The following is a 288,358-nucleotide window of genomic DNA, read 5'->3' as shown; positions in this document are numbered from 1 at the left end:
ATTTTGTTCCATCCAATCTGTAGCATTCTTATATGCAGTGTCTGAAGTTGCCAGAACTGTTTATTGACTGCTCTTTGCATTATTTAGAAAGAATATTCCTTATCTCTTTAAATATTCAACCAGTGTTTCTTCAACTTGATAGGAAATGAAGTGTCTGATGAGGAGTGCTTGAAGAAAGTGGGCCTCAGCGGCGTGCCTGCTGACGCCTGTGCCGCTGCCCAGAAGGCTGTTGGATATATTTGCAAAAGCAGTGGAGGCCGAGGTGCCCTCCGAGAGTTTGCAGAGCACATTTTCCTACTCATGGAAAAGGTTATCAATTCATGCCAAAAATAGAAAGTAGTGTTATGTTGGAAAAGAACATTTGCAGCCTTCGTCAGCCATTTTAACTTTTATTTTTGATTAACTACAATTCCATGCTGTAATGTTAACAGTGTGATTTAATTTGTGATCTATCTGATACCTTTTAAAGCACTCAGACTCTCACTCTGAAACCTTCTATGAAATAACTGTGCTCTACTTTTCCTCTTTATGCAGAATCATTATTTAGAGGTTGGTTGATTACAGTCTTTCTCAGATTTTTAGTCAATGCAAGTAAGAACATCATCAAAATTGACTTTGTATTGTACTCTGTAAAGTTGTGTGTTTGTGTGCTTTTAATGATGCTGAAACTTTATTTATTTGGGGATAGTTTGTCTGGTAAGACATGCCCTTCTATTAATAAAATTACATTTCACAAACTTGATGAAAACTGCCTTGTTTTAGAAGAGATTTACCAAACATTGCCCTGTTTCCTTTAAACACTGACAGTGCAATTGGCATAAGAAACAAGCCACCAAATACCAGCTGTAGAGCATCCTGTTGTACTTCATATATGGATACATATAGCATATACATACAGATAGAGATGTCTGCATAAATTTGTATATTGTCAAAGTTAAATATTGATTTCTAGTAAATCATTTGCAGTTACCTCTGAGGTCATGGTGATTTTGTATACTATATTTGGCTGTTATTACAATTTTACAACCACCACAAATCACTCTCCTTCCTGGTTAGATTCCAAGAATGGGGCATTAGCTCATAAATGTGGACCCTTACCTAATAAACACTAACCATTTCCTGTGGAACATTTTCATCTATTTCCACTATAAAGAGAGTTCATGTAAAACTCTAGCAAGAAGCAGGCCACTCATACTGTGCTATATAGGAAGTTGTTTTTCTGTCAGGGCTGAGTGAATCTTCAGTTCAAAGACTGCCCCTATACGCCAGACATAAGTTAGAATAAAAAAGGATCCTCTTCTACGTTAATTTCCATTACATTTTGTCCTGGCTTTACTTCCATCTTTCTTGCTTTCCCACAGCAACTTCTTTTCTCCAGTCCCCTTAAATTTGCACATTCCCAAAGGTTCTTACCCCTATTCTTGTTCTTCCCAAAGACCACATCTCTATTCAAAATTTCAGCTATAGACTCCATGCAGATGACTCCAAAATCTAATGACTCTAAAGTCTAATGTCCATTGTGAGTTCTGGTTGCATTTCAAATTCTTCATATTACAGGCCAGACACCTGTACCTCATCTCCCAAAGGCCTCATTTTATCAGGGACATCACAGCCTTCTTCAGTTTCTCCATTTCTAGTCAGACACTAAATCTTGAGCTTGACCCTATAGCCCAGTGTCCTTTCAGATTAGCTAATACTATTGCTAGATTGATTATATATTTGCTGTTACCCTTTACAAAATGGATACCACAGAATGTGATCACACATGTCCTGGTCCAAATGTACTCTGGACACGTAATATTTCCAGCTTTGGTTCCTATTCCCTCCACCCCAATCAAGCTATTCTACGTAATTCTCCAACAATGCCTCTATTAGCCTATTCCCAAACCCTACTTTCTATTCACCAAATGAGTTACTTGTTCCTACAAAAACTCCTGCCAAAATATCTCCCATAAATACCATGTGTGAGTATAGATTATACTGGAGTCCTCGCTTCATTTCCATTACTGCTAAGTCGCTTCAGTCGTGTCTGACTCTGTGCGACCCCATAGACAGCAGCCCACCAGGCTCCCCCGTCCCTGGGATTCTTCAGGCAAGAACACTGGAGTGGGTTGCCATTTCCTTCTCCAATGCATGAAAGTGAAAAGTGAAAGTGAAGTCGCTCAGTCGTGTCCGACTCCTGGCGACCCATGGACTGCAGCCCACCAGGCTCCTCCGTCCATGGGATTTTCCAGGCAAGAGTACTGGAGTGGGGTGCCATTGCCTTCTCTGTCATTTCCATTTCCCAAAGCCAAATACCAGGAGACCTTCAGTCCTCATCGTGACTCCTACTTTCCATGTGCCTGGTAGTGGGGAATCTTAGTCAAGAAAATATATGTTCAGCACTGACATGTTAAAAGACTTAGAAGTTGCCAACCCCTTCCTTATAAGATGGACTTCCCTGGTGGCTCAGACGGTAAAGAATCTGCCTGTAATGCGGGTGACCTGGGTTCCATCCTTGGGTCAGGAAGATGCCCTGGAGAAGGAAATGGCTATCCACTCCAGTATTCTTGCCTGGAGAATTCCATGGACAGAGAAGCCTGGCGGGCTATAGCCCATGGGGTCTCAGTCAGACACGACTGAGCCACTAACACTTTCACTTTCCTTATAAGACAAACTGGCCAAACAAAATCAATGCCTTTTCTTAGGCCTCTCAAGAGAACTGAGATAGGACAAACATCCAGAATCGGAAGAGATACACACCTGATAGTGGTTTGCCTGGAGCAAAAGCTGCTGGATGCCATAAATGAACAATTAACTACTAATTTCAAAAGCTGTTGGAGGTTGTGTGAACCAGTGTGAGGGAGTAGTCATGGAGATTGTAGTCATGATGGGTGGAAGGGTGTAGGGCACACTTTCCCTGTGGAAATCACAGACCGGGTCTGAGGATTCAGGAAGAATCCCCATGTGGCCCTGATAGCCATTGTGAAGGGAGAAGGGAACTTTGCTCCACTCCAACTTTTCTGTCTCACCTAAGGTGGGTAAACTCTCCCTTAGTCAACAGGGGAGATAACATCAAGGAAACATAGTGAATGCTGCAGGCAGAAAGAAAGTAAAAGCAGGAGAAAGAAAGCTATATACCTTGTAGGAGAGACAAACACTTGTGAAAGCCAAGAGAGAGCCAATATTCCCAAGAGCCAACTAAAAGATCACGACTTTGAAGATTTTAGAATGTTCTCTGTCTTTCATACCCTGTGCCACACACCAACATATTGCTAGCATCATAACAGTGGATTACACCTTTAAAAGGTACAAGACACACATGTTCTCTGAGGACCAATACGAAAAGGAAGTCCCCAAACTAAAAACAAGGACATTGGATAAATTTGAGGTCTCTGGTACTTCTTGCTACAAGAAACAGCCCAACTCCTAGCAAGATTAACGTGAATCTTCGCACTAAAAACCTGTATGTATCAGCACCTATTACTCAATAACATATCTAGCTTTACAAGGCATACCAAAAGATGAGAAAAAGCAGAATCTGAAGAGACAAAGCAATCATCAGATACAGACTCAGATGTGACACAGATGTTAGTATTATCAGACAGGCAATTTAAATAGCTATGATTAATATGAAAGGCTGCAATGGGCAAAGTACACAACATAAACGACTAGATAATATCAGTAGAAAAATGGAAACGATAAGGGAATCAGAAAGAAATGCTAGCAATCAGACATAGTAACAGAAATGAAGAATGTCTTTGAGAGTGGGTGAGTATGCTTGAAACAGCTCAGGCAAGAATGGGTGAGCTCTCTAATGTTAGCCAATTTTATTTTTCTCTATACACCTGAATTACATGTTTATTTTATTATGTTTTATGGTTTTCCAGCTTTATTGAGATTTCCTTGACGTTCAGTCACTCAGTTGTGTCCCACTCTTTGCGACCCAGTGGACTGCAGCACACTAGGCTTCCCTGTCCACCATCTCCCAGAGCTTGCTCAAACTCATGTCCATTGAGTCAATGATGCCATCCAACCATCTCATCCTCTGTTATCCCCTTCTCCTGCCTCAATCTTTTCCAGCATCAGGGTATTTTTCAATGAGTCGGCCCTTCACATCAGGTGACCAAATTATTGGAGCTTCAGTTACAGCATCAGTCCTTCCAATGAATATTCAGGACTGATTTCCTTTAGGATGGACTGGTTTGCTGTCCTTGAAGTCCAAGGGATTCTCAAGAGTCTTCCCCAACACCACAGTTCAAAAGCATCAATTTTTCAGTGCTCAGCCTTCTTTATGCTCCAGCTCTCACATCTGAACATGACTACCAGAAAAACCATAGCTTTGACCTGAGCTATACTTGGCATATAACATAGTGTATGTTTAAGGTATTCAACATGATGATTTGAAATACATATATATTGTATGATTACCACAATAATGTTGGTCAACACATCCATTACCTCATACATTACCATCCCATGTGTGTGTGTGTGTGTGTGTGTGTGGTAAGAACATTTAAGACTTACTCTTTTAGTAACTTTCAAGTTTCAGTACAATACAATTTCAATACAATACAGTATTGCTAACTACAGTCAGCATGTTATATATTAGTTCCCAGAAATTTACATATCTTATAACTGAAAGTTTGGACCCTTTGACCAACATCATATATTTGCCTTACTCCCTAGCCCCTGGCAACCATCAATACACTATTAATCCTTTTTTGTTGGTTTTATTTTATTTAAGACTCCACATGTAAGTGAAATCATGTGATATTTGTCTTTTTCTCTTGAGTGTATTTCACTTAGCATAATGCCCTTAAGTTTCACTCATGTGGCTGCAAATGGCAGGATTTCTTCTTACTTATGGCTGAATAATATTCCACTGTAAATATCTATGTAGGACTTTCCCAGTGGCTCAGTGGTAAAGAACCTGCCTGCATTGTAAGAGACACAGTAGGAGCCATGGGTTTGATTCCTGGGTCAGGAAGATCTCTTGGAGAAGGAATTACAACTCACTCCAGTATTCTTGCCTGGAAAATCCCATGGACAGCCCATAGGGTAGAAAAAGAATCAGACACAACTTAGTGACACAAACACACACACATATATATTCAACATTTTCTTCATTCATCATTGACAGACAGGTTGTTGACATGAGTTATGAATTTGTCAAGTTAACATTTATAAAGTGGATCACATAGATATGCGTGTGCATGCTCAGTCCTGTCCAACTTTTTGCAACCCCATGGACTGTCCTTCAGCAGGTTCTTCTGTCTATGGGATTTTCCAAGCAAGAATAGTGGAGTGGGTTGTCACTTCCTCCTCCAGGGGATCTTCCCAACACAGTAATCAAACCTGCATCTCCAGTGTCTCCTGCATTGCAGGTGGATTCTTTATCACTGAGCCACCAGGGAAGCCCATCACATAAGATATGGAATCAACCAATATGGTAACACAAGATACTGCTGAACTCCACACAGACACAACAGATGTACAGCAATTTTCTTTAAAAGAAATTCAGAAACTAGCTGAGTGATTCCTAAACATCAGACAAGTGGGAAAATACACATGCTGAAACTGGTAGGAAAGGCTGAGACACAAAGACTGAGACACACTCTCCCTATAAACTCCACCTCCATCACAGTACCGAACGACCAAGAGGAAACTCCCAAATACCAGCTTCTTCCTGAAGAGTGAAAGGTTTGGACTTCACATTTAGCACCCCCTCTTTTAAGAGTCCCGCCCAAGAAATGGGCTCCCAAAACACCCAACTCAGAGAGCCAATCAGGCTTGCATACCTCAGACCCAAAGACTGTAGCAAACAGGGAAGAAATTGTTAATGGGCAAGTGAGCACTTGCCAACTCTATTCCCTCCGGACTCAGTGCAGAGGAAGCTGGCAAAACAGCCTTCTCACAGTTTCTCCCTGGAAGCAGCTGAACTACTTTCTTTACCAGCTGCTGCTTTAGAGTCCAATCTTGGTAAGATATATGTTTCTAGGAATTTATCCACATCTAGGCTATTCTATTGATTGGACTCTGACTTTTCTTAGCAGCTTCTTACAGTCCTTTATATTTTTGTGGTATCAGTTGTAATGCCTCCTCTTTCATTTATAATTTTATTTGAGTACTCTCTTTTTTTCTTGGTTAGTCAAAAGTTTTCCAGTTTTGCTTATTTTTGAAAAAATCAACTCTTAGTTTCACTGATATTTTTCCTGCTGTCTTTCTAGTCTTTGTTTCATTTATTTCTGTTTTAATCTTTATTATTTCCTTCTTTCTGTTAACTTAGGACTTAGTTTGTTCTTTTTCTAATTCTTTGACATTAGGTTGTTTGAGATATTTCTCTTAATATATATGTTTATCGCTATAAAATTACCTCTTAGAGCTGCTTTTGCTATGTTCCATAAGTTTCAGTAAGTTGTGTTTCCATTTTCATTTGTCTTGACATATTTTTTATGTCCAGGGGTGTGTTAATTTCCACATATGTGTGACTTTTCCCATTTTCCTCCTGCTATTAACTTCTAGTTTTATACCACTGTGGACAGAAAAAATTATTGACATAATTTCAACATTCTTAAATGTGTTAAGGTTTGCTTTGTGACCCAACATATGATCTCTGCTAGAGAATGTTCCATGTGTGCTTGAGAAGAATGTGCATTTTGGTGGTCTTGGGTGGAATATTCTATATTTTGTTAGGTCCATTTAGTCTACAGTATTATTCAGGTCTGCTCTTTCCTTATTGATTTTCTGTCTGGTTAATCTCTCTGGGGTGATTATGACATATGAATAAATTAAATGACTGACAGCATTATCACAAGGGATAGGAAGGCTGACTTGAGAATATACTCATAAAGTGGAGCAGTATAGTATTATTTGAAGGTGGACTTAGATTATTTTAAAATATATATTATAACTCCTAGGGTAACAACTGAAAATGTGCTTTTGAAATACTGAGATCAAGAGGAAATAAAATAGAATCAATCAAAATTCTCAAACTCATGAAAATCAGAAAAAGATGGGTGGGATAACAATGAACAAATGTAATGAAGAGAGAACAGTTACAAAGATGATATATTTTAATCCAACTATATCAATAATCACTTTAAATATGAGTGGTCCACGCACTAGTTCTGGAGGAGAAAATGGCAACCCACTCCAGTATTCTTGCCTAGGAATCCCATGGATAAAGGGGCCTGGCAGGTTACAGTCCATGGGGTTGCAGAGTTGGCCATGACTGAGCACACATGCGCACATGCTAGTTAAAAGACAGAGACTTTCAGACTGAATTAAAGAAAACTAGACCTAACTTTATGCTGTCTACCACAAACATAGTTTAAATATGTGGTTTTTAGCAGCTAAGCCATGTCCAACACTTGCAACCCCATAGACTATAGCCCTCCAAGCTCCTCTGTCCATGGGATTTCCCAGGCAAGAATACTGGAGTGGGTTGCCATTTCCTTCTCCAGGGTATCTTCCCAACCCAGGAATTGTATCCGGGTCTCCTGCATTGTAGGTGGACTCCTGCACCGTGGGCAGATTCTTTACCAACTGAGCTACAAGGAAGCCCCCACTTAAAATATAATGACTCAGAAAAACTGAAAGTAATGAGATGGAAAAGAAACGCCACACTAACACTAATCAAATGATAATATCATATACTGTACCACTTGTCCATTGCTATATTATGAACTACTTCAAACTGTATTTGCTTAAAACAGCCACCATTTAATTTCTCACAGTTCTTTGGGTCAGCAGCTAGCGCAGAGAACAGCACAGTTGTGCCTCTGGTCTCTCCTGGGCTCACTCTTGTGGTTGCAACCACCTGGTGGCTAGAATGACTGAATGATCCAAGCTAGTTTTACTCACATGATGGCTGTTACCTAGGTCTTCCTCTTTTTGTAATCTTTCAGCTTCAAAGAGACTAACCTAGGCTTCTTAACCTGGCAATCCCAGAGCAGCAAGGTGAAATTGAAAGCCACAGCACCTCTCAAGGGCTCCCTTAGAAGTCATCCAATATCACTTCAGTCCCAGTTCTACAGGAGAAAATGAGGCAAGTTGCTGACTACCCAGTCCAGATCAAGAAGTCAGGAGGAGAGAGTCTGTTTCCTAATGGAAGAAGTTTTATTTTTAGCCCACTATCTATGCTGATATGTTCAGGTTTGGGGAATTAAAGAAGCTGGAAAAAGAGATATGTTTAAGGGCTTTTATTATAATTATTGGGTCGGTCAAAAAGTTAGGAAAAACCCAAATGACCATTTTGTCCAATTTAGTCAATTTCTATGTGCCCTACCTTCCTCATTAGAATAGTATCACCTCATAACATTGTGAAGATTAAATGAGATAGCATATTAGTAGCATCTTTACAGAAGTACCTGGTTCATGTAGGGCCCCTAAACATTGATGGTGATAATGATGATGATGGTGAGTGATGAAATGATTTAGCAATTGTGACTTCTGGATTCTAGATTCAACTTTGTTACTAACTAGCTAGATGGCATTTTTTAAATCATTTGACCCTCTCAAATTAATTTGACTATGATTTGAGGGGCTTATATAATAGACTACCTCTATGATCCCTTCTCATTCTATAATTGCAAATGTTCAGTTCAGTGCAGTTGTGTCTGACTCTTTGCAATCCCATGAACTGCAGCACGCCAGGCCTCCCTGTCCATCACCAACTCCCGGAGTCCACCCAAACCCATGTCCATTGAGTCGGTGATGCCATCCAACCATCTCATCCTCTGTTGTCCCCTTCTCCTCCTGCCCTCAATCTTTCCCAGTATGAGGGTCTTTTCCAATGAGTCAGCTCTTCACATGAGGTGGCCAAAGTATTGGAGTTTCAGCTGTAACATCAGTCCTTCCAATGAACATCTAGGACTGATCTCATTTAGGATGGACTGGTTGGATCTTCTTGCAGTCCAAGGGACTCTCAAGAGTCTTCTCCAACACCACAGTTCAAAAGAATCAATTCTTCTGCGCTCAGCTTTCTTTATTGTCCAACTTTCACATCCATACATGACTACTGGAAAAACCATAGCCTTGACTAGATGGACCTTTGTTAGCAAAGTACTGTCTCTGCTCTTTAATATGCTGTCTAGGTTGGTCATAACTTTCCTTCCAAGGAGTAAGCATCTTTTAATTTCATGGCTGAAATCTCCACATGCAGTGATTTTGGAGCCCAGGAAAATAAAGTCAGCTACTATTTCCACTGTTTCCCCATCTATTTGCCTTGAAGTGATGGGACCAGATACCATGATCTTAGTTTTCTGAATGTTGAGCTTTAAGCCAACTTTTTCACTCTCCTCTTTCACTTTCATCAAGAGGCTCTTTAATTCTTCACTTTCTGCCATAAGGGTGGTGTCGTCTGCATATCTGAGGTTATTGATATTTCTGCCGGCAATCTTGATTCCAGCTTGTGCTTAATCCAGCCATGCGTTTCTCATGATGTACTCTGCATGGAAGTTAAATAAGCAGGGTGACAATATACAGTCTTGACGTACTCCTTTTCCTATTTGGAACCAGTCTGATGTTCCACGTCCAGTTCTAACTGTTGCTTCCTGACCTGCATACAGGTTTCTCAAGAGTCAGGTCAGATGGTCTGGTATTCCCAACTCTTCCAGAATTTTCCACAGTTTACTGTGATCCACACAGTCAAAGGCTTTGGCATAGTCAATAAAGCAGAAATAGATGTTTTTCTTGAACTCTCTGGCTTTTCCAAATTGCAAATGTACTGATGTTTAACTGAGAAGAAATGTTTCACATGGGAGAGATAGATGCCAAATATATGGTAGGTATTTAGGGCTCTTGGATGACTGGACACAGAATTGCAGTGCAGAAGTCTTTTAAGTTTCTTTTACAAAAACGAACTTGGAAAAAAAATACTCTTCATTAGATTCTGTGGTTCTTTGAGGGAGAGCAACTATCAGCAAAGTAACTTAATCTGTTAGGACTATGTACTTTTCTTCAATTCAACAATGGAACATTTATCCTATGAAAGATATTGCTATAGTCCCTGAAGATAAGAAGATAAATAAGACAACCAGTTCACCACCTAGGCTGATTGATAGATATAGGGGAATGAGATGAAAGATGAGTCTGGAGTGGTAAATAAAGAGAACTAAATCATACATGGTCTTGTAAGTTACATTAAGGGATTTCTATTTTTATTTTAAGACTAAGGGTAAAGAGATGTCCTTAAAGATCTTGAAGTAGGAAAAGCTTTTCAGGTGAAGGTACAATTTGTCCTGGGCCATAAAGACTATGGAAATTTATTAGATGTCAACGGATAACATGAGAGAAATGGGATTAACATGTTTAAAGAATAGAAGAGGCCCACTGTGTACATGACCCTAGAGAATCTAGAAGGAAATGGTGAGAAACGAGACCAGAAATCTAGGATCAAATTGGGGGTGACCTTTAAAAGTAAATAGTCAAGCCTTGTGTTGACTTGGAAATGCCCAAATTTCTTCCCAAGTCAATCTATTGTACTTGTTTGTCTACTTAGCGCTTGCAGTTCTCTTTGTAAAAACTTACAGTGACTCCATGGACTTCCCTGGTGGTCCAGTGGTAAGTAATCCATCTCCCAATGCAGGGGACACAGGTTTTATCTCTAGTCAAGGAAGATTCCACATGCTGAGGGGCAACTAAGCCCATTTGCCACAGCTGCTGAGCCCATGAGCTGCAGATACTAAGCCCATGCATCCTAGAGCCTGTGCTTTGCAACAAGTGAAGCCACCACTATGAGAAGCCCACGCACCACAACTACAGAGTATCCCCACTTCCAGCAACTAGAGAAAGCCTGCACAACGAAGACGCAGCACAGCCAAAAATAAAAAGACTTACAGTGACTCAAAACTGCCCACAGGAACACTTCCCAGTCCAAGTGTGATAGTTCTCTCTATCCTTCCTGCTCTTCTACTCTGATGCAGAAATCAGCAGAGCCAAAATTAACCTTCCTCTCCTTACTCCACCTGTGCCCATTATTCTCTTAAAGTTCATTCTTCCTTCATAGCCCTGAGTATTTATTTGGGTGATCAGGGCTTCCCTGATGGCTCAGATGGTAAAGAATCTGCCTACAATGCAGGACACTCGGGTTTGATTCCTGGATCAGAAAGATTCCCTGGAGAAGGAAATGGCTACCCACTCCAGTATTCTTGCCTGGAGAATTCCATGAACAGAGGAGCCTAGTGGGCTACAGTCCATGGGGTCACAAAGAGTCAGACAGGACTGAGCAACTAACAGTTTTGTTTAAGGTCAGAAGGTCAATCTGTTCTGTGGGCATTGTATGGTATCAGCATGGTAATTTACAGGATGTTGAGATGGGCCAAGCAGATCATCTTGAGAATGAAGGACTTATTGCTGGGAGTATTGTCAGCAGGTGAACCTCAGCTGTCAGCCCTCTTAAGTGCTGCTTCAGCTAAAAAAGAGTTGCTTCATCCAAGGTCACCTCTTCTAAAGGGTAGCCCACATCCAATGACTGGATGGACACAGAGGATAAAATTTCTCCCCCGCCCTCCTTTCTCCAACAAGAGACAACACTAATGGGCCATGCTAGCTTCGGAGCTCCCTGTGGGGAAAGTGGAAGTCTTTGTTGAGACTGCACAGCAGTCCATCTTCTCCCTCTGCCCAATCCTTTCAAGATCACTTCGCTGTAAGCCTCCTGGACACTCCTCTCCCTCTCAGAGCCTGCTTCTCTACTGGGACATTGGGAAATACTTTCTGAATGAGCAAATGAATAAATACACAGAAGGATAAATCCTATACCAATTTGGGAGGGGAACTAGATAGAGGGATTTCTGTTACCCGAATTGTTAAATATTTCCTAATTATTTAAAGGGCTAGAGTGAATTCAATGGACAAGAACTTGGGCAAACTCCAGGAGATAATGAGGCACAGGGAGGCCTGGTGTCCTGCAGTCCATGGAGTCCCAAAGAGTCAAACATGACTGAGCGACTGAACTACAACAGCAACAACAATAATGTGAAGTCTTACTAACCCCTGTTACAACTCTCCAGTGTCTGGTCTTCTGTTTCTTTCCTACATACTGACCCAAATTGCTTTCTCCAAGTGGAAAAGTTTTCGTTAGGAATGTCATCTTTGATAACCTGCTGCTCTTGTTTGCCTGAATAGGAGTATCAGTTCAGTTCAGTTGCTCAGTCGTGTCCGACTCTTTGCGACCCCATGAATCGCAGCACGCCAGGCCTCCCTGTCCATCATCAACTCCTGGAGTCCACTCAGACTCACGTCCATCGAGTCAGTGATGCCATCCAGCCATCTCATCCTCTGTCGTCCCCTTCTCCTCCTACCCCCAGTCCCTCCCAGCATCAGAGTCTTTTCCAATGAGTCAACTCTTCACATGAGGTGGCCAAAGTACTGGACTTTCAGCTTTAGCATCATTCCTTCCAAAGAAATCCCAGGGCTGATCTCCTTGCAGTCCAAGGGACTCTCAAGAGTCTTCTCCAACACCACAGTTCAAAAGCATCAATTCTTTGGCACTCAGCCTTCTTCATAGTCCAACTCTCACATCCATACATGACCACAGGAAAAACCATAACCTTGACTAGATGGACCTTTGTTGGCAAAGTAATGTCTCTGCTTTTTAATATGCTATCTAGGTTGGTCATAACTTTCCTTCCAAGGAGTAAGCATCTTTTAATTTCATGGCTGCAGTCACCATCTGCAGTGATTTTGGAGCCCCCAAAAATAAAGTCTGACACTGTTTCCACTGTTTCCCCATCTATTTCCCATGAAGTGATGGGACCACATGCCATGATCTTCGTTTTCTGAATGTTGAGCTTTAAACCAACTTTTTCACTCTCCTCTTTCACTTTCATCAAGAGGCTTTTTAGTTCCTCTTCACTTTCTGCCATAAGGGTGGTGTCATCTGCATATCTGAGGTTATTAATATTTCTCCCGGAAATCTTGATTCCAGCTTGTGTTTCTTCCAGTCCAGTGTTTCTCATGATGTACTCTGCATATAAGTTAAATAAGCAGGGTGACAATATACAGCCTTGACGTACTCCTTTTCCTATTTGGAACCAGTCTGTTGTTCCATGTCCAGTTCTAACTGTTGCTTCCTGACCTGCATACGGATTCCTCAAGAGGCAGGTCAGGTGGTCTGGTATTCCCATCTCTTTCAGAATTTTCCACAGTTTATTGTGATCCACACAGTCAAAGGCTTTGGCATAGTCAATAAAGCAGAAATAGATGTTTTTCTGGAACTCTCTTGCTTATTCCATGATTCAGCGGATGTTGGCAATTTGATCTCTGGTTCCTCTGCCTTTTCTAAAACCAGCTTGAACATCAGGAAGTTCATGGTTCACGTATTGCTGAAGCCTGGCTTGGAGAATTTTGAGCATTACTTTACTAGCCTGTGAGATGCGTGCAATTGTGCAGTAGTCTGAGCATTCTTTGGCATTGCCTTAAATGTTCTTGGAAATTAAAATGCAAGACATATTCCCTAGATTCTCCTTCCTGTCGCCATCCACCACTCCCTTAGTTTGTTTCTATCTCTTGGACTCTCTGGACTCTGTTAAGAATCTGTGCCCAACAAACAAGGTCATCTGTGCTTGATATGCGACTATAGGAGTATAGCTGATTGGTAATGTTGTGTTAGTTTCTGGTGTACAGTAAAGTGAATCATTTATACATTTACGTATGTGTGTGTGTTCAGTCACTCAGTAGTATTCGACTCTTTGCAACCCTGTGGACTGTAGTCCACCAGGCTCTTCTGTCCATGGGATTTTCCAGGCAAGAACACTGGAGGGGGTTGCCATTTCCTCCTCCAGGGGATATTCCAGACCCAGGGATCAAATCCGCACCTACTGCATTGCAGACGGATTCTTTACTTTGGAGCCACTGGGAAAGACACATATAAACATATATCCACTCTTTTTTAAATTCTTTTCCCATATAGGTCATTACAGAGTATTGAATAGAGTTCTTTGTGCTATACAGTAGGTCCTTATTAGTGATCTCTTTTATATATAGTACTGTGTATATGTCAATTCCAATCTTCCAATTTATACTTCCCCATACCCCTTGTCCCTGGTAAGTATAAGATTGCTTTCTATATCTGTGACTCTATTTCTGTTTCATAAATAAGTTTATTTATACCATTTTTTTTTTTTAGATTCCACATACAAGTGATATTATTGATGATATACTTAATTCAGGATTATTTCATGCTGTATTACTAAATTGCTCCCAAAATATAAACACTAAATAGATTCAATATTAAGTATTTGTATGCTGAGGAAACTCAACACTCAAAAAACTAAGATCGTGGAACCCAGTCCTATCACTTCATGGCAAATAGATGGAAAAACAATGGAAACAGTGACAGACTTTATTTTCTTGGGCTCCAAAACACTGCAGATGGTGACTGCAGCCGTGAATTTAAAAGACGCTTGCTCCTTGGAAGGAACAAGGAACAAGGAAGGTTGGAAGTGACCAACCTAGATAGCATATTAAAAAGCAGAGACATTACTTTGACAACAAAGGTCCATCTAGTCAAGGCTATAGTTTTTCCAGTGGCCATGTATGGATGTGAGAGTTGGACCATAAAGAAAGCTGAGCACTGAAGAATTGATGCTTTTGAACTGTGGTGTTGGAGAAGACTCTTGAGAGTCCCTTGGAGACTTGGATCAAGGAGATCCAACCAGTCCATCCTAAAGGAAATCAGTCCTAAATATTCATTGGAAGGACTGGTACTGAAACTGAAACTCCAATACTTTGGCCACCTGATGTGAAGAACTGATTCATTGGAAAAGACCCTGATGCTGGGAATGATTGAAGGTGGGAGGAGAAGGGAACAACAGAGGATGAGATGGTTGGATGGCATTACTGATTCGATGGACATGAGTTTGAGCAAGCTCCAGGAGTTGGTGATGGGCAGGGAACCTGGTGTGCTGCAGTGCGTGGGGTCTCAAAGAGTCAGACACGACTGAGCGACTGAACTGAACTGATGCTGAGGAAAATGTACATATTTTTAAAATCTCAGTGATAGCTCAGTTGGTAAAGAATCTGCCTGTAGGCGGTCCTAAGATGGCAGAGGAATAGAACAAGGTGACCATTTTCTCCCCCACAAATTCATCAAAAGAACATTTGAACGCTGAGTAAATTCTACAAAACAACTTCTGAATGCTGGCAGAGGACATCAGGCACCCAGAAAAGCAGCCCATTTTCTTCGAAAAGAGGTAGGAAAAAATATAAAAGATGAAAAAAGAAACAAAAGAGGTAGAGACAGAGATCTGTCCTGGGAAGGGAGCCTTAAAAAAGAAGTTTCCAAACACCAGGAAACACTCATTGGTGAGTCTGTGGTGAACCTTGGAACCACAGAGGGCAAAATAACCAGGAGGGAAAATAAATAAATAATTAAAACCCCCAGATTACGTGCCCAACAGTAACCCCCAGCGGAGAAGTAGCACGGACGCCTGCATCCTCCACTAGCAAGCGGGGGCTGGGCAGGGAGGTGCGGGCTGCATTGCTTAGAATAAGGACCAGGCCTGAATACCCTGAGGGCAATCTGAGGGAATTAACTTGAGATAGCAAACCAGACTGTGGGATAGCTACCCTGCGAAAAGCCCTAATCTAAGACACCGCCGGGCCGCTCACAGAACAAAGGACTGAGCAGAGCTAGCCTGCTGCAGACCGGCCCAACCCCCACAGGAGACAGGCAGGCGAGGGCAGCCCCAGCTGGAAGGGGCAATCACAGCCCCAGAGAGGCATTATCTACTAAACTGCAAGCAGGCTTCGTTGCTAACCAAGACTTCTTGGGATTCTGGACGGTCAACATCCGCCTGAGAAGGTTCGCCAGTTACACACCCAGAAAACCGAGCGGCAGGGATGGGGGAGGCGGTAAGTCGCAGTGACCATGCTCGCCAAATACCTGATCACCTGAGCTGCTCGGACCTGGGAAGGGCACAAAACACAGGTCCAACCGAGCCTACACCTCTGAGGACTACCCGAGTACCTGAACCTGAGCGGCTTAGACCTGGGAAGTGCACAGAACCCAGGGCCGACCCTCAGACAGTTCCCGGCAGAGCACCCTAGAGCCTAAGCAGTGTAGATAGGGAGGGCACACACGCCGTGAGCAGGAGCAAACCCAGTGCAGCTGAAACATTGCGAGCACTCCCCACACACGCCAGTGATATTTGTTTGCAGCGTTCCTCCCTCCCCACAGCAGGACTGAACAAATGAGCCTTAAAAAGTGTCCACCACCGCCCCCTTGTGTCAGGGCAGAAATTAGACACTGAAGAGATCAGCAAACAGAAGAAGCTGAAACAGAGGGAACCGCCTTGGAAGTGACAGGTGCAATAGATTAAAACCCTGTAGTTAGCACCGACCACATAGGAAGGGGCCTATAGATCTTGAGAAGTATAAGCCGGATCAAGGAACTATCTGAAAATGAACTGACCCCACACTGTCCACAACAACACCAGAGAAAGTCCTAGATATATTTTTACTATTATCACTTTTTAAATTAAATTTTTTTAAATTTTAAGTTCTCTATTACTCCTTTAATTTTCATTGTTATAACCTACTATTACTTTGCCAAAAATAAGACCCTATTTTTTAAAGCAAACCATATATATATATATATATATATATATATATATATATATTTTTTTTTTTAATGTTTGTGACTTTGGGTTTTTTTTTCTTTAAAATTGTATTTTTGAAAATCCAACCTCTACTCTAGATTTTTAATCTTTGCTTTGTGGTATTTGTTATCAATTTTGTACCTTTAAGAACCCCATCTTCAGTACCCATTTTTACTTGGGAGTGAGATTATTGGCTTGACTACTCTCTCCCGCTTTGGACTCTCCTTTTTCTCCACCAGGTCGCCTCTATCTCCTCGCTCCCCCTTCTCTTCTCTACCCAACTCTGTGAATCTTTGTGTGTTCTGGACTGTGGAGAACACTTAGGGAACAGAGTACTGGCTGGATCTGTGCTCTCCTTTTGATTCCCCCCTTTATCCTCCTGGCCACCTCTGTCTCCTTCCACCCTCTTCTCTTCTCTGTATAACTCCGTGGACATCTCTGAGTGGTCCAGACTGTGGAGAGCACATAAGGAAGTGATTACTGGCTAGCTTGCTCTCTCCTCTTTTGATTCCCCCTGGTCTCATCCTGGTCACCTCTATCTCCCTCCTGTCTCTTCTCTTCTCCATGTAACTCTGTGAACCTCTCTGGGTGTCCCTCACTGTGGAGAAACTTTTCATCTTTAACCTAGATGTTTTATCAATGGTGCTGTATAGATGGAGAAGTCTTGAGGCTATTGTAAAAATAAGACTGAAAACCAGAGGCAGGAGGTTTAAGTCCAAATCCTGAGAACACCAGAGAACTCCTGACTCCAGGGGACATTAATCGATAGGAGCTCATCAAACGCCTCCATACCTACACTGAAACCAAGTACCACCCAATGACTAACAAGTTCCAGAGCAAGACATACCACGCAAATTCTCCAGCAACACAGGAACATAGCCCTGAGCTTCAATATACAGGCTGCCCAAAGTCACTCCAAACTCATTGACATCTCATAACTCATTACTGGACCCTTCATTGCACTCCAGAGAGAAGAAATCCAGCTCCACACACCAGAACACAGACACAAGCTTCCCTAACCAGGAAACCTTGACAAGCCACCCATCCAACCTCACCCACAGCAAGGAAACTCCACAATAAAGAGAACTCCTCAAACTGCCAGAATACAGAAAGGCCACCCCAAACACAGCAATATAAACAAGATGAAGAGGCAGAGGAATACCCAGAAGGTAAAGGAACAGGATAAATGTCCACCAAACCAAACAAAAGAGGAAGAGATAGGGAATCTACCTGATAAAGAATACCGAATAATGATAGTGAAAATGATCCAAAATCTTGAAAACAAAATGGAGTTACAGATAAATAGCCTGGAGACAAGGATTGAGAAGATGCAAGAAAGGTTTAACAAGGACCTAGAATAAATAAAAAAGAGTCAATATATAGTGAATAATGCAATAAATGAGATAAAAAACATGCTGGAGGGTACCAACAGTAGAATAACCGAGGCAGAAGATAGGATAAGTGAGGTAGAAGATAGAATGGTAGAAATAAATGAAACAGAGAGGAAAAAAGAATAATGAATTAAAAGAAATCAGGACAATCTCAGAGAGCTCTGGGACAATGTTAAACGCCCCAACATTCGAATCATAGGAGTCCCAGAAGAAGACAAAAAGAAAGACCGTGAGAAAATACTTGAGGAGATAATAGTTGAAAACTTCCCTAAAATGGTGGAGGAAATAATCACCCAAGTCCAAGAAACCCAGAGAGTCCAAAACAGGATAAACCCAAGGCAAAACACCCCAAGACACATATTAATCAAATTAACAAAGATCAAACACAAAGAACAAATATTAAAAGCAGCAAGGGAAAGACAACAAACAACACACAAGGGGATTCCCATAAGGATAACAGCTGATCTTTCAATAGAAATTCTTCAGGCCAGGAGGGAATGGCAGGGCATACTTAAAGTGATGAAAGAAAATAACCTACAGCCCAGATTACTGTACCCAGCAAGGATCTCATTCAAATATGAAGGTGAAATCAAAAGCTTTACAGACAAGCAAAAGCTGAGACAATTCAGCACCACCAAACCAGCTCTCCAACAAATGCTAAAGGATCTTCTCTAGACAGGAAACACAGAAATGGTGTATAAACTCAAAACCAGAACAATAAAGTAAATAACAACAGGATCATACTTATCAATAATTACCTTAAATGTAAATGGGCTGAATGCCCCAGCCTAAAGATAAAGACTGACTGAATGGATACAAAAACAAGACCCCTATATATGTTGTCTACAAGAGACCCACCTCGAAACAAGGGACACATACAGACTGAAAGTGAAGGGCTGGAAAAAGATTTTCCATGCAAATAGAGACCAAAAGAAAGCAGGAGTAGCAATACTTGTATCAGATAAAATAAACTTTAAAACAAAGGCTGTGAAAAGAGACAAAGAAGGACACTACATAATGATCAAAGGATCAATCCAAGAAGAAGATATAACAATTATAAATATATATGCACCCAACATAGGAGCACCGCAATATGTAAGACAAATGCTAACAAGTATGAAAGGGGAAATTAACAATAACACAGTAATAGTGGGAGACTTTAATACCCCACTCACACCTATGGATAGATCAACTAAACAGGAAATTAACAAGGAAACACAAACTTTAAATAATACAATAGATCAGTTAGACCTAATTGATATCTATAGGACATTTCACTGCAAAACAATGAATTTCACTTTTTTCTCAAGCGCACACAGAACCTTCTCCAGGATAGATCACATCCTGGGCTGTAAATCTAGCCTTGGTAAATTCAAAAAAATTGAAATCATTCTAAGCATCTTTTCTGACCAGTAAGATTAGATCTCAATTACAGGAGAAAATCTATTAAAAATTCCAACATATGGAGGCTGAACAACACACTGCTAAATAACCAACAAATCACAGAAGAAATCAAAAAAGAAATCAAAATATGCATAGAAATGAAAGAAAATGAAAACACAACAACCTCAAACCTGTGGGACACTGTAAAAGCAGTGGTAAGGGGAAGGTTCATAGCGATACAGGCATACCTCAAGAAACAAGAAAAAAGTCAAATAAATAACCTAACTCTACATCTAAAGCAACTAGAAAAGGAAGAAATGAAGAACCCCAGGGTTAGTAGAAGGAAAGAAACCTTAAAAATTAGGGCAGAAATAAATGCAAAAGAGACCATAGCAAAAATCAACAAAGCCAAAAGCTGGTTCTTTGAAAGGATAAATAAAATTGACAAACCATTAGCCAGGCTGATCAAGAAACAAAGGGAGAAAAATCAAATCAATAAAATTAGAAATGAAAATGGAGAGATCACAACAGACAACACAGAAATACAAAGGATCATAAGAGATTACTATCAGCAATTATATGCCAATAAAATGGACAACTTGGAAGAAATGGACAAATTCTTAGGAAAGTACAACTTTCCAAAACTGAACCAGGAAGAAATAGAAAATCTTAACAGACCCATCACAAGCACGGAAATTGAAACTGTAATTAGAAATCTTCCAGCAAACCAAAGTTCAGGTCCAGACGGCTTCACAGCTGAATTCTACCAAAAATTTAGAGAAGAGCTAACATCTATCCTACTCAAAGTCTTCCAGAAAATTTCAGAGGAAGGTAAACTTCCAAACTCATTCTATGAGGCCACCACCACCCTACTACCAAAACCTGACAAAGATGCCACAAAAAAAAAAAGAAAAGAAAAGAAAACCACAGGCTAATATCACTGATGAACATAGATGCAAAAATCCTTAACAAAATTCTAGCAATCAGAATCCAACAGCACATTAAAAAGATCACACATTTTGACCAAGTGGGCTTTATCCCAGGGATGCAAGGATTCTTCAATATCCGCAAATCAATCAGTGTAATACACCACATTAACAAATTGAAAAATAAAAGCCATATGATTATCTCAATAGATGCAGAGAAAGCCTTTGACAAAATTCAACATCCATTTATGATAAAAACTCTCCAGAAAGCAGGAATAGAAGGAACATACCTCAACATAATAAAAGCTATATATGACAAACCCACAGCAAACATTATCCTCAATAGTGAAAAATTGAAAGCATTTGCCCTAAAGTCAGGAACAAGACAAGGGTACCCACTCTTACCACTACTATTCAACATAGTTTTGGAAGTTTTGGCCACAGCAATCAGAGCAGAAAAAGAAATAAAAGGAATCCAAACTGGAAAAGAAGAAGTAAAACTCTCACTGTTTGCAGATGACATGATCCTCTACATAGAAAACCCTAAAGACTCCACCAGAAAATTACTAGAGCTAATCAATGAATATAGTAAAGTTGCAGAATATAAAATCAACACACAGAAATCCCTTGCATTCCTATACACTAATAATGAGAAAATAGAAAGAGAAATTAAGGAAACAATTCCATTCACCATTGCAACAAAAAGAATAAAATACTTAGGAATATATCTACCTAAACAAACAAAAGACCTATATATAGAAAACTATAAAACACTGGTGAAAGAAATCAAAGAGGACACTAATAGATGGAAAAATATACCATTTTCATGGATCAGAAGAACCAATATAGTGAAAATGAGTATACTACCCAAAGCAATCTATAGATTCAAGGCAATCCCTATCAAGCTACCAACAGTATTTTTCACAGAGCTAGAACAAATAATTTCACAATTTGTATGGAAATACAAAACACCTCGAATAGCCAAAGCCATCTTGAGAAAGAGGAATGGAACTGGAGGAATCAACCTGCCTGACTTCAGGCTCTACTACAAAGCCACAGTCACCAAGACAGTATGGTATTGACACAAAGACAGAAATATAGATCAATGGAACAAAATAGAAAGCCCAGAGATAAATCCACGCACCTATGGACACCTGATCTTTGACAAAGGAGGCAAGAATATACAATGGATTAAAGACAATCTCTTTAACAAGTGGTGCTGGGAAAACTGGTCAACCACTTGTAAACGAATGAAACTAGAACACTTTCTAATACCATACACAAAAACAAACTCAAAATGGATTAAAGATCTCAACGTAAGACCAGAAACTATAAAACTCCTAGAGGAGAACATAGGCAAAACACTCTCCGACACAAATCACACAGGATCCTCTATGACCCACCTCCCAGAATATTGGAAATAAAAGCAAAAATAAACAGATGGGACCTAATTAAACTTAAAAGCTTCTGTACAACAAAGGAAACTATAAGCAAGGTGAAAAGACAGCCTTCAGAATGGGAGAAAATAATAGCAAATGAAGCAACTGACAAAGAATTAATCTCAAAAATATACAAGCAACTCCTGCAGCTCAATTCCAGAAAAATAAATGACCCAATCAAAAAATGGGCCAAAGAACTAAACAGACATTTCTCCAAAGAAGACATACAGATGGCTAACAAACACATGAAAAGATGCTCAACATCACTCATTATCAGAGAAATGCAAATCAAAACCACAATGAGGTACCATTTCACGCCAGTCAGAATGGCTGCTATCCAAAAGTCTACAAGCAATAAATGCTGGAGAGGGTGTGGAGAAACGGGAACCCTCTTACACTTTTGGTGGGAATGCAAACTAGTTCAGCCACTATGGAGAACAGTGTGGAGAGTCCTTAAAAAACTAGAAATAGAATTGCCGTTCAACCCAGCAATCTCACTGCTGGGCATACACACCAAGGAAATCAGAATTGAAAGAAACACGTGTACCCCAATCTTCATCGCAGTACTATTTATAATAGCCAGGACATGGAAGCAACCTAGACGTCCATCAGCAGATGAATGGATAAGAAAGCTGTGGTACATATACACAATGGAGTATTACTCAGCCATTAAAAAGAATACATTTGAATCAGTTCTAATGAGATGGATGAAACTGGAGCCTATTATACAGAGTGAAGTAAGCCAGAAAGAAAAACACCAATACAGTATACTAATGCATATTTATGGAATTTAGAAAGATGGTAATGATAACCCTATATGCGAGACAGCATAAGAGACACAGATGTATAGCACAGTCTTTTGGACTCTGTGGGAGAGGGCGAAGGTGGGATGATTTGGGAGAATGGCATTGAAACATGTATATTATAATACGTGAAACGAATCGCCAGTCCAGGTTCGATGCATGATCCAGTATGCTCGGGGCTGGTGCACTGGGATGGCCCAGAGGGATTGTATGGGGAACGAGGTGGGAGGGGGGTTCAGGATGCGGAACATGTGTACACCTGTGGCAGATTTGCGTCAATGTATGGCAAAACCAAGACAATATTGTAATTAGCCTCCAATTAAAGTAAATAAATTTATATTAAAAAAAAAGAATCTGCCTGTTATGCAGGAGACCTCAGTTCACATCCTGGGTTGGGAAGATCCCCTGGAGAAGGGAAAAGCTGCCTACTCCAGTATGCTGGCCTGGAGAATTCCATGGACTGTATAGTCCACGGAGTCACAGAGTTGGACACGACCGAGCGACTTTCACTCACTAGTCAACATTTGGCCACTAGGTGTCATCACAGTTCTAGCTTAAAAAAAAAAAAATATATATATATATATATATCATATATCATATATAAATTATTATCTCCTTAATTTCTCTTTATGATGGTTCATTTTTAGTGTATAGAAATGCAAGAAATTTTTCTGTGTTAATTTCATATTCTGCAACTTTGTCAGATTCATTAACGAGCTCTAGTAGGTTTCTGGTAGCATCTTTATGATTTTCTATGTATAGTATCATGTCATCTGCAAACAGTGATAGTTTGTTTTTTTTTTTCCCAACTTGGATTCCTTTTATTTCTTTTTCTTCTCTGATTGTTGTGGCTAGGACTTCCAAAACTATGTTGAATAAAAATCATGAGAGTGACATCTTTGCCTTGTTCCTGATCTTAAAGGAGATGCTTTCAGCTTTTCACTGTTGAGTGTCATGTTAGCTGTAGGTTTGTCATATGTGGCCTTTATTAAGATTAAGGTAGTTTTCTTTTATGTTCACTTTCTGGAGAGTTTCTTTTTTAATCCTAAATGAATGTTGAATTTTGTCAAAAGCTTTCTTCTGCATTTATTGAAATGATCATATGGTTTTTAATCCTTCAGTTTGTTGATGTGGTTATCATACTGATTGATTTGTGGATATTAAAAAATCCTTGCATCCTTGGGATAGATCCTACTTGATCATTGTGTATGATCTTTCTAATGTATTTTGGGATTCAGGGTGCTAATGTTCATCACTTATACTGGACTGTAATTGTCTTCTTTTTGTGGTATCTTTGACTGGTTTTTGTATCAGGGTGATGGTAGCTTCACAGAATAAGTATTCCTTCCTCTGAAATTTTTTGGAATAGGTTCAGAAGAATAGGTGTTAACTCTTCTCTAAATGTTTGATAAAATTCACCTGTGAAACCAACTCTTTCTGGACTTTTGTTGCATGGGATTTTTAAATCAAAGTTTCAATTTCAGCTGTTCATATTTTCTATTTTTTCCTGGTTTAGCCTTTTACTTTGCTAGGAATTTGTCCATTTCTTCCAGGTTGTCCATTTTATTGGTATATATTTGCTTGTAGTAATTCTCTTATGAGAGCTTCCTAGGGGCCTCAGTGATAATCTGCCTGCCAATGCAGGAGATGTGGGTTCAATCCTGGGTCAGGAAGATCTCCTGGAGGAGGAAATGGCAACACACTCCAGTATTCTTGCCTGGAGAATCCCATAAACAGAGGAGCTTGGCAGACTGCAGTCCATGGGGTTGCAAAGAGTCAGACATAACTTAGCAACTGAGCATACACTTACTGTCTCTTATGATCCTTTTTATTTCTGTAGTGTCCATTGTAACTTCTTTTTCATTTCTAATTTTTTTGACTTGAGCACTCTCTCCTTTTTTCTTGATCTGTCTGGCTAAGGGTTATCAATTTTGTTTATCTTTTTAAAGATAAAGTCGGTGTCATTACAGTTTTACATTTTAAAAAGACAGAATTAACCAACTGGCTGGAAGTAACTAATAAATTATTTGTTCAGTTCAGTTCAGTCGCTCAGTCGTGTCTGACTCTTTGAGACCCCATGGACTGCAGCACACCAGGCTTCTCTGGTCCATCACCAACTCCCAGAGCCTGCTCAAACTCACGTCCATTGAGTCAGTGATGCCAACCAACCATCTCATCCTCTGTTGTCCCCTTCTCCTCCTGCCTTCAATCTTTCCCAGCATCAGGGTCTTTTCCAATGAGTCAGTTCTTCACATCAGGTGGCCAAAGTATTGGATTTCAGCTTCAGCATCAGTCCTTCCAATGAATATTCAGGACTGATTTCCTTTACAATGGACTGCTTAGATCTCCTTGCAGTTCAAGGGACTCTCAAGAATCTTTTCCAACACCACAGGTCAAAAGCATCAATTCTTAAGTGCTCAGCTTTCTTCATAGTCCAACTCTCACATCCATACATGACTACTGGAAAAACCATAGTTTTGACTAGACAGACCTTTATTGGCAAAGTAATGTCTCTGCTTTTTAATATGCTGTCTAGGTTGGTCATAACTTTTCTTCCAAGGAGCAAATGTGTTTTAATTTCATGGCTGCAGTCACCAGCTGCAGTGACTTTGGAGCCCCCCGAAATAAAGTCTCTCACTGTTTCCACTAGTTCCCCATCTATTTGCCATGAAGTGGTGGGACCAGATACCATGATCTTCGTTTTCTGAATGTTGAACTTTAAGCCAACTTTTTCACTCTCCTCTTTCACTTTTATCAAGAGGCTCTTTAGTTCTCCTTCACTTTCTGCCATAAGGATGATGTCATCTGTGTATCTGAGGTTATTGATATTTCTCCTGGCAATCTTGATTCTAGCTTGTGCTTCATCCAGCCCAGCATTTCTCATGATGTACCTGCATATAAGTTAAATAAGCAGGGTGACAATATACAGCCTTGACGTACTCCTTTCCAAATTTGGAAGCAGTCTGTTGTTCCATGTCCAGTTCTAACTGTTGCTTCCTGACCTGCAAACAGATTTCTCAAGAGGCAGGTCAGGTGGTCTGGTATTCCCATCTCTTTCAAAATTTTTCAGGATTTTCCAGAGTTTGTTGTGGCCCACATGGTCAAAGGCTTTGGCATAGTCAATAAAGCAGAAGTATATGTTTTTCTGGAACTTTCTTAATTAATAAGAAATTAATTAATATTAAATCTCATGAGATTATTAAATCTCATGATTATTAATTTTATTAGAGATTTAATCATGTATTTTCATTGTTCAAATGTCATATGTTGAGCATTAATATCCACCAGAGGAAATTCTTTGTAAAATGCAATTTTAGGACATTTAGTTTTTCTTCACAGCAGATTACATAGAGAGGAAGTTTCTTCTAATCATGACTGGAAAATCTTGTGCTAAGTCACTTCAGTCGTGTCTGACTCTGTGACCCTATGGACCATAAGCCACCAGGTTCTGCTGTTCATGGGATTCTCCAGGCAAGAAATACTGGAGGGGGTTGCCATTTCCTTCACCAGGGGATCTTCCTAACTTGGGGATTGAACCCACATATTTTATGTCTCCTACATTAGCAGGTGGGTTCTTTATCACTAGTGCCACCTGGGAAGCCTTGGCAAATGGAATGGGAAGGCTAAGGCTGAAGGGAACACAAAAACAGTTGAATTATTGCCTTTTTAAAGGCCTAGAACCAACTATAGAGATTCCCAAGATAAAAATGACCTCTCTCTATCTAATTCTCACAACTTCCATAAAGTAAGTACTTTTATTTCCTCCATTTTACAGACGGAGAAGCTGAGACACTGAGAGGTTAAAGTACCCAAGATCATACAGGAGCTGGCGGAACCAGAATTCAAGACAGAGAGCATCCCCGAGGGTAGCATATTAAATCTTTGATGAAGGCCTAGACAGTGTTTTCAAAATGTCATGGTACCTTAACACCTTCATCAAAGTTGTTTATAATCTTTTTTTTTTTTTTAGTGAAAATCGCTCAGTCATGTCTGACTCTTTGCAACCATATGGACTGTGGCATGGACTGTAGCCTGCCAGGTTCCTCTGTCCGTGGAATTCTCCAGGCAAGAATACTGGAGTGAGTAGCTGTTCCCTTCTCTACGGGATCTTCCGAACCCAGGGATAGAACCTGTGTCTCTTGCGTCTCCTACATTGGCAGGTAGGTTCTTTACCCCTGCACCACCTAGGAAGCCCAGACAGTCTACCGGGCCCCTTTAAGGACCCCATTCCTGATCTCGCACACAGAGATTCAGGCCTGCAGAGCTCTGCCACTGGGCTTTTTAATCACCACCCTCCATTTCTGGCCATAAGCACTGAAGAAGCAATATCTTCTGGCTTATTCACCAGTACTTTCTAGAACAGCACCTGGAATCCATTCTAAGGGATTCTCGATCCTTCTTCCATCACCTGTAAAAATAAGAGAGCCAGAAGTAGTGGCAGGAAGAAAGCAACACAGACTGCAGTAGGAGTAAAGACATGACCGGATGTGGCTGGGGAAATGACAACACAGTTCTGTCCTGCTTTTTCCATCCTCTATCCACACCTGGCACCCACATGCCTCATCCTTGCCACTCCTTAGGGGAGAAGGTGGGAAGAGAGAGACCCTGAGGAGGATGGTTTAGGGCGTGAGAAAGATGCTGAGTTACATGGGACTTGAGGGGCCTTTTTGTCTCCTCATTTTATAGAAATATATACCATTGCCCAAGTTGTCTTTCTTTGAATTTCAGATTTCTCATTTCAGAGCAGGGACCCAGGCCTGGGCCAAACTTTAAGAGCCAACACCTCTACATCTGCATCTCTATTCCTACCCAATGGACTGGTGGACACAATGTGGGAAGGAGAGGGTGAGATGAATTGAGAGAGTAGCACTGACATATATACACTATCATCTGTAAAGTAGATAACTAGTGGGAAGCTGCTGTATAACACAGGGAGCCCCACCCAGCTCTCTGCGACAACCTAGAGGGGTGGGATAGAGGGGTGGGAGGGAGGCTCAAAAGGGAGGGGATATATATATATATATATGGAGAAGGCAATGGCACCCCACTCCAGTACTCTTGCCTGGAAAATCCCATGGATGGAGGAGCCTGGTAGGCTGCAGTCCATGGGGTCACTAAGAGTCAGACATGACTGAGTGACTTCACTTTCACTTTTCACTTTCATGCATTGGAGAAGGAAATGGCAACCCACTCCAGTGTTCTTGCCTGGAGAATCCCAGGGACAGGGGAGCCTGGTGGGATGCCGTCTATGGGGTCGCACAGAGTCGGACACGACTGAAGCGACTTAGCAGCAGTATGTATATGTGTGTGTGTATATATATATATATATATATATATATATATATATATTCTTATGGCTGATTTGTGTTGTTGTACAGCAGAAACCAACTTCCCAGGTGGGCTTCCCAGGTGGCTTAGCGGGTAAAGAATTCACCTGCAATGCAGGAGACACAGGAGATGTGGGTTTGATCCCTGGATCAGGAAAATCCCCTAGAGGAGGTCCTGGCAATCCACTCAAGTATTCTTGCCTGGAGAATCCCTTGGAGAGAGGAGCCAGACAAGCTACAGTCTGTGGGGTCACAAAGAGTCAGACAAGACTGAGCAACTAAATGCGCACAACAGAAATCAACACAATATTGTAAAGCAATTATTCTGGAATTTAAGAGAGGGAGACAGAGAGAGAGAGAGAGAAAGAGAGAGCCAGCACTTCTGACTGAAGCCAGGAGCTTAACAGTCTAGGTATCAAACAAGGCCTGGCCAGTGAGCTTGTCAGCTGTCCTTCCTGTGACCCTGGGCCCTTTGGTTTGATTGGCGTCATAGAAAGAGCACTGTGACAAGTCCTGTCACTGCAGCTCATCCCCCTTGGTCCTTGATTTTATTTGCCCTCTATAGAAGGCTCAGGGATTTCCTACATCAGCTTTGTGACCATCAGGGCGGAAATGGTACTTTACCTATTATTGCCTGCAGAAGCCTTATAACCTTAGTTATGAAACAGAAGCTGAAATCTCACAAAACAGGATACAGTTGACCTTTACCATTTAAGAAAAAGAAGAATGAAACAAGACATTGATCAGACTGGCTTGAACTGACTTTTGGATCAAATGTAACATCAACAGTATTAATTCGTGTGTTTACCAGATGGCTTTAAAATATTTGTCAGGAGTGAATAAACTTCTCTGTGTCATTTTTTTTTTAACTCAGCTGTCTACTACCTGGCTAGATTTAGTTGTTCACATTTCTTTCAACTGAAATTTCCTTTGAGCCAATTACTTAGAATTATGCCCTCTTTTCTTAAAAAGGCTGGTTATGATCACTCTGATCTCTCCCTCCGTGCCTGCCTGAACCTCTCATCAGGGTCCTTAGCAGAGATCCTGGTGGACTATGAAACTTCCACAAAATAAAGGTGCAGTCTAAATAATTGAGAACATTCAAAGACCTATATTTTCTCATTTCTATTAAATTTGATAATGTAAATTAATATAAGCCATTGAAATAAATAGAAAATTTGAATTGAGCAGAATCATACTTTTAGAAACATATATATCCAAGTCTATGATGTATGTGCTCAGTTGCTCAGTCATGTCCAGCTCTTTGCGACCCCATGGACTGTAGCCCACCAGGCTACTCTGTCTATGGAATTTCTCAGACAAGAATACTGGAGTGAGTTGCCATTTCCTTCTCTAGGGGATCTTCCCAACCAAGGAATCAAACCCACGTCTCCTGCATCTCCTGCTTTGGCAGGTGGGTTCTTTACCTCTGTGCCACCTGGGAAACCCCACTATGATATACTGTAGACATAAACTGGCTCATATTTCTACTCCTGTTATTAATTAGTTTGAGATCCTCCTTTTCTTCCCAGGGATAATGATCATACAGCCAGTCAACAGTTAAAGATTAATAAACCCTCACAGTTATATACCAATAGTCATGAAGATTTTAAACTACTAAATGATTGTATTGTAAATAAACTGGAAAAAAAATGCCCAAGTTTATTTACCCAACCCTGTTATAGTGGTTATAGTGTGAGATTACTTCACACTTCAGATGGGTAATAAAGAGAACTGTCCTTATCCAAGTGGGACACGACCGCCAAGTAACCCTGCAGGCTCTAATTAGTTTCCAGATTGGCCACTGGTGGTGGGAGGGGTGATTAGGTGGACTGAAGACTCCTTAGCTATTGATGTTTTATGTAGGTTTTCATCCAAAGTAACCATTGAGCCATTTCCTACTTCTTCCTCTGCTAACCCCTTAGAAAATTCTATCGAGATCTGTTTTTGTGCATTTAGATAAAGGATCAAGAATTCTTTTAATAAATCAATGTGAATATTATAGTTAAAGGTTACAGGATTCCTCTTTGACATTGATTTTCAATTACTTGACTTTAATTGATATTTTATTAATGTGTGAAAGAGCTGCTAAAGACAAAAGTATTTCTGTTTTATGGTCTTATACATGACAAGGAAAAACTGCAAAAAAAAAAAAAAACCCCAAAAAACAAAAAAAACAAGGAAAGGCTAAAAGCACACACACATTGTATGGATCCCCACAGACTTCTCCAGGAGATTTAGTTACCCTATAGGTGGTAAGCTGTTCTTATCATTTATAACTTATCTTTACTTATTTAATGGTTGAGGGAAGATTGACAAAGTCTTTCATTGCATGCAGAATAGATTAAGAGAGACTGAAAAGCAAGAATCAATAGTATTTTTTGACTGGTTTGAGGTGGAAGGTGGTGGAAAAGCAAAGAATTAAATATGACTCTAGGCATTCATGCCTACTGCTGAGCAGGTAGATAGACAGGAATGTGTTTTCATTCCTTAAAGCATTCATTCATTAATTCATTCAAACCACCCTTACTGAATAATTTCTGAGATCAACACTGCATCGGTTACTGAAGAAGCTTTTGACAAGCTCTTTGTAAGTCTACTATAAAATTGAAAAGGAAAGACTTGCCTAATGTGAAATACTTCAGTAATAATTGAAGGAAATAAGTATAAACAAAATTGACTAATGCTGCTGCTACTGCTAAGTCACTTCAGTCGTGTCCAACTCTGTGTGACCCCATAGACGGCAGCCCACCAGGCTCCCCCTCCCTGGGATTCTCCAGGCAAGAACACTGGAGTGGGTTGCCATTTCCTTCTCCAATGCATGCAAGTGAAAAGTGAAAGTGAAGTCGCTCAGTTGTGTCCGACCCTCAGCGACCCTATGGACTGCATGCAGCCTTCCAGGCTCCTCCATCCATAGGATTTTCCAGGCAAGAGTACTGGAGTGGGGTGCCATTGCCTTCTCCATGACTAATGCTAGCACGGAGTAATAGGAGAATACAAAAATAGGACCAAAGTGGATAATGGTACTGTAACTGAGTTTCCCGGAAGATGTAAAATTAAACTGGTCCATAAATCCAATTGACAACCAACATTAGTTACACCTTTATGATGAGTGATGTCACGGGTTAGGTGTGGTAGAGGATACAAAAATGGACAGGCCATGGACTCTAACTGGCAGGAACCTTATAAACTATAATATAATTTACCTAGTAATACAAAGCCTGAATTATTAAGTGTGGGAAGCAATACATAAGTAAAGGGTCACTGAAGAGCCAATGAGGAAGAAAGGAAAAACAATGGGGCAGAGAAAGGGGAATTTCAGAGAAGAGTTTCTCAGAGCTGGTGTTAAACCAATAATGGGGTGAAAGGCCTTTAAGACACAAATACATGGAAATGAGACAGTGCCTCCTAACGAACCTATTGTTGTTCAGTCGCTAAGTCGTGTCCGACCCTTTTCGACCCCATGGACTGCAGTAGGCCAGGCCTCCCTGTCCTTCACCATCTCCTGGAGCTTGCTCAAACTCATGTCCATTGAGTTGGTGATGACATCCAACCATCTTATCCTCTGTCTCCCCCTTCTCCTCCTGCCCTCTCAGTCTATCCCAGCATCTTTCCCAGGGTCTTTTCCAATGAAACCTGAGAAAGATCATTAGGATCTGGCAGCGATGTATTAACTACAGAGAGGAAAGGGTAGAGCAGAGAAATAGAGGAAAAAGAGCAAAAAATTAAAAAAAAAAAAAAAGACAAGGGAATCCATAAGGGAGTAGTGGGGAGCAATTTGGATGAGGAAATGGATAGAAGTTGTTTTGTCGGGTTCAAGGAAGTGAAGAAGCAATGTGGTGTGGGTCAGAGGTCAGGGGGAGATCCAGAACTTATCTCTGAAGTGGTGAAACCACCAGTGGCCATTAGCCTACAGTCCGTCTCCAGCAATAGCCATCACCATGCAGACGCTCATTTACGAGAGGCTCGGTAAATCTTCTAAATGGGCCCAACCTTTCACGCCTCCGCACCTTCTTTTTTTTGGGCAATGCTTTTATTTTACAGTTTTGTCAAATATAGCCTTTCACAAAGTATTCTGAGGGAGCAGCAGAAGAGGAAGAGGGACATAGGGGAAAAAAAGCTCAGCTCACTTGTCTGCTCCACTAGCACACGTTCAGCAGGACCAGGGTTTGGGTTTGGTTTTTTTTTTTTCACATTCACTTAAATGATGTATTTGAAATTGAAAGTGCGGTCACAGGATAGGCATTTTCCTTTGTATCTCCCACACAAATCTGGACGGTGGGATTTTTCCCCACCTTCTTAAATCACCCTATTGGACCCTGGGAACAGTACCACAATCATTAGAGAGATTTTCTTTATTGTTGCTGCTCAATCATGTCCAACTCATTGAGACCCCATGGATTGCAACATGTCAGGTTTCCCTGTCCTTCACAATCTCCCGGAGCTTGCTCAAACTCATGTCCATCAAGTTGGTGATGCCATCCAACCATCTCACCTTCTGTTTTCCCCTTCTCTTCCTGCCTTCAATCTTTCCCAGCATCAGGGTCTTTTCTAATGAGTCAGTTCTTCACATCAGGTGTCCAAAGTACTGGAATTTCAGCTTTAGCATTAGTCCCTCCAATGAATATTCAGGACTAATTTCCTTTAGGATGGACTGGTTTGATCTCCTTGCAGTCCAAGGGACTCTCAGGAGTCTTCTCCAACACCACAGTTCAAAAGCATAAATTCTTTGGTGCTCAGCTTTCTTGATGGTCCAACTCTCACATCCATACATAACTACTGGAAAGACCATCGCTTTGACTAGACAGACCTTTGTCAGCAAAGTAATGTCTCTGCTTTTTAATAAACTGTCTAGGTTTGTCATAGCTTTTCTTCCAAGGAGCAAGCATCTTTTAATTTCATACCTTATCCTACCAGTTACCTGGTATCTAATAGACATTTCCAATAGCATGGTCCAAGCAGAGGTCTTGATCCTTAGCTCCCCCAATTGCCACCACCAAAATCATGCTGCTACCAAACCTTCATCTAAATAAAAAGTTTCTCAGATACTCAGCTGGTTAGCTAAAAATCTAGGCTTCATCTTCTATTCCTTTCTGTCTTTCATTTCTATAACAGGTGAGCTATTTCAATATCCATGTTATATCTTAAAATTGACCATTTCTCACCATTCCCACTGCTACATTATCCATGAGTCCCTCTTCCCTGACCTACACTCCTGTACTAGGCATTTGTACCTGTCTCTTACCTTGACCCGAGGTCCATCCTCCATCTAGTCATCAGAGTGATCTTGTGAAAGGATCCATCAGGATGTTTCACTCCTCTATGGGAAATCCCCCATCTAGCACAAAATACAAATTCCCTGCCATGCCTCCAAGCCCAGGGAGCCCCACTCATCACTCACATTGAATCTCCTACATTGCCTCCTCAGGGTCTCAACTCAACACGCAGCTAAGGCCTCTCTGCAGTCACTCTTTGCTACCTTGCCTTATTTTACCTCCTTTAGAGAACATATTGGTACATGGCATATCTCAAACGTTTTTTTTTTTAATTATATATTTAGAATGTAGGCATCTTGAGAGCTTTTTCAAGTTCACCATGTGTCCCTAGAGTCTACAATAAGGCCTGGAACATAGAATATGCTCCCAAAACATTTTTTACCTGACTGATAGTGATGAATGAATCAAGGCTCTTGGTTATAACTTTAACTAATTGATCTTAAACAATTTCCTACCCAAAGTGGATTACAATGATCCCAAACATATCAAATAAAGTCCTATTTCAGTTCTTTCCATCTCAATAATGGTCTTTTTTGGCAAGGACCATTTTTTAAAGTCTTTATTGAATTTGTTGCAAAGCTGCTTCTGTTTTACGTTTTCGTTTTTTTGGCTACAAGGCATATGGGATCTTAGCTTCCTGACTAGGGATCGACCCTGCACCTTCTGTGCTGGAAGGAGAAGTCTTACTCATTGGACCTCCAGGGAAGCCCCTCAGTGATCATCTCACCATGAGAAGATGATACAGCCTCATGGAATTTGGTGCCTTGAAGACCACAGTCACTGTCTTCTCCTCCTGCCAGTCTCATTAGATTTTCTTTGCCTTACTCCGATGACTTAGTCATTCTCTGTACATTCACATCAGGGAAAGTTAAGTATGAATTTAGTTCCAACATGAAGATAAGGACTTGACCAAAATCATACCTGATTGCCTTCCTCATTCACTAACCTTATTTATTCAGGAAAGGGAAGTGTTGAAGTAGATTTCTGTGAATGTTTAATTTTGAAAAAAAAATTATGCAAAAATGCTTTTTGCATAAAGTCCAAAAGAAAACATTTTATTCATAACAAATATGTCTATAGAGAAGACTGATCAAAATCTAATGGTTACTGAATTGTGATAAACTTGCCACAAAAGACTCCAAAAGTTACTAAAAATGATTAACAATACATTGAGATACAGAATCAAAGTGTTTGGCTGAATTAACTAACTCAATCCATGGCTTTCCATTTATAGCTGAGAGTCATATACAGTACACAGTTTTGATTTTCCATTTAGCCTTGAATTAGATAATACGGCCAAGGTGTAAACGATGTACCATAGATATTCAAAACTTGTCTTTTGTCATTTAGGTAATAATTCTAAAATAAGTTCACTGAAATTTCATTACAATGTCCTCTAGGCTAAAGCTACAGAATAATATTCATTACAGAAGAAAATTATGGAGATTGTGCTAATGCTAGAAATGCTTCTGGGAGAAAGCCTACATATTCAAAATACTGTAAAAAATCATAAATAATTCAAGGAAACATACTATTCAAAACTGAAAAGTAAGACATTTTGTAATTTGACTTTATTAAAGATAAAGAAAATACTGGAATGTCAAGCCAGTGTGAATTTAAAGCTAAAGAATATTTTTTCATTCTTCATCCTCACTAATATACCAGACTATCATTTAATATAATCTATTAAGAGTTCTGTCCTTAATAAAATGATGTCTGTCATTGTATGACACTGGAGAATATTTTTACATAGACACTGGGGAATGTTGAAATAAAAAATGTTTGTCTAGAGGTCACGATGGTCTAAATAGGCAGAAAATAATTTCCTCTCAGACATTTGTTATTTTGGTTAACCCCACACCTCTTTTGCTGTACATTAATGCAGCTTATAGAACACCCACAGTAATATTCTATCTATAAATAAAAGTAATTTCCTTGTCTTATGAATATCCTGAAAGCAGACATATAATTCAGCCATGCAAAAATTGTATACTTCCTTTTATTAGTAATTATCTATCCCCAAATAGGCTAATAATTGTCTCTCACACATGACACTTTTTCATAAGGTGTCTGTTTTTCACTGCAAGAAATATCTGCTTTCCACACTGGTGAAAAATATTTATGTATTCCCCAAGCACTGCCTTGCATAAAATGGAAATTGGTTTCATTTCCCATTTATATTAAGAGTAATCTCCAAAGTGTTTTGCTAGTTCACTATGCTTCATTTTCTCTGTGAATAGTTCATCAAATACTCGCTTCTGCTTTGAAGTGAAGTAGTTTATCCAATCACCCACTGCCCCTGAAAAAAATCAGAAAGAAATCAGACAAGAACCAATTTAAATGTATAGTATGTACAAAAGGAAGCTGTCAGATTTATAAGAAAATGTGAATAATTTTATCTCTTGCTGCTAAGATGGTGGGGAACTATTGTTCACTTGCTTATCTGTTGTTTCTAATTTCTTCAGTAATTGCATATTAATTTGTATAGCTTGAAAAGTTATTTCTTGGAAAGGAAAATAAAAATATATAAATACCCTAGGTTTTACTATAGCAGGCAAAGAAGGATTTCACCTAAATTTAATACAACCAGAAAGCAAAGTGGACACAATGTTGCTTCATTTATTTTTCTACCTCCTCTGCAGTCCTAACAGGGCTGATAACATACTATAGGGGTGGTTCACTGGTCTCATTTTAGGAAATTTTCTTTTACAAAATTGGTTACAGAGAGTTAAAAACACAAATACCAAGTTACTTGTATGACACCCTTACTTTCAATATAAGGTGTCCTGAAATCGAAATAAGACATACAGGTCACATGGTCTTTCGGCCTCTCCTGATTGTTGGAGTCACCCTTAAAGCCTTGGCCACTGCATCAACCCCATAAGACTGCCCTTCTCACCTCCATCACACACACTATACCAAACCTCAATCCTTGACCTGGTGAATCACGGTCCTTTGTCACTTTGGCCCCAGGCTTCATCCCTGGGGTCTAGTCTAGGTGCACTGGAGCTCAAAATACATCATTGTATCCCTTCATTACAGACTGTCTTGGGCTTCCCAGGTGGTGCTATTGGTAAAGAACCTGCCTGCCAATGCAGGTGAGATAAGAGACATGGGTTTGATCCCTGGGTTGGGAAGATCCCCTGGAGGAAGGCATGGCAACCTACTCCAGTATTCTTGCCTGGAGAATCCCATGGATGGAGGAGCCTGGCAGGCTACAGTCCATAAGGCCGCACAGAGTCAAACACAACTGAAGCGACTTAGCATGCATGTACATTGACTGTCTTATATTATTCTCTATAATCTTTTCTCTCCAACTAGTTTATACACTCTGTCAAGTTAGGGACAGTAATGCATTGTTAGTACTGAGTCAGGTGCTGACCACATGGTGGGTGTTCAAAACCCATGGCTTGACTGAATGTCAGACAATGTCACCTACATCAAAGAAACAGGTAACAACCTAAGAAATTTTGGGTGTTTTGATTCCTGGTTCAGAAGATTGAGTTTATTTGGCAAAACCAATACAATATTGTAAAGTTTAAAAATAAAATAAAATTTAAAAAAAAGGAAAAGAAAAATAAAATAATGCAAAAAAAAAAAAAGTAAAGTGGAACTCTTCTGTTTGAAGGAGAAGAAAAAGGAAAGAGAGTCATATCAGAGATAGGAGATCCCAGAGTCAGGAAATGGTATTGCTTCTGAAATACATCATCAGTTGGGGCACAAAGTCAACTTCATGAGATCAAGGTGCCTGGCCCTTAGGAGAGCAGTGTTAATGCTATCAATTTACGTAATATTCTTTCATCCTTCTTGGCTCTCCTTTCTGGCTTCTTATATTAATTCACCTGAACCATTATTGTCTTTCTTTTTACATTTGACCTGACTTCTGTGTGCTTGGTTTCTGATTTATTCTTTTACTCTTTCTTCTACTTTTTTAAATAAAAAATATTTAAAGAATAATATATAGGTTTCAGAAAATACATACCTATAAGCAAAAGAAGATAAAAATCAAGAAAATACACCCAACTCACATGGCTGATAAATTGGTTAGCATGCATTCTTCTAGATGCTTTTCTTTGCAAACATACATAAGCGTATAAACTGCATTTAAAATCATACAATTATAACCTACTTTCCTCATTCTACTTTGACCATCTTCCAGTATTACTATTTGTACACCTACAATGAAAGTTATCCTGAGTAGAATAATACCATATGGGTTCCAATCTTGACTCTGCCAACTACTAGTGGTGTGATATTGGATAAGTTATTCAGATGCCTGGTGTCTCAATAAAATCACATGAACAGCATCCTAAAATCTGTTGCCAAGTTTTAGATAAATCAAATAACGTTCCTGGAATAGAATAAGTGCTCAGTAAACAGTGGCTATTCTTCATCTAGCATTTCTAGTTTTGGTGACTCCATCATAAACATGAATGTAACTTAATAGATTTAAATTATATATTAAGTGCCATTTAAGTGCATCCAAGGTTTTCATTGTTATAAGCAATATTGCAACATGCATCCTGTCCATGTATATTTCTATCCTCCTGTGATATTCCCCCTAAGTTTTAGTTTGTATGGGCCTTTGGACTTCTGACACTTATATGAACTATGCTGTACCCTTCCTTATCACCTTATCGCTGTGGCCACCATAGTAATTTTCTAGAATATCAGCTCCATTTCTGACTTCAAAGACAACTGCAGACACAAATTCCCCTCTGAAAAGTAAGGAATGGCTCTGTTCACCATGGAGTCTGAATCAATAACTTCAGTCATTTGGTTGAAATGATTATTTTTAAAGGATGGATTCCCTACTCACTCCCGCTCCATCCAGCCATTCAAGAAATGAAGTGAGTGGTCTCTATTGACCCATCCTTGTGTATAATTCCTCATATAATCCTAATTTACTAATTGGCTCTGAGGAGGACTAGTCTCAGAGAGGCTGTGTCCACTGTTACCTATTTTATATATATATATATAAATAAGGAAACGACTTTTAGGGAGAATTTAAAGGTGTTAGAATTACTGTTGCTAGTTAGAGGTATGTTGATATGGTTTCACCTGCTGATATTTGCTAGGGTCACTAGTTGGCAAGTCAGAGATTAACTCATTGGAGTAAAATTTCTCAAGGTTGCAGGATAAACCATGTCTTATGATTAGCAATATTTATACTGAGTATTGCTAATCAGATCTCAAAGGGCAAAGATAAAAGACGTCAACAGAAGTACTGGACTAAGGATCAGAACTTCCTCATTTTTCAGCATTCTCTACCATGGACCCTCCGAGTGCCTTCCTGTTTCTCTCTACTCTTTTCTTCATGCATCCCTTTCTATGTCTGTCTTCCCTTTATCATCTCTTCCTCTCCTTCTAACCCTTCTCCCCACCCTGCTTTGATATCTTTCCAATACTGTCCTCCATTCTTCCGCTTCTTAAGAGTGGTCTTTCGCTTCTGCTCCTCTTGTTTAATCTCTTATCTCTTTAACCTCCACCTCAATGTCGTTTTCATCTCCACTGCTATAGAAACTGCATTCTCAGAATTCACAAATGCTAAACAAACTGTCATGTTTGACCCTGGTTTTTCTTCCTACTAATTCTGGCAGATCTCTTTTCTTGGCTTGTCTTGGGCTGTTGATGTCAGGGTTCTTAGGATTTCCCACATCTACCCTTTCTTCACTAGTTCCTCCCACTCACCATGAACAATTTTACCTAATTCCACAGTCTGGTGATGGCTCCTAAACTGACTTCTCAGCTGAGCAGCACCCATCAGTGGCTCACTGCCACTATCCAAATTGTGACCCTCGATGTTTCTTACCTGCACTATTACAACAACCTCTTAATTGCACTTTCTGCTTCTGCTTTCACTCTATTCTAATCAATTTCAACTCTGGTTCTATTAATTTTCTAGCAAACAGGTCTGACTATGTCAGGTCCATTCTTAAAACAGCAAACAGACCTCACGGTGTCCATCAGAGATTTTACTCTCTGGCCATAATATTTCTCTCTCTCATTCTGCTTTATGTATCATCTATCACTTTAGAGTCCTTTGGACAGCAAGGAGGTCAAACCAGTCAATCTTAAAGGAAATCTACCCTGAACTTTCATTGGAAGGACTGATGCTGAAGCTGAAGCTCCAATACTTTTGCCACCTGATGCAAAGAGCCAACTCATTGGAAAAGACCCTGTTGCTGGGAAAGATTGAGGCAGGAGGAGAGGGGATGACAGAGGAAGAGATGGTTGGATGGCATCACTGACTCAATGGACATAAGTTGAGCAAACTCTGGGAGCAGATGGACAAGGGAGTCTGGGTACACGGGATCACAAAGAGTGAGACACCACTGAGCAACTGAACAACCACCACCACTTTAGCACATGGCACGACCTGATCCTTCTAGGAGATACCATCCAATTCCATCGTGGTTCTGAGGTTTTCTTCTTGCTGTTGGCTCTTGATGGAATGTATTTCCTCCTGGCATTTTCCTAGTAAAATCTTGCATATGCTATCAGTTTCAGATCTGATCTCTTCACCTATTTTGCTAGGCAAACACGCTCTCCTTTATCCATATAGATTCACATTTGCTCATATTTTACTAGTATAGTTGTCATTACCTTATATTACTATCTAGATTATGATCTACTGAATGACAGGTCTGTATTTTATTCAATTTTTGAAACCTATTCAATTAATAAACCTGATAGTTTATTAATAAATATTAGGTAAAAATTTTAGAAAATAGTTTATTAATAAATATTTGGTAAACATTCAAAAATAGTTTATTAGCAAATATTGGTAAATAAATATTCCTTTCTCCTAGCCCTCATTCTTGAAACTCTAAGGAAATTTTTAAATGAATGACCCAAGAGGACAAAAGTAACCTGTAAAGTTAAAACAATATCTGGTCTATCAACACATGAGTTGGCCAACATCCTGGAATGTGAAGTCAAGTGGGCCTTAGAAAGCATCACTACGAACAAAGCTAGTGGAGGTGATAGAATTCCAGTTGAACTATTTCAAATCCTAAAAGATGATGCTGTGAAAGTGCTGCACTCCATATGCCAGCAAATTTGGAAAACTCAGCAGTGTCCACAGGACTGGAAAATGTCAGTTTTCATTCCAATCCCAAAGAAAGGCAATGCCAAAGAATGCTCAAAGTACCACACAATTGTATTCATCTCACACACTAATAAAGTAATGCTCAAAATTCTCCAAGCCAGGCTTCAGCAATACGTGAACTGTGAACTTCCAGATGTTCAAGCTGGTTTTAGAAAAGGCAGAGGAACCAGAGATCAAATTGCCAACGTCCACTGGATCATGGAAAAAGCAAGAGAGTTCCAGAAGAACATCTATTTCTGTTTTAATGACTATGCCAAAGCCTTTGACTGTGTGGATCACAATGAACTGTGGAAAATTCTGAAAGAGATGGGAATACCAGACCACCTGACCTGCCTCTTGAGGAATCCGTATGCAGGTCAGGAAGCAACAGTTAGAACTGGACATGGAACAACAGACTGGTTCCAAATAGGAAAAGGAGTACACACACCAAGGCTATATATTGTCACCCTGCTTATTTAACTTATATGCAGAGTACATCATGAGAAATGCTGGGCTGGAAGAAGCACAAGCTGGAATCAAGATTTCCGGGAGAAATATCAATAACCTCCGATATGCAGATGACACCACCCTTATGGCAGAAAGTGAGGAGGAACTAAAAAGCCTCTTGATGACAGTTAAAGAGGAGAGTGAGAAAGTTGGCTTAAAGCTCAACATTCAGAAAACTAAGATCATGGCACGTGGTCCCATCACTTCATGGGAAATGGATGGGGAAACAGTGGAAACAGTGTCAGACTTTATTTTTTTGGCTCCCAAATCACTCCAGATGGTGATTGCAACCATGAAATTAAAAGACGCTTACTCCTTGGAAGGAAAGTTATGACCAACCTAGACAGCCTATTAAAAAGCAGAGACATTACTTTGCCAACAAAGGTCTGTCTAGTCAAGGATATGGTTTTTCCAGTGGTCATGTATGGATGTGAGAGTTGGACTGTGAAGAAGGCTGAGCACCGAAGAATTGATGCTTTTGAACTGTGGTGTTGGAGAAGACTCTTGAGAGTCCCTTGGACTGCAAGGAGATCCAACCTGTCCATTCTAAAGGAGATCAGTCCTGGGTGTTCATTGGAAGGACTGATGCTAAAGCTGAAACTCCAATAGTTTGGCCACCTCATGCGAAGAGTTGACTCATTGGAAAAGACTCTGATGGTCGAGGGATTGAGGGTAGGAGGAGAAGGGGACGACAGAGGATGAGATGGTTGGATGGCATCACCGACTCGATGGACAAGAGTTTGAGTGAACTCCGGGAGTTGGTGATGGACAGGGAGCCCTGGCGTGCTGCAGTTCATGGGGTCACAAAGAGTCGGACACGGCTGAGGGATTGAACTGAACTAAACTGAACTGAACTGATAGGCTTGGTGGTAAAAAAATTTGCCTGCAGTTCAGGAGACCCAGTTTCAATCTCTGGGTCAGGATAATCCCCTGGAGAAGGAAATGGCAACCCACTCAGTAGTCGTGCCAGGGAAATCCCATGGACAGAGGAGCCTGGTGGGCTACAGTTCATGGGGTTGCAAAGAGTCAGATACGACTTTAGTGACTAAGCAACATACGCAGTTGAGGCAAAGAACAAATAAATGTGTGTGTTTTAGTAAGAAATCTGAGTACATATATGCAAAGAATTTTGTTTTTGTAAGTTATGAAAAATATGAAAAATGTTAAAACATTTTCCTCCCAGATCTGGATTAAAATACACAAGGATTTCAAAATAATTCTATATCCAGGTGTACCCAAACCGTTTCTAAGTAAAATGTTAGGAATTCGTGGAGGTTTATTTCCTTCTCTCTGTGTTTCTGGCTTCCCAGGTGGCTCAGTGGTAAAGAATCTACCTACCAATGCAGGATACATAAGAGATGAGGGTTCGACCCCTGGGTCAAGAAGATCCCCTGGAGCAGAAAATGGCAACCCACTCCAGAATTCTTGATGCAAAATTCCATGGAAAAGGAGCGTAGTGGGCTCCAGTCCATGGGGTCAACAAGAATCAGACACGACTGAGCACATGTGCCCTCTGTGCTTCCAGGCAGAGGAATATCCCCAGATAATGATCCCAGTTTTTCTCTCCACCTCTTCCTTACTTCTGCAGGGCAAGTTGATTGATTGGTGAGGTTGGAAAAATGCCCTGGTCACATCCATCAGCTCTTTTTTCTCTCCTAGAGAAATCACGTGTCAGGTACTGCTCTGTACCACACTCTGAGTGTCCTGTGCCAGCAGGGGTCAGGACTACATTGGAGTGGCTATGACTAAGTGAGCATGTTTGTAAAATTCAGGATCCATTATGAGCAGTCACACTAGGCAGACCTGAAGCACATTCTTCAAGTTACTTTATCACTTCCATCTGTTTGACACCTGCATCTATCTCTCAGTTGGTTCCTAACTGGGCCTGGGAATCTCAACATCTGGAAAGAATGTAACTCAAGAATTTTACTTGATAAACCTTTACTGAGGGATAACAAGGCACAATCTGCTGTGCAAGGTATGGGGTGAACAAAGGTGAAACGAGACATTAAAATGTAACTACTTCCAAATATAAATCCAGGCAAAGCATCTCATCTCTGACTTACCTTTCCTAAATACCAGGTTCCTGTTAGAAGTGAGGGCGCAGATGGTGTGATTTGGATCACAGTTTTCTTTGGCTGTGTTATTTTTCATTTCAGTGAATGATGTTTTCCAAACAATCTGATTAATCTCACTGTCGGTCATGTTTAAACCGAGGAAAGTAGCTATTTTCTTTATGTTTTTAGAAGGATCCTGAGCAAACAGCAAATAAATAAATATACACAAAGCATAACTCATCAAAATATCAAATTCATTCTTTGAAATCTGAAAATGGGGTTCATTGATTGATTTCCTGTTTTAATTTTACTTAAATTTTCATTGTTGAAATGGCAGAAAAGGCTTACTTTCTTCATCTCTTCATAGGATATAATTAAAATGTTCTTAACATTTTTGTGTTCTTCCCAGCTTAAAACATGATCAAACCAGGATCCATATACAACTAGAAGAAAAGTAAGTTGTTGTGTTAATATTAAATAACACATTTAATAAAAAGCTTTCATTACACATTATAACTTTGCATCCCTGGGTTCTTCCCACCTCGGTGAAGTAGTCAATATAAGGTACACACATACTAGACTCTGGAGTGAAAGAGTTTCCTTCAGAGAGCTCAGTTTCACCATTTTAACTATTAATAAATACACTACTGTGAAATGAAGCTGGGTGGTCACCTCTTTTAATTAGGCTGTGGTTTTTTTTCTTATTTCTAGTAAATATTTTTTTTCTTTTTTTTAATTTTATTTTATTTTTAAACTTTACATAATTGTATTAGTTTTGCCAAATATCAAAATGAATCTGCCACAGGTATCATCAGAAGTGACAGCAGAACTAGAAAGATACATTTTTTCCCAAGAATTGTGTTCTGATACTTTGGATCTTGGGAGAAATAGGGGAAAAAATGAGAATTTATCATTTTCTTCCTGTAAAGTGACATGTGTTTCATAACGATAAATTCTTAATGCAAAAACTTTACAAACTTCCTCCGAAAATTCTATTCACAGTTCAAGGCTGAAAAATACAGTCTTAGGGATTTGTCTGTAATTGATATGCTCTCTTTATTGTTTTGTTAAATTGACAGCCTTAAAAATCTCTAAGGCTTGAAAGTAAAATATTATCACGCAAAATTACCTCTAAGTGATGATGACTGAAAACAAACAGTGAGCAACTTCTCACCACAGAAAAGTTGACTAGCTTGACAATCTAAAGCATAAAATATAGTCATTTAAAATACTACATATGGGACTTCCCTGGTGGTTCAGTAGTTAGGAATATGCCTTGCAATGCAGGGGGCAGGCGTTTGATCACTGGTTGGGGAACGAAGATTCCACATGCCTCAGAGCAACGAAGCCTGCACACCACTCCTACTGAACCCACACTCCACAAGTAGAGAGTTTGGGTGGGGCAATGTAAGATCCTGCATGATGACACAACAAAGATTCCATGTGCCTCAGCTAAACCTGATGCAGCCAAATAAATTAATAAATATTAAAAATAAGTGACTATGTGCTCAGTCATGTTCGAATCTTTGTAACCCCATGGACTGTAGCCCGCCAGGCTCCTGCTGTCCATGGACTATTTCAGGCAAGAATACTGGAGTGGATTGCTGTTTCTTACTCTAGGGGATCTTCCTGACCCAGGGATAGAACCCACATCTCTTGCGTCTCCTGCATTGGCAAGAAGATTCTTTACTACTAGCGCCACCAAATGAATATTTTAAAACAAATAAGTAGACAAAATACTACATATACATATTTCCATGCCTCTGATGAGATAAAATTCAGTTTTTATGACAAGACAAAAATTTTAACATACACTGCTTTCTCTGTCCATTCGGCTCTCCTCCCTTCCCTTTAGAATATATTGTGCATCTCCATTCAGCTGGCCTCCTTAAGGTGGTAACATTCCTTCTTAAACATATAAAGGGTCACAAATCCTTAGGAAACAATTTTCCCCCTTAATCTTGTAAGGGGTTATGATGGCTCATAACCCACCACTCACTTTGTACCTGTAGATCTGGATCATGTCAACTGTCAATAATACCTAATTTGACACATAATCCTTGGTTTCAAAACTGTGCTTTGACCTCTAAGGGGCAAAACAGTCATCAGAGCTTTCTGAAATAACTATCTCATGAGTGATAATCTTCAGGCTGGCTTGAATGAAAATTTCCACTTCTTAGATTGACTGTTGGTCAACATTTCATCAATATGCATGGTGTAACTGGCAGGACACCAGAAAGTACCTGGAATCTACCTGAACCTGTACTTGGTACCAGTGTGGACACACTGAGCCCCTCTGGCTTCTTGGTACAGCTCAGATGTTCTGGTGCATTCTCCTGCTATCCAGATCTCATTGCTTTTAAGTGATAATGCTAAAAATGTTATTGGAGTTGTTTTTTACTTCACTGAGACTTGGAATCTTAAGGCATACCAGTGCATTTTGGGGGAAGGGACCACAGAGGGCTTTGAGCAGGGAGCTCAAAGGAAAATGTAGGTGGCTGGGTTTTTGTTACATTTGACTTAAATTGAAAAAAATAAAAACAAACAAGGTGGTGATGTATGTTTTAAGCAAACCATTTGCTAGTAAAATGAGAGACAGAATTATTCAGCTCCAAAGAGCAAGGGAACCCCACTACAACCATTAAGTAAATATTACTCTTCCAGGGACACATGACAAAAAGATGGGTCATCTTGTAGATGGTGATTTTAGACTATTGAGGAGAAAACTGAGACACATATGAAAGTTGAATTGACCCACTTTGGAGAGCTAGACTCAGAAGCAGCATGCATCCAATCCATCACACTGTCCTCAGAAAATTGATCAGATCATATATCATAAATAAATTAGGGTGTCAAGCTGATAGCAGGAAATTGTGCCTCCAAGGCCAAATAGGTCCCAAAAGGACACCCACCTGTGGGGATACCAGCTGAATATATGTATGCTTGCAAGTGTTCATTTAATTGTGAATTAAAAGAAAACCTGCCCTGAAATGATCAAGATGGGGCTCTTTTTGTCATTCCAAAACTGAGTTTTGTGGGCACGACTAGGAAAAGCCTGTAGAACATCAGTTTTTACCATGTCAGTCAGTCTTCTGGATCCCTGCCTGCAAGGTTTACTTTCTCTTTTCTAAAAATTAAGTTAGCAGGGGGAAATGTAGAGTTAGGGCTAATTTCTTGGATCCTCTGAATTTTAAAGACTTAGAGAGCTCCTATCGTGTCCTTTGAATTGTAAAGACTTACTTTAAAGTTTGGAAGATCCCCTAGAGGACAGCATGACAATCCACTCCTGTATTCTTGCCTGGATAATCCCATAGTCTAGGATAATCCCCTGGACAGAGGAGCCTGGCAGTACATGGGCTTGCAAAAAGTCAGATATGACTGAAGCAGCTTAGCACAGAGAGCTCCCATCCTAAAATATCGCACCTATTTTAATTGGTATGCAGAAGTCCCCAAAGGATTCACAATTCCAAAATAGCTTCAATTTGAGATTCTTTATAAAGAGTTCTAGCAGAGTCACCTTAAAAGGACTTGTATGATCAATTACACTTATGTAAATAATCAGGCCAAGTTTATTAAAATAGACTTATTTTGCAAATAATTTAGTCTTAATTTGGCTATGTTTGGTAGAAATGAGGGTAATTACTTTAGTAGAGAGAAAAAATATCATGTTTAATGGGCCATTAATTTCTACTGTTGTTGTCATTAGGTTTTTTGTATTTACTACCTAAGATTTACTTCTCAGATGGCTCCTTCTTGCTATATTACCATAAAGATTGTTTCTGAAACTTACTATCACAGTAATCCATTTTAGGATGAAGAACAGATGCCCCATGACCTGTAACTGGGACATTATGCATACTGGAAAAGTCAGGTAAAGGAACATTGATAGTCATAATGGAAGGGACCCAATCAGCCCTCCTCTCCTGAAAGAACTGCAGATCCTATTTCTGACACCTGCAAGCATGCTGGCATTAAAGCATTGATCAGCTTTCCAATGGTATGACCATTTGGCTGTGATACTCTTTCTTTCACTTGGAAGGGAAGATATCATTAATCACATAGAGGCTTTAATGAAATTTACTCAGCAAGCTCTGAATGATAGTAATCAAGCCATTAGCTTGCTCAGTTTGGAAGTTTCCATGATGAGAAAAGTGGCCCTACAGGATTGAATGGTCCTGGATATTCTAACTCCTTCTCAGAGAGAAATGTGCTATAATACTGAATATTGGGTTTTTATAACCTGATGAGTCTTCTAATGTAACTTGTCTTATGACACCTGAAGAATCAATTTTCCCGTATAAAAGATCCTTTTCCTGATCCAAGGAAAATACTAGGAAAATGGTATGGTCTAGGAGGGTTTTGGCTTCAGTCTTTACTAATGACATTGTTACTCCTATTGGCAATTTTGACTACTGTTTGTGTAACTTATAAAGTTATCATCAACTCATATGAAGTTAATAATATCTAAACAACTTGTAATTGTTTTTCATATCTACAGCTCTTTAAAAAGTAATGAACATACACATGGATGCACACGCAAGGCAAAAATTGGCATTCAGTACTATGGACAACTGGGAATTGACTATTACCCTTTGCCATTTATCTTACAAGTACAACCTCCTAAAAGGAAAAACAGAATCAGGCTATTAAGATTTGATATCAAGGGACACAGTGGACTCAGGCTAGGTGAGCAACTACCCTGGCATCAAGGGACCAAATATTTGATCACCTAATGCTTTCTATCAAAAAATTAATGGTCAAGACTCACAGACTCAGAGAATGAACTTATGGTTGTCAAGGGGAAGGGATAGTTAGGGAACTTGAGATGGTCCTGTATACACTGCTATGTTTAAAATGGATAACCAGCAAGGACCTACCATATAATACATGGAACTCTGGTCTATGTTATGTGGCAGCCCGGATATGAGGGGATTTGGGGGAGAATGGATACATGTATATGTATGGCTGAATCCTCTCACGGTTCACTTCAAACTATCATAACATTGATTGGCTATATTACAAAATTTAGCAATACAAAGTTTAAAAGTTCAAAGAAAAGAAAAAGATACATGTTCAGAGAATAGCCATAAAAAAATAATGATCAAAAGCAGGACATTGGTGAAATAAAGCTCATGTTTTATGGTAAGACAAGAAAACTTTAAACATCAAAGTTTGCCTGTTTGGGCTTTCTCTCTCCCATTTAGAGGATATTGTGCCTCTGTATTAACCAGACATCCTTAGGAGACAATGTTCCTTCTTAATCTTGTACGAAATCATAATGATTCAAGACTCACTTTGTACATGTACATCTGGACCATGTAAACTTTCTATTACACATCATTTGACATATGATCCCTTGTCTCAGTATATAACTGTGCTTTGACCTCGAGCAAGTGGAACGAGGAAGTCCTCAGAGCTTTCTGAAAGTCTGTCTCCTCGGTTTTAATCCTTGGGTTGACTTAAGTAAAATTTTCCATTTTTTCATAGGTAGAGTATTGATTAATTTTGTCAACATCTCCTTATCATCCAAAGATTTAATACTAGCTCAGTCTTGGCTTCCCCAGTGGCTCAGTAGGTAAAGAATCTACCTGCAATGCAGGATACACAGGAGATGTGGGTTTGATCCCTGGGTTGGGAAGATTCCCTGGAGGAGGAAATGGCAATCCGTTTCAGTATTCTTCCCTGAAAAATCCCATGGACAGAGGATCCTAGTGGGCTATATAGTCCATGGGGTCACAGAGAGTCAGACATGACTGAATGACTAAGCACGCACAATGCCTCAATCCTAAAAGAGCTATATTACTAACAATTTCCTGAAGATTTGCTGACTGCTAATTCATTTAATCAGAGAAGGCAATGGCACCCCACTCCAGTACTCTTGCCTGGAAAATCCCATGGATGGAGGAGCCTGGTAGGCTGCAGTCCATGGGGTCACTAAGAGTCAGACATGACTGAGTGACTTCACTTTCACTTTTCACTTTCATGCATTGGAGAAGGAAATGGCAACCCACTCCAGTGTTCTTGCCTGGAGAATCCCAGGGATGGGGGAGCCTGGTGGCTGCCATCTACGGGGTCACACAGAGTCAGACACGACTGAAGTGACTTAGCAGCAATTCATTTAATCAACATTTATTAAGCTACTAGTGTCTGCCAGACATTGTGATATACATTTAGAACATTAAATCTCTGATTAAATTGAAGTACAACAAACTCTAAGCTAACTGCAATTTTTCATAGCTTCAGCTCATGAGGAAGCAAAGGGAAAAAAAATACACTATAATCTATTTTTAAAACAAGAATTTCCAAGACTACAGTGGTATCATTAGAGTATCAGCCCAATTTTCTACTCCATGGACCCTGAAGACTGTGTAATAATAATGGTGCTAAGAAGAGCTTCCCTGATAAAATCTTCAGTTATTAGCAATCTCATTGCTATTTCAGTGACTTACATAATACTTTATCTTACATAATACTTTATCTTAGAATTACCCAAATTACCATATCAGTGATAATAGTTTATCTTCTAAGAATGGCCAACCTTTTCCTAGGCACAAAACACATGTAGGAGGAAGATCGATTTTTCTCTCAAACTTAGGAAGTCCCTGGAATCTTAAATTATGCTTACAGATTCAATCTGCCTCACCCCTCTCTCCAGCAGCTACAGAGCAGCCCTGGTGATTAATGTCACCTCCTAGAGTTGCTAGGGCTTCCCAGGTGGTTCAGAGGTAAACAATCTGCCTGCCAATGCAGGAGACATGGATTCAATCCCTGGGTCAGTAAGATCCCATGGAGAAGGAAATGGCAACCCACTCCAGTATTCTTGCCTGGGGAACGCCATGGACAGAGGAGCCTGGCAGGCTTCAGTCCAGGGGGTCACAAAAAGTCAGACACAACTTAGTGACTAAACAACAACAGAGTTGTTGAGGCTATGAAAGCTCCCAATACCGTCAGGAGAGCCTATACTTCTATTACCAAGAAGCTGAGAAGGGACACAGACCCAGCATCATAACCCAGTGATTAGGTGTAATTGACCTTGTCCATTATGGTTTTTCTGTAGGAAGCATATTCCAACATGCCCCAAATAGATTTAAGAATCAACTTTGCATAATGGCCTGATCATAATTTGAGAGCCAGCTATTCTACTATTGACTAATTAATTCATTCTCTACCTTGTTCCAAAAGGATGTAAGCCAGCCAAAAGAATCTAAAGAAATTGGCTGCCTGTGGCATTGTTACTAGTATAGGAAATTACAGTTTTAGTTTATATTTTAATCAGAATCTTCATTGTCTAGGTCATTAGTAGACCTCTGGCTTTAAAGAAAATACAGTTTCCAAAACACATTTGAAATCTTCCTTAATGGGAAATGTTTTTCTGCACATTCTTCAAGTAATATAGAATTATTCTCTCTTTTCCTGGCCTTAATATATGCCAGGATGGCCCTTCTGCTACCCAAAATTACTCTTCTAAAATGCTCCCGAATAGAAGTTGCTCTTTCTCAACCAATCCAAGTGTCTTCGGGTCTGGAGAATGAGCCAAAAACCTCACTGCTTCCTACCAACTTCTAGAACTTCTCTCTCCTAAAGAATCCAAGATCCTTTGGAACTCATGGTTTTTAATATACTACTCTTTCCATCCTTGTCTCAGTCAGAAATCAACCTTCCAGTCTCTCTCCTACAGTTACTGAAGATTCTGATTTTAGAGCAAAACCTTAATGGGTAGCTTTTACAATCCCATACTCTGACCTTTTTTTTCCCCCTTCATTTTCTTGCTTTTATTTATCCCCTCAGCAATCGATTTGCCAATACCTCCAACTTTTTTGCCCCCTTACTGTTTATTTCAATCATCAAAAAACACCCAGTGTTTAAATGAAGCAATTCCTCTTCTTTTCTTGTCTCTTTGCTGTTGAGTTCTGCTGGAAAATTTACACAACTCTGTTTATACCAGTGCAAATTCATTTTTCCAGCCTTAAAGGCCCCAAGTTTGCCCAGCAAAACTATTTGTTCTGCATTAACACATTCTCTTATTCTTCACCTCAGCTATTTCAAACCTCCCACATTTCCTGCAAACCTTGTACCCCACTCTTATATCTTGTTATAATGAGGCTCCTGGTTACTAGTTTCTAGAAAGCACTCTGATGACAGATAACTGTGGAAAATGAAACTTGCCTAGATGAAGTAGCATAGGAAATATAAAGTTCTAATATAAAACTGGAGAAGGGGAAACTGTAGGGGAAAAAAGTAAAGTACTAATATTGCATTGAGATATTAATCTGTCGGGATATTGCCAGAACACAATGTATAGTTATTATGTAATTTGAAAACCTAAAGTGTATTTATAAACTGAAAGAGAAAATTTAATGATTAGACAAATGTGTAGTTATGTATATCTCCACTATCCTATCTGCTCATATCATGTGTATTTATATTTATGGTTTGGAGTTGGGTCCAGGGTATTTTGATGCCTCAGCTATAAATTAATCTTTCTAGGTAAATATCTACTTGTAACATTTCCACCCTAATGTGAAACTATGTGAATCTTCGTGTGTTTAAATGTCTACGTCTAATAGAATAAGTGAATAGATGTCTACAACAAACTTTAGCTTCTAAATAATTCTACAAAGTAGATAATTTTAAAAATCCTATTCTATGTTAGGAGTCTGAACCTCAGAACAGCTAAGCTAGTTGTGCAAAGTTACATATGGAATAAAATATAGTCAGGATTGATCCCAGTTCTACTGTCTCCATAGCTTGTTTTTTCTACTACATCATGTCATTTGCAAGAGAAATAACCCTCTCCTCAAAAAGTGACTGAAGAACATCCCTGAATCACAGTCACATACATATAACCACTGCAGAATGATAGTGATGTCGCCAAATGAGCACTCATGTAATGGTGACAGACGTGGTGAACCGCAGTCTATAAAGTTGGAGATGAACATAGCTTTCTTTTCTTAAAGAAATGCAGACTCAAGATCTGTTTTTCAAAAATAATTTGCGTATTTAAACTCTGCTTATTCCAAAAATGGAATTGAGGCAGAATGAGGCATGCTAACCATCTTCAAATATTTAGAGGGCTATCAGGTGGAAGATGAATTAATGATCAGAGGGATAGTTTTTGTTTTTTTCTTTCTTTTTTTCCAGATGAGTTACGACACAGTGGTCAGAGCAAAGAGTTCTGGATTTGACGCTTGACTTAAGTATCAGCTCTCCTCCTTATTATTTATGGATGTATGGGAAAGGTATTTGGCCTACCAAAGTCTTCATTCTCCTTACCTGTAAAGTGAGGGTAACACTCACTTTTCATGTTTTCTAGTGAGGACGAAATGAGATTGTGTTTGCAGAGTACCTAACCAAGTGTCTGTGTCACACGATATGTGCACAATCTGTATCACATGGGAAGATTTTTAAAAACATCTTAGCAATACCAATATTGAAGGTGTTGCTTTGGAGTACTAGTAAGGGGTATGAACTTGTCAAGGTTAAGAAATTCAAACTTAGCCTCTACAGTTTTGGGGGGTGTTGTAAATGGGGGTGTTGTAAAGGTGCTTCAAACATCAGGTGGGTGTTTAAACCAGGTGACCTTTACTATACCTGTCATTTCTGAAATTTGTGCCAATAGATAGGGAACAAAATATAAAGAGGAGTTGAAACAGTGTGAGCATAGATGTTCTTCCATAGCAATTATCACAAAACAAAATATTAAACCTTGTTGCTGGTGAGTTTTCTATGTCCTCATGTTAAGGTTACTGTTGCTGTGGCCTCTCTTAAATTAACAAGCAAAAGCTTGACAATTTGCAAGTAAAATAGTGAAATCAGTAATTAAGCCAAGTGAGAGATAAGATCCTCAGGGAATATACCATTTCTAAATTGTGTCTCTTCTGGATTCTTCATCTTCTTACTATATTATTTTTGTTTAATCAAAGCCCTGGGAATTTAAAAGAGTGTTTTTTTTAAGTGCTCCAGACACCACTGAGTCAGGGAAAAAAGAATAAATCCAAGGGTCAGGCATGGTGGCAGGCCCAGTATGTGCTGTGCAGCTCAACAAGTAATGTATCACTGAGGTGTTTTCAGAATAAATTACTTTCTTCCAAGTGTCAAGACGTCAAATTCTTTCACATGTGTTATATCTGGGGGGTTGGGAGTATGTGTGGGTACTGTGTGACATGATTTATTTTCCATGCAGGTATATATAAGGCATGTTTCAAGTTACCTGTCTAGGTTTCAGCTGTAAATCACTGTACTTCAATCAGTGAATAATTACTTCAGGGAACAGACTGAGGGTATATGAAAATAATGTTTGATCAGAATTAATTTCTGTTTCTGAAGACATGAAAACCAGCTAATAAGTTATCGCTAATATGTTCCACCCCTTGGTGATAAGAAAAACTATGAAGAAACAAAGTGAGAAAGAATTTGCATAGAAGAAGCAAAAGAATAATCTATTAAAAAATATTTCTGAAAGTAGGCTGCTAGGGTTCACTTGAACTTTTGGAAAATGTTTTCATCTTGAGTGAAGATATTCCCTGTGTATTATGAATAAAAATCACTGTTATACTTACCATCTCCTTTTAGGAACAGCTCAAAAAATTCATGCCAGGTTTCAATGCTAGGGAGATTAGGGTTATCCTTGTAGTAGTGGAAGAATGAAACAGCTATATCTTTTGGATTCCTAATGATGTAGATAATCTGTTAAAAAAAATCAACTTATTTTTGTATGGAAGTAGCCCCAAGACAAAACATTTCCTAAGAGAAAGTAGCAGCCACACTTACCTGTGCAAGTCACAACTTTTTGGTAGCTTCAGCTGATTATTAAATACAGACTTAGATACCTGAGTGTCTCAAAACTGAAGGTGCATAAAAATCATCAGGGGATCTTGTTAAAATGCAGATTCTCACTCAGAAGTTCCAGGATGAGGCCTGCATTGTGCATTTGTAGCAAGCTCCCAGGAGATGTTGATGCTGCTTGCCCACTGACCAGACTTTTTGAATTTATGTGCTAAAATTTGGTCCTATCTTTTCAGGGGTAGACTTGAGAAAGTCCTCCTCAGATGAAGGACAAGATTAATATTGTAATGTCGATGTATGACAAAATATGATTTACGTACAAGAAGATTTCTTACAAATTATCCATATTTATAGAAAGAATAATGTTCTGGAATTTCTTTTTCTACAATTTAATCAGCTAAAGAGTAAGGAGTCTGAGATACCTTGCCAATTTATACAAATACTGCAACTGCAATTTAATTTGATTCAATAAATATTTATTTAATACCTATTGTATGTCTGGGCTCAGCTGGTGAAGGATCCGCCTACAATGCGGGAGACTTGGGTTTGATTCCTGGGTTGGGAAGATCCCCTGGAGAAGGGAACGGCTACCCACTCCAGTATTCTGGCCTGGAGAATTCCATAGACTGTATAGTCCATAGTGTCACAAAGAGTTGGACATGACTGAGCAACTTTCACTACTGTATGTCAACTAGTGTGCAAAAACGTTCCAGAGCCAAGGAATAGAATAATGAGCAAGACAGAAATGATTCCCACCCTCTCAAAACTTGCAGTCAAGTGATGTGTGTGTGTGTATGTGTGTGTGGTGCACACACTAGGTCATGTCTGACTCTTTGTGACCCCATGGACTGTAGCCCGCCAGGCTCTTCTGTCCACAGAATTTTCCAAGCAAGAATACTGGGAGTGGGTTGCCATTTCCTCCTCTAGGGGATCTTCCTGACCCAGTCAAGTGAGGGAAACAGATAATTAAATCCACTTTTGACAGTGCAGTGTTATGAGGTTTACAATAGTGAAATACAGAGAACGATAGGAGCATATAAAAACCTCTGGAAGCCAATGTGAGAAGCCTGGCGGTAACAGGACTGTCCCAGTCAAGGTCACCATTGCATGAGTACCAGATATTCTAACTTGCTTTTTAATTGAATATCAGGAAGGACATATTTGACTTAGATAAGGAAGTGTTTACTGAGTCATTTTTTATACATAACTATCTTTCCCTACTGTGTTCATAGTCCAGATATTGTGACCCTCATTAACAGCACCTGCTCCTCTTTACTTGAAAGATACACAAAGACCACGACACGCAGGAATGAAGAGCCACCTTTACCCCCACAGTTATCTTCTCTTTGTCCCAAGAGATAATCATGGAAGAACACAACAACTCGGGCTTCCTCTAACTGCACAGGCTTCCTGGGCAGATTCATAGAACCTCAAGGCCCAGACACCACAGTTTAAAAATCCACCACTTTAGCAAGAAGGAATAAATGGCAGAATTTTAAGCCTTAGACATCCAGTTGGAGACTTTATGTTTTGATAAACAGAATAATTTTTTAGGGACTTTGAAGAACTCTTCCTTAAAGTTACAAGTCAGTATGATCTAGTGGGAGGGACAGTGCAACCCATTAACACATATTTTACCAAAAAAGGTTAAAAGAAGGTGTTCATGTACAATGAAGAATGTTAAATAGATAGTGCGGTGCGTATACAAATACGAAATCACTATGTCATACATTTGAAACTAACATACTGTTATATGTCAATTACACTCAATAAACACACACACACATTATGAATGTCTCCTAAGAAATTATAAAAATTATTAGGGGGAGGTGAAGAAATATGAACTGAAGGTAGAATAGTACTCTGGAGAAAAAATTAAATATTAACTGAATATTTTTAAAATTAAATTTCCTTAAAAATTAAAAATTTATTTAAAAAATTAAATATTAACTAAATATCATGTGACACAGTGGTAAAAAACTTGCCTGCCAATGCAGGAGACACAAGAGATGCAGGTTCAATCCTTGGTCCGACAAGATCTGTGGAGAAGGAAATGGCAACCCACTCCGGTATTTTTGCCTGGAGAATTCCATGGACAGATGAGCCCTGGTGGGCTACAATCCATGGGGTTGCAAAGAGTCAGATACAACTGAGCACATACACAGCGTGAAATGGGCTGAAAATACAAATTTCATGTAAGAAAGTTTGGAAACATTCAAAAGGAGAGTCAAATGTTAGGAAGAAAATATAGGAGGCCAAGTAGGGTTGAGAGCTGATAGAGAACAATGGGAGGAGGAACTTAGTATCTGTCCAGCACTACAGGGGTAGTTAAGGCTTGCCCATCCTCCAAGCTCTTGGGGCTCAGTCAACAGCAACAGAAGACAGGTCATTGCTTGGTATTCCAGGGACAACCAGACAGTCTCAGTCCCCATTAAAGGGTGGCAAAGAAAGGATCATACCTTCAGGCTGTAGTGTTACTGTGGTGGTTTTAAATACACTCAGCTATAATCCTGGAGAAGGGCATGGCAACCCACTCCAATATTCTTGCCTGGAGAATCCCATGGACAGAGGAGCTTGGCAGGCCACTGTCCATGGGGTGCAAACAGTCAGACACGTCTTAAGCGACTGAGCATGCACACACACACACACACACCCCTTTTCTGAGTTTTGGCTTCTTTGCTTACAAAGGAAAAATAGCTACTCTTGTCATTGTTGTAACGTTTATAAAGCACAACTTAATCTCTGGTGACATTTGTTATCAATGCTATTGCATGGAAAAGAAATGCAAAAAAGCAAAATGGCTGTCTGAGGAGGCCTTACAAATAGCTGTGAAAAGAAGAGAAGCAAAAAGCAAAGGAGAAAAGGAAAGATATATCCATTTGAATGCAGAGTTCCAAAGAATAGCAAGGAGAGATAAGAAAGCCTTCCTCAGAGATCAATGCAAAGAAATAGAGGAAAACAACAGAATGGGAAAGACTAGAGATCTCTTCAAGAAAATTAGAGATACCAAGGGAACATTTCATGCAAAGATGGGCTCGATAAAGGACAGAAATGGTATGGACTTAACAGAAGCATAAGATATTAAGAAAAGGTGGCAAGAATACAGAGAAGAACTGCACAAAAAAAAGATCTTCACAACTCAGATAATCACGATGGTGTGATCACTGACCTAGAGCCAGACATCCTGGAATGTGAAGTCAAATGGGCCTTAGGAAGCATCACTATGAACAAAGCTAGTGGAGGTGATGGAATTCCAGATGAACTATTTCAAATCCTGAAAGATGATGCTGTGAAAGTGCTGCACTCAATATACCAGCAAATTTGGAAAATTCAGCAGTGGCCACAGGCCTGGCAAAGGCCAGCTTTCATTCCAATTCCAAAGAAAGGCAATGCCAAAGAATGCTCAAACTACCACACAATTGCACTCATCTCACATGCTAGTAAAGTAATGCTCAAAATTCTCCAAGCCAGGCTTCAGCAGTATGTGAACCGTGAACTTCCAGATGTTCAAGCTGGTTTTAGAAAAGGCAGAGGAACCAGAGATCAAATTGCCAACATCTGCTGGATCATGGAAAAAGCAAGAGAGTTCCAGAAAAACATCTATTTCTGCTTTATGGACTATGCCAAAGCCTTTGACTGTGTGGATCATAATAAACTGTGGCAGATTCTTCAAGAGATGGGAATACCAGACCACCTGACCTGCCTCTTAAAAAATCTATATTCAGGTCAGGAAGCAACAGTTAGAACTTGACATGGAAGAACAGCCTGGTTCCAAATAGAAAAAGGAGTACGTCAAGGCTGTATATTGTCACCCTGCTCATTTAACTTCTATGCAGAGTACATCATGAGAAACACTGGGCTGAAAGAAGCACAAGCTGGAATCAAGATTGCCGGGAGAAATATCAATAACCTCAGAAATGCGGATAACACCACCCTTATGGCAGAAAGTGAAGAGGAACTAAAGAGCCTCTTGATGAAAGTGAAAGAGGAGAGTGAAAAAGTTGGCTTAAAGCTCAACATTCAGAAAATGAAGATCATGGCATGTGGTCCCATCACTTCATGGGAAATAGATGGGGAAACAGTGGAAACAGTGTCAGACTTTATTTTTTTTGGGGCTCTAAAATCACTGCAGATGGTGACTGCAGCCATGAAATTAAAAGCTCTTATTTCTTGGAAAGAAAGTTATGACCAACCTAGATAGCATATTGAAAAGCAGAGATATTACTTTGCCAACAAAGGTCCATCTAGTCAAGGCTATGGTTTTTCCAGTGGTCATGTATGGATGTGAGAGTTGGACTGTGAAGAAAGGTGAGCGCCGAAGAATTGATGCTTTTGAACTGGGATGTTGGAGAAGACTCTTGAGAGTTCCTTGGACTGCAAGGAGATCCAACCAGTCCATCCTAAAGGAGATCAGTCCTGGGTGTTCATTGGAAGGACTGATGCTGAAGCTGAAACTCCAGTACTTTGGCCACCTCATGTGAAGAGTTGACTCATTGGAAAAGACCCTGATGCTGGGAGGGATTGGGGGCAGGAGGAGAAGGGGACGACAGAGGATGAGATGGCTGGATGGCATCACCGACTCGATGGACATGAGTTTGAGTGAACTCCGGGAGTTGGTGATGGACAGGGAGGCCTGGTGTGCTGTGATTCATGGGGTCGCAAAGAGTCCGACACCACTGAGCGATTGAACTGAATTGAACTGAAGGGTTGTTAAGTGTACCAGACTCCTTTTCTATCCAAATCTCTCTCTCTTAGGTAGTCTATTTGAAATGAAAATGTTGAGTTGAGTCAAATTGTAATCAGCTTAGTATACTTTCACATTTTCTGATAGATTTGCTTGGGATAAGCACAAACTCCATGGCATTTACCTCTCCTCGTGTTACTTTTACTTGAACTGAAGAGTAGATGGTATACATGGAGACATTGTAGTCATAGCGTTGTAATCTTTGGAAGACCTGCTTTGATGTATGCACACTTGGCAGGTTTATTTATTTTTAAGAACATGACTGACATGGTTTAAAAGGCATCATTACTGGGATATTGTTTACACTGGACACATGTGTCTTGCCTTTGCTTTACCAATTTTATCCTCTTTTTTCCTTATCCTGCATTCTCCATGAAAACAAATTTTAATAAGAAGTACATAAAAATAGAGAGAAAACTTTTAAAATTAGAAGTAACTTTTAAAATCATAATGTGAGGACTTTAAAAATGGCTTGAAATAACTATTCTTCAGTGTTTTACATTACATTTTACTTTTTATTCTTTCCCATATAATCTTTTGCAAAAATGAGAAATAAAATAATTAAAATAATATTGTTAAAGCAGTTTTTCTCTCTCTGGACATCAATATTTAAAGAAAATGACTCAAACTAGATTCAGAATAGAATAAGACATCATCTAGCATAATTACAGTTGACATACTAATGTCATACTGAGATTTTTATGAGCCAGATACTGTGGTAATACCTATATACTCATTTTCTTGTTTAATGTTCATCACACTACGTGAGATGCATACTATTATCCTTGCATTAAGTGAGGACACCCAAACTCAGAGAACATCAGCAGTTTTCAAAGGTCACACAGCTTGAAAGTAACACAGCAAGAATCCAAGTTCAGTTTTGTGTACCCCTGAGCCTCTGTCCTTAACCATTGAACTTACCTTGCATTGTTTCTGTTTAACATTCATTGGTAGCATGCTGTAGCTCAAATGTGTTGGAATAACTCTCCTCTCACAGTACGTTTTTAGTTCTTCGAATTTAGAAATGTCTCCCAATTCAATAGGAGGTGTTAGGGTAATTCTAGCATTGGGAATGTTCTCAATGACTTTTGCAATCCAGTGAGTGCCTTCATAAGAAAATAAAATGAAATGCATTTTTAATCAAATGATACTCAAAATGAATACAGAAAATGAACATGAGGTTATAAAAGCAATGACTACATTAGTTTTATTATAAATAGTTATCACCTCGACACACAGATAAACCTGTTGGAGCATTCGAGATGTTAGTTCCCTTTACAGGAAGAATCACATTTTAAAGATCGTGAAGAGTGATGAAAACTGTATATGCTGTTTCCTCGGCCTGAAATACTCTTCCACGTTACCACTCACTTCTAGCATCTTCTCCAATTCACAAACACACAGATCTTTTCATTCATGATTCCTGCTGGTGCTGCAAGCTCATGCATCTTGCTCTTCTAAAAACTGCCTTCTGAGTCCCCAGTTCCCTCTTCTAATTGCTCACCCTCTCTGTCTCTCGGAAGCAGCACATCAAAATGAAGTTGTATTCATGTCTATCTCCCCAGCTCCCTGCTGAATACAGACATGGAATCTTGTTTTTGTCTGCATGCAAATACAGAGCAGTTGTGCAAACAAAGCATTTGAACAATGAACAAATGCTATATCCAAACATCAAGGAGATGCAAATTTACTACCATGAAGTCTGGAAGAGATACCACTTTATCTTACCGAAAGCAAATGAGGATATGCTCCAGTGGTGTAGACTATAGAGAACTGGAGCAGAGAAGTAAAAGTTTGGGTGGGGAGGATGTTTTGCTAATTTGAAAGCAATGTTCCAAATTGGTTTAATTGAGGCTTAGTTTCCATTTATCTCATAATTCCAGTTAGATACAAGATGAACAAACTTATAGTTGAATAAATATTTAAACAGTGCTCTAACATTATGTTTTACATTTAAGACTACTTTAGATTATGATGTTAATAGTCTTAAATATGTATAACCGTCATATAAATGTAACTGTATAGTAATGATATTTGCATTATTTTAATTAAATATACTGATTTATTCTGATAAGCAGAGAGAATACACAGTTTTGTGCTGCTGAAGGGGACCTCCTGGCAGCTAATGGAAAATTTATAGGCAACAATAAGTCCAGGGACTTCCCTCGTGGTCCAGTGGTTAAGACTCCAGGCCCCCAATGTAAGGGGCCCAAATTCCATCTGGAGATCTAGCTCCCTCATGCTACAACTCGATCTAGCATCTGGGAACTAGATCCCTCATGCCGCAACTAAAAATATCCCCCATGCAGCAACTAAGATCCAGTGCAGCCAAATACATATTTAAAAAATATGTCTAGTGGAAGCCTTATATATAGTTGTTTGTATATGGTATAAATTAGCCACTTGTTCTTATCAGCCCATAAGAAAACAATTATTTATTTACAGGTCAATCACTAAGTACAAATTGAACAAAAACTATTTATCACTATGCCTGTCTTAAAGTACGAAGAGAAATTTATAATGTTACAGATATTATGCTTATTATATATTAATATCTGTATGTCTTTGTGAATAATAAAGTCAAAACAAAAGTGTAAAGCTGTAATTTCTCCAGTCGAATTTTCTCAAAGCACATTTTCTTGACTTTCTAATATCAAATTTTTTCATGAAAATAAGCATTTAAGATACTTTAATTTCCAGCGGAAAAATTCTGAAAAGTAAATGTTTAAAAAAACTTATTACACGCATTATCATTCTTGTATATCTACATTTTAAAGATACATTGAAATAAACTTTACCAGATTTTGGATAGGAAACCAGGAACACATCATCCTCTCTTGCCTCAAAAGAATCCAGGGAATTTAGAAGTTCTTCTGAAGACATGGTAGAAAAGATGACTCCCTTGAACTTATGAAGAACACTTGACTGGCTCTTGGATGACATCTTTCGTCAAATCAATTGAAAAATATTTACTAAACACTAGCTTTACACAAGGCACGGAGCAAGTGTGGTCCTTGATTTTAATCCCAGCTCGCTGGCAATGTAATCACTGAGCTGCCATCCTAATTAGAGGATCATATATATACCTTTTGCAATTCTTGACAAGAGTAATTTTTAAATGATAACTGAGCCAAAGTCTACTGTGAAAATGCTATTATCTGAATGTTACTGATAACACGTGTTACAAAATATTCCCTCCAACTTGACTCAGACAGTTTACATACACAGCTACCAAGCCACCAGAGTGTAATCATTACATTAAGGGACTAAGGTTCATCAAATCCTTGGGCCTAAGTAAGGAGAGACTTTTAGTGGCTATAATGGATTATATCATTGTGGTAATGTCTGGAAAAATTGAACTTCTTCTGGTTAATATTAGCACACAGTAGAGCCTTTGACTGTGTAGATCACAATAAACTGTGGAAAATTCTGAAAGAGATGGGAATACCAGACCACCTGATCTGCCTCTTGAGAAATTTGTATGCAGGTCAGGAAGCAACAGTTAGAATTGGACATGGAACAACAGACTGGTTCCAAATAGGAAAAGGAGTTCGTCAAGGCTGTATATTGTCACCCTGTTTATTTAACTTATATGCAGAGTACATCATGAAAAATGCTGGACTGGAAGAAACACAAGCTGGAATCAAGACTGCCGGGAGAAATATCAATGACCTCAGATATGCAGATGACACCACCCTTATGGCAGAAAGTGAAGAGGAACTCAAACGGAGAAGGCAATCACACCCCACTCCAGTACTCTTGCCTGGAAAATCCCATGGACAGAGGAGCCTGGTAGGCTGCAGTCCATGGGGTTGCTAAGTCAAAGACTGAGTGACTTCACTTTCACTTTTCACTTTCATACATTGGAGAAGGAAATGGCAACCCACTCCAGTGTTCTTGCCTGGAGAATCCCAGGGAAGGTGGAGCCTGATGGGCTGTCGTCTTTGGGGTCGCACAGAGTTGGACACGACTGAAGCGACTTAGCAGCAGCAGTAGCAGCAGCAACTCAAAAGCCTCTTGATGAAAATGAAAGAGGAGAGTGAAAAAGTTGGCTTAAAGCTCAACATTCAGAAAATGAAGATCATGGCATCCGGTCCCACCACTTCATGGGAAATAGATGGGGAAACAGTGGAAACAGTGTCAGACTTTATTTTTCTGGGCTCCAAAATCACTGCAGATGGTGACTGCAGCTATGAAATGAAAAGACGCTTACTCCTTGGAAGGAAAGTTATGACCAACCTAGACAGCATGTTCAAAAGCAGAGACATTACTTTGCCAACAAAGGTTTGTCTAGTCAAGGCTATGGTTTTTCCTGTGGTCATGTATGGATGTGAGAGTTGGACTGTGAAGAAGGCTGAGCGCCGAAGAATTGATGCTTTTGAACTGTGGTGTTGGAGAAGACTCTTGAGAGTCCCTTGGACTGCAAGGAGATCCAACCAGTCCATTCTGAAGGAGATCAGCCCTGGGATTTCTTTGGAAGGAATGATGCTAAAGCTGAAACTCCAGTACTTTGGCCACTTCATGCGAAGAGTTGACTCATTGGAAAAGACTCTGATACTGGGAGGGATTGGGGGCAGGAGGAGAAGGGGACAACAGAGGATGAGATGGCTGGACGGCATCACTGACTCAATGGACGTGAGTCTCAGTGAACCCCGGGAGTTGGTGATGGACAGGGAGGCCTGGCATGCTGCGATTCATGGGGTCGCAGAGTCGGACATGACTGAGCTACTGATCTGATCTGATCTGATCTGAGAGGAAGCAGCTGGTATTGCATTTCAGGAAGAAAAGAGGAATAGAGTAAGAAAATACAATTTTTTCGAGGAACTGGCAGGTAAATCTGTGACGAAAGAGAAACCTTACAAGAAATACTTTACATAAAAAGTACTAAAGCTACTGTGGGAATAAGGAAACCCAAGTAAAAAGGTATCTTGAGTTTTGATGTATACAGGACATTTTGGTTAAACTAAATAAACTGTTGTCTGAGTCATTCTTAGCTTTTGTCACCAATATTGTTATATTCTGGATTCAGTTACATATGGCAATGAAATGCCCAGTTACTTCATTGAACCATAGTTCAATCTCTTTGCTTGTCTAACCTTTAAAAAGAAATGTACACAACAAGGAAATAATCAGCGTTTTAATTGAGCACCAAAAAAGTAGAGGTCAATTGTTGAAGAACTAATTGAAGAAGAAAGATATAAAAGTAGCAGAAACAAAATTTTAAATGATTATACACCTAAAAATTCCTCAAAAAAAACCTATAAATAATTAAAATGAACGTGTAGGGGACTTCCCTGGTAGTCCAGTGGTTAAGAATCCATCTTCTGATGCAAGGGGCACAGGTTAGATTTCTGGTCAGGGAACTAAGACCCCACATGCCATGGGGCAACTAAGCTGACAAGCCACAACTAGAGAAAAGGCCCGTGTGCCTTTTTGTCATAACAAATGAAAAAATCTGAATAGGCATTTCACCAAAGGTGTACAAATGAATGATAACCAGATGAAAAGTCACTCAACATCATTAACCATCAGTGAAGTACAAATCAAAAGCACAGTGAAGGATGACTCCACACCACCAGGATGGTTATAATAAATAAAACAATAATAGCTGATCACAACTTCTGGAGAGCATGGAACCCTCAGACACTGCTGGTGGGAATATAAAATGGTAAATTGCTTTGGAAAATATTTTGGCAGTTTCTTAAAATGGTAAACATGCAGTTATTATATAATATAATAATCCCACCCCCAACTATATACCCCAAAATGAAAACATGTGTCCAAACACAAATTTGTAAATAAATGTTCACAGCAGCATTATTCACAATAGCCAAAAGTGAAAACCACTCAAATGCAGAGTTGTGCTTCTTTTGAGGGTTGTGGGGAGAAATTCCATTTCCTTGCCGCTTCAGCTTCTCTAGACTTAGCTCATGGCCCTGCCTCTGAAACATTTTCCCCCTCTGCTTCTATTGTCACATCATTTTCTCTTTAACTTTGACCCCATAGCCTCCCTTTTATAAAGTTCCTGTGATTCTATAGGTGTACTCAGATACTTCAGAATAATTTCCTCGTTTCAAGAGCCATAACTTAATTATCTCTTCAGTCTCTTGTGCTACATAAGGTAACATATGCATAGGTTCTGGGGATTAGGATATGGACATCTTTGTGGGGCTATTATTCCATCTATTACACTATAAAGTGGAATATTATTCAGCAATGAAAAGAAATTAAATACTGATACAGGCTTCACTGTGAGTAAACATTGAAAACATTACATTAAGTGAAAGAAACCATTTGCAAAAGACTACAAATCTTATGATTCCATTTATATAAAATGCCAAGAATATTCAACTCTATAGAAACAAAAGTAGGTTAGTGGTTGCCTTCAACAGGAGAAGTTGAAGGGAAATGGGGAATGACTACTAATATGTATGGGATTTCTTTTTTTGAGATGATAAAATGCTTCAAAATTGATTGTGACATGCTTGCACAACTTTGTGAATATACTATTAATATAAACGATTGAATTGTGCACTTCAGTGGGTGGATTCCAGGATATGTGAATATATATAAATAAATCTGTCATATGAAGAAAAACAACTAGTATTGTACAATCTTCCAGAATCTCTTGTCAGCAAAATATAAGAATCCTAGTTTGATTCAAATCCTTGCCAGAATGTGATATTGTCATACTTCACTGGCAAGAGTATATAAATCACCTACAAATACATTGGCAAAGTGTTTGGTAGTATTCCATTTGTCTATTGCTGGTAACAAACCACCATGAATTGCAGTGACTTAAAAGCAAAAGTCTGTTCTTTCCCAGGTCTATTGGTTGACCATGTTCAGCTGGGTGGTTCTTGCTTCAGGCCTTTGGTGCAGTCACTCTCAGATGGTAGTTAAGAAAGGGATTTTTCTGAAGACCTGACTGAGCTTGATGTAGAAAACAGTTTGTTCACATGGCTGGCAGGTGATTCTGGCTGTCAGCTGGGAGTTTAGCAGGGGCTCTCTATCAGAGTGCTTGTATGTGGCTTTTCCATATGGTTTGGGCTTTTTACAGCATGCCAGCTGGATTTGAAGACAGAGCATTCCAAGAGTGAGCCCTCCAAGAGACCAAAGCAGTAACTACAAGGCTTCTTATGACGGATTCTTGGGAGTCATGTGGCAGCACTTCAGCTACAGTCTATAAGCTACACACGGTCAGCCCAGACTCAGTGAGAAGAGGACCACAGGGCACATGAATGCTGGAAGATGAGCTCTTACCATCCTCCTCTGACCTCCGTGTCCATTTGAAAGCAGCAAAATGCTCTCAAAACCTTCTCAAGATCTCCAAATCCTCATTGTATTAAGTCATCAGGGTCAAGCATGAAGTCTGTGATCTCATTACCTAAATCAGGTATAGACATGACTGGAGCTCCTTGGAGCCAGTCCCTCTCCTGAAGGTTCTTGAGTATAGCACCTAGAACACAATTTTCTCAATTCTGAAGACTTGTGAATTAAAGAGACAGGTTATTCCTCATACACACCCAACATACAGTGGGAAGACAGGGAGAAGGTACCTGTAGGAGACATTTCTACTTTAAAAGCACGTAACTGTCACTGAATTAGAGAAATTCTGTTGGGTTTGGTACTCCTCTCTACAAGTGATTCTCTGAGGCTCTAGGCTCTGCCTTCTTCAGTTCAGTTTAGTTGCTCAGTCGTGTCCGACTCTTTGCGACCTCACGAACCACAGCACGCCACCTTCTCCCTGTCCATCACTAACTCCCAGAGTCCACCCAAACCCATGTCCATTGAGTCAGTGATGCCATCCAGCCATCTCATCCTCTGTCATCCCCTTCTCCTCCTGCCCTCAATCTTTGCCAGCATAGGGGTCTCTTCAAAAGAGTCAGCTCTTTGCATCAGGTGGCCAGAGTATTGGAGTTTCAGCTTCAGCATCAGTCCTTCCAAAGAAAACCCAGGGCTGATCTCCTTTAGGATGGACTGATTGGATCTCCTTGAAGTTCAAGGGGCTCTCAAGAGTCTTCTCCAACACCACAGTTCAAAAGAATCAATTCTTCGGTGCACAGGTTTCTTTATAGTCCAACTCTCACATCCATACATATCCACTGGAAAAACCATACCCTTGACTAGACGGACCTTTGTTGGCAAAGTAATGTCTCTGTTTTGAATATGCTATCTAGGTTGGTCATAACTTTCCTTCCAAGGAGTAAGCGTCTTTTAATTTCATGGCTGCAGTCACCATCTGTCGTGATTTCAGAGCCCCCCAAAATAAAGTCTGACACTGTTTCCACTGTTTCCCCATCTATTTCCCATGAAGTGATGGGACCACATGCCATGATCTTCGTTTTCTGAATGTTGAGCTTTAAGCCAACTTTTTCACTCTCCTCTTTCACTTTCATCAAGAGGCTTTTTAGTTCCTCTTCACTTTCTGCCATAAGTGTGGTGTCCTCTGCATATCTGAGGTGATTGATATTTCTCCCGGGCAATCTTGATTCCAGCTTGTGCTTCTTTCAGCCCAGCGTTTCTCATGATGTACTCTGCATAGAAGTTAAATGAGCAGGGTGACAATATACAGCCCTGACGTACTCCTTTTCCTATTTGGAACCAGTGTGTTGTTCCATGTCCAATTCTAACTGTTGCTTCCTGACCTGAATATAGATTTTTTAAGAGGCAGGTCAGGTGGTCTGGTATTCCCATCTCTTGAAGAATTTTCCACAGTTTATTGTGATCCACACAGTCAAAGGCTTTGGCATAGTCAAGAAAGCAGAAAGAGATGTTTTTCTGGAACTCTCTTGCTTTTTCCATGATCCAGCGGATGTTGGCAATTCGATCTCTGGTTCCTCTGCCTTTTCTAAAACCAGCTTGAACATATGGAAGTTCATGGTTCACATATTGCTGAAGCCTGGCTTGGAGAATTTTGAGCATTACTTTACTAGCATGTGAGATGAGTGCAATTGTGCAGTACTTTGAGCATTTGGCATTGCCTTTCTTTGGGATTGGAATGAAAACTGACCTTTTCCAGTCCTGTGGCCACTGCTGAGTTTTCCAAATTTGCTGGCACATTGAGTGCAGCACTTTCACAGCATCATCTTTCAGGATTTGAAATAGCTCAACTGGAATTCCATCACCTCCACTAGCTTTGTTCATAGTGATGCTTCCTAAGGCCCACTTGACTTCACATTCCAGGATGTCTGGCTCTAGGTGAGTGATCACACCATCGTGATTATCTGGGTTATGAAGATCTTTTTTTTTTTTTAAATTTTATTTTATTTTTAAACTTTATATAATTGTATTAGTTTTGCCAAATATCAAAATGAATCCACCACAGGTATACATGTGTTCCCCATCCTGAACCCTCCTCCCCCCTCCCTCCCCATACCATCCCTCTGGGTCGTCCCAGTGCACTAGCCCCAAGCATCCAGTATCGTGCATCGAACCTGGACTGGCAACTCGTTTCTTACATGATATTATACATGTTTCAATGCCATTCTCCCAAATCTTCCCACCCTCTCCCTCTCCCACAGAGTCCATAAGACTGTTCTATACATCAGTGTCTCTTTTGCTGTCTTGTACACCGGGTTATTGTTACCATCTTTCTAAATTCCATATATATGCGTTAGTATACTGTATTGATGTTTTTCCTTCTGGCTTACTTCACTCTGTATAATAGGCTCCAGTTTCAACCTAGATGTCCATCAGCAGATGAATGGATAAGAAAGCTATGGTACATATACACAAGGGACTATTACTCAGCCATTAAAAAGAATACATTTGAATCAGTTCTAATGAGGTGGATGAAAATGAAGATCTTTTTTGTACAGTTCTTCTGTGTACGCTTGCCATCTCTTCTTAATATCTTATGCTTCTGTTAAGTCCATACCATTTCTGTCCTTTATCGAGCCCATCTTTGCATGAAATGTTCCCTTGGTATCTCTAATTTTATTGAAGAGATCTCTAGTCTTTCCCATTCTATTGTTTTCCTCTATTTCTTTGCACTGATCACGGAGGAAGGCTTTCTTATCTCTCCTTGCTATTCTTTGGAACTCTGCATTCAAATAGGTATATCTTTCCTTTTCTCCTTTGCTTTTTGCTTCTCTTCCTTTCACAGCTATTTGTAAGGCCTACTCAGACAGCCATTTTGCTTTTTTGCATTTGTTTTTCTTGGGGATGGTCTTGTTCCCTGTCTCCTGTACAATGTGAACATCCATCCATATTTCATCAGGCACTCTATCTATCAGATCTAGTCCCTTAAATCTATTTCTCACTTCCACTGTATAGTCATAAGGGATTTGATTTAGGTCATACCTGTATGGTCCAGTGGTTTTCCCTACTTTCTTCAATTTAAGTCTGAATTTGGCAATAAGGAGTTCATGGTCTTAGTTACAGTCAGTTCCTTGTCTTTTTTTTTCTGACTGTTTTTAGCTTCTCCATCTTTGGCTGCAAAGAATATAATCAATCTGATTTTGGTGTTGACCATCTTGTGATGTCCATGTGTAGAGTCTTCTCTTGTGTTGTTCTGGGCTCTTGGTTTTACACTCCGAGCTCTAAGAGCTGAGCACATTTCTCAGATTGACTCATTCTTGTAGGAAGTTAAGGGTTATAAGGGCTCTTTTTCTTTTGAACTGTCTCTGTCCCTGAAGTCCTAGCAGGTGGTTGTTTTTGTCTGTTTGTTATTTTATTTTTCCAATGCAATGCTCTTGGAAAATGGTGTAAGCTTTCTGTGATTATTATTGTTGCTCTGCTTGTGAGACAAAAAGGCACACCCCAAAATATCTCCCAGATAGGTCACATTCTTCTTTGGAATGAGGAACAGAATGCTTTGAGATGATGTCTTTGAGATTCTTAGAAGCCTTTTTGTCTAGCAGATAGGGCCTGAAAGTCACGCTCTTAAGATTCTTAAAAGTCTATTGTTTATGAGGTCTATGGGAAACATTCTATCTTTCTGAGTTATCAGCAAAAGATCTTACAGTCACATCCTAGACTTCATCTTTACCCTGAGACCATCTTTTGCTGATAGCGCCAAATCTTGTTCTGAGGTCATTTGTTACGCTGAGAACATTTTGCTAGCTAGAAACACTGTCATGGGTCTTATTTCATAAATTCTGATTAGAAAAAACAAAACTGGACAGTTCCTTCTTTAATTCAACTCTCTCCTCTTTTTATTATAGACACTAGAAGAAGCCATTTATCACTTTCAAATTTTGCCTGAAATTCTCCTTAGAAAAATTACATGTTTGTTAAGAACTCCTATTTTCCAAATGTATTCAGTGGATGGTGTTCCTAATTTTCCTGCCATATATGCTCTCTCATCTGGACGCCAATAATAACTTCCTCACAGTCCCTCACAGAAGTTTGATAACAGTTTCCTTATGCTCTGTCAAGCTTCTTCTCACTGTCCAGTCCCCAAATCAATGTTACATGTTTTAGGTTTTTGGTACAAAAACACCTCACATACAGGTATCAATTTCTATTTCATTATATATTTGCTGACTAACAAACAACTACCAAAATGCAGCATTTTAAAGTAACAGTATAATCTCTCAGGGTTTTATGATGTTATGGGCTTAGCTGGGCAATTCAGATTTGGAGTCTTTCATGGAAGCTGGGACTAGAGTCACAGGAAGACTGAGTTGATCATCCAAGATGGCTCCCCTACATGGGTAAGAATTAATGCTGTCTGTTGGCTGGGAGCTCATCTTAGACTGCCTACCAGATAAACTTACCTCCTTCCCTCTTGCCTTCCTATTCTTGCTTCTCTTTGTTTTCTTCTCTCTTTCCTTCCTTTTCCTGCCTCTCTTTTCTTTCTCTCTCTCCTTCCTTTTATTTCTTTCTTCCTTTCATTCTTTCTCCCTTCCTCCTCTTTCCTTCCATTCTTTCTATTTGATACTTTGAGACTTTAGTCTTTGCAGTGAGGAAACCTGAGACGAGAGAGACATCATTTTTGTGTCTTGACTAGATATCAACAATTTGTCAGTAAATGTGTTTCTGGCCCACAGGTGCAGAGCATGGTACATCGCCCATCACTAGTAGGTTTGTGCCACATGGGGTCCCTAAAGCTTGGTTTGAGACCTAAGGCTGTAAAACCACAAATAAGTGATGGGTAATTATAATCCATCAGCATATAGCCAGAAAGAAGAAAAACAAATGGAATACCCAGACTTGGAAGAACTTTGTGGATTAGAATTGCTAGAAGAGATAAGTGACAAATTTAGAAAATAAATAATCAGAGTATTTAAGGAGATTCTATTAAAACCCTTTTTAAAGACCTTTAGAAATGATTCACAATCACAAACGTTATCAAGTGATTCAAAGGAGAGATTGTTTCTTGATGAATACCCAACAGGTAACCTATAAGAGCCACTCAAAGGAAAATCACAAAACACAGAGCAGAATGTAAAAGAAATAAAGCAAAAATAATATAAATGGAGGACAGATCCAGGAGGCATAACATTTTATTACAAGACATAAGAGAAAAAATAGACATATTTGCCTAGGTAGAAAATAAATGTTTAATGAGAAAAGATATCATAAAAATCAATTGTATAGGAAATAAATCCTGAATATTCATTGGAAGGACAGATGCTGAAGCTGAAACTCCAATACTTTGGCCACCTGATGCAAAGAACCAATTCATTGGAAAAGACTTTGATGCTGGGAAAGATTGAGGGCAGGAGAAGAAGGTGGTGACAGAGGATGATATGGTTGGATGGCATCACTACCTCAATGGACATGAGTTTTAGAAAACTCCAGGAGATAGTGAAGAACAGGGAAGCCTGGCATGCTGCAGTCAGTAGAGTCACAGAGTAGGACACAACTTAGCAAATGAACAATGACAATGGGAAAAGAGATCATAAATTATGAACTAAATTAAGATAATATAAACTATTTCCAACTGGAGGATGACACAACAACCCATTCCAGTGTTCTTGCCTGGAGAATCCTATGGACAAAGGAGACTGGTGGGTTACAGTCCATAGGGTCACAATGACTGAAGTGACTCAGCATGAATGCATGCAAACTATTTCCAAACACTATGGCAGATAGTGTTTTTACCTATAATAAAAAGACTTAAAATTGATTTTGAAAAAGAAAACCTGATAAAAATATGAGACAAACTACAGATCCAAATCAAAGTAAATATATAATAGGAACCTTACTTTCATCAATAAGGAAATGGCTATATTAATTTGGATATAGTCATACAGTAAAAATATTATAGTACCATTAAAAAGATACATCAAAGGTATAAGCATAAAAAAGAAATATCATAATATGATCCCATTTTTATAAAGCAAGCATTTCCCCCAAAACCTTACAAAATATGTATTTGTCTGTATATGATAATATGAGTCAGAGAAAGACAAAAAACTTACAACACACGGATGTTATGACTGCATAAGAAGAAAGAGGTAATAAAAAAGATCAAGAAGATTGTTTCTGAGAAAAACAGCAAACATGATATGGCACAAATTATGTAATTACATAGACATACACTTTGGCCAGATGATGTTAAGAGCCTGATGCTGGGAAATATTGAAGGCAAAAAGAGACATGAGCAGCAGAGGATGAGATGGTTAGACAGCATCACCGACTCAATGGACTTGAATTTGAGCAAACTCTGGGAGATGGTGGAAGACAGGGACGCCTAGTGTGCCATAGTCCATGAGGTAGCAAAGAGTCGGACATGACTTAGTGACTGAACAGCAACAACAATAAATGTGTATCTATTTGCAGAAAGGAGTTTATATATATATATAATATATTATATCTATAATATAATATATATATCTATAATTTTTCTTACATACATGTTAATAATCATTTGAATTTTATTTTTACAGACAATATCCTCACATCCTCAAAAATGTGGAGAGGAAGACTAGATAAAACTTTAATGAACACATTAGAAAAGGGCTGAAAGGATGCCTGGTTGACCATCAGCCAGAAATATGCTTTGATGTAGCACTGGATGGTCCTGCAAGAGAGCCTTGATAGCTCAAGAACTGAAAGTTGACCAAAAGAGATCTAATAGTATGGGAAGGAAAACCCATCATACAGATAGGAGTGCTCTCCTCTTGCCTGAGAGAGGGCCAGGGCCCTTGTGGGTGTGACGACTGGGTATCAGTGTGTGTGGCAGTGATGACCAAGAAATGACAACTGCCAATAGCAACACATGTGCAAGCCCTTAACTCCGCCCTCATTCCCTCTCCTTCCTCCCATAATCCCCTGGAGCCAGAAAGGGGCAGACTCTCTCCCGTAGCCATCTTGTCTGAACCTCCGGAAGGAAGACCCTCACCTGGAAGGACTGGTTGGGAAAGTAAAGAAGCTAGCCTTTATAGGCTTTAAAAAAAGGTGGGAGGAGAATATTAAGGAAAAATTTAAGTCTTCTTTCAAAATGACAAACTGTTCACTAGAATACATCTTAATGCATAATTCTGTTTTCAATGTCAAATGTGGAAAATGATCTTTTATTTGCTTTATTTTGTAACATTGCATAATTCCCTTTTCCTACCTCTAAGAGTACTGAGGTAAAGTTCATGTGCTTGGAAATTCAAAAGAGGAAATTATAGTAATTATTTTTAAAAATTACCAAATATTTTGGTAATATTACCAAAATGTTACCCCATCACAACAAGTTCCATTTACAGTGAACTTATTACATGTCAGACACTGCAGTATTCTATATGCACATCCTTACAACAACATTATACAAGAAATATTGTTAAACTCAAGTATTTTAGTGAAAAGAAACAGCAAGGGAATTAAGTAATTTACTTAAGTATACACTTAGAATATCACCGTCAGTGGTAAATATTATTAGCTTGAAAACATCTGCTCTTAACCAACACAGAACGTGTCTGTGTGTGTTTGCCCATGTGAAATAGTCCTTCTGGTCTCACTTGCGTGAGAGCATGTGCCTGTGTGTATGTGCACTAATGTATGAGTAAAGTGTCTTCCTTTGTCTGTAAATATTAGAAGTTTTTATCTGATATTTAACATCCTAGTAAATCCTGGCGGGCTACAGTCCATGAGGTTGCAACAAGTCAGACACGACTTAGCACCTAAACCTCCACCATTAGTTTTTGAATCACAGGACCCGAACAAAGAATGGTACCCGAAGGTTGCATCAGCTGTTTAGAATGCAATCCAGTGCTACCATGATATCTATGGGTGAGAAAAAAAGAGCTACCACCCAGGTTTCACTGGATCATTTTTTCAAAAGGGTTAAATTCAGACAGAATTAAATTCAGCAAGGAACCAGAACCTGTGCCATCAACATCAGGCATGGATGAAATCAAAGTTTGCCCTTCATCTCCTATTGCTGATGATCCTTCAGCTCTACCATCTCCCACCTCCTCTCCCTTCTCTAGTCAGTAACTCTTCTTGCCTGTTCACTGGATGCTGGCCCCTGTATGTCAGCTGTTGTACTGGACTACTATACTTTTCCAGCTACTGTATTATAAGATTAAAAATGCTTTATTTGTGTTTGTTTGCTTTTATGTATTATTTGTATGAAAAGTACTATAAACCTATTACAGTATAGTACTATATAGATAATTAGTATTAGTTGGGTACCTAGGCTAAGCTTGTTGGACTTACAAACAAATTGGACCTAAGAATGTGCTCTCAGAACTCATTTTAATGTAGGGGACTTACTGTAAATAAACTCTGTTCATTCCCTCCATTTCTAAAAGCAAGATTTGCATATCTGGGGCCTTCCAGAAGTCTAGGTATAATCCTCAGTAGGGAACTAAACCCAAGAGCAGACCCAGGCTCTGTGAAGGAGAAACGTGGTGCTCTGGCAGCTAAGTGAAGGAAGAGAGCATCTAATAAACAGTCAATAATGGGTCCTGGAGAGGGTGGACTTTGACCAGGGCCTCAAAGATGGGAAGGTTTTCACAAAGTGTAGGTGGGTAAAAAAAGCAGAGACATTACTTTGCCAACAAAGGCCCATCTAGTCAAAGCTATTGTTTTTCCAGTAGTCATGTATGGATGTGAGAGTTGGACTATAAAGAAACCTGTGCACCGAAGAACTGATGTTTTTGAACTCTGGTGTTGGAGAAGACTCTTGAGAGTCCCTTGGACTTCAAGGAGATTCAACCAGTCCATCCTAAAGGAAATCAGTCCTGAATATTCATTGGAAGGACAGATGCTGAAGCTGAAACTCCAATACTTTGGCCACCTGATGTGAAGGACTGATTCATTGGAAAAGACCTTGATGCTGGGCAAGATTGAAGGCAAGAGGAGAAGGGGACGACAGAGGATGAGATAGTTGGATGGCATCACTGACTCAATGGACATGAGTTTGAGCAAGCTCTGGGAGTTGGTGATGGACAGGGAGTCCTGGTGTGCTGCAGTCCATGGGGTCGCAAAGAGTTGGATGTGATTGAGCGAATGAACTGAACTGAACTGAAGTGGGTAAGGATTTTATTTAGAAAGAAGTTGTAGGGGCGCTGAAGGAGGGAGATTTAGGCCTAGAGGACAGTAGCTGAGAAGTGCAGGTGCAACAACTTGGGTTGGAGATAGAATAGGAGCAGCAGAAGATGAGGTTAAAAAGTCAGACTAGGTCTCTGCCCTGATAGTACTGGACTCCCAAGTGAGGAGTCTGTTCTCAATCTGAAATGGGACAGGGTCACAAATTCTCACCGCAACAGAGGCCAGGTAGGTAATGTAAGTGGGTGAAGAGGGCCAAGTATAAGACACAGGCATACACTTAATTTATATTAAACACTTAGAAATTACTTTCCTAAGCAAATATGTTACTTTTCAATTATAACTTAAATATATAGCTTCTCAGGCTATCTTTTATCGTCTTATCTTTGAAAGTGATATGAGGAAAGAGAATAGTTCTCCACTCTAAGAAGAACAACAGCACAAGCATAAATGTAAGTAACAAATCAGCCCCCAAATCAGGAATCAAAAGGGACAGTTGAGGACTTGGACAAACTGACGTGGACTTGTTTTATCTTTAGGAGGTACTCAGTACTCAGCTCTTTATTGCCTCATGACAGCCTGGGCCCAGGACTTGCAGATCTTTTAGGTTTTCATGAAAAAGCAGAAGTTCTGGTTTTGATGTAAAGTCATTTGATTGCTTAACAAAGGCTAAAAAATTAAAAAACTGAGTAAGCCAAATAAACAAAATATATATTCCATCTACATTAGAACTATAGGCTCCTAATTTGCACCTTTGTTTAGGAAATAATGCTTTTTGAATAGAAGGATAACACATTTAGAATTTACTTTAGGAACATATCTGCTGGTCATATATGAAATGAACTAAAGCAAAAGGAGAGCTGAAAGCAGATAACCAGTTAGGGCATCTTTCAAAAAGCTTGGCTTGAAATGAGTAGGATGCTAAGGTAATGGAAAGGTGTTTCCAGGGGTAGGACTGTGAAAGAGACTTAGGATTTGGTAGCAGGATGTGGGGAGAAAGAAAAAAGGATTTCTTTTTTTCTTTCTCCCATGATGTTGATACCAAGGGAGGGTATGACAGTGACCTCAAGACCTCAAGTACTCCCGAACAGGAGATGTGAAGCCACAGGAGCAGTAACAGGCAGAAAGAAATCAGACAAGAAGATTTCAGGAAAGGTTCAGAGGTAATACAAGAAATGAAGTAAAAAGGAGTTTGGATGTCAGTGAATACGGAGCTGTCTTGTGATACCAACTTTTTTTTAATGTTTCCTTATCTTTAAGGACACTTTTTTTTTTTTTTAATTAATAAAGCAACAGTTGCTCCAAGGCCAGAGGCAGAAAATACTCTTCTGACATATTTTATCAAGCACTTCTAATGCACTAGACATTATTCTGACTACAGGAAATAGAATCTGAATATGACTGTAAAGTCTGTACTTCCGTGAAAAGAATTCTAGTTCAGGAGTCAGATAATTTTTTTTTAAATAGAAAATATTAAGTTATGATAAGTAAAATACAAAGAAAAACCACAGTGATGCAGTACAGAATAACTAGGGGTACTTTGATTTGGGTGGTCAGGAGAGGTTTCTCTATGAGGGGCCAGTTTCCATTTTCTACATTCAAGAGGAGGTCCTCATCTAGAATCTAAACGTGTACTGTTATATGAGTAAGTGAAAAGAAAATCACCCTGAGCCAAGGAGGACAGAGCCTGAGGAATTTGCTAAGAGAGTCCTGACACTGTTAAATTGCGCTCACTGGTAGGGAAAATTCTCAGCTGAACACAGATACAGCCATTATTCCAATGCAGTATTGGCAAGTGAAAATTGGTTTTTAATTTATTTGTTTACTTCAGTGTTTTATTTTTCTCTCACAGAGTGTTTTCTTGCCTTTAATATAAATTGAGAGAGGTTTCTGGCAAAGATGGAGTACCTGGGAGTTGGCTTACATTCCAACTTGAAATAAAACAGGCACAAAAGAACAAAATAGAAGATCTAAGAAGCAATAGGGCTTCCCTGGTGGCTCAGTTGGTAAAGAATCTGCCTGCAAAGAAGGAGACCAGGGTTTGATCCCTGGGTCAGGAAGATCCCCTGGAGAGGGAAATGGCAACCCAATCCAGTATTCTTGCATGGAAAGTCCCATGGACAAAGGAGCCTGGCAGGCTTAGTCTATGGGGTCAGAAGAGTTGGACATCAAGAAGCAATAGATTTTTAAGACATTGGAAACAGGGGATTAGTAGCTTATCCTGCCCATATTACTGCATATTTCTTATTAAATTACTAAATTTAATTGACTGGTCTAGGTCTCTAGTGAGAATGTAAAATTTTGTTATTACCATGTTGTAAACAGTTTAGTAGTTTCTTAGAAAGTTAAACATATCTGGGCTATCATGTAGCCCAGATATTTCACACGTAGGTATAAGAATTGAAAACAAACATCCACACAAAGATGTGTACATATAGCTCATAGCAGTTTGGTCTCTGATAGCCAAAAACTGAGAAACAAGACAAAACAAAAAACAAAAAACAAAAAAACACATGTCCATCAGGAAGTAAATCGAAAAACAAATCATGGTAGAGCCATATGAAGGAATAAACAACTGATACATGGGGCTTCCCAGGTGGCTCAGTGGTAAGGAATCTGCCTGCTAATGCAGAAAACATGGGTTGATCTCTGTGTTGGGAAGATATCCTGAAGTAGGAAATGGCAATCTGCTCCAGCATTCTTGCCTGCCAAAATTCCATGGACAGAGAAGTCTGGTGGGCTACTGTCCATGGGGTTGCAAAGAATCGAATACAACTGAGCAACTGAGCATGCACACATACGTGCCACTACATGGATACATCTCAAAGTAGTTTTGCTAGATAAAAAGCCAGAAAACACAGAGTATACACTGTGTGATCTTATATATGCTGCTGCTACTGCTGCTAAGTCACTTCAGTCGTGTCCGACTCTGTGTGACCCCATAGTCGGCAGCCCACCAGGCTCCCCCATCCCTGGGATTCTCCAGGCAAAAATACTGGAATGGGTTGCCATTTCCTTCTCCAATGCATGAAAGTGAAAAGTGAAAGTGAAGTCGCTCAGTCGTTTCTGACTCTTAGCAACCCCATGGACTGCAGCCTACCAGGCTCCTCCATCCATGGGATTTTCCAGGCAAGAGTACTGGAGTGGGGTGCCATTGCCTTCTCCGATCTTATATACAGAAAATCCTAAAAAAAGAGTAAATTCTTCTATAATAACAGAATATAGATCAGTGTTTGCCAGGGATTGGAAGGAGGTGGGGATAGGCAGGAAGCAGAAGTACAAAGGTGTGCAAGGAATCTTTTGGGTGTGATTAATATACTCATTCAGAGAAGGCAATGGCACCTCACTCCAGTACTCTTGCCTGGAAAATCCCATGGACAGAGGAGCCTGGTTGGCTGCCGTCCATGTGGTTGCAAAGAGTCGGACACAACTGAGCGACTTCACTTTCACTCTTCACTTTCATGCATTGGAGAAGGAAATGGCAACCCACTCCAGTGTTCTTGCCTGGAGAATCCCAGGGACGAGGGAGCTTGGTGGGCTGCCGTCTATGGGGTCGCACAGAGTCGGACACGACTGAAGTGACTTAGCAGCAGCAGAATATACTCATTATTTTGATTGTGGTGATGTTTTTCATAGGTGTATACATATGCCAACTGTATACTTTAAATATGTGCAATTTATTGTATACCAATTGTACCTCAATGAAGCTGTTAAAATTATCAAGGAAAATATTTCAATATGTAGAACCTGCAATCAAAGATTACTGCAGACTCTTTCCTATTTAATGTGTGTGTGTAGTCAATATGAGGTTGGTCTTTACCAGTGCTACTGAAATTATTTGATAAATCATTTATTTTTACAAATTGTTTAGAAGTTTTTTATTTAGAAATTTGATTAGCAGTTTTAAAGTTAACAATGCCACATGATTAGAAATATCATGTAATTGTGTTGGTGTCTTTCTTATTAGAGTTACTAGTTTTGCACAGCTAAAAACTTATTTAACAAATGATGAGTACACACTACAGTATTTCTGGGGCATGAAAGTATATCTGATAATAAAACACAACAAATTGTTCACAGCAGTTCTCTCTGGGGCAGAATTATGAGTAAATGACATGGTTGATTTATCACATATCCCTATTGTTTTGATTTTTTAAAAAATTAACATTGCTTTATAATCGCCAAAAAATGGATCTTTCCATTTTAAGAGAAGGCAAAAATCTTCAGGTAAAGTTCCTGACACAGTGTTTGGCACAAGATACTACTGAACTGTAGCTATAACATACCTCAGGTAACTGGCATCCTACCTGAGAACCCTGGAGCATCCTCAAAGAAACCCCAGTCTAATTCTTTAGAAGGACCCAGAGACAAGACAAGATGAAGAGCCATTTCTTCAACAGCCACCTTGAAGACACAGCCTTCATACTCTGAGTGGATGTCTTTCTCCTATTTCTCAATTCAGTTCAGTTGAGTTGCTCAGTCATGTCCGACTCTTTGCAACCCCATGAATCGCAGAACGCCAGGCCTCCCTGTCCATCATCAACTCCTGGAGTTTACCCAAACTCTTGTCCACTGAGTCGGTGATGCCATCCAGCCATCTCATCCTCTGTCGTCCCCTCCTCCTCCTGCCCCCAATCCCTTCCAGCATCAGGGTCTTTTCAAATGAGTCACCTCTTCGCATGAGATGGCCAAAGTATTGGAGTTTCAGCTTCAGCATCAGTCCTTCCAATGAATATTCAGGACTGATCTTTAGGATGGACTGGTTGGATCTCCTTGCAGTCCAAGGGACTCTCAAGAGTCTTCTCCAAGACTACAGTTCAAAAGCATCAATTCTTCGGCACTCAGCTTTCTTCACACTCCAACTCTCGCATCCATACATGACCACTGGAAAAACCATAGCCTTGACCAGATGGACCTTTGTTGGCAAAGTAATATCTCTGCTTTTGAATATGCTATCCAGGTTGGTCACAACTTTCCTTCCAAGGAGTAAGCGTCTTTTAATTTCATGGCTGCAGTCACCACCTGCAGTGATTTTGGAGCCCCCCCAAAAACAAAGTCTGACACTGTTTCCACTGTTTCCCCATCTATTTCCCATGAAGTGATGGGACTAGATCCCATGATCTTAGTTTTCTGAATGTTGAGCTTTAAGCCAACTTTTTCACTCTTCTCTTTCACTTTCATCAAGAGGCTTTTTAGTTCCTCTTCACTTTCTGCCATAAGGGTGGTGTCAGCTGCATATCTGAGGTTATTGATATTTCTCCCGGCAATCTTGATATCAGCTTGTGCTTCTTCCAGCCCAGTGTTTCTCATGATGTACTCTGATCTTTCCACAAGTTTATGTCCTTTGCAAGCTACCACTTGTCCTCCCCCAACCCCTCCAAAAGATGGTTGTCATAGATATACATAACCTTTGAGGGCACAATTTGGAGAGGCACAGGACAGTTGTAAAAGTGGGACAGTGTCTCACCATAGCCCACAAGGAAGTAGAACTTATGTGGCAGGGACCAGGGCACAGATCTCCACCTGATTTTGTTGTTGCTGTTCAGTGGCTAGGTTGTTGTTTGATTCTTTGCCACCCCGTGGATTGCAGCACAGCCAGGCTCCTCTATCATCCACTATCTCCCAGAGTTGAGCAAACCTGATTAGCCCTGAGCTTTAGAATAAGCTGATTGGCCAGGCAGGCTGGGAAGATGCCCATCAGAAATTGGCGAAGGAAAACATCTTCCACCGTTCACTCTGCAGTATGGTCCTCCCCATCCAAGTTACCTATGTGCAGGCATGGCCAGTTTTTGGGGTGGGTGATGTAGCGAGGTGCGTGCCTCCTTGCAGGTCACTGGCTTGTCCCTCTCGCCTGCTAGAACTCACCATCTCGCGGCTCTTGATGCCGGCCATGCAGGTGTGCAGGGCAGGCCAGAGACACCGCAGGTTCCACTTCCGGGACACACATGGGCACTGCCATCTTGGTCCTTAAAGTTACTGGTTTTTTTTACGTTTGTATTTTCAGTGGTTTCAGTTCAGTTCAGTTCAGTTGCTCAGTTGTGTCTGACTCTTTGCGACCCCATGAATCACAGTATGCCAGGCCTCCCTGTCCATCACCAACTCCCGGAGTTCACTCAAACTCATGTCCATTGAGTTGGTGATGCCATCCAGCCATCTCATCCTCTGTCATCCCCTTCTCCTCCTGCCTCCAACCCCTCCCAGCATCAGGGTCTTTTCCAGTGAGTCAGCTCTTCACATGAGATGGCCAAAATATTGGAGTTTCAGCTTTAGCATCAGTCCTTCCAATGAATATTCAGGACTGATCTCCTTTAGGATGGACTGGTTGGATCTCCTTGCAGTCCAAGGGACTCTCAAGAGTCTTCTCCAAAACCACAGTTCAAAAGCATCAACTCTTTGGCTCTTAGCTTTCTTCACAGTCCAACTCTCACATCCATACATGACCACAGGAAAAACCATAGCCTTGAGTAGACGGACCTTTGTTGGCAAAGTAATGTCTCTGTTTTTGAATATGCTATCTAGGTTGGTTATAACTTTCAGGGAATAAGCGTCTTTTAATTTCATGGCTGTAATCACCATCTGCAGTGATTTTGGAGCCCGAAAAAATAAAGTCTGACACTGTTTCCACTGTTTCCCCATCTACTTCCCATGAAGTGATGGGACCGGATGCCATGATCTTTGTTTTCTGAATGATGAGCTTTAAGCCAACTTTTTCACTCTCCTCTTTCACTTTCATCAAGAGGCTTTTTACATGCCCTTATTTTCTCTGCCCTCCCAGCCTGCCACTCTCCCTTCCTTCTAGTGTGTCATTTTCTGTCAACTTCCCTCCCGGCCCCCCAGAAGTACCATCTGAAAAGCAAAGCGAACCAAAGCATCACTGACTTTAAATATCAGGGCTTTATTTCCTCATTTAGCTATTGAATCAGAGATACACTTTATGCAGACAAGATTCAGTTTGGGGAAGTATTTTACACCAGAACAGTGCATATTTCTCGCTAGTATTGAAGATTAATTGCTTTTCTTCTTTTGAATCTCACACAGATATTGATTCATAGCTACCAAGAAGCTTAGTTGTGAATACAAGTATGGTAGGGATTGATTTGTGAGGGGGTTATTAGATGTTTCAATCAACTGGATCTTCCTTTATTGCATCAGCTCGGTTTGTTCACCGTGCTCACCCACGTACTTTCAAAGATTGCTAAAAGCAGCACTAACACCCAGTGAAGTCAGTGCCAAATGAAGTATCAAAGATGCAAAGTTCTTTTTTTTTCTCCTAAACCCCAGAAGAGACACCTATGACACAATGAAAAGTTAAGATGATATGGAATCAACGTTTCAATAAAATCCTTAGTGCCCCTTGACAAACTGAGGACCTTTAGAGAAAAGACAATTTTACAAATGAGAGCACTTATATCCCCCATCCCCCCTCATATAACCCTTGCAACACTTGTTCAGAATGCATTTTTTGGAAAGGTAGAATTAAACTCAGTCTTTTTTTTCCTTTTTCCAGAAATAACCACTGATCTTAATATAGCATCCCAAGGGAGAAAGAAGGTTATTTTAAATGGAGATTAATTTCTTTGGAAGATACAGAATCCTTGTCACAGAAGGTTTACAAAAAGTTACTCCAGAGTAAGGGTAGAACTTATAAAAATGATGTCTTAACATTCCTACAGATAGTAAAATTCTGCCATCCTTTGTAGCTTATTATATTGGTATAGTAGGAAGATCAACTAAAACATTTAGAATAGAAAGTGTATTTTATTTAAAATTAGAAGAATTCAGTTTTATTTATAATCTATATATTTCAGGTCATCTGGCCTGAATTTAATCATACTAAAAATAAATCTCATTTTCTTTGTGTAATCTACCATAGGGATACCACCAGTATTTTCTTCCTTACAGACAAAAATGTGTCCATATGATTCCATTTGTATAAAATTCTACAGTACAAAAACCTAATCTATAGTGTCAGAAAGTGGTTTTCTGGGGCCAATATTGGGAGAATTTACTGAAAAGGATAACAAGAAACTTTTTAGAGTGATGGACAAATCTATCCCTTACATCATTTCCAAAAACTCATCACACTGTGCATTTAAAACATATTCATGTTATTCCTTTTAAATTCTACTTCAATAAAGATTTTTAAAAACTATATTAAGATACCATTTTTTTTTAACCTATCACATTAGCAAAAAATTCAAAAGCTAGACAGCACACTTTTTTGGTGAGGTTGGGTTTAACGAATACTCATATTGCTTAGGGAGGAAAAAATCTTTCAAGCCCTAAGGAGAGGAATCATATGCCTCTTTATATAATATTCTCAGAATGTATAGCATTGTTGCCAAAAAATGCATTAAGAGAATCTAATCAGGTGAGGCTATCAGACAAGCCCAAACTCAGAGACTTTCTGATGACTCTGAACTCCTAAAATCTTTCAATGTTAAAGACAGAGAAATAGTTCCAAATTGAAGGAAACTAAAAAGATATGACAACTAAATGCAATATGTGATCCTAGAATGGATCTTGAAACAGGAAAAAGAAAACTAATTTTAAAGACCACAAATGGGACAATTGATAAAATATGAATAAAAATACTTATATGATACTATTACATCAATATTAAGTTTCTGAAATTATCTTTATACTGTGGTTATGTAGGAAAATGTCCTTGTTGTTAGGAGATATATGCTGAAGAATTAAAGGGTTAAAAGATTATGGTGTCTAAAATTTACTCTGAGATGTTTCATCAATAATAACAGTAGCAAAGATTAGAGAGATAGATAAATATGGGCAAAACATTAATGATTGTTGCCTCTGAGTAAAGGTTATAAGAGAGCAGGATTTTCAGAACATTTTAAATCTGATGGTTTTTTTAAATTTGGATTTTTAAATAAATAATTTAAATGAATCTTTAGATAGTTTCTCAATGAAGAAGGAAAGCCAAAATAAGAAAACAGAGATTTTTTTTGCCCTGGGCCCCTAGAATTGAGTAGACCTCTTGAATTCTCAGGAAAGATTTCAAAATGTCCCAAAGATTATAGCTTTGGGAGGTCTAAGAGCTCAGAAAGTAAGGCCAGAGTATAGCTGGGGTAGGAAGTGGGCAAAAATGTGTATGCATGATGATAACGGAAAGAGGTCAATATTTCTTCAGCTCTATTTCTGCTCCTGCTCTGACAGTTTGCTTCTTTAATTCAGAGGGAGTTGAACATTTCATTGCAGTTTTGGCAAGATTGGAAAATGCATACACAGTAATACTAATAACAGGTGTTGATGGCCATAATTTCTTGGGGAGAAAAATGTTGTAGAATTTACCCTGGAACTGGAGTGGAAAACTTAGTATTATTAATCAGAGGTGCTGATGGCCACAGTCTTTTCCTGGGGAGAAAAATATGCTCCAGAAATTACCTTGGAACTGGGGTAGACAAATTCTTAGGTCCACAATGTGGCCCTTAAGATTAAGACTGCATATTACAGTCACTGTTGGGCCACTGTGGTTTGGAATAAATACTCCAAGAAAGAAGACACAGATAGAAGGGAAGTCTGTGAAGGGAAGAGAAAAAGGGAGAGAAAGACAAGAATAAGCACATGTTGCCACCACTACCTCAGCTGTCCCTTGAAGGCACTAGCAAGAAGTGGCTGATTCTTGCTCAAACCCCAGTGAGAAGAATCATTTGAAATACAGGGGCTGGCCACTGCACTATGGAAATGCCACTTTTTTTTTTTTTCCAAGTGAGTGAAACTTAAACTGGGCAAGCGTTCACTACTCCTTTGAATTTTTAGAATTCTTTGTTTTTGAATTCTTTGCCAACATTTGTCTCATGGCTTCATTTATTCTAATTTTTATACATGTTTTATCTCCTTTCAGTTCAGTTCAGTACAGTTGCTCAGTCATGTCCGATCTTTGTGACCCCATGAATCGCAGCACGCCAGGTATCCCTGTCCATCACCAACTCCCGGAGTTCACCCAGACTCATGTCCATCGAGTCAGTGATGCCATCCAGCCATCTCATCCTCTGTCATCCCCTTCTTCTCCTGCCCCCAATCCCTCCCAGCATCAGAGTCTTTTCCAATGAGTCAACTCTTTGCATGAGGTGGCCAAAGTACTGGAGTTTCAGCTTTAGCATCATTCCTTCCAAAGAAATCCAAGGGCTGATCTCCTTCAGAATGGACTGGTTGGATCTCCTTGCAGTCCAAGGGACTCTCAAGAGTCTTCTCCAACACCACAGTTCAAAAGCATCAATTCTTCAGCACTCAGCTTTCTTCACAGTCCAACTCTCACATCCATACATGACCACTGGAAAAACCATAGCCTTGACAAGACGGACCTTTGTTGGCAAAGTAATATCTCTGCTTTTCAATATGCTGTCTAGGTTGGTCATAACTTTCCTTCCAAGGAGTAAGCGTCTTTTAATTTCATGGCTGCAGTCACCATCTGCAGTGATTTTGGAGCCCAAAATAATAAAGTCTAACACTGTTTCCACTGTTTCCCCATCTATTTCCCATGAAGTCATGGGACCGGATGCCATGATCTTCGTTTTCTGAATGATGAGCTTTAAGCCAACTTTTTCACTCTCCACTTTCACTTTCATCAAGAGGCTTTTTAGTTCCTCTTCACTTTTTGCCATAAGGGTGGTGTCATCTGCATATCTGAGGTTATTGATATTTCTCCCAGCAATCTTGATTCCAGCTTGTGCTTCTTCCAGCCCAGCGTTTCTCATGATGTACTCTGCATAGAAGTTAAATAAGTACGGTCACAATGTACAGCCTTGACATGCTCCCTTTTCCTATTTGGAACCAGTCTGTTGTTCCATGTCCAGTTCTAACTGTTGCTTCCTGACCTGCATACAAATTTCTCAAGAGACAGGTCAGGTGGTCTGGAATTCCCGTTTCTTTCAGAATTTTCCACAGTTTATTGTGATCCACACAGTCAAAGGCTTTGGCATAGTTAATAAAGAGAATAAAGAGAAAACTCTACACATGGACATCACCAGATGGTCAAAACCAAAATCAGACTGATTATATTCTTTGCAGCCAAAGATGGAGAAACTCTATACAGTTAACAAAAACAAAAACAAGACCAGGAGCTGACTGTGGCTCAGATCATGAACTCTTTATTACCAAATTCAGACTTAAAGAAAGTAGGGAAAACCACTAGACCATTCAGGAATGACCTAAATCAAATCCCTTATGATTATACAGTGGAAGTGAGAAATAGATTTAAGGGTCTAGATCTGATAGATAGAGTGCCTGATGAACTATGGATGGAGGTTCATGACATTGTACAGGAGACAGGGATCAAGACCATCCCCATGGTAAAGAAATGCAAAAAATCAAAATGGCTGTCTGGGGAGGCCTTACAAAGAGCTGGGAAAAGAAGAAAAGTGAAAAGCAAAGGAGAAAAGGAAAGATATAAGCATCTGAATGCAGAGGTCCAAAGAATAGCAAGGAGAGATAAGAAAGCCTTCTTTAGCGATCAATGAAAGAAATAGAGGAAAACAACAGAATGGGAAAGACTAGAGATCTCTTCAAGAAAATTAGAGATACCAAGGGAACATTTCATGCAAAGATGGGCTCGATAAAGGACAGAAATGGTATGGACCTAACAGAAGCAGAAGATATTAAGAAGAGGTGGCAAGAATTCACAGAAGAACTGTACAAAAAAGATCTTCAAGACCCAGATAATCATGATGGTGTGATCACTCACCTAGAGCCAGACATCCTGGAATGTGAAGTCAAGTGGGCCTTAGAAAGCATCACTATGAACAAAGCTAGTGGAGGTGATGGAATTCCAGTTGAGCTATTTCAAATCCTGAAAGATGATGCTCTGCAAGTGCTGCACTCAATATGCCAGCAAATTTGGAAAACTCAGCAGTGGCCACAGGACTGGAAAAGGTCAGTTTTCATTCCAATCCCAAAGAAAGGCAATGCCAAAGTATGCTCAAAGCACTGCACAATTGCACTCATCTCACATGCTAGTAAAGTAATGCTCAAAATTCCCCAAGCCAGGTTTCAGCAATAAGTGAACCGTAAACTTCCAGATGTTCAAGCAGATTTTAGAAAAGGTAGAGGAACCAGAGATCAAATTGCCAACATCCGCTGGATCATGGAAAAAGCAAGAGAGTTCCAGAAAAACATCTATTTCTCTTTTATCTCCCTTACCAAATTGTAAATTTCCTACAGACTGGGTATAGAACGTAGTAATTTTTATATTCCTCAAAAAGATCAGTGTAGTGCTAATAACTGATTCTCAATAAATATTTCTTGAGTTAACATGACATAAAAACTAAACAACTAAGCTATCAATATTTTCATTTGACATGTCATTGTGTGTGAGAGCCCCCTAGTGTGCAAAAAGAGCTTTGTGAAGGAGCCCAGGTCAATGGCAGTTTGAGTGCGTTTTCAAGGGAACCATCTCATACTCACTCCTTTGATTCAAGATCCTTTTTAAAATTTCTCTTATCTCTCTGATTTATTCTTCTGAGATGGAAAGATGGGTTTTAGAATATTAGAACTCATTAATTCTCCTTGACAGCAGCACTGACTGCTTCAGTCTCTTTCACAAATGCCTTTTCATTCATCCCATTAATGGAAAATAAAACATGTTATTGATTCTAACATACACCTTTTCACATTTCTGAAGTCAAACAGCATCTTAAAATCGATGCCTTTCACCATCACTCTTAGCTGAGCAGTATTCCTAACATAGATGCCATTGTCTACACATGGGCACACTTGGTTATGGCACATCTCACATCAGTTGAGTTATGAGCACTGTTTATACCATTTGTTAAATTTATCTGTCATTTGAATATCTTTTGAAAGATATATATTAAGACACACTTAACAATTGCACATCCATATTTATCCACACACATATACATATACATAGAGATAGAGCCACACTTGTCTTTAAAATATAAAGCTAGTGCATATGCAAAAACCACAGGAAAATTATACTAAAATCAATTAGTGTAAGCTGATTATTTTTTTAAAAGAATTATGATTGTGTTGCACAACAACAACAAAGTTTCCTACAAGGCCTAAGAGGGGGAAGAGACCAGAATCAATGGAGCTGTGTTGCATTCTATTACTGAGATACATGCAAAAAGATTGCTTAGTATGTGCTGAGCAATGCAACTAGAGGCAGGAAATTTGGCAACTCTCCCTCTGAATAGATAAGAGAAACTTCAGAGTAACAAGTGACGATGTGATCTATTTGTACTTTGTGTAGGGCTATCAATAAGATGTTAATTTGTCATCACATTCCTGATTTTTTGGAACAGAAAGAGTTTGCTTGTAAAGGTATATGATTCATTTGAAGTAAAAATGGAAACAGTAATAATGGTACATTGAACATCCTGATGAATCTCTAAGGTAGAAACATTTCTCAAGATCATATTGATGATGATAAAAGCATTAACAAGATCAAGATAATGAGCACAAGTAATAAATCAGCATAACTGCAGCCACTATAGAAAACAGTGTGGAGGATCCTCGAAGAATTAAAACTAGAACTACCATATTATCTAACCAGCACGCTTCTGGGAATACATCCAGAGGTGAAAAAAAAGCACTAACTTGAAAAGACATCTGCATTCCCATGTTCATTGCAGCTTTATTTACAATAGCCAAGACACAGAAACAACCTAGTGTCCATCAGTGGACGAACGGATAAAGAAGTTGTGCCATATATGCACGTATTTTACAAATTACTTTGTAAAAGACCTGTGAATTTTTGTAGTATTTGTCATGGGATGACATTTTATTACTTTCTTGCTATGAAAGAGAACAACTATTTTTTTCAAATTGAATTTTCTAGCTGTTAGAATATACTAGTGATAAAAAATGAAATTGATTTTCATATGTTGATGATATATCTGGTTCAGTTCAGTTCAGTTGCTCAGTCGTGTACGACTCTTTGTGACCCCATGAACTGCAGCACACCAGGCCTCCCTGTACATCACCAACTCCCCAAGATTACCCAAACTCATGTCCACTGAGTCCGGTAATGCCATCCAACCATCTCATCCTCTGTCGTCCCTTTCTCTTCTTGCCCTCAATCTTTCCCAGCACCAGTGTCTTTTTGAATGAGTCAGCTCTTCACGTCAGGTGGCCAAAGTATTGGAGTTTCAGTTTCAACATCAGTCCTTCCAGTGAACACCAGGGCTGATCTCCTTTAGGATGGACTGGTTGGGTCTCCTTACAGTCCAAGGGACTCTCAGAGTCTTCTCCAATACCACAGTTTAAAAGCATCAATTCTTTGGTGCTCAGCCTTCTTCATAGTCCAACTCTCACATCCATACATGACCACTGGAAAAACCATATCCTTGACTAAACAGACCTTTGTTGGCAAAGTACTATCTCTGCTTTATAATATGCTGTCTAGGTTGGTCATAACTTTCCTTCTAAGGAGTAAGTGTCTTTTAAGTTCATGGCTGCAGTCACCATGTACAGTGATTTTGGAGCCCCCCCAAAAAAGTCAACCACTGTTTCTACATCTATTTGCCATGAAGTGATGGGCCTGGATGCCATGTTCTTTGTTTTCTGAATGTTGAGTTTTAAGCCAACTTTTCACTCTCCTCTTTCACTTTCATCAAGAGGCTCTTTAGTTCTTCTTTGCTTTCTTCCATAAGGGTGGTGTCATCTGCATATCTGAGGTTATTGATATTTCTCCCGGCAATCTTGATTCCAGCTTGTGCTTCACCCAGCCCAGTGTTTCTCATGATGTACTCTGCATATACGTTAAATAAGCAGGGTGACAATATACAGCCTTGCTGCTGCTGCTAAGTTGCATCAGTCGTGTCCGACTCTGTGCGACCCCACAGACGGCAGCCCACCAGGCTCCCCCGTCCCTGGGATTCTCCAGGCAAGAACACTGGAGTGGGTTGCCATTTCCTTCTCCAATGCATGAAAGTGAAAAGTGAAAGTGAAGTCGCTCAGTCGTGTCTGACTCTTTTTGACCCCATGGACTGCACCCCACACAGCTCCTCCATCCATGGGATTTTCCAGGCAAGAGTACTGGAGTGAGGTGCCATCATCTTCTCTGATACAGCCTTGAGGTACTCCTTTTCATATTTGGAACCAGTCTGTTGTTCCATGTCCAGTTCTGACTGTTGCTTTCTGACCTGCACAAAGATTTCTCAAAAGGCAGCTCAGGTGGTCTGGTATTCCCATCTATTTCAGAATTTTCCACAGTTTATTGTGATCCACACAGTCAAAGGCTTTGGCATAGGCAATAAGCAGAAACAGATGTTTTTTGGAACTCTTACTTTCTCGATATCCAGCGGATGTTGGCAATTTGATCTCTGGATCCTTTACCTTTTCTAAAACCAGCTTGAACATCTGGAAGTTCATGGCTCACATATTGTTGAAACCTGGCTTGGAGAATTTTGAGCATTACTTTACTAGCGTGTGAGATGAGTGCAATTGTGAGGTAGTTGGAGCATTCTTTGGCATTGCCTTTCTTTGGGATTGGAATGAAAACTGACCTTTTCCAGTCCTGTGGCCACTGCTGAGTTTTCCAAATTTGCTGGCATATTGAGTGCAGCACTTTCACAGCATCATCTTTCAGGATTTGAAAGAGAGCTCAACTGGAATTCCATCAACTCCACTAGCTTTGTTCATAGTGATGCTTCCTAAGGCCCACTTGACTTCACATTCCAGGATGTCTGGCTCTAGGTGATCACACCATCATGATTATCTGGGTCATGGAAGATCTTTTTTGTACAGTTCTGTGTATTCTTACCATCTCTTCTTAATATAGTCTGCTTCTGTTACATCCATACCATTTCTGTCCTTTATTGAGCCCATCTTTGCATGAAATGTTCCCTTGGTATCTCTAATTTTCTTGAAGAGGTCTCTAGTCTTTTCCGTTCTATTGTTTTCCTCTATTTCTTTGCACTGATCACTGAGGAAGGCTTTCTTATCTCTCCTTGCTCTTATTTGGAACTCTGCACTCAAATGGGTATATCTTTCCTTTTCTCCTTTGCTTTTGGCTTCTCTTCTTTTCACAGCTATTTGTAAGGCCTCCTCAGGCAGCCATTTTGCTTTTTTGCATTTCTTTTTCTTGCGGATGGTCTTGTTTCTTGACTCCTGTACAATGTCACGAACCTCTGTCCATGGTTTATCAGGCATTCTGTCTATCAGACCTAGTCCCTTAAATCTATTTCTCACTTCCACCGTATAATAATAAGGGATTTGACTTAGGTCATAGCTGAATAGCCTAGTGGTTTTCCCTACTTTCTTCAATTTAAGTCTTAATATGGCAATAAGGAGTTCATGATCTGAGCCACAGTCAGGTCCTGGTCTTGTTTTTGCTGACTGTATAGAGCATTCTCCATCTTTGGCTGCAAAGAATATAATCAATCTGGTTTCTTTGTTGACCATCTGGTTATGTCTAGGTGTAAAGTCTTCTCTTGTGTTGTTGGAAGAAGGTGTTTGCTATGATCAGTGCATTCTCTTGGCAAAACTCTATTAGCCTTTGCTCTACTTCATTCTGTACTCCAAAGCCAAATTTGCCTGTTACTTCAAGTGTTTATTGACTTCCTACTTTTGCATTCCAGTCCCTTATAATGAAAAGGACATCTTTGGGGGATGTTAGTTCTAGAAGGTCTTGTAGGTCTTCATAGAACCATTCAACTTCAGTTACTTTAGCATTATTGATCAGGGCATAGACTTGGATTACCATGATATTGAATAGTTTGCCTTGGGAATGAACAGAGATCATTCAGTCTTTTTTTTTTTTAATATAAATTTATTTATTTTACCTGGAGGGTAATTACTTTACAATATTGTATTGGTTTTGCCATATATTGACATGAATCTGCCACAGGTGTACATGTGTTCCCCATCCTGAACCCCTCTCCCACCTCCCTCCCCATACCATCCCTCTGGGTAATATCAGTGCACCAACCCCAAGCATTCTGTATCATGCTTCAAACCTGGACTGGTGATTCATTTCACATATGATAATATACATGTTTCAATGCCATTCCCCCAAATCATCCCACCCTCACCCTCTCCCACAGAGTCCAAAAGACTGTTCTATACATCTCTCTCTTATGCTGTCTGTCTTGCATACAGGGTTATTGTTACAATCTTTCTAAATTCCAAATATACGCATTAGTATACTGTATTGGTGTTTTTCTTTCTGGCTTACTTCACTCTGTATAATAGGCTCCAGTTTCATCCACCTCATTAGAACTGATTCACATGTATTCTTTTTAATGCTGAGTAATACTCCATTGTGTATATGTACCACACACAGCTTTTTTATCCATTCGTCTGCTGATGGACATCTAGGTTGCTTCCATGTCCTGGCTATTATAAACAGTGCTGAGATGAAGATTGGGGTACATATGTCCCTTTCATTTCTGGTTTCCTTGGTGTGTATGCCCAGAAGTGGGATTGCTGGGTCATATGGCAGTTCTATTTCCAGTTTTTTGAGGAATTTTCACACTGTTCTCCATAGTGGCTGTACTAGTTTACATTTCCACCAACAGTGTAAGACGATTCCCTTTTCTCCACATCCTCTCCAGCATTTATTGCTTGTAGACTTTTGGATAGCAGCCATTCTGACTGGCATGAAATGGTACCTCATTGTGGTTTTGATTTGCATTTCTCTGATAATGAGTGATGTTGAGCATCTTTTCTTGTGTTTGTTAGCCATCTGCATGTCTTCTTTGGAGAAATGTCTGTTTAGTTCTTTGGTCCACTTTTTGATTGGGACGTTTATTTTTCTGGAATTGAGCTGCAGGAGTTGCTTGCATATTTTTGAGATTAATTGTTGGTTGCTTCATTTGCTATTATTTTTCCCATTCTGAAGGCTGTCTTCTCACCTTGCTTATAGTTTCCTTTGTTGTGCAGAAGCTTTTAATTTGAATTAGGTCCCATTTGTTTATTTTTGCTTCTATTTCCAATATTCTGGGAGGTGGGCCATAGAGGATCCTGCTGTGATTTATGTGGGAGAGTGTTTTGCCTATGTTCTCCTCTAGGAGTTTTATAGTTTCTGGTCTTACATTTAGAGTTTGTTTTTGTGTATGGTATTAGAAAGTGTTCTAGTCATCCTTTTACAATTGGTTGACCAGTTTTCCCAGCACCACTTGTTAAAGAGATTGTCTTTTCTCCATTTGCCTCCTTTGTCAAAGATCAGGTGTCCATAGGTGTGTGGATTTATCTCTGGGCTTTCTATTTTGTTCCATTGATCTATTTCTGTCTTTGTGCCAGTACCATACTGTCTTGGTGACTGTGGCATTGTAGTAGAGCCTGAAGTTAGGCAGGTTGATTCCTCCAGTTCCATTCTTCTTTCTCAAGATGGCTTTGGCTATTCGAGGTTTTTTTGTATTTCCATACAAATTGTGAAATTATTTGCTCTAGCTATGTGAAAAATACTGTTGGTAGCTTCATAGGGATTGCATTGAATCTATAGATTACTTTGGGTAGTATACTCATTTTCATTATATTGATACTTCTGATCCATGAACACAGTATATTTCTCCATCTATTAGTGTCCTCTTTGATTTCTTTCACCAGTGCTTTATAGTTTTCTATATATAGGTCTTTTGTTTCTTTAGATAGATATATTCCTTCTGTCGTTTTTGAGATTCCATCCAAGTACATCTCAATACAGCCTTGAAGAACTCCTTTTCCTATTTGGAACCAGTCTGTTGTTCCATGTCCAATTCTAGTTGTTGCTTACTGATCTGCATACAGATTTCTCAAGAGGCAGGTCAGGAGTTCTGCTATCCCCATCTCTTTCAGAATTTTCCACAGTTTATTGTGATCCACACAGTGAAAGGCTTTGGCATAGTCAATAAGCAGAAATAGATGTTTTTTTCTGGAACTCTCTTGCGTTTTTGATGATCAAGTGGATGTTGGCAATTTGATCTCTGGTTCTTCCTCCTTTTCTAAATCCAGCTTGAACATCCGGAAGTTCACAGTTCACGTATTGCTAAAGCCTGGCTTGGAGAATTTTGAGCATTACTTTACTAGCATGTGAGACGAGTGCAATTGTGTGGCAGTTTCAGACTGGTCCCACATAGGAAAAGAGGTATGTCAGGCCTGTATATTGTTACCCTGCTTATTTAATTTATATAAGAGTTGGACTGTGAAGAAAGGTGAGCACTGAAGAATTGATGTTTTTGAACTATGGTGTTGGAGAAAACTCTTGAGAGTCCCTTGGACTGCAAGGAGATCCAACCGGTCCATTCTAAAGGAGATCAGTCCTGGGTGTTCATTGAAGGACTGATGCTGAGGCTGAAACTCCAATACTTCGGCCACCTCATGCAAAGAGTTGACTCATTGGAAAAGACCCTGATGCTGGGAGGGATTGGGGGCAGGAGGAGAAGGGGACGACAGAGGATGAGATGGCTGAATGGCATCACTGACTCGACGGACATGAGTTTGCGTATACTCTGGGAGTTGGTGATGGACAGGGAGGCCTGGTGTGATGCGATTCATGGGGTCGCAAAGAGTCAGACATGACTGAGCGACTGAACTGAACTGAATGCAGAGTTACAACATGAGAAACACTGGGCTGTAAGAAGCACAAGCTGGAATCAAGATTGCTGGGAGAAATATCAGTAATATCAGATATGCAGATAACACCACCCATGGTAGAAAGCGAAGAAGAACTAAAGAGCCTCTTGATGAAAGTGAAAGAGGAGAGTGAGAAAATTGGCTTACAGCTCAACATTCAGAAAACTAAGATCATGGCATCTGGTCCCATCACTTTATGGGAAATAGATGGGGAAATAGTGGAAACAGTGGCTGACTTTATTTTTGGGGGCTCCAAAATCACTGCAGATGGTGATTGCAGCCATGAAATTAAAAGACACTTACTTCTTGGAAGGAATGTTATGACCAACCTAGACAGCATATTAAAAGGTAGAGGCAGTACTTTGCCAACAAAGGTCCTTCTAGTCAAGGCTATGGTTCTTCCAGTAGTCATATATGGATGTGAGAGTTGGACTGTAAAGAAAGCCGAGTGCTGAAGAATTGATGCTTTTGAACTGTGTGTTGGAGAAGACTCTTGAGATTCCCTTTAACTGAAGGACATCCAACCAGTCCATCCTAAAGGATATCAGCCCTGGTGTTCACTGGAAGCACTGAAGTTGAAGCTGAAACTCCAATACTTTGGCCACCTGATGTAAAGAAATGACTCATTTGAAAAGACAGTGATGCTGGGAAAGATTGAGGGCAGGAAGAGAAGGGGATGACAGAGGATGAGATGGTTGGATGGCATCACCGGACTCAATGGACATGAGTTTGGGTAAACTCCGGGAGTTGGTGAGGTACATGGAGGCCTGGAGTGCCACAGTCCATGGGGTAACAAAGAGTCAGACATGACTGAGTGGATGAACTGACTGACATCTCAACAGGTACACAAAGGCATTTGTAAGTAGCAACAGTCACCCATGGTAACAATTCTCAAAAAATCTAGCAATAGAATTCAAATTTTTCATTCTGGTAAGTGGCATATACCAAACAAACAGACTAGAGCTAGCATCATTTTAATCCTGAAGGATGAAATGTTTTTATTTAAGATCAGGAATAAGGTAAAGACATCTATTCTCTGCATTTCTATTCAACACTATTCTTGTAGTTGAAGCCAACTCAATAAGGCAAGAATAAAATTAAAGGCATTCTTTTAATTCTTTAAAATTAAAAGCATATTGAAAAAAATAAATACATGTGTCTTTATTTTCAGATGACACTAAAGTGTTATCTTTATGGAAAAACAAAATGAACTTCATAAAAGTTAAAATTCTTTTATTTCCAATAGATATCATTAATAAAATGAAAAAATAATTCAGACAAGTAAAAATATTTGCAAATCTGAGAAAGGATATGCATAAAAAATAATTTTTTTAAATCTAAGAACTCAGTAATAAGAGGAAACACTCCTCACTCCAAATGTACAATGCAAAGGATTTTAATAGACATTTCACCAAAGGAGATATATGAGACTAACAAACACTGAAAATACACTCAATTAGTCCTTAGGGAAATGAAAAGTCCATAGAGATATTATTATACTCTGTAAGAGGGATATTTTTGTTTACTTTCTTTTTATATCATTTTTTATTGTAGTAAAAACCGTGTCACATGAGCTATAACCTCTTCACCGAGTTTTAAATATATGGTATAATATTGTTAACTATAGATGCAATGTTGTATGAAAGTTCTCTAGAACTTTTTAACTTCATACCCATTGAGAAGAGGGATATTTTTAAAAAGATTAACAACATACTAATTGTCATGGAGTATGTGGAGAAACAATCACATATTTATGCTGGGTGTGTAAAATGGCATAGCTACTTTGCAAAATAGTTTTAGTAGTTTCTTAAAAGGAAAATATTACCATGTGAATCAGCAATCTGCACACAAATGTTTACAGAGTCATTATTCAAAATAGCCAAAGGCCTAAGCCAACCCAAATATACATTAATAAATTAATGAATTAATAATCAAAATGTGTTAAATGCATGCAATGGAATGCTATTCAGCAATAAAAAGGAGCAAACTACTGATACATGCAATAACAGATAAGTCTCAAAAATATTTTACTAAATGAAAGAAACCAGACACAAATAACTGAATATTGTATTATTTCATTTATATAAAATACAAATGCATTTATTTAAACTTTATTTACATAAACTTATGTACATAAATTATTTCATTTATATTATTTCATTTACATAAACTTTATTATTTCATTTAAATAAATTTTCCATAAAAGGCCAAACTATAGAGACTGAGGGAGAAGGCAATGGCACCCCACTCCAGTACTCTTGCCTGGAAAATCCCATGGACAGAGGAGCCTGGTAGGCTGCAGTCCATGGGGTCGCTAGGAGTCGGACACGACTGAGCGACTTCACTTTGACTTTTCACTTTCATGCATTGGAGAAGGAAATGGCAACCCACTCCAGTGTTTTTGCCTGGAAAATCCCATGGACGGGGGAGCCTGGTGGGCTGCCATCTATGGGGTCGCACAGAGTCGGATATGACTGAAGTGACTTAGCAATAGAGACTGAAAGCAGATTCATGGTTGTCTGGGGTTAAGACTGAGAGACAAGGTTTACTACTGGAAGTAGGAAATTTGGGGGACCTATGAAAGTATTATAAAACTGGACTTTGGTAATGGTTTTACAACAATAAACTTTACTAAAATTCATTGAACTGTACATTTACAATGGGTAAATTGTGTGGTACATAAAGTACCCCAAAATATAATGGTTAAAAATATATTAGCAACCCAATTCTGTTTTAACCTTTCTTTTAAGATGAAATGTAATATTCATCTCCCACAGAGACCTTAGGTAGGTTGTCTATTAAATAGCAATAGCAATAATAACTCTGTCAAGCTATTAGCAATCAGAGCAAAGAGGACTGGAAAAGTCCTCAGGTGCAACAACAATTTACTTGGCCTGACACTTCCTGCCCTAGTAAACTACTAATAACAACCTTCTTGATGGGAAAAGCTTAGTTAAATTGGGCCTGAAAAATGTAAGAACTTACATAGTTTAGCATACTCTGGTGATATCTAGAACTGGAGACTTTGTTGTTAAATCCAAATGTAAAATCTGTGTCATGGTGCTGAAACACAAAGATAAAGAAAAATATTCTAAAAGAAGCTAGAAGGTGAAAAAGAAGCTAAGATCACACATAATATGACAATAATGTTAGCAAAATCCTCATCAAACACAAAGCAAACTAGAAGACAATGGAGTAACGTATTTTAAATGTTAAAAACTAAAAAGCTACATTTCTATAGCCAGTGAAACATATTTCAAAAATGAAGATGAACTACAGACATTTTCAGATAAACAAAAGCTGAGAGATTTTACTGCCAGCACTATTAGAAAAGGAATTTTCGTCAAGCTGTGAGAAATGATACCAGTTCTACAAGAATAATAATAAAGCATGAAATTAGTAAATGGGGGTAAATATGCAAAGTATATTTTAATATGCCAATTTCTTTGAAAGACAAAGTGAAACAACAATATTGCATTGCAAGGTTTTGTAACTGTATTGCATAAAATACATGGTAAAAATATACATATTGTCTTCATGTCAGTCTGAGCAGCTAAAACAAAGTACTACATCTGGGTGGCTTATAAACAACAAAAGTTTATTTCTCATATTTCTGTAAGCTAGAAGTCTCAGATCAGGGTGCCAGCATGATCAAGTTCTTGCGAGGCCTCTCTCTGAGGTTTCAAATTTCTGATTTCTAGTTGTGTCCTCAAATGATAGAGAGCAGAGAAAGGAAGCAAATTCTTTGGTGGTTCTTCTATATACACTAATTTCTTTTATGAGGACTCCACACTCATGACCTCACTGAATCCTAATTCAAGCCCTAAATCAAAAGCCTTACATCCTAATACCATCACATTGTGGTATAGAATTTCAATGTTTGAATTTGGGGGGGACATAAACACTTATTTCAAAACACACGAAAATATGAATAAGAGGACAGGAGAGACAGAGTAAAGTGACTTTGTTGTTGTTCAGTCGCTCAGTTGTGTCCAACTCTTTGCGACCCCATGGACTTCAGCATGACAGGCTTCCCTGTCCTTCAGCATCTCCAGGAGCTTGCTCAAACTCAAGTCCATTGAGTCACTAATACCATCTGACCATCTCGTCCTCTGTCATCCCCTTCTCCTCCTGCCTTCAATCTTTCCCAGCATCAGGGTCTTTCCTAATGAGTTGGCTCTTCACATAAGGTGGCCAAAGTACTGGAGCTTCAGCTTCAGCATCAGTCTTTCCAGTGAATCCAGTGAAGATTTCCTTTAGGCTTGACTGGTTTGGTCTTCTTGCAGGCCAAGGGACTCCAGAAAATCAATGCTTTGGCTCTGTAGAAACCTGGTGAGGCCGGGACAGTTTCTCCTCATGAGGCCTGCCAGGCAAGGCCTTGAATTACCTATGGTTGGGGCATAAAAGATCAGACAATTGTTTGGCCTGGACTCAGATTCCTCAGTGTATGTAGTTTACAAAAGAAATGCAAAGTATATAAGGATAAGTTTTATAGCACTAAAAATAAATGGAATACAATTGGAAACTTTAACACTTCTTTTTTCTGTAACTGAAAGAGCAAACAGGTAAAGTGTGAGTGAGGATACACTTGACCGAGTAAACAGTTTTAGTACACTCCTGCCAACAACTGTGCTCGTGCACACTGGGCTATCAAACCAGATTCAATAAACTTCAAAAAATTTAAATCATGCATAGCATATTTCCTGATCATGAGAGAATTAAATTTAGAAAGAGATAGCAAAAACATACTAGTAAACCTTCCATATATTTGTAAATTGAAATGTATATGTCTAAAACCCATGAACTAAAGAAGAGTCACAATGCAATTAGAAAATATTCTGAATTAAACGGCAATACAAGCATGTAGTTGTTGTTTTTCAGCTGCCCAGTCATGTCCATCTCTTTGCAACTCCATGGATTATAGCATGCCAGGCTCCCCTGTCCATGGAATTTTCCATGCAAGAATACTGGAGTGGGTTGCAGTACCCTTCTCCAGGGAATCTTCCCAACCCAGAGATTGAACCCACATCTATGTCTAATGGATTGGCAGGCAGGTTCTTTACCACTAGTGCCACCTGGGAAGCCTGTGATAAAGAGTAATACTTGTTAATTCCATAGACATAAGCTCCTTTCTGCACTTATTTTGCTGTAAAATATTGTTGTTGTTCAGTCACTAAGTTGTGTCCGACTCTGCGATCCCATGAACTGCAGCATGCCGGGCTTCCCTGTCCTTCACTGTCTCCCAGAACTTGCTCAAACTCATGTCCATTGAGTCAGGGATGCCATCCAACCATCTCATCCTCTGTCATCCTCTTCTCCTCCTGCCTTCAATCCTTCCCAGCAACCAGGTCTCTCCTAATGACTCAGCTCTTCACATCAGATGCCCAAAATATTGGAGCTTCAGCTTCAGCATCAATCCTTCCAATGAATATTCAGGGTTGATTTCCTTTAGGATTCACTGGTTTAATCTCTTTGCTGTCCAAGAGACTCTCAAGAGAGTCTTCTCCAGCACCACAGTTCGAAAGCATCAATTCTTTGGTGCTCAGCCTTCTTTATAGTCCAACTCTCACATCCATACATGACCACTGGAAAAACCATAGCTTTGACTATACGGACCTTTGTTAAGAAAGTAAGGTCTCTGCTTTTTAATACATTGTCTAGCTTTGTCATCAGAGAGGGCAATGGCACCCCACTCCAGTACTCTTGCCTGGAGAATCCCATGGATGAGGAGCCTGGTAGGCTACAGTCCGTGGGGTCGCTAAGAGTCGGACACGACTTCACTTTCACTTTTCACTTTCATGCATTGGAGAAGGAAATGGCAACCCACTCCAGTGTTCTTGCCTGGAGAATCCCAGGGACGGGGGAGCCTGGTGGGCTGCCGCCTATGGGGTCGCACAGAGTCGGACACGACTGACGCGACTTAGCAGCAGCAGCAGCACCTTTGTCATAGCTATTCTTCCAAGGAGTAAACGTCTTTTAATTTTGCAGCTGCAGTTACTGTAAAATACGTCCATGGTCAAAAGGACACTGTGTGTTATATATACCAATATGGTACATAAGTCGTTGTAGATGGTGATGTATGTAATATATACATAAGCCATAGAAGATGGTGGTGATAGCAGGAGCACTGAGGACAATAAAGACAAATCCAGAATAAATGTCTACTTCAATGACAACAAACTGCTGCATCTCCATGATGGAAAGCACTGAAAGCACTCTTGACCTTTTAAGGTATTAACTGCCCCCATCTCAGTCTTAACCTTTATAAGAGATCGAGACAAAACAGTACGTTGTACAGATACCATGAATCTCTTTTCTCGGTTCTTGATAGTCTTCTATATACAAAATTCTTTTAGTAATTGTTGGTGACTGCAGCCATGAAATTAAAAGACGCTTACTCCTTGGAAGAAAAGTTATGTCCAACCTAGATAGCATATTCAAAAGCAGACATTACTTTGCCAACAAAGGTCCGTCTAGTCAAGGCTATGGTTTTTCCTGTGGTCATGGACGGATGTGAGAGTTAGACTGTGAAGAAAGCTGAGTGCAGAAGAATTGATGCTTTTGAACTGTGGTGTTGGAGAAGACTCTTGAGAGTCCCTTGGACTTCAAGGAGATCCAACCAGTCCATTCTGAAGGAGATCAACCCTGGGATTTCTTTGGGAGGAATAATGCTAAAGCTGAAATTCCAGTACTTTGGCCACCTCATGCAAAGAGTTGACTCATTGGAAAAGACTCTGATGCTGGGAGGGATTGGGAGCAGGAGGAGAAGGGGAAGACAGAGGATGAGATGGCTGGATGGCATCACTGATTCGATGGGCATGAGTCTGGGTGAACTCCGGGAGTTGATGATGGACAGGGAGGCCTGGCGTGCTGCGATTCATGGGGTGGCAAAGAGTCGAACACAACTGAGCAACTGAACTGAACGGAACTGATGGAGATTGTACATACAATCAATAATCCTGCTTTCACCACTGCTGGGTGCCCAAGCATTAACAGCATAGGCCAATATAAAACCATTTCCAAACAGATCAGTAATTCACCTGGTGTGATGTTAATTACAGCAGACTCACCAAAGGAACACTCATACTCCATTCTTACTGTGCCCTCTTCCACCACACACAAAGGTCAGAATCCTCTTGATCAAAGGATATCTTGAGACCAATAAACTCTTGATTGTTTTGTAACATAATTTTTGATTTCATTGTTTATGATGAAAAAGTTTCCAAATATTGAGGCTGATTTTTTAATTCATGCCTGGAAACCATGACTCTTGTGGAGGACAGAAATTAACTTTCTATCCATATAAAAGAGTTAACAAAGTATTTGTTTTCCCATATTTTCAAAATCCTAGAAACTAGTTAATATGTTTCAGAATCACGCATTAAGCATTAGGAGATAGGGCCTCAATTTCATTCCATGGTTTCCTGATCACTCACAATGAACTTCACAAGATTTAATTCAATCATCCTATGTGTTTAGACCTTTATCACCAAGAATCTAACTGAATATCCAAATAATAATTTTTCAAGCAAAAATACAGTCTGTGACATGTAATTACCCTTTACTTCGGTTTAGGAATTCTTGAGTAATTAATGCCTTTGGACTCTTAATATCTGCTTTTGAAGGCTTAAATCAAAATAACATAGAACAGCAGGATTCAGTAATACCTAGATTTTTTTACTTAACGATAGTTGGTGAAAACAAGCAGGATCTATTTTTCTCATGTGATCTGAGAATAGATTAGAGTAACCCACATTTATGCTGGAGCTCTGTCCTTTTCTCCCAAGTGATTCAGCTAAACCTCATGAAGATTTAACATTAGGTAATAGAATGTCCTTTCCTAAAATAGCTACAGTCCAAAAAGCTGTTATGTGAGAATGAAGTCAGAGAATTAATAAGGAGAACTGCACAAAGCACCTGGTCATTTCTGAGGTGAAGTGCATGGTAATGGATGGACCAAGGTCATTTTTCCTGATATCTCTCCCTCTTGAAAAAGTGGCAGAACGGGGCCACCAGAGCTCAAGGGAAAATGGGAGTTTGAAGCAGTTATCTAAATAATTTAGGCAAGAAGGCACACTTAGGCTTGTCCAAGTCACTGAATTGAAATATTTTTAAATGTATCTCAAGGACACACATACTGATACTGAATTATTGCATTCAGGAAAAATGTTATCCCTGGAAAAAGTGGGTTCATGTACATACACCATGTTAAATAAATATTCCATTTTCTTTCTACTTTATGTTGCCCAGTAGATAGTAACTTTCACGGGCATAAGAAGTACAAATAATGTCCTTGTATCCTAGACACAGCATTTATAATTCTGTATTTCTAAAGTAATTTTCTCACTAAATAGCACTGAATTTGCACCCAGAAAGAAAAAAAAAAAAGTGTAGCTGATATGCATACAAAAATAAAGGAAGAAAAGAAAATAGAATTACCCAAATGCTTCTGGGAAATAAAAAGACTTCACAAGCTATATAAAAAAACATTTTATTCACAGAGTACATTTCCAAAATTTCTCCAAGTAAGGGAGGTAGAGAAATTGAAACTTACTGAAACTTCTCAGTACCAGCCATAATTACAATGAACACAGCAAAGAAAAAGACATGTTTTAACAGCAAACCTCCTCCTATGACATTGCGTTTAAATTCTGTGGAAAGAACAACTCAGCAGAACCAACAGAGATACTGTTTTTTTCAAGTCATACTATAAAAATTACCAATTAAAGTTTTTTTCTTACCTGCTACATTTTCTATGAAACAAAAAAAAAAAAAAAAAGAAATGAAGAGCACTGATTTTCCCCATACCTACTGCCAGTGGAGTTTGGCTTTATTAGGAAGAAGTAATTTTACATACAGTTCAAAAGTGATTTCAATTTTATGGTCTAATCTAACATCTTTTCCAGAATTACTGCATCTATCGACTTGGAGTCAGACTACACTGCATGAGAAAGTCTATTTGAATTTTTCTATTTTTTTCCTGAGCTCTAGTCTCTGCAAATTTACTCTTGAAAAATAGCCTTCACACATGCAGAATAATATATAATGTTCAATCATCAAGTTAAAGAGAAATTTTCTTTTTCAAAGCTTTTCAGACCAACTATGTTGTATAGTGACTGAAGTTCTAGTCATGTTCCAGAATTTCAAAAATTTAGGCAAGCTTTTTCTTTTTTCCTTTTTAATTTTCCTTTTAATTTTTGGGCTGTGTCACTTGGCAGGAGGGATCTTAATTCCTGGACCAGGGATGGAACCCATACCCTCTGCTGTGGAAGTACAGATTCTTAACCAGTGGACCACCAGGGAAGCCCCGAGGCTAGCTCTTCAGTGGAGCTCTGTTGTTCAGTGGAGCTTCCGTGTTGTCTGTTCTCACCCCTTTTTAGTGTCTCTGACGTACCCAAGTGGTCATCAATCATCACAAATTGTGAACCCTATACACATTATTATGAGGGCTTCCCTGGTGGCTAAGTGGTAATGAATCCTGCCAGTGCAGGAGACATGCATTCCATCCCTGGGTCAGGAAGATCCCCTGGAGAAGGAAATAGCTACCCACTTCAGTATATTTGCCTGGAAAATCCCACGGATAGAGGAGGCTGGCAAGCTACATTCCACGGGGTCACAAAGAGTCTGACGTGACTTAGTGACTAAACAACAACAATACACATTATGAAAGTCTCTAGAAACCTTTCAACAAGAAAGCCCAATGGATTGGTGTTAAAGAATAAATGAGAAATGGGAAAAAAATTGTTTTCTTGCTTCCACGAATGCTAGAATTTGCTGAAAAAACAAGCATTTTTAGTCTGTGTCCTTCTGCAGCTATCACCTAAGGCATTCCCTATGAGCAGGTTCTACTACTTCAACAAAGGATATTTACATACTGTTATCAGATGTCTCCAAGGCCTAGATACTATTGTGCATTTATATAAAATAGTCACATTCACTACACTTGTAAGAGTTCTTGCTGATGATAAAGATACAACTTGGAACAGACATGGTTACACCTCTAGAGTGACAGGGGTACACGAAGGAAATACATAAGGAAGTGGGAGCCAAGCCAGAAAAAGTTAAGGCACCCTCTGCCATCCCCAACCAGGTCAGCCATCTTTCTCTTTCAATGGGCCTAACTAATGTAAGGGGTGTGTGTATGTGTGTGTTTACACTAGCACATAGGAGAGAAAACACATCTAGTCTGCCTAAGTAATAATGAATATAAAAGCCTTTTACTGAGGTATAATTGTGGGAGCAGTAACGAAAGCTAACTTTATGCATAGCACATGGTGATCATGTTTCAAAGGGTCAAGTTCAAGGTGACACTTGCTACTATATTGCTGCCTCATCATGACAAAAAATCAAAATCACCTTATTTTGTGAGTATGCATCAAGGTAGAGATGGACAAGGGTGTGAGAATGGGAGTGTTTGCATATTCAGGCTCAAACACGAAAGAAAACCCAACGTGGAGAGGACAGGAAGTGGGGAAGAGTTTAGACCCTGAGGGTCCAAGTAGGTAAAGAGGTACCACTTCTTCTTTTTTCCCCAAGTGTTGCACAGTCTCACACTGCTTCCTCTAGCATGTTTCCATCATTAGCAATAACAGTTACATGACAATGTATTTCCTTTAAAATGTTTTGAAAAGGTTCTTGGGGCTGACAACAAGGACAACCACCTCCATGCTTCCTCTTCACTGCACACTAAGATCCCTCCCACTGACATACATACACTGTGTATAAAATAGATAACTAATGAGAAGCTACTGTATAGCTTAGGGAACTCTATCTACCCAATCCTCCATGGGGAACTAAATGGGACAGAAATCCAAAATGGGGGGATATATGTACATGTATCGTTGATTCACTTTGCTGTACAGTAGAAACTAACACAACATTGTAAGCAAATGTACTTTGATTAAAAAAATAAAGATTCCTCCCAGTGGTCCCTCTCAAAGCCCTGATTTTTGTTCTGTCATTTTCATTAAACTCCTTTTTTTTAATGACAGTTCTCCATTTGTCTTATGGTAGAGAGAAAAACAGACATATCTATCTCCTAATTTTCTCTGCCCTGGATAAAATCACATCTCTTAGATGTTTATTCGTATCATGTGAAACAGGAGCTTTTAAAATGACAAATAACTGGAGAAAATCTAATTATATAGAAGCAGAAAGAGACATGATCAATACATTTAGACAGTATTCTATAAAACTTCAAGGTCGTTGCACATTATTGATTATATCCCATAGCTTCAACAAGAAAGCAAATCAGAAAGAATTTTAGCACAATGTAGAGATCAATATGAATACAAGAGGTAGGTAAATGAGTGACCATAGCCAAAATATAATTCCTCTTTTGTGCTTTAGAATTTATACTTATGGGCTTTGGCTATCGTACAAGTGATCTCAAGTATTATAAGTTAATTTATAATGTTATTTATTCCTTAACTATTAGAGCAGAACAAATCAGAAATGCTGGCACCAGAAAATCAGAAGGAAATGGAAGCACATATTTTTTTCTTATTGCAATGACAAGTGGAATTTTTGTGTTATGTGTGAATGAGTTTTCCACTCATGTATTTATTTCAGGTAAAAAATTCAGATAGGCCTACGCTCGGAGTAAAGTCAGTAGTATCCATTTTCTTACGATAGGAAAAAAAATGGCCAACACAATTGGAGATTCACATAAATTTCCTTTCACTTACAAAATAGAAATTCTATGGTGTTCAACCTAAATACAGTAGCTTCTTATTTAGGAATTTATAAACAGGCAGTCTAGGCCTTTGCATGCATCTCCAGAGCTTTCTCCAGGCTACTGGAGAACTAGTAGAATATTTGATATCTTCCCAGGTTCGAGAACTTAGAAAAAATGCATCAAAGTGGGGGGAAAATGTTTCATTTTTAATAAAGGCTGGCAGGGCCATAATTAGGTCAAGATGATCAGAATTCTATCATGGGACACCCAAATTTACAGAGCACAAGTATAAATCAAAAAAAAAAAAAAAAAGAAATGTTTAATGTTTAAGTGTAAAATTTTAAGCTTCCCAGCAAATTTGCACACCAACTCTCTAATCACAAGACTACTAGCTTGACCTCAAAGCCTGGAGATCTTCTGTGGTAGTAGACAGAGATAGAGAGTGCTGGAAGGCCAAAGCCAAGAGCAGAGACTTCTCTGACCTTTTGTACGTGGAAAGCTTGGGGACTGGGTTTTTCTTCCTTTCCATTTGCCTCTTCTTCACCCCAGCATGCTGTTCACTGAAGTTGCCTAAACTGCTAGTCATATTCAGTTGTATTTTCTGTTCATTTGGGGCTTCCCTGGTGGCTCAAAGGGTAAAGAATCTGCCTGCCATGCAGGAGACCTGGGTTAGATCCCTGGGTTGGGAAGATCCCCTGGAGACAGGCATGGCTACGCACTCCAGTATTCTTGCCTGGAGAATCCCATGGACAGAGGACATGGCAGCCTATAGTCCATGGGTATGCAAAGAATCAGACACAACTGAGTGACTAACACATACATACATACACACACACACACACACACACACACACACACACCACACACACTGTTCATCTTCTAAGAGGCTTGACCCACGTTGCAGGTGCCTCAGTATTGTCCGCCCATGTCCATCCCTGATGTGTGCCCACCAAAATCAGATCATCTCAGAGGAGACCTCTACACTGGGAAACAGAAGAAATAAAAAGCACAGTATTGTTCTCAAGCCTTATTCCTCCACATGCTCTTCCTAAAGCTCCCATAAAAGTCCTCTTAGAGTTTGATCTTTGAAACTCTACTGACAGAGAGCATACATTACCTGATTTTGGTGGGAAAGTTTTTATACAATCCAATAAGCATTTCCTGAAGTTTTCAGTGGACTGTGACTTTTTTTTTCCTCTTTAGGTCCCTCCTAACAAGGGTTTATCAGTTAAAATTTTCATACAATCAGTATTTTTAAACATAGAAATGAAAACCCTAGGTGACTGATTTTCCAAACTGAGAAACAGGAGGTGGTATATAATAAAATGACAAACCTACCTGAGTTGCTGACAATGTTATGGGTTATTATTTCTATTTGAAATTATCACTAATACTACTGTAAAGCTTTGGACTAATCTCAGAATACTTTTGGCAAATTCAGAATCCTAGGATTTCCCCAGTTGTTTTCCAAATAGATTTTTAAGCCAGGTTGCCCATTGCTTCAGGTACAAGTTATATTTAACCTAAACAAGGTTTTTAGTCCAGAAAAGGGCCTAAAACAGCACAAAGCCAAAAAACAGAGTACTGTTTGAACATCTGTCACTCTGGATCTCTGTATCATTTTGAATCATTCGCCCTTGTTAAAACAGGTAAAAGTGAACTATACAGAAAAAAAATCCAGGAAGCACGCCTTAACTTCTTGTGTTACTTTCAATTTAGACGCACAGTGTTGTATAAACTGTTGGTCAAATACTCTATAGAAAGCATGTGTCCAGTGTCTTCTTCCATAAAAAATCTTTCATATAAAAAATTACTTTCTTATGAAAGACTTAATCCTTCAGGCATCTTAATTTGACCTAAGTCTGATTAAAATCAAACAGAAGTTTTTCTTACTCATGATCCATAATATTAGTGCAGCTCTCCATATGGAGCTAATAAAAATAAAAATTCACATCAGGTACTCATTTTCAGTCTCTTCATCCCCTCATTTATCCCCATGGAGCAACCTAATTTTTGCCACTGAAATGTAACTTAAAAATTAGACTAATATGTTAGAGGATGATGCCTTCTCCTTGCAGGTGCATCAAAAGTGATGAAATACTTTCTTATGAAATGTGTCTACAACACATGTGTGCAACCTAACTCTCTTCTGAGCTGAATCTTAAGGGTCAGTAACATTAAAATGTACTCAACCAAATTTGACAAATAATGAGGCCCAATTCTGAAGGTCTCAATTTCAAAAAAATAAAATAATGGGAGCTTAGAATTTAACTTAAGAGTAATAGAGTATGCCAGAGTACTGTGTGAGATAATTCTAGAAAGATCCTCACTTAGGAACACATATATTCCAATAAGGATGGATATACTAACTTTATGCTATAAGCACATGTACACACACATAAGCATACACACTCACAACTCCTACATTGAGATATATCTAACCACAGAAAAGGAAATATGTATGGCATACTTGTGAATTATCACTATAAAATAATGCCAAACTGTAATCTACTCTGAGAAAGCATTCCCATTAAATTGTAGTCATACTTTGAATGACATGAGCATATAAGTGAAGATAATATGGGATAATCAAAATATCATTTTGGTCTAATCTGGGGTTTCTCAACCTTGGCACTACTGGGATTTTCACATGGGTAATTCTTTGTTGGGGGTGCTGCTCTGTGCATTGTAGATCTTTAGTAGGACCCCTGGCCTCTATCCACTAGATACTGGCAGCACCCTCCAAGCCACGACCATCAAAAATGTCTCCTAAGAATTCCCTGGTGATCCAGTGGTCAGGACTCTGAGCTTTCACTGCCGAGGGCCTGGGTTCCATCTCTGGTGGGGGAACTAAGATCCCACAAAAAAGTCTGCTGCTGCTGCTGCTGCTAAGTCGCTTCAGTCGTGTCTGACTGTGCGACCCCATAGACGGCAGCCCACCAGGCTCCCCTGTCCCTGGGATTCTCCAGGCAAGAACACTGGAGTGGGTTGCCATTTCCTTCTCCAATGCATGAAAGTGAAAAGTCAAAGTGAAGTCGCTCAGTCGAGTCCGACTCTTCGCGACCCCATGGACTGCAGCCTACCAGGCTCCTCCATCCATGGGATTTTCCAGGCAAGAGTACTGGAGTGGGGTGCCATCGCCTTCTCCAACACTGGCAAATGTCACCAGATAGAGGAGGAGAATCACTCCAGTTAAGAAGCCGTGATCTAATTATACTCTATCCATTTGCTTGCCTTTCAGAAGCCCCAAATGTACAACTAACCACTGTACAAATCTCTTGCACAAACCTAGCCCAGGAATTACAAAATGCAAAATTTCCAGAAGACATCTTCAATGGAGCCAAGATACATGAGTTCGATGGAGTTCATTAATTACTGATTTTAACAATCAACAATTAAAGCACTAATTTGAGTATTATCTATTTTATTAACTTTTATGTGTGTTTTTTGTTAGGCCTTTTATATTTTGATGAAGTGTATAGGTAAAAATGCATTCTTTTTCAGGTAGTTATTAAATAATAATAACAGCTCAAAAGAGGAAATATATTCAGGATTGCACATACAGTGCATATTTAGTGCAACTCACTCATAGCACATTCTCATTACATTTTTGCTGCCAAATAGGATCAAAAGAGCAAATTGGATCTGCACAGAATCAATATCCTTAAATTCTTAACTTTCTAAGTATCAATGGAATCTGTGTTATGTCACCAGTCATATTTTAACTGTTGATCTCTATAATAACCTTAATATTCAATCTTACTTAGAAATTGCCTGGACAGGAAGATCCCCTGGAGTAGGAAATGGCAACCCACTTCAGTATTCTTTTCTGGAAAAGTCCATCGACAGAGAAGCCTGGCGGCCTACAGTCCATGGGGTTGCAAGGAGTCGGACACGACTGAGCGACTGAGCACCACCACATCCCAATGATGTAGAATTTTCCCAAGGGCTTTGTTATCTCGGTATTATTTAAATGAATCCACCCCAAAACTGCCACCTGGTTTGGTCTACATTGTATACTACGTCTTTTTCATGGAAAATGAAGCAGAACTTTTGGGTACAGTTTACCTACATTTTGGTGACACTTCAAAGAATCAAGTTAGTGATATGTACTGTCTCCTTTTAGATTAAGATATTCCCAAACACAAAGACCATGTGAGGTTTCTTTTACCTTTCTCTGTATGTAAACACATCTGGCTGCCTGTAAACTGTCCACAGAGTTTGTGTGCAGTGTGTCAAAGCTGAGGTAGCAAGCCTTCTAAGCTGTCCTACCTGTTACTAAGGGAATCAACAACTACTAACTCACATCCCTGTACTGCTGTGAACCATGTGTTGATGACCGCATGTGACACAGGATTTACTCATGAGATGTTGGTGGGGGGGAGTCACATACACTAAAACAGTTCTGTTCATTTGGAATGATTTTGGGCTAAGGGTCACATCTCATGCTGGTATGAGCATCAGAGCAGCAACCAGTAAGCTGGTTTGTCTTGTAGCAAGGTGTGGTAGGTAGCATGTAATGCATTCATAGCTCTCCAAAACGAGTTACAGATTTCTGCCATCCCAGGTCATATGGGTTCCGCTTTCATAGCTGCACAGGAATTAGCTTTGTCTGAGTGTGTGTATGAGTGTACATGAGTCTATGCATGCTTTTATCTGTGCATGCATATGCTTCATCTTGGAGAGAACCTATTTACCATGGCAGAAAGAAAAGGGAGTATCTTCCAGTCTGTCTTCCAGAGACTAAGCTTGATGTCATTGTGCTTTACTTCATCTCCGAATATTAAATTATGAAGATAATTATGCCAATTTGCAAACAAATAATGCACTTGTATTTCTAGTTTTTTGCACTAAAATAATAAGCAAGAGATATGGGTTTCGGTCCCTGGGTCAGGAAGATCCTGTGAAATAGGAAATGACAACCCACTCCAAATCCCATGGACAGAGAAGTCTGGCAGGCTATGGTCCATGGGGTCACAGAGAGTAGGACACAACTGAGCAACTGAGCACACACAATAATAATGCAAATAGGCTTGCATAATGCAGACCTAAAACTGAGTTTATGCCCTAAATTCTGAGGAGGGAAAGTGATTTGTCCTCCTGACAATGAATCAACACAATCTAAATTCAACAATGTTTCACATTGTCTAAGTGGACTTGACAAAAGGGGAGGAAGTAATTCTTATTTAACAATTTTTTAAATGGAAGGGAGGGGAACTCTAGTTAACAAAGACTTGGTTCAACAAATTACAATTATCAGCTGTAGTGTTTTGTATCCATATTACTCAGTAAGGGATTTTTTAAAAATGCACCCCATCACCTACTCACTGCCCTTAAATAGGGCAAAATTAAATAAGAATTTTTTAAAAACCTATAGTTCTAATGTTAGTCTGATTAAGATAGCTTTTTTTTTTTTTTTTAACTAAGTCAGTTCAGGTTGATAACCAGTAACACTTCTACTCTGGCATTTCACTTAATCTACCTTAATTCCTCAGCTTCAATAACTAGTTTTGACTAGTTTGTGAACTGTACCTTCTCATGTAAATGTGCTTTACCAACATCACTTCATCAGCATATTACTAGTTGCAAATCCACCATGTGCCAAATATTTCATGGGATGGTTCACTTCTTTTTTTGTCTTCCAAGCCATAGTCAAAGTAGAGTTTCCCTTGGGTTTCTGTTGTCATTTTTTTCCAAGTTGTCCATGCAAATCCATGAAATGACCTGATCATTTCCTTTTGAAGTTACGTAGAAAACCTAACAAAAATACCCTGGCTCAGTCCTTTCTTTTTCCACAGTCCCTAGGAAGTGGGCTGGAGTGAGTTGTCCTCACATGGGTCTAACTGCATTCTCAGTGCACCAATTTTATGAAGATACCAGAGTTGAAGAAATTCCTCCGGCATGGCATGAAAGCCAGAAAAGGGCAGGACATTATCATAGTAGTGGTGGCTGATGGGCTGTTCATGCATATTCACCGAGAAGGGCCAGAAGCCATAGATGGCCACCTCTTCACAGAGGCCCAGGGCTGCGCTCACCAGAAAGAGTCCTGTGGACAGGCGCTTGGCGTGAATTCCCCTACTTTTCCAGAACTTCCCAATGCTACGCAGAAAGTTGGGGTTGGCAAAGAGCACTGTCTGATTGGCACCAACATCTGACAGTGTGTAATAAACCCGGAGGGATGGCTCTGTTCCCGTCTTCATAGAAAAGGCAGGCATGTAGATGTAACTGTGGTTATAGACCTTCATGTGGTCCACAAACGTCTTTCTGGACCACAGCAGGTTCTGAAACCTATCAAAGAGAAGAGGCTCAATTAAACCCGGGGAAAAGTAACTCATCAATACCCACTCTACAGTTCTTCTGATGCCCTGATAGGCATGTCATCTCTGCAAAAAACATAAAAAGCACTTCTCTTGATTTAAAACCCACCTTGAACTTACCAATTATCTCTCATCAAGTAGCCTGGCTTTCCCCCACCCCAACATCTTAGGTTAAGATTTCTTAATGAGATTCTGTTTGAACTGAAATGCATCGCACATGCTGTTCTCTTTTAGAATTTACTTGCCTGGAATATAAAAATGATTTAATACTCATGAATTCACAAAGGTTGTTGGTTGTTGAATAGACTTGATAAAAGCTACCTGTGGGTAAGACATAAACACAGGACTTTTTTCTTCATCTGCAAATCAAAAGAACCATTTCAGAGATATTCTTCCTACTGAAATGCTCTGATTCTACAGGTACGAAGCTTTATTAATGAATGCTACAACTATAATAATATATGGAAAAAGAAAGACTTGTTTCTATTAAACAAGGTTGCTGAGAGCTGCTCACATTGCTAGCTCCAAAGAACTCTACTTTTCTATGTTCTTTCAATTTGGATTATATAGGAGGATTTCTGACTGAAATGTACTCAGTTAAAACTTATGGTGGACATCCTATGTGTCAGGCATTGGGGAAGTAAAATTTTTGATCTAAAGAAATTCAAGTCCAGTTTTAGAAACAAAAATATAACTGAGCACATTAATATAATATAATAATATTACATTAACATTATATATTAAGCACTTAATATAATAACTTTAATGTTCTAAGACAAACAGTTGACAGTTATATAAATTACTATGGAATACAGATGAAAAAATAATTCTGCCTTGGGAGAGTGGGTTCCAAAAAGAGCTACATTGAGGGGATGGCACTTAAATACATTTCCTTAGGGGAACAAAAGAAGAATAACCACGAGACTATAAAAGATACCAATTGCAAGGGTGCACAGAGTCCTGAAGCAATGATAAAGATCCTGGGATAGAGATTCTGTGTCTCTGGAATGAGCGAGGCAGGGATGACTGGAGGAGGCAGTGGCAGAAGACGAGGTGTGTTGCAGAAACCCTTGTGTGTCTCTCATTTGTTTGGACTGCACTCTGATGATGGGGAACCTTCACAGAAGTGAGTACGCACAGCACTTTACTACCTGCATTACAAATATTCCATCATTTGTTTAGCTCTCAGTCTTTGTCAAGAAAGCTGACTCTGGTGATCTGGGGAAGGAAGAAGCTGATGGCCTGGAGACCAGTTAAGGGACTGCTGATGTAGATCAAATGAAAAAAGACAGAGAGTGAGAGGAAGACCTTGCAACTTCTTCTTCTTCCACATGGAAGTCATTTGTCTCAGGTTACATGCAGGTAAAGAAGCAGCATCTGATGAGGTGGAGAGGGAGCCAGGAGGGGGGTTCAGGATGGGAGCACACATGTACACCCATGGCTGATTCATGTCAGTTCAGTTGCTCAGTCGTGTCCGACTCTTTGAGACCCTGTGAATCATAGCACGCCAGGCCTCCCTGTCCATCACCAACTCCTGGATTTCACTCAAACTCATGTCCATCGAGTCGGTGATGCCATCCAGCCATCTCATCCTCTGTCGTCCACTTCTTCTCCTGCCCCCAATCCCTCCTAGCATCAGGGTCTTTTCCAACGAGTCAACTCTTCACATGAGGTGGTCAAAGTATTGGAGTTTCAGCTTCAGCATCATTCCTTCCAATGAACACCCAGGACTGATCTCCTTTAGGATGGACCGGTTGGATCTCCTTGCAGTCCAGGGGACTCTCAAGAGTCTTCTCCAACACCACAGTTCAAAAGCATCAACTCTTTGGCACTCAGCTTTCTTCACAGTCCAACTCTCGCATCCATACATGACTACTGGAAAAACCATAGCCTTGACTAGATGGACCTTTGTTGGCAAAGAAGTATCTCTGCTTTTCAATATACTATCTAGGTTGGTCACAACTTTCCTTCCAAGGAGTAAGCATCTTTTAATTTCATGGCTGCAGTCACCATCTGCAGTGATTTTGGAGCCCAAAAAAAGAAAGTCTGACACTATTTCCACTGTTTTCCCATCTATTTCCCATGAAGTGATGGGACTGGATGCCATGATCTTAGTTTTCTGAATGTTGAACTTTAAGCCAACTTTTTCACTGTCCTCTTTCACTTTCATCAAGAGGCTCGTTAGTTCTTCTTTGCTTTCTGCCATACGGGTGGTGTCATCTGCATATCTGAGGTTATTGATATTTCTCCCGGCAATCTTGATTCCAGCTTGTGCTTCTTCCAGCCCAGCGTTTCTCATGATGTACTCTGCATATAAATTAAATAAGTAGGGTCACAATATACAGCCTTGACATACTCCTTTTCTTATTTGGAACCAGTCTGTTGTTCCATGTCCAGTTCTAACTGTTGCTTCCTGACATGCATATAGGTTTCTCAAGAGGCAGGTCAGGTGCTCTGGTATTCCCATCTCTTTCAGAATTTGCCACAGTTTATTGTGATCCACACAGTCAAAGGTTTTGGCATAGTCAATAAAGCAGAAATAGATGTTTTTCTGGAACTCTCTTGCTTTTTCCATGATCCAGCAGATGTTGGCAATTTGATCTCTGGTTCCTCTGCCTTTCCTAAAACCAGCTTGAACATCTGGAAGTTCACGGTTCATGTACTGCTGAAGCCTGACTTTGAGAATTTTGAGCATTACTTTACTAGCGTGTGAGATGAGCGCAATTGTGTGGTAGTTGGAGCATTCTTTGGCATTGCCTTTCTTTGGGATTGGAATGAAAACTGACCTTTTCCAGTCCTGTGGCCACTGCTAAGTTTTCCAAATTTGCTGGCACACTGAGTGCAGCACTTTCACAGCATCATCTTTTAGGATTTGAAATAGCTCAACTGGAATTCCATCACCTCCACTAGCTTTGTTTGTAGTGATGCTTCCTAAGGCCCACTTGACTTCACATTCCAGGATGTCTGGCTCTAGGTCAGTGATCACACCATCGTGATTATCTGGGTTTTGAAGCTCTTTTTTGTACAGTTCTTCTGTGTATTCTTGCCACCTCTTCTTAATATCTTCTGCTTCTGTTAGGTCCCTACCATTTCTGTCCTTTATTGAGCCCATCTTTGCATGAAATGTTCCCTTGGTATCTCTAATTTTCTTGAAGAGATCTCTAGTCTTTCCCTTTCTGTTGTTTTCCTCTATTTCTTTGCACTGATTGCTGAGGAAGGCTTTCTTATCTCTTCTTGCTATTCTTTGGAACTCTGCATTCAGATGCTTATATCTTTCCCTTTCTCCTTTGCTTTTGGATTCTCTTCTTTTCACAGCTATTTGTAAGGCCTCCTCAGACTTAAATTGAAGAAAGTGGGGAAAACCACTAGACCATTCACGTATGACCTAAATCAAATCCCTTATGATTATATAGTGGAAGTGAGAAATAGATTTAAGGGACTAGATCTGATAGACAGTGCCTGATGAACTATGGACAAGGTTCATGACATAGTACAGGAGACAGGGATAAAGACCATCCCCATGGAAAAGAAATGCAAAAAGCTTCATGTCAGTGTATGGTTAAAACCACCACAATATTGTAAAGTAATTAGCCTCTAATTAAAATAAATTAATTAATTAAAAAGAAAAACTAATTAGGGAATACAATATGTAGCTATCAGAGAAAATGAGGTAGTGCACATGTATACAGAAGTCAAGACATACATATATGCAGAAAAGGTGTCAAGTATAATAAATATATGAAATTATAAAACAGAAAAAAAAAGCAGCAGCATCTGAGAATGGAACTGAGCCATATCAGCAGAGGAAAGTCTGGTGTGACGGGTTGGCAGGGCTCATCAGAAATAAGTGAAACTGAAATTCTGAATACACAATTATGTTGCAATCAGTGTTATGAACTCTGCCTGCCAAGAAAGGTGGGTCTCTCAATCCCATAGGAAAGGAAATTGCTCAGGTTTTCTTCATGTCCTTGATTCAGCAGCCTGCCTTAGTAACTTTTCCTGGGCCCTGACAAATAGAGAAGTGATAACAGGTTTTTAGGTGTGATTACTTTAACCTATAAGAAGCCATGGAAGCACACTGATCCCTACCGTGGAACTGGGCCAGCCTCTTCAACACAAATGCCTACTTCCAACTTCCATAGGCTCTGTCTAATATTCTTTTTTTCTCTCCATTGCCCACCCATATCTGCTGCTCACCAATGCTTTCCCGATCATATAGACATATCCTGCAAATTACCTCCTACTTAATTTGAACTTCGGTTCTCCAACTTTAGTTAGAATAACTTGTATCACAGATTCCTAGACTTTGATGACAGTCACACAGGGAGGTGAATTTTTATCCAGCCCTCCCTGCTGATTCTGATGCAGACGTCAGAGGCTACAGTTATTCAGAAGATCAACACCATCAATGTAAGTTATCTAACTCTCTGTACACATCTATGGGCATCTCTTTCTTTACATCTTCTAATTTCATCCTTGTTGCTTTTCTAAGAGGAAGAAGTTTCTCTTAGAAACTGTGAAACAGGCTGTTTCACACCCCCTAGTGCGGGGGTGTGAAAACAGTCAAACTCTCCATCTCTATTGAATCATTCCCTTTTATCTACTAAACATGGTTCTAACTTAATACAAGAAAATTCATTGTATGCCCAGGCTGTTCCAAGAGCTACCCTCTAGTCCTCTCATTTCATCATCAACATTCTAGAGCAGTACGTATACTCCTGCTTGTTCTCTTTCTTGCTTGCATTCTCTCCTCATTGCTGTACAGAATAGTTTGTATTCCATAGGGTTCTGTTGGCAGTTGGAACTTATCCCTATTTTTGTAGTAGACTACATACTAAAGAGAATAACAGACAGCTCCAATAAAATCAGGGCAATTGAGTTTGTGTTCTCTGTCTTAAAGCTGACTGATTATTCACAAAGAAGGCAGTCTTCCTTCCTTGAGTTTTAACCTTGAAAAGAAACACACATCTTGAATGTACTATACTCCCAATTTTATTGGTGTGGTTAAAAAGAATCTATGTATTTTATTATTTTTATCTACCTCATTCTTCAGAATAGCTCAGAATTGCTGTATACTGTATGAATGGAAAACTATTAAATAACAACTGAAAAATAAGAAAAATGAAACTGACCAGTCAATAAATCATTAAGCATAGAAATGATTAATATATCATGAATATGGACATGTAGTAGAAAAACACAACACAAAGCACAGAAATACAGCACATTTGACAAATGAATTTAATATGTGGTAGTAGAAAGTTGATGAAATTTTTTAAATTAATTAATAGACAATATCAAAATAAAGTATTAGTCACTCGGTCATGTTCGACTCTTTGCAATCCCAAGGACTAGGGCTTGCTAGGCTCTTCTGTCCATAGGATTCTCCAGGCCAGAATACTGGAGTGGGTTGCCATTTCCTTCTCCTTCTTATGTCAAGATAAATAGTTAACAGTTTGGAAATTTGAGGGGAAACATATTTGTACTTGACAAGAAAATTTCAAAAAAAAAAAGATAGGATAAATATTTAAAGTCTATATTAAAGAATACAACTAAAACTAAAGAAAACAATCAAAATCTTATCATTTACAAAGTACTTTTTCCAAAGAAAAATACTGACAAAATTATGTTGAGATGTGAAATTTCATTGCCATGAAAAATAAGATAAATGAAATAAAAGAGGGAATGACTCCAAAAAATATGTTCAGCCAACATGACAAACAGAATGTTAATGTTGATAACATTATGAAAGAAAGTATGAAAGAAAGTGTGAAACACTAAGAAAGAAAGTAGCTCAGTCATGTCCAACTCTTTGCGACCCCAAGAACTATAGACCACCAGTCTCCTCTGTCCATGGAATCTCCAGGCAAGAATACTGAATTGGATAGCCATCCCCTTCTCTAGGGGAACCTTCTGACCTAGGGATCAAACCTCGGTTTCCAGCATTGCAGGCGGATTTTTTTTTTTTACTGTCTGAAGCCACTAGGGAAGCCACCAACATGAAAATGGACAAAAACAGAAAATCTGAACTGAAATTCATAAAATATTCAGCTTCAGGTTGCCAGTCAAGATGCAAACTGAATAGAATCAGGGAAGATTAAAGGTCCAGCTCTCCTCTCCTACAGCAAATCTCTAGAAATGAGAGAAAAGACATTTTTAAAATCTATATTTATTCTAAAAAAAAAAAAGAAAAAAGAAAGCAAACCTTCAGTGAATTCCCACATCTGGAATACTTCTGAAAACAGAAAGCTTACATAAAAAAAGCAGAACATAAACTAATTTGCCAAGTATTGGTCTAAAAGTTAGCTGTGCCCTATGCCTTAAGGCAGGAGACCCTGGAGAATGTAGGTGTCTTGGAACAATCAACAAGGTTATTATTCAGATTATGGAGCAGCAGGGACATGCAGATGCATTGAACCCTAAAATCCTGCACTGGCCAATTATCACTGTGTTTCGTGAGGAGGGAGTGTCGATCTCCAGGGAAGGGCAGTGGCTGTGTGCATAGGTGACAGCTGGCTCAGCCTATGGGAAACTGAGGCTTCTTTTCAACTCATACAATATTGGCAGCCAGGCTTATACCAGGCTTGACGCTGATGGGTCAAGAGAGAGATCTATATATTATGACATCTGAGAGTCACCCAAGAGAAAGCCACCTTGCCACTTTTTTTTCAACTGAAAGTGAAGCCCACTTGTCGACAGGTCCAGTCTCTCACAGAGCTCCAAACAAGAACAGATACTCAGGATGAGAAGATGCTGAAGGGAAGTCTTCAGTATGAGGGTTAGAGAACAGAATGGAAGAAAAAAAGAACTCAGAAAAGCCCAAGATCAGAAGACTCTTGGAAGTCCATAATTTGTTTAGAAATAGTAATAATTATCACACCTATGAACTAAGATTGGGATGCTATAAAATGAAAGAGAACATTTAGGTAGAAAGAAAGAGCTACTGGTAATTAACATACATAACAGATGGATTCTGGTAAAGGAAAGCCCCAGAAAGTCAGCGTACACAGCAGGCTGAGAAAGCCATCAGTCAGATTCTAGTGAGAGAAAAGTTTCTAAAAGGATGTCTCAACAGTAAAAAAGAGCCCCTGATAGATTACATGCTGGCAGTAATGAAAGAAGATTTGCAGCTCTAATGAGAGTCTGGAGATGAATTAGTGACTGTTGCATCAAAAGTCCTTATTCACTTTGGGGAAATATTAAAAAAGTTGAAAGTGAAAGTCACTCAGTCATGTCAGACTCTTTGTGACCCCATTGACTATACAGTCCATGGAATTCTCCAGGCTAGAATACTGGAGTGGGTAGTCTTTCCCTTCTCCAGGGGATCTTCCCAACCCAGGGATCAAGCCCTGCTCTAGCACATCGTAGGCAGATTCTTTACTAGATGAGCCACAAGGGAAGCCCAAGAATGCTGGAGTGGGTAGCCTATCCCTTCTCCAGCAGATCTTCCCGACCCAGGAATCAAACCGGGGTCTCCTGCATTGTAGGCGGATTCTTTACCAACTGAGCTATCAGGGAAGTATCATTAAAAGTTGAACCGAATATTAAATATTTGTAATAGATTTTTTTTTTTTGGTCTCAGATGCGAACAGGACTTAGACACTAAGGTAGGCACTGACCATTGATCTGATTGTGATGTATCTGGATTGAGAGATCAGGAAAGTATAAGTGTATGAGGTGGGGAGCGGTGCTGTGAGGAGCACTTTAAGAGAGGAAAAATCTTAATTTTCCACAAGAAATCAATAGGTAAATGGAAAAAATTTTAAATTACAATTAATCATGTGGCTTTAAAATGTGAGAAGAGAAAAATCAGCTAGAGAAGCTGAAGGCTTTGGAACATTTTTTGAGAGAGTATATGACAGGAGACTGCTGCTTTCTGTATGAAGCTTTGTCATATCATTTGATCTTGAAAACTGTATACACATTTTGGTAAAATTAGAATCTAAAGTTTTTAAATCATAAAAATATGAAGTAAAGAATATATATGTGTGCAACCGAATCACTCTGCTGTATAGCAAAAATTAACACAAGACTGTAAATCAACTGTACTTCAATAAAATAAGTTTTAAAAACATAAATGAATGTATATTAATCCAAAGAACAATACCACCCAAAAGAGTAATAGTCAAGGAACTTTATGCACCTAACCAGATAGTTTCAAATATACACATAGCAAAACTAATTAAAATTCAGATAGATATTCACAAATTCACATTCATAATTAAGTCTTTAATTTTAAACTGTCTATTATTTTTAAACATGAACAGAAACTTTCTAAAATGATCAGATATTATGTCAGAAAAGAAAACATATAGTATGATATATATGTATACACAAATATATTAAAATAATTACCACCATTCAGTCCAGATCATCTGATCAAAAATGTAATAAAATGAGAAGTCAACAATAAAAATACACATCAGTTCAATCAGTTCAGTTGGTCAGTTGTGTCTGACTCTTTGCGACACCATGGACTACAACACGCCAGGCTTCCCTGTCCAATACCAACTCCCAGATCTTACTTGAACTCATGTCCATCAAGTCAATGATGCCATCCAACCATCTCATCCTCTGCAGTCCCCTTCTTCTCGCATTCTATCTTCCCCAGCATCAGGATCTTTTCCAATGAGTCAGTTCTTCACATTAGGTGGCCAAAGTATTGGGGTTTCAGCTTCAGCATAAGTCCTTCCAATGAACATTCAGGACTGATTTCCTTTAGGATGGACAGGTTGCATCTCCTTGCAGTCCAAGGGACTCTCAAGAGTCTTCTCCAACACCACAGTTCAAAAGCATCAACTCTTCGGCACTCGGCTTTCTTTATAGTCCAATTCTCACATCCATACCTGACTACTGGAAAAACCATAGCTTTGACTAGATGGACCTTTGTTGGCAATCTGCTTTTTAATATGCTGTCTAGGTTGGTTATAGCTTTTCTTCCAAGGAACAAGCATCTTTTAATTTCATGGCGGTAGTTACCATTTGCAGTGATTTTGGAGCCCAAAAAAATAAAGTCTGACACTGTTTCCACTGTTTCCCCATCTATTTGCCATGAAGTGATGGGACAAGATGCCATAGAAAACATATTTTAAGAGGAAATTTGTCAACTTTTACAGATGACATAATTACCTATTAGGATATATAAGAGAACCAACTGAAAAATTATTTATTTAAACCAAAAAAGACTGGATAAACTTCTAAAAATCCATAGTTAAACTTCATGGATAGAGGTGAAATTCATCAGCTTGATAAAGAATATCTACAAAAAACCTTACACCTAACATCATACTTTATGGTGAGAAACTGGAAGTTCCCCCACTAACGTCAGGAACAAGTCAAGGATACCTTCAAGTCAAGGATCTCACCACTACTTTTCAACATTATCCTAGAAGTCACTGCTAATACAATTAGATACGAGAAGTAAGTAAAAAGTACACAGATGTGGAAGAAATAAGCAAAACTGTCTTCGCAGATGACACATATAGAAAATCTGAAAGAATGGAAGCTGGTGGGACTAATAAGTGATTATAGCAAGGTTGCAGGATTGCTTTCCTATGCACCAGTAATAACAAGTGGGATTTGAAATAAAAAAACACAATACAATTTATACTAGCAACCCCCAAAATGAAATACTTAGCCAGAAACCTATCAAAATATGTACAAAATCTATGTGAGGAAAACTGTAAAACTTTAATGAGCTAAATAAAAATCAGGCAACTAAGTAAATGGAGAGACACTACATGTTCACAAATAAGAAGACTCAATATTCTCAAGACGTCAATTCTTCGCAACTTGATTTATAGATTCAATGCAACTCAAATCAAAAGTCCAGCAAGTTCTCTTGTGGCTATCAACAAACCATTTCTAAAGCTTATATGGAGAGGCAAAAGCCTGAGAATAGCGAATACAATATGGAAAGAAAAGAATGAAGTTGGAGGACTGACACTATCTGACTTCAAGTCTTACTATAAAGCTAAAGGAATCAAGATTGTGTGGAAGTGGAAAAAGAATAAATAGATGAATGTAACAGAAGAGGGAACCCAGAAAGAGACTCATAAAAATACAGTAGGTCTTTGACAAAGGAGCAAAGGTAGTGGAGCAGAGACAGTCTTTTTAACAAATGGTGCTGGAGCAAGTGGACATCTAGATGCCAAAAAAAAAAAAAGGAATTTAGACACAGACTTTACACCTTTCACAAAAATTAACTCAAAATGCAACATAAGTCTAATTGTAAAATGAAAATCTATAAAACTCCTAGAAGATTAACAGAACAGAAAATCTAGATGACTTTGGGTATGGCAATGACTTTTTAAATAAAACACCAAGGCACAATCCATGAAAGAAATAATTGATAAGCTGGACTTCATAAAAATTAAGAACTTTTGCTCTGTGAAAGACAATGCCTGGAGAATGAGAAGACAAGCTACAGCCTGGGAGAAAATATATGCAAAAGAGACAGCTGACAAAGAACTCTTAAAACACAAGAAGCAGAAAACAACTCAGTTAAAAAATAGGCCAAAGACTTTGACAATTCACCAGATGGCAAATAAGCACATGAAAAGATGTTCTACATCATGTATTATTGAGTTCAGTTCAGTTTAGTTGCTCAGTCGTGTCCGATTCTTTGCGACCCCATGAACCGCAGCACACCAGGCCTCCCTGTCCATCACCAACTCCCAGAGTTTACCCAAACTTATGTCCATCGAGTCGGTGATGCCATCGAGCCATCTCATCCTCTGTCATCCCCTTCTCCTCCTGCCCTCAATCTTTTCCAGCATCACGGTCTTTTCAAATGAGTCAGATTTTCGCATCAGGTGGCCAAAGTATTGGAGTTTCAGCTTCAACATCAGTCCTTCCAGTGAGCACCTAGGACTGAGCTCCTTTAGGATGGACTGGTTGGATCTCCTTGCAGTTCAAGGGACTCTCAAGAGTCTTCTCCAACACCACAGTTTAAAAGCATCAATTCTTTGGGGCTCAGCTTTCTTCACAGTCCAACTCTCACATCCATACATGACCACTGGAAAAACCATAGCCTTGACTAAACGGACCTTTGTTGGCAAAGTAATGTCTCTGCTTTTTAATATGCTGTCTAGGTTGGTCATAATTTTCCTTCCAAGGAGTAAGTGTCCTTTAATTTCATGGCTGCAATCACCATCTGCAGTGATTTTGAAGCCCAAAATAATAAAGTCAGCCACTGTTACCACTGTTTCCCCATTTATTTGCCATGAAGTGATGGGACTGGATGCCATGATCTTCTTTTTCTGAATGTTGAGCTTTAAGCCAACGTTTTCACTCTCCTCTTTCACTTTCATCAAGAGGCTCCCATAAGGGTGGTGTCATCTGCATATCTGAGGTTATTGATATTTCTCCCGGCAATCTTGATTCCAGCTTGTGCTTCTTCCAGCCCAGCGTTTCTCATGATGTACTCTGCATAGAAGTTACATAAGTACGGTCACAATGTACAGCCTTGATTTACTCCTTTTCCTATTTGGAACCAGTCTGTTGTTCCATGTCCAGTTCTAACTGTTGTTTCCTGACCTGCATATAGGTTTCTCAAGCCAGACTCATCAAGAAACAAAGGGAGAAAAATCAAATCAATAAAATTAGAAATGAAAATGGAGAGATCACAACAGACAACACAGAAATACAAAGGATCATAAGAGATTACTATCAACAATTATATGCCAATAAAATGGACAACGTGGAAGAAATGGACAAATTCTTAGAAAAGTACAACTTTCCAAAACTGGACCAGGAAGAAATAGAAAATCTTAACAGACCCATCACAAGTACGGAAATTAAAACTGTAATCAAAAATCTTCCAGCAAACAAAAGCTAGGTCCAGACGGCTTCACAGCTGAATTCTACCAAAAATTTAGAGAAGAGCTAACACCTATCCTGCTCAAACTCTTCCAGAAAATTTCAGAGGAAGGTAAACTTCCAAACTCATTCTATGAGGCCACCATCACCCTAATACCAAAACCTGACAAAGATCCCACAAAAAAGAAAACTACAGGCCAATATCACTGATGAACATAGATGCAAAAATCCTTAACAAAATTCTAGCAATCAGAATCCAACAACACATTAAAAAGATCATACACCATGACCAAGTGGGCTTTATCTCAGGGATGCAAGGATTCTTCAACATCTGCAAATCAATAAATGTAATACACCACATTAACAAATTGAAAAATAAAAGCCATATGATTATCTCAATAGATGCAGAGAAAGCCTTTGACAAAATTCAACATCCATTTATGATAAAAACTCTCCAGAAAGCAGGAATAGAAGGAACATACCTCAACATAATAAAAGCTATATATGACAAACCCACAGCAAACATTATCCTCAATGGTGAAAAATTGAAAGCATTTCCTCTAAAGTCAGGAACAAGACAAGGGTGCCCACTTTCACCATTACTATTCAACATAGTTTTGGAAGTTTTGGCCACAGCAATCAGAGCAGAAAAAGAAATAAAAGGAATCCAAATTGGAAAAGAAGAAGTAAAACTCTCACTATTTGCAGATGACATGATCCTATACATAGAAAACCCTAAAGACTCCACCAGAAGATTACTAGAACTAATCAATGATTAGTTGATTCACTATAATCAATGATTATAGTAAAGTTACAGAATATAAAATCAACTCACATAAATCCCTTGCATTCCTATACACTAATAATGAGAAAACAGAAAGAGAAATTAAGGAAACAACTCCATTCACCATTGCAACGGAAAGAATAAAATACTTAGGAATATATCTACCTAAACAAACTAAAGACCTATATATAGAAAACTATAAAACACTGGTTAAAGAAATCAAAGAGGACACTAATAGATGGAGAAATATACCATGTTCATGGATTGGAAGAATTAATATAGTGAAAATGAGTATACTACCCAAAGCAATTTATAGATTCAATGCAATCCCTATCAAGCTACCAACAGTATTCTTCACAGAGCTAGAACAAATAATTTCACAATTTGTATGGAAATACAAAAAACCTCGAATAGCCAAAGCTATCTTGAGAAAGAATGGAACTGGAGGAATCAACCTATCTGACTTCAGGCTCTACTACAAAGCCACAGTCATCAAGACAGTATGGTACTGGCACAAAGACAGAAATATAGATCAATGGAACAAAATAGAAAGCCCAGAGACAAATCCACGCACATATGGACACCTTATCTTTGACAAAGAAGGCAAGAATATACAATGGATTAAAGACAATCTCTTTAACAAGTGGTGCTGGGAAAACTGGTCAACCACTTGTAAAAGAATGAAACTAGACCACTTTCTAACACCATACACAAAAATAAACTCAAAATGGATTAAAGATCTCAACGTAAGACCAGAAACTATAAAACTCCTAGAGAAGAACATGGGCAAAACACTCTCCGACATACATCACAGCAGGATCCTCTATGACCCACCTCCCAGAATACTGGAAATAAAAGCAAAAACAAACAAATGGGACCTAATTAAACTTAAAAGCTTCTGCACAACAAAGGAAACTACAAGCAAGGTGAAAAGACAGCCTTCAGAATGGGAGAAAATAATAGCAAATGAAGCAACTGACAAACAACTAATCTCAAAAATATACAAGCAACTCCTACAGCTCAACTCCAGAAAAATAAATAACCCAATCAAAAAATGGGCCAAAGAACTAAATAGACATTTCTCCAAAGAAGACATACAGATGGCTAACAAACACATGAAAAGATGCTCAACATCACTCATTATCAGAGAAATGCAAATCAAAACCACTATGAGGTACCATTTCACGCCAGTCAGAATGGCTGTGATCCAAAAGTCTACAAGCAATAAATGCTGGAGAGGGTGTGGAGAAAAGGGAACCCTCCTACACTGCAAACTAGTACAGTCACTATGGAGAACAGTGTGGAGATTCCTTAAAAAACTGGAAATAAAACTACCTTATGATCCAGCAATCCCACTGCTGGGCATACACACTGAGGAAACCAGAAGGGAAAGAGACACGTGTACCCCACTGTTCATCGCAGCACTGTTTATAATAGCCAGGACATGGAAGCAACCTAGATGTCCATCAGCAGATGAATGGATAAGAAAGCAGTGGTACATATACACAATGGAGTATTACTCAGCCATTAAAAAGAATACATTTGAATCAGTTCTAATGAGGTGGATGAAACTGGAGCCTATTATACAGAGTGAAGTAAGCCAGAAAGAAAAATACCAATACAGTATACTAACGCATATATATGGAATTTAGAAAGATGGTAACAATAACCCTGTGTACAAGACAGCAAAAGAGACACTGATGTATAGAACAGTCTTATGGACTCTGTGGGAGAGGGAGAGGGTGGGAAGATTTGGGAGAATGGCATTGAAACATGTATAATATCATGTATGAAATGAGTCGCCAGTCCAGGTTCGATGCACGATACTGGATGCTTGGGGCTGGTGCACTGGGACGACCCAGAGGGATGGTATGGGGAGGGAGGAGGGAGGAGGGTTCAGGATGGGGAAAACATGTATACCTGTGGTGGATTCATTTCAATATTTGGCAAAACTAACACAATATTGTAAAGTTTAAAAAAAAAAAAAAAGATGCAGGTCAGGTGGTCTGGTATTCCCATCTCTTTCAGAATTTTCCATAGTTTATTGTGATCCACACAGTCAAAGGCTTTGGCATAGTCCATAAAGCAGAAATAGGTGTTTTTCTGGAACTCTCTTGCTTTTTCCATGATCCAGTGGATGTTGGCAATTTGATCTCTGGTTCCTCTGTCTTTTCTAAAACCAGCTTGAACATCTGGAAATTCACAGTTCACATATTGCTGAAGCCTGGCTTGGAGAATTTTGAGCATTACTTTACTAGCGTGTGAGATGAGTGCAATTGTGCAGTAGTTTGAGCATTTTTTGGTATTGCCTTTCTTTGGGATTGGGATGAAAACTGACCTTTTCCAGTCCTGTGGCCACTGCTGAGTTTTCCAAATTTGCTGGCATATTGAGTGTGGCACTTACACAGCATCATCTTTCAGGATTTGGAAAAGCTCAACTGGAATTCCATCACCTCCACTAGCTTTGTTCGTAGTGATGCTTCCTAAGGCCCACTTGACTTCACATTCCAGGGTGTCTGGCTCTAGCTGAGTGATCACACCATCATGATTATATGGGTCGTGAATATCTTTTTTGTACAGTTCTTCTGTGTATTCTTGCCACTCCTTCTTAATATCTTCTGCTTCTGTTAGGTCCCTACCATTTCTGTCCTTTATTGTGCCCATCTTTGCATGAAATGTTCCCTTGGTATCTTTAATTTTCTTGAAGAGATCTTGTGTTATTTACTTGCTTTTTTAATATTTTGGATCAACTACTATGTTCATAGTTGCTGTCATTTTTCTATCTCTGTGCAGCTGTTTACCAGCTGTTGCTTCCTTTTTCTCTGTCAATGAACACTGATTTTTCTGTTAATTTATAATACCTTCCTCCTCTGGACCTTCTCAACCTACAGGGGTGTCTTTTCCACAAGAAATATTTTACCAGATGGCAAACAACACATAATAAGAAGCTATTCTCTTCATATACAGTACATATTAAAATATGCCCTAAGAAGGCAAACTTTAAAAATATTTTCAGGGTGAAGCTTTCAAACCTAAACTGAGGATGTTGGTAGAGGATGTTCCTCTTAGAGAGAAATTTAGGACAGGCCTTTAAGAGATGGATATATTTGAACTGAATTTTGAAGACTGAGCAGAAGTTAGCTATGTATATGAAATTGGAAAAAAAAAAAAAAAGAGCATTTCTGCCTTGAGAAAGCAGCATGGGCAAAGGAACAGAGGGAGAGAGGGGGTTCTGGGAAGTGTAATTAATTTAATATGATAGAGTTTTAGCACCTTGGGACTATCTAGAGTTGAAGCTAGCGTGGTGCACATATGTGCATGCTAAGTCACTTCAGTTGTGTCTGACTCTGTGCGACCCCATGGACTGCAGCACTCCAGGCTTCCCTGTCCTTCACTGTCTTTTGAAGTTTGCCCAAATTCATGTCCATTGAGTCAGTGATGCCATTCAACCATCTCATCCTCTCTTGTCCCCTTCTCCCCCTGCCCTCAATCTTTCCAAGCATCTTTCCAATCTTTCCAATGAGTCAGCTCTTCCCATCAGGTGGCCAAAGTATTGGAGCTTCAGCTTTAGCATCAGACCTTCCAATGAATATTCAGGGTTGATTTCCTTTAGGATTAACTGGTTTGATCTCCTTGCAGTCTAAGGGACTTCAGCACCACACTTCAAAAGCATCAGTTCTTTGGTGCTCAGCCTTCTTTATGGTCCAACTCTCACATCTGTATATGATTATTGGAAAAACCATAGCTTTGACTATACCAGCCTTTGTCAGAAAAGTGATGTCTCTGCTTTTTAATATGCTGTCTAGTTTGGTCATAGCTTTTCTTCCAAGGAGCAAGCAGCTTTTAATCTCATAGCTATAGTCACTGTCTGCAGTGATTTGGAGCCCAAGAAAATAAAATCTGTCACTGTTTCCATATTTTACCCTTCCATTTGCCATGAAGTGATAGGACTAGATGCCACGCTCTTAGTATTTTTTCAGTTGAGTTTTAAGCCAGCTTTTTTATTCTCCTCTTTCACCCTTATCAAGAAGCTTTTTAGTTCCTCTTCACTGCCAGTCAAGGTTGAGACTTTACTCAAAAGGAAAAATGGAGACTAATTAGCAATCATCACTCTGTGAGGAAGATGATGAGGGTGTTACCCCCAGAGCTACAGTAGAGGAAGGAATAACTGCCCCTGCTGACTGAAAGGGACACTGAAAAGTGGTGTAAGCAGTGGAGGTCTACGATGCAGTGTCCATGCTGATTTAGTGTGAATTCTGTACCAGTTGTCAGATTTCTGTCCCTCTAAGATGTGCCGGTGGTTTCGGTTCTTGTGGCTCTTACAATGATATGTAACACAAGAGGAGAAGGTTGTCTGAGGGGAAAGATTATTACCCAGGTTTGAACCTGTTGAACTCTGGGCACAGGATCACCCAGAAGAACAATGTGCCAACCCAGGAAAATATTGACAAATCATAGCATTTAAATGGTGGGCAATGTGGGTAGAAATTATAGCAAAAGGTATGATGTGCAGTGAGGTAAGGGGACACCAGGAATGGGATCAATAACAGAAGAGAAACGAGTTTCAGAAGTTTGTCAACAGTGGTAGGTGGTGAGGAGAGATTATGCGAAATGAAGATAGAAAACGCTACCTGGAGATTCAACAACATACCCGTTTTCGGCAGCATCAGCTATTTTAGTAGAAATCAATCTAGATCATGGGTTGAAAACTCACATGTCCAGGGCCAAGCTAATTAGGAAAATATGTAAAGGGACAAAGAATCAGACAAGAGGGAGTGGATCTGAAAATGGAATGTCCATGTCCAATTTAAAAGGATTTCTAACTAAAAATAAAAAGTAATGGCTAAGTAAATGTTATGCAGACCAGGTCCGACCCAATGATAACAGCTCAACCCTCAAAACTTATTCAAAATTCTGAATGACAATGACACCATGGAACTACAATCCCTTTGAGGCAGATGAAAAAACAAATATAGTAGATATGGTCTCTTTTTTATGACGTTAGTGATAGTCTCAGATAAGAAACAGGAAGACCTATAATCAAATTACAGAAATAATAAATTCTATCATAAGATGCTTGCTTAACACATGTTATCCTACTTAAGCCTTGTAGTAATTCTATGAAAAGGGCATTGCCTGTTTTCTGCTATGAAGGAAACTAAGGAGCGAGTGGTTAAGTATTCCAGCGAAGTTTCATAGATGGAATGTATACAGTAGGCTCCAGATTTCAGCTCAGCTCAATCTGACTCTTGACTTAACACTCTTTCAATTACACTGTGTAGCTTTTCCCTGATGGAAACACAGATCCTTCCTGCACTGATTGGAATTCATTCCCATGATCTAGCATATACTCCTTCTCACGTTCTCATGGATTTGGCCCACGTTACCCTCTTTATTGCCCTTGTCTTCATCCATTTCCTCCCACTGGCCCATTTCACCCACATGAGCTCTTGACCAAGTCTTCCTCACTGAAAACCAACTAATAACAAACAAACATTTTTTCAAGAGTGTATTTTTCTCTAGCTGCTTCCAGATCTCTTTCCTTCCATCCATAACTGATTTCTTCTTATCTCAAGTCACTCATACTCTGAGAATATTCATTCACTTTCATTTCCCAAACTAGGATTGTACTCAGAGATCAGATCAGATCAGTCACTCAGTCGTGTCCGACTCTTTGCGACCCCATGAATCGCAGCATGCCAGGCCTGCCTGTCCATCACCAATCCCGGAGTTCACTCAGACTCACGTCCATCAAGTCAGTGATGCCATCCAGCCATCTCATCCTCTGTTGTCCCCTTCTCCTCTTGCCCCCAATCCCTCCCAGCATCAGAGTCTTTTCCAATGAGTCAACTCTTCACATGAGGTGGCCAAAGTACTGGAGTTTCAGCTTTAGCATCATTCCTTCCAAAGAAATCCCAGGGCTGATCTCCTTCAGAATGGACTGGTTGGATCTCCTTGCAGTCCAAGGGACTCTCAAGAGTCTTCGCCAACACCACAGTTCAAAACCATCAATTCTTTGGCGCTCAGCCTTCTTCACAGTCCAACTCTCACAGCCATACATGACCACTGGAAAAACCATAGCCTTGACTAGACGGACCTTTGTTGGCAAAGTAATGTCTCTGCTTTTGAATATGCTATCTAGGTTGGTCATAACTTTCCTTCCAAGGAGTAAGCGTCTTCTAATTTCATGGCTGCAGTCACCATCTGTAGTGATTTTGGAGCCCAGAAAAATAAAGTCTGACACTGTTTCCACTGTCTCTCCATCTACTTCCCATGAAGTGATGGGACCAGATGCCATGATTTTCGTTTTCTGAACGTTGAGCTTTAAGCCAACTTTTTCACTCTCCACTTTCACTTTCATCAAGAGGCTTTTGAGTTCCTCTTCACTTTCTGCCATAAGGGTGGTGTCATCTGCATATCTGAGGTGATTGATATTTCTCCCGGCAATCTTGATTCCAGCTTGTGTTTCTTCCAGTCCAGGGTTTCTCATGATGTAGTCTGCATATAAATTAAATAAACAGGGTGACAATATACAGCCTTGACGTACTCCTTTTCCTATTTGGAACCAGTCTGTTGTTCCATGTCCAGTTCTAACTGTTGCTTCCTGACCTGCATACAAATTTCTCAAGAGGCAGATCAGGTGGTCTGGTATTCCCATCTCTTTCAGAATTTGCCACAGTTTATTGTGATCCACACAGTCAAAGGCTTTGGCATAGGCAATAAAGCAGAAATAGATGCTTTTCTGGAACTCTCTTGCTTTTTCCATGATCCAGCGGATGTTGGCAATTTGATCTCTGGTTCCTCTGCCTTTCCAAAAACCAGCTTGAGCATCAGGAAGTTCACGTTTCACATATTGCTGAAGCGTGGCTTGCAGAATTTTGAGCATTACTTTACTAGTGTGTGAGATGAGTGCAATTGTGTGGTAGTTTGAGCATTCTTTGGCATTGCCTTTCTTTGGGATTGGAATGAAAACTGACCTTTTCCGGTCCTGTGGCCACTGCTGAGTTTTCCAAATTTGCTGGCATATTGAGTGCAGCACTTTCACAGCATCGTCTTTCAGGATTTGGAATAGCTCAACTGGAATTCCATCACCTCCACTAGCTTTGTTCGTAGTGATGCTTCCTAAGGCCCACTTGACTTCACATTCCAGGATGTCTGGCTCTAGGTGAGTGTGAGTGATCACACCATCGTGATTATCTGGGTCGTGAATATCTTTTTTGTACAGTTCTTCTGTATATTCTTGCCATCTCTTCTTAATACCTTCTGCTTCTGTTAGGTCCATACCGTTTCTGTCCTTTATCGAGCCCATCTTTGCATGAAATGTTCCTTTGGTATCTCTGATTTTCTTGAAGAGATCCCTAGTCTTTCCTATTCTGTTGTTTTCCTCTATTTCCTTGCATTGATCGCTGAAGAAGGCTTTCTTATCTCTTCTTGCTATTCTTTGGAACTCTGCATTCAGATGTTTATATCTTTCCTTTTCTCCTTTGCTTTTCGCTTCTCTTCTTTTCCCAGCTATTTGTAAGGCCTCCCCAGACAGCCATTTTGATTTTTTGCATTTCTTTTCCATGGGGATGGTCTTGATCCCTGTCTCCTGTACAATGTCAAGAACCTTATTCCATAGTTCATCAGGTACTCTATCTATCAGATCTAGGCCCTTAAATCTATTTCTCACTTCCACTATATAATCATAAAGGATTTGATTTAGGTCATACCTGAATGGTCTAGTGGTTTTCCCTACTTTCTTCAATTTAAGTCTGAATTTGGCAATAAGGAGTTCATGGTCTGAGCCACAGTCAGCTCCTCGTCTTGTTTTTGCTGACTGTATAGAGCTTCTCCATCTTTGGCTGCAAAGAATGTAATCAATCTGATTTCAGTGTTGACCATCTGGGGATGTCCATGTATAGAGTCTTCTCTTGTGTTGTTGGAAGAGGGTGTTTGTTATGACCAGTGCATTTTCTTGGCAAAACTCTATTAGTCTTTGCTCTGCTTCATTCCGTATTCCAAGGCCAAATTTGCCTGTTACTCCAGGTGTTTCTTGACTTCCTACTTTTGCATTCCAGTCCCCTATAATGAAAAGGACATCTTTTTTGGGTGTTAGTTCTAAAAGGTCTTGTAGGTCTTCATAGAACCGTTCAACTTCAGCTTCTTCAGTGTTACTGGTTGGAGCATAGACTTGGATTACTGTGATATTGAATGGTTTGCCTTGGAAATGAACAGAGATCATTCTGTCATTTTTGAGATTGCATCCAAGTACTGCATTTTGGACTCTTTTGTTGACCATGTTGGCCACTCCATTTCTTCTGAGGGATTCCTGCCCGCGGTAGTAGATATAATGGTCATCTGAGTTAAATTCACCCATTCCAGTCCATTTCAGTTCGCTGATTCCTAGAATGTTGGCATTTACTCTTGCCATCTCTTGTTTGACCACTTCCAATTTGCCTTGATTCATGGACCTGACATTCCAGGTTCCTATGCAATATTGCTCTTTATAGCATTGGACCACTGCTTCTATCACCAGTCACATCCACAGCTGGGTATTGTTTTTACTTCGGCTCCATCCCTTCATTCTTTCTGGAGTTATTTCTCCACTGATCTCCAGTAGCATATCGGGCACCTACTGACCTGGGGAGTTTCTCTTTCAGTATCCTATCATTTTGCCTTTTCATACTGTTCATGGGGTTCTCAAGGCAAGAATACTGAAGTGGTTTGCCATTCCCTTCTCCAGTAGACCACATTCTGTCAAATCTCTCCACCATGACCCACCTGTCTTGGGTTGCCTCACGGGCACGGCTTAGTTTCATTCAGTTAGACAAGGCTGTGGTCCTAGTGTGATTAGATTGACTAGTTTTCTGTGAGTATGGTTTCAGTGTGTTTGTCCTCTGATGCCCTCTTGCAACACCTATTGTCTTACTTGGGTTTCTCTTACCTTGAGCGTGGGGTATCTCTTCACGGCTGCTCCAGCAAAGCGCAGCCATTGCTCCTTACCTTGGATGAGGGGTATCTCCTCACCACCGCCCTTCCGGACCTTCAACGTGGGATAGATCCTCTAGGCCCTCCTGCGCCCGCGCAGCCATGGCTCCTTGGACGTGGAGTTGGTCCTCCTGGCCACCATCCCTGGCCTCAGGCGTGGGGTTGCTCCTCCCGGCCGCCCTTGCCTCAGGCGTGGGGGTGTGGGGAAGTTCCTCCCGCCCACCGCCTCTGGCCTTGATTGTAATAGGGTGGAAAATACCATCTTAACAACAGACACCAGAGTCTCTTTTGGAAAGATAATTCCCCTTGTTTAAGTGGTGCTAGAGAGGACTCTTGAGAGTCGCTTGGACAATAAGGAGATCAAACTAGTCAATCCTAAAGAACATCAACCCGGAATATCATTGGAAGGACTGATGCTGAAGCTGAAACTCTAATATTCTGGCCATGTGATGCAAACAGCTGACTCATTGGAGAAGATCCTGATACTGGGAAAGATTGAGGGCAGGAGGAGAAAGGGAGAGCAGATTAGATGGTTGGATGGCATCACCGACTTAATGGGCAGGAGTTTGTGCAAACTCAGGGAGATAGTGAAGGACAGGGAAGCTTGGCATGCTGCAGTTCATGGGGTCACAAAGAGTCGGACATGACTTAGCAACTGAACAAGTTTAGAGGTGCTTTTGGGTGTTAAGGTTATATTTTAAGAATAGGTCCTGGAAACAGAAAGGAAAATAAGTAACTAACCTCTCCTCATATGTAATTAAGGGGAATTTGGAGGTGGAGAGAGCCAAAGGTTGAAATGAAGGGAGAATTTAAGAAAGGAAATAAAGAGTAACAACACCCTGAGAGGCTAGTGAGTAGCTGTAATACACCCAGTGGGACCTTCTCAGTGACAGGTACTGAGAAGAATTGTCCTTCAAATACTTTTACAAACAGAAATGTCAGATGTTTCCTCTTTATATTCTTTGCTTGAGTTTTTCAGTGTTTCTGCTCTCTTACCTCTAACCTTCTATAGATTTCGCTACTTGCATAATGCCTTTGGGAACAGTTATTCTGGAAAAGCTAGGGAAAGAAAGCTTTCATCCATGTCTACACTGATGTGAAGCAGAAAGAGAGGAACAGTCACAGGAAATCCTATGAGCAGACAAGTAAACTAAAAGTAACTAAAGGAAATAGGTAATTGTAATAGACAATGGTCTAGTAAATTTAAGCTTATGGAAATTCCCAAAATAATGGGGAGAGCAATGAACTCTGGCAAATTCAGGGTAAGAGTTCCAGGTCAATCTGAAAAAAATTTCAATGCATAGTTGACCTCTACTCACATTTAAATTCATCTGATGACTTCATCCCCTGAAAGAGGAAATGGCAACCCACTCCAGTATTCTCGCCTGGAAAATCCCATGGACAGAGGAGCCTGGTGGGCTGCAGTCCAAAGGGTCACACAAAGTTGGATACAACTGAGCACACATGCACTGATAACTTCTTAATCTCAGGCTCCAGTCCAGCTCCCAAACGTTTTAAAATTAAGTGTCAGAATAGCATAATGGTTAAGAGTGTAAACTCTGAAACCCTAATAACTACATTTGAATCTCATATCTAGCACTGTGAACTTGGCCAAGTCTCTTAAGCTGTATGCACTATAGTTTCTTCATCTGTAGAACAGAGATACTAGTTGTATCTAGCTTACAGGCATGCTTTATTACATGAGTTAATACTTGCAATGTATTTAGAGCAGTATCTGTCCCATTGTCAATACTCAATAAACATTAGCATTCATTACTACAACCAATAGACTGCTGGCAACTTCCACTTTGATTCATTTACACACTCAACACTTACTTTTTGAGTACCTGTTACGTGCCAGGCATTGTTCTATGCAATATGGGAGACAGTGGTGAATATAAACAAAGTCATTTTTGCTCTCTTGGAGCCTGTATTTGAGTGAGAAGAGACAACTAATAAGCAAAAAATGAACACTATGTGGGGAGTTCCATAAAGAAAATAAAGGAGGATCATAGGGAAAGAGAGGGTGGCATGCTGCTATTTTATTTAGTGACATTTTAGCAGAGGTCTGAAGAAAATGAGACAGCATGTCCTGTGGAGATCTACAGGAAGCATCTCAAACTCAGCATCCTCTTCTCATTATCTTTTGCAATGACCATGTTACTTATGTGAACAAATAAACATACATTCTTTCCCTTCTCGAAGCTTCTGTACCCAACTGGTCACTATTTTCCTTTTTATAACATCCTTTGAGTCTACTTTCTTGTCTCTATTACATACAGATTGAGCCACATGAAATGGACATTTTATAGATTAAAAATAGTTGAATATGGGTATGTGCTCGCCCATTACTTACATACTTATGCATGTATATATAGGTATAGTCAAAGCTATGGTTTTTCCAGTAGCCAGGTATGGATATGAGAGATGGACCATAAAGAAGGCTGTGCCAAAGAATTGATGCATTTGAACTGTGGTGCTATTAAAGACTCTTGAGAACTTGGACAGCAAGGAGATCAAACCAGTCAATCCTAATGGAAATCAACCCTGAATATTCACTGGAAGGACTTACACTGAAGCTGAAGCTCTAATACTTTGGCTACCTGATGTGAAGAACCAACTCACTGGAAAAGGCCCTGATGCTGGGGAAGATTGAAGGCAAAAAGAGAAGAGGTCAGCAGAGGATGAGATGGTTAGATGGCATCACTGACTCAATTGACATGAGTTTAAGCAAACTCTAAGAGATAGTAAAGGACAGGTAAGTCTGGTGTGCTGCAATCATGGGGTCGCAAAGAGTCAGACATGACTTAAGTGACAGAACCATGCTCACCAAGCTCCAGAGCACACAGAAGGACTATATCCCAGAATCCCTTGTGGCTGGGTAGAGCCACATGATGTGCTTTGGACAGAACTACTGTATGACACTGCTGAGCAAGGACCCTCAAATCTCTAATACTCAATATTTGCTGCCCTAGTCTTTATTTTGTCAGTAAGACAGAATAAAGTAGACATAGTCAAGGATTCTATGGCTCTAGGAAAATGGTGGAACCACTGTGGAGAAATTTAGGTTCATAAATGACAACATGGAATTGATCCCTTCCCCTTCCTCAAATGACCTCAAATTATATTTGAATGGGAAAGGTTATATTATTGTATCAATAAAGATTTGGAGTAGTTCATTAGAGCAATTAGCACACCCTAACTAATGTATATCCTCAATGCCACAGTTTTATTTCAGATAATCATATATCCTCCTCTGTATCATAGCAACAATATCCAAACTGATCTCTCAGTTTCCAGTCCATCCTTCTCAAGGCTCCCCAAGTCACTGTCCCAGGTCCCAGTGTGACCATATCACTCCCTATCAAGGAGGAATTCTTCAATGGTTTGTCCTTAGCTTGTCCAACCAATCTGGATATTCAAAACCTTTCATGATATAATCCCTGTCTACTTCTCCAGCATCTCTTTTTGCTATCACCATCAGCACTCTTTGCTTTTGCTCAGGCCAATTACCTGATGTTGCTCAAGCGGTCCACACACACTCATGCCTCCAAGCCATTGTACATGCTAGCTTTCTGTCTGAAGTGAACACCCCTATTGCCCTGCTAATTTCTACTAATTTTTCAGGACTCAACTCATAGCATCTGCTAGAGAAAGTTTTCCATGACCCCAAGCCTCGATTAGGTAGCTAACTTTTAGCACTCCTCTAGCACTTTAGTTTTATTAAGGTACTAATTACCTTGTCATGTAATCTTCTCTTTATGTTTCCTTTACTGAATTCCTTCAGAAAAGGCTAATATCCTTTATCTCTGTGTTCCCTAAGCCAAATACTGTGCCTGACACAGTGAAAGCATTCACTGTGAATAAATGCATACAGGAATCAAGGAATTCCTAAGCATGTTTGCATCTTTGTCACAGAATGTATTTAATCCATTCCAAAATATTCTGCAGAACAAAATGTCTTTTTTTTTTTTTTTCAGGAATATTAAGAAAATACAAGAGATACTTCTGATTGCCTTCACATTTGTCGAGCAACATTTTCTTTCACTAGCTTTTATGCAAACTATTACCCTGCCTTACCAGAAAATGGGTAATTAGAAACTGAATAACGCACTTAAATACAAATCTCTCATTACAAGCTGGTTCATTTTCCTGTAAAAAGAATATGATAATTCTTGACAAACATCAAACTCTCTAAGAATCCAATAATCATTTTTCAATCTCAGGAACCATTTAGAAAAATTTCATTGTTTTCCAGGACAAATAAAATTGTGCTTATTTTTCTGATCAAAGTTGTTCTTTTGTGGCTTCTTTTGTAGTTCTCAGAATAACAGTTATATTCATTTCTCTAAATTTCCATATTTAAAGCCTGGCCTTCCCAAGTGGCACTAGTGGTAAAGAACCCATCTGCCAATGCGGGAGACATACAAGACACAGATTTGATCCCTGGGTAAGGAAGATCCCCTGGAGAAGGAAATGGCAACCCACTCCAGCATTCTTGCCTGGAAAATCCCATGGACAAAGGATCCCAGCGGACTACGGTCCACGGGGGTCACAAAGAGTTGGACACGACTGAAGGGACTTAGCATGCATGCAATAAACACTTTACTTGCTTCACTGCTTTCCATCTTTGTGGGAATTTAATGCCACCAGTAAACTTTAAAAACGGAATTTCTTTTAAGATATAAAGTTAAGTGAGGTATATTCTAATCTGTGGAATACGACCATATAAGTAACAATATATGGCAATGTTGGTACCAAACAGTAATACTGTATTTTAAAAAAATAGATTCCATTTTAAAAGCCAACAGATTTTGCTATATTTGTATCTCACAAAGATTTTAATACAGTAATGGGCTTCCAATTATAGAGAGGGTACTTTAAGACTACACACTCAGTCTCTTCCTTGCTTAATGCAAACTATGCAACCTCAAGCAAGTTACTTCATCTCTTTATGCCTCAGTTTTCCTTCTCTGAAAAAAGATGGAAATGACAAGAGCACTTGTCATAGTTATAGGGTCACTGTGAGGTCTAGCTGAGTTCATATATATGATATGAAGAGTGTGTGGCACATAAGAATTCTACAATTTTTTCTCTTTCGTCATTACCACCATCATGATCATTACTATCAACATGGTCATCATCACCACCATCATCACCACAATCACCATCATCATCATAATCACCATTATCATATTCACCATCATTACCACCATCACCATCATCACCACCATCAGCACCATTATCATATTCACCACCATCACCACCATCACCATCATCACCACCATCATCATCACCACTATTAACACTGTCATCACCATCACCATCATCACCAGCATCATCACCATCATCACCAGCATTATCATCATAATCACCATTATCATATTCACCACCATCACCACCATCACCATCATCACCACCAGCATCATCACCACCATCATCATGACCACTATTAACACTGTCATCAGCATCAACATCATCACCACCATCATCATCACCATCATCACCAGCATCATCACCACCATCATCATCACCACTATTAACACTGTCATCACCATCACCATCATCACCACCATCATCACCATCACACCACCATCATCACCACCATCATCATCATAATCACCATTATCATGTTCACCATCATTACCACCATCACCATCATCACCACCATCAGCACCATTATCATATTCACCACCATCACCATCATCACCACCATCATCATCACCACTATTAACACTGTCATCACCATCACCATCATCACCACCATCATCATCACCACTATTAACACTGTCATCAGCATCAACATCATCACCAGAATTATCATCGTCATCACTGTCATCATCTTTCTATCTCTTTTCTCTGCAAGAACAAGTGATGAAAAACTGATTCTTAAAGAACCCAGAGAAAGAAAATATTACTGCCAAAGGAACAAGTTATAAATGAACAGAAAAGCTACTTCCTAGGCAGGATATGGCTGGCACAAGTTTATATAGGCATTACTAGAATACTGAAGTGAGTATTAACTGTACATTTGTCAGTTTTTACTATTTTGTGGAAAAAAATTAAATACATGACTGATATTCAAACTGTCAATGAACACTTGGAAATAACAAGAAAAGAATAAGTCTAAGGGTCAGTGAAAATGGTCAATGTCAGGTAATTTGTCAGAGATTTATTGAGAGCAAAAAAGGAATATCAAACAATCTTTTCTATAATCAAAAAGAGAAAAGCTAAATATCATCAAAGTTTTATGAAAGAATGAGATTTCTCCAAAATACAATAAAATGTAGCATCTCTATTTATCACAAAGAATGTATTTGTGCCCTCCAAAATGTAATTTAAAAGTTAATGGAACCACTTGTACGAACACCTTTAATGTTTATTCTAGGTATCACATTTACTTAATTAATGATATATTTCATTATTTGACTATTTAATTTAAAAATCTGTCAATAAAATCACTGTCATAAATCTAAAGTAAATAATGTCTTAATGTCATTGAATGTGAATGTGTTAGTCGCTCACACATTAGTACAACTCTTTGTGATCCCACGGATGGTAGCCTGCCAGGCTCCTCTGTCCATGGAATTTTCCAGCCAAGAATATTGGAGTGGGTAGAGTCTTTATTTCTTTGATTACTTCTCAATCAAAAAGTTAGAAGATAACTTACATTTTATTTTGTGGTATAAACTCAACTCAAACTGAAAATCTGGGAAAAGTCTGAAGAAAGGGATCTTTTCCCTCTAGGAATCTGGGGGCAGGGGTATAGAGGAGGATATCAGTTGAACTTAAGAGCTAAGAAATAGTTAAGGCAGGGGCACTTGATACCACTGTGCAGTCTGCTGACTGATCCAAAGAAACAAAGACTTCATGTTCTACTCGACTTTGGATGACTTTGCAGGTTGAATGCTAGATACTACCACCAAAAGATATGACTAATTTGGGGAGATATTTTCATGAGAATTTTTTAAAATGAAATTATTATCAACTAATCATTTACAAATCCCAAAAGCCACCAGAGAGTGTATTTAATAGTCATGGGAGAGCTAATGGAAATATCCCACTAGCTGTGCCACCTGTACTTTGCAAAGAATACTTGTACAGGCAGCCACAAGACATGTCAGGGTGTCCATGACTGATCTGCAAAGAACACTCATTGTATTTGATGTGGTCATTACATAGAAAGGTCATTATCTCTAAAACATAATCAACTACCAGACTTAACTTCCACTGAACCTTTCTAATCCATTCTTGTGTACGGTCATTTGATCACTAGGGTTTTGTGCTACTCAAGCAAGCTTGCTCTACTTCTGAAAATCAAGACAGAATGCTGGTTTGTATATAATCACAACACGGTAGGTCTAAAATTGTGAATGAAAAGGTCTGTGTAGGAAGTAAGCTCTGTATAAACTCTACAAAATGATTACTGAGAAGCTTGGAATTTACAATTAACTAAACTCATAAACATTCAGAAAACTAAGATCATGGCATCTGGTCCCATCACTTCATGGGAAATAGATGGACAAACAGTGGAAACAATGTCAGATTTTATTTTTGGGGGCTCCAAAATCACTGCAGATGGTGATGGCAGCCATGAAATTAAAAGACACTTACTCCTTGGAAGGAAAGTTATGACCAACCTAGATAACATAATAAAAAGCAGAGATATTACTTTGCCAACAAAGGTCCGTCTAGTCAAGGCTATGGTTTTTCCTGTGGTCATGTATGGATGTGAGAGTTGGACTGTGAAGAAAGCTGAGCACCGAAGAATTGATGCTTTTGAACTGTGGTGTTGGAGAAGACTCTTGAGAGTCCCTTGGACTGCAAGGAGATCCAACCAGTCCATTCTAAAGGAGATCAGTCCTGGGTGTTCACTGGAAGGACTGATGCTGAAGCTGAAACTCCAATACTTTGGCCACTTCATGCGAAGAGTTGACTCGTTAGAAAAGACCCTGATGCTGGAAGGGATTGGGGGCAGGAGGAGAGGGGAAGACAGAGGATGAGATGGCTGGATGGCATCACCAACTCGATGGACATGAGTTGGAGTGAACTCCGGGAGTTGGTGATGGACAGGGAGGCCTGGCGTGTTGTGATTCATGGGGTTGCAAAGAGTCAGACATGACTGAGCGACTGAACTGAACTGAAACTCATAAACATATACTCGGGAAGAGAAGAATCCAACTTCAAGGCTTGTTTACAACTCACATGGTGGGATACAGATCATTGAAATACCCCATCTTTGAGTAAACTGGATAAACTCATTTTTAAGTAGCATTAAATGATGTTTTTCTCTTTATGTAAGTGAAGCATAGTAATTGTATAATTGTAGAGAAATTAAGAAATATAGATAAGCATAAAGAAGCATGTTTGGCATATGGTAAATGTTCAATAAATACATGTTGAATGATGAGAAGGAAAAATAAAATAATAATCACATAACAATTTCACCATTCAGAGTTGACCTCTATTAACACACCGATTTCCATCTTTCAACACACACACACACACACACACACACACACACACACACACCCCTAAAAGCAGGACTGAAATTTATATACTACTCAGAAAAATCTTACTCACTTTTTACCCTTTACAGTTGCCTTCATCTTGTTAGATTCTTACTAATGACAGAAGAAAACCTTCAATTTGTCAGTTTAAAGTAATTCAGTGTCTTTTGAAGTAAAACAGTCTTTGGGGTAAATATTTTATCCATTTAAAATGCAAAACTTGGGGCTTTCTTGGAGGTCCAGTGGTTAAGACTCTGAGTTTCCAATGCAGGGCTTGGGTTCAGTTCCTGGTAGGAGAACTAAAATCCCACATGCCTCATGGCCAAAAAAACAAAACATAAAACAGAAGGAATATTGTAAAAAATTCAATAAAGAATTAAAAAATGGTCCAAATTTTTAAAATCTTTAATAAAATAAGATAAAAAAATAAAATGCAAAACTCCATCAGAGCTATTTTTCCTCTTTCAGGGAGTCTCTCCTGCTCATCTCTCTTCTTGAGTCTCATAGTAATAATGGATTCTCTGGTCATCTCTAACTTGGTGTGGTTGCTGTTATCGGATTCTTAGGGTTTAGCTCTAGTGTCTCTGAGATGTGGCTAGTATCTCTGGGTTTTTTGGACACCAAGCTGACTTCTACTCAAGTCATGGTCCCCTCTGCTGTTCTGTAATCCATGGCTGCCTGCCTTTCCCCAATGTGGGGCCTCTTCTTCTCCACTGGTACTTTATTTTTTTTTTCCCAGCCAGGCAGCACCGCATATGGGATCTTAATTCCCCAGCCAGGGATCAAATCCATGCCCCTGAAGTGGAAGTGCAAAGTCCTAACCACTAAACTGCCAGAGAATTCCCCCTCCATTGGTATTTCTAATGTTTTTGTATCTTTCTACTGGAAATATGGAAATGTCATAATTCTCAAAATATCCAGGGAGGCTATGGAGATCTGGAGATATTATCTCAAGCCCACCTTTGGGCACACTCTTCAGTCATTTTTAATTCACCTCCCAGCACCAACATGGACTCCACTTGGGCTACCAGTTGCCTTGGAGAGATATGTGGTCCTTTCAGACACACACCCTGCTCATACACTCTCTTAATACCCCAACTCTCCAATGTATACCATCACCTGGAAAAAAGAAAAGGAGGCATGAGGACAGATGGAGAAGAAAGGAAAAAACAGAGAACAGAAGAATAGGAAACAAAGGGACAAGAAGAAGAGGTGAATGAAAAATGCTACCAAGAACAAATGGGAAGGTAAAATCAGGGGATCAAAAGCTTGTGTGCTACAGAATTAGAGAAATAAATAGAGAAAAGGAACAAAAATCACTTCACTTCTTTCCCTATCACTGACTCCATTCTTTATATGCCACAATGATCAACAATCTAGAGAGAAATAGCAAAGGGAAGAAAATAATAAAGAAGAGGAGGTGAAAAGGTCTGTCCCACTTGCTCTCTTCAACTTCAAGGACTAATTATACACCCATTCCTCTCACCTCTAATTCTTTCTAATCATGAACTGCAAACAGCCCCAAACAGACCTCAGCAGACTGCAAAACAGTTGATTCTATGGCTAGGCAAGAACAGAGGCTAAGAGTTAATTATATTACAGTTGTTGAAAACAGAACGTCTATTTTAATGTTGTGATTCAAGTTTTAGTAGATTACATCAGCTTTTAAAGTTAACCATCTTTGGCACTTACACGTAGATGTGGAGCAAATAGCGATTTCTTCCATTTCTCCGTCCTGAGTCACTGCCTACCTAAGCTAGAAAGTATTTTGATAACAAATTTAATATTTTATATATACACAAAAGTCATTCTCCTATCTCTTGAAAACATGGTTAATATCAACTTCTCCCACTGTTCAAAACTGGGAAAGAAAGGTTAAAAAAAAGAGAACAGCACATATGCTGAAATCATCTTAATATCGTGCTCTATAATCACAGTGTTTTAGGATGATAGACCAAATATACTTGTAGAAAGGATCACTTTGGGGGAAAATGCATTGATTTATTATATCTGCTTTTGGGTTAATTTTATTTTTAACACATGAGTCAATATCATTTAGCATCATCCTGTAAGGGTTTCCTGCAACTAGGTGGAGCAGTTAAGTGCTCCTCAGAATCTCTGGAAAAAGTCTTGTTAGGTCATATGCTGAGTTGAAAAAGCATGGTCCAGAGAAATGTTCAGCAAGAGAAGCTGACTCACAAGAAGGCGTCATAGGGGGGGGAAAAAAAAAACACCTTTTTGCTCTTCTTGAGTAGTTTTAATCCATGAATCAAGGTACATGAGAAAACCCCTAATTTTCCAAAAAGAAAATGTCCAATACTTAAAGAAGAGAGAAAAGACACTAAAGAGTTTGTGTCTTTGTCATAGTTGGTAAAAATTACTCATTCAAAATACCAAAGGAATATTAATTAAATAAGAACTCAATGTGGAAGAAAAGCAAGTAATATTCAGTCAGTTCCATCACTTAGTCATGTCTGACTCTTTGTAACCCCATAAACTGCAGTACACAAGGTTTACCTGTCCATCACCAACTCCCGGAGCTTGCTCAAACTCATGTCCAGTGAGTCGGTGATGCCATCCAGCCATCTCATCCTCTGTCGTCCCCTTCTCCTCCTGCCTTCAATCTTTCCCAGCATCAGGATCTTTTCCAGTGAGTTAGTTCTTTGCATCAGGTAGCCAAAGTATTGGAGCTTCAGCTTCAGCATCAGTCTTTCCAATGAATATCCAGGAATGATTTCCTTTAGGATTGACTGGTTTGATCTCCTTGCAGTCCAAGGGACTCTCAAGAGTCTTCTCCAACACCACAGTTCAAAAGCACCAATTCTTTGGCACACGGCTTTCTTTGTGGTCCAACTCTAACGATTTTCATAGTGACTGTTCAGTTGAAGATTCTAGGTTCTTTTTTCAAGTGTTTAGCTTTTTTTAAGAGACAGATATTCTCCAATTGCCACTTCTGATCTGAACATCATAGCTGAGGCAAGCAAGGAGAAAGAAGTATTGGCCGCAGGAAATTCTACAGAAGTAGGGGGAAAAAAGACCAGAAGGACCTTACCGAGGCTGCGGAAACTCAACTAACTCCAACTGGGTGTCTTTGCTTGGTCATTTCCTATGGAAATTCAGCCAAATGAACAACTTCAGTCTCGGGAGTGCAGAGCAAAACTGGAAACAACTGTCTTTATTTGCAAGTCAGATTCTGACTAAAGAAGCTGGAGTCTGGAGCTGGCAGCTGCTGGTGTGGTTTCTCACTGTGGCAGGCTTCCTGCTCTGCACCCTACTGATCACACTTGTTCTGCAGTCTAGCTTTGGGAGTTGTTCTCTGTTTCCTCAATGTTTCATCAGCCTCCCAATGATTTTAAGATCCATTTTTAAAAGTCCCTTTATGCTTAGACTACCTAGAATGGATTACATTCTCCACAATAAATCTTCAACAATAGAATGTTTCTAATTATTAAAAAAAAGACTTAATTCTTTGATTCCCTCCTTCCTATTTTTTTTTTTGTTTTGTTTTGCTATACAGATTTCAAGATTATCATTGTAGGATTGACTTTCAGAAGTGTTATTACTAATTCAAAAGGTAAGAACATTTTTAAGTTTCTTAATAGATGTAAATTCTTTTGTTTTTCTAAAACAAAAGATTGCACTAATTTAGTCCCCCACTGTTCTCCTGTGAGAATGAACATCATTATTGTTTCTCTTTATTTTTGCTATTCTGATGGTTAAAAATAGATAGCTTGCTACTTTGATATAATTGTATTTAACTATCAATACTGTGAATACTTGCTCATCTCATGGGCCCTCTGTACTTCTTTATGACTTTTCCACCTTTATATCCAATTATCTCCTGGGCTGTAATATTTTTGGTGTCTATTTACATACTATCTTTAAATATGGAAGAGTTCTACCCTTTTTCTTTTCATAGCTGATGTAAATTCTCCCCCAAATCATTGTTGGATTTTCTACTTTATTCATGTTCCGGGAATGAAGAAATTTAAAAGTTCTGGAGTCAAATAATCATCCTCCTGTGATTTCTGCCAGCAGAAAACATTCCATCCTCAGAACAATAGTAACATTAATGTTATTTTTGTGTGGTTGTTGTCTTTTTCTAAAAAAACTTACTCTTATTTTAAGATTTCATTTATATATTTATTTATTTGGCTGCATCCGGTCTTAGTTGTAGCATGCAGTACCTTCATTGCGGCAAGAGGGCTCTTTCCTTTCTCTGGTTGCAGAGTGCAGGCTTCTCTCCAGTGGTGGCATGTGGGAGCCCAGTTCCCTGACCAGGGGTCAAACCTGCGTCTCTCTCATTGAAAGGTGGATTCTTAACCAATGGACTACCAGGCAAGTCCCTGTTTTCTTATGTTTCATGTATTAATCCTTACACTGGGTTGAATAGAGTCCTTCCCAAAATCTCTGTCCACCCAGAAACTCAGAATGCAACCTTATTCGGAAATAGGGCCTTCATGATGTAATTAGTTATGTCAAAATTAGGTCACAGCAGATTAGGATGGGCCCTAATCCAATGACTGATACTCTTGTAAGACGAGAAGACACAGCCACGCAGAAGCACACAGGGAGAATGCCATGTGATGGCAAAGGCAGAGACGGGAATGATGAATCTACAAGTTGATACCTGGATTCCAGACTGCCAGCCTCTAGGGCTGTGAGACAATACAACTGTTGGTTTCAGCCACCCAGTTTGCTATGGCAGCGCACAAACTAATATAAGGAGTATACAATACATACCAAGGATTTTGGTATGTGAGCTTAGAGAGAATGTTTAAACTATTTTTTTTTCTCAAATTGTGAATAACAGATCAGCTGAAGTTAGCTCCTACAGGCACATGAGTCCTTTGCACTTCTCAATTCCAATCAGACATCACACTTGCAGCTTAAAATTGGTCACCATGGCCACTCTTATACCATGGTGGTAGTGGTGATGGTACAGTCTCTCAGGTGTGTCCAACTCTTGTGATGCCATGGACTGTGGCCCACCAGGCTCCTCTGTCCCTAACATTTCCCAGGCAAGAATACTGGAACGGATTGCCATTTTCTTCTCCAGGAAATCTTCCTGACCCAGGGATCGAACCCACATCTCCTGCATTGACAGGTGGATTCTTCACCACTGAGCCACCTCGGAAGCCCAAATCAATTATACCTCAATTTTAAACGAAAGAAAAGCATCTCAAGGGAGGAGAAAAATGTTCAAACAAATAATAACTGAAAGCTCCTTCACAATAACACAAGTGTTTCTAATCAGAAAACAAGTGTCTAATGAGAATTCATTAGCAAGCCTATGCCTTCTGGACTTTTTAATGATATCTGGCACAGGCTATTATATAGCAAAGATTTGAAAAAGGCAGCCTTTTTGTTTCACAGAATTTGTTGCAGTGATGAGCTGAGATGTAACCTAAGACGGAGACAACCTTTCAGGAGCCTCTGGTCTTAGAAGACAGCAGCAGACCACAGGCTCTGTGACATAGAAAAAAAGCAGAGTCTGTTTCCTATTAGTTCTCCAAAAACCATCATTAATCTTGTGGCAGCAGGGTCAGCTCTAGGAATAACCAGCTGTATACCTATTGTGGCACAAACAGCCCTAAAGTTGACTCCTTTCCAATCCTTCACATAAAATACCTCCCCAGGTCCCACTCCTAAGATAGTGGAGGTGTCTGCCATTTCCAGAGTTAGAGAATTATTCTCATTTGCTAAAGCACTTAGATTCCTCCAGGTGGTTCTATAAAGACACTGAGAAGAGTAAAACACTAACCCATTATCAGTCATTAATATGTCAATAAAGATCTGTTCATCAAATGACTTGTTACTGTCTTAGGGAAAAAAGAGTAGGGACTGGGCGTTGAAAAGATCTGAATCAAAGGGTCCTGCCTCTGGGACAGGGCTCTTGTAAAGAAGGAACTCCCCATCACTGGAATGGGAGATAGGATGCTGAAATAAGAGAAAGAGATAATATAAAGCAGAGTTTCTCAAACCAAATTTCTCCTTAATAAACATTATGGATTTCCCTGGTGGGCTGTGGTAAAGAATCCACCTCCCAATGCAGGGCACACTGGTTCCATCCCTGGTCCAGAAAAATTCCACATGACTCAGATCCCTAGAGCCCATGCTCCATGACAAGCGAAGCCACCACAATGAGAAGCCCGTGTGCCAAAACTAGAGAAAGCCCTCACACAGAAACAAAGACCCAATGTAGCCAAAAATAAACAAATAAACATTATGATCTCTTGGATCACTGTCCCTACACTGTACTTCCCAAGGCAGCTGTGACGTCCACTAAGAATCACAAATCTTTAAATCCCAAACAACCAAAAGAAAATGTGGCTGAACATGATTTCATTTAATTTGAATTGTGAAAACAACAAAAACGTTTCTTAAATTTCCCAAATGTAAATATTTAAATATACAATTATATTATAATCCTGCATATGTTTTCCCAAAGACCCATGTCCTGCTGGAGATCCTGATGTGAAATACCATCTGTGCTACCATCACTACCCCGTCACTAACATCTGCACTCCCAGACAGGTAAGAGGCAAGCAACTGAGCAGATTAACAAATACTAGCCATTTTCCCACCCTTGAGCTGAAGAACATCACAGAAAATAATTGTTTTAAGGCTGAGGCCAAAATTTAAAGCAGAAAAACCAGCCCATGTGGGAAGAAAGTGCCTGAAAAGAGAATGAGGAAACAAAAGAATTTGGGATGGCCAAGACTAACTCTTCCATTTTATGCTAATACTTAGATTGGGTTGTTGTGGGTTTACAAGAAGACAAGAATAAGAATTTCTTATCTGTGTGGTGACTGGCTTAAAAGTGTTAGAAAAACTGCCAATGGATTCAGCTACTGCTATGGAAAGGGACGGTTGCTAGTGTAATGCTATAAGAATCATAAGGAGACAGGAAACTCAAGGATACAGATAGGAAATCCACAGGATGCCAAGAGGAAGAAGAAAGGCCCTCTTCCTCTAGTCTCTGTCTATTGCCTCCTATTGGAAAGCCTCAGGGAACCAGCTGGCAAAGGAAAAATATGATCTGTAGAGTCCTGGTTCCAACATCACAAAACACTGTATAGGAAATTGTGTCCATAGCTAAGAGACAATAGCCTACTGAATGGCACACGTGGTAAGAGTGGAAGCATAAAAATTTGTTGGAAGACTATTGCATAAACCAGAAAAGAGACCGTGGTGGCCTGGACCAGGTGGTAGCTGTGGATAAGGTGAAAAATGGTTACAATGTTTAAGAGAAGGTTCATCAGCACTGGCAGTGGAGTTAATCAAATGCAAGGTATGCAAGAAAGAGATAAGCCAAGATAGACTCGAAGGTTTCGAAGGTTTATGAACTGAACGAGTGGAATCTTCTGAACTGAACAACTGAAAATTTTTCTTTGTTTTTTCTGACAAAGAAGATGACAGAACCCATGGGTCTTAAAGGGAGGAAAAAAAAGAGTTCTGCACAGATAATTTTAAGTTTGAAATTCATATTCAATATCCAAATAGATTAGCCAAGCTGGGAGTTAGGTATATGAGCCTGGAGATTATAGAATTAGGTCCTGGCTACAGTACAAATTTAGGAGTCATCAGAGTACATATAGTATTTAAAGCCATGAAACTGGGAGAAATCCTGTAGAGAATGAACAAACAGTGAAAAAGAAACGTTAGAGGATAGATTCCTGGGCCACTCCAATGTTTATAGATTTAGAAGATAAGCCAGAAAACGCTACTAAGAAGCAGTGGCTTTTGAAACAGCATGAAATCAAGAGTGTGAAGCTAAGTGAAGCTAACTAAGTGAAGGAAGCTTCAGGAAGCTAACTGAAGACGCATTAAGAAGAAGGATCAAATGTGTCACATGGTACTACTAGGAAAAGTAAGATGAGAACTAACAAGTAACAACATGGAATTAAAGAAATAACCCAAGACAATTTCCTAAAGTGGGAGGACATGAGCTTTCAGATTTAAAAGGTCCAGAGTTCTAACATGATAAATGAAAGTAGGCCAATAATAACAAGGCCCATCATTGTGAAATTTCAAAATACTGGGGGTGCTGGAAGACGAGGAGGTAAAGATAAGACCAGCTTGGAATGCAAGGCGAAACAAAACTCCCAGTCATATACAAAAGTAAGGAATCAGAATGACATCACTTTTCTCAAAAGCAACTCTGGAATCTAGAAAATACTGGAAAAATGCCTTCTAAATGCTAAAAGGACTTCCAAACAAGAAGTAAAATTCTAACAATAATGTCAATCAAGTGTGAGAGCAGAATAAAGATAATTTCAGACACTGCTGCTGCTAAGTCACTTCAGTCGTGTCCGACTCTGTGCAACCCCATAGATGGCAGCCCACCAGGCTCCCCCATCCCTGGGATTCTCCAGGCAAGAACACTGGAGTGGGTTGCCATTTCCTTCTCCAATGCATGAAAGTGAAAAGTGAAAGTGAAGTCACTCAGTCGTGTCCGACTCTTAGTGACCCCATGGACTGCAGCCTTCCAGGCTCCTCCGTCCATGGGATTTTCCAGGCAAGGGTACTGGAGTGGGGTGCCATTGCCTTCTCCGAATTTCAGACACACAGGGTCTCAAAACCTTTAATTCCCTTGTACCTATTCTTGGTAAGCTATTGGAGACTATGCACCAGCAAACTGAAGAGATAATCAAAGCAAGATGATACAGATTACATGAATTCAGCGATCAATACACATAAAAGGTGAAAGGAATCTTTAGGATGATAGTAAAGGAAGATTTACAGACACACACATACACATATACAGACACACACGGGAAGATTCTACAGACACACACATACACATATACAGACACACGGGAAGATTCTAGACTACCAACTTGCATCTAGTAGATTAGAATGATGCTTCCCAAGTGGTGCAATGGTAAAGAATCCACCTGCCAATGTAGGAGACACAATGTGGGTTCCATCCCTAGGTTGGGAAGATCCCCTGGAGAAGGGCATGGTAACCCACTCCAGTGTTCTTGCCTGAAAAATTCCATGGACTGAGGGGCGTGGGGGGCTTCAGTCCATGGGGTTGCAAAAGAGTTGGACATGGAGCACGCAGCACACACATATTAGAACACGTGAAAAGATTCCAGGACTCATTCTTTAAAAAAGCTGAAATTGCTGATACAGCTAAATGTCATTTAAACCAGGGGTCCCCAACCTGAGGCCTGTTAGGAATTGGGCCACACAGCAGGAGGTAAGAGGTGGGCGAGTGAGCAAAGCTTCATCAGTATTTACAGCCACTCCCCACTGTTCGCACTACTTACTGCCTGAGCTCTGCCTCCTGTCAGACCAATGGCAGCATAATAAATGAAATGAGCTTGAATTATCCTGAAGCTATCAGCCATCCCTGGTCCATGGAAACATTGTCTTCCATGAAACTGGTCCCTGGTGCCAAAATGGTTGGGGACTGCTGACTTAAACAAATGGTTAATATTTGGGAAGCTGTACTATAAACAGGTACTTTAAAAAAAAAGAAGGAATAAGAGGTGGATTAACTCCAGGCAAGAGGAACTGGGATTGTGGAGGGGGAGCGGGGAGGTTTCCTTCTCATCTATTTTCTCTGGAAAGTGGAAAGCAAGGTTATCACCTTGAAGAAGCGGGATGAACAGGAGATGCTGGAAGTCTGAGAGAGAAGACAGTATATAATCATCTAGAAGTGGAAGAATAAATGGACTTGGAAAATGCTGTGGAACTGCCTACCAGTTCTTAGTGGCACATCGGAAAGCTGGTTTCTTTGGCCTGATAAATACCGCTAATGGAAGGGGAGAGCAGTAAGAAAGAGAAACTCCTCCAATATGAGAAAGAAGGACACTAAGCAGAGAGTGTGGCTCACAAGCCTGAGTGGTCACAAGGAAGAGCGGAAGTCAGCTCCAGTGGAGAGATGGCAGGAGTGGTCCAGTAGAGGAGGTACGCCGGGGAAGAGTATTCCCACAGCAGTGCGCATTGAACTAGAAGGTGATGACAAGGGCCTCATCTGAAGGAAAGCAATTGGAGGCATTTAAAGATCTCAGTTAAAATATCACAAGATAATCTGGCTGTGAGAATTGATTGTAAAAAGGTGAATCATAATAGAAGAAGAGAACCCAGTGAGGGGTAATCACAATTTATCCTGAAAACGAGTAATCAATTTCCTTTTGTGCAGGTGGGAAATACTTGTTGCTGTTGTTTAGTTGCTAAGTCATGTCCAACTCTATTGCGACTCCATAGACTGTAGCCCACCAGGCTCCTCTGTCCATGGGATTTCCCAGGCAAGGAATACTGGAGTGGGTTGCCATTTCCTTCTCCCTAGGATCTTCCCAACCCAGGGACAGAACCCAAGTCTCCTGCATTCGCAGGCCGATTCTTTTACTGCTGAACCACAGGTGAAGCCTGGGAAATGCTTAGGGGTGAGTTTAAAGCTATAAAGAAGAAAAGCAAGTATTTAGTGAAGGGGTGCTTCTCTTTGAAACAGCCCCCAACAAAACAACTTGAAATAGGAGAGATGGTAAATTCAGCCTTAATACAAAAGTTTTCTGTATTAACTTGCAGTGGCCAGGGTCTTTTTCTTTCTGACTCTTCATGTCTCAGTAGTAATCCCGTGGTTTCTTCTGTTTTTCTTTTTTTTAACATTTATCGAGATTGCGTTCTCTCTTTCTTTCCTGCTGCTGTCAGAATCTTGCTACTACAGTATTTTTGCTGTTGTTCAGCTACTCACTCATGTCCAACTCTTTGCTACCCCATGGACTGCAGCATGCCAGGCTTCCCTGTTCTTCGTATCTCTCAGGGTTTGCCCAAATTAATGTCCATTGAGCCGATGATGCCATCCAACCATCTCATCCTCTGTTGCCTCCTTCTCCCACTGCCCTCAATCTTTCCCAGCATCAAGGGTCTTGTCCAATAAGCCAACTCTTCCCATCAGGTGGTCAAAGTATCGGAGCTTCAGCTTCAGCGTTAGTCATTCCAATGAATATTCATGGTTGATTTCCTTTAAGACTGACTGGTTTGATCTCTTTGGAGTCCAAGGGACTCTCAAGAGTGTTCTCTAACACCACAGTTCAAAAGCATCAATTCTTCAGCACTCAACTTTCTTTATGGTCCAACTCCCACACCTATACATGACCACTGGAAAAACCATAGCTTTGACTAGATGGACCTTTGTCAGCAAAATAATGTCTCTATTTTTTAATACACTGTCTAGGTTTGATACCTGGGTTGGGGAGATCCCCTGGAGAAGGAAATGGCAACCTAGTTCCAGTACCCTTGCCTGAAAAACCCCATGGACGGATGGGCCCTGTAGGCTACAGTCCATGGGGTCACAAAGAGTCAGACATAACTGAGCGACTTCACTCACTCACTCTAGGTTTGTCATAGCTTTTCTTCCAAGGAGAAAGCATCTTTTAATTTCTTGGCTGCAGTATGTAGTATTACAAATGCATAAATCACTTCTTTTTATGTCCTCAGGAGTTTCACCCAATTGTTTCCTAATCAAAAATTCTCCCTTTCCCTTTTAAATGGTAAACTCCTTCCTGGCCTCTTGGAGTTTTCTCTTCCCTCTTCTCCCAGAGATAACAATTAATTATAAGCTGTGATAGCAACTATAAACCCCTAGGTGATAGTTCTCCAACTACTCTCCAGGAAAAGAAAGGAGTCCAAAGTCCTAGGTTCAAGCCAATTTGACACAATATTTGATTGAAGCCAATCTCTTCACTTGCCTGTCATTGAAAAATCAGGATAATGCTAATACTTGTCTTAGCAGCCTCTCCAGGGTCAGTCCTATATACCTAATGCTTATGCAATGGTTAGTGTTTCTTTCTGGTATGGGTCACTCTTCCTCCATTTATTCTTTCCTTCTACCTAATAATTTTTATTTCTCAGTAATTAGCAAGTATTATTTATATAAAAGAAATAGTATTTAATCAGATCTGAGATGTTATTATAGTATTTAACAATAATACACACAAAAAAGAATACTGCAATGAAACTACAACTCAATGATTTTACAACAGTGCTACAGATAGTCCTACACTAGCCTCTTTTTTTTTTTTTTTTTTAATCTTTTAGGCATGCAGCAGGTGGGGTCTTAGCTCCCTGATCAGGGATCAAACCTGTACCTGCTGCATTGGCAGCATGGAGTCTTAACCACTGGACCACCAGAGAAGTTGCCACTAGCTGAACTTCCTCACTTAGATATTTCCTTGATCCATTCTAAGAAACTGGGGAGCCTGGCGGGCTACAGTCCATAGGGTCGCAAAGAGTTGAACACAATTGAGCACACACAAGCAACACAAAAAGGAACCAGCAATTTTTCCTACTTTCACTTTGCACTGTTTGACATTTGATATGAAGACAATCATTTTGCACCCATCTTGGTAACTATTTATAATACAGTTTCATCTACTTGTGGGTATTTTCTTCCTTCGCTTCATTTTGCGGCCTTACAAGAAAATATAGAGTTGCTTTCAGCATTTCTCTGAAATCACTTGTTTATAAATCAAATTGGCAACTCATTGCTGTTTCCATGCCTTCCTTTATACACAACAGACACTCCAACATTTTGGTTATATTTTAAATGTCAACCAAACTTAACATGCAGGACCCACAATGCACAAGGCCTACATAGGCAGTGTCAACTCTGCCTCAGCTTCTAACTGGTCACCAGAGACTGTAAAAGGCAGCTCAGTTTCACTAATGGTATAATATGAAATTGGACTCCTCTGATCAATTATTTTATCTTGTGTGTATCCCTTTTTTTTGCCCTTCCCTTCATTAGTACTTGCAGTGTGTGTGTGTGTGTGTGTGTGTGTGTGTGTGTGCACGCATGCACGTTAGGAGTTCAGTTGTATACGACTCTCTGCGACCCCATGTACTATAGCCCCACCAGGCTCCTCTGTCCATAGAATTCTTCAGGCAAGAATCCTGGAGTGGCTTGCCATTCCCTTCTTCAGAGGATCTTCGGAACCCAGGGTTTGCGTCTCCTGCATTGCAGGCGGATTCTTTACTGTCTGAGTCACCAAGGATCATATTTATCAAATATGTTCTCTCTCTCACAAGTGTACATTCCTCCCACGTCAATAATTTACATCATGACTCTGATCCTTAAGACGCTTGTTCTCATGGGCTGTGGTTGTGTGTGCAGGTGTGAGTCATACAGAGATCAGATATGAGAGCATATCCAGATATCGTTTAAATTAAAATGCATATCACAATTTATAGGGTCAAAGAATAGACTTCTTATTTTTTAAAAGTTCTACTAAACAAATGAAAGCAATTTACTAATAAAAACTTACAGAGGCATGTTCTTATAATTCAACCTGTTGCAAGTAAATATAAACTTAGTAACTCTGCTGGGTCAACCCCTTAAGGTTTCTCTCTGGAGTGTAACCTACTCTCAGTGGACCTGCATGAAAGCATCATGAGAATTTAGGCTACTTCAATATTTATTTACTCATTAAGTACTAATTATTCTTTTTACAGTTACATTTGATCTGACCAGCTACTTAATTCTGAGGATCAGAACTTCATAGATGGAAAGAATGCTGCAGTCCATGGGGTTACGAAAAGTTGGACACGACTTAGCGACTGAACAACAATAACAAGAAGGAAAGAGAAAGGGAAGAAACAAATGGACATTGATGTGATAACTACTCCATGTCAGGAGCTGGGTTCTTATTGCCAGGCTCACTCCTGCTGCTCCTGGTACAATGTTCCCAAAAAGATGCATAGAATGTTCTAACTTTCGGAATTTGGTATATAAAATTTGGGTATCAAGCCAATCCCACTTAGATCTGGAAAAGCAGGAACACACACACACACAGAAAATCAGGGCTTCATTCTATTGTTTGCTCCTCTATTGCTGGAGGAGCTACTATATCATCAAAATGAGTTAATATTAGGAGATAATGTAAAACAACTAGGCTTTCTTTTTAAAGATTTTTTCCTATTATAAACCTTTGCAGCAAAATCAGAAAATGTTGATTTATCTCCTTAGGCACGTAATTTTATATAATTGAAGCAATGCATTTATATATTTATTTTTCACTTAAATAAGCATTTTACCATTTGCTAAAATTATTCATGAACATTATTCCATAACATCACTGCATAATATTCCATCAACATGGACACAAGTTACAAAACCATTGCTATATTTTTGGATATCTAAAGAGTGCAACTATTTTCAAATTACTTACAACATGATATATGTGCTTGCACACACTAGAGATTTTTCTCTTTGTTTTTAGGATAGATTTGTAGAAAAAGGATAAAATGTCTCTTTTAAGTAATTTTTGTCAACTTTTCAGAGAACTGATTTTAGCTTTTTGGATCCCCTTTGTTGTACTTTTGTTTTCAAGTTATTCTTTTTTGAGTTTCTGTTATTGTTGCTGCTCCTTCTTTCAACTCTTCAAAGATCCTGGGACTTGAAACTGATGCTGTGATGAAGTAAGTCTTCATGGAGGAGTTAAGTTTATTCTGAATAGTCGAGGGATATGAATTGTTGTGACGTAAGGCAGACAGTAGCAGATTATGTTGTCCAAAGATGACCTAGCATACACAAAGATTCCCTTATGGCTCAGCTAGTAAAGAATCTGCCTGCAATGCAGGATACTTGGGTTCGATCCCCGGGTTGGGAACATCCCCAGGAGAAGGCCATGGCAACCCACTCCAGTATTCTTGCCTGGAGAATCCCCACAGACTGTAGCCTTCCAGGTTCCTCTGCCCATGGGGTCACAAAGAGTCAGACATGACTGAGTGGCTAAGCACAGCAGCATACATATTCTTTTTTGGGGGGAGGGGGCTGCACTGGGTCTTCGCTGCCACACATGGGCTTTCTCTAGTTGCAGTGCGTGAGTTTCTCATTGCAGTGGCTTCTCTTGTTGAGGAGCACAGGTGCTAGAGCACAGGCTCAGTAGTTCCAGCAAAAGGTCTTAGTTGTTCCATGCAGAATGTGGGATCCTACCAGACCTGAGCATGTCCTGCTTTGGCAGACAGACCCCACCACTGGACCACGAAGGAAGTCATATTCTTTTAACAATGTGACTTTGGCACTTCTCCTAATATCAGGAGGATCTGTGCCAGGACTCTTCCGCCTCAACCCTGGATGGGTCTTTGTGGTTGCCTCAACCTAAAAAGTGTGATGGAACTGACCTATACATCATTCCAATGTGAGGTCATAAAAACACCATGACTTCTGCCCGCCATGTTCTTTCTGGATACTAGCTTTGGTGGAAGCCAACTACCATATAAACAGTGCAACTGTCCTGAGCGAGCATGCTGTGAGTGACCACAAAGAGATTCCTGAGACCACAAGGAGAAAGAGAGATGCCCAGCCTATCCCAGCTGCTCCAATTCTTCACTATTTCAACTCCAGCCACCCTCTGAAGTTGATTTGATGCATCAGATCTCCCGAGCCTGGTCCTTCCTGAATTCCTGACCCACAGAAACTGTGAAAGACAATAAAACGACTGTTGTTTAAGCCATGGAGAATGACTTGCTATTGAGCAACAAAAACTGAAACAAGAGTTTTAAAAAACATCAGTCTCTCCTCAATTTAAGTGATGCTATTTTCCAGTACAGTCACCCCTTGGTTCCAGGACCCAGTTCATGGATGCTCACAGCCCTTAAACTGGGCTCTCCATATCTGTGGCGTCTACATATCAAATGTAAAGATAACATATAATTATTACTTCATGCAGGTGAGGTTTGTTTAGATCTGTTTATATGTTTATCAACTTCTTTGCATCTCAAATTTTCCTTCTGAAGTAACATTCCTTTTTCCTGAGATACAATCTTTAGAATTTCTTTCAGTGAAGGTTTGCTGATGATAATTAATTTTACTGTTTTTCTAGAAAAGGTTTTATATTATTTGAAAGATAATCTGTACACACTCCTATGTTGATAGCTTCCTTCTCTCAGCACTTGGAAGATCTTGTCCCACTGTCTTCTGACTTCCATTGACTGTTGGAAGAAGTCTGTTTTTAGTCTAATCATTCTTTGCAGATAATGTCTTTTTTCCTCTAGCTGCTTTTAAAAGCTTCTTATTATCTTTAGTTCAATTTTACTGAATTGCATTTTTAATTTTAATTTCACCCATGTTTGATACCTTGCTTTCTCTATTTACGGAGTATATTATTCTTTAATTCTGAAGATGTCTCAGCCATTGAAAGTAGTGAAAGTGTTAGTTGCTTAGTCATGTCCAACTCTTTGAGACCCAATGACTGTAGATGGCCAGACTCTTCTGTCCGTGGAATTCTCCAGACAAGAATACTGGAATGGATAGTCATTTGCTTCTCCAGGGGATCTTCCTGACCCAGAGATTGAATTCCGGTCTCTTGCATTGCACCTCTATTTTATAATTCCACAATTCCATTTAAATAAAGATTGGATTTTAGGCCTTCTCATTCCATCCTCCCTGGTGGCTTAGATAGTAAAGTCTGCTTATGATGCAGGAGACCACGGTTCAATCCCTGGGTCAGGAAGATACCCTGGAAAAGGAAATGGCAACCCACTACAGTATGCTTGCCTGGAAAATCCCAGGGATGGAGGAGCCTGGCAGGCTGCAGTCCGTGGGGTCCCGAAGGGTTGGAGATGACTGAGCAACTTCTATTCCATCATCCAAGTTTCTTTGTCTTATCTTCATAATTTCTAGCAAATCTAGCATATTTTCTAGCATATCTCGTATCTAGCAAATTATCTGCTCTATCTCCCAGTTCACTGATACTCTCTTCAGGTATGTCTAATCTGATGTCTGTTCATCTTAACAATTATATTTTCATTTCTAAAATTCCTATTTGGTTTTTTTAAAGCTATCTATGTAATTTTCATGTTTTACTACTGACTTTTAACTCATTTTTTTTTTTCTATAAGAATTTCATACTTAGTAATATATTGCACCTGAAAATTTCAGTAAGTTTTCAGGCATGTTTATCCACAATTTTTATTTTCTATTTTTTTAATCTCTGAGGACTCTCAATATTGCTAATTTCAGTATTTTCTTAAGAGCTTATGTCTGTTTGAAACCCCATACAGATCTACACCCTTTCAGAGGTGTTTCTTCTCTGTCTTCTGTTTGTTCTCTGTAGTTCCAGTTTTAGCATCTGTCTTTTAAATTCCCTTACATCATGGCAGATGTTAAGACAGAATGGCTATCAGTGACTGCCAAAACTTGGTGCAAACACTGATAAGTTGCTCTAAGTTTGGAGAGAAAAGGAAAAAGAAGTCAGCTGGCAGAAGAGACGAGGACATTTTAGGAACACAGTCTGGGGCATGAGTCATATAAAATATTAAACAGAAGTTGCTATAACCCTTTTTTGGACCCAAGTCATTTTCCTCAAAGCTCAAATTATTTTTTAAAAAGTACATCAATAAAACAAATAATTGTTCTCCCAGATAATATCTCCAGAATCCCAACTGCTTTGAGTAAAATTAGAGGTGATAACCATTGGATCCCATGGACTGTAGCCCTCCAGACTCCTCTGTCCATGGGATTCTCCAGGCAAGAATATTGGAGTGGGTTGTCATTCCCTTCTACAAGGGATCTTCCTGGCCCAGGGATCAAACCTGCATCTCCTGCATTGGCAGGCAGATTTTTTTACCATTGAGCCACCAGGGAAGCCCATATATATTCGCTGAGATCTCAAAAGCAAAGATAAACAATTAGTAACCCCAAGCTGTTCACCCTGATACTACTGTCTCTATAATGCCTACATGGAAACACACAAACAGAACATTGTTGCTCCTTTTTGTGGCTGCAAATAATAACTTCCCAAGTTGAAGTCTCAAAGTTCGAAAGTGAATTCTTAATATCATAATAAAGCAATCAATTAAGTTCCAGTTTTTATTTGTTTAACCATCATTGGCCCAAATATGTATTGACCTTCTGTTATGGGCAAAATGGCTGAGTTTTCAATTCTATTCAGAAACTGAGAAACAAGCTTTGAGAACTATAATCTCTCCTTTTATATCATGTTAGGATAAAATAACTCAGTTTAGGCCAGTGAATTTTAAACCGATTAAGAGTAATGGAAACCTTCAAAAAGCTGATAAATAATATATAATACATACACATAAATTTTTAAAATAAACTTCAGAAGGTGTTCAGAGATCCCCTTAAGCCCCTTATGAACCCTTAGACCACAGAATATCTCTTAATTGGGAGTAACTTCAGGGTATAAGTTGTCCATCTTCTTCAACTCTGTATATTCTGTCCCAGAGTAGATTTCAAACTATATTTGTCGAATGAGCACCTCTGCAACTCTGTTCCTGTAAAGCTCCCATATTAACACCCCTCCCCCCCATGAATTTTTAAACCTCAACCTCTACATACATGTTTTTTGAAAACATTTACTCAAGACTAATCTGATGGTCTAAACAACTATTTTCCAAACTCCACTTTCATAATTTTCCCTTTTCCACTTCACAAAGAAAGACATACCTCCTATTATCCCAAATATTATAATGATGCATTGCCCCAGAGTGCAAACACCAGCTGGTCACCCAGGAAAGAAATATTGGTAAGGTACACAGCTTCTGAAAGAGTGTCCTCTGAGAAAAGGCAAAAAGATCTTTATAAGAAATAGAAAGAGGCTGTGCCTTATTTTATCTGGGGGACAATTCTTGGAAAGTTCTATACCTTATTTATATGTTGAATAATTAGAATTCAGAAGCAAGGTTATATGCTAACCTTGTAACCATATAAGGTGTTATATGTTAACACTTTACTGAATAGAAGGTAGTCAGTTTTTTTTTCTGACAGAAAGCCAACTCAACTTAATGAATCAATTTGACAAAGAGCTTTGGCTTTGCTCTAAGGACATGTAGCATACAAAAAGTTAAATCCGCACTGCACTTCAGAGATTTTGTAACCATATATTTAAACATGGACAATGCAGCATGCTCTAAAAGTACATATTTGGCAACAATTTAACTTTATGCCAAAAATATTAGGTAACTTTTAAAAGATGAAGGAAATAATGTTGGATTTAAAAAATTATATTTTAAAAATATTATTTATTTTTAATTGGAGGATGATTGCTTTATAATATTAATGCTATATTAATGCTGTTTCTGCTATATATCAACATGAATCAACCATAGATATACGTAATACACCCTCCCTCTTGAACCTCTCTTAGTTCTTTTAAAGAGTATTTGAACAAAAATGTTTGCAGACCAATGGGTTAGAGCCGGTATATGTTAATGAAGAGTAAATTCATGAAGAGATCCTTATTGCCTCTACCTGCAAGACCCAGCAAAGGAAAGAAGACGATGACAGCAATGGGTCTAAAAATCCAACAGACCCTGCTGTCACATTAGAATAACCTCACTTCTCCTAGGCCATTAAGGTACAATCCAGAGGGTGACTGCAACTGCAGAGCTCTTTCTAATCTGTGTCCCAGACACCTTAACTAATCCTTTCATTCTGGGTGCTATCAAAAGGAGTTCACGTTCTACCCATTGAACAACAATTTGTTAACAGAACAGATTTCACGTTAAGTGTTCTTATTTTTACCACACACTCAAAAAAATTAAAAAAAGGACACAAGGAAATTTTAGGAGGTGATTGCTGTTTATGACCTTAATGATGGTGATAGTATATCATGGGTGTTTGCATATGCCCAGGCTCATCAAATTGCAGTTTTGGGGGTATATAAACTGTGCCTCAATAAAGCTGTTTTTTAAAAAATAAGAATGTATGCTGGACAAGATATCCTGACAAAGGCTATAGCAGAGCTCCTTCTTACTGAGTGAAAATTTCTATTAAAAAATGTGTATTTATTTATTTGGCTGTGCTGGGTCTTAGCTGGGTCACGGGGGATCTTGCATCCTGGTTGTGGCATGCAGGATCTTTAGTTGTAGCATGCAAACTCTTAGTTGCGGCATACAGGATCTTAGTTCCCTGAGAAGGAATTGAACTCGGCACCAACAGTGAAGGTGCCAACTCCCAGCCACTGGACCATCGAGGAATGCCTATTGGCTAATTGTTAAGTATATAAAGTTCTCTAATATTATTGTAAGTGGTATGTTTTTCCTTATTTCACAAAATGGAATTGCTGTATGCATTTTGATTTTGTCTTCAAAAACCTTGCAACATTGAATACATTTTGTTAAATGAAAAACTTTCACTCCCTTTTCCAAAATGACATCACTTGTGAAAACTTAATTGTCTCCTTGTGCAATATATGGCTCATCTGGAAAGATCAGGTGTGCAATGGTCACTGGTTAAGAGTGACTTTGGATTGAGACAAGTCTGGGTGAGGTCCCAGACCGATGAGTAGCAGCTGTGAACATAAGCAGATGACAAAATTTACATCTTGTTTTCCGTAAAAGCACACATTAAGACACTTCCTTATTAGGATTATTCTGAGGATTAAATGAAGCAAAGCACAAAAAGAACACAGAACCTGGCATGCCAAAACACTGACTAAATGTTGACCCAAGATTAATCATAACAACTCTTGCTTGCCTGGTATTAATTTTTTATATTAAATTTTTTCCTTTTAAACACTTAATTATTGTGTTTAAAGGAAAGAAATACTTTGCTTTCTCCTGCTGTAGTTAAAACATTTCTCAAAATCACCATCTCAACCTCTCATCTTGCTCTAAGTCTTGTTCTAGATAAATACTCTTTTTCACATGCTTTTAAAAATCTTATCACCAATTCCACATAGTCAGGTAGAAAAATAGAATCTTTTATCCTTCAATATAATGTACTGAATGTTTCATTTCCCTTCATAAGAACATTTATTTGTTCTTAAAAGTGATTTTATTTCCTACTCAAAATGAGAGTTAAAGTATTATACTGCAGTTATACAAGACACTACCATTTGGGTACACTGGTTGAAGAGTACAAAGGACTTGCCTACATATTTTTTGTTTGTTTGTTTTACAACTTCTTGTGAATCTGAAATTATTTTTTAAAATTTAAATAAGCAAAGAAAAATAATTCTGCAAGTATTCTCTTGATCTTTTGCTCATTCTCTTGTATCTGATATGAATCCTTCTCAATTTTCCCAGAACCTCAATCCACTTAATTGAATTAAAGAGACATCACCATCATCCCTGGTGATTTTCTAATATTTTCCTGATCAGACCTCTCATTCCCCTCAAAAATAAAATAACCACAGAAAACCAAGACTGAGTGAGGGTCAGTAACTAAACTATAAAATAGAAATGTTTCATTTTCTTACTCTTACTAATTCCTTGCTATGCAACATTAGCTATGTCAACAAACAAATCACACTAAAAATAATACAGAGCACTAATTTGGGGAAATTCAGTTAAGTTACTAACTCATAAATTTGACTGGCACTTTTGGTTTTCAGTGATACTTTTAAAACCAACTATTTTAAATATACTCCACCAACAAAAAGGCTTATCATATAAAAATGAACAGAAAATTAAAGTATAAATTTTAGAAAATGTCATTAAGTCCAAAAAAATAGGAGGAATAATCTGCATATAGAAAGAACAAAAACACAAAAGTTGTCTTGATGATAACTAAGAGGACATTATAGCCATAAAAAATGATACGGAAAAATAATTTGGCTCATGGAAAACAAAAACACAATTAAAAAATGGAAGTAGACTACATAGCAGAATGAACACAACTACAATACTTGGGACATAATACACACACACACACACACACACACGTATACACACACAAAGCTACATAGTACAAGGAAAGAGTTACAAATAATGGTAATATGCCCAGAAGTTCTAATATCCACCTAATAGGAGGACTAGAAAGAGAGAGCAAACATAATGGAGAAGAAGACATTATCAGGCATCTGAAAGAATGCTCACAAACATGAAAAACAATGCTAATGATAACTAACATTTATATATTGCTTACATATAGCAGGCATAAATAAGCATATATAATATATTGATACAGATATACCCACATATTTACCATATACATACATACATAGTTTAATTCATTATATCTATTATGTAAGAATTATTATCCTTGCTTTATAGATGAGAAAACTGAAGGAGAAGCTGTTAAGTAACTCCGTCAGGCTCACACAGCTGTGAGTGGGTGAGAGGGAAGTGCAACCTGAGTCATCATGCTTTAGTGGACAGACTCCTAACCGCTACATCCCAACTACTACATCCCACGGCGTCCAGCAACATTAATGAAAGAAGACCCACTCTAAGATAAAACATGTCTTGGTAAACTTTCTGAATTTCAATGATAAAAGGAAATGTATAAAAACTTTAGTGGAGGAGATAAAGATTTCCCTCAAACAAAAAATGAATAAATTTCTATTAGGTTTCTGACTGGCAACTTTGAGTGAAATGAAACAGTACACTCAAAGTTCTGAAGAATGTAAGAAATATCTGAAAAAAGTTCACCTCATGTTAATTACAGTTATCTACAAATAGTGAGGTTTGGGGTAAATTTTTTGTTACCATCTTTTTCTTTTTTTTCTCTTTTAATTTCTTATAATGATCATATATTTTTGTTGAGAAAATTAAGATCGTTGTTATAAAAATAAAGATATTCAAATGGATTAAATTTCTTAATATAAAAGTGAAACTATAAATGCACTAAAATATTAGCAATAATTAATAAATTAAAAAATATTAGGATAATATTTTCTCATTGAAGTGGATGTGGTAAGGAAGACTCTCTACAGAAAAATTTTTTTGAAGAAAAAGACTAATAAATTTCACTGTATAGAAATGTTGAATTCTGACAGAACATAAGCTAAACAATATGTGTCAGGTTAGAAGAAAACATTAATATTTGCTATATACATAATATAAACTGTTTGTATAAATCAACAGGAAAATAGTTTTTAAAAAGAAAAAAGCACAAAATTAGCAAAAAATACAGGTAATTTACAGAATAAAAAATACAGAGTCAACACCCACTCAGCTTTCTTGTATTCAGAAAACAACGCATATGAAGTAAAAAATCAAGTATCATTTTTAACTCAACAAACCGAAAAGAAAAGATGAATAGCACGTAATGTTTTCAATACTGGGAAACAGGCAGTCTGATGCATTATGGAAGAGGAAGTAATGGTACATTCTGGAAGTGTAATTTCATGGTATCTGTCAAATTAAATGTTGTTTGGTTGTGTTTCTGAACGTCTATTTTATGGGAATACTTACTTCAGAACTGAAACAAGGAGCGCAGCATTGTTTACCAAGTGACACTCAAGTGCTATTCAGTCGGATAAGACTTCCTTAGGTGACAAGTGCCTGCGCCCAGACTGTCTGGATATTTTACCCTTAACTGCTGGTGTACATGAGACAGCGTTAAGGTGATGCTCAAGTCTTCTTTTCACAGAGATCAAGAATCTCCACATGAGCAGTCCTTGGAAAAACAGCTCACGGCTCACCGCTGGGCTTCATCAGATAGAGACTGACCCCCAAAAGCTCCCACAGCAGCTGCCAAGATTTCTGGAATCGATACTAGAGCAGGAATTTCCCATCTCTTCCCCAAAATCTGACTGGATATCATTTGATGTACTATATTGTATTATCATATAATCACACATTCTTGTACACTCCCACAGTATTGCTATTTTCATGCATGCAGATGCAGCAAAGTGGTCATTTCTTTGTCTTTAATAAAACTGATCTGATTTCAGTTCACCAATCAATGCCAATCAATGAGTTGGGACTGAAGCCAACAAGTTGGAAAGTAGTAGTAATGAGTAAACATGATATATTATTACTTCTTTGAGCAAAAACGGTGGATTCGCATGTTATTTTTTACCATCTCTAAAGGCAAAAAACAGAAACCCAGCAGAAGCATGAAACAGTGTTTGGATTCCCTTAATCCTGCCTAGTTTATTTACAATTCCCTCCTTCATCCTTCCTGCCTGTCCAGATGGTTTTTGTCTGTTTCCCAAGCTGATTTATGTTCACTGTCTTTAAGATGTTAAATACCCTGAAAGCCTTCTTTCTAATTCCTCACAAGCAGAAGTCATAAATTCTTACCTTTGTCGAATTATGCTGGGGTTAGCTGTCACTAAATGACTTTTGGATCCAACATCCTTAGTGTATTCACTTGACAACGGAGGAAGATTGCATCTAGAAAAACAAAAACAAGCACTTCAGAATGATTTACATACTTTTAAAACAAGTCAACTATCATGGCAAATAGGAATTTACTAAGTCTAGCTCAATTCACAAATAAATGATTTTTGTCACCTCTTCCTTTTAATAGATGTTAGAGGACTATTACAGAATCTTCAGAATGTTGTCATAAAAACTATTTCTGTGTTAGAAGAAAGAAAATGTCAGCAAGAGAGGTAAGAAATCTACTAAAGGAAAGATACAACTAGAGTTAATTTATTCCATTCAAAATATTTTTGAGGTGAGAAGTCAGGGTGCATTAGACTTGAAATGAGCATTTAGGGGTGTGGCCCCTGGGCAGTGGTCCCCAACCTTTTTGGATCCAGGGACTGATTTTCATGGAAGACAACTTTCTCACGAACTGGGTGGGAGGGAGGGTCTCAAGATGATTCAAGCGCATTACACTTTGTGCACTTTATTTCTATTATTATTACATCAGCTTTACCTCAGGTCATGAGGCATTAGATCCCAGAGGTTGGGGATCCCTGTGCTAGAAGATACAGGACCTACAGTCCTCTCTGTGGATACCAACAAGCCTCAAGAGAAATGGAAGAATTGTATTTGCTTGTGTTTCTCATTCTTTTCCCGAATTCTAAATTATGAGTACATTTGAGGCAAACTCTGCCACCTAAATCAGTGCATGCATGACCAACGTATGGTTGACTTCCAGTGAAAATGTTTTGTCATCCAAAAAAATGCAGTGATTCTCCACCATCCCAGTCTAAACAAGGGAAAGAGTGCAGGTGACAGAAATAGCCCCTCCCCCCTCCCACACACAACACCCTGCCCTGGGTGCTCTCCTTGACTGCAATGTCTTATGAATGCTTACAATGGAAAATGCTGCAACTGCAAATCCAATCTCATGGCTTTCTACTAGTGGGCTGTCACCCAAGTTATGACATCTGCCTCAGTTTCCCCATTACAAAATGAAGATAATGACTTTTCCTTCAATAAGCTGGGTGTAAGGATTAAAGTAAGAAATGTATTAAAAAGTCCCTACCTTGATGCCTCACACATAGCAAAAGCTCAAAAATATTCCATATCAGAAATATCATATCTTGGTAACTCAGTTAGTCACTCCGTCATGTCTGACTCTTTGCGACCCCTTGGGCTGTAGCCTGCCAGGCTCCTCCATCCATGAAATTCTCTAGGCAACAATACTGGAGTGTGTAGCCATTACCTCCTCCAAGGTATCTTCCCAACCCAAGGATGGAACTCGAGTCTCCTGCACTGTCAGCAGGCAGATTCTTTATCACTGAGCCACCAGGGAAGCCCCAAAAATACTGGAGTGGGTTGCCATGATCATATAAATATAACTAAATACATATTTATTATTTATGACCACCCCAAATAAGTCTATAGCTTCCACTGGACTTTTCTTTTATTACTGAGTACTGATTTCTCCTCTCTAGCCATATCTCTAAGTTGACTCCAACCATCAGAGCACCTCTAACTTCGTATTATTTCATCAAAGTAAAGAATCATTTATTTGTTGTTAGAGATCTTACAAATATCAAGGCCTCAGCCACTTCCCAACTATTAAAATTTCCTGGACAAATTTCCTTCAGGACATGGGGTTGTCCAGAATCGACTCAGCTGATTAGCACAAGTTCCTTGATGTTTTCTTGTATTTATCCCCGTGACTCCCACCACATCAGGGCATCTGAGGTAGAAATTTGTCTCACTTGATTTGGAATCTTACTTTCATCTGCTCTTTGGTAATAAGATCCTGATTCTTCTGACAGCTCCCCACAGAGTAATGAGTCAGCCAGTTGGTGACTTTCGCTGAGTGCCCATTGAAAACAAACACAATGGGCATTGTGAGAAGCCCGGGGGAAGCCGAGTCTCAGAGCCTACTTGAGGCGTCCACAGTCTAACGGTCCCATCACATCCATGCGGTTTCTGAGGGCTGTGCTGGGGAATGAGCTTACTCATAATGGCCAGGCTCATCTGACCATGGTGCTGACCTTGGGATTCAACTGATCTCTGCTAAGATCAGTTTTATCTCAGGATAAAACACAGGCTAGAATTCGAGCACCTTTTTCTCTCTTTTCTTGGATGAATATAATTATTTACTTAGTTTTTTTTTAGTTTTTATTGGAATATAGTTGATTTACAATGTTCTGTTAATTTCAAGTGTTTACAGCAAAGTGAATCAGTTATACATATATATTGATATGTTTCCATTCTTTTTCAAATTCTTAGGTTATGACAGAATATTGAGTATAATTCCCTGTGCTATACAGTAGGTCCTTCTTAGTTGACTATTTTATATATAGTAGTGTGTGTATGTTAATTCCAAACTCCTAATTTATCACTTCCCCCTCGATCTTGATGGCCCTTCATAACATTTGAGAATCAATCTCACTATATTAAAACTGTAAACTCTATTGCTACAAAGTGCAGTCAACCTATTCTGTCATCAGTAAATGAAAGGAGTTGGTGTTCATGGATAACAACTTTGTTTTTCCGTGTGTTCCTTGTAGGTTGATCCACGGCTCATATGTCTGGATCCCTTCACATCTCCTTTGTTGTCCAGTTGCTCAGTCATGTCAGACTCTTTGTGACCCCATGGACTACAGCACACCAGGCTTCCCTGTCTTTCACCATCTCCCGGAGTTTGCTCAAACTCCTGTCCATTGAGTCGGTGATGCCATCCAGCCATCTCATCCTCCATCATCCCCTTCCCTGCCTTCAATCTTGTCCAGCATCAGGGTCTTTTCCAATCAGTCAGCTCTATGCATCAGGTGGCCAAACTACTGGAGCTTCAGCATCCATCCTTCCAATGAATATTCAGGGTTGATTTCCTTTAGGATTGACTAGTTTGATCTCTCTGCTGTCCAACAGACTCTCAAGAGTCTTCTCCAACACCATAGTTTGAAAGCATCAACTCTTCAGCGCTCAGCCTTCTTTATGGTCCAACTTTCACATTCATACATGACTACTTGAAAAATCACACCTTTGACTATACAGACACCTCCTATTACAAAGCAAAACCTCAGAAATACACTTCCAGAGACTAAATGCCAAATTCTATAACATAGTGAAATGTTTAAAACAATAAGGATAATATTTTATACATCCATTTCTGGAAAATAATGCCATTGTACTCTGGTATAAATAACTGTTCTTCTGGGTAAACTTTGTCTTCAAGTATGAATGCTCGTGATACTTCCCTGCAGCTCCCAGGGAAAAAAAAGCACACTGTAATTTTAGCTCAACTTCTAAATTGATAATTACATAGATTTACATAAAAGGCACATTTAATACAATCAAATTGTTTCTTATAAGGCATAATTGTGTAAAAGTGTTTCAAACTTTGCTTTATTGTTTATTGGCACAATGAACGGATATTACTGGCTGAAGTGTCTTAGTAACTGTGCCCGGGATCATAGAGGATGTGACCACAGAATTGATGAGAAATGAAAATTCTTTGAAGTGGGGAGTGAAGATGGGTGGGGAATGGGTAGAATGGAATAGAATACATTTAAAAATTCCTTTTTAAATTATATGTATACTTCAATACATAAAACACATATAATTGAGTATAATTCACAAGCACCAAAATTATACTGTCTTCACTCATATTCCTGAGCCAGCCAATTTCTTGCCAGGATATAATCACTGTTACCTCTGTCTTTCAGAACTTCAAGCTAAATGATATTTAACAGTATTATTTTTTTTAAGTGTCACTTTTGGTTACAAATGTTTAGAGCAAATGTTTACTTTGAAATATGGGAAGGTATATTTTAGCATTAAAAGACGTGTTTGAAAATGTCCAAGCAAAGGAAATTATGGCATTGTTACAATTCTGGAAAACATCTTGAACTGTAATCCGGTACACCATTGTGTATAGGTAAGGCTATTTTGGGATCTCGTCTTTCACTGTAATGGTGCATGTACCCTATAGTCTAGGATCAGACATACATGTTTCTAATCATATTCACTAAGTGTTTCATTTTGAACATATGCTATTACCTCAATTTTCGCAAGGTGCCCCCAAAATGTGTATTAATCAACCATGTATAAATAGATCCATAAGTGGTCAAATAAGAATAATTTACAATTAATCAACATTTAATTACTCCCATATTATAAATTCTTTGTGTGTATGTGTGTGTGTGTGTGTGCTCAGTTGTGTCCGACTCTTTGTGACCACATAGACTGTAGCCTGCCAGGCTCCTCTGTTTTTGGGACTTTCCAGGCAAGAATACTGGAGGGGATTGCCATTTCCTTCTCCAGAGGATCTTCCCGACCCAGGGATCAAACCCGTGTCTCCCATGTCTCCTGCACTGCAAGCGGATTCTTTCCTGCTGAGCCACTGGGGAAGCCCCATAAACTATCAATTCCATTCAGTCACTCAGTCGTGTCCAACTCTTTGTGACCCCACAGACTGCAGCATGCCAGGCTTCCCTGTCCATTACCAACGAGCTTACTCAAACTCATGTCCACTGAGTCGGTGATGTCATACAACCATCTCATCCTCTGTTGTTCCCTTCTCTTCCTGCCTTCAATCTTTCCCAGCATCAGGGTCTTTCCAGTAAGTCAGTTCTTCCCATGAGGGAGCCGAAGTAGTGGAGTTTCAGTTTCAGCATCAGTCCTTCCAATGAGTATTCAGGACTGATCTCCTTTAGGATGGACTGGTTGGATCTCCTTGCCGTCCAAGGGACTCTCAAGAGTTTTCTCCAACACCACAGTTAAAAAGCATCAATTCTTCAGTGCTCAGCTTTCTTTATAGTACAACTGTCACATGCATACATGACTACTGGAAAAACCACAGCTCTGACTAGACGGACCTTTGTTGGCAAAGTAATGCCTCTGCTTTTTAATATGCTGTCTAGGTTGGTCATAGCTTTTCTTCCAAGAAGCAAGTGTCGTTTAATTTCACGGCTGCAGTCACCATCTGCAGTGATTTTGGAGACCAAAATAATAAAGTCTGTCACTGTTTCCATTGTTTCCCCATCTATTTGCCATGAACTATAAATAAAGCTTTTTAAAGATTCAAATGTGTTATGACAATGGCACCATTCTTGAAATTGAATCAAAGGCACATGCACATATACCTCTAGTTTTAATGCTGCCTTCTTTGAATTCTTTTCAATCCTCACCTCTCTCATCATCCCATGAACATCCCATGAACATTGTTTAATCCTGTGCTGTGCACCCTAATCACAGGCACTTATTAATTTTGAATGTGAATATATCAACAGTGATTGTATACAATGCAAATGTGGTCTTGTGTATTTGTAATAAATAAATGTGGATAACCCCATAAGATGCTTAATACTGATCTTCTACACATTAAGTTTAAAAAATATCCATCTTCCTAAATGTGGTGCCACACACATGTGTGCTCAGGAATAATTTAAGAAAACACATTTATTGTACTGCCTTCTTCTACATTGTACTCAGACATCTTAAAATCAATTAACTTTCCTGAATCTGTGAATATAATATTTCCACTTCCTCCTTACATAGTTTCTGGAAAAAGCAAGTCAACTTATACTTGAGAGCAATATGAAAAATCAAACTAGACTACACGAATGTGTTACAGTTGTGTGATAGTCACATTATCACAGAATCAGAGTTTCCACAATGGAAAGGCTTAGGGAATTGTCTGCAGCCACCTCTGCAAGATTATCAGAAAGCTGAGCTGCAGCAAAGGTACCATGGTGCGCTGTGGGTCACAGAGCGAGTCTGTGGCAAGGGCTGGTTCTTTGCCCTCAGACCCCCCCTAACGCCAGTGTCATGGAGGGAGTGCCTCTGCTCTCCTCCTCCACTCTGCTCTCCAGGTGATCGTCTCCGCTTCTATAGCTACCATCTCACCATGCTCACCCCATGGCTCACAACCCTGTGGAGCCTTGGTGTCCTTCCCACATCAGAGCTTGGAAAGGCTGGCCTGTACCCAGAGTGGAATGGACAGAGGGCTCCATCCAGACACCCCTTCCCCACAGAAGGACCCCACTCACTCATCGTTCACCTCTGAGCCACCCTGACCTCGGCAATGACACAGCTCCAGATTCTAAGTCCATGATGGACCTGTCCAACATACCATTTCCAACCCCAGTGAAGACCCAATACAGATCAGATACTCGTGAAGCAGATGTTGACCTGAATTAAGAGAACTACATTTTTCTCTTCTCCTCGCTTCTATTTTTTTTATCTTTCTTGTCTTCTATTTTTATTGCAAAAATTAATCATTACAGTGGAGAGGAAAACACAGTCTCACACTGGAAAAACTAGGGCAGGGTACCTCCATAAAGGAAAGATACAAAAGGATTCCCCCTCTGCTGCAGGCTTCACCAGTGAGATGAAGTCTTCTGAGGAGCCCAACCCTTGCTCTCTCAGAAGGAATCTGACCCTCCCCTTGAAATGGCTTCCTTGAAACACTCTCAGACAAGCTTTACTCTCCCCTACTCCACTTAGCTCAGAGTCCAGAGGAGGCCAAATGTTCCCTCAGCTACCTTTTTTTGGTTTGTTTCGTCACTTTAGACCATTATTTATTTATCCTTATTATCCTTAAAAATGAACACAAAACCCCAACCTCCACCCCACTTCAGCTTTCCACCCTCTGTGTTGCTTGAGAGTCAGTCGTCCTGGCCCCAGAGCCTTCTCAGAAGGTAAAAAATCTGCCTGCAATGCAGGAGATCCAGGTTCAATCCCTGGGCTGAGATGATCCTCTGGAGAAGGAAGTGGCAACCCACTCTAATATTCTTGCCTGAAGAATTCCATGGGCAGAGGAGTCTGGCGGGCCACAGTCAGACACAACTGAGCGACCAACACAAAGCCTCAATGCCTCACTTACTCCCACTTCAAGGAGACTTTGGGGCCATCGTGTAAGACACTCCCCAGAGTAGCCTCCAAGCTCCTACATTTCTTCAGTAACAAGTGTCCTCTTTGTCTATAACATATCTGCTCATCCCAGAGAAGCTGACGTCAGATTCTTAAGAAGTCACATGTTCCAGCGGGCCATTCTTTGACACTAACTCTCATTTTTCCATCTTCCTTTATCTTTCCCATTTCCACTCCCTCAGGTCTGAATGGTACTGTCGTATGGCCCCATTGCACCCCTTCCTTTCTCCATGCCTCTCAGGGCCAACATCCTTCCAGCTCAGATTCCAAAGCTCTCTCCAGCCATGCTGTCCCTCCTCACCCTTCTCCTCTCTCCCCCAGACAATCCTAAGCCTGTGTCCATCTGATCACTCACTGTCTTTCTTTCTGGTCAAAATCACCCAGTGGTGCAGGTTGGCACCATTTCAGTGTCACGGTCTCTATCCTCGGCTGGGTGTGTCTTAGCAGTCCCCTTACACACCCCTGCAGGAACCTCCTGTTTTCCAGTACAAGCGACATCACGTCACCACTCCACTCAGTCCCCTTACTAAGCTGCCACCTTGCTCAAAATGCATTCCCCCTCCTTCCTTCCAGTTTTCCTAGTCCTGCACAGATCCACTCCCTCTTTGAATTCCACTCACTACTTCCAAATGCTTTTGTGAAAAACAAAGCAGCAAAGTGTGCAGAATGAAATGAAATCGTTTATTCATTGAGAATTCGTCTTAAGGACAAGTTTTAAAGTTGGAGTCACCCAACTGTATCATCTAAAATAAGATGAGTGTTTCCACTTTGGGTATCTCCCCTTGGCCTCTGAGTGTTTCTTTTCTTTGTGCTTTCTTGGGGCCTGTTCCCTGGTTCCCTGGCCCTCTCCTCAACTCACTTGTATGTGAACCTGGAGGGAAGTCGAAGAGAAGCTACAGCTGATTAATCACCAGTGACTGGTCGCCAAAGGCCCCGGGGCTGGCGGGAGGGGTGAGGGAGAGGAGAGAAGGCGGAGGCCGCGCTGTGGGAGCTCTCTCTTACCGCATGACAAAATCTGCTTCATCTATTTGACGGCCACAGCCACTCTTCTTCAGAATCCCACCATTTCCCACCACCGCGCATTTCTTCAAGGGCAGCTGGAATGGGGTTGCCTAGCAACAGAAAACAAGGCGGGTTTTCACTGCAGAGAACACACAACCGCTCACCAAATCATTGTTTACAGCAGACCCGGCCGGAGACTTTGATTGAAGACTGGGCAAAGTGAAAAGAGTGCATAGAAAGAAAGATGCCAGGAAGCCTGCAAGGAGCAAACTAGCCCATTCCTTTGAAATAAAAACATTTCTTTTTTAACTCCCTGAAGTGGATTTCAATACAACCACATTTTGGGTCTCAAACTGGCCATGCATATAATAGGGAGTGACTGCTAAGGAAAATGGAAAAATCCCCACTAGACACTGGATTCTTTTCAAAGGCATTAAGCTGGGAACAAACTCAAATGAATTCTACTCCCCTATTTAGATGCACTTTCATTCGTTCATACAATCAGTCATTCACTCAACAGACGTTGCTGAGCGTTTCCTATGCTAACTGTTGGGGATAAACACAAAGACAGCGAAGTCACAGGTCTCAGGATTCACAGTTTGGGATGCGAGGAGAGTGTGAATATATAAGCTTATGTAACAGACCGTATTGTGAAGGTGACCTCGCTGTACAACAGGAATGTTTCACATGTGGTGGAGAAGCCAGAGAGGGATGAGAAGGCACGTCTGTGAAGCCGACTCAGGGAGAGCTTTCTAACTTGAGATGAATCTTTAAGGATGAGTAGGATTTTGCAGGCAGGGAGAGCAGCATCAACAGAGGTGCAGAAGTATGTTGAGAGCGAGTGCAGTGTTTATGAGCAAATGCACACTCTGGGTCTGTTTAGAACTTAGGAGCGACTCAGGGGCAAGTGACTTGTATCTAACCAGGCAGCATGTGACTTTCTGCAGACACTGACCTGGACTGCAAAGAAAATGTCCCATGTACCTGAATGTTCCCTGGAGTGCTATTTATAGTACCAGGGACTATCAAAACCCAGCAACAGCCCTGGAAGTGAAATGTGACATTCAGTCTCTTTTAGCTGGGTCAGCAAGAACCACCAGCACAGCATTTCCTGCTTGCTGAAACCAGGCACAGTGGCTGGCAGTCTCTGGCGGAAGACCTTACATCTGTATAAAACAACCATGACCATATTAAGTCACCACTGTTGATGAATCTGAGGGCATCATATGGATTACACCAAAAGAATAAATGATTATATGACCATATGCACATAGGTATAAATAATTAAAGCAGAAAAATGAAATTCCAGGAATGTACATAGTCACTGGGAGCTGAGGGGCACTCAGCAAAGCTCAAGAAGGAAATTTAACTTCCTTGATTTCTAGTTTGTAAAAGGAACAGGCAGAGCTCTGACAATAAAGGTAATGAAGATACAGCACTGAAACTGCAGTGTTAAGCATATGCCTGCAGATGGAAAGGCTTTCCGGAGACTGTCCAGTGACCTCCAGAGCAGGATACAGAGAAGGAGGGTCAGGAAAAGGGCTGTACTCCAGCTCTCCCGGATGAGCCAGGATGATACATGGCATTTTTCTCACTCACTCCTGGGAGGAAGATTTGAATCAATACTAGAAATACACAAGTCAGATCTGTAATTTGCTAGATGTAGATTAAGGTATTTATGCTCAAGTTAACTGCCCTTTTATTCCACAAATATTTACTGAGTTCCTACTATGTTCCAAGCACTGTCCTGGGTGACCAGGATATAATAATCCCTGTTCACAAGGAGGTCAGATTCCAGTGGAAAATGGATGATAAAGACAAATGAATAAAATAAACAGAATATCATATGGTGGAGAGAAAGAAATCACTGGCATGAGAAAATCAGGAAATACTTTTGAAGAAAACCTGCCATTGAACTAGGGTGGTCAGGAGATATGGAAGCAAATCCCTTGAAAGTGAGGGGATAGTGAGCCTTTCAGGCACCTGGGGGAGTCGCTGGGGCAGACATGGAAGAGGGACATTCCTGGGTTTTAAATGAAGAGAAAGAGGTCACTGTGTCTGGAGATGAGTAAGCAAGGGACAGAGGAGAAGAGATCAGAGACTTAGCTGGTAGGAAGGTTGGGGAATAAATTCTAAGGGCTTTGGAGGATACTGTAAAGACTCTAAGTTTTATTCTCAGATGAGAATCAAGTCAAGGTAGGGTGAGCAAAGGAGTGGCATTCTGTCATATTCTAGAACAATCACTCTGCTGCTGGGTGAATAGGCTGCAAGATGTCACGCACAGAAAGAGAGACCAGTCTCCTGAAATGACAGGCTAGAGATTATGGTGGCCTGGGCTAGAGTCAGAGCAGTGGGGGTGGCAAGAAGTAAGCAGATTCTGGAGATGTTTTGGAGGAAGAGCTGACCAGAGCTGCAATGAAAATAGGATAAGGGAAGAATCAAGAACAATGCCAAGGCCGGGGCTCAGACAACTGCAAAGAGGGACTTGCTGTTTACTGTGACGTGGACAATAACAGAGAGGCAGGTCTGGGTGAGATGATTTGGAGTTCACTTTTAAGGACATAAAATATGAAATCTCCATAAGCCATTTAAGTGGTGATGTCAAATAAGCAGTTGAATATATGAGAATACAGTCAGGGAACCTATTTCTCCTGAAGATAGAAAGCATACAATTGGTATTTAAAATCAGAGGACTACCTGGTGAGCGAGTTTAGACAGGAAAGAGAGGAGGTCTTAGATCTGAATCTCCAGATGCTCCAAGAAAGAAATTAGGAGACTGAGAAGAAATAGGTAAAAGACACTGAGGAGTGGTCAATGGAGGAGAAAAAAAAAAAACAGGAAAGTAATGTGTCTTAGAAGTAAGTTTTTTCTTTTTTTAAAAGTAACCTAAAGATACTCAAGAAGAACAGGAGAAAACTGCAGCAAATGCTATTGATAGATTATATAAAATAAGAGCTGAAAATTGCCATGGGATTTTGAACACAGAGGTCAATGGTAACCTTCACCAGGACAGATCTGGTTCAGAAGTGAGGATGGAAGCCTGATCGGAGTACAGTGAGTAATATGTGGATATTTGCAACTATTCGTATATAGTTTATATGAAAAGTATGGTCTCACTCATGCTCAACTAATATTTAGTTTGCTTTGTAAAAGTCAACTTAAGCCCCACTTCCAGACCCCCACCCCACCCCCGTTGTTAAGGAAAAGTCCCTGGACCAGATTGACTGGCAATCTCAGTTTTCTGAACAAGAATCTGGGCACAGAACATGCAAATCTGGAAAGCAGTAGTAACAGCATAAACCTGGGCACAAATACTACCTCCTAACTTCCAGATTTTGGGACCCCTTGACATTTCACTTCCTGTCTCTAAAGACGGAACATGCTGCATAGGATTACATGAAACGACAGAGGTAAAGCATTTCACCAAGCTACTAGCATGGTGGTTCGCCCATTACCCTTCCCCCTCTTCTTTCACCTTTTTCCTTCTCCTAGCAAGGTTACTGACTTGTTAAAGCCGCAGAATACTCAGATTCCATGAGTTTTGGGGAATACATGGTAAAAGAGTGATTCTCAAAATCTGTCTTAACACAGATGATCTTATGGCAGAAAATTTACCTATTTTCTATGGTGTTCACCTATTTGAGGTGACCCTAGTGGTAAAGAATCTGCCTGCCAATGCAAGAGACGTCGGTTTGATTCCAGGATCGAGAAGATCCCCTGGAGGAGGAAATGGCAACCCACTCCATTTTGCCTGGGAAATCCCATGGACAGAGGAGCCTGGTGGGCTATAGTCTGTGGGGTTGCAAATGAGTCGGACAAGACAGAACACACACACGTACATATGTAATCTTCCTGTATGTATAAAGTGAAGCCACTTAGTCGTGTCTGACTCTTTGCGACCCCATGGACTATAACCTACTAGGCTCCTCTGTCCATCGGATTTTCCAAGCAAGAATACTGGAGTGCGTTACCATTTCCTTCTCCAGGGGATCTTCCCGACTCAGGGACTGAACTAGGTCTCCTGCATTGCAGGCAGACACTTTACTGTCTGAGCCACCAGGGAAGCCCCTTCTGTATGTATATATGTATATAAATATATATACTTTTCAAAGCCTTTGAACTGAAGTCTGGTTGAGGAGGAAGCCATTTATGAGTTGGAGCTGGTAATATTTGCTTACTTCCTCTTCATTTGGTCAATACTGGCCCTCACACAGCAATTTCATTTCAATAACTATTTCTCCAGTGCCCTGAGTGCACTCTTCAGGGCATTGGCAGCAGCAAACAGAAGAGCTCACCAAAGTTTAAAAAGGAAAAACTTAATAGGGAAAATACTGTGAATTTTTTTTAACTAATTGAGATAATACTACCATTATTCTATTTAAGATGCAGAATATCTCATCTTGGCAATGGTCAATGCTTATTAGAATGATGTGTGAACAAGGTGTTCTCCATTTGGTTGTTTATTACACAGAAAGGGGGGCTTCCCAGTTGGTGCTAGTGGTAAAGAACCCACCTGCCAACGCAGGAAACTAAGAGATGTGGTTTCAATCCCTGGGTTGGGAAGATCCCCTGGAGGAGGGCATGGCAACCTGCTCCTGTATTCTTGCCTGGAGAATCCCATGGACAGAGGAACCTGATGGGCTACAGTTCATAGGGTCACAAAGAGTAGACACAACTGAAGCAACTTAGCACATATGCATCCACATAGAAAGAACTGATAATGTTTTGGATAGTCCATTTCCACATAAAGATTGTGATTCTGTTAAGGAGTATTTTTATTAAGGTACTAACTTCATTCTTTCTTTTCAAAGGTATCTCCTTGCATCCATGTAAGAAAATATCTACTAGATCTGAGAACACAGCACTATGCTACAACACTCCTCGTGCTAACCTTAAAAGTACTACTCTAAATGAAAGGCTGGATTAGGCAAATTGATTACAGCCATGGGCTCAAAATATTGCATGACCACCAATTCACCTTATAAATCTTTGTCCACGTTTTTTCACCTATCACTCTTCCATCTGTTAATGGCCATCTTCTTAATGACTATATTATATTAACCATCTGGATTCAGATTATGGTTTGCCAGGCCCCTCAAACTCTCAGTGCTTCACTGGAAGTCAGGCATGATAATAACCATTTCCCATCTGTCTCTCAGTATGATTATGAAAATTAAAAATGAACTGAGGTGTTGAAACTTATCAGAAAACTCTGAAATCCTATATAAATGAGATTAGTACATTACTAAACACTAAAAAACTAAATTCTCTGGAGAAAAAATATCATTACATTGCTGGACCACTACTATTACATGTAGTTTATCCTTGTGTGAGGGGCTTGCAATGTCAAAGGTTTTATATAGATTTTAAACAAAGCACTTTTTATCATTGGCCCTTTGAGGGTGTATCTACTTGACCAAAGAAGTTTTTTTTTTTAATAATTATTTATCTTATTTATTTATTATTTTTACTTTTGGCTGTGCTGGGTCTTTGTTGCTGTGCACGAGTTTTCTCTAGTTTTGGAGAGCAGGGACTACTCTCTAGGTGCAGCACACCAGCTTCTCATTGCAGTGGCTTCTCTTGTTGCAGAGCACAGGCTCCAGCATGCACAGGTTTCAGTAGTCACAGCACACGAGCTCAGTAGTTGTGGCTCCCGGGCTCTAGAGCACGGACTCAGCAGCTGTGCTGCACAGGCTTAGCTGTCCTGCAGCACGTGCGATCTTCCTGGACCAAGGATTGAACCAGTGTCCCCTGCATTGCAAGGTAGACTCAACTACTGGATCACCAGGGAGCCCAGTCAATGAGTTTTTAAATGCACATATTTGTATGAATCATTCCAAATACCATATTTTTTTTTTGCTCACTGCTCTACACACAAATTAAGAATAGATGAGATGATCAACAGCTTGCTCAATAAGCTAATTATTTATATTTAATCCGAAGAGTTCTGTTGAGCATCCAATCTACTTGAAACAGTGTCTGCCCTAAACAGTGGCATTTTCTTAACATCATAATGGATATATTATTTTATTTATTTTTAAAATATATTTTATTGAAATACAGTTGATTTACAGTGTTAACTTCTGCTGTACAGCAAAGTGATTCAGTTACACATATACATACATTCCTTACTTATATTCTTTTTCATTATGGTCTATCACAAGATACTGAATATAGTTCCCTGTGCTATACAGATGGATTTTGTTCTTTATCCATACTGTGTATAATAGTTTGCATCTGCTGATCCCAAACTCCTACTTCATCCCTTCCCCATTCCCCCTTCCCCTTGGCAACCACAAATCTGTTCTCACGTCTGTGAGCCTGTTTCTGTTTCGTAGGTTAAGTTCACTCGTGGCATATTTGAGACTCCACATATAAGCAATATCACGTATTTGTTCTTCTCTGTCTGACTTACTTCACTTAGTATGATCATCTCTAGGTCCATCCATATTGCCGCAGATTGTATTATTTCATTCTTTTTTATGGCTGAGCAGTATTCCATCTTCTTTATCCATTGTCTTTTGATGAACATTTAGGTTGTTCCCATGTCTTGGTTATTGTGCATAGTGCTGCTATGAATTTAGGGGTGCACGTATCTTTTTGAATTATCACTTTGCCCAGACATATGCCCAGGAATGGAATAACTGGATCACATGACAACTCCATTTTTAGTTTTTTGAGGAATCGCCACACTGCTTTTCACAATGGCTGCACCAATTTGTATTCCCACCAGCACTGTAGGATGGTTACCTTTTTTCCACATCCTCTTCAGCACTCACTGTTTATAGATTTTTTCAATGGTGGTTACTTTGACCACCGTGAGGTGGTACCTCACCGTAGTTTTGACTTGTACTTCTCTAATAATTAGCAATGTTGAACATCTTTTCATGTGACCATTGGCCATCTGTATGTCTTCTTTGGAAAAAATGTCTATTTAAATCTTCTGCCATAATGGATATATAATTTAATCTCCAAACTTTAAGAACAAACACAAATTCCACCACTCTCTAAATAAGAGTCAATTAATGAAGCCATTCAGAATCTTGCTTCTGAGATTACCTCATCCTCATCACTGTCCATAGCCTACACTCTCTGTGTCTCTTCTTAAATAGCTCTGATGCCTGGTTTGCCTTTAATTCAACAATTATTTGTTGAGCCCTGTTAAGGAGCAGGAGCTGTTTTGAATTCTGGAAAGGGACTGATGAACAAACCTGACATATATCTTGCTCATGGAAACAGGAAACAAAATTTAACAAATAGGAAAGTATAGAGTGTTATATAAGGTTAAGAAAAAGATCTTTCTGAGGAAATGACGCTGGGACCTGAGGACTACAGTTTTTAGGCATAAGAAAGACAGTTGAGATTTCTGGCCTATTAGATAATCTTCAGTTCTGTTCAGGTCAGTTGCTCAGTCGTGTCCGACTCTTTGCAAGCCCATGAATCGCAGCATGCCAGGCCTCCCTGTCCATCACCAACTCCCGGAGTTCACCCAGACTCATGTCCATCGAGTCAGTGATGCCATCCAGCCATCTCATCCTCTGTCATCCCCTTCTCCTCCTGCCCTCAATCCCTCCCAGCATCAGAGTCTTTTCCAATGAGTCAACTCTTTGCATGAGGTGGCCAAAGTACTGGACTTTCAGCTTTAGCATCATTCCTTCCAAAGAAATCCCAGGGCTGATCTCCTTCAGAATGGACTGGTTGGATCTCCTTGCAGTCCAGGGGACTCTCAAGAGTCTTCTCCAACACCACAGTTCAAAAGCATCAATTCTTCGGTGCTCAGCTTTCTTCACAGTCCAACTCTCACATCCATACATGATCACTGGAATAACCATAGCCTTGACTAGACAGACCTTTGTTGGCAAAGTAATGTCTCTGCTTTTCAATATGCTATCTAGGTTGGTTATAACTTTCCTTCCAAGGAGTAAGCGTCTTTTAATTTCATGGCTACAATCACCATCTGCAGTAATTTTGGAGCCCCCAAAAATAAAGTCTGACACTTTTTCCACTGTTTCCCCATCTATTTCCCATGAAGTGATCGGACCAGATGCCAAGATTAAAAAAAAAAGACAAAAATTAGAGTCGCTGATGTCTTATGGCATGAATGAAGGTAAAAAGACTTGTTACAGGCTGGAAGACTTTTTCAGATAAAAACCACAAATGCCAACTGTGAAAATATTCCTGGCTGAGAATATGACTTTTGACAAAGGCTATTAAAAACTGAAGAACTTAAACCCGGTTCTTCCTGCCTTACATAAATAGCTCCAGAGGATCCAGGAATGGATTTTATAATTAAATGAATAAAAGCTTTATTTGAAAAGTGAAAGTCGCTCAGTCATGTCCAACTCTTTGCGACCCCATGGAATTCTCCAGGCCAGAATACTGGAATGGGTAGCCTTTCCCTTCTCAGGGGATCGTCCCAACCCAGGGGTCTAACCCAGATCTCCCGCATTGCAGGCAGATTCTTTACCAGCTGAGCCACAAGGGAAGCCCAAGAATACTGGAGTGGGTAACATATCCCTTCTCCAGCGGATCTTCCCGACCCAAGAATCGAAGCGGGGTCTCCTGCATTGCAAGTGGATTCTTTACCAGCTGAGCCACCAGGGAAGCCCTTAAAAGCCTTATTCAACAAGTCATGTCCAAAGCCAAGTGCCTGACTTCTGCCTCCTCCTCATGGGCAATCCACACAAGACAACAAAGTAGTAAGACACAGTGACCACGATCACTTACTCCTCTTCCATCCCACAGACCTAACTAGATGTCCTGAATGATAATTACACTACCTCTGTGGAGGACTGAGTCGACCACCATCAATCTCTAAAACTGTTAGGAGCTTGAGCTGGCCTTGGGAAGAGGGGAGGAAGGACAGGCATGGGAAAAAAGAAACATGCAAACCATTTAATATAGAAAGAACTGGGCTAAAAAATGTTGCCGTTAATTATTCTCACGGGAATATAGAACATTTCAGTAAGAGTGCCTCTGACTGAAAATTAAGTTACAACAGTCTTGGAGAGAGAGGGTAACTTTTAGGCATTCAGTGTAAAAACTAGCATCACACACTGATGTAAACTCAGAATCAAAGAATAAAAAGTGTTCTACAGAACCACGGTAGGGCAAAACTGAGGACTAGGTTGCAGGCTGTAATGTCTCTACATCGAAGTAATAAATATAACTAACTTTAAAGCCAGGGGCTTCCCAGGTGGCACTATGGTAAAGAACCCGCCTGCCAATGCAGGAGCTGCAGCAGACACAGGTTCAATCCCTGGTCAGGAATGTCCCCTGGAGAAGGGCCTAGCAATCTACTCCAGTGTTCTTACCTGGAGAATCCCATGGACAGAGGAACCAGGTGGGCTATAGTCCATAGGGTCACAAAGACTCGGACACGACTGAAGGAACTTAGCGTGCAAGCACAACCTTAGATCTAGGCTCCAGTACTCTTGCCTGGAAAATCCCATGGATGGAGGAGCCTGGTAGGCTGCAGTCCATGGGGTTGCTAAGAGTCGGGCATGACTGAGCAACTTCACTTTCACTTTTCACTTTCATGCATTGGAGAAGGTAAGGGCAACCCACTCTAGTGTTCTTGCCTGCAGAATCCCAGGGATGGCGGAGCCTGGTGGGCTGCCGTCTCTGGGGTCGCACAGAGTCAGACACGACTGAAGCGACTTAGCAGCAGCAGCAGCAGCAGAAGTAGGAACACCAGGAAGTCAAAAAGTTTGAAATCTTGTAAGTGTCCCACTTAGATTCTTTCTACAGTGGAGTTCAACCAGAAATAACTTAGGTTCTCAAAAGGTGAGAAGCAGCTCTGGGGTGCCTAGCATTAGGAAAATTAAGTAACAGACTGAATTAGATTAAGCAGACTAGTGGCCAATTAAAACACTTTAATATCAAGAAATTTCTGTAAGCAATAAACTTGTATGTTTTTGATAGACAAGGAGTAGATGTATTAATATAGGATGCTTGTGAGAGATGCAAATGGGCAGGCAAGGGGGCTCTGCCCCCAGGATTAAGTGGACTACAATTTTATAATCAAAGGGAAGTGAGAGAGGGGGAAAAGACCACCTTCTTTGAGAAGATTTCAGGCTTACATCACTAGGTCCTCCTTTGAATTGAGCAGGAGAGTGTTTGACCCTATGAGGTCAAACTAGAATTACCATAGTGCTGGGCCTTGTGACATTTTTCTTCCACCTAAAGGCCTGGGGCATATTTTGTGCTTTTACTTATGGCTTTATAGTTAAGCAAGCCAGCTTCTGAACTTGTATTTTAAAATGCCCTCTTGCTTTTCAAGATGGCAACAAAAGACACCACTGTTTCAAGTTTAATATAGGATACTTCGGTTATTATAATTCTCACCATACTTCACTGATTCAATATAAGTTTCTCAGACTCACTGAGTGATTTTCACTTACCCGCTACTCTAGATTCTTCCTCGTCTAGCTTTCTTCTCTCCCTCTTCTATCCCTCTTTCTTCTATCCCTACTGTATCTATAACCTCTATTCCTCTCCTTGTTGCTTTTATACTTGGAGGGAAGGGGAGAAATGCCATAAATATTTCTGAATAAACATGGTTTCATAAATAAACAAAAAAAGATGAGGCTGTCAAGCTAAATTTTGTTGGTTTTGTTACGCACGTAACTTTACACTGATACTTTTAGCTAGAAGAGTTGGCATTTCTATTTTCACAATTCAAGGGAAATCTTTTTTGTTACCTTTCAAACTCCTCTTTGATAGGAAGGAAAAGTAAGTCTTCCTTGTCATGCAGTTGTGTTTTCAAGCTGGAAAATTTACCAAATCTTTCAGTACTTAGAACACCGTAAAGTGCCATGATTAAGAAGAATAATCAATGTCATTGTTGGATGTGGGTCTCAAGTTCTAATAGAAAAACAGGGGGGTTTGATTTGCAGCCCTTTAGAATGGCCTGAAAGGCTGTCACTAGATGTCAGCTGCTATTACTCATGAAGTCAAAACATATGCTTGCCCTTACTTGATGAAAATATCAAGTTTTTGTCCAAAAGAAGATGAACTCACACCTAACTGCAGTCCAAACCATTCATTTCTATGTACCCTCACCCACATATCCACATGGACTCCCACATATAATTATGCTTCACCCACACACATAATTTAATTTCTCATCCCTATGTTAATTATATCCTCAGTCTAAGCATCTAAATACACCCCCTGCCTCACATCTAATTACAGCCCTCCCCTTATGAATGTAATTATACCATTCAGCCACCCATCTAATTATGCCCTCCTTGACGTATTTAATTGCACTGTCCTGCTCAAGGACCTAATTACATTCTAACCAGTCCATCAATTAAGCCCCCAACCCTCCAACCGTATTCTTCAGATGCACATCTCTTTATCTCTGTACCCCACTTTATTATTTCAACTAGAGACTGCCAACTTCCCACAAGCAAATTCCTAGCAAGTATGGCACCAAGATAAACATGCAAAATAATGATGCATGTTCAGATGCAGCTGAATCAAAAGCAGCTTTGGTGCTTTCAAGTAAATAAGCTTTTCCGGTATTCGTTTTTTCAGTTTTATTTAGCCAGGCCCTTGGAAGTCAAAATTAAAATTTCAGCTGTATTTTTTTTTAACTTTGCATGCTTAAGCATTTTTGTGATGAAAAGATCTAGTAATTAGTTAATTTATTTCAGAGACAAATGCTTCTCATTACAGATATTTAATTATTGAGCCCTTTAAAAAAGCATTACCCAAAATTTTGCCTGGGGATATATATTTATAAATACTAATGATAGAATATTTGCACATCCCTTCCATTTAAAAAAGGTTAACTGTTCTTCAATTACACAAAATGAATTTCCAGAAAGCTGTTGCTAAGATCTGTATTCCCCATTCCACTAATAAAATTATGATTATAAAAAGACTAGTTCACTATTAATAGTTCTGTTACACAGGATGCATCTCTGGCAACTGAATGATGTTGAGTATTTATATGTGCTGTACTGTGCTGAGTTGCTCAGTCTGACTCTGTGACCCCATGGACTGTAGCCCACCACCTCTGACCATGGGATTCTCCAGGCAAGAATATTGGAGTGGGTTGTGATGCCCTCCTCCGGGGTATCTTCCCAACCCAGGGATCAAAACCCAGGTGTCCCACACTGCAGGCAGATGCTTTACCTTCTGCGCCACCAGGGGAGCCCGAGTATTTATATATGCAAAAGTAGGAAGTCAAGAAACACCTGGAGTAACAGGCAAATTTGGCCTTAGAGTACAGAATGAAGCAGGGCAAAGGCTAATAGAGTTCTGCCAAGAGAACGCACTGAAGATAGCAAACACCCTCTTCCAACAACACAAGAGAAGACTCTACACATGGACATCACCAGATGGCCAACACTGAAATCAGACTGATTATATTATTTGCAGCCAAAGATGGAGAAGTTCTATACAGTCAGCAAAAACAAGACCGGGAGCTAACTGTGTCTCAGATCCTTATTGCCAAATTCAGACTTAAACAGAAAAAAGGAAAACCACTAGACCATTCAGGTATGACCTAAATCAAATCCCTAACAATTATATAGTGGAAGTGAGCAATAGATATAAGGGACTAGATCTGATAGACAGAGTGCCTGATGAAATATGGATGGAGGTTCGTGACATTGGACAGGAGACAGGGAACAAGACCATCGCCAAGAAAAACAAATACAAAAAAGCAAAATGGTTGTCTGAGGAGGCCTTACAAATAGCTGTGAAAAGAAGAGAAGCGAAAGGCAAAGGAGAAAAGGAAAGATAAACCCATTTGAATGCAGCGTTCCAAAGAATAGCAAAGAGAGACAAGAAAGCCTTCCTCGGTGATCAGTGCAAAGAAATAGAGGAAAACAATAGAATGGGAAAGACTAGAGATCTCGTCAAGAAAATTAGAGATACCAAGGGAACATTTCATGCAAAGATGGGCTCAATAAAGAACAGAAATGGTATGGACCTAATGGAAGCAGAAGATATTAAGAAGAGATGGCAAGAATACACAGATTTATACAAAAAAGATCTCCACGACCCAGATAATCATGATGGTGTGATCATTCACATTCACTTAGAGCCAGACATCCTGGAATGTGAAGTGGGCCTTAGGAAGTGGGCTTTAGGAAGCATCACTACGAACAAAGCTAGTGGAGGTGATGGAATTCCAGTTAAGCTATTTCAAATCCTGAAAGACGATGCTGTGAAAGTGATGCACTCAATATGCTAGCAAATTTGGAAAACTCAGCAGTGGCCACAGGACTGGAAAAGGTCAGTTTTCATTCCAATCCCAAAGAAAGGCAATGCCAAAGAATGCTCAAACTACCGCACAGTTGTACTCATCTCACATGCTAGTAAAGTAATGCTCAAATTTCTCCAAGCCAGGCTTCAGCAGTACGTGAACCATGAATTTCCAGATGTTCAAGCTGGTTTTAGAAAAGTCAAAGGACCCAGAGATCAAATTGCCAACATCTACTGGATCACTGAAAAAGCAAGAAAGTTCCAGAAAAATATCTATTTCTGCTTGGCTGACTATGCTAAAGCCTTTGACTGTGTGCATCACAATAAACTGGAAAACTCCTCAAGAGATGGGAATACCAGACCACCTGACCTGCCTCTTGAGAAACCTATATGCAGGTCAGGAAGCAACAGTTAGAACTGGACATGGAACAACAGACTGGTTCCAAATAGGAAACGGAGTACGTCAAGGCTGTATATTGTCACCCTGCTTATTTAACTTGTATGCAGAGTACATCATGAGAAATGCTAGACTAGATGAAACACAAACTGGAATTAAGATTGCCAGGAGAAATATCAATAACCTCAGATACGCAGATGACACCACCCTATGGCAGAAAGTGAAGAATAACTAAAGAGCCTCTTGATGAAAGTGAAAGAGGAGAGTGAAAAAGTTGGCTTAAAGCTCAACATTCAGAAAACGAAGATCATGGCATCTGGTCCCATCACTTCATGGCAAATAGATATAGAACCAGTGGAAACAGTGGCTGACTTTATTTTTTGGGCTCTAAAATCACTGCAGATGGTGACTGCAGCCATGAAATTAAAAGATGCTTGCTTCTTGGAAGAAAAGCTATGACCAACCTAGACAGCATAATAAAAAGCAGAGACACTACTTTGCCAACAATGGTCCGTCTAGTCAAGGCTATGGTTTTTCCAGTAGTCATGTATGGATGTGAGAGGTGGACTATAAAGAAAGCTGAGTGCTAAAGAACTGATGCTTTTGAACTGTGGTGTTGGAGAAGACTCTTGAGAGTCCCTTGGACGGCAAGGAGATCCAACCAGTCCATCCTAAAGGAGATCAGTCCTGAATTTTCATTAGAAGGACTGATGCTGAAGCTGAAACTCCAATTCTTTGGTCACCTGATGTGAAGAACTGACTGATTTGAAAAGACCCTGATGCTGGGAAAGATTGAGGGCGGGAGGAGAAGGGGACAACAGAGGCTGAGATGGTTGAATAGCATCACTGACTCAATGGACATGAGTTTGGATAAACTCTGGTAGTTGGTGATGGACATGGAGGCCTGGCGTGCTGCAGTTCATGGGGTTGCAAAGAGTCGGACACGACTGAGCAACTGAACTGAACTGAGCTCCCTATTAAACTATTTGACTCAATTCATTATTTAAAAATAACATTTAATCATTCTAAGGAGTAATATGTATTTTCACATATCCATTATTCTGGATATAACTTCTGGAAACCAACTACAAAATAAAACATCAGTTTAAGTTTCAATTGTTGTATTATGTATTTTGCACATATTTGGATATAAATTCTGGAAGCCAACTATAAAACATCAGTTTATATTATAATCAGTTCAGTTCAGTTCAGTTGCTCAGTCGTGTCCGACTCTTTGCGACCCCATGAATCGCAGCACGCCAGGCCTCCCTGTCCATCACCAACTCCCAGAGTTCACGCAGACTCACATCCATCAAGTCAGTAGAAAAGAACAAATCTGACTCCATATTAGATCTGTTCCTTTTCTTGTGCTTAGTCATTCTGGTTTTGCATCTTTTGTAAAAGAATGTTACAGGATGGCTTGCTTATTCTTAGGGTTCTGACCTTTAGAGTCCCTTCATATGGAGATAAAAAGTTGCAGAACAGAGAATAACTTTTGTTTCATTTCAGGTTTGCAGGGCATTATGACCTGACCTATGTAAACAGCTGCAAGAACAAAGAATTCTGATGCCAAGAAGTTTGCAGCAAACTAATCACATCCCTCCCTCAACTTGCTTTAAAAGTTCAGTTCAGTTCAGTCCATTCACTCAGTTGTGTCCGACTCTTTGCAACCCCATGAACTGCAGCACGCCAGGCCTCCCTGTCCATCACCAACTCCCGGAGTTCACTCAAACACACGGCCATCGCGTCGGTGATGCCATCCAGCCATCTCATCCTCTGTCGTCCCCTTTTCCTCCTGCCCCCAATCCCTCCAGCATCAGAGTCTTTTCCAATGAGTCAACTCTTTGCATGAGGTGGCCAAAGTACTGGACTTTCAGCTTTAGCATCAGTCCTTCCAAAGAAATCCCAGGGCTGATCTCCTTCAGAACGGACTGGTTGGATCTCCCTGCAGTCCAAGGGACTCTCAAGAATCTTCTCCAACACCACAGTTCAAAAGCATCAATTCTTCGGTGCTCAGCTTTCTTCACAGTCCAACTCTCACATCCATACATGACTACTGGAAAAACCATAGCCTTGACTAGACAGACCTTTGTTGGCAAAGTAATGTCTCTGCTTTTCAATATGCTATCTAGGTTGGTCATAACCTTTCTTCCAAGGAGTAAGTGTCTTTTAATTTCATGGCTGCAATCACCATCTGCAGTGATTTCGGAGCCCAAAAAAATAAAGTCTGACACTGTTTCCATTGTTTCCCCATCTATTTGCCATGAAGTGATGGGACCATATGCCATGATCTTCGTTTTCTGAATGTTGAGCTTTAAGCCAACTTTTTCACTCTCCTCTTTCACTCTCATCAAGGGGCTTTTTAGTTCCTCCTCACTTTCTGACATAAGAGTGGTGTCATCTGCATATCTGAGATTATCGATATTTCTCCCAGCAATCTTGATTCCGGCTTGTGTTTCTTCCAGCCCAGTGTTTCTCATGATGTACTCTGCATATAAGTTAAAAAAGCACCCTGGAGAAGGAAATGGCAACCCACTCCAGTATTCTTGCCTGGAGAATCCCATGGACAGAGGAGCCTGGCAGGCTACAGTCCATGGGTGGCAGAGTTGGACATGACTGAGTGACAACACTATCTACCCTAACTGGTATGACCAAACCCAGCAGGGCCCAAGTATTGGATGGAAGATTATTTATAGTAATATGCCTAAATTACAGTGATTTCAGTGAGACAGAAGTGTATATGTGAGAATATTTTGACAGAAAAATCAATAGGACTCTCATCAGTATTTGGTAAGGCAAGAAAAAAGATCAACCAACCATAATTTAATGAAAGGAGGACAACACACTCTTAATTGAAATAGAGAAGTCAGAAGCAGGTTAGGTTTGAGAATGATGAGATCAACTTTCACCATTTAGAATAAGACATTCAAAAACAAAAAAAAAGCAGGGTGACAACATACAGCCTTGACATACTCCTTTTCCTATTTGGAACCAGAATTATCTCACAGTAAATCTTCATATAAACAAAGGCTAGTGTGAATCACTTCCCTATCAAAAGAAAAATGTACAAAATATGTTTGCTCTTTATTCACAGGCAAAAATGTTTGAGATCTTCATTGAGACACTAAGGACCCATCAACATGCTGAAGTCCCTGTTCATCCTTTACTCAAACCACATCATCTATGCTCACACCCCAAGTTCTCTCCACACCATTTTATTTACAACTGTTGACCTCCAATACAGCCTGAATTTCTTGTCTCTCTGTACTTTTGTTAGAGACTTTCCAGGTCGCCCAAGTGGTAAAGAACCTGCCTGCCAATACAATGCAGGAGACATAAAAGATGTGGGTTTGATCCCTGAGTTGGGAAGATCCCCTGGAGAAGGAAATGGCAACCCACTCCAGTATTCTTGCCTGAAAAATCCCATGGACAGAGGAGCCTGGCGGGCTACAGTCCATGGAGTTGCAAAGAGTCAGACACGACTGAAGGGACTTAGCACACACGTTTGAGGCTGCTCCAGTGCCTCTTCCTCTCCCCTCTTCATAACTTCCCTCCTCTATTATCTACCAAACAAATTATTTTTTACTGTTAATATTTATGAAGTGTCTGCAGGTTTATGTCCACTAAGATCCCCTACAAATTCAAGGAAATACTCCAAAAACTAAAGCAGAAGAGAAAAACATTGTAACTCATTTATGCTCAATGAGTCATGAGAATTAGGTATTAAAGCTCTGCACAGAGGCTTGTAAATATGTGTGGAATTGAATCAAATCACTTCTTCAATACTTCAGAGACTTTTAAACTTACTACTGTTGATGTTGTTATTCTGTTTGCTTTGAAATGGAAGTCTCTTGTTTTTTCAAACAAGATTGTATGAAGAAAAACTCCATAAAAAGAAAAAGAAATACAAAAAGCAAATGAGAAGATGTTGTTTTGAGGTCAAGGTGGGCATCCTTCCACACTGACCTTTTGTGTTAGTTGCTCAGTCATGTCTGATTCTTCGAGATTCCATGGACTATAGTCCACCAGGCTCTTCTGTCCATGGGATTCTCCGGGCGAGAAAACTGGAGTGGGCTGCCATTTCCTTCTCCAACTGACCTCTTGGTCTCTCTCAGTTTTGAAAGTGACACTGAGACACAGTGAGGAATTTGATACGGCAGAAAACTACTAACCTAATCAAATTCCTCTTTCCCCCCAGGAATGAAGAACCACAAACATCAAACACCTTTTAGCTAAGAAAATGCGACAAGTATTTACTGAGTGCCAACCAGCCATAAACCAGTTACCATATGATGTGTTGGGGCAAAAACCCTGACCCCCAGTTCAATGTTTATTCCACTAAAATATGGTGGGAATTAAGACATCTGTTTTGTTTTCAACTATAAATAGTGCACAGTTACTCAGTAATGCAGCAGACTCTTAAACCGTTAATCCAATTTAACTGATTAAGCACTTGAAGTAGCAATTGCCTGCTAGTTAACTATTAATTATTACATTTTTAAAAATCAGTATTGTCCCATATATAGCTATTTCCATTAAAAATGAAAAAGGAGGGAAAAATTGGGAGATTGGGATCGACATATACACATGCTCAGTCGCTGCAGTCATGTTCTACTCTTTGCGACCCTATGGACTATATAGCCCACCAGACTCCTCTGTCCATGGGATTTCCTAGGCAACAATAGTGGAGTGGGGTTGCCATTTCCTATTCCAGGGGATCTTCCCGACCCAGGGATCGAACTGGCATCTCCCTCAATGGCAGGTGGATTCTTTACTGCTGATCCACTAGGGAAGCCCAGGACCAAGAATACGCATCTCTAATAAGCATGGCGGGGGGACTCTGACATACATGGGCCACACTGAAGGAACTGGGGAGGGTGGGAGGGTGAAATAAACAGAGGTAAGGATGCGAGTATGGAATTTAGGGGCTGTAAAATTTAGCTGATTGGAGGTTTGTCGGGTAAGGGCGTTCCTGGGAATTGACTAAGGGAGCAAAACTGGGAAAAGGGGTGTTCTAGAAAGAACTTTTCCTTTTTTCTCACAAGTAAGGATGACAGATTTTTTAAAAAATACAGTTAGGGGAGGTAGGAAGCTCAGAAGCCAGTAACTCTGGAAGAGAATATTCCCCACTTGATTTCCTCATTTAAAAAATGTTTTTATTGAAGTATAGTTGATTGGCAATGTTTCATTAGTTTCATGTGTACAGCAAACTGAATCAGTTATACATGTACATGTCTCTATTCTTTTAAGATTCTTTTCCCATAAAGGTTATTACAGAGTATCGAATAGAGTTCTCTGTGCTATGCAGTGGGTTCTTATTATTTATCTGTTTTATACAGGAATGAATGCATGCTCAGTCACATCTGATTCTTTGTGACCCTTTGGATTGTTGCCCTGCTGGGCTCCTCTGTACATGGGATTCTCCAGGCAAGAATACTGGAGTGGGTTGCCATGCCCTCCTCCAGGGGATCTTCCCGACCCACAGATCGTACTGGTGTCTGCCTGTGTCTCCTGTATTGCAGGCGGATTCTTTATTAACTGAGCCACTTGGGAAGCCCTGAAATATACACACTACTATATATAAAAAATGGCTCAGTGAGTAAAGAATCTGCCTGCAATGCAGGAGCTGCAAGAGATGTGGGTTTGATCCCCAGGCTGGGAAAATCCCCTGAAAGACAGCATGGCAACTCACTCCAGTATTGTTGTCTGGGACATCAGAATCACCCTGCCATGCATAGCTGAGATGAGTATTCTTGGCCAGACACGACTGAGTGACTGAACTGAACTGATTCTTGGTCCTGGGCTTCCCTGGTGGATCAGCGGTAAAGAATCCACCTGCCATTGTGGGAGATGCTGGTTCGATCCCCTGGAATAGGAAATGGCAACCCCACTCCACTATTGTTGCCTGGGAAATCCCACGGGCAGAGGAGTCTGGTGGGCTACAGTCCACGGGGTCAAAAAAGAGTCAGACACAATGAATCGACTAAACAACAACAATATTCTTGGTCCCACCTCAGCCCTCTTGAATCACTATCTCTGAGTACAGCGTGAAAAGTTGAAAGTGAAAGTGAAAGTCACTCAGGCATGTCTGAACTCTTTTCAAGGCCAGAATACTAGAGTGGGTACCCTTTCCCTTCTCCAGGGGATCTTCCCAATCCAGGGATTGAACCCAGGTCTCCCGCATTGCAGGCGGCTTCTTTACCAGCTGAGACACAAGGGAAGCCCATTGAAAAGCTGAAGTTCTATAAAATTCACGTGCACGATAAAGATTGTGAGTCACCAGATTCTGCCAACTTTCAAATACAGGCTAAGGTCTTCCTTCCTTAGAACTTCCCCTGACCAATCTCATTTTCTAGGATTGTCATCCACAGTCCTGCCCACTGCCACCAAAAAACCTACACCCTCTAACCAGACACTCTGGACACTAGGCATTTAGTACCAATTGCTATCCTCCATTGTACGTATACATCCTCCACAAATGGAGAATAAGCCACCCAAGAGTATAAAGCATGTCTTGTAACTCCTAATGTCCTCAGACATTATACACTCACCACAGTAAGTACGATGAAAGCATCTACGTACTTACTGTGGTCAGTATATATAGATGTTTTCATTTGATTGGTTTCAGTTCAGTTTAGTTGCTCAGTTGTGTCTGACTCTTTGCGACCCCATGGACTGCAGCAGGCCAGACTTCCCTGTCTTTGACCAACTCCCAGAGCTTGCTCAATCCCATGTCTATTGAGATGATTGATGTACCTACCCAGAAATGCCAAGAATATAAGCAAATGAAGCAAATCTGTTAACTTTCTCAGGCCACTGGTATAAAGGTTAAGAATACACAGCTGCGCTAAAAAGAGTCTAGCATAGAGAAGTTGCAAAATCACACATCTACAGAATCCAGGTTGGAAGCACAAGCAGAATGGAAGGAAAATAACAGGGAGTGCTGAGGACTGGGGTAAACAGAAGACACCTGATCAAACTGAAAAGATCAGGAACTGATCCATATTCTGTTGATGGGCACTGCGACTCAGTGCTGCCAGATATACTGATGCTTTTTCTAAGGAAAACTAAAAACCCATATTTTTATATGAAATCTAGTCTTTAATATTGATCGTATAATTCACATGGCTTTTAAAAAAAAAAAAAAACAGTAAAAGCCAAACAAAATACATTTGAGGGCCAGTTTTGCCTTGCTGGTAGCAATTTTTCCTCTAGAACCCAAGGAGTGCCCTAGCAGATTTATATTTATTCAAAGAGTAGGAAGCTAGAGGAGAAGGGCATAGAAACCCACTCCAGTATTCTTGCCTGGAGAATCCAATGGACAGAGGATCATGGTGGGCTACAGTCCCTGGGGTCGCAAACAGTCAGACACGACAGAGCAACTAAGCGCAGCACACAGCACAGGAAGCTCGAGATGAGAGTAAATCTCAAGTTATTCAGAAATACATAGGAAAAGACATGTGTTAGAGAACCTTTAGCCAAAAACTGAGGAAGACTCTCTTCCCCTTTTCAGGCCCAGAGAAGAAACAGGTCCTTTCAGAAGGCAGTCTGTGAAGAATTCAGGACATGAAGAGACAACAGATGGAAAGTTTTTTGAGAAGTCTCCCTAAGCCTTACTTTAAAGTAATATTGTCATATTCAGATATTACCCACTGTGATTTCTCAACCCTTAGTGGCTGAAGCCTCTCATTCCAAACAGTTGTTTGTTTTCTAACCAGAATGGGATCATCTTATCCCTGCTATTGCAACATACAAGCTTATTTAACAAGATATGATGGGCAAAGCTTATTTAATGGTATGGGCCCATACCATATCTTTATTTAAAGATATGAGCATATCTTATTTAACAAGATATGATGGGCATTATTTTAATGCCAGGATATTATTTGACTGGATAGGTGGCTCATAATTTAACCAGTTCCTTACTGTGAGTATTTTAGTGCAAAGTTGCTTCAGTTGTGTCCAATTCTTTTTGACTCTATGGATCACAGCTTGCCAGGCTCCTCTCTGTCCATGGGATTCTCCAGGCAAGAATAGTGGAATGGGTTGTGATTTCCTCCCATTGGGGTTTTCCCAACCCAGGGATCAAACTGGAGTCTCCGGCGTCTCCTGCACTGGCATGTGGGTTGTTCACCACTTAGGGCCACCTGGAAAGTCCCGTGAGTATTTAAATGGTTCCTAATTTTTCACTTGTGTTAAATAACACTGCTAGAAACATCTTCAGATTGTGGCAAATCCAGGAAGGTGGATGGGGAAGAACAGATGAATCCATTCTTCTTTCTCCTTTTGTATAAACAATCAAGTTGGCTTAATTTTATGTAAAGCACCATGCAAGAGTCTCTTCACGACTGCCTTCCAGAAAGATTGTCATCCTTAACCCATTCCACACAGAATTCTTCATGGATTGTCATCCCTAACCCATACACACAGAATTCTGCATGAGGAATATATATACTGACCTGATACATATAACCTTGAGAACTTGATCAGTTATTTTAAAGTAAATCCTTACTATATGGAATCACTGGGTCAGATAACAAGCACGTATTTAAGGCTTTTGATATACACTGTGAAATTTCTCACCAGAAAAAAACTGTACCAGGTTCACTGACACCAGTGTACCCTGCATTGAAAATAACTTGGGTCATATCAATAAAAGGGAGCAACTGACCAAGTATTCATCCATTTCCATAAGAAAAGCACAATGGAAATTTCCTTGTATACTTATAGCTCTCTCTCCCAGACATACTAAAGGAGAGACTTTATTGTGTAGTAATCATTCTGTGGCAGTTACTTAATCTGAAGGAAGGCAGTGCAGTTTAAATGGATATATTCACAGTTTGGCATCAGTGGGCCTAAGTTCAAATCCAGACTCAGCTTGGAACCAGTTTCTAGCTGGGAGACCTGGGTCCCATTAACATCTCTCAGCCTTAATTTCTACATGTAAAATGGAGATGATAAAACCTTTATCAGATGAAGCGTTTAGCAAGAAGCCTAGCACATAGTAAGTCCTCAGCCAACTACAGCTGTACAGTATATCTACACTTCACTGTGTGTGTGTTAGTCGCACACTCGTGTCGGACTCTTTGAGACCCCATGGACTATAGCCCGCTAGACTGCTCTGGCCATGGAATTCCCCAGGCAAGAATACTGGAATGGGTTGCCATGCCTTCCTTCAGGAGATATCCTGACCCAGGGACTGAACCCAGTTTTCCCACATTGCAGGCAGACACTTTACCATCTGAGGCACCAATTACAAAAATATAATTAACTCCCTCTTTCATAGATTTTATTTAACATATTTGATTTTCATGAATATTTATTAGACATTTTACTTAAAAGATAAGTTTTATAAATGTATTTACTTTAAATTAGAAATAATACATTATTTAAATAAATGTACCTATTGTTTCTAATTTAAAATAAGAACAGTGAATTAAAACAAAAATATGTTCAACATTATTCTTCTTCTAAATAGAAGTATTGCAATTAAGGAACTTGTAGAGGAGTCATAAGCAGCTTATACTCATTGCTTTATTTGCATATATGCTTGTTGTAGAGTCATAATTAGTAAATTGAAACGTATTTGAAACTCCATTATGTCTTTTTTCTATTTATTTGGCCATCTTCATTTGCATGCACTCCTCACTGCTCCCCTGTCTCTCCTGCATTTACGGCAGCCTTTCATGTGCTGTAGGATAGTTCCATGATGTCTTTCACTTCCCAGAGACACACAGATTTTTTTGCACTTACCAATAAGATTCTCAAGTAAATGAAGCTTCATTGTTTTGTCAGCAGCAGCTTTGATGGACCATTTGGCTCACATAACCCTCAACTGACTTAATGAGAAAAACTGTGCATTGACAGGGTGATTTTCAAGGCTAGAACGAATTCAAGTGTACTAAACATAATGCCAACCCCATAGCAGCACTGGCAATAGAAAGTTCGAGGTTGGCCAATTTAACCCTCAGCACTTCTCAAACACATCCTAACTGAAGAAAACTTTGCAGACAGATAGAAGAATAACATATACAGACTGCATATTTATACGTGCAACATAACACATCTATATTATTTGTCAATCATTCTCTAAGTGTCCAGGTCATGGAAAGGACTCAAGTCATTTGTGCGTAACACACAAATGACAGTCAGAGATTCTCCCACCAACTGTGTGACCCTGAGCTTTCTACTGAAGCTGAGTCTCAGTTTTCTTTTCTATAAAATGAAAATAAAAGTACCTTCTGAGAGGTATTAAGAGAATTAGATAAGATGATAATTAAAAAACGTGCCAAGCCTGGCACTTCAAAATTACTCAGTAAATATTAGCAATTACTATCTTTAATTAACCACTTCAGTTCAGTTCAGTCACTTAGTCATGTCCAACTCTTTGTGACCCCATGGACTACAGCACGCCAGGCCTCCCAGTCCATCACCAACTCCTGGAGTTCACTCAGACTCATGTCCATTGTGTCAGTGATGCCATCCAACCATCTGATCCTCTGTCATCCCCTTCTCCTCCCGCCGTCAGTCTTTCCCAGCATCAGGGTCTTTTCAAATGAGTCAGCTCTTTGCATCAGGTGGCCAAAGTATTGGAGTTTCAGCTTCAGCATTAGTCCTTCCAATGAATATCCAGGACTGATTTCCTTTAGGATGGTCTGGTCATAACCAATAGCCACATTGCTTTGATTTCCTCCCTGTTTTCCACCGTTTTTCCAGTGCCCACTTCCCCATGTCTGCTCTGCCTATCCCCATAGCTTACATACTCCTGCCCTATTCAGCTTACAACTTCTCTCAACTATCTACAAGGGTGATTGACCAAGATTCCAGTGGTTTTTACAAACTAAAACATAAAACCCGAGTTTCCTTCAGGCACTCTCTTTTTAAAGACATGACATTATCCATTACATTTTAATGCCACTATTTTTTATTAATATGATAACAGTTTGCCTTTCCTGCCCCCAAGGTCTCCTAGTCCTCACTTAATCCACCTCACTGCTGACAAATCCTCACCATGATTTAATTTTCTGGACCTAAATCTTCATGTTCCAAACCTTTCCTTGCCTCTATTTGTTCCTTAAGGGAAAGGTCAGCAATGAAGTGATAAAATGCCTTAAGAACTTAATGCCTGTCATTGACTTTTAATTTTTGACCTGTTTTATCGTCTTCCTTCTGAATATTATAGAGCATTCCACTATTTTAGCTGCAAGGTCTTTTCCATGAAATAGGATTACAATCTGAAAAAAGAAGTCTTAGAGGATTACTTAATTGGCTTTTACTACTTCCTGGAAAAGTCATGAAATTTTCAAGTCAAAAGATGATTCTTCTAACCACACACTCAACATACTAGTTTAGTGTCTATAATCTGGCTGAAATATTTTTCCTTATTAGAGTTCCAAGGGGCTAAAATATTATCACAGTCTCTGGCAAGAGGTTGTTTGGGAGCTATATTGATTGGTTTTTTCCCTAAATATCTTGACTCTGCAGTGCTACAAAGACTAAAAAATGTTTCCCTCCAGCAGCTGAGGCAAGATACCTTGAAAACAAGCAGGGAAGGAGTATGTTAATTGAAAAGATGGTGGTATTTTAAGAGCCGTCATCTCAAAATACAAATCCCACACATTCGTTTTGCAAGAAAATTGGTGCTGGGATATCTGATGGCTGGAAAACTGAAGAAGAGAGCATGATGGCCTCAACACAGGGGCCTAGAGCCGGGGGATGCCAGCTCCAGGCAGGGAGGAGACCCAGGGGACACCTACTCTTCTAGCTCCGTCACTGCTCCTGCCCTTTAGTTCTGCTTGGGCAGAGGGCAGAGCCTGGCTGAACTGACATCACTGACAGTGATTTTAAATCTTTGAAAAGAGAAGCAATTTCTTCATTGTTAAGATTGCAAGATTGATTTCACTGCAACACCTGAGACCCTGTATTGATAAATAACCACCTAAGGGCAATAATAGTTACAGCAACAATAGGGGTTCAATGTCTATTTGGGCTGTTCAACCCTACTTGAGCATCACCACCAGGCTTCTCTTATAGGCTTCAGTCTCAGACAATCATTTAGGGGCTTCCCAAGTGACTGCATCCAATGTGGGGCTTTCTCCCTCTGCTCTGTGATAATGAACTCCAAGTTTCTTACATATAAATATATATGTGCGTGTGTATATATATATATGTGTGTGTATATATATATGCCACACCTAGCTGGGAGGTCTATCAGGATTACAGTTGGTGATTTTACACAGTAAAATCAAGCTGCTTCATTCCTTCCACTAAAATTTACTGACCCTCTATCACATCCCAAGCTTCAGGGTAATAACTGAGATACTATAACAGAGAACAAACCTGAAATATACTCAACAGCCCTTTCTCAAAGCTCTGCCTCCCAGGCTTGACTTTTACAGCTATAACACTTTCATTCATATCGAGATAAAAAGTTGCAGAACAGAGAATAACATTTGACTTCCTGGATGTTTACAGGATGTCCTAGAGAATAACATTTGTCTTCTTGTATGTTTACCTGACCTGTGGAGACAACTACAAGAACAAAAGGATTCTGCGCCAAGAATTTTGCAAAAACCAGCCATACCTCTTCCCCTTTTACTACAGAAGACTGAATCCGAATTTGGGTAAGATGGATCTTTGGGACACTAGTCTGTCATCTTCTCCGTCTGCGGGTTTTCTGGATAAAGTCATGATTCCTTGTCCAAACATCTCATCTCTCCACTGACTGGCCTGTCGTGTGGCAAGCAATATGAGCTGGGACTCAGTAATAGAAAGTACTACAGAGCTCCCTATCCTCCCAAATTAAATACTGTCCGTGGGACAGTGAATACTGTCTCAAATGAGAGAGAACCTTGAATCAAATACCTAAACAACTAAATGTGAAGTGATGAATGAGAGGTGTCTGAAGAAAGGTACCTGGAGGAACTGATACTCAAACAGGATCCAAGGGATTAACATGAGTGAACCAGATAAGAGAACACAAGAGCTTTCCAGGGAAAGGGACAGAGTGTCAAAAAGCTGTATAGAAAGAGAGCACATAGTATTTATTAGGGACTGAAAGCAGGCCAGAAAGGTGAAGAGTCAAGGGTGAGAGGGAGCACCATGCAAACTGCTGCTAGAGCCCCGGGCAGGGAACAGAGTAGGCAGAGCCTTGTGGCCTAAGAAGGCTGTCTTATCCTGAAATCAATGGAATAGCTGATCAAGGATTTTAAACAATGGGATGACACAATCTGATCTGCATTCTAAAATAGTAACTCAGGCTGCAATTTGGAAATCGACTGGAGAGGAGGCCAGATTAGATAGAAGGCCAATAAGGGACTACTATAAAATCCTGGGCAAGAGGCCACTGTCACCTGGAACAGGAGGGGAGAGGCAATGGTGGAAAATAAGGAAGAGAGATGTGAAAGAGAAAGAAATGATCTTCACAAATATTCAAATGCCCTTCAGCTCTATCCAATAACAATTTCTCAAGAATAATATATTTGAAAACTGGTTTAATAATAGCAAAACAAACTAAAATAAAATACAGTAATGGCAGAAAGTGAAGAGGAACTAAAAAGTCTCTTGATGAAGGTGAAAGAGGAGAGTGAAAAAGTTGGCTTAAAGCTCAACATTCAGAAAACGAAGATCATGGCATCTGGTCCCATCACTTCATGGGAAATAGATGGGGAAACAGTGGAAACAGTGTCAGACTTTATTTTGGGGGGCTCCAAAATCACTACAGATGGTGACTGCAGCCATGAAATTAAAAGACACTTACTCCTTGGAAGAAAAGTTATGACCAACCCAGATAGCATATTGAAAAGCAGAGACATTACTTTGCCAACAAAGGTCTGTCTAGCCAAGGCTATGGTTTTTCCAGTGGTCATGTATGGATGTGAGAGTTGGACTGTGAAGAAAGCTGAGCACTGAAGAATTGATGCTTTTGAACTGTGGTGTTGGAGAAGACTCTTGAGAGTCCCTTGGACTGCAAGGAGATCTAACCAGTCCATTCTGAAGGAGATCAGCCCTGGGTGTTCTTTGGAGGGACTGATGCTAAAGCTGAAAGTCCAGTACTTTGGCCACCTCATGCGAAGAGTTGACTCATTGGAAAAGACTCTGATGCTGGGAGGGATTGGGGGCAGGAGGAGAAGGGGACCACAGAGGATGAGATGGCTGGATGGCATCACTGACTCAATGGACGTGAGTCTGAGTGAACTCCGGGAGATGGTGATGGACAGGGAGGCCTGGCATGCTGTGATTCATGGGGTCGCAAAGAGTCGGACACGACTGAGCGACTGAACTGAACTGAATCCCCTTATATACAAACCTTCAAGTTACAAACTTTTAAAGATGTGAATGTGTGTTTCATCAATGTCAGGCATCAGTGACATTTTAGTTTGCCTTCCGTCTCCTATTGCTGACCATCCTTCAGCTCTACCATCTCCCACCTCCTCTCCCTCCTCCAGTCAGTAACTCTTCTTGCCTGTTCACTCGATGCCAGCCCCCATATGCCTTGGACTGTACTACTGCACTTTTCAAGGTACTGTACTATAAGGCTAAAAATGCTTTTATTTTTGTATTTTTATGTATTATTTGGGTGAAAAGTATTATAAATCTATTACAGTACTCTACTATATAGGTGATTGTTAGTTAGGTACCTAGGCTAACTTTGTTGGATTTAAAAAATATTGGATTTATGAATGCGTCCTTGAAACAAAACTCATTCATATGTAGGGGACTTACTATAACAACTACATGTCCAGCACCAAAACTGTGGCTTAACTTTACAACTGTATGATTGTGTTCATCTCAAATCTAGAATGAAACCCTAAGTGATCTCGGACATGCCACATCCCACACAACGTGGATCACTGTTAACACCCACTCCCTTTCCTTCTCCCAGTATTGTGGCCTTCACAGGACTGATCCTGGGTCCTTCCAGTACAGGCAGCATCTCCTTCCAAAAGAATGAAGCTGCAGTCATGTGGTTGCAAAGGCTCTGGAAGAACAACTCTCCCTTCTATTGTTAATTCAGCTTGTTTTCACTTACCATCTGCCATGCTATGTGCCAGAACCTGTCTAGATACTGCCCTCAGAAGCTTTCTGGTGTGCAGAAAGCATGTGAACAAATCACTGCTATTCAGTAGTACAGTGACAGAGATATACAGGGCAGAGGAGGGGGAGAACAGATTTTTAATTGACATGGCAGGCAACAGAGATTTTGGAGAGGAAACTGGGAAGATAATACACATATGAAGATGTTTTAGCTGGATCTTGAAAGATGAAGAAAAATTTATCAGACAACAAAAGGAAGAATATGCTGGGCAGAGGGAATAAAAAAGCACAACTTCTGAGGGAAAATGCAAGTCACGTGGTAATCACAGAGTACAGCTGATTCTTGAATGTAGGGGGAGGGGTGGTTAGGGAGCCCAATCCTCTGCACAGTCAAAAAATTCTCATGTTAACTTATAATAAGCCCTTCTTATACATGGTTCCTCTGTATTCATGGTTCTGAACCTAAGTTTCAACCCACAGGAGATGAAGTAGTACTTTAGTATTTACTATTAAAAAAAATCGGCATATAAGTAGTCCCATGCACTTCAAACCTGTGTTGTTTGAGAATCAATTGTATAAAGTAATAAGCAGCAGGGGAAGAAGGTGGATGGCTATTACTAAACTGATACCATCTTATATTCTCCAAGAGTTCAGATATTGAAGGCCTGTGTGCCACTGCATGAAGTCTGACCTTTATCTATAGGTGGTAATCAGGCAGGATTAACTTGTCCAAGACTGAGGGCCTGCAGTCTAGAAAAGGAAGTGGCCTCTGGGAAAAGCACCATTGAGGCCAGCAGTGGTCTGGCACTGAAGGCCCTCAATCCAGGCCAATAGCAAGGCAGGATCCCAGCCCTCCCATCATGCCAGGGAAGAGGCCAACTCTTATCCATCCCTGAGCCAACTGATAAATCCTTTTCTGGCAAGCTATGTCATTCACCCATGGGTGCAAGGCTTGTCCTCTGGCTGCTAGTCATGACTACAGAGGGCTCTCTATCAGCCACAAACACTGAGATGATAAACCAAGACAAAGTCAAGCTCTGCTGCATCTTAGTACAAAAATACCACAGTGTTTTGATCACATGAGAGGAAGGGTTCAGTTCAGTTCAGTTCAGTTCAGTCCAGTCGCTCAGTCGTGTCCGACTCTTTGCGACCCCATGAATCGCAGCACGCCAGGCCTCCCTGTCCATCACCAACTCCCAGAGTTCACCCAGACTCATGTCCATTGAGTCAGTGATGCCATCCAGCCATCTCATCCTCTGTCATCCCCTTCTCCTCCTGCCCCCCAATCCCTCCCAGCATCAGAGTCTTTTCCAATGAGTCAACTCTTCGCATGAGGTGGCCAAAGTACTGGACTTTCAGCTTTAGCATCATTCCCTCCAAAGAACACCCAGGGCTGATCTCCTTCAGAATGGACTGGTTAGATCTCCTTGCAGTCCAAGGGACTCTCAAGAGTCTTCTCCAACACCACAGCTCAAAAGCATCAATTCTTCGGTGCTCAGCTTTCTTCACAGTCCAACTCTCACATCCATACATGACCACAGGAGAAACCATAGCCTTGGCTAGACAGACCTTTGTTGGCAAAGTAATGTCTCTTCTTTTCAATATGCTATCTAGGTTGGTCATAACTTTTCTTCCAAGGAGTAAGCGTCTTTTAATTTCATGGCTGCCATCACCATCTGCAGTGATTTTGGAGCCCCCAAAAATAAAGTCTGACACTGTTTCCACTGTTTCCCCATCTATTTCCCAAGAAGTGATGGGACCAGATGAGGGGAAGGGTTAGCACTCCTAATTAGATGATTAATATGCCAGCCTAGCTTAAGGGTCCCTCTCCTGGAGTCTAGAACATCTAGAATCTCATCATTTTTAATCATGCAAAGGCAGCAGAGTATCTGCCAGCTGCTACTTGTCCTTCTCCATGAGTTTCCTGCTCTGACCCTGTTCCAGCAGGCTTGGCGAGTGTTCAGTCTGGCCACTTGCTTTTGTTTGCTTGCATGGCAAGCAGAGAGGAGCAGCCTAAGAGAAGCTACACAAACCATTTACATTTTGTCACGACAGCCACTGGCATCAGGGTGCAGGGCATTGCAGGGAAGCAAGTTCGTTAACAGTGAAACTTGTCAGAAAGTTCTCGAATGAACCCATGTAACAGATGACAAACCCTGACCTACTGCAGTGGCAGAGAGGTCTTGAAAGAAGGGGTGAAATCAAGAGATATTTACAAAAGGAAACGGCACTGGAAAAGTGGTTGGTACAGAGGATGGACTCAAACGTAAGTACAACTCCAGTGATTGAGTGGGTTATGGTATCATTTCCTGCAGCAGAGAATAAAGAGAAGCTGATGGGGAGGGAGGGAGTTAAATTTTGAACATGTGGAAGGTAAGGAGTCTCTGGGACACTGAAGACAGGACCCAAATAAGGGGAGAGAAAGGTCTCTTTTCACCCACCACCACCTCCCCAGGAGTGAGTCCAGTCCCTAGTACACAATAGAAGTTGCTTAATAAATGCCTGATGAATGAATGTGTCAACTCTCTATTTTGTACAGAATTACCCAAATTTTAAGAAAGCATAGTTTTTCTGGCACAGGGCATATTCATTTTGGTGGCAAGTTCAACACACATGAAAGGGAATTTCTGGGGCAGCAAAGCCTTATTTTAAAATTTAACTCAACTCTTATTATATGTTGTTGATTCTCGATTTGTGCTAAATTTTATGGATCACATAGAAGTACTATAGTTTTTATATAATCAACAAAGACCTACTGGAAAGCACAGGAAACTATACTCAATTCTTTGTAACAAGGGAAAAGAATATGAAAAAAAATACATATGTCTATATAGATGTATATATACGTACAACTGTGCTGTATACCCATAACTAACATGATATTGTAAATCAGCTATACTTCTTTAAAAAAATGACACTTGAACAGGACCAATAGATACTTGTAAATAAATAAGTAAATACAAATAAAATTAAGATTAAAGCTTATTTTTATTGGAAAAGAAATACTATACTTTTCCCTGGAGTCCATACCTATCACTGGCCTTCAGGTTTGAAGAACTCCAACAATCTCCATCTCATCTGGAAGCACCTGCCAACTGCAGTTATTTCATTTCTTAATGACCTTGTGTGTAACAGTCAACATCTATGTCAGGCTTTAACAAACAAAACAAAACAAAACAAAACAATTTGGAAATGTATATGTTTTACGGTTCCAGAATAATAATACTTTGTGAATGTGCTATCATCTGAATAGTAGATGAGACCCCAAATTGTATTAGATTGGTCTAAAGGTTCATTTGGGTTTTTCTGTAAGATGGTATGGAAAAACCCAAATGAAACTTTTGGCCAACTCATTAGAGTAGACTGAACCCTAAGAAGAGAAAATTTTAAGCAAAATAGTCATATACTTGTAAGGAGCTGCTAGCCAATGCATTAACAGCAGATCGCCCAGAGTAAAAATTCTCGAATGAATTTAATTTGCTATTGTCTTTTTGCTCAGCACCTTTTTATTTTCCTTAGCAAAGAGTTAAAAGTCTGAGTCTCAGCAGACAGGAAAAATAAAATGTAGCAAGAAAAATTTTATGTGTAATAGTTTTCAGAGTATAAAATGTTGGTTATTCTCAGAAAGCACTTCTGTTTCCATTATAGTCAGTGAATCTTGATCCACACTCTATCCATCCTAAATTTCACCACACTTAGCCGGTCACCTATCCCTCCAGCCTCCTCTGTCCATGGAATTCTCCAGGCAAGAATATTGGACTGGGGAGCCAGTCTCTTTTCCAGGGGATTTTCCCCAGCCAGGAATCAAACTCATGTCTCCTGCATTGGAGGCGGATTCTTCACCAGGGAAGTCCCATATTTTTCAGACAAACTGCTAATACATTGCCTTGGTTAACAATTTGCCCAGATTCTCTCCTTCACTGAGTGTCTGTGTCCTCTGGACTGTCAGTCCACAGAGGTGACCCAGGAGAGGGTAAGAACTTAATATTTTGTCAGAAAATTCTTCTTTATCAGGCCTAATTCTCAGCCTGAACCCACACTCAGGTCACTGCAGACTTGGCAGGAGCCCTGGGAAATGTGGACCAGCCCTGGCTTCAGGGAAATGATCTGGGGAAGTAGCCACCCAAAGCTGTGGGAACCAACATCAAGTTACCCACAGTCTTCTGCCTCCAGCCTTTTGGTGTGACGCTGGTAACTTGGCTTCTGTCTTATTTTCAAAACACACTCCCATGTTGCTCTTCCAGATTCCTGGTACCCAGCTCAGACTCAGTTCTAGAAATGTGCCTCTGCCTTGTTCTCAAAAATTGTCCCAATTAGGCCAGGATTAGGGATGAAATTAACATCGTTGACTTCAAACACTCCTTGGAAGGACTGATGCTGAAGTCATTTGATGGGAACAGACGACTCATTGGAAAAGTCCCTGATGCTGGGAAAGACTGAGGGCAGAAGGAGAAGAGGGTATCAGAGGATGAGACATCTGGATGGAATCACTGATGCAATGGACATGAACTTGGGCAAACTTTGGGAGATGATGAGGAACAGGGAGACCTGGCATGCTGGGGTCACAAAGTCCCTGGGGTTGCAAAGAGTCAAACATGACTGAGCGACTGAACAACAACAGGGATGCATTTGAACCTGCAGCCATACGGATAGTGTTTCATGCCACCATGTTTTCAAATTCATCCACGTTAGACTTAGCAAATCTCCACTTCCAGGACATATGGATTTTCTGGCCACCAGGGAACTTGAACTTGGCCCTGCAGAGGGCCTCAATCACATGCTCCTTGTCCTTCAGCTTGGTGGGGATGGACATTACGACTTGGCCAAAGTGGACCCTGGCCACTGTGCCCTAGGGCTTTCCAAAGGCACCACACATACCTGTCTGGAGTCTATCAGCTCCAGCACAGAACAACATCTTATAGAAACAGATGACATAATGGGGTGGAGCCACACCAGGATGTGAAAACCACCTTTGCCACAGCTTTTCACCATGTGATGGTAACTCATCCACTTTTGCCTTCTTCCACCCCAGGTCAAAGATGTAGATCTTAGCATCTGAGACACCTTGGCAAAAGGGAGACTTTGGGTATGGCTTTTTCTTATAGTATCCATAACACCGTGCGGGGCAGCAGCAGAAACTTGGGACACCAGAAATACGGGACACCAGAAACTTCGGTGGTGGCAAAGGGAAAGAGCCAGTAATTCTCTGCTTTTTGGAGCTGTGGAGCTTCTGGTGGCCAGGAAACTTGAACTCGGCCCTGGAGAGGGCCTCAATCATATGCTCCTTGTTTTTGCAGCTTGGTGTGGAGGGACATTATGACTTGGCCAAGTCCTAACAATTTCCATGCTGGAAATGTCCATCCTGTTCCCCTGGGTCCCTGCCTGGATTAAAGAATCAGCTCCCAAGTCTCTAGAAGGATGGGACCCTGCCCTCCTCTGGTCTGTACCTCCCTGAAGCTGCCAGTTCCCAAAATGTCTAGCCTAGTGGCTGGAAACTTGAAATCACTGACAGATGAATCTGGCTCTCTGGATAGAGCTTCACACTAGTGGAACATTATTTTATTTTTTCTTTTTTAAAGTATAATTGATTTGCAATGTTGTGTTACTTTCAAGTGTACAACAAATTGATGTAGGTGTACATATACATCTATTCTTTCTCAGATTCTTTTCATTACAGGTTATTACAAGATACTGAATATAGTTCCCTGTGCTGTACAATAGATCCTTGTTGTTCATCTTTTTATATATAGAAGTGTGTATATGTTAATCCAAAACTCCTAAATTAACCTTCCCTCTCCTCCCTTTCCCCTTTGGTAACCATTCGTTTATTCCCTTTTTATTTTATTAAAGTATAGTTGATTTATAATATTAATTTCTACTGTATAGCAAAGCGATTTGGTTTGTATACATTCTTTTCCATATTTTTTCATTGTGATTTATCACAGACATTGACTATACAGTTCCCTGTGCTATACAGTAGGACCTTGTTTATGCATTCTCTATATAATAGTTTGCATCTGCTGATCCCAAACTCCCGCTCTATCCCTTCACCACTCCCTCTCTGCCTTGGCAACTACGAGTCTGTTTTCTATGTCTGTTTCTGTTTTACAGATAAGTTCATTTGTGTCCTCTTTTCAACTCCAGACTTATAAGTGATACCATATGGTATTTGTCTTTCTTTTGCTTCTTATTATCTCCTGGTTACTGACAATAGTTACCTAAATTGAGAATCTTAATCTACTTGGCTACTACTGGCTGGACCTCCTTTTAGTCTCCATAGCTAAATTCACTTCCTTATTCTATCCCCTCCCTACCCCCTCTTCACCCTGTTGGGCAAGTCTACCCTGAAGTTCTGACCTGCAGATAAGAAGGTGTGTCAGGCCATGAAGGATGACAAGAACATTGCATCAGCTCCCAAGGGACCTAAAGACTACAGGCCAATTAGCAGAAGAAAGAGAGTAAATTGATTTGAACAGATACAAACATTAAGAAAATGTTCTCCATACTCATTTTGTATCTTTTTATTCCCTGACCAAACTAATTAAGTTAGAGAAAATTTAGTGTATGCTCTAAGTTAATCAAATGTATCTTTATGCAGTTACTGCTGCTGCTGCTAAGTCGCTTCAGTCATGTCCAACTCTGTGCGACCCCATAGATGGCAGCCCACCAGGCTCCCGCGTTCCTGGTATTCTCCAGGCAAGAACACTGGAGTGGGTTGCCATTTCCTTTTCCAATGCACGAAAGTGAAAAGTGAAAGTGAAGTTGCTCAGTCGTGCCCGACTCTTAGCAACCCCATGGACTGTAGCCTACCAGGCTCCTCTGTCCACGGGATTTGCCAGGCAAGAGTACTGGAGTGGGGTGCCATTGCCTTCTCCGTTATGCAGTTCCTGCTGCTGCTGCTAAGTCACTTCAGTCGTGTCCGACTCTGTGAGATCCCTAATAGAGTTAAGAAGTACAAATGAGTACATCAAGAGCAAAAAAGAAACAGAGGCTTCCTGGTATGAAAACAAAAGCTCAAAATGAAATCAAAATCAGAAATACCTCTCTACATCTGGACATTGGCTCCTAAGAAGGACCAAGATAAAGACACCAGCTGAAGAAAAACAGAGATATACCAGTTTTCTCTGCAGGAAAACACCCTGTCATGTCAACTAAATCTAAGAAGAAAATGTTCTATGGAACATGCAAACCTCCTGAAAAGAGTTATCGCTCCCATCACACCTGCAGATGAGACCTGACTCAGTGGTAACTGGTGTCATGCAGGCTTTTCAACTGTTTCCAGGAAGTTGTAAGTCTGAGCCATGATCAGTCTTTGCACTAAATTTTATACACTGCAAACATTTTAGAAAGGTCCACACCATGGCAAGATAGACCACTCATTACATCTCATTTTCATTTTATCTTCAACCATAGACAACCTATGATAAATATTAGAAAAGTGAAAGTGTTTGTTGCTCAGTCATGTCCAACTTTTTGGGACTCCCTGGACTGTAGCCTGCCAGGTCCCTTTATCCATAGACTTCTCCAGGCAAGAATACTGGAGTGGGTTGCCATTTCCTCCTCCAGGGGATCTTCCCTACCCAGGGATCCAGCCCAGATCTCCTAGCATTGCAGGCAGAGTCTTTACCATCTGAGCCACCAGGGAAGCCCAATTTTCATTATAGAAAGATCTTAATTTGTAATTATTTTTAAGTTTGAAAGACAAACACATCTTTCAGTTTACCTTCAACTACTCTGTGGGGCAACTCACTTCTTTTTTTTTTTTTTTCCTTTTATGTTTATTTTAATTGGAGTATAATTGCTTTACAATGTTGTGTTAGTTTTTGCTGTACCATAGTGTGAATCGGCTATATGCATACATATATCTCCTCTCTTGAGACCCGCCCCCTATCCCACCCCTCTAGGTTATCACAGAGCACTGAGCCAAGCCCCCTGTGCTATACAGCAGGCTCCCACTAGCTATCTGTCTTACAATGGTAGTGTAGTGTATATATATCAATCCTAATCTCCCAATCAGTCCCACCCTCCCCCCTCATTGCATCCACACATCTGTTCTCTGCTTCTGTGTCTCTATTCCTGTCCTGCAAATAGGTACATCAGGGCCATTTTTCCAGATCCCACATATATGTGTTGTTGTTTAGTCACTAAGTGATGTCTGACTTTTTTGCGACTCCATGGACTGTAGCCCATCAGGTTTCTCTGTCCGTGGGATTTCCCAGGCAAGAATACTAGAGTCTGTTGCCATTTTCAGCTCCAGGGGATCTTCTCGACCAAGGATAAAACCCGCATTAACTGCATTGGCAGGCAGATTCTTTAGCACTGAGCCACCAGGGAAGCCCCAATATACGTGATATATTCTATATTTGTTTTTTCTCTTTCTGACTTACTTCACGCTGAATGAAAGACTCTAGATTCATCCACAACTCACTTATAATCTTGTGCTTTCCTCTCCTCTGAGGATAACAGACATGCGGAAATCCTGGGATGACCCACTCTCCTTATCCTCTCAGTTACAGAACAGTATGAGGAACAGTAGCTAATCCACTGTTTAGACACAGAATCTTAATTCACTAGAAATTAATAATGTTTCTCACACTGCATATTTCTCACATCACATTTCAGCATATCATCATTATTATCCAACTATAAGGATACAAATGTCTGACTGCCAGAGTCTGAGGCATTCTCCATCACTCCTTATATTTTCCCAAATCCAAGACTCAACAGATTTATCTCCTCACTACTCACCAGCATGGAAAACTGACCCCTTTTCTAGTGCTTCCACTCCCCCATTGATTGGTTCCTTTATTACCAAAATTCCCAAGAAATGCTTACATGCCATAAATGCTTAAAAAGATAATAAAAGTAACATTATTATATGTTTGCATTGTGCATTCATTACAAAGTACTTTTACATCCCTAATTTCATTTTAACTTTGTTTCTCATAAGAACACTGAACTATGAACACCAGGTATTATCAATCCTGAACTGAAAATTCTAAAATTCAGGCTGAGAATAGTTACAACCACTAATGACTTACCTGAGATGACAAATACCATCATAGAAAGGCCAGGTCTAAACCCTAGATCTTTAGATTCCATTCCCTACATATTTTTTCTCTATCGCTGGCACTCAACCAATGATGAAAGAATAAATGCCCTGAGGTAGTTAATGGCAGTGGAATCGTGTTCTGGGTTCCTGTAATAAAGAAGCAATGTACAGAGAATAAAGTGCTTCCCTCTGAGAACCTGGATTTCTCTATGACAGATGTGATGTGATTTATAAGGAACAAATATATTTGGTCATTCAGATGACCAAAATATGTTTCTGAAAGATATTTGGTCTCCTGCCTTATGGCTCCCCAAACTCTTGTAATTTCCTGAGTAATGAGTGAAGGGAGCATCTTTTATAATATTTGGTCTCTTGTCCCCAGTTCTTGGGGGCTTCCCTGGTGGCTCAGAGGATAAAGCGTCTGCCTGCAATGCAGGAGACCCGGGTTTGATCCCTGGGTTAGGAAGATGCCCTGGAGAAGGAAATGGCAACCCACTCCAGTATTCTTGCCTGGAGAATCCCATGGACAGAGGAGCCTGGCAGGCTATGTCCACGGGGTCGCAAAGAGTCGGACACGACTGAGTGACTTCACTTCACTTCGCTTCACTTCCCCAGTTCCTGAAACTCCTTCAGAGCCATAAAGGTGAAATGGGTGTCTTGTTATTCATCACAAGCCCCTTCACACCACAACTGGCTTTATGTTAATGCAGATGGGGGCTGGTTGTCAAGGGAACTCATCATGAACAGAGGATTGGAAGTTTCAGTCTCACTCCCTGGATCTCCAGGGAGAGGAGAGTGGCTAGAAGTTGAATCAAATACCAATGGTCAATGTTGTAATCAATTATGCTGACATAATAGAACCATCACAAAACACCCTAAAGATGAGGTTCAGAGAACTTCCAGGTTGTGGAAACAGGGTGCTTCCGCTTACAACCAAGCAAGGCCTCAAGGTCCCCAAGAACAGAAGCTCCTCTGTTGGGGACATTGCTCTATGTAACTCTTCATCAGGCTGTAGATCTATATCCTCTAATAGCCTTTGTAATAAATCGGTAATGGAGAAAGTAAACAGATTCCTTGAGTTCTGTGAGCAGTTCCAGCAAACTCACAGAACGCAAGAAGGAGGTCATAGGAACCTCTGATTTATAGAGGGTCAGTCAGAAGTCAATCAGGATAAGACCTGGACTTTCAACTGGCAGCCTGAGTTGGAGGGAGTCACTGGAACCTCCAATGCATAGTCAGTCAGTCAAAAGCAAAAGCCATAACCTGGGCTTGCCACTGATGTTTGAAGAGGAGGGCAGTCTTATTGGACTGAGTCCTTGGTGTGCTTCAGTTGTGTCCTCTCTTTGCAACCTCATGAACTGTAGCCCACCAGGCTCCTGTGTCCTTGAATACTAAGCAAGAATACTAGAGTGGGTTGCCATGCCTTCCTCCAGGGCATCTTCCTGACTCCGGGATCAAACCTGCATCTCTTAGTCCTTGGAATCTGATGCTAATTCCAGGTATGTAGTGTCAGAATTGAGCTGAATTGTAAGACCACGAGTTGGTGTCTGAGAATTGCTTGGTGGTGAGGCGAAGTCTCCAGTCACACACATTGGAATTGGGCCCAAGAACCCATTTAATAGAAACCAAAATAAAGGGACTAGTCTTATTTCTCCTTCCTAAGTGGGCCAAAAGGCACTCAAAGTTAAAGAGAAGCTACACTGCTTCACGAGATCCTAGAGCCTGCATGTCTGTACTCTGTTTTTTTTTCTCTCTCAGATAGCTACAAAAAGAATTTCTCCATTTCCTTTAAGAATATTCATCTAAGGGAAGTAAAAAACTTAAAATGGTTTCAAGGTGACTGATATAAATTAACAATAAATAGCCAGAACCCATGATTGTTCAAGAAGAAAAAAAAAGAGAATAAACAATAATACATTGGAAATCAGATGGGCCGGGTTTTACATGTCAGCCCTCCACTTGCAATCTCTAGAACTGTGCGTAAGTTATTTAGCCCATCTCAGTTCTCAGTTTCACCTATGAAATGAAGACCACAGTAACCATCACACAGAGTTGCTATGAGGATAAAGCGAGCTAACATGTGAAAAAAACTAAGGCAGATAGTGCAGGTCAACACAAGGCTTCTCAGGTGGCACTAGTGGTAAAGAATCTGCCTGCCAACATAGAAGACAAGAGACACGGGTTTGATCCCTGGATCGGGAAGATCCCCTGGAAGAGGGCATGACAACCCACTCCAGTGATTTTGCCTGGAGAATCCCATGGACAGAGAGGCCTTGTGGGCTACAGTCCATGGGGTCACAAAGAGTCCTGAAACGGCTTAGCAGGCATGCACAGGTCAGCACATGGAGTGCATCTGTCCAGAGATGAAATACTAAAATTTCCTAGCCTCTCTTTTGGTTAGACACAGCCATGAGACTCAGTTCTGATCACTGGCACATCAGCAGGAGTCTATCCAAATTTTCCTCTTCTGTTTCCTCTCAATCCTACAGGGATCCTGGATCAAAACTGGGTTACCTGGCCATCAGCTAAGGCAGGAGCCTGAGAACTAGATGGCACTGTGTGGCCACCACCCAGCCTTAAACTACTCACCTAATTTCAAATTACTGCTTGAGATAAATAAGTACCTATTTGGTTAAGTCCCTGTGTCAGAATTGGAGAAATTTGATAATAAAGCCATGGGGAATCGTAAGAGGTCCAAAGTTTAGCCAAACACAAGTCTGACAGCATGAACCAACACTGGCTTGGCAAAGATCTATGCCCACCAAACATTAGTCTCTTTAGTTTCCTTCAGCTGAAATGGTATGTATTTGGAAAATGACTACCATCATATTGGTAAGTAAAAAAGCTGAATTACTGAAAGTCATAGATCGCACAGTTGAATCTAAATTTTGTTAGGAGAAAAAAAAAAAAATTGTTCTGTGAATGTCCAGAAGCTCAGAGGATTCTATTAAGCACATTACTCAGAAGGAAAATAAAAATGTGTATTTTCATTTTAACAAAGTCATTTTGACAAAACTGCTTCAACATGTTCTGCTGGGTTTCCCACGGGCCAAGGGTATGGTGGATCTAGGCCAAGTGGAAGTCTATGGCAACCAGAGAAACTGGAAATGAGTGTCTGTTTGAGGTGCATTAATTATGTGATTCCTTACATATGGCCTTGAGTGGATATTTTGAGGAAAAATGACTCATCTAGTTTGTGATGTATATCACGTGACTATCCAGCACGATGTAAGAGAATGGTAGGCTGACCATGTTTTTATTACACCAATGAAAAATATTTCTCAGATTATATTAGCACAGTTGTGGTTTCTAACATTCCTGCTACTTCCTCACTCATTCCCAAAGAAATTTATGCTCTTTCTGGGCAAAAATATGTTATAAGTCAAGTGACAGTGAAAGTCGCTCAGTCATGTCCAATTCTTTGTGACCCCCATGGACTGTACAGTCCATGGAATTCTCCAGCCCAGAATACCAGAATACTGGAGTGGGTAGCCATTCCCTTTTCCAGGGGATCTTCCCAAATCAGGGACTGAACCCAGGTCTCCCACATTGCAGGTGGGTTCTTTTCCAGCTGAGCCACCAGGGAAGCCCAAGAATTCTACACTGGGTAGCCTATCCCTTCTCCAGCGGATATTCCCGACTCAGGAATCGAACCGGGGTCTCCGGCACTGCAGATGGATTCTTAACCAGCTGAGCTACTAGGGAAGCCCCAAAATAGTATTTAGTCGGCATTATCTACAAATATGGACCATGCAGGCTTCAAAGAGACAGGCAGAGCAAGGAGTTGATTCCAACCCAGGGGATGGAGGGATCCTAAAGTATTCTCAAAATGGAAACACCTACGAACACACCTTCCCCTCCAAACACACACACACAGTACATTCTAGAAAACTCACATAAAGATTATAATTCAGCCCTTCATGTCTAAACGGTGCATGTGTGCATGCTCAGCCATGTCCAACTCTCTGCGACCCCATGGACTGTAGCCTGCCAGGCTCCTCTGTCCATGGAATTTCCCAGTCGAGAATACTGGAGTGGGTTGCCATTTCCTACTCCAGGGGATCTTCTTGACTAAGGATTGAACCCACATCTCCTGAAGCTCCTGCATTGGCAGGTGGATTCTTTGTCACTGCACCACCTCATACCTAATAATAATCAAGAAGTATCTCATCAAAATACATTGATAGAGCCATTTGGAAACAACTACATCTAACTATCCTGCTTGGTCTCCTGTGGTTCAAGCCAGAGCAGAGCAGTGGTCCAGCCCAGGTGGGATGTTTCAGAGGAGATCTTGGCAACCGTGAGCAGCTAGAAATGAACCTCTACACTGAGTGCAAAGCACAGTACGAGGCACAAAAATGAGTTCCCACAAAACCTCACAAGACAGTATTGAGATCAGAAAATAAAGAATTTTAGAGAATTGTGATAGATAATTATGCAGATAATTGTATACGACGTGAAACTGAATAAATCAAAGCCAGGCTACTCAGGTGGCTCAGTGATAAATAATCTGCCTGCCAAGCAGGAGACGCTGAAGATGCAGGTTTGAACCCTGGATCAAGAAGATCCCTTGGTAGAGGAAATGGCCACTCCAGTATTCTTGCCTGGGAAATCCTATGGACAGAGAAGCCTGGTGAGCTACAGTCCATGGGGTTGCAAAAGAGTCGGACATGACCTGGCGACTAAACAGCAGAAGCAGCAGCAGATAATAAAGCCATGGGATGTTGTAAGATGTACAAATAAGAAGCCGCTAACTGTAATTACAAAATACACACCATCTCTACAGGGCCTCTGTGGACCCTCCAACCTTGATTCAGGACCTATTACTTTACACATCAAACACATAATCTTGGATTGCACCTCAGCAACAACAATAAAAGCAGTGGATAAAAATGGGCGAAGGAATAATACCAATAAGAACGGTAGCTAACTTATATTGAGCCTTTAGGGGAGACGTATAATACATAATTAAAATAAATACATTAAAATATATAATTAAAAGTGTAATATAAAGCTATACATCTCAGTTAGAGAAGGAGTGATTTAGCATTATTTTGCTGAAATACAGGGAAAGGAGAGATGTTATACTCAATTGACAACATGGAGCCCAGCTCACCCACCTGCATTTCTGCCTAATGAGCACATGGCAGTTTCTTCCCGCCAGGAGCATGAATGAAGCCTAACAATTAACTGACAATTTAGCTTCCTGATAACAAACTAGAATTCTTTCACTAAGAAATAAGAGGGCCCAGGGATATACACCTTTTGTGTTGCTGCAAACTGATTTTCCAGGGTTTCTATAAATTAATTAGTCATTTCAGAATCTCATCAGAAGAATATATATGTAACTTTTTTTTTTTCAAGTCCACCCATTGAACTGGTTCAGGCCTTTGGAATGACTGTGCACACACAGTGATAGAATGGCTTAACGCTTTCTAAGAAAAAGGTACGTTTCCTTTATTATTCAGGGATGGTTCCTTGATCTCGAAGCTGGCAGGGAGAGACACAGAATTCATGCGCATGCACTTGAAAAGGACAATGTTTCCTGCTATCTGACTGCTGCAACTTACAGATAAGATGGGAGGTTAGTTTGTATTTCTTTAATCATTTCTTTTCTTCAAATCTATTTCCTAGCACAGAGTCAGTTAGTATGACTGAAAGCCTTCATCTATAAAATCCTATTTTGGATTTCTTTAAATATTTTTCTATTTGATGCGCTGTTAAAGGAGATTGCTTCCTTATCTCATCTTTATTTCATAGCAAGTTGGTATCAGTTTTTGCACAAAGAAGATACTGCAAATTGGCTCATTCAACCTCAATTCCACTCTTTTTCTAGCTTCCTGCTAAAGCTTGACTGCTTTAAAGAAAACTGCCCCTCTTGGATTCTCTGCAACTAGTGTTCGGGATGCAAATTAATCTTCCCCATTAGATGCACTGGAGGAAGGTCTGGAGGGAGGAGGTGAGTTGAAACAATTTCTCGGGGCTCGTTTCTGCTAATGGCAGTGGCCACTGTGTTTTCCTAATCTCTAAACCACAATTATGGCAGTAACTTCTTGTTCTAAGTAATTTCAGGAGCGACCTCATGACTCCTACTCCACCTTTCACCTAATGACGTCTAGGGCTCCCTAGAAATAAGGATTTCCTTTCTTTCCCCCTCACTTGCTACATAGATCCTCTGTGCTGTGCTAAGTTGCTTCAGTTCAGTTGAGTTCAGTCGCTCAGTCGCTCAGTCGTGTCCGACTCTTTGAGATCCCATGAACTGTAGCACACCAGGCCTCCCTGTCCATCACCAACTCCCAGAGATCACTCAAACTCACGTCCATTGAGTCGGTGATGCCATCCAGCCATCTCATCCTCTCTCGTCCCCTTCTCCTCCTGCCCCCAATCCCTCCCAGCATCAGAGTCTTTTCCAATGAGTCAACTCTTCACATGAGGTGGCCAAAGTACTGGACTTTCAGCTTTAGCATCATTCTTTCCAAAGAACACCCAGGACTGATTTCCTTTAGCATGGACTGGTTGGATCTCCTTGTAGTCCAAGGGACTCTCAAGAGTCTTCTCCAACACCACAGCTTTCTTCACAGTCCAACTCTCACATCCATACATGACCACAGGAAAAACCATAGCCTTGACTAGACGGACCTTTGTTGGCAAAGTGATGTCTCTGCTTTTGAATATGCTATCTAGGTTGATCATAACTTTCCTTCCAAGGGGTAAGTGTCTTTTAATTTCATGGCTGCAGTCAGCATCTGCAGTGATTTTGGAGCCCCCAAAAATAAAGTCTGACACTGTTTCCACTGTTTCCCCATCTATTTCCCATGAAGTGATGGGACCAGATGCCATGATCTTCATTTTCTGAATGTTGAGCTTTAAGCCAACTTTTTCACTCTCCTCTTTCACTTTCATCAAGAGGCTCTTTAGTTCCTCTTCACTTTCTGCCATAAGGGTGGTGTCATCTGCATATCTGAGGTTATTGATATTTCTCCAGGCAATCTTGATTCCAGCTTGTGCTTCTTCCAGCCCAGCGTTTCTCATGATGTACTCTGCATATAAGTTAAATAAGCAGGGTGACAATATACAGCCTTGACATACTCCTTTTTCTATTTGGAACCAGTCTGTTGTTCCATGTCCATTTCTAACTGTTGCTTCCTGACCTGCATATAGTTTTCTCAAGAAGTTGCTTCAGTTGTGTCTAACTCTGCAGCCCCACAGACTGTAGCCCACCAGGCTCCTCTGTCCATGGGATTTTCCAGGCAAGAATACTGGAGTGGGTTGTCATGACCTCCTCCAGGGGATCTCTCAACCCAGGGAGCAAACCTGTATCTCCTGTGTCTTCTGCATTGCAAGCAGATTCTTTACCACTAAGCAACCGGGAAAGTCCACTGCTACATAGATCTATTTTAATAAAACATTTGATTTCAGTGCTTGGAAAACCACAGAGGAAAACATTAAGGGAGCAAAGCTTGATTTAGACCACTTCAAAAGTGGTCAGATACTCTCTTTCCATCACCACCACTCCTCCACTTCAGAGCAGTAATCTAACCACAGGGTTAAGATTCACGAGCTCTAAGAAGCAACTTCTGACCATATGGTCCCCACTCCCCGAGAGCAATACCAGCCTTAAGAAAACATTCCAGTATTGCAAATCTTCAAGATCATTCCACAGCCAACCTCAAAACACTAGAATTCCACAATTCCCTGGCCTCGCCTCCTTCTCTGCTTGCCTCCTTCAGTCTCATATGACTCAAATCAGAAGCGCTACGAAATCTGTTATTCTATACTATCCTACTGCTGCCCCTGTATCAAAACACCATTTGACTTCTTCCCACACAAATGACAGTTATAAAGGGGAGAATTTATAATTAAGAAGAGAATACGGACTTCTCTGGTGGTCCAGTGGTTAAGAATCCACCTGCTAAGGCAGGGGACACAAGTTTGATCCCCGGTCCGGGAAGATGCCACAGGGCAACCAAGCCTGTGAGCCACAACTACTGAAGCCTACATGTCTAGAGCTGGTGATGTGCAACGAGAGAAAGCAATGAAAACCCAGCACAGTCGTAAGTAAATAAATAATTTTTTTTTTTTAGAAAAAAGATGAAAAGAAGTAGATCTGATTAGTAAGAAAAGGTCAGTGATCCCTTTCCTATGATATCAAGACATGTAAGAAATTATATTGAAAGGCAGTAAACTCTTTACTAACCTGGGGGAAGAGAGAATAAGTTGAATTGTCAATGGTGAATGAGTATAAAAACTCCCCATCGTACCACAGGCTTTTCCCCATGGGGGAATTCATTTTAGTCATAGCAAAGAGATGGGCGGGGTCACAGCAGTCTTCCATCTGTTTCCTAGGAGAGAAAATGGAGAGAGAAAAGAACAGCAGGTTAAGAGAGCAGCAGACTCATTCACTTGTCATTCCCACAGAGATGTGCAGCCTTACCTCACCACCAGCTCACAAAAGCATCTGTGTCTCCAGGGGGATTAGACAACTATTCATTCACCCTTCCAGCCATCGGAATGCACGACTGGAGTATTTCATGTTTTAAAAAGTTTCAGAAGAAAAGACATCAGGTGGTAGGATTGTAAATTGGTGCAACCACTATGGAAAACAGTATGGCGATGCCTCAGACAGTTAAGACTAGAACTATGGTGTGACCCAGCTATTCCACTTCTGGGTATTTATCACATGTGCACAAAAACACTAATTTGAAAAGAAGACATATGCACTCCCTATGTTCACTACAGCATTAAAGTTGTCCCTTGGTATCTGCAAGGAACTGGTTCCAAGATCTGCCTCAGATACTAAAACCCACAGATGCTCAAGTCCCACAGTCAGCCCTTCATATTTGAAGTTCTGCATCCACGGATTCAACCAACCTCACATCGTGTGGTACTGTATGTATTTATTAAAAAAAAAAAAAACATGTAGAAGTAAACCTTACAGCAGTTCAAACCCATATTGTTCAAGGGTCAACTGAATTAACAATCATGTAATCACGTGCGTGCTCAGTCGTGTACGATTTTTTCCAAGTCCACGGACTGCAGGGCGGTAGCCCCCCAAGTTCCCGTCCATGGGATTTCCCAGACAAGAATATTGGAGTGGGTTGTCATTTCCTTCTCCAGTATTTACAATAGCCAAGATATAACAACAACTTAGGTGTCCATCAATGGATGAATGGATAAAGAAGATGTGGTACACCATAGAATACTACTCAGTCATAAAAAAGAACGAAATCCTGCCATCTGCAACAATACGGATGACCCTTGAAGGTATTATGCTTACTGACATAAGTCAGACAGAGAAAGACTGATTTCATTCATAGGCGGAATCTACAAAACGAATGAAAAACCAAAATAAAACAAAAACAAACTCAGAGTTACAGAGATCAGATTAGTGGTTGCCAGAAGGAAAGAGGCTGGGGGATGGGTGAAATGAGTGAGGGGTCACCTGTCTGGGATGGATGGTAATTAGATTCGTGGTGGTGATCAATTTGTAGTGTATACAGATGTCAAACTACAAGGCTGTATACCTTATACCTGAAACTGACATAACTAAACAGAAACAAAGAAACATATCAGTTCTCATATGCAGCTGAAATGTGTCTGAATTAGTCATTGTAATTGCAGACTGATGGATTTAAATATCCAAGGCTTGGATGGCTAACATCTCTTCATGGTGATGTAAACATCAAGTGGTGACTTTCAGAGATCAGGGATTTTAGGAGAACTGTACAGAGTAGGAAATACATAGATTGGCCCTAAAAAGGGTACACACCCCCAAAACTGAGGATATGATCCAAGAACAAGCCCTGGGAAATCTCTGGAAACAGAAATTGAATGAGAAGAGGGATGTGATTTCAGGCACTGATGAAGCAACCTGCATTCCAGCTGGTCAATCTCGTGTGCTTCTCCTGTTCTTGTTTTGTCTGACCTCTCAGCAGGGTGGGACACAGCTGAGCACAGGAAGGAGCTGAGAAGTCCCACTCCTTCCTCACTCCCTTTCTCTCTGAAACACCAGGGTTTTCTGGATCTCCCCCACCCACCCTCCTGGAATGGCTCACAGCTGTTCTTCTGCTGTTCCCTCACATGGAGGCCACTATTCTACAAGCCAATCTTCACATTCTCCTCAAATTCAAAGCCTGTCAGAAACCAACTCTGTTTCCTCACTGAGCTTTCAGGAATAAAAGAGCTTATTCCCCAGTCCCACTTCTAGAAGGACCAATAAAATAAACTGCTGACATAAACCACTTCTGAATGGCACCCCCAAGTAGACTTGCTGGCTCAGACATCTTTAGCCACCAGGGGTGGCTCCAAGCTTGGAGCTGAAAAGTGGCAGGTAATTGGAATATAGTCAAGCTTGGAGCTGAAAAGTGGCAGGTAGTTGGAATATAGTCATGCTCGGCCTCACAGGGTTGGTTCCGTAACCCCCCTCCACCTAAATACCAAACCCCAAGGATGCTCAAGTTCCTTACATAAAACAGCACTGTGTTTGCAGATAACCTACACACTTCTTGCCCTGTACCCTAAATCATCTCTAGATTACTTATCATACCTAATTCCATACAAGCATTATGTAAATAGTTATAAAGACAATGTAAATGCCATTAAATAGTGACCAGTGTGCAGCAAATTCGAGTTGGCTTTTTAGATCTTTTGGCATTTTTAATTTTCCCAAATACTTTCTATCCACCCATCAGTTGAATCCTTGGATGCAAAATCTGAGGATGAGGATTTGTGGGCAACTGTACTTGGGTTCCAGAGAAGGCGATGGCACCCACTCCAGTACTCTTGCCTGGAAAATCCCATGGACAGAGGAGCCTGGTAGGCTGCAGTCCATGGGGTCGCGAAGAGTCGGACCTGACTCAGCGACTTCACTTTCACTTTTCACTTTCATGCATTGGAGAAGGAAATGGCAACCTACTCCAGTGTTCTTGCCTGGAGAATCCCAGGGACGGGGGAGCCTGGTGGGCTGCCGTCTATGGGGTCGCACAGAGTCGGACACGACTGAAGCGACTTAGCAGCAGCAGCAGCAGTACTTGGGTTCAAAACCTGGTTCTGCAACTTACAAACTCTATTACCCAGGAATGTTACTGGGCTTCAGAAATGGTCTCAGAAATTATTCTTGGGAATTCCCCCGAGGACATACAGGTGCAGCATGTAGACCAAGTTCAAGCTCAACGCAGGGACAAATAAACCAAGTCATAGTCTGGGGTTCTTCCCACCACCTGGTGCTTTCTCTGGTGCTTTTTGTTTGGCACCAGGGCAACTTCACAAAGGTTTCAACAGAAAGGACAGGGCTGGGGTCTGGGGAAGGTGGCCTTCTTCTTTCACATTTGCCAGCATCTGTGTCCCTCTTGCTCCTACATCATCATCCCATTTCCTCCAAGTGCCCCTCTTCTCTTGCCTCCTCTATGTTCAATAATTTTTATTGTGTTTCATTACCCAAAAGGCAGCCTGAACAGAGGCAGGAAAGTTTTACAATGAATTGCCTTCATTTTCTCAAAAGGGCATCCTGGGTAATATCATCAGTTAACATAGAACAAGGTCTTTAAAAATGAGAACTGCGGACTTCCCTGGTGGTCCAGCAGTTGAGAGTCCACCTGCCAGTGTGAGGGACACGGGTTCAATCCCTGATCTGGGAACTAAGATCCACGTGCCTCGGGGAAAGTGAGCCTGTGCCCTCCAACAAGAGAAGCCAATGCAGTGAGAGGCTCATGCACCGTAACTAGAGTAGCCACCCACTCACCGCAGAGGGGCAACTACAGAAAGCCCTTGCACAGCAATGAGACCCAGCACAGTCAATGATAAAATAAAATAAATAAAAATTAGGAGAATTATCTTAGGCATGACTCTGAGCTTTGTGAGGTGAGGAAATTTTTGAGCCCTTAATCCTTTTCTAGTTAAATGGAAATAACCAGAAATGGAATACCTTTTAGTTCTTAGAGTGGTCCTAAGAGATAATTAAGGGAATACATGGGCTTTCCTGGTGTCTCAGAAGGTAAAGATTCTGCCTGCAATGCAGGAGACCTGGGTTCAATCCCTGGGTCAGGAAGATGCCCTGGAGAAGGAAATGGCAATCCACTCCAGTATTCTTGCCTGGAGAATTCCATGGACAGAGGAGCCTGGCAGGCTACAGTCCATGCGGTCTCAAAGAGTCAGACACGACTGAGTGACTAGCACGAACTATTATTAGTCCCAATACACATCTGAGGAAACGGTATTAGGGTGATTGTAGGACATGCTTTTTCCTCTCTGCAAGGCTGCCTATCAGGACCATTCTGACTTACCCTTACCTTTCTCTTCCCTGAAGAAATGCTTTCTAAACACCAAACATTCCAGGTGCCTTCCTAGATCTTTCTCTACTTAATTCTCACAGTGAGTGACCTTGGAGCTACATAGCTTTAGGATTTTTTTTTTTTCAGTAATTTAACTTGGGGCACGTAACTAGCAAAGCAGGGTGGAGCATGGGTTTGCTCCCAGGTCTTCTCACTTCATGTCTGGTACTTACTTTCAGCCAGACCAAAGCTCTCGCCTCCAAACCAAGCTAAACTTGCCATTTAGCACAAAGTGCTACAGAAAATTCAGAAGAAAAATTTGTCCCAGCTACATAATAAGACCCCATTTAATCTTTATCAGTGGAGAGTGATATGTAAGTGACCTAGCCACTTACATATCACTTTATACTGGCTTCCTCTTTTCATCCTCATAAAAAACTAAGATAGAGATGATTACATTATCCTAAATTTACAGACAATGAAACCGAAGCTCGGTCCAAGAGACTTGCTCAAGTCAAGTTCATGAGGTAAATAAATGTTTGCTTAATTATCGATCAAATTGTATGTTTAGACAGACTCAAGTTCACACCTTTTCTTACAGCATCATCATGCTCAGGGCAACTATACCTTGAGGAGGGAAACCAAACACTGGACAAAAATAGAAAGCATCACATGCATATAACTACTTTTAAAAATTCAAGAAAGAATTATGAATTCAAATTCATAATAACCATAGCACCATTTGCAGTATGGGAGTGCTTTCCCTAGAAACTTATGAACTTTTCCCTCTATCTTCCATCCAGAGTGCCTCTGCATCTTCCGTCTGTCAGGCCCATTGTCTAGAGGGTGGCTGAAAAAAGACTACAATGTAAAAGTGTGTTCACCCCTCCATGCCTGAGAAGGGCCCCACGAGCTCACCAGCCATATGGCTATATAACCACAGAAGCAAAAGCAGAAGTGGAAATAGTTCTCCCAGCAGTAGGAGTGGGAATCAGGGTAGTGGTAGCAATGATTTTTACTGAGCTCTTGCTTAACACCACTAGGTTTGGGGGAAGAGAAAGTTGAGCTTCACCTCCTGCCATCCTACAGGTGATCCTGGAGAGAAGACACGTACCAGCTTTTAGAATGTTTAGCAATTTTTATTCCCACCCCCTTTTTCATGCTTGGCACTGATGCTACCTATTCTTTGCTTCTCTTATGCCTGCGAGCAAAGCTGCTTCAGTCGTGTCTGACTCTTTGTGACTCTCTGGACTATAGCCCACCGGGCTCCTCTGTCCATGGGATTCTCCAGGTAAGAATACTGGAGTGAGCTGCCATGCCCTCCTCCAAGGGATCTTCACAACCCAGGGACCAAACCTATGTCTCTTATGTCTCCTGCACTGGCAAGCCGGTTCTTTACCACTAGTGTCACCTAGGAAGCCCAATTTTTATGGCAGGCAATGAAATCGCAGGGTTAAAATGGTAAAAGTAAATCCATTTTTATGTTCAAGTTTAAATCTTCAGATTATTCATTTTTACCAGTTGAGTGTAAGGTGAGTATTGGAGTTAAAATGCAAGTGGTTTTTATTATTTGAATTCAAGCTTCAGCAGAGCTCCTACCAATTGACACTATAGTTGCTTTGTGAAGTTAAGTAATTAGGAGCCACATGCTAAAAACTCACTCAGGTTCTCATTGCCTACCAGTGAAAGCCATGCATATCAACAGAGCCAAAAGGACCATATTGGCTTCCTGTGCCAGAAAGACTGAGAGACTAACAGACAAGAGTGAAAACCCAATCACTCAGTTAATAACACCCAGTTATAGCAGAAAGTGAAGAGGAACTAAAGAGCCTCTTGATGAAGGTGAAAGAGGAGAGTGAAAAAGTTGGCTTAAAACTCAACATTCAAAAAACTAAGATCATGACATCTTGTCCCATCACTTCATGGCAAATAGATGGGGTAAAAATGGAAACAGTGACAGACTTTATTTTCTTGGGCTCCAAAATCACTGCAGTCACTGCAGCCATGAAATTAAAAGACGCTTGCTCCTTGGAAGAAAAGTTATGACAAACCTAGACAGCATGTTAAAAAGAAGAGCCATCACTTTGCTGACAAAGGTATGATTTTTCCAGTGGTCATGTATGGACGTGAGAGGTGGACCATAAAGAAAGCTGAGCACCGAATTGATGCTTTTGAACTGTGGTATTGGATAAGCCTCTTGAGAGTCCCTTGGACAGCAAGGAGATTAAGCTAGTCAATCCTAAAGGAAACCAACTCTGAATATTCATTAGAAGGACAAATGCTGAAGCTGAAGCTACAATACTTTGGCCACCTGATGCGAAGAGCCAACTCATTGGAAAATACCTTAATGCTGGGAAAGACTGAAGGCAAAAAGGAGAAGGGGGTGACAGAGGATGAGATGGCTGGATGGCATCATCGACTCAATGGACTTGAGTTTGAGCAAACTCCAGGAGATGTTGAAGGACAGGGAAGCCTCGTGTACTGTAGTCCATGGGTTGCAAAGAGTCAGACACAACTGAGCGACTGAACAACAAAGCAATGTGAACCCTGCTAAGATCTCTTAGATGCCATGTTCATTGCTCTAGGCACCAGACATGATGAAGGCTGGGAGGCTCCCACTCCAGTGACTGACTCTATCGTGCCCCTCTGGAGGAAGAACTGAATTTGAGAAAGCAAACTTGAAGAAGAGTTCTACCTCTAAAGAGTTCAGCTTTAGACTCAGCTAAACATCTGATCTGATGCCATCTCTGGCCTTCCTGAACACGTATGTGACAAAGGCTTGTGTGATCACACCCTTCATTATCATATCTAAACAGGGTATTGAAGTAACCCAAACAGGAAATACCATAATGTTTATAACTGAGTGTGTAATTTAAAATTCTATAAGCAACCTAGGAGTAAATGGAATGAGGATTTCCTTATGTGCTTTCTGTATTGAAATTCTAGCCATCAGGTGAAGTATAAATAAATGTATCTTTAATACTGTAAGAGGAAAATGCTGTAATAATAAATTTATTGTGAAGGTGATTAATTTTACATACAAAAGTTATGAAGGATTATTGATTACAGAAGAGAATAAACTGTCAGTTAAAGGAAATATTAAGTGTGCCTAGACGATAATTTTAAGGAAAATACTGCATTTTTTTTGCCAATAAATGCTTACAAAATTCTACATAATAATATAAGACAGTATAACAGAGTTGAAATTTCATGAAAATCCAAATCTTTGTATAATTAGTTGATATACTAGCATTCAAAATATTAAAAAAAAATAACCTTTAAGAACTATATTTGATTTTTAGTTATTTAATTACATTTAGAGAGTGAGTTGTTCAGGGAAAAAAAGCCATAGTTGGGAAATCTTCATATGCAAGATTGTCAAATGCCAAATCTGCCCCTAAAAACTTCATGAAAATAAAAAAACGCCACAAACATCATGAGAAATCATCATGACCCAGTCATAGTAGAGAATTCCTCATATCCTTCTTAATTGCTTTATTCTTCTTAAAAGCACTTAACACTATTTATATACTTAAAAAAAAAAAATTTTTGCTTAGCGGTACCGGGTCTTAGTTGCAGCATGTGGGATCTAGTTTCCTGAACAGGGATTGAACCCAGGCCCCCTCTGCACTCGGAGCACGGAGTCTTAGCGACTGGACCACCAGGGAAGTCCCTATACGTTATACATTTTATCTATAGTTTTACTTATTGTCTGTCTCCCCAAGTCCCACGATTTAAACTCCTTGAGGGCAAAGACTTTTGTCTTACACCAAATAAGTGCTTAATATATGCTGATCAACTGGATGAATAAATTACAAGTAGGAAGAAAAGGAAAAAAAACACACATTAGAGAATCAAGAGAACCTCAATGCACATTTTGTTCCCACTGGTCAAAATTCAAATTGAGGAAGTCAATTCTTTACAGTTTTAGACTATGGAGACCGAAAAACAAAAGCCTGACAAAACAGTAGCTACAGGTGAGTAAACATTTTCAGTAGCAGCAGATCCAGGATTTTTAAGGTTCGATGATGGGTGAATCCAAAGTTCCTTAACACTGTGCACTAACAAACATTACTCTGATCAAAGTGAGCATGTCTTTGGGATTACAGGCCTGCAGCACAGGGACCACAGGAGTGCTCCATCAGTGAATGGTGCCGATAAATTCTGTTTCCTTCACCACTGTCAAACTTTCAAAATTTGACTTCTAAAATGTTAGATAAGTTTTCAGATTTTAATCTTGCCTCCAAAAAGTCCCTTCTATTCTAACGCTACCTGACTTTAGTCAAGTATTGATTTTAACATTTGGCTTTTGGCCATATGTGTATCTAATGCATTTCCTCCATTCAATCAATGGTTCTTAGTGTAAACTGTACTGAGTTCATAAAATTCCTTTTAGATTAGTATATGTTAACTCCTTGGGTTAACGTCATAGAGCCCAGATTCACTGCTAAAAATGTGCTCACATAACCACATCAGAGGATGGTTTTGAAAGTGAAGTAATATATATAAAATGCTTAGCACATTATATGCTTTCCGTAAGTATTCATTCTCCTTAACAGTCAGGCACCATATGATTCTGCTTGTTTCCCATGATCTGAGGTTATGATTGCTTTCTAGATATAATAATTAATAGTTATCCCCTTTCCATTCCCAAATATGTCCCTATTTGGATGATAAATTATGTGTTCACTCCATTAAGAGTAGAAGATAAACAGAGAATCCTGTAAAAGAGGGCCTTCCTTTAAGTGCAGAATCTAATGGCCTAAGAGAAATCAGACGTTTCTTTTTTATATATATGTAAATTACAGATTTCACAGAGATTACGGCAGGTAGAGTTTGGACCACTCTGAAGTTGTTTTTTTTTTTTTTTTGCCCTAACATAAAGAAATCTGTGTCTTAAACTACCCGTTCTGAGGCGAGCTTAGAAATCAGGAGTCACTACTGACTGAGAGTCCAGGATCTGGAACAAGCACTAGAAGTTGCTCTAAAGTGAACGAACAGCAGGGTCCTGCCTGCAGCAGACGCGGGAGCAGGTGGTGACAATACCATCTCTATGGCAGAGACCACATCTTCTGTCCACAGCACGGTCCCATAGATGGCTTAGATCCCTGACCTAAGAGATTCAAAATACCCCCTCAATATAGGGGAGAGACCTGTATTCATCTTATTTCTCTGCAAAATTCTTTTGAATGGTGTGGAGGAGAATTACTTTCATGAGATTACTGCTTACAATAATCTTTTCCACAGTTATAATAAAAAAGCTTCTCAAAGATTAATCTTCTGTATAATTTGCCAGGACTACAAAAACAGGGAAAAACAACTCTTGCATACTACTTGAGATGGCAAGCAATCTTTTATTTAGCGGCATTTTATTCTTCACATTTGAAATGACTACATAATAAGGAAAAAGTACTCCAAAGAGAAATCAATTTATGCCACGTGTAATTTGCATTTCTCTACCACAGGCAGAGCAGACTTTAAGAAAGGAACTTTTGGAAAACAAGTATTTCAAAGGTGATCTGGTTTTCCTAAATACATATTTGTTCTGTAATGTGCTTAACAAGTACATATGACTATTTGAACTGAAGAGCATCAATTTTTCCAGGAAGAATCTCAATAAGCACTTACCTGCAATCTTCCTACTTATGCTTATATATCTATACAACTAGAAAAACTCTTAATATTATCCTTTGAGAATCACCTGTTTGCTTTTTTGGTAACTGAAACTGACTAGACTCCTTTGACCAGCATTCATTATTTTATTCATTCAATAAATATTTATGGAGCATTTTCTATGTGCCCAGTGCTATCCCAGGCACTACAGCCAGAATGGGAGCTGGGAAAAGGAGAGGTGGGAATACTTTGCCCTTGTAAATTCTAACAGAGAAGATAGACAAATGATAAATAAAGTATGTGGGTAAGGGGTGGGGTGTGATTTTCAACAGAGCGCTAAGTAAGTCCTCACTGGGTAACTGACTTTACTCAGATGGAGGTGAGGAAAGTAAGTCATATAGATATCCAGGATATTCCAGAGAAAGCATTAGGAAGAACGAACAAGTACAAAAGTCTCAAGGCAGGAGTGACCCTGGTATGTTCAAAGAACATGAAGGAAACCAACGAAGCTAGACTGTGGGTTGGGGAGAGGGGTTCATGGAAGGAGGATCAGGTCAGATTGTGTATGTGGATTTTACTCCAGTGAAAGGAGCAGAATCTGTACTCACCACTAAACTTCTTGTGGCATCATCCACAGACTGCCAAGAATAAATCCAACTCCAAAATCATACAAATATTTGGATTTTATTGAAGTTGTAATGGAGGGGGCTGGGTCGCCACACAACAGAAACTTCAATATCTATCTCTCCCCTGGGTACAATTCTATCATTTCCTCTAGACTATTGGAAGGACTGATGTTGAAGCTGAAATTCCAATACTTTGGCCACCTGATGCGAAAAGCTGACTCATTGGAAAAGACCCTGATGCTGAGAAAGATTGAAGGTGGGAGGAGAAGGGGACAACAGAGGATGCGATTGTTGGATGGCATCACCAACTCAATGGAAATGAGTTTGAATAAACTCTGGGAGTTGGTGATGGACAGGGAGGCCTGGCATGCTGCAGTCCATGGGGTTGTGAAGAGCCAGACATGACTGAGCAACTGAACTGAACTGAATCCAAAAACTGGCCTTTTCTCCATCACCTCTCTCTCTCTTATCCAGAGAAATTTCACTTGATTAAGCCCTCTAACTTTGACTCCTTTCATAATCATTTAACATCAAACTTAGGTATGAGAAGATCTATTAAACAAACTTATTTTGGATTTTTCCCCTCTTTTTGTTCCTAGCCACAATTAGACAAGGGGAAAAAAAATCACAGGAATCCAAATCAAAAAGGAAGAAGTAAAACTGTCACTGCTTGCAGATGACATGATACTATACACAGAAAATCTTAAAGACATCACCAATTAATAGAACTCATCAAGGAATTCAGCAAAGTTGCAAGATACAAAATCAATAAACAAAAATTTATTGCATTTCTAATAACTAAAATAAATTATCATAAAGAGAAATCAAGAAAAAATTCCATGTACAATCATATCAAAAAGAATAAAATACTTGAGAATAAATCTAACTAAAAGATAAAAGACTTACTTGGAAAACTGTAAGACACTGAAGAAAAGAAGTTGAAGATGACACAAAGTAACAGATATACTGTGTTCATGGACTGGAAGAACTAATAATGTTAAAGTGACTATATACCCAAATGCAATCTGCAGACTCAATGTAATCACTATCAAAACACCAATGGTGTTTTTCACAGAACTAGAACAAACAATTCTAAAATTTGTATGGAATACAAAAAAGACCCCAAAAAACAAAGCAATCTTGATAAAAAAGAACAAAGCTGGAGGTAGCCCTGATTTCAAACTATATTACAAAGCTACAGTAATCAAAACAGCATAACATTGATGAAAAACAGATACACATCTCTGGAACAGAATAGAGAGCTCAGAAACAAACCCACACTTAAATGATCAATTCAGTTCAGTTCAGTTCAGTCACTCAGTCATGTCCGACTCTGCAACCCCGTGAATCGCAGCACGCCAGGCCTCCCTGTCCATCACCAACTCCTGGAGTTCACCCAAACTCATGCCCATCAAGCCGGTGATGCCATCCAGCCATCTCATCCTCTGTCATCCCCTTCTCCTCCTGCCTCCAATCCTTCCCAGCATCAGGGTCTTTTCCAATGAGTCAACTCTTCGCGTGCGGTAGCTAAAGTATTGGAGTTTCAGCTTCAGCATCAGTCCTTCCAGTGAACACCCAGGATTGATCTCCTTTAGGATGGACTGGTTGGATCTCCTTGCAGTCTAAGGGACTCTCGAGAGTCTTCTCCAACACCACAGTTCAAAAGCATCAATTCTTCGGCACTCAGCTTTCTTCTCAGTCCAACTCTCACATCCATACATGACTACTGGAAAAACCATAGCCTTGACTAGATGGACCTTTGCTGGCAAAGTAATGTCTCTGCTTTTTAATATGGTATCTAGGTTGATCAATTAGTCTATGGCAAAGATGGTAAGCATAAACAATGGGAAAAAGACAGCCTCTTCATTAAATGGTGTTGGGAAAACTGAACAGCTACATGCACAAGAATCAAACTGGACTATTTGCTCACACTATATAAAAAATAAGCTACAAATGGATTAAAGACTTAAATGTAGACCTGAAACCAAAAAATGACTAGAAGAAAACATGGGCACTAAGCACTTCAGTATCAGTCTTAAGCAATATTTCCTTAAACAAAGGAAACAAAAGCTAAAATAAGGAAATGAAACTACATCACACTAAAAAAAAAAAGTGTTTTACGTAGGAAAGGAAACTATCAGTGAAACAAAAAGGCAGCCTACTAAATGGGAGAAAATATTTGCAAGAAATATATTTGATAAGGGGTTGAATTCCAGAATACACGAAGGACACATACAACTCAACATTAAAAATTTCGATTAAAAAACAGGCAAAGGACCTAAACAGACATTTTTCCAAAGAAGACATACAGATGGCCAACAAGCACATGAAAAGATGCTCCACATCACTAATCATCAGAGAAATGCAAATCAAAACTGCAATAAAATATCACCTCACATCTGTCAGAATGGCTATCATCAAAGAGACAACAAATAACAAGTGTTGGCAATGATACGAAGAAAACGGAACCCTCGTACACTGTTGGTGAGAATGTAAACCGATGCAGCCACGATGGAAAACAGTATGGAGATTCCTCCAAAAGTTAAAAACTGAACCACTATATGATCCAGCAATTCCACTCCTGGGCATTTATCTGAAAAATGAAAACACCAATTCTAAAAGCTATAAATGTTAAGCATTCGGACAGTGTGAGTGTGTGTGTTGTTGACCCAGAACCACCTCACTGTCTCCTGGTGGGAAGTGGAGGGCTTGACTCTGCTAGAAGCAAAGTTTGAGTCAGTGAGAGTTAAATAGATGTGGTTGCTGTAACAAAAAGATCTCAAGCCACAGCAGCTATCTAAAAAGAGAAAACAATTTATTTCTTTGGACACTTCTATGGGATGGACAGGGAGGCCTGGCGTGCTGCGATTCGTGCGGTCACAAGAGTCAGACACAACTGAGCAACTGAACTGAACTGATGGGATCACTTGGAAACTCTGTTTTCTTTCTGTTTCTTGAGCTGCCTTCACCTTGGGTGTGGCCAAAGCTGTATCACAGGGCACATCAGTGCTCCAGCTCATGGGAAAGGGAAGGGAATGTGGAAGAGCCCCCACCCAAACCCAGCGTTGGCACATGTCACATCTGCTTATGTTTCACCAGTGAGAACTCAGTCCATGGTTACACCTAGCTGCAAGGGAGGCTGGGAGTGCATCCAACTACAGTTCTGTTATAGCAGCAGGACAGATCTGGGGAGTAGCTGCCACTCTGGATATCACGTATTTTTCCTTTGCTCCCTCATCCATCCACATTTTCCCTGTAGGGCCAGGCCCTTCTCGGTAGGGGTCCTTTAGTCTTAGCTCTTCCTTGGCTGGGTGTCCTCGGACAAGTGACTCAGCTCTGAGCCTCTATGTCTTCATCTGTCAAAGGAGCTCCCCTCTCCCCTCCTGAGGTCGGTTCAGGCTGTAGCCTGGAGCCTGCAGTGGGGCCAGGAGGCCCAGCTCCTCAGGTGTGGGCAGGAAGTGTTTCTCATACTGAGAGTCCAGTGGCACCAAGGGTTTAGCCAAGATATGGAAGCACCTAAGTGCTCATTGATGGATAAACGGATGAAGAAGATGCAGTGTACATATATAACAGAACACTGTTGTTGTGTAGTGGCTGAGTCACATCCAACTCTTTTGCAACCCCATGGACTATAGCCCATGAAGCTCCTCTGTCCATGGGATTTACCAGGCAATAATAATACCAGAGCTGGAAATAATACCATTTCCTTCTCTAACAACGGAATATTACTCCACCATAAAAAGTGAAATCTTGTCATTAGTGAGAACATGGATGGACCTAGAATGTATTATGCTAAAAGTGAAATCAGTCAGACAGAGAAAGACAAATACTGTATAATTTCAATTAGATATGGAATATAAAAACAAATGAACAAATGTAACTAAATAGAAAGAGACTCATAGATATGGAGAACAAACAGGTGGTTGCCAGAGGGAAAGGGGGTCAGCAAAGGAGAGAAATAGGTGAGGGAGATTAAGATGTACAGATTCATAGTTACAAGATAAATGCCACAGGTATGAAATGTACAGTGTGGGGCTGCTGTACATATAACAGATTATCAATAAGGGTCTACTGTATGCACAGGAGACTATACTCAATATTTCATAATAACCTATAAGGAAAAAGAATCTTAAGTATATGTACTTATGTATATATATGGGCTTCCAAGGTGGCGCAAGGGGTAAAGAACCCTCCAAGGTCAGGAAGACCCCTGGAGGCAACCTACTCCACCCACTCCAGTATTCTTGCCTGGAGAATACCCATAGACAGAGGAGCCTGACAGGCTACAGTCCATAGGGCCACAAAGAGTTGGACACAACTGAAGCAACTGAGCACGCACACGTGTGTGTGTGTGTATATATATGTATGTAGCTGAGTTTGCCGTACACCTGAAATTAAAACAACACTGTAAATCAACTATACTTCAATAAAAGATAAAATTTTAAAAATAATGTACAGTATGGGGAAGATAGTAATTATGTAATATCTTTGTATAGTGACAGATGGTAACTAGACTTACCATGGTGAGCATTTTGAAATGTATAGAAATATCACATTACTATGTTGTATAACAGGAACTAACATAGTGTTGTAGGTCAATTATACTTCAAAAACAAAACAAACCCACAGAAAAAGAGATTAGATTTTCAGTTTCCAGAGGTGATGGAGTGGGGAAAAGGCAATTGGATGAAGGTTCTTCAAAATGTACAAAATTCCAGTTATAAGATAAATAAATATTAGGAATATAATGTACAATATGATAAATATAAGTAACACAGATATATATATATAAAGGTTAAAAGAGTAAATCCTAAGAGTTCTCATCCTAAGGACAAATATTTTTTCTATTTCTTTAATGTTGTAGCTATGAGATGATGGATGCTCAGTAAACTTATTGTGATAATCCTTTCATGATGCATGTAAGTCATTATGCTGAAAATAAAATAAAAACATCTCTCTTCAGAACCACTTTTCTTATTCTAGTAAGGCCTAGGTCTGAGATTATTTTCTGTGAAAGATAAGAAGTGAGAAAATAAAGGATATTACAAATGTAGATGGCAAGGAGTTAGTAGAAAAGGAGACAAATGTGATGAAAACCACGTAAGTCTTCCAAACTATACAGATTTTTCTAAACTAGGAAACTGAACCAACAAACATAAGATGACCTAAGTGGTAAATTTTAGAAGTTCAAGCCCAGGAGTCAAGTTTGCTGGATTCACCTCAGCTTTGCCTTCAGTGCAGGACTGGAGCATTAGTCCTAAAATTTTTCCAGACCACAGCTGTCTCTTCTATGATTTATGGCACACACACCTGGCATTTCAGTGAATAATCATTCTGGTATTTGAACATGTTCAAAATTATTTTCTGAGAAAAATTTTGGCTTTTGCATTATGACCCATTTTCACAGGATGGAATTCTGTGCAACAACACAAACCAGGGATTCTCAGTTTTCTTACCAGAATATTAACTGTGCCACCTGCTTGTCTAAAACATATGGGTCTCTCTTTACTCAGTACAGAATATCAGCCATTCAGGTTGTCAACAACCTTCAATTGACCATTATCTAGTTTCCATTAAATGTATGGTTAAAGGAAGAGAGACATAGGGATGTGTTAGCTGGTTTCTCCTTGGAGTTAGAGTTACATTTTCTTTATATCAAATCAAACCACAAACAAGTCAGCTATTTGCATGACTAGTATCTATTTTTAACTGTCCACTCTATAAACTTCCATAGATGAGAATACACCTTGTTGTCCAGGTCAAATGTATAAACTCAGTTTACCTGCAACATGTTGTGAAAACAATCAGGCAGGCATTTTCATTTCATCTATCTATTATCCCTCTTCTTGTTGCTAGGTTCACTACATTCGTACTCAATTTGAATTGTTTTGTGGATATCATTGACCCTATCTACATAGAAAAGCATTGAGAGAGTTGACAGCAACAGTTAAGGAGAAGCATATGCTTAAAAATGGAAACAAAAGTGGAGATGACTTTTAAAAGCTAAAAGCACTGAGAAAATAAAGGATATTACAAGTGTAGATGGAATGAGTCATTTGATAGAGTGGATAAAGAAACAATTGGAAAAAGAGAAGGAAAAATGATAGATTAAAGGGAAAAAAAAACATTTTTAGTTTGTCAATAAAAGACAAAAAAAAAGCTGCAAACTAGAGACCAGATAAGCCTACTCAATGCTTTCACTGCTTAGAGGTGAACAAGACTGCATTCAACTGAGGGAAAATACAAAAAAACATTATCCCTCCAGGGAGAGAGAATCACTATTAATAGATTTTTGTGTGCATTTTTCCCATGCATTAAGTCAATTACTCCTTTAGTCAGTAAATACTCAACAAATATTTATGGAGTACCTACCATGCATCAAAGATTTCAGACACAGCAGTAAACAAAATGCTCAGTAGTTGCCCTTTAGAAATGGGAATTTAGTCTGTTTATAATTTATTGATGCTATATACAACACTGTGGTAAACATTCGCATTATTAGATTTGTAAACATACACATGATTGTTTTCCTGGGATAAATTTTTCAAAGTATTTACTTTAAATTCTATACTAATGAGGTTCCTCTTGATTCAAAAAAATATTGTTACACAAAATAGTTACAGAGCTTAAGCTACTATAAGGCAACAAAAACAAATGTTCCCTTTCATATTCTTCACAAAGATGTCTAGATTAAAAAGCAATGGTATTCCTATTTCTGACTACCATTCAAATAATGCTATTTTTATTTTCTAATTATTTGTACTATCAACTAACTGAACTATGGAAGATGAAGATGTCACTTTTCAGTCCCACCCCAAATTAACATGCACAGACTTCTCTTCATTCCACATTCCCTAAAGAATTACATAAACTATTTAACTTAACCAACATTATAACAGTATTATGAGTCTCTAAGTATGATTTAATAGCTGAGTATTATCACTGTATTTCCTGTCTTGAAGGCTTTCTAAATTTTGCTCTTCCTGGAGTTAAATATTGCCTAACTTTTTTCATTAGCTTCATTTATTAATAACATGCACTTTCCAATAATTCCCCTTCTAATTCTTCAAAGAACTGTAAATTTTTGTCAATGTGGTCAAACATATCAAGAAATCAGTCAGTTTGATTTGTTTTCTTGGGAACATCTCTTCTGGAGCCCTTTGCCCTCTAGTTCCAATCTGGGCTGCATTCTTTCTAGCTCTGATAAACACGTGTCATCTTGAAAACTGCCTTCACCTCTTTTCTGTATTGTATTATTCAGTTACTTTATCCATATTTTCTCTTTTTTAGTATTTTTTTATTTGGGTATAGCATATATTTTATTTCTTTCTTGAGAAGCAGTGCAGCAAAGTACATTTTTGACTCTTTGAATGTTGAAAACACTCTTACTTGGTTTGGCTGGGTGTAAAATTACAATTTAGAATTTTTTTTTCAAATTTTGAAGGCATTATCCATGTTTTCTAGCTTCCAGTGTTTTTGTTGAGAAATGTGGGATCGTTCTTATCTCTAATCATTTTATTTTAATCATTTTTCATCTTCTTAAGATCCTAAATTAGGGATTCTGAAATTTCACAATAATATGGCTTGGATAGGTCTTTTGCATTCACTGTACTAGACACTTGGTATTCCCTAGCAATCAGGAAGCACGTCCTTCAGTTCTGGAAACAACCTTATATTATGTCTTTAGTAACTTTTACCTTCCCTTTCTTCTATACTTCTCTTTCCATATCAAACGTCTCACCGTTTCCCCATTTTTTCACTGTCTTATTTTTCTTTCCTATTTCGAGATGATATTATTTTCTAAATGTTATTTTACAAATTCACCTACTCAACTTTTAATTTCCACTACCACATTTTTAATATCAAAAAGTTCTTTCTGGTCTTCAGAAAGTTTTGTTCATAGCTTCCTAACCTTTGTTAATGCAATGTAATTTGTGAGACTCATAACCATATCATTTGTTATATATTCTTCTGCTTCCTTATCGTTTGTTTCATGTATGTTTTTCCTGTTGGTTTACACTGGTCTCTTTCATGTTAGAGATTTTCTAAAAATATTTACAGATTTATACATGTTTACAGTTAAAAATAATGTACTAAAGTGATGAATAAAAGATCTTTGTGTGTAATTACCAACTGCTGAGCCTCATCAGAGTATGATCCAATAGGGACCCAGTCATTTCATGAGAGGATCCCTAAATGTCAGTATCCACATCTTTTTCTCTTTTACTAGTCAGTTTTCCCATTGAGGAATCTTCCAATTTCTTGATGTTATTGGACTGGCCAAAAGGTTCACTGGCCAAAAAGATACTATGGAAAAACCAGAACGAACTTTTTGGCCAATCAACATAAGCCTGGTTGATAACATTCTAGGAGCTAAGTGAAAAGAGGAGGCTGATATCTCACTCCAGAATACAACCTTTCTCTTAATTCCCCTGTTCTCAGCTGATGTACCAGGTGCACAGCCTCTCTGTCTCATCTCTAGTCGTCTGACACATGGACAAAGGCAGCTCCTTGTGTCTGTGGGCAAGGGGAGATCAGGAACACTTTCAGTCAATCTTCCTGCTTTTAGTGTCATTGGCACTCACCTCTAAGTGCTGAGTCTATCAGGAATTCTGCAACATAAACTGGTTTCCTTCTTGCTGGGTTACCCTGTTGTATTTCAAATTTCTGTACTCTACATGTTGTCAGACGTGATTGGGCCATCTGCTTCTTATCTCCAAAAATTGTGTTAATGTCTTTTGTCTGCTATTGTCTCCTCTTCCATTTTATTCACTCTTACAAGTTTATTCATATTTATATTCTTCTCTTATTATTTATTAGTCTTTCAAGATAGGTCAGAAAACCAGAAGCCAGGTGGTATTAACCTTTTCCAGTTTAGCTTCTTTACTGGTGATTGTCAATAATGTTTTCTGATTTGAAAACATATGTGTATAAAACTAAAAGGCTGCCAGGGAAAATCATTCTGATGATGGTTGCTTTAAAGAAATAGAAATGGGCTATTAGGATATGTAGGGACTTTTATTATTTATCTTCTATGTTTCTATACCTTTTTAGTGCTCTGAAAGTTATCATTTTTGTTATTTTATCAATTTATCACATTTGTCATATTTATTTTTATTCATTCACATTATGTATTTATATTTACCATTTTGTTACTTTATCAGATTAAATTTGATTAATTTTTAGAGCTTTTACAAATTTAAGCTAATAAATGCTTGTTATAGAAAATCTGAAAAATATTTAAAAGGACAAATAGGAAATTGAAATTTAAAAAGCAATACATCCACACTGAGAAAAGTATAAGTAATAATTTTTTTCTTCCTGTGATCTTAAGACCATATTCTCAGATTTTCTTTAAAATTGATTTAGATTGACTAATCACTTACCCCCCTGCCTCCAGCTTCTTCCAAGGCTCCTTCTTATCTAAGTCCTTAGCTTTTGACCATAAAAATATTTATATTTGTCCTTAACAGAAGAAAAATTCCCCCCAAAATGCCTCCTTCTTTAAGATATGCTAAAATCTCTCTGAAGTCTTTTACAAACAAAACATCTCAATGCACTCATTGTTTCTATTTCTTCATTAATCTTTTCACTTGCCTCCAGTGCATCAACTTGACTGAAACTACCCTCTCTAATGTCTTCAAATATATCCAAATGAGCAAACCAAAAAGTCAGATAGCCTTTCCTCATTCCTTACTCATTCTGGTCACTCCAGCATTTAGCACTGTTGACCACCTGCTTTCTTCTTGTAAGTTTCTCTGCCCTGGATATCCAAAACAGTGTATCAACCCACCTAACCACCTCCTATTTGCTTTTTCTCTCTTTCCTGACAAAATAGCACTTCTTCCTCCCATCACCTAAATGTGGTTATGTCCCAAGGCTCGAACTTTGGTTCCTAGTACTTTTATTTGATTCTAATAATAATGAAGGAACGACTCACAGTCACATTCCTTACACTCAACCTGAGAACACTAACAATATCACGTCAAGAGCTACAAAAGAGAACAAATCTAGAATGGACCATAGGAGATGTCTAAAATTGGGGGGCAAGGTTGGACTAATGGAGAAAGGAAGACATAGAGAAAAAAGAAGGAATTAAGAAAAGCATTCCTATGCAGCTCTGTCAGTAAAGAATCCACCTGCAATATAGGAGTCAGTCTGCAATGCAGGAGACCCAGGTTCAATCCCTGGGTTGGAAAGATCCCCTGGAGAAGGAAATGGCAACCCACTCCAGTATTCTTGCCTAGAGAATCCCATGGACAGAGGAGCCTGACGGGCTACATTCCATGGGGTCGCAAGAGTTGGACACGACTTAGCTACTGAACCACCACCACAAGAAAAGCATTCAGTTCTTATGAGGCACAAGACACTATGCCAAGTCCTTTCAAATATATGCTACCTCATTTAGTTCTCGACACAATCCCATGCTGCTGCTGCTGCTAAGTCGCTTCAGTCGTGTTCGACTCTGTTCGACCCCTGAGAAGGCAACCCACCAGGCTCCCCCGTCCCTGGGATTCTCCAGGCAAGAACACTGGAGTGGGTTGCCATTTCCTTCTCCAAGGCATGAAAGTGAAAAGTGAAAGTGAAGTCACTCAGTCGTGTCCGACTCTGAGCGACCCCATAGACTGCAGCCTACCAGGCTCTTCCGTCCATGGGATTTTCCAGGCAAGAGTACTGGAGTGGGGTGCCATTGCCTTCTCCGTACAATCCCATAGTCAGGTACTTTATCTCTCTTTACAAGAATTAAGCAGAAAACCCAGGTCACCTGATGAAGAAGGAGGCACAGTGCTGGAAAAAACAGAGGCTTTGGGATCACACAGCTTTAACTCTGCCACTTACTGCAGAGTTTGGCCAAACTACTTTACACTCTTGTTTTCAATCTTCTCATTGATGAAATGGGGAAATTTTAGTTGATAAGTATTGAAAAGATTGTAAATAAGACATATAAAGTACTTAGTACATAGGAAGTGCTCATAAGTTGTTGTGATTATTATTATTCTGACAATATAAAGTAGGGGTATTTTCATAACAAAAGGGCATGCCATGGGAAGCAAAGGAAGAGAGTTTCAAGAAGAGGAGCAAATGTTTCTTCCAAGGCACAGACCCAAGCCCAGACTGAAGCCCGGGCTTCCTGTGGCTGCACAACTTTAGAGAAGAACTCTCAGTCATTTGCTGTTTACATGGAGCATCTCTGTGAGAAGGGTCGATGAATGGGTCCCACTGTGACCGAGCAAGTCAGTGAAATAACATGAGTTAAAGTCATCTTGTGAGTGGGGAAAGTGCTCAGCCCAGGACCTCCTACTGCCTAGAGACTGTATGTCCCCAAAAGAGGGGGCTTGCGTCACTACTGAATCTCAAGACAAGCTGTGGCTATCCTTTCTGGATAAATTATTTTGACATACATTTTAAAAGGCAAAAAAGGTATGTATTTTTTGAAGGAATAATAACAAAAAGGAAAAGTATCATAAGCCCATGTGGATTTAGAAAGATCAGACTACAACAAATGCTAAATATTCTCCATACCTCCCTTATAGCATATCTTAACATTCCTTTGCCATAAAAATACATAAAAATGTGATCACTGACATAGTGAACCAAAAGTGAACAGACTACAAGAAAAAGACAAACTGACCAGAAAAGCTGACAGAAGCACTATGGCCTGTGGAAGTACTCTAGACAGCAGCTGCAGACTTTTCCCAGACACTCTGATAATGGAGAATGTAATTAGTTTTCCTTGACAAAGAAAAATAGGAGAACTGATGAGGTCAAAAATCCATAAATTAATTCAGTTCAATGAGTGCTTGTGTTTGTTTGAATAAATCCTCTGTGCTGGAAATTGCAGGTCACAAAAGATGAACAAGACACAAGCCAAGGGCATAAAGGGTACCCAGATAGCCATGCATTCATTCATTCACTTATTCATTGATTAAATGCTTATTTCACACTGTGTGCAAAGACTGTATGCTAAACCTTATGAATGAAGGTGAATAAGATGGGTCTCTGTCTCCTGATATCTCACAGTCTTTTTCAAGAGACAGCAGCAAATAAACAACCTCAGCACCATTTATCAGTGTCTGGAGGAGGATGCACAGAACACCATTGAGGAGAGATAACTGAGGGGCTGGGTTGTGTGGCAAAGAATAGGTGGAGGAAGATGGAAAAAGATTTTCTAAGGTCAACGCGTAAGCTGAGAATAGAAGGACTAAGAGGATTTAGCCAGACAGACTAAAGGCTTGAAGCATGAGAAAAACAGAGATTTTCTGACCAAGAAAACAGCATGTACAAAAGCACCAAGCTCCTAAATTCCACAGGCCAGGGCCAGTCCAGAACATTTTTTTCAACCAACTCTGGTAAAATGAGGAAAATACAGGCAATGAATGAGGCTTTCATATATTACTTTAATTAGCAGCCTGTTTTTCCTGAGATTATGTCCTTTCTACTTCAAATTTTATTTTTTATTTTTATTTTTTTGGCCGTACCACACAGCATGTGTGATGTCAGTTCCCCAAAAAGGGATTGAACCCATGCCCGCTCTATCCCTGCATTGGGAGTATGGAGTTTTAACCACTGGACATCCAGGGACGTCCCTGTCTTTCATACATTTTTATGGTAATGAGTAAAGTCTTTAATGAAATGGTGGTATTTTAGAATTTCCTTACTTGCCAGAATACAAAATTATCCACTTTATTAATGTCCACTGCTTAATTTCTTTGGTAATTTTCTAGTCCATTAAGTTTTAAATTTGAGTAACCCTGAACACAATGAACAGAGCCACAAGTACTCCGAGAAGGCAAAATATACATGGCAAATAAGCATGCGTTAGATTACACAGGAGAATGAACTTAAAAAGTAGGTGAGGACCAGATTAAATTATGAAGGACTTTATATGGTTAGTTAATAAGTTTAAACTTTATCCCACCAGCAAAAAGGAGAGAGGGCTTCTGTGGTGGCTCAGTAGTAAAGAATCCACTTGCCAATACAGGAGATGCAGGTTCGATCCCTGGGTCAGGAAGATCCTCTACAGAAGGGAATGGCAACCCATTCCAGTATTCTTGCCTCGGAAATCCCATGGACAGAGGAGCCTGGTGGGCTACAGTCCATGAGGTCGCAAAGAATCAGACACAACTGGGCAACTAAACAACGACAACAAAAAGAAGAGGAGTAACATTCAAAAGGGAGAGTAGTTCGTAAGTATGATGCTGGACAAGTTGCTTATGGCAAATGGGCTTCCCTTGCGGCTCAGCTGGTAAAGAATCTGCCTGCAATGCGGGAGACTTGGGTTCAATACCTGAGTTGTGAAGATCCCCTGGAGACGGGAAAGGCCACCCACTCTAGTATTCTGGCCTAGAGAATTCCACGGACTATATAGTCCATGGGTTGCAAAGAGTCGGACACAACTGAATGACTTTCACTTCACTATTCGGCAAATACTGTTCGTGGGGTTCTCAAGGCAAGAATACTGAATGTTTGCCATTCCCTTCTCCAGTGGACCACATTTTGTCAGAACTCTCCACCATGACCCGTCTTGACTGGCCCCACACGGCATGGCTCATAGTTTCATTGAGTTAAACAAGGCTGGGTCCATGTAATCAGTTTGATTAGTTTTCTGTGATTGTGGTTTTCATTCTGTTGAAGAATTGATGCTTTTGAACTGTGGTGTGGGAGAAGACTCTTGAGAGTCCCTTGGACCGCAAGGAGATTAAAGCAGTCAATCCTAAAGGAAATCAGTCCTGAATATTCATTGGAAGGACTGATGCTGACACTGAAACCCCAGTACTTGGCCCCCTGATGTGAAGAACCGACTCACTGGAAGAGACCCTGATGCTAGGAAAGATTGAAGGCAGGAGGAGAAGGGGATGACAGAGGAATGAGATGGTTGGATGGCATCACCAACTTGATGGATATGAGTTTGAGCAAGCTGAGAGTTGGTGATGGACAGGGAAGCCTGGCGTGCTGCAGTCCATGGGGTCACAAAGAGTCAGACATGACTGAGTGACTGAACTGAACTATTTGGAAAATACTGATGCTGGTAACCACACCACACCTACCAGACCTATGGGTGCTTAAATCAAACTCAAGTTGATGAAATATTTCTTAAATTCGACTGCTTATTACAAAGATAAAGGGTTAATATTAATAGGATCCTCACTCTTCTCTACATAAATATTTAAACTAATCAGCTTTAAACTCCTACCTCCTTCCCCATCCCTTTTGGCCAAAATACTAGACCAACAGGTCTTACCGATAGGACATGAAGTGACATAAACAGTAAGACACTTGTTGAGTCCCAATTGATGAATAACAAGTCTCTCTACCAGAGTCTGATGTTACTATATGACAAAGCACCACCTCCCAACAATCTACCAAGTTAACTTTTGAGAGCTATGAAAAATTTAGTCTCCAAATACTAGAATTATGACATTTTTAGAGGGTATCAAGAATTCCCATTCTACAGAGAAGCCTGGCTGCTGTACCACACTTGGCTGTAGAACAATGCTTCCTTTGAGCCCGACACAGGCAGTATTGAGATTCCCACAATTGCTAGAAAAGACGTGTCATATTAGCGCGTCATCAGTGTTGTGGGGAACTGGCTGTGATTTTCAATGGCTACTGCTCATTTGTAAATATAAATTACTTTAGTGTTTGCTGGATTAACCAAAAGGCAGATGATGTTTGTATGTGGCATGCCAACCAAGAAAGGGCATGACAGAAATGGGAAAAAAAAAAATTTTTTTAATAACTTAATACTTGAATTCCTAAAAAGCATTGAAATAATCATGGGCAAATTCAAAAAACTTTGCTGAACCAAGCATCCTATATTCTTTTCAATTTTTAGGTCCTTTAAAATTTTAAGCAGAACTTTTGATTAATTTAGCCAACAACTTTAGTTTCTCGTTCATTATTAGACTAACTCTTTGGCAGGTAGAGATGAGTATGTACATTGACAGTGTCATATGCTATAATTTTCAAATAACTTTGAGACATACCTCTATTATTTACAGTTCAAATGTGAATCATCCATAAGTGTGCTGGTATAATTATAGCTCGTGGCCCTGAATTTGAATGCTGGTCCTACTCTTAATACATAGGAGACCTTAGGCACTTTCCTTAAACTCTCTAAGCCTGTGTTTGTTTTCTCAACTGGAAATATAAGTAAAACAGTATCTACCACATAGCTAAGTGGAGAAAACAAAACAAGATCAGTCATAGAAATTCCTTTTGGGGAACCTGTCACATTGCCCAAACTAATTAGCCTTTATTACAATTACAATTTTAATTCATTTTTAAACATAAAGTAAACTAGGTTACAAAGAAGGACAAGAAGAATTCATGGATTAAAGCTACCAAATAAACACCCTTGAGTTCTGCCAACAAGAAAATAGGAAAAATGCAGAACAAATGATGGAGGACTTATTTCCACACAGAAACCATCAGGAAGAGAAAATGGGACAAGACCCAAGGGAGCAGAAAATGAGAAGGGAATTCCAGCCTGAGCCAAAGGACTTGGGTAACCACTTGTCCACAAATGTCACCCTATTTCAGGGAAATGGACTACTAAGCCAGACAGACCTGATGATCAACAACAAAAGAGAATTATTGAAATGTAAACTAATTTGTACCAAAATTGATGAATGTGTGCCTAAGCTCAATTTCCCAATTTTAATGGAAAGTACTTGAAACTCCTCACCAGGTACTTTTATATCTGGAATATGCTAGGAATGTCCATGAAGCCAAGGGCATGTGTTGCCAGCAGGAAGGTCCTAGGCCATATGGGCTACCAATTAGTGGTCAGATACCTGGCATCAGCAGACCTGCTCTGATTATGCCTTGGAATGCGCTGATAATGCAAATTTAGTGACTTTCATTTTTATTAAATGTCTAGTGAGAAAGTATTTGCTTCATGTGGGCACATGCATGTGTGTGTATGTGTCTACGTTTGAGTGTGTTGAAGGGAAAGGGGTGCATTTGGAATAAGTGCCCTGTGATCGTTAGAGCACTGAGTTGGTTTATCAGAAGATGGATAAAGGAAGGGCATAAATATGCCAAGATGTCTGCCTGTGCCATCCATCCAGACCCTACCAGCTCAGGCCCACCTGGTACACAAACACCCAGAGCTCATGGGCCAGAACAGAGCAAACGACCAAGTGACTAACATGGAACTGGGCCAGCCTTATACTCTCCACTTCCCTCCTCCATGATCACCGGTGGTGGTTGTTTGGTCTCTCATTTGTGTCTGACTCTTTGCAATCTCACAGACTGTAGCCTGCCTGGGCCCTCTGTCCACAGGATTTCCCAGGCAAGAATACTGGAGTGGGTTGCTATTTCCTTCTCCAGGGGATCCTCCTGACCCAGGAATCGAACCCGTGTTCCCTGCATTGGCAGGTGGATTCTTTATCATTGAGCCACCAGGGAAGCCCATGATCACTGGTCTCAGCATTCACTGTAGATCTTCACTCATCCAAGAGCTCTCAAACACAGTATCAAAGACAGAAAAGGAAGCCAGCCTGTGTGTCTCCTAACAGAGGTTCCTAACTGCCCCTCTATTTATGCCATCATGGTGAGAGCTTTGACTTTTCACTCATTGGAGCATTTTCTGGAGGATCACTTAAGGACAAGTCAACACATAGCCGAAGCAAGAGCTAAGGGAATGCACTGAGAATCCCATCTAAAATGGGGCAAAGATTTAAAGAAGAAAGACGGAATGATAACTGGCTCAACCAGCAGAAGAAAATTCGATTCCAGTGCAGACTCCATGACTCAGGAGGAGAGTATGCAGATAATGCCAAATTGGTCTATTGGTCCAGATTTGTATAGTAGCACCTGAGGCTCAAATCTAAATTATGCTGTATCTTCGTTTTTGTCCATTAACCATACCAAATCATTTTTCAGTCCAGAGGGTTTTCTTCTAGGTCTTTTATTTTTGTAATTAATTTTTATTGAAGTATAGTTGCTTTACAATGCTGTGTTAGTTTCTACTGTACAGCAAAAAGAATCAGCCATAATACATGTGTATCCTCTCCCTTTGGACTTCCTTCCCATTCAGACCACCATAGTGCATTAAGTAGAGTTCCCTGTGCGATACAGTATGTTCTCATTAGTTATTTATTTTATGCATAGTATCAATAGTGTGTATGTGTTGAGCATCTCCTAGGTCTCTTAGATCTCCACTCTATGCCAATTCCATCTCTGCACTTGACATCGAGCTCTTGGCATGCCAGGCTCTTAACTCACACTCCTGCCTCTGCCAATCTGCCCCCACGCCACTACCAGACGTCTGCTCCTAATCACAGTTACTGAGTAATTTCCATATCCAGGATCTTACAGTGGCTCTTAAACACCTATTGAACCCCATCCGAACTGCTTGAGCTTTTCTCTCATTCTCACACTTACATAATTCTGTTGAAACCAACCATTCAGCACTAGCTCACAACCAGAAAGCATTTCTTAGTCGCAGAGTGTGCTATTACTATTTCTCTGCCAATTCAAATCCCACTCGTCTTTCAGGCCTAGGTTCAGTGGTCTTCTCTACCACCAAGTACCATCACTGAGTTGTCTGACCCACTCCCTACAAGCACGTGGAGGTCAGGGACTATGCCTTACCCTTTCTCTGTATCCCTCCTCAAAGTCACCATCATAGTAGGAGAGCAACAATAATTTGCTGAATAAAAGATGCACTAAGCAGAGCTGAAATTCTATCACTTGCAAGTAAGAAGTTGCTATTTTTCTCATTTTTCCTACTCCTTATCCAGCCCCACCCCAGCCACTTATGATAAACCGGTGCTTCATTAACAAAACAACTTGGTTCAGAGCAGCCAGTCTCTCTCTGAAGTAAGACACGTGCAGAAAAAAAAACAAACACAAAATTAACACATACCGATGTTTCAAACCTATCACCAATGTCCTCTTTTCTGAACAGAACTTCTATTTTGTCTCTTGCTTTCCATTTCCCCACAAAAATCTAAACTATTTTCCTGCCCTCCCTCTTGTGCTCCCTCCTAAAATAATGACATTTCCAGAAACCAGATTCATGTAAGCCTCTCACAGTGAGCTGTGTTTCCCTCTCCAATTGAGGACCTTACAGTAGTGAAGGCTAAGGGGAGAATATGCAGCAAGAGTCCTTGAAGGAGTGAAGAAATAATGACTTCAAATAATCTGGAGAAGATGAAAATGGTTAGGGCAAACCAACCAGCCAACTCAGGACCCTCCTCCCAAAGGCCCTCAAAAAGAGGAGATGCTATATGATGAAATCTGCTGTTTCTTCAAGTCAGAGGTCCATCTTATCTTGTTTCCAGTCACCATAAGGCTTTATCTGGATGTTTATTATGTCAACTGCAGAATCCCACCACCACTATTCCAACAGGATGCAATCTGGGATGAGGTCTGGTGACTAGATTTAGAGGATCTATAGGCAATAAGCAGTGGGGAAGGGGAGAGAGTGGAAAAAGAGAGGGAGAAAGGGAAGGAGTGGGAGAGACTGGGAGCAATGTGAGGAGGATGAGGAAGGAAGGAGGAGGGGGATGAAAAGGAGGAGGGGTGGGGAGGGGAAGAGAGGAAGGGAAGAAGGGAGGGAGGGGGAGAATGAGAGGAGGAGGAGAAGGAAGAATAAGGAGGAGGAGGAAGGGGAGGGGTGGGCGGAGCAGTGGGTGGGGGCGGTGGCGGGCAGAGGGAGACAGAGAGGCAGGCAGGAAGGAAGGGGAAGAGAAGAGGGAGATGGGGAGCAAACAAGCTTCCAAAATCATTTTTGAGGCCACATTTAGAGATGGTGCTTAGAGAGTGAGTCCTGAGTCAGAGTTTTGCATCCTGACTTAGCCACTCACTACCTCTCTGAGCTCCACTTTCCTCATGAGTCTTGAGGAAAGTCCCCATGGGACTTGCCCCAGGTCCCAGAGTTATAAACGGACTAGGGACAAGATTCAACTGAAGAAAGAGACAGAAGAAGAAAGGAATCCAGCGCCAAATCCACTGAAGAAACACCACAAGCAAGCCCATTAAAAAATAGGACAGAAATGGTAAATATTAGAAAACAAATCATTATTTATAAAGTATTTTTATTACATATAAAAATACAAGTGCATATATGGAAACCCAAAGAAGATAAACTGAAAATAGAAACACTTGAGAAACTTAAATAAGGTAGACTGTTATAAATAAAAATTAATAAATTTCCTCTAATCAAAAAATAATCACAAATAATTATGAAAAGAAGATATTAGTGGGTATAAAAAAAGAAGCATCAAAAAGATAAAATAATTAGGAGCAATCTCAATAAGAAATGTATAGAATCTAAGAGAAAACACTATTCTCTTTTGGGAAATAAAAGAAGGATTGAATATGTAAGTAAACATATCTTATTCCTGGGTAGAGAACATCAACTTTGTAACATATAAATTAATGAAACTCAAATGAAAATATCAACAGGAATCACTTGAACTTCAAAAGCAATCTCAAGTGTATGTAAGAGAAAAATATGAAAGAATTACAAAGAAAACTCTGACAAAGAAATGATGACTAGCCTTTACTATAAAGCTACAGTAATTGAGACAGTAGGATTGTAAAACAGAACTACTGAGATAGAGTTATGCAAGGAAAGTGAAACTTCCAAAACAGACCCACACATATAGAATTATTTAGCATGGATAAACTTGACATTTCAAATCAGTGTGGGGAGGGTAAGTTTTCTGTTTTGTTTTTAAGTAATGATGCTAGAACATATGGGGAAAATACTGGATCTCTACCTCATTATACTAAAATAAGTCACAGACAGATCTAAAATTTAAATGCAAAAAGTTAAATCAGAAAAATACCAGATGAAAATATCCTAGGCTGCTGGAATCATGATAAGAAGGTTTAAAAACCATAAAAGAAAAAAACAACAAAAAAAAACTGGTGAAGTTGATTGCCCGATTCTTGTGTTTACAGAAGAAAAAAAAAAACAACCCTTTCCTTTTAATTCTTTTTATTTTTATTGGGCTTCCCTGGTGGCTCAGTGGTAAAGAATCTGCTTGCCAATGCAGGAGACACAGGAGACATGGGTTCAATCCCTGCAACCGGAAGATCCCCTGGGGAAGGAAATGGAAACCTGCTTCAGTATTCTTGCCTGGAGAATCCCATGGACGGAGGAGCTTGGTGGGCTACAGTCCATGGGGTCGCAAAAAGTCGGACATGACTGAGCAACTAACACTAGTTAACATGTAAATTTTTAATCTGTCCAGAATTGAACTGGGTTTAACACTTAAGCTCAGGATTAGCTGTATTTTTCTGTTTAATCTGTTTGTGAAACGTCATCATTTCTCCATCTGGGTTGGAGAGAAAGGGTGGATTAGGAGACTTGAGCACCTACGATATCTATTAACTGGCCCTCCCCAGCCTAAATTTGATATGGACAATTAATATTGCCTCAGCCTTCAAGAATCATGCACAGCCCCTACCCCGACCCCAGAGATCAGAGAGTAACCCTGAAAGATTCGTCTCTAAAGGAAGACTGAAGCCACAACTATGCCACAATGACTGGGGTGTCAGTCCTGCCATGTCTTTCTTATACATCCTTGGCTCTATTTTCAGTCTGGTCCATCTCCTCATATGCACCACACGCTCTTAAGACCAATGTAGCTCTCACATGCCTTACTACAGGCTGGGGCAAGCACCCTCTCACCCTTTGCCCCCAATCATACCTATTTCTCTCCCCCACTAATTTCATTATTGCTTATTTACTCTTCTTCCAAAACACTAGAATAGTTTCATAAAGTTACAGAAGAAAGATAATAGCATTGATATCATGGTTGTAATTGCATTACACATATGCCTTAGATTTGGAGAAAACTGGTATCTTTATAATATAAATCTTTCCAATCAGTCAGAAAAAAAAAAAAAAGACACTACCCTGTGGAGACAATTGAGGAGCAGAAACACCTATTTCCAGAATGTTACGTCGCTCCTGGTTTTAAAAAGAAGGAAAAAAAACCCATCATGGTCAATTCTAAAATGCAATTTTATATTCTCTCCATCTTTTTGTTTAATGAGATAGTACTGCTTTGTGCTACACAAACTAAATGAGGTATCAACTGATTGATACTTTGTGGGCAGGAAAAGATGGATGCTATTAAAAATAATTTTTATGTGATCTGATAATTACTTTATAAATGTGTTAGCCCTTTATTATTACATTAACAAGTTCCTCAAAAACTCAGCAGCTTCAAACAACAAAGACATAGTTCTCACACAGTTTCTGAGGGTCAGGAGTGTCTGAGCTACATGAGTCTGGCTCAGGGTTTTCTCAGGTCAAGATGTTGGCTGCAGTCACTGAAAACCAGAGGACCCACTTCCTAGCTCCTTCCTGTGGTTGTTGGGGGGCTTGGTTTCTCACTGGCCGTTGACAAGACACCTCAGTCCCCTGCCATGTACTCTGTGCCAATTTCTTACCCCAGTTCCAAGAACGGCCTGAGTGCCCTTACAACATGGCAGATGTTTCTCCCAGAGCAAGTGACCCAATGGAGAGAGGAAAAAAGAATACTTTAATCTTGGAAATGACATACCATCATTTCCACAGTAATCTATTCTATTCCAGAAGTGAGTCACTAAACCCAGCCTGCATTCAAAAAGACGGGATGACACATGAATACCAGGATGTAGGGAGCATTGGAAGCCATCTTAGAAGCCATCACTATATAATATATATGGAGTTTATCTAGATGTTTACAGAGATGTGAATAAAAACACTTATATAAAGTAGAGGGGCTGTCTCAGTACATTCCAGCTTGTTTGAAATAGTCCTATTTTATTGCTGTTGTCCTGGGATAATGATAGTATTTTACCACATGTATCCAGTTTGGGTACTAAATTATACTCTAAACAGAAGAAACATCAGAATGATACACATCAAAACATTAACATTCTTTACCTACAGGGAATGAGACTGAGAAGAATTTTCTCTTTGCTCAGTGCACACTTGTGAGTTTTAACTTTTACAATAAAAAATGCATTACCTTAATAAAGAATTCTCAAAAAGCAGAAATTACACACTGGATTGATGAATTACCTTTTCAGTTCAGTTCAGTCGCTCAGTTGTGTCCGACTCTTTGTGACCCTATGAATGGCAGCATGCCAGGCCTCCCTGTCCATCACCAACTCCCGGAGTTCACTCAAACTCACATCCATCGAGTTGGTGATGCCATCCAGCCATCTTATCCTCTGTCATCCCCTTTTCCTCCTGCCCCCAATCCCTCCCAGCATCAGAGTCTTTTCCACTGAGTCAACTCTTCGCATGAGGTGGCCAAAGTACTGGAGTTTCAGCTGTAGCGTCAGTCCTTCCAAAGAACACCCAGGACTGATCTCCTTTAGGATGGACTGGTTTGATCTCCTTGCAGTCCAAGGGACTCTCAAGAGTCTTCTCCAACACCACAGTTCAAAAGCATCAATTCTTCAGTGCTCAGCTTTCTTCACAGTCCAACTCTCACATCCATACATGACTATTGGAAAAACCATAGCCTTGACTAGATGGACCTTTGTTGGCAAAATAATGTCTCTGCTTTTGAATATGCTATCTAGGTTGCTGCTGCTGCTAAGTTGCTTCAGTCGTGTCCGACTCTGTGCGACCCCATAGACGGCAGCCCACCAGGCTCCCCCATCCCTGGGATTCTCCAGGCAAGAACACTGGAGTAGGTTGCCATTTCCTTCTCCAATGCATGAAAGTGAAAAGTGAAAGTGAAGTCACTCAGTCATGTCTGACTCTTAGCTATCTAGGTTGGTCATGAATAACTCAAATATTATCACATGGCTTCCATTTCAGACACAGAGACTGACACCAAAAGAGAAGCCCCTGGGGATTTCAGCAATGGATAAAAGAGAGAGGGTAACTTCCCTTTTCAGGTGACACAGAAAAGGCCTCCACGTGGCTGGCTGTCCCACTTTAGTTTCTCAGTTTTATAGATTTCAGTTCCCTGACCATGGCATAGTTGGTATCATTTCTTAGCATCCATCTCAGAGAATGAATGAGAATTCATTGAATGAGTGAATGAGAATTAAGTAAGTAAGCTATGACAGCTAGATAAGAAAGAAAAAAATAAAACCAATTCTAAAACTAAGCCATTGGGATGAATAAGAGATGTTAGGCAGAGAGAGAAGGAAGGAGGCACCTTCCCACTGACTTGAAACCAAGATCTTTGTTTGACTTGCAGGATCCTTGAAAAGTGGGCAGGTAAAAACAGTCTTGGATAATAATAAAGTAAAGATACAGCAAGTGATAATTCACCTTCACAGACTGAAATTTTACCATTTGAGATTCTTTCCACTGTTAAAATTTCAATATAAGGAGATACGGGCTTCCCTGCTGGCTCAGAGAGCAAAGAATCTGCCTGTAAGGCAGGAGACCCAGGTTTGATCCCTGGGTCAGGAAGATCCCCTGGAGGAGGGCATGACAACCCATTCCAGTCTTCTTGCCTGGAGAATCTCATGGACAGAGGAGGCTGGCGGGCTACAGTTCATAGGGTTGCAAGGAGTCGGACACAACTGAGCAACTAACAGTTTCACACACACACAAGGAGATATACTAGGCTTTAACTGAAAGCCCTGAATGTTGATATTGATTCTACAGCAAAGGGGGCATCCAGCATAGTAAGGAGCCCCCGAAGCCTAGATCCAACGAGCTCTAGGGCCAGACAGACTTCTTACTAACTGCATAAGCCCGAGCAAAGTCTTTACAAACTCTCTTTGCTTCATTTTCTCCATCAATAAAATAAGACTATCAGGTTTTTCAACAACTGGTACTGAAATAATTGGACATCCACCTGCAAAAGAAATTAATCTAGACACAAATTTACACTCTCCACAAAAAATACCTCAAAATATATCACAGACCTAAATGTAAAATGCAAAACTATAAAACTCCTAGAAGACAACAAAAAAAAAACCTAGATGACCTTAGATGTAGTGATGATTTTTAGATCCAATACCAAAGGTGCAATCCATGACAGAAATAACTGATAATTATTTTCAAATAATTGACTGCTGCTGCTGCTGCGTCACTTTAGTCGTGTCCGACTCTGTGTGACCCCATAGACGGCAGCCCACCAGGCTCCTCTGTCCCTGGGATTCTCCAGGCAAGAACACTGGAGTGGGTTGCCATTTCCTTCTCCAGTGCATGAAAGTGAAAAGTGAAAGTGAAGTCGCTCAGTCGTGTCCAACTCTTAGCGACCCCATGTACTGCAGCCTACCAGGCTCCTCCACCCATGGGATTTTCCAGGCAAGAGTACTGGAGTGGGGTGCCACTAACTTCTCCCAAATAATTGACTAGACTCTATTAAAATTAAAAATTTCTGCTCTGTGAAAGACGTGTCAAGAGAATGAAAAGATAAGCCAGAAACTGGGAGAAAATATATGCAAAGCATAGCTGATAAATGACTTATCCAAAATATATCAACAAGAAAACAATAACTCAAATTTTAAATGGAAAAAAAAAAACACAAAAAGTAAAAACCAACTCATAGATACAGAGAACTGATTGCTATTTGCCAAAGGCTGGGGGTGGAAGTGGGTAAAATGAGTGAAAGAGGCCAAAAGGTACAAATTCCCTGTTTTAAAATGAATAAATTCTGGGTATATAATACATGGCACAGTAACTAACTGAGTAATGTGCTAAGCTCAGTCACTTCAGTTGTGTTCGATTCTTTGTGACCCCATGGACTGTAGCCCACCAGTCTCCTCTGTCCATGGGATTCTCCTGGCAAGAATACTGGAGTGGGTTACCATGCCCTCCTCCAGGGAATCTTCTTGACCTAGGGATCAAACCCAAGTCTCCTGTGTCTCCTACATTGCAGGTTGATTCTTTACCAGCTGAGCCACTTGGGAAGTCAGTATTTACAGTCAGTAACACTGTATTGTATATCTGAAAGTTGCTAAGAGAGTAGAGCTTAAAAGCTCTCATCACAAGAAGAAAAAAACTCTGTAACTATGTACAGTGGTGGGTTTTAGCTAGACCTATAGTGGTAATCATTTCACAATACATACAAATACTGAATCATTACTTTGTATACCTGAAACTAACATAATGTTACATGTCAATTAGTTCTCACATTGAAAAAAATGGGCCAAAGACCTTAACAGACACCTTATCAAATGGCAAATAAACAGGTGAAGATGCTCCACATCATACGTAATAGCGAAAATGCAAATTAAAACAACAATGAAATATCACTGCACATCTATTAGAAGGGCCAAAACCTGGAACACTGATAGCACCAAACGATGGTGAGGGTGTGGAGCAACAGGAACTCTCATTTGTTGCTGGTGGGAATGCAAAATGGTACAGCCACCCTGCAAGACAACTGGACGGTTTCTTACAAAACTAAACATACTCTTATGCAACTGAGTACATACACACACACCATACAATCTAGCAATCAAACTCCTTGATATTTACCCCACACAAGTTTAAAAACTTATGTCCACATAAAAATCCGCACACACATGTTTATAGAAGCTTTATTCCTAATTGCCAAAACTTGGAAGCAACCAAGAGGCCCTTCAGTAGGTGAATGGATGAATAAACTGTGATAGATTCACACAATGGAATATTACTCAGGGCTAAAAGGAAATGAGCTGTCAAGCTGTGAAAAGATATGGAAAAACATTAATGCACATAACTAAAAGACAGTAGCCAATCTGAAGAGCTCATATACTATATGATGTTATATATATATATGTGTGTGTGTGTGTATACATATATATACGTATATACACAACTATACGACTTTCTGTAAAAGGCAAAACTGGAGTCAGTAAAAGATTAGTGGTTGCCAGGGGTTGGGAGGGACGGACAGGGGTGAATAGACAGAGCATTAATAGAGCAGTGAAAGTACACTGTATGATCCTATAATGATGGATACATGTCATAATGCATTTATTTAAACCTGTAGGATGTACAACACCAAGAGTGAATTCTAATAAGTTAAACTATGGACTTTGAGTAATTAGGTCAATTCATCAATTGCAACAAATGTCCCACTCTGGTGGGGGATGTTGATAATGAGGGACGTTATTCATATGTGGGGGAGAGGATATACAGGAAATCCCTATAACCGTCTCCATTTTGCTGTGAACCTAAAACTGCTCTTTAAAAATACCATCTTAAAAAAGGCAGGGGCAGGAGGTGAGAGGTGGGATGGGGAACCCAGCCAGCTCTTGGGAGATTTTCCTCCTTCTTAGCTGACTTATTTACTTGCCTGCACTGGGCCTTTGGTGTTGCACACAGGCTTTCTCTAGTTGCACAATCAGGGACTACTCTTCCTTGGGGTGCTCAGCTTCTCATTGCTGTGGTTTCTCTTGCTGTGGATGGAGCAGAGGCTCTAGGGGTGCAGGTTTCAGTAGTTGTGTCTCATGGGCTTAGCTGCCCCTCGGCATGTCGGATCTTCCTGGACCAGGAATCAAACCCAAGTCACCTGCATTGTCAGGTGGATTCCCATCCACTGTGTCCCCAGGGAAGTCCCCTGAGGGTTTTTAAGGAAGAAGAAGGGAAACATAGGCCAGGGAATAAGGGTGGCCTTTGGGGCTTCCCTGGTGGCTCTGGTGGTAAAGAATCAGTCTGCAGTGCAGAAGCCCTGGGTTTGATCCCTGGATCGGAAAGATTCCCTGGAGAAGGGAACAGCAACCCACTCCAGTATTCTTTCCTGGAGAATCCCATGGGCAGAGGAGTCCGGTGGACTTACAGTCCATGCGTTTGCATCTTACCTGGAGAATCCCACGGGCAGAGGAGTCCAGTGGACTACAGCCCATGGGGTCACAAAGAATCAGACACGACTAAGTGACTAAGCAAGAGCACACAAACTCTGGAAGTCAAAGACAATCTTCAATTGGCAGCCAGCAAAGAAACGGTGACCTCCTCCTTCAACCACATGGAAGTGAATGCTGCCAACCACCTGAATGAGGAAAGAAATGGCCCCTCCTCTAAAACCTTCAAAAAGAGATGAAGCCTGCTGACACTTTGATCTAAGCCCACTGAGAGGAGGCCCATGTTAGACTTCTCTTCTGTAAAAATGTAAAATAATAAATTTGTGTTGTTCCAGAGTGAGGAAGGACTAACTGACAAAGTTCCTATGATGATGGTAACACACATAAATATTTAAAAGAGGATCTGACACATAGTAAGCATTCATTAAACGCTAGCTCTCAGCACCACCTACAATCTAAATGGACTTAGCAAGTAATTACTCATAGCCTGTTTCTTTATAAAATAAGGACAATAATATCTCCCTCCCAGAGCATTTGTGAATGTTAAATGATAACACTGTGTAAAGTGCTTAAAGCAGGGGTTGGCATATGGCAGACACAAAATAAATAATGACAGTACTACTAAAAATATCAGCATTACTGTTTGAAAAATGGAGCTGATTTTAAAATCCAGGGTTAGATGGATATATTGCGTATAAGAGCATCTAACACAGTGCTTGCACGTAATGGGTGCTCAATAAATGCTAATTAATATAAACTTAATTTTCCATATTGCATCTCTATTTTTAAAATGTAAAGAGAATCTTTCAGACTGCTTAAAGTTCTAAATCTTGAAATCTGATACACCAGGAGCTATCTTCTGGCTTATCTACAAGTTCTCTTTTTTCCGTAACAAGATTTTCAGTGGGATTTTATGCTGGAATTATGGTTGAAGTCCAAAACTGGAGACACAGATGCTAAGTAAGCCATATTCTGAGTTAAGAGTCACACTGGACATGTGGTCAGTCCCCCAGGAGGGCTTGAGGCACTTTCATTAGCAATCAAGGGCCCTACTACTACCACACCATAGCCTCATCAGAAAGAAAAATAAAAGAAAAAACTGGGAAGGGGAAGGGACCAATTAGAAGTTTGGGGTTAACATACACACATTACTTATATACAAAACAGATAGCCAACAAGGACCTACTGTATAGCACAGGGAACTAGATGCTGTATTTTCTAATGATATTTTAAGGGAAATGAATCTGAAAAATAATATGTGTATGTGTGTGTGTGTCTATATATATGCTAAGTTGCTTCAGTCATGTCTGACCCTGTGCAACCCCAAGAACTGTAGCCTGCCAGGCTCCTCTGTCCATGGATTCTCCAAGCAAGAATACTGGGGTGGGTTGCCATTCCCTTCTCCAGCAGATCTTCCTGACCCAGGGATTGAACCCGTGTCTCTTAGGTCTCCTGCACTGAGAGGCGGGTTCTTTACCACTACTTTCATGCACTGGAGAAGGAAATGGCAACCCAATCCAGTGTTCTTGCCTGGAGAATCCCAGGGACAGAGGAGCCTGGTGGCCTGCCGTCTATGGGGTCCCACAGAGTCGGACATGACTGATGTGACTTAGCAGCAGCACCACCACCTGGGAGTAGATATATATAGAGAGATAAATATATAGATATATAGTAGATATATATATATATATATATATATATAAATCACTTTGCTGCACAACTGTGACAACATTGTAAATTAACTATATGTCTATGAAAAAGAGAGAAAAGGAGAAAACTTGGAGTCAGAGAACCCTGCTGAGGCACTAGTGGGGATTCTCCCCTACTCTGATGAAGAGGGAGCACCCAAGATAATCAAGACTGGGGGTACCTGGCCAAAGGGGTATCCTTCCATAGGATTGGCTTAAGCCAACACACTTGTTGATCTGTCCCCTCTCGACTAAAAAATATAGTCACAACTTGAATGTACAGAGTTATTTTATTTGGTGGGAATGTTTAGGACTCCCAGCCAGGGAGACAGCATGTCAGTAGCTCTCATAAAACTGCTCCAAAGAGGCAGGAGAGGAATTCAGGCTATATTCCAGTTTGCAACAAAGGGAGCTGGGCAGTCTGAAATCAAAGATCAGTTATCAAGTTAAGCAATTTAGCATTCTATGTATGGGAAGATTCAAGTCTCTGGGCTCACTGAATTCATTCCTTTCATATGCACCTCAGTTATCTGGGGCCAATTCTGTTTCCTTGTTCATCTTGCTTCTTGCATTCCCCCAGCTCCTCAGCAATTACCCTGGTGGGTGGCAGCATCCACTGGATCGTAGTTTAGGGAGCCCTCATTCACAGTTGGAGGCCAGAATTCGAGGCTGGCTGTGATATTTCTTATTTATTGATACGGCAGGAGATATTTTCATTTCACACTCCCCAAGCTTTTATTTCACGACTACAACTGTGAAAGCAAAAGACACTTGCTCCTTGGAAGAAAAGCTATGACAAACCTAGACAGCTTATTAAAAAGCAGAGACATTACTTTGCTGACAAAAGTCCGTCTAGTCAAAGCTATGGTTTCTCCAGTAGTCATGTAGGATGTGAGAGTTGGACCATAAAGAAGGCTGAATGCTGAAGAATTGAAGCTTTTGAACTGTAGTGTTGGAGAAGACTACTGAAAGTCCCTTGGACTGCAAGGAGATCAAATCAGTCAATCCTAAAGGAAATCAATCTTGAATATTCATTGGAAGGATTGATGCTGAAGCTGAAGTCCCAATATTTTGGCCACCTGATGCAAAGAGCTGACTCATTAGAAAAGACCCTGATTGTAGGAAAGATTGAAAGCAGGAGAAGGGGATAACAGAGTATGAAATGGTTGGATGGCATCACCGACTCAATAGACATGAGTTTGAACAAGCTCCAGGAGATGGTGAAGGACAGAGAAACCTGGTGTGCTGCAGTCCATGAGGTCTCAAAGAGTTGGACACGACTGAGTGACTGAACAACAGAGCTTTTAAACAACAACAACAAAGCTTATAAAGTGAAAGGAAAAGGAAATGAAAACCAACTGGCAGCAGAAGAGTGACCCTAAACTATGAGGCAACAGTTGGAAACACTCATGGTAAACCCCCAAAATGAGAGGGAGGGGAGCATGGATGCCTTTTGTGATGTGAGACCTTGATCACCTGCTCAGGATAAAGTGAATCAACTAGGTTGAAAGTTTCACTGTTCCTGGGGCCATGAGGATCCTTTAAGAAACAATACATAATAACTGAGTTTTAGAAGGATGCACAAACTCATCCAGGGGACAAATAGAACAAAACATGAAGGTTTTTCTTCTATCTGGGCATTATGATCATTGCCCAAAACTGAGACCAAAGTGGGCAATAAGTTCCCCATGCTTTAAGTTCAGGAAGCTGCCAGAAGTCAGAGCAGCCACCCCTCTACAAGTCTTGTAAGTGATGGTACCTGACAGAGGAGCAGCACTGGCACCATGCCACTGAGCCACGCTCGGAAGGCGTAGGAGGAATGAGCAGTCCCACTTCTGCCATGATGCCACTGCTTCCCCACTCTACAGAGAGGCTAGATATCCCTCTCCTTCCTTGCCAACTAGGGAAGAAGAGGGGTAGGGGAACAAAAGAACCACTTATCAAGGGCCTGAGGGTCTGCATTAAAAAAGAAACTGTCACTTCATCCCAGATGCTTTGATGTGCTGGTCCTGAGCTGTCTGGGAAGAAGAAACAGACATGGAAAGATATGGTGAGGCTGAGGCTGAAAGGTGGTGAAATTCCCTTTGGTATGGCAAGGACAGCATCTTTCTTCCACCTTAGAAGACTTCCCAGCAAGCAAAGGAATAGGGACAATTTGCTCTTAAAAGACATGGGCAAGGACTTCCCTGGCAGTCCAGGGATTAAGAATCACACTTCCACTGCAAGGAGCACGAGTGTGATCCCTAGTCAGGCATCTGAGCCTGAACATGGTGCTCCTGGGAAGGAAAGTTATAACTAACCAAGACAGCATATTAAAAAGCAGAGACATTACTTTACCAACAAAGGTCCATCTAGTCAAAGCTATGGTTTTTCCAGTAGTCGTGTATGGATGTGAGAGTTGGACTATAAAGAAAGCTGAGCACCAAAGAATCGATGCTTTTGAACTGTGGTGTTGAGAAGACTCTTGAGAGTCCCTTGGACTGCAAGGAGATCCAACCAGTCAATCCTAAAGGAGATCAGTCCTGAGTGTTCACTGGAAGGACTGATGCTGAAGCTAAAACTCCAATACTTTGGCCACCTGAAGTGAAGAGCTGAGTCACTGGAAAAGACCCTGATGCTGGGAAAGATTGAAGATGCAGGAGGAGAAGAGGACAACAGAGAATGAGATCACTGAATGGCATCACTGACTCGATAGACATGAGTTTGAATAGGCTCCGGGAATTGGTGATGGACAGGGAAGTCTGTCGTGCTGCAGTCCAAGGGGTTACAAAGAGTCAGACACAACTGAGCAACTGAACTGAACTGAACTGAATGGTGGTATGTAGCAAAAAAAAAAAAAAAAGATGTGGGCAGCCCATCAGGGTTCACATGAAAAGCAGCAGTCACCAAGAGACGGACTGTGAAATAGTCTCATTCTCCCTGCACAGAGGGAAGGGAGTAGTTCTCAGGCAGGGGACAGATTGCGGCTCTGCACCAGAGGGTGCCCTGCACACTCCCACCCCAGATGTGTGCATGCATGCTCACTCACTCAGTCATGTTCAACTCTTTGCGACCCTATGGATTGTAGCCTTCCAGGCTCCTCTGTCCATGGGATTCTCCAGGCAAGAATACTGGACCGGGTTGCCATGCCCTCCTCCAGGGGATCTTCTGGACCCAGGAGTCAAACCCAAGTCTCTTCCATCTCCCACATGGGAAGGTGGATTCTTTACGACTAGTGCCACCTGGGAAGCCCTCAAAGCTAGCAGAGGTGGTAGACACACAAGAGGTTTCATTGTGCTTTAAAAGCAACATAACTGAGCTCAATACCAGAATAAGACTATCCCAATAATCAAGGTGGATGTAAATTGATACAGTCTGGCCAGGTTGGTCACAGATCCACTGGCATCCTAAAGGGGCTTAAGGGTGAGGATCAAGCAATAGATTTGACAAGGCATAGTTGGAGCAGTTACCAGGAAAAGAATAAAATGACCATGTTTTTACCCCCAAATTGAGGCTCCCCAATCCCAGTGGACACCTCCTGCTTCCTGCCTCTCCAAGTCCTATTGAGCTCCCTCTCACTATGGCAGCCTGGCCAGAGGAGGGCAGATCAGCTGTTCATCCAACCCAGCTGGCTACTCCATCTCTTTTATTCCATAGTAATTGTTGTGCTTTCCCCTCATGTATCTTTTAGCAATGCTTTAAAGAGCTTTTCCTCTCTGACATCTCATATGTTGCACAGTTTACCCAGAGTCAAAAGATATTATACCACTGAACTGTGTGGAGACCTCTGGGTGCATCTCCCCATGTAGGTCAAAACCTCAGTGGGCCAGAGGAGGAACTTGGGCCTTCTCTGGACTCTGCCGAATACAGACATTATCACAGCTCAGTTCTGAAAGTGAAGGTCAACCGGCATTTGGCTTTCCTCCCAAAAGGAATTGAGAGGGTATTTGGAGACCATGGCTGTTCCTAAAAATACTGTGTGCTTCTATGTTCTCTGCAGGAAGGCCCATGTCCTTCTGACTAACTTCTTTATTTCCAGAGCCTAGCAACAGCACCCAGCACATAGAAAGCACCGAAGAAATATTTGCTGAAGGAAGGAATGAGTGGAGGAGTGAACGAATGAATTGGGAGTGAATATTTATATGACATCAACAAACACTTCTTAAATTTGTAATGACTGTGATGAGGGATCTAAAACAAATTAAAACAAGACTCAATCTCTGACCCTAAAACACCAAAGCAACAATGTGTAAGTTGCTTCAAAAAGGTGCAAGGGGACAAGGACATGGACAGGAATGACAGGCAACGTCAACTCAATCATCATCACTCAACCTCCAAAAACCCAACCCAACCAAATATCATCATGAGGGTTTTGTGCCTTTTTACTGCACCTTCACCCTCCACTCATGTGGTTATGCTCTGCTCCAGATTCAAGCTCAAGAGTTTTAATTTCAATAAACAAGAAAAAAACTCTTAACAGAGTCAGAAAATACAATTGCTTTAACACAGCTGCAATTTTCCTTGAAAGCTCTATAATGAAGCAAAAGTTCATTTCCCTTTTCTTTCCACTTATTATTATTTAGCCACATTATGCAGCATCTGGGATCTTATTTCCCTGACCAGGGACTGAACCCGAGCCCTTGGCAGTGAAAGTGCAGAGTTCTAACCACTGGACTGCCAGGGAATTCCATTTTCCCCTTTAAATCACAGTTTTATTTAACTGCTTAAGTTCTGGGAAAATGATACAAATGATCTCATAAAGGCAGTGCCTTTATGAGATATAGTTGTTAATCAACTATATAGTTGATTAAACAGTTTTTTATTAGTTGTTAAAACAACTAATATAGCTGTTAAAAAACAACTATAGTTGATTTACAATATTGTGTTAGTTTCAGATATACAGCAAAGTGTTTCAGTTGTGTGTGTGTGTGTATACACACATATATATATTCTTGTCAGACTCTTTTCTATTTAGGTTATTACTAGATATTGAATATGGTTCCCTGTGCTATATAGTAGGCCCTTGTTGGTTATCTATTTTATAAATAGTAGCATGCATCTTAATTTTAATGCCATCCACCTAATTTATCCCTCCACTCCTTTCCCTTTCATAATCATAAGTGTGTTTTCTGTGTCTGTGCGTCTACTTGCTGGAAAGTATGAAAATGCAAATTCAACAAGATGCATGAAACCCAATGTTCACACCAGCACTGTTTACAATAGCCAAGATGTAGAACCTAAGTGTCCCTCAATAGATGAATGGGTAAAGAAAATGTGATATAGACACATGTATAATATATATATGTATACACACACACACACACATATTTCTATGATGAAATATTACTCAGCCATAAAAATGAGTGAAATATTGCTATTTGCAGCAACATGTATAGACTTAGAGATGATCATACTAAGTAAAGACAAATATTATATGATATCACTTATATGGGAAATCTGAAAAAATAATACAAATGAACTTATTTACAAAATAAGGCACTGCTTTTTAAAACTACATGACAGACCATGCTAATGGGAAGGATAACCATGGCAGATAAAGGTACATGCTCCAGTGCACTAAATAAATTCCTCATAGCTATTAATAGGCCTGCAATGCTCAGTAAGGGAAAACTGCCACTGTAAGTATCCTGTTTTGTGGGAATCTTTCTTAGCTGCTTTGGCTTCTTGAAAATTCCCTAAGGGGAATTTCATCATTTAATGTTAACAATCATTGTATGCCTGACTATTTACACAATTGCTATCCACACTGAAATGGAGGAAAACTCAAATCTGCCCTTTAGCCGAAGTCAAACTTCCTATGCACAACCAAACACACCAGTTATAAAGAACTGATGCTAGTGGGGAAAAACTATCAAGAAACCACTTTTAGAAATTTATACTTAGAAAATAAATAAATACTTAAAGTTATACAAGATGTTCATAAAAGCATTATTTACATAGGTGAGAAATTGCAACATGAATATCCAATGACAGTGGTTACTTAAATAAATTACTCTCCCACAAAAGGAAAATCTTACAGCCATTAAAAAGGGATGATGAAGATCTACATATACTGTTACTACAAAAATATTCACAATGTCCTGTCCAAATTCATTGTATACACACACAGGCATAGAATGAACAGTCTAGAAGAACATATACCAAAATATTAGAAATGTTTCTCTTTGGGTGAATACATGTCAGTCACTTTCACAAATAAAAACAGTATTGCTCTTATCATTAAGTGTCAACTTTGAGAAAGAAGAACTCTTTAAAGAGGCTTTATGATTTTCCATATTCAGTATTTCCCTTGTGGCTCAGACGGTAAAGAATCTGCCTGCAGTGCAGAAGACCCCAGTTCAATTCCTGGGTCGGGAAAATTCCCTGGAGAAGGGAATGGCAACCCACTCCAGTATTCTTCCTCGGAGAATTCCATGGACAGGAGGAGTCTGGCGGGCTATAGCTCAAAGAGTCAGACACGAGTAAGTGACTAACACATTCAGTATTCACCATATGTATGAAGAAATTTTAAAAGAATCTAACATATCCTGTCAATATCCTTTTTAAGGATCCTTTTTAAGAAAGTAATTTGTTCCAATAAAAATTTTTTAAAAACATAGGTAAATAATCTTTTTCCAAAATGAAAATCACAAAATTATCACAAGGTTGTAAGTTAAAAATTAATTATATGAGAAAATGTTACAGATATAACACTGAATGATTTTAAAAGGATATAAAACTAAATATACAAAATACATACAATTTAGTATGTATTTTGTATTAGTATCACATGCAAACACAAAAAACTGTTCACAATGAGTACTTCTGAAGGACGGAATTACAAGTGATTGTTTTCTTCTTTTTCCTACATTAAAAATTTTCCTACAGTTGGTATCTTTGACTTCCAAAATCAGACCAATAATAAACATTATAAATTTTTTAAATAAGCATGAAGGATATAAAAATCATGTATACATTTGTCTTATCAATAATTGAAACAAGCACTTGGTTCAAAACAAGCCCTTTCTCATTACATTCACTTGGAAATAAATCTCTGGCTTGCAGTCTGTTACTTAAGCCTTGAATAATGGAGAACTGTAGCTCTGAATTCATTTCGGCTTCCTCCTGGCACCAATTAAAGGAGTGACACAGCTCTTACGGTCTTGGCTGATTCCCTCTCATGCAGTGCCATAGCCAGAAGACAGTCCAACAGAAAGGGGAGAAAATCGGCTGCTTCAAAACTCAGCATGATTACTTAAAACAAACTCTCACCCTTGGAACACATGACTCAATTTCTTAGTGACTTAACTAATGACACTTGATGCAACTGTAAATTCTATAAAATCATAAACCATGTCTAACTTTCATCATGTATCCCAGCACCTAAGTGGCACGCAGGAGGCATTTACTAAATGTAGATAAAGGAATGACTGAATGAATGAATGAACAGGAGATTTATGCCGGGGGCCTGCTCTCTCGCTTAAAATTCTCCTGGCCACTTTATAGCAGCCTTCACTCTAACACTACGGAAGAACGATATCATAAGGTCACATTTTATTGTCATTATTCTATTACTAAAAGTGTAATAACAGGCATAGGATGTGTCTCAGGAAGCAGCATTTCTCATCATTATGGCTTAATAATTAGCAATTATTCAGCACCTAATACTCTCACGGTAAAAACTGCCACCCACAGCTAAGGCTCAGAAAAGCCAGATAAATTTTTCAAGGTCACAAAGTTAATAAATGACAGAATTGGGATTAAAACCTGACTCTCTGGGGCTCTGAAGTCCAGATTCTTTCCAGGTGGGAACAATCATTTTGTCACCTCACCAAGCCAGGCTGAGGATGGCTCCAGACTGTACACTAATTATCTCCCTTAATTAACATCATAAACCTAGGAAGTGGGTTAGCAAAGTACACCATTTTTCAGATGACATAACAAAGGAACTGAGAGGTTAAGCAGCTTGCCCAAGGTCACACAGCTCCCAGAAGAGCCAAAATAGAATGAAAAAGTTAAAAAGGATTTTCCTGTAAATAGATCAACTTCATTGTTAAGGACTGCATTGATGATACATACATAGTCAGCATCACTTCCACAACGATTCACAGTTGTGATGAGAAAAATGACCCTTGAGGAAAAGAAAAAAACGTTTTACTGACTTGCTGCCTAGGCATTTAACAGTATGATAACCCTGCTCACACTCAAGAGTCTGGACATTCTGATTAGGACTCAAGTTTAGGATGCCTGCCATAAGTTCCCTCTTTGCCTTTTCCCAGGCACCTTTTAAAATAACCACTTAAGAGTTTAAGCCCGCGAAAAGTTCCAGTCACCCCCCACCCGCCACCACCTTATAAGTAATAGATGCTTGTTACCCTGCTCTAATACTTTGGCCACGTGACGTGAAGAGCCCACTCACTGGAAAAGACCCTGATGCTGCGAAAGACTGAAAGCAAAACGGGGCAGCAGATGATGAGATGATTGGATGGCATCACCAACTCAGTAGACATTACTCGGAGCAAACTCAGGGAGACAGTGGAGAACAAGGGAGCCTGGAGTGCTGTAGTCCATGGGGTCGGAAAGAATCGGACACGACCGAGCCACTGAACAACAGCAGCAACAGGGCTCTCTTATCTCCTGCTCCTAGCCTGGGATGGAGGGCAGCCCCTCCCCCAGCTCACAGCGCCCCCTGGCTTCTTAGATCTGTAAGTAACATATCTTGGACTCCTTTGAGTGTATTAAAACCTTGTCCTAAATCAATTTGACCATGGGTTTCACCTTCCCAAAATGGGAACTGGATACTGACAGAGGTACCTGCCCTCCCAGTGGGAAGCTTATATTGCCTCCTTTAGCAGGTTCCAATCTGCATGTTCTTAGTTTGATACAACAGCTCTGGCTTCCAGACAGAACTCTGTCAGAAGACAAACTGGCCATGCTCTAGACTAACATATACAATTATCCAGTTGATCCAACTAGCTTCCTAAATACCCCTCTGCAAAATTAAGACAAATAGGCTCCCACCTTGCCAAAAAAAAAAAAAAAGACCCTACTTGCAAGGCAGAAGACAAAGGTATTACAAATGTGTCTAATATTTAATTAAAAGTTATAATCACATTAACAAACAAGTAAAATATATATTCTCTCCTAATCTTTTCCCTGAACAAACATACCTATATAACAACCTGGAATGCCAGATTCCAATTTAGGCCTCTCAAATCCCAGAGCATTTCATACTGAAACATGGCAACACAAGGAGAACTTCTCCCCACATGTGTACACATGAATCCCCCTAACCCCGGAGGCAAGTTGTTCTCACAGCCTCCCATTCTTGCAAAGAACTGTTCCTTGTCTGGGGGTCTAGGAGTGCACACAGCAGAGGGGCAAGCCACCCTTAGGATGGAGAAGGGGGAAACGCTCCCTGAGGGCAGGCAGGCTACAAAGACCCCATTGAGCCTTGCCTGACTGAGAAGGGGTGAGATGAGAAAAGAGCCAAGTGAGCTTCCCCAAAACATAGGACACGAAGCACGGGCTCCTCTCGCCAAGGTCTAAGGGGGCAACTGACAGGCTCACATACAAGCTTTCAAAAGACACAGATGCTTATCATAAATCTCCCCAAATGTGTCCCGGGTTCCCTACCCTTCCCTAACCAAGACCTGGCCATCTATCAAAGTACCATTCATTCACTCCTCTTTTGGTAGTCAGAGCATTCACAGTTTGCAGTTTGCATTTCACTGTTAATTGCGTGATGTTTTCTGGATTTCTTAAATCTTGTCAACTGGATTGGTTTTGTTTCTCTAAAGTAGTGATTCCCAAACAGGGGCCATTCTGCCCCCCTCAGGAGACATTTTACTAAGTCTGCAGACATATCTGGTTGTTTCATTCAGTGGACAAAAGACATGGGTGTTACTGAACATTCTACAATGTATAGGACAGGCTGCCAAAACAGTGAATTATCCAGCCCAGGATGTTAGTGGCTCCCCAGGTGGCGCAGTTTGTAAAGAATCACCTGCCACTGCAGGAGAGACAAGAGACACAGGTTTGATCCCTGGGTGGGGAAGATCCCCTGCAGTAGGACATGGCAATCCACTCCAGTATTCTTGCCTGGAGAATCTCAAGGGCGGAAGAGCCTGGTGGGCTACAGTCCATGGGGTCGCAAAGAGTCGGACACGACTGAGCGCGCACACACACACACACACACACACGGGTGTTAGTAGTGCTAAGACTAGGAAACTGTTCTAGAGGAAGAACTCTTAGAAATTACAGAGGATGCTGTTTACTCCTTTGACCCCACACAGCCAAGCAGAGTGTCGAACCTCAATAAATCTTTGCAGGTAACTGACTGGCTAACCGGGCCCACTCCTTTATAAAATGTTCATTCACACAGTAACTCAAGCAAAACGAGTGTGACAGTAACCATGCTCAGCTCCAGGTACGCAAATATGAAGGAGTTGGCAGAAAAGGCAGACAAATAAACTGGTACTTTTAATACAGCTTGAGAAATTACCAGATACTTATATATATATATATCTGTTTATGTCTCCCCTCATCAGCCTATAAATCTCCAGGAAAGTAAGGATTCTGTTAAGTTCATTGTTGTGGTTCCAGCACCTTCTATGTTAATAGTGGTAGAAACAGTAGTAGATATTTTGGGTCAGTGGAAATAAATGCAATAATAGGCATAATGTTTTCTTCTTGCTGGTTTTGTCTGGTTTGTTTTAAAGGAGAAGAGTCTAACACAGCCTGGGGGAGAAGGAAGGAAAGCTGCCTTGAGGGAAGTTAATGTGAACCAAGCACTTATTACACTCAGCTCTCAGGACCCTCGAGGGATTGGTTTCAGGCCGCCATCCCAGCTCCCTACCCTCCCACCCCCACCCAGCTCCCAAAATTCCCCAATGCTAAAGTCCCTGATGTACAATGGCTAGTAGAGTCTGCCCTCCATATTTGCGGATTCTGCATCGGAGGATTCAGCCAACTGCGGTCTTGAATTTCAACCCGAAGCTGGTTCAGCCCATTGAGGTGGAACCCACAGATACGGAACCTGTGGATACAAAGGGCCAACTCTATATGCCAGAAACAGCTCTCAGCATTTTCAACGCACTATCTATTTTAAACTCACGACACTTCTACAAAAAGCCAGCCTTTACATGTGAGGAAATGGACCAGGAAGGCCGGTTAGCTCAAGAACAAAACAAACAGTGGAATCAGGATTTGAACACAGCTAACTTCGGAAACTTTGTTCTTAACCACTATTAGGCACTATGGAGACAGAAGTAAGGATTGGCCCCGTGAAGGCTGGACCTTGTGGTCTTGAAAGAAAAGATTCCAGGTAGAAGGCATGGTACAAGCAAAACCAATACAGCCTGGCTTGTTTCAGGGACTGCATCCTTTATCAATCTGACTAAATCATAAAGGGGAATACTGATGAAAGATGATGGCAGAGGAGTAATCATGGCCAGATCGTAAGAGACATCAGCAATGCATCATTTCCCCAAGATTATCAGGGAACAAGCATGTGCTTAGAGTCTAATATCTCTAGGTGGAATCCCAACTCCATCACTTTGTTAATGGTTCTCTCTGAACCTCCATTTCCTCAACTGTAAAACAAAGAACATACAAATATAAAATGGGAACTTAATAAAAATAGCTATGGAAAAACAAGATAACCAATACAAGCACTAAGAACAGGAGCTGATACATATCATGAGTCCAAGCAATGTTCATGACTTATTTTTGCTATTTTGGAGAAGGAAATGGCTACCCACTTCATTATTCTTGCCTGGGAAATTCCATGGACAGAGGAGCCTGCAGGGCTACAGTCCATAGGGTCAAAAGAGTCAGACATGACTTACTGACTAAACTGACCCCACCACGGTCATTGCTGGTCAAGTTTTTTCACGTGTGAATCTGCAACATAATGGCAGCTTATTTTCATTAAGCACCAAATTTATGAAACCATTGTCTTCCTAAATGACCTTTGCAGTGAATTCCACGAATTCCACACTTAACAAAGATGAACCTACATTCCATATGCACAGACGTCTGCACCCCGCCTCTCATCCCCTCACTACCACCACCCAATGCCCTTCTGCACTCACCAGGGCAGCTGTGGAAACACCCAAAGCTTCTGGAAACCATAGATTAAACACAAGGACAGAAAGGAACGTGCAGAAAGCTATAACTGCTTAAAGACTTAAAGACTAGCAACTTAAAGACTTTCCAGGCAGGAAGCACACACCTGACCCTTCGCCACCCTTCCGCTCTCACTACTGGTGTCCTCTCTGCCCGGAACATCTTTTGCCCTCTCTCACTACTCCCCCATCCTAACAACCTTCAAGCCTGAGTACAAATACCACTTCCTTTCAGCTTCCCTCCTTCCCCAGAATCAAGCGCCAAGTTCTGTGAATTTCCCCAGCCCTTTGCTTTCTATTTTGACTGTTGCAAGGATCACTTATTAAACAGAGGTACGAAGCAAGCAACGTCCTTTTAAGTGCTATCTGTATGCTATCAGGTAACTTTCACAATAAACCTGTAAGAAATGACTACAAGCCCCATTTTACAAACAGGGATGGTGAAGCTCTGAGAGTTGAACTTACCAGTGGTCATACAACCAGACAGGGAACTCCAAGCATTTGCTGACAGCTCCACAATCTGCTAAATTTTTCACTCTGTTATGCTGTCTCCCTTTAACAGCTCTATTGCCAAGACATTGGTTGATTAAATACATATATGCCTGTCGCACAGGATGACAGCAAGTCCCTTGATGGCAGGGACCAGGGCACATTTATCTTTGTAAACAATGGATAGTACTGTACCCATTTATATAACATTCTTAGGAGAATTAAATCAGACAGGATATTTAAACACTTAACATACTGCCTTAGGAAGCATCATTATGAACAAAGCTAGTGGAAGTGATGGAATTCCAGTTGAACTATTTCAAATCCTAAAAGATGATGCTGTGCAAGTGCTGGACTCAATATGCCAGCAAATTTGGAAAACTCAGCAGTGGCCACAGGACTGGAAAAGGTCAGTTTTCATTCCAATCCCAAAGAAAGGCAATGCCAAAGAATGTTCAAACTACTGCATAATTCCACTCATCTCACACACTAGTAAAGTAATGCTCAAAATTCTCCAAGCCAGGCTTCAACAATATGTGAACCGTAAACTTCCAGATGTTCAACTTGATTTTAGAAAAAGCAGAGGAACCAGAGATCAAATTGCCAACATCTGCTGGATCATCGAAAAAGCAAGAGAATTCCAGAAAAACATCTATTTCTGCTTTATTGACTATGCCAAAGCCTTTGACTGTGTGGATCACAACAAACTCTGGAAAATTCTTCAAGAGATGGGAATACCAGACCACCTGATCTGCCTCCTGAGAAATCTGTATGCAGGTCAGGAAGCAACAGTTAGAACTGGACATGGAACGACAGACTGATTCCAAATCGGGAAATGTCACCCTGCTTATTTAACTTATATGCAGAGTACATCATAGAAATGCTGGACTGGATGAAGCACAAGCTGGAATCAAGATTGCCGGGAGAAATATCAATAACCTCAAATATGCAGATGACACCACCCTTATGGCAGAAAGTGAAGAAGAACTAAAGAGCCTCTTGATGAAGTGAAAAAAGGAGAGTGAAAAAATTGGTTTAAAGCTCAACATTCAGAAAACTAAGATCATGGCATCCAGCCCCATCATTTCATGGCAAATAGATGGAGAAACAGTGGAAACAGTGGCAGACTTTATTTTGGGGGGCTCCAAAATCACTGCAGATGGTGATTGCAGCCATGAAATTAAAAGACGCTTACTCCTTGGAAAGAAAGTTACGACTAACCTAGACAGCATATTAAAAAGCAGAGATATTACTTTGCCAACAAAGGTCTGTCTAGTCAAGGCTATGGTTTTTCCAGTAGTCATGTATGGATGTGAGAGTTGGGCCATAAAGAAAGCTGAGCACTGAAGAATTGATGCTTTTGAACTGTGGTGTTGGAGAAGACTCTTGAGAGTCCCTTGGACTGCAAGGAGATCCAACCATCCCATCCTGAAGGAAATCAGTCCTGAATATTCATTGGAAGGACTGATGCTGAAGCTGAAACTCCAGTACTGTGGCCACCTGATGCAACAAGCTGACTCATGTGAAAAGACCCTGATACTGGGAAAGATTGGAGGCAGGAGGAGAGGGAGACGACAGAGGATGAGATGGTTGGATGGCATCACCGACTCAATGGACATGAGTCTGAGTAAACTTCAGGAGTTGGTGATGGAAAGGGAGGCCTGGCATCCTGCAGTCCATGGGGTCGCAAAGAGTCGGACAGGACTGAGCAACTGAACTGAACTGAACATAGTGCCATGTGCATAACAGGGCCTAATAATTCTTTGGCTTTGCTGACACTGTTACCACGTCAGGTGCCAAGAATAAAGCCTTGCATGTAAACCTGGAACAGAAGCCTATTTCTGAGGAACAAACACAATGGGTAAGGACCTGACAGAAGAGACAAATGCCACTCTCCTCATGCTACTTAAGGACCTTCCAAGTGGCTCAGCAGTAGAGAATCCACCTGCCAATGCAAGAGATGCAGGAAACGAGGGTTCAATTCCTGGATCAGGGAAGATCCCCTGGAGAAAGGAATGGCAACCCACTCTGGTATTCTGGTCTGGGAAATCCCATGGACAGAGGAGCCTGGTGGGCTGCAGTCCATGGGGTCCCAAAGAACAGGACATGACTGAGCACACAACACAGAACATACTACCTGACTGTTTAATCAGAAGCAGCACGAGTTGCCTAGAAAGTTTAAGTTTCTGTGATAGGGTGAACTGATTTATGTATTTTCTACCGCTATGTGGATGAGAGGGAAACTTTCTGTTTAGCAACACTCCTAAAGCTTGGTTGCTTTCTTGCTGCTCCTCATCCTCAGGGGGGATTTGTCAAAGTTCCCCTCTGAGGGATCAGCACTTAACAAGCTCTAAGCTTGGAGAAGAAAATCACAAAAGTAAGTGGAAGCACAAAAGGCAAAATGGAATCTGAAATTCTGATGCTTATAAACCTAAGCAAACACTTTCTTTTGTCCTCACAGGATTTTACAAGACTTAAAGACCATCCCATTCTTTCCTCATATGTTTTTGTCAGTCACCACCCAGGAGGAGGTAAGCTGTCTCAGAGAAAGCAGCTGTCCATCCTGTCCACTGCTATCCTAACTCATATCCGGTGCACTGTAGTCACTCATTAAATATGGGTTGACTGACTGGCTGCAATTATTTGCATGTGTGTGTATATGAATACGGGCTTCCCAGGTGGCTCAGTGGTAAAGAATCACCTGCAATGCAGGAGCCGCAGGAGCTGTGGATTCAATCCATGGATCAGGAAGATCCCCTAGAGGAAGGCATGGCAACTCACTCCAGTATTCTCGCCTGGAGAAACCCATGGACAGAGGAGCCTGGTGGGCTACAGTTCATAGCATCACAAAGACGTAGCGTGCATGCACACATATATGAATATATGTATTTATGTCAATACATATACATACATCATTCCATGGTTTATGGATAAATGTGTGTATATCCCCACACATATGTGTACATTGTACATTTATGTACACGTGTTTGTATTTGTGCAGAAGATTTGTCAGACTGGAAAACACAGATACCTGTTTGCCAAAGTTGTGTCTCCTTAACACAACAAAGGCTTCTGGCTGACCTGTTTCATATTTAACAAACATATGACAAATGTCATAGCTCACAATGCTTCCCTCATAGCTCAGTCAGTAAAGAATCTGCCTGCAATGCAGGAGACCCCGGGTTGATTTCAGGGTCAGGAAGATCCCCTGGAGAAGAAAATGGCAATCCATTCCAGTATTCTTGCCTGGAGAATCCCATGAATAGAGGAGCCTGGCAGGCTACAGTCCATGGGGTCGCAAGAGTTGGACACGACTTAGCAACTAAACCACCACCACATGACAAACGTAGACAGTGTATTAAGAAGTAGAGACGTCACTCTGCCAACAAAGGTCCGTGTAGTCAAAGCTATGGTTTTTCCAGTAGTCATGTATGGATGTGAGAGCTGGACCATAAAGAACAATGAGCGCCAAAGAATTGGTGCTTTTGAACTGTGGTGCTGGAGAAGACTCTTGAGAGTCCCTGGGTGGCAAGGAGATCAAACCAGTCAATCCTAAGGGAAATAATTCTGAATATTCATTGAAAGGACTGATGCTGAAGCTGAAACTCCAATACTTTGACCACCTGATGCGAAGAGCTGACTCATCAGAAAAGACCCTGATGCTGGGAAAGATTGAGGGCAGGAGGAGAAGGGTACAACAGAGGATGAAATGCTTGGATGGCATCACCGACTCAATAGAAATGAATTTGAGCAAATTCCGGGAAATGGTGATGGACAGGGAGGCCTGTCGTGCTGCAGTCCATGGGGTCACAAAGAGTCAGACACAACTGAGCGACTGAACAACACTACTATATACATACTAATGATCCAGATGTTAAAAAATCAATTAATCATTCAGAGTAGAAAAAAAAAAGACTTAACAAACAATGATATTTTGACTATCTTTCAAAATCCTCCTCCCTGTTTATTAGCTTCAGTGTAAAGTGTCGGGGTGGGGTGGGGAGGGCAGTGGGGCATATTAGGACTAATAATGATTCTTTGCAAATCTGCCAGGTGAAACATTCCAAGTTCTTTTGGCCTGGCCAAGTGCCCTTATTTAAGTTGTAACATATACAACTTACAATTTATAACAACTGGAATGATACTACTGACTGATTATATGTGCCAGACACTGGGCAGTGTTGGTTTTTTTTTTTTTTTTTTTTTCCTATTTAAACTTTACACCAACTCTGCCAGGTAGATGTTATTATCTCCATTTATTCATAATGAAACTAAAACTCAAAAAGATACAGTAATTTGCTGAAGATACTCTGCTGTTTACCTAGTCATGGCAGTCTAGGATAAACTCAGGATTCAACTCTGAAGCCCAAACTCTTTTTCAGCTCGCCAAGCTCTTCTGTCCATAGGATTCTCCAGGCAAGAATACTGGAGTGAGTTGCCATTCCCTTACCCAGGGGATCTTCCTGACCCAGGGGTCAAACTCAGGTCTCCTGCATGGCAAATAGATTCTTTACTGCCTGAGTCAAGCAGCATGCATTCAACGGTACCTCTTACACAGTTTTATAAATACTAACTTTGAGGGACATGTGTTCAGGCAGTTTTTATTTGTTGTCCTTGTTCAGTCGCTAAGTCGTGTCCGACTCTTTGCGACCCCATGGACTGCAGCATGCCAGACTTCCCTGTCCTCCACTATCTCCCTGAGTCTGCTCAAATTCATGTGGATTTTCATAAGTAATTCTCTGCACAGAGAGACTAGCCCACATGCCAGCCAAGCACACTGAACATCACCCCAGGCTACAGACAGTAAGAGGCAAGTGTGTCTCAGGAACAACCCGCCTGGGCTTCTCAGAAAATGAAGCATTTTCCTCTTGATGATGTCCTCCGAAAGAAATCCAGTCTCTAACAGAGCTTCATTCTTACTCCTCCTATACAAAAAAATGGGCTCATTCATTGCAAACGAATGGGAAGTTCTGAACTCATTTCCTTATAGTACTTGAAATGAAAGTGCTTTCTGTCTTTAGAGCAAAGAACTGCTGCATGCTATGCCCTTTGAGTAAAACAATCAATATCGTGAAGGTGAGAGAAAATGAGCTCTTATATATTTTTAAGGGGAGTGGAGTTATTTTTAAACTTAATGATAGCAGAATTCTGAAGAGAGCAAAGGAAATTCCCAGTTTAGAGAATTCCGCTGCCTTTCCCTGCAAGGATTGGCTGTTACCTCTTTGACCTTCTTTTCAGGAGCAGGCCTGAGAAAGGGAGGGAAACCATATGTTTTCAAAGTTTGTTTGTTTTCTTGTTTAATTTACAGATGTTTCTGAGCATTTGTAACAGCTGTGAAACTGTTTCAGTTGGTTCTCACCTGGCCCTATACTCCTTTGCTCCGCATAGGAAAGCACTGTCTACCCCCTCCATATCCCTAGACCGCAACCATCCCTGGAAGAGCCAAGGGCATCATCTTCAGCTGAAGGGACTGAAGGTGAAAGGGGCCCCTGACAGTGAGAGAAGCACCAGGGTGTCCCTTCAACATGACCAGGAGGACTGAGAAGCAGCAGAGGGAAGCAGGTCAGCCTTACCTCCAGTCTTCCCGCACAGTTCCTCCTGCCAAGAACTCATTTTTAGACCCTTAGGCTGAACGTCCCAGAAAGGAAGGGAAACTTCGACCTCTGAGTGATCCTCAGAGTTCTGATTTCCAAGCTGGTTTTAGTTCTGTGTGTTTTCTGAGTTCAACCCCCTGCCTAAAGCAATCTCCCGGTCACCAGAAGACAGCCACCGTGTAAGCGGAGCAAAATTGCTTTATGTGACAAAAATTTCAGCCCTGATCCCGCAAAGGTACCTGACCTTGGGGGAAATTAACTCCTCCTTCTGAAGATTTAGTTTGGGGGGCGGAGAGGGTACAATGAGGATATAATATCCATTATTAGAAAGTTGATAAAGCCCCAATAAAAATCACCTAGTCCCTGACTCTTTAGCAGATAGGGTTATCAATGAGTGTCCTGTGTTTATTATGGGCTCACTGCACAAAGCAGCGGAGCCAGGCTGGGTGTCCATGTTTTCACTGTCCGCGACTCCCTCGTTAGTGACTTCTCTTACCAACCATTCACCAAACCCCAGGAAGATGCCTGGTACCTGCTTCTAGTTCTCCACTGCTCTGAACTTCTACAGAGCCTAAGATACATTCTCATTAAGTTCAAGGGACAAAGTTAGCCTAGCTTTTTCTTCTCCTCGGTCATCGGCAAATCGCTGACTACCAGTCAGGCTTGGGAAGAAAGGCGAAAAGACTTTTCATGGCCAGGGCAGGTGTCCGCACATCTCTGGGGGTTAAGGGCTGGGGAAGGGCCCCCTGACTACCGTCTCCAGGTTGGGGAACGACAAAGAAAGGGCAGAAGGATAAGAAGATCCGGAAGAAAGGGCCGCTGCGAGGCAGTCCTCTCCGGTGACCCTGTCCTCGGCGCCCCGGGGAGGAAAGGACACGAGTGGGGTGGAGCCGCGAGGGCAGGAGTACCTGAAGATTCCGGCGGCCGTCCGGTTCCTCCTCCACGCAGTGCCCTGTTGCAGGACTCCCTGCACGATCTCCTTCTCGTCCGGCAGCCGATAGACAGGGAAGACGTAGAGCCAACAGAGGACCACAACGCAGAGGGCACTGGCTCCCACGGGCAGCCGGGTCCGCGGGAACTTCCACGCCAGGACGGCCATGGCCCCTCTGGATGTGTGTCTCCGGGCCCGCCCGCAGGGGCTCATCGCAGCTCCGGGGTCCCGGGGTGGGGGTTGGGGGCGAGGGCCGGAGCCTCAGCACCAGGCTAGGCGCAGCGGCAGCGGAGGGTTCCCCCCACGCCGGCCCTCCATTCACACACACCTTCCGCTTTCTTGCACGCACTGGGACGCCCGCTCCTTGGGCGCCCAGGACCCCAAAGGTCAGCGCAAAGATGTTTTTTTCCAATGCAACTTTTTCAAGGATATCTTGCTAGGGTAAGTAGCCGGGGAGCAAGTCACGAGCTACGGCCATGGTCGTTTCTCCCTGCAGAAGGCGGGCGCCGGGGTCTCCGAGAGCGCGGGGACAGGGGGTGGGGGGCGGCGGCGGGGTGTTGCTCCCGCCGGTTCTGCAGCATCACCGTCGCCCTCGGCGTGGGTCCGGGGAGAGGCTCGGCTCCCTCCCAGACATCTGGCCCGCGGCGTCCCCTTCCGAGCGATGCTCCTGCGCCCTTCGCCGCCTCTCCCCGCCTCCGGCTCTGCTGCGCCGCCAGGCACCCCCCCCGCCCGCCCCACGCCGCCCCCTAGACGCGCCAAGTCCTTGGAAATTTCCACGGCGGCCGGGACCGCTAGCCCGCCCCGGGCTTCTCCTCCTGGCTTGCCAGGACCCCCGCTCCCCACCCCTCCCGGAGAAGAAAAGAACTCGCTCTCATCAGTGAATTCAGCGGCGCGCCGCAGCCTTCCGCGGCGCCCGGGACTTCGCAGACACACGCCCGGGGATTGGTGGAAATCAAGGTCTCCCCTCCTTCCCCCACCCGCAAAATTGCCTCTTTTGACCCGTTCAGATCCGCGACGCTCGGCTGGAGAAAGAACCCCCCTCTCCTGCTCTGGTCCCTCCGGAGGTAGAGGCAAACAATAAAATAAAAACAATAAATAATAACCCCCCTCCCCCAAAATGTATATATTCAAATCCCTGAGCGTGGCCGAGGCTGGCGGACAGTCTGACCCTCCGACACGCAGCCGGCTCGCTGGGGCTGTCACCCCGCCGCCGTCACGCTCGGCTCTCTCTAACTGGTTGGTTATTAACCCGCAGTGAGGCGCGAGGAGGCCGGCGGAGACTGAGTCCTTGCTGGGCCCCCACCCCCATTCCCCGGTCCCGAAGCCGCGGCTCCCGTGGTCCCCGTGCGCGCGCACAGGCGGGCACACACGCTCGCGGGCTCGCGGGCCCGCGCGCGCTCACGAGGAGGTACTTGCACCCCGGGGTCCTCCGCTTCGCCTCCGCCCTGCGGGGAAAGGCGCTGCCGCATCCAGATGTGAGGTCGGCTGGTAGCCAAGCGAGCCGACCTCGGGACGGACGTGACAATGCCTTGGAGGCCCGGTCGCCTTCTCTCCCTGTTAGACGACAGGGCCGTCTGTTCCTCGACGTCTTTCTAGCTCAAGCGACCAGCTTATCGCAACCCCGACCTTGGAAAAGCGCCACCCGCCTGGGCCGGCGGAGTCCAGAGACCCTTAGTGTCTGCGACCACTGGTGGCCGGGCGAATAGCGCGGCTACCTCCTAGCGGCTGCCTGTACTGTTTGCTTAGGCATCGCGTCAAGCATGAAGTGTGCAGGGACAAAGAAATCCCGCAGCCTGCTACCGGGGTCGCCTTCGTCGTCAGGAGATCACAATTTAAGGCCATAGCTTCAGCTGCTCAAGCCCACTTTGGCTACCGCGTCCCTCAAATCTACAGTGACTGTTAAGTAGCCTGATGCATCTTTATCTACTGAGAGATGGGACTTAAGAAGTTGATGGAAAGTTATTTATCAAAAATCACCACCAAAGTTTCATCCTCCCTCCAAGGCCCACTGCCCTCCGCCTGCAGAAATACCTCCTACTTACTTTAGGCAAATCAAGAGAGACGAAAAAGCCTGAAATCCCAAAGTTACATCTTACACAGTGGAACCTAATCCACAGTCTTTGAAATGATGATTACCTGAAGTCCGGCAAAATACCCAACCCACTTTCTTCTGCTCTGGGAAGGGGATTCAGGGAACGGGGGTGGTCCAAGGGGCCAGGGAAACGTGTCCCATAGTTGCCAGACTGGATAAATCATATGCCTCCTTTGTTTCAGTGATTTAAATCGAACCCAGACTATCCTAATTTCTCTTCCCCACCCACCCCCCCAGTCCAACGGATACACCTATTCCAATTTAAGGGCTACAAATCAATAGGACAGAAACCACAAATATGGTATGGTTATGAAGGGTCTGTGTGAATGTTCCCCTATTTAACATCATTTAAAAATGCAGCAAAGTTGTGCCTTAAACTGAGGGGCTTCTGTGATGCAGTGTGCTGTTTTTCCTTCTTCTGAAAATTAAGATTCTATTTCCCTACAATCCAGCCTCATTATCTGCTTATCTGGAGCTTGAACACTTGAATCTAGGCAGACCATTGCCTGTCCCCCTTCCAAGTCTCACAGGCATCTCTTTTGTCACTGTGTTTTGTGGTCCGTGTACTTCTTGTATGGGATATCTTTTTTTCTCCCTCCATACAAATACAGTGCATCATTGAAGGCCAATCCAAGGTGCTGGGGATTTCTCCCTCTATGTGTTCCCAGATCACCTAAAACATAGACTTTGTGAGTAGGAACTCATTAAACATTTCTGATTTCTGCTTCTATTCCCTTTGACCTCCTGATCTGAATGTCTGTAGAGTTACCTGTCTCTGACAGATGATTAAACATTAAGATGTGTCGTGTTCTGTTGCTAGCATTATTCATATGTAACTTTGTCTCAGCAATGGGGTAGTAAGAATATTGGGTCTCATGTATCAAATGACAAGCCTATACTTTTCATCCAAAGGAGGATCAATGTCTGGGGAAGAGCAGAAACAATATTTTACATTTTTTTCATGTTCCTCCAGGTGCCATCTCAGGCTTGAACACATACATACTCAACAATTGTTGCTTGATTCCTTTCTTGATAAATCTGAGCATTTCTAATTTATTCCAGCTGTTGCTAAGGCAGCACTGTTTAAGGAAAGGTATAAACCTCCATGTTTAATGTTTTAAATAAAATATTTTACCTGATATTTAGCCCTTTGGCTTATATGACTTTTAGTAGGCAGTTTAGGTGTTGTTTTATAGTTCAGCATCTGAGTACACACAAGCGGGCTTTGCTCTATAAATGTCTTTTACTGGACCAGTAAACATCATGTAAACACCATGGGCAAAACTACCTGATACCATAAGTAAACTTGATGGGCAGCACTTTTGTGACATTGGAGTTCTGAAAGTGGTCTAAGATACATCCATCACAGAACTGAAGCCATGGAGAAGAGAGAGAAAAAGAGCCCCTCTCATTGAACAGTCAAGAGAGACCAAAATGCAGAAAGATAATCAGAGTGAATGGGTCAGGTGCAACTTACAAGTTAGCTTGGACACTAATGGTATGTAGAGAAATATTAATAGTCACATAGAAGTATCTCATTAGAAGATTAAAAATTCAAAAATGTCATCCTTTCTTCAGTCTCCTCTCAAGTTCTTGTTGTCAAAATGACTTGGAATGAAGAGATAAAAGCCAAAAACATGCCCTTTTCACAACAAGTTATAATACCAAAGTAAATAGGGTTGTAGTGTGAGAAAGACTGAATAAATGCATTTGCTTATCTTCACTCCATCTTGTGACCCCACTAAAAGGACAATAAAGGAATAAAAGAGGCATAAACTCAAAAAAAAAAAAAAAAAAAACAAGAGAAAAGGAAAGGATGCATAAAGAGAAAAATGATGTCAAGAAGTTCACAAGCGAGTAAGCAATTGAAGAGTGATAACTGATTTATCAGAATGGAGAAAACTCTAGGCCTTCAAGTGATATTGTGTGTGTGTGTGTGTGTGTGTGTGTGTGTGTGTGTAGGCACACAGGATAGAGCAATATAGATTGAAGCCAACAAGAGTCAAACTAATTGGCACGATGGAGTTCTTCAAAGGCTCTGTAAGTAATGGGTGAAAGAAAATAAGAGGTTTGTTTGAAAGTCTTTAGAAGGAAGTAATGTCTCTAGGAACAGTCGTGTCCTGTAGCCTGGCTTAACATAAGAGATCAGCTTTCTAGAGAGACTGACCAGCACAAAGAAGAAGACCTACAGATTGTGATATATGCAGGAGGTCTCCATCCAAATAGCCATATCCCTACCTCGCACCCTGTGGTGAATCCCATCAGTAGATAAAGTCAACTCACACAGACCCACTGGCTTCTTTGTTAGGCTTCAATCTTAAATAAGAGTGGGGAGTCAAGGATCTAAAAAAATGCAAAAGAAAAAAAAAATCAACCCAGAGTGGGGAAATCTCCAATAAAAACTATAATAAAATCTTCACAGGGTTAAGAGACAATCCATGAAGTGAGAAAAAAAAAGGCATATTCAGATGACCAGATTAAAAACATGTAAACACACACACACATACACAAAATTCATAGAAGAGTTGAAACACAAATTTGAAGAAGTCTCCCAGAAAGTAGATCAAAATGATAAAAGAGCAAAAAAGAACAGATGTGAGCAGAAAAATAAACATCCAAAATAATAGGAATGGAAGAGAAAAAAAACTAGGAGAAAATTTTCAAAGACATACTTAAAAAGTCTTAAAATTAGAGTCCATCAAGGACTCAACATAAGGAATAAAAAAAACCCACAACAAAGGATATATGACAGTGAAATTTTAGAAAGCAAGGAAGAAAAATTTTTGAAAGATTTTTTTTTAACACAAAAGACTGGAAATAATGATGGCATTAGATTTACCCAAAAAAAGCATTAGAAACCAGAAGGAAATGGGGTTAAGTCATCAAAATTCTTAAGGAATTTTTTTATAGCCTCAAGTTCTCTGTAGAGTCAACATGTGACTCAAACCTGAGGATAGAATAGAATTTTCAACTGCAGATTTCAAATTTTCAAAAGTCTTAAAAATTTTACTCCTGGGCACTCTTTCCTGGGAAGATACTGGAAAGAGTCCACTAAAATAAGTTTACCAAGAAAAAAATGAATTAGGGATCCAAGATTCTCATACAAGAGGGGAACAAAGGGAATTCCTCAGGAAATAGCCTCAGATCAGAAGAACAATTAATAATGTCTAGTTTTAGCTCAAAAGTAACTTGGAAATTGTAACTCTCATCCTTCCCAGAAAGCTGAACAAGCTATAAATCAACTTCTCTTGCACCATCAGAGAACTGAGGTCACAAGGCAAACCACCAGTCTAGAGACATCAGATCAGATCAGATCAGATCAGTTGCTCAGTCGTGTCCGACTCTTTGCGACCCCATGAATCACAGCACGCCAGGCCTCCCTGTCCATCACCAACTCCCGGAGTTCACTCAGATTCACGTCCATCCAGTCAGTGATGCCATCCAGCCATCTCATCCTCTGTTGTTCCCTTCTCCTCTTGCCCCCAATCCCTCCCAGCATCACAGTCTTTTCCAATGAGTCAACTCTTCGCATGAGGTGGCCAAAGTACTGGAGTTTCAGCTTTAGCATCATTCCTTCCAAAGAAATCCCAGGGCTGATCTCCTTCAGAATGGACTGGTTGGATCTCCTTGCAGTCCAAGGGACTCTCAAGAGTCTTCTCCAACACCACAGTTCAAAAGCATCAGTTCTTCGGCGCTCAGCCTTCTTCACAATCCAACTCTCACATCCATACATGACCACAGGAAAAACCATAGCCTTGACTAGATGAACCTTTGTTGGCAAAGTAATGTCTCTGCTTTTGAATACGCTATCTAGGTTGGTCATAACTTTCCTTCCAAGGAGTAAGTGTCTTTTAATTTCATGGCTGCAGTCACCATCTGCAGTGATTTGGGGGCCCCCAAAAATAAAATCTGACACTGTTTCCACTGTTTGCCTATCTATTTCCCATGAAGTGATGGGACCAGATGCCATGATCTTCGTTTTCTGAATGTTGAGCTTTAAGCCAACTTTTTCACTCTACACTTTCACTTTCATCAAGAGGCTTTTTAGTTCCTCTTCGCTTTCTGCCATACGGGTGGCATCATCTGCATATCTGAGGTTATTGATATTTCTCCAGGCAATCTTGATTCCAGCTTGTGTTTCTTCCAGCCCAGCGTTTCTCATGATGTACTCTGCATATAAGTTAAACAAACAGGGTGACAATATATAGCCTTGACAAACTCCTTTTCCTATTTGGAACCAGTCTGTTGTTCCATGTCCAGTTCTAACTGTTGCTTCCTGACCTGCATACAAATTTCTCAAGAGGCAGGTCAGGTGGTCTGGTATTCCCATCTCTTTCAGAATTTTCCACAGTTTATTGTGATCCACACAGTCAAAGGCTTTGGCATAGTCAATAAAGCAGAAATAGATGTTTTTCTGAAACTCTCTTGCTTTTTTGATGATCCAGCATATGTTGGCAATTTGAACTCTGGTTCCTCTTCCTTTTCTAAAATGAGCTTGAACATCAGGAAGTTCACGGTTCACATATTGCTGAAGCCTGGCTTGGGGAATTTTGAGCATTACTTTACTAGCGTGTGAGATGAGTGCAATTGTGCGGTAGTTTGAGCATTCTTTGGCATTGCCTTTCTTTGGGATTGGAATGAAAACTGATCTTTTCCAGTCCTGTGGCCACTGCTGAGTTTCCAAATTTGCTGGCATATTGAGTGTAGCACTTTCACAGCATCATCTTTCAGGATTTGGAATAGCTCAACTGGAATTCTATCACCTCCACTAGCTTTGTTCGTAGTGATGCTTTCTAAGGCCCACTTGACTTCACATTCCAGGATGTCTGGCTCTAGGTCAGTGGTCACACCATCGTGGTTATCTGGGTCGTGAAGATCTTTTTTGTACAGTTCTTCTGTGTATTCTTGCCATCTCTCCTTAATATCTTCTGCTTCTGTTAGGTCCATACCATTTCTGTCCTTTATCGAGTCCATCTTTGCATGAAATGTTCCTTTGGTATCTCTGATTTTCTTGAAGAGATCTCTAGTCTTTCCCATTCTGTTGTTTTCCTCTATTTCTTTGCATTGATCGTTGAAGAAGGCTTTCTTATCTCTTCTTGCTATTCTTTGGAAGTCTGCATTCAGATGTTTATATCTTTCCTTTTCTCCTTTGCTTTTCGCTTCTCTTCTTTTCCCAGCTATTTGTAAGGCCTCCCCAGACAGCCATTTTGCTTTTTTGCATTTCTTTTCCATGGGGATGGTCTTGATCCCTGTCTCCTGTACAATGTCACGAACCTCATTCCATAGTTCATCAGGTACTCTATCAGATCTAGGCCCTTAAATCTATTTCTCACTTCCACTGTATAATCATAAGGGATTTGATTTAGGTCATACCTGAATGGTCTAGTGGTTTTCCCTACTTTCTTCAATTTAAGTCTGAATTTGGCAATAAGGAGTTCATGGTCTGAGCCACAGTCAGCTCCTGGTCTTGTTTTTGCTGACTGTGTAGAGCTTCTCCATCTTTGGCTGCAAAGAATATAATCAGTCTGATTTCGGTGTTGATCATCTGGTGATGTCCATGTATAGAGACATAGGCAGATCCAAAGCCAGAGCTCAGACCTGTCTATTTGAAGTAGAAGATACGAAGCCAAAAACTCATAGGAGCAAAGAATCATAACTTGGAGTTGGTAAAAACAGAATTTCTGGGAGTTGAATGTGGACTACCAAGAGTCAGAAACTCCTAGGAGTAATAATGAGGTGGGTCCCTATTTTGTAAAATTTAACTCCAGGAATCCCACCAGGCTCTCAGGGTAAAAAACTGAGAAAGATCCTTTTAAGGCTCTGGTAGGGGTAGAGAAGAGTAACCATTGTAAAATATGTAAAATATGCTCAGAAGATTCTTGATAGCAAAGTCCCATCATATCTCTATCCCATCTAGAGGAAGAGCACTTCTCCCATTTTAACAGGTATCTTCCTGCCTCAATTAAGCTGAGAAAACAAAACTATGTAACATTTGTGAAGTTCACACTCCAGGGACACAGGTCTTTGATCATAATATCATGGAACGTTTGCCTTCCTCCATATCTTGTGCTGTACTGTGCTTACTCAGTTGTATCGAACTCTTTGCCATCCCGTGGACTGTAACCTACCAGGCTCCTCTGTCCATGGGGATTCCCCTGGCAAGAATACTGGAGTGGGTTGTGATGCCCTCCTCCAGGGGATCTTCCCAACCCAGGGATCAAACCCAGGTCTCCTGCACTCCAGGCAGATTCTTTACCATCTGAGCCACCAGGGAAGCCCAAGAATACTGAAGTGGGAGCCTATCCCTTCTCCAGGAGATCTTCCTGACCCAGGAATTGAACAGCAGGCTCCTGCACTATAGGTGGATTCTTTACCAGCCAAGCTACCAGGAAAGCCCCTTCTACCCCTTACAACCAGACTAATATGTTTCTAAGCAGAGGATATAGCTGAAAAGTTACAAGATGCAAATTCTCTCTGAGGAAAGCACTTAGAGGAAGCCCCAAGTCAATAGATGAGTTAAAACAAGTGATGTTAGAGCAATTTGAAGCCTATGGCACTTTGGAGCTACTACAGACATTAAACATGGGCAAAAAATCAGCTAAATTATCACAAAACTTTACACTAAAGGCCTAATTATGTCTGTTCTTATTACTCAATACATCATCTCTGGCTTTCAAGAAAAATAATAAGGCGAGACAATTATACATTATATATTACAAAACAAGAAAAGAAAAAACAGCATGAAAAACAAAGCAAGCATCAGAACCAGACCCAGCAAAGAACATATGACCCAAGTGTAGGAATTATCAGACAGAGAATTTAAAATCATTGTGATTAAGATGTTAAAAGCTTTTATGAAAAAGATAAATAGCACACAAGACCAGTGGCTAATGTAAGATGAGCAATAGAACCTCTAAGCAAGGATCAAATGAAAATGCTGGAAAACAAAAACACTATAATGGAAATAAAAAATATATTTGATGAGCTTATCAGTACTGCATATAGCTGAGGAGAGAATCAGCAAGCTAGAAGACAGGTCTAAGTAAATTCCCAAACTAAATGTGGGATCAGTTCAGTTCAGTTCAGTCACTCAGTTGTGTCTGTCTCTTTGCGACCCCATGAATCGCAGCACGCCAGACCTCCCTCTCCATCACCAACTCCCTGAGTACCCAAACTCATGTCCATCGAGTCAGTGATGCCATCCAGCCATCTCATCCTCTGCTGTCCCCTTTCCTCCTGCCCCCAATCCCTCCCAGCATCAGGGTCTTTTCCAACGAGTCAACTCTTCACATGAGGTGGCCAAAGTATTGGAGTTTCAGCTTCAGCATCAGTCCTTCCAATGAACACCCAGGACTGATCTCCTTTAGGATGGACTGGTTGGATCTCCTTGCAGTCCAAGGGACTCTCAAGAGTCTTCTCCAACACCACAGTTCAAAAACATTGATTCTTCGGTGCTCAGCTTTCTTCAATCTAACTCTCACATCCATACATGACCACTGGAAAAACCATAGCCTTGACTAGACAGACCTTTGTTGGCAAAGTAATGTCTCTGCTTTTTAATATGCTATCTATGTTGGTCTTAACTTTCCTTCCAAGGAGTAAGCGTCTTTTAATTTCATGGCTGCAATAGAAAATAGTTAATTCAAAAGATATTAAATAGGCATTTCCTGGAGGATGACCAAAATTGAGGAGTAGGAAGATTGAATTCACCTTCCACAGACATACCAAAATTAAAACCATGTACAATATATTATTTAGTTCAGTTCAGTCACTCAGTCATGTCTGACTCTTTGCAATCCCATGGTAATTATATATATATATATATAATTACCATTATATACAATACACTTTTGATGAGAAAGACCAGAAGATTAGCAGAAAAGATATTCTACAACTAAAGCTATAATGAGGAAACCAGAAAAGGGTGGGCAGAAAGGGTGGAGACATGATATAGCCAAGACCCATACTTCTAAATGGGTAACCCACAAATGAGAGGATAATTACAATTTCAAGGTTCTTCCCAAGGAACAAGGGGAAGACCTCCCTAGCCTGGGGGTCCTGCACTGGGAAGATGAGGCCCCAGCACATTTGGCCTTGAAAGTCAGTGGGTCTTACTCTTGGGAAGGGAGATCCAGAGGGGTGTGGGAAATAGAGACTTCACTTTTAAAGAATGCACACAAAATCGCAAATGGTTGAGGACACAGGTCAGAGGCGACAGC

The 288,358-nt window shown here is 40.4% G+C and overlaps 3 protein-coding genes, 1 long non-coding RNA gene and 1 pseudogene across 5 annotated transcripts in view; 2 read left to right on the top strand and 3 right to left on the bottom strand.

Annotated features, from left to right (window-relative positions):
* CMAS (cytidine monophosphate N-acetylneuraminic acid synthetase) overlaps positions 1–737 on the top strand; it is a 15,719-nt gene extending 14,982 nt beyond the window's left edge. The window contains 1 exon segment of the mRNA NM_001035398.1: positions 143–737. Within this exon segment, the coding sequence (NP_001030475.1) occupies positions 143–333 (191 nt within the window). The 3' untranslated portion in view covers positions 334–737.
* Positions 738–34,687: 33,950 nt separating this feature from the next.
* Positions 34,688–61,336, bottom strand: LOC112446736 (sulfotransferase 6B1-like). Its single transcript, XM_024992597.2, has 6 exons — positions 61,110–61,336; positions 59,233–59,417; positions 53,342–53,468; positions 43,131–43,225; positions 42,792–42,978; positions 34,688–35,427 (listed from the first exon to the last, which is right to left on the bottom strand). The coding sequence occupies exons 1-6, from the start codon at positions 61,252–61,254 to the stop codon at positions 35,309–35,311; spliced, it is 858 nt and encodes a 285-aa protein (XP_024848365.2). The 5' UTR covers positions 61,255–61,336; the 3' UTR covers positions 34,688–35,308.
* Positions 61,337–95,497: 34,161 nt separating this feature from the next.
* On the bottom strand, positions 95,498–278,720 carry ST8SIA1 (ST8 alpha-N-acetyl-neuraminide alpha-2,8-sialyltransferase 1). 2 transcript variants are annotated; one of them, XR_003034555.2, is made up of 6 exons: positions 278,025–278,720; positions 220,207–220,351; positions 174,304–174,413; positions 166,312–166,404; positions 111,491–112,246; positions 95,498–98,668 (listed from the first exon to the last, which is right to left on the bottom strand). XR_003034555.2 is itself a non-coding variant. In NM_001032299.1 (5 exon segments), coding segments are annotated over 5 exon segments (1,071 nt in total).
* Positions 147,163–164,656, top strand: LOC132345330 (uncharacterized). Its single transcript, XR_009494620.1, has 3 exons — positions 147,163–148,896; positions 155,827–158,045; positions 164,335–164,656. It is a non-coding gene; the product is annotated as an uncharacterized lncRNA (long non-coding RNA).
* LOC132345329 (large ribosomal subunit protein uL16-like) lies at positions 207,013–210,870 on the bottom strand (annotated as a pseudogene).
* Positions 278,721–288,358: the final 9,638 nt, after the last annotated feature.

This window comes from Bos taurus, chromosome 5, assembly GCF_002263795.3.
Source record: "Bos taurus isolate L1 Dominette 01449 registration number 42190680 breed Hereford chromosome 5, ARS-UCD2.0, whole genome shotgun sequence".
Taxonomy (NCBI): domain Eukaryota; kingdom Metazoa; phylum Chordata; class Mammalia; order Artiodactyla; family Bovidae; genus Bos; species Bos taurus.
Note: the sequence above shows the minus strand (reverse complement) of the source record. Positions and strands in the feature narration are given on the sequence as shown.

What these genes read in the sequence shown, in the direction of transcription:
- LOC112446736 (XM_024992597.2), bottom strand. Translation starts at nt 61,254, where the DNA reads ATGTCATCCAAGAGCCAGTCAAGTGTTCTTCATAAGTTCAAGGGAGTC. An exon ending in TTAAACAGAAACAATGCAAG is followed by an intron (nt 53,469 to 59,232) that starts GTAAGTTCAATG and finishes TTTTTTTAACAG; the next exon opens with ATTATCTACATCATTAGGAA. An exon ending in CCTATGAAGAGATGAAGAAA is followed by an intron (nt 42,979 to 43,130) that starts GTAAGCCTTTTC and finishes CTGTTTGCTCAG; the next exon opens with GATCCTTCTAAAAACATAAA.